Raw genomic sequence first — 243,793 nt, 5'->3', positions numbered from 1 at the left:
AAACAAAAATCAAGGAAAAGCATTATTTTTAGCTGGCCTCAAAGACAATTTGACGCCTCCAGGTCACCAGGCTAGCTCTACAGAATACAGTAGACAAAGACTCCTACTATAGCTGGGTGCCAATGGCTTATGCTTATAAATCCGTCTACTTAGGAAGCTAAGATCTGAAGATGAGAGTTCAAGGCCAGCCAGGGCAAGAAAGTCTTACCTCCAATTAACCAGAAAATCAGAAATGGAGCTGTGGCTTAAATGGTAGAACACCATCCTTGAGTGAAAAAGCTGAGGGACAGCACTCAGACCCTGAGTTCAAGCCTCGGTACTGGCACAAAAAAAAATTTTTTTTTAACTACAGTTGCCAACCACCAAGAAATTAGACCAAAATGTCCTTGAGGATAACAGCTTAAGGCACTGTACCCCACCTGTAAATGAAAGAGGTACTGAAAAATGGATTGCCCCAGATTTGAATGTTAGTATCAAGCTTGAAGGGCACTTGAAGGTCATGTTTGACTGAAGCTGCCAAAGACCCTCTGCAACCTCTTCTCCAACTATCCCCATCTCAGGATCCCTGAGTGGCTGAGGATATGTCTGATAAGCCTTTGCAGGCCCCTCGATGGAGAGTTACTAATAGGGTTACATGATTCCTGTCATCTAGAGACATTCTTTCACATGACCTAGGGATTCTCATCTGGGCACTATCAAATAAGTGACTCATGTCTGCTCTCTATGTCAAACTTACAAGCAGGGTCAATCCTGTACATTTGTATTCTCCTTTAGTATTTAGAGAAAAGGATCTTTTCCAGGAGAAAACTGATAACTATACTTATTCAGGTCCCTTCTTGTCAGGAATATAAATATCTTTGGTGTATTCTGATACCTTTGTAAGATGAGTCAACTTTCCTGACCTGTACTCAAAGGGCTACAAAGGCTAACTAGCTACTCAAAGAAACTGAGCTGGGGCCTGCACTGGTAGCTCAAGCATAATCCTAACTACCCAGGAGACTGAGATCTGACTGAGCATCTTGGTTTTAAGCCAGCACAAGTAGCAAACAAATCTGAGACTTCTGTTTTTGTTGTTGGCCATGGGGATTTAATTTGGGGCCTGAGTACTGTCTGTGAGATCTTTTACTCAAGGCTAGTGCTCTACCACATTGAGCTACAGCGCCACTTCCCATTTCCTGGCAGTTAATTGGAGATAAGAGTCTCATGGATTTTCCTGTCCTGGCTGACTTTGAACGGTGATCCTCAGATCTCAGCCTCCTGAGTAGCTAGGATTACTGGTGTGAGCCACCAGCGCCTGGTGGGAGAGGCTGCTTCTTGCTGTGTGACACAGGTGAGGAAATCACCAGCCAGCACCCAGCCACATCACAGAGGGCTGGGCAGGCAGAGTTTGAGCTTAAAGTGCTGATTTTATGCACTGGCTCCCAACTATCCAGCAAGGTCCAATGGGGTGCCCCTCACCCAGAGAGCTACCTCCCCCTGCCCCTGCCCTCTTCCCTGCCCCTGCCCTTGTACCTTCCTGCAGCAGAGCCAACTGCAGCCTGGGGCCCATAAGGACCTCCCTCTGTGGTGCCCAGACCTGTGCACAGTACTTCTGATCTCAGTGTCTGACACTTCCTGTGACTCAGCTTTGGGCAGGGGAGTAGGGGAGGCATGGCAGACACACTGCCTGGCTAAATCAAAGACTCAACCCCAACTAACCCATCAAAACTCCAGAAGTGGAGGTGTGGCTTGAATTGCAGAGTGCCAGCCTTGAGCAGAAAAATTCTGGGAGCTAAAGAGTGGGGCTCTGAGTTCAAGCCCTAGTATTGGCATTAAAAGAAAAAAAAGTATTTGCCAGTGTGGCTTCTTGGGACCCTGTGGATAGAGGTTGGGTGTGACGCTCTTTAAGGCATCTTCAGGCCGGCTCTCTATCTGATTCTGCAGGGTGATAGTTAACAGGCGCTATCACCTCTGCTTTTGCTACTTAAGGGAAATCTAGTGAGTGGTGAGGAATCATTGTTGAATACAAGGACTGGTAGCCTTTAGAAATACATACATCTGGCTGGGAATGTGGCTTAGCAGTCGAGTGCTTGCCTAGCTTACTCAGCACCACATAAACAGAAAAAGCTGCAAATGGCACTGTAGCTCAAGTGGTAGAGCACTAGACTTGAGTAAAAGAAGCTCAGGGACAGTGCCCAGGTCCTGAGTTCAAGTCCCAGGATTGGCAGAACAAAAAACAAAAACAAAAAATGCATAAATCATTCCGAAGACACTTGTTTCAAAAATGTTAACTTTCATACGTATTTTCTTTTTATCAGAAGAAGACAAACACGAACTAATCTATTTCCAAGAAGCAATACCTTTATTCATTAAGTGAATGCTAAAAAGGTTGTGTTTGGAAATAATGGACTGTTAGGGAAAGGGAAAGGAAAGTCAAGAATGCAGGTGCTAGAGAAGAGTGGAAAAGACCCTTCTCAGGAGTCTGAGTGCTGATATGGGCAGCAACTACAAAATGGTCTTCTCACCTGTCCCATGACAAATGGGAGTGCAGAGACATGGAGCCTCTGCCTCTCCAGCTATCCTGGGACTGTTAGACCAAGATTGGTATCCATTCATGGGGACACGGGGCACAGGAGAGGCAGAGCAGTGTCTGTCCAGAAACTTTCTAAGCTCTGACTGCAGCTCATGGAACCTTCTGAAGAGCGAACATCAGATACAGGAAGAGACTGAAGATTTACAGTAATTCATGGAAAATATAGAAAGAGGAGTGTGACCAGGCTTGGTGGCACACATCTAGCTACTTGGGAAGCTAAAATGGGGGAGGGTTAGAGTTTAAGGCTAGCCCAGGCAAGAGATTCCTGAGAGTCCCTCCATTTAATAGCTGGGCATGATGGCATATCCTTGTCACCCCATCTAGCAGGAAGCTGAGATCAGGATAATGGTTACAGGCTTTAACCTTTAATTTTCTGATTATTATTATAAAGGTGATCTACAGAGGGGTTATAGTTATAAAAGTCAGGTAAAGAGTACACTTCTTTTTGGACAACGTAATCCCTTCCCTCCCTCTCTCCGGTTTTCCCTCCCATCCCCACCCACAATTTGTTAGTACATTTTCAGTATAGTCTGTGAGTTCCCTTGCTGCATTTATTTACTCTTTGTCCCTCCATTTCTGTGCCTCCCCTTACACTCAAAAGGATTTGTCTTAATAAAAGAAGCTGCACAGCGGTGTGTGCCTCAGTAATAGCAGGAAGAGTAAATAAGAAGACTGAGGTCCAGGTACTGGTATGGGCAAGAACAGTGGACCCTATCTTTAAAAAAAAGAAAAAAAGAAAGCAAAGAAAAAGGGCTGGAGACAGCAGTGGATCTTTGGCTAAGTTAGCAGGAGCCCTGAGGTCAAGCTCCAACATTGTCAAGAAGTAGGAAGGAAGGAAGGAAGGGAGGAAGGAAGGAAGGAAGGAAGGGAGGGAGGGAGGGAGGGAGGGGAGAGGAGGGGAAGGGAAAGGAAGGGAAGGGAAGAAAAAGAGGTGGTTTGCCCCTCAGCTTTGGTGTTAGTGCTTCACAGCAAATCTGTCATCAACATTTTCCTATTATCCTCTTCCAGCAACACGGTGATAACTTGTTAGAGGGTGGATTGAGGAAATGCCTTATCTGGAGATCAGAGTAGGTGATCCGTTGAAAGGTGATCATTAAGCATAATAAAGGTCTACATTCAGGGGTCTTTACACAGGATTTTGCTGTGCACCAACCCTGCCTCTCATCGGGGATCTTTCCCCATGATCAGAGTTAACTTCTGGGATGCAAAAAGACTAATCTTGATCCTGAGAAGAGAGGAACAAATGAGGTTAGGGCCGTAACCAGGACAATAGGAGATTAAGATACCTTGTCAATTTTGAGGAGTTGCAGCTCAGACTGGAATGTGGGAAAACCGGACTGGATTTCTAAGCCAGAAGGCAGGGGGGTAGATCCTCACGGAGATCAGGCCCCTAAGAATGACGCTCAACTTCGGCAAAACCATGTAAAAATCACACCATTTCTTTTCCATCTGGACTAGGACTCACATGGCAACCTGTTTTTGCCCTCCTAGTACTTGCCAGTCATGGTATATGCTCAGGTTAACCTTATTTTAAATAGGTAGCTCGTATTTCAATGTTACAAAGACAGAAGTAAGGGAGGTATTAGTGGCAATATTGAGAAAACATTACCAACTCTGTCTACTTACAGGTCGGGAGTGAGACCCGGGAGAAGGGGTGGAATTTCCAGAAGCAGTGAGGATCACTTTCTATTTTACTTTTTGCAGGTCCTGGGGCTTAAACTCAGGGCCCGAGCACGGAGTTCTCTTCGTGGTCAAGACTAACATTCTACCCTTTGAGCCACAGCACCACTTCCGGCTTTTTCTGAGTAATTTTTTATTATTAGAAATAAAAGTCTCACGGACTTTCCTGCCCGGGCTGGCTTCGAACCGCGATCCTCAGGTCTCAGCCTCCTGAGTAGCTAGGATGACAGGCGTGAGCCACCGGCACCCGGCTGATCACTGTCTTTCAAAAGGATAGGGAGTGAGGGGGCTGGGAGGGTGGCTCAGTGGTAGAGCGCTTGCCTTGCATGCCTGAGGCCCTGGGTTCGATTCCTCAGCACCACATAAGCAAAAAGAAAAAAGCCGGAAGTGGCACTGTGGCTCAAGTGGTAGAGCGCTAGCCTTGAGCTGAAGAGCTGAGGGACAGCGCCCAGGCCCAGAGTTCAGGCCCTACAACCAGACCCAAAAAAACCAAAAAAAACCCAAAAGGATAGGGAGTGAAAAACCAAAGAAACCCTGAACAACCCAGGCGACCGGGGCTGTGGTTTCGGGGTGGGCCAGGTGGGGGCTTCCAATGGCCGTGTGGCCCCGAGGCTAGGGCCTTCTCCCTGCCAGGGCTCCTTTGACACTGGCCAGGTGCCGTATCTCCGAACACAGAAAGCCAACCCGCACCCTCAGGGTCCCCGGCGAAAGCTAGAGCTGAGGCCTTGGCGGGTGTGCGGGACTCCACGTGTCGCCTGGCGTCCCGCCCACCTGGCCCCGCCCCTGGGGTCACGAGTTTGGCCCTATCCTTTCCGAGCTCCAATCCTCCCTCTTGGCTCCGCCTCTGTGACGCCCCCTTACAGCTCCACCCCTCACCTTTCCTCTAGGTCCTGGTCCAGCCACTCAGCACTAGCCCTTCCCTCCAGGCCCCGCCCTTTTCTCCGGGCCACGCCCACTGCCTCCGTTCCTTCCCGCGCTTCCCCGGCTCGGCCCCGCCCCCACAGCCTGGGGCTCAGCCCTCCTAGAGGCGCGGACTGTAAACCCCGCGCCTTTTGTGTGGAACTTTCAACGCCGCCGCCGCGCGCGCTCCTTCCCCTCAGCGGCTGCGAGCGGGCGGGCGCGCGGGTGCGCGCAGCCCCTCAGCGGGCAGAGGGGCGTATAGGCGAGCGCACCCCGCCCCTCTACACACGCAGGCTCAGATCCATCAGCGCGCGCTCCTCCGGGGCCGCCGCCCGACTCGCTGGCAGGTGCGCGCGCGGGCGCGCCCCCGACGGCCGACCCCTCCAGCACGCCCCCTCCCCGGCTCCGTCAGCCGGCCGCCGGGCACGCGCACGCGCCGGCCCGGGCACGCGCGCCCGCCAAGATGGCAGGGGCCGGGGCCCAGCTGTCAGTCGCCGCCGCCGAAGCCCTTCCCCGCAGCTAGCGGCCCCGACGCCCGCCCGAGAAGATGAGCCCCCGCTGCCTCCCGCAGCCCATCCAGACGCGGAGCCGTCGCGCCCGGGGCCGGCTCCCCCGCTAGCGCCTGCGCCCCGCGCCCGCGCCGGGTCGTCCCCAGCCCCGCGCCCGCCCCGGCCGCGACAATGAGGTGAGTCGGCGTCCGCGCGCGCGGGCCCGGGAGGCAGGGCCGGGCCTGCGGGGCCGGGCGGGCGGGGTGGCGGCTCCGCGGAGCCCGGGAGGGGCCCGGAGGCCGCGGCGGCCGCTCCGGGGGGCGCTCGGGGCCGCCGGGGGTCCGGAGCCCGGGGCGGCGCCGACTCGACCCTCCCCCCCCGGGCCCCGCAAAGCCCCCGGGTGCCCGGAGCCATTGGGGTCCCTCGGCTCGGAGCTAGTCACTCCCTTTCTTCCCCTCTCGTCCCCGCTCCTTTCTTCCCGCACGCCCGACCCTCCCTCCGCACCCAGAACCGGCCCAGGTGCGGCAGTGACACCTCCCCGCGCGCGAGGCCCGGTCCCCGCGCCCCGTGGCCACATCCCTGGTCCTGACTTCTCGTGGGGGCCATCTCTTGCCCCTGCTCCGCACCTTGACCTTCTAGAGCCACTTTCCGCATAAACCGTAGTGTCTATGGGTTGATTTGGCCCGTTGGGTGAACTTTAGGTAAACGAGAATACAGCATATCCTCTCTGGCCAATGGCGTCTTTCACTTCAAGAATTCTCTATTCTGTAGTAGCCCTTGGGCGTTCGTTTGCACTGATCCACAGAATAAAGAAAACTATCCTGAGTCCATTCTACTGTTGGTGGTCATTTGAGTTTCTTCTAGCTTTTGGTATTAAAGCTGTTGTGAATGTGCTGTTTTCTAGTGCATCCATTTCTCTGGGGTATATACTTACCAGAAATTCTAGGTCAAACTATATGCATATTTTCAGCTCTAGCGGATTGAGTTTAAGTGACAGTACCTTTTTTTTTTTCTTTTTTGTCGGTAGTGGGGCTTGAACTCTGGGCCTGGGCGCTGTCCCTGCGCTCTTCAGCTCAAGGCGAGCGCTCTACCGGTTGAGCCACAGCGCCACTTCTGGTTTTCTGGTGGTTAATTGGAGATAGGAGTTTCACGGACTTTCCTGCCCGGGCTGGCTTTGAACCGTGATTCTCAGATCTCAGCCTCCTGAGTGGCTAGGATTACAGGTGTGAGCCACCAGCGCCCGGCGACAGTACCATTTTAAACACTAAATTTAGTGAGTGTAAATCCAAAGCGATTTGCACAGCTGCTAGTAAGTTATGAGCGTTCTTTACATCCTTGACAGCACTTGGGATTGTCTGCTTTACATTTTAGTCATTCTAGTGATTGTGAAGTTGTATATCACTGTGGATTTTAACTTGTAGTTTCCTGTTAGCTAACGAGGCTGATTTTTTTTTCATGCTTATTTGGCACCCTCTTTTATGAAGTACCTGTTAAATTATCCTGCCCATGTCTTTTCATGTCTTCCTAATGTGTATTTTTTTCTATTCTAAAATGAAAAGAAAATAGTTTCCTGTAATACCTTCTAGAAACCTCAGTTTTGCGTGTCTCATGAAGAGAGTCCACTTGGAATTGATTTAAGTGTAGTGTGATTAAGGTTCATTTCTACCTAACATTATTTATCCAGCACTATGTCAGATAAATCTTTCCCCCACAGTTCTCAGTACCACCTTTCATTCTTCCATTGGAGGTCATATTCTTTATGTTGGAAAAATGTCTTTTTGCATTCTTTTAGTGGAGGTTCTACTGGTGACATATTCCTAGTGATTGTTTAAAAACAGGTAGCCTTCAATTTTTTCTGTTTTGTAAACAGTCTTATTGAAATGTAATTTTCTCCATAAAATGTATCCACTTAAATATACACTTTGGGCTTCAAGCATAGCTCAAGCAGTAGAATGCTTGCCAAAAAGCCAGATTTATTATTTATTTTAGGATATTCAGGTAGTTATGCAATCATTATGACAATCTTAATTTTAGAACTTTTTTTCCATTAGTTACAGGATTTATGGTTTGCTACTGTTTTCCTTTGCTCTCTTGTGATTTATAACTTTGATCATTTCTGTTGAGAAGTCGCTTTGGGACTCTGTTGTTCCTTGGAAAATAATCTCTCTAGTCGGTTTTTAAATCTTATTCTTTTTTTTTTTTTTTTTTGGGTCCGGTCGTGGGGCCTGAACTCTGGGCCTGGGCACTGTCCCTCAGCTCTTCAGCTCAAGGCTAGCACGCTACCACTTGAGCCACAGCGCCACTTCCGGCTTTTTTTTTTATGTGGTGCTGAGGAATCGAACCCAGGGCCTCGAGCATGCAAGGCAAGTGCTCTACCACTGAGCCACCTTCCCAGCCCTAAATCTTATTCTTGATTTTCAATATTTTTCTTATGCATCTTGTATGGAGTTTCTATTTGTGATTAGAGTTCTTAGGGTTTTTTGAATCTATGGCTTCATATCTTTCATTTGTTTTAGAAGATCTTTGCTACTAGCCAATTATTGTCAATTATTGCTTTTCCATTTTTCTTTACTTTTCCTTCTGGGGACTACAATTATATGAAACATTTAGAGACAGAGCGTATGTTTCTAAAATCTTCCTCTAGTGCTAGTTGGGTTTATCTCTATCCTTCATTCTAAAGATACCATTTCTTTCTCTTCTGCAGTATATAATCTCTTATTAAAACTATCCATTGATTTTTTTTTTTTTTTTTTTGCCAGTCCTGGAGCTCAGTCAGGGCCTTAGCACTGTCCCTGAGCTTCTCTTGTTCAAGGATAGCACACTGCCACTTGAGCCACAGCACCACTTCCAGCTTTTTCTGTTTATGTGGTACTGACGAATTGCACCCAGGGTTAAAAAAATGCATGCTAGGCAAGCACTCTATCCACTAAGCTACATTCCCAGCACCCATTGAATTTTTACTTTCAGTTATTTTGCTTTTAATTTCTATTTGGCTGACTTTTATCGTTCCTAGTTATCTACCAAGATTACTGATCTTTTATCACCTTGAATACGCATAGCTATTTTAAAGTCTGCTTCTAATTTTGGCAAAATCTGAGTTGCCAAGTCATAGTGGCTCACGCCTGTAATCCTAGCAACTCAGGAGGCTGAGATCTGAGGATTGCTATTCAAAGCAGTCCAGGCAGGAAAGTCCCAGGAGACTCTTATCTCCAATAAACTAACCCCCAAAAAGCCAGAAGCAGAACTGTGGCTCAAGTGATAGAGGAATAGCCTTGAACAAAAGAAGCTCAAGGACAGCATCCGATTGAGTTCAAGTCCCAAAACTGGCACACACACATCATTCCCACACTCTGTTTCTTTGCACAGTGTCTTTTCTCTGCCCCTCCCCCCTCTTTAAAATTATGGGCTGGCTATTGTATTTGCTACAAAATTGTAGAAACAATTTGAGGCCTAAGATGCTTGTTTTGTCTCTCAGAAATCACATTTGTTTTGAAATTTCTCCATTCTGTTGTAATCCTTGTCCATTCATTTTGTGACCTACTGTACTCCATAGAATAACCAGAACATCATTAATTCATTCTATTGTTGGTAGACGTTTGAGTTGCAAATCGGGGGCGATCACTTATAGGGTCACATCAGTCCAGTTTCACAGATTGAGTTCTTTGTAATAGGAGCTTCAGTTTTTATGAGACCATGACTGTTCTTTTCATTCTTTTTCCTAGCATTAACTTGGGCACCAGTGCTGGTGGTTTAGGCCTGTAATCCTAGCTGCTCAGGAGGCTGAGATCTTAGCATCTCAGGCCCAGGCAGAAACATCTGTGAGTCTCTTGTCTTTAGTTAACTAGCAGAAGGCTGGAAATGAAAGCATGGCCCAAGTGGAAGAGCATCAGCTATAAGTGAAAACTTGAGGTCCTGAGTTCAAGCTTTAGCATATGATGATAAGTAGTAATTAGATAGGTAGGTAGGTAGGTAGGTAGATAGATAGATAGATAGATAGATAGATAGATAGATAGATAGATAGATAGATAGATAGATAGATAGATAGATATTGAGTCACTTCAGAGTTGCCAAATACTCCTAGGGAAATTACCTTTCTGGCTTCACATGCTTCCCAATACTTCCATATTCCTCCCTCTCTACTTTCTAACAGTGAACCAAAAAAAGGAGGTATTTGTTATTTTTTTTTTGTCTCCAGCTTTTCTAGTTCTCTTTAGCTAAGGGATTCTTCTGATTTACTTAGTCCATAGGTTCTGGAAAGAAAAGTCCCTGAGTTGTGCATTTTCAGGGGCAATTTGAATTCAATCTGGAGATATGTGGAGAATTGTGACATGTTTTTTGGTGTGTTGTAACTACATTAGATTGCCAGTTTATTTAAATAATTACTGTAAAGCTGAGGATTTAGTGGCCAGGTGCCCTTTATTCTCTCTCTTTCCCGTGTTCATTTATTTCTTCTGTTATGATTTCCTTAATCGTTTATTTGATTTAAAAATGATCCTTTAACCTATCCTTTTCAATAGAAATTTTAATTTTTTTTGACCATCAGAAGCATGATTATAGAAATGAAAGTTCTTAAATGATTTTTCTCAAATAAATTATTCACATATTTTTCCCTTGAGTCTTTTTTAATACAGATTTTTAAAAACACTGCTGTTTAACTTGGTTTTTTGTTGAGACTGCTCATAGTTAGACACCTATCCATGTATATTTACTTTCCATCTGAAGTGTTTGACTTTGGCAGATGGTAAATGAGTCCAGGAAATGTATTTGTTGTCTCTGTTGTCAACTACTGATTTGATTTGGTTACTTCCAAGTGTGGGAAAACAAATTTTTTTTTCTCTGTTCTTGCCACAGCAATTAACATAAAAGAACTGGCTACTGTGGTAGCCAACTATAGTCTTAGCTATTGGAAAGTCTGAGGATTGCCTGAGCCTGGATGTTTGAGTTCAGCCTGGGCAACACAGCAAGACACCATCTCAAAAACAAAACAGAATAGCACTCAAATGGTAGAGTGCCTGCATCTTAGCAAGTGCAAGGTGGAGAGTTCCATCCAGGTACTGACAAAGCAAAAGAAACAAACACAGAAGACGTCTGTGACCTCAAAAGGTATAGGAATTTCTCCCTACCAGCAAACAATCAGTTCTGCAGAAGTGTGCTCTAATCCCATAGGCTGAGGGCTCAGTTGCCAGGGTTCTTCTACCCTACTTCCCCCATACACACAGTGTCATACTTAAAAGATGTATAGAAATCTATATGGTGCCAGGCGCCAGTGGCTCATGCCTGTAATCCTAGCTACTAAGGAGGCTGAGATCTGAGGATCTCGGTTCAAAGCCAGCCCGGGCAGGAAAATCCATGAGACTCTTATCTCCAGTTAACCACCAGAAAACCAGAAGTGGTGCCATGGTTCATGTAGTAGAATGAAGAGCCGAGGGACAGCGCCCAGACCTAGAGTTCAAGCCCCATGACTACCACCACCACCAACAAAAAGCAATCTATATGGACCTTTTCTGTACCTACTTTAAAAAAAATCACCTACTCATATCCAACATGCAATATATTTCTGCTTATTTATTTTACTGATTTATCTGTTGGGAACATTTTCTTCTGGGAACAGTTTTCCAATCTGCCTTTTCTCTTTAAAAAAGTTAGCATACAGTTTACGTTTTTATGTGATTAAGTCATTTAGGATAACATTATTCTAGAAATTTGCCTATTAAATTTGTTTTTCTCCCCTGTTCTCTATATAAAAGCCTTTGAAGATTTCTTTGTCAAACTTTCTGCCCTATGAGGTAAAGAATGAAATTAAGCTTTTCCTTAGAATTAATGGTCAAATACTTGATTATGTCTGTAATTGTACATCAGAAATAACCAGCAGGGTTTCCTCAGTTGGATGGTAATACCAACATCTACCAAAATCCAGAGGTGCAACAGAAGATGTCAAGAGTTAGTGAAGATCACTTCTGATCATACAGCTGGCCTACCCCTGCCAGGGACAGCCTGTATGTACAGCCTGGCATCTAGCAGGCCTGGTTATATGCCAGGAAGCTACTTTATCTGGACCAAGGATACTTTATCAGTCTCAGAGTTATACAGAATGCAGTGTGATTATAGAGTACAATGTAAGATACATGGGCACAGTCAAACAGTCCTTGCTTATCACCCTTGTTCTCCCCTCCCTACCTCTGCCATCCTCCTCCTTACCCCCTCCCGCCACAGTTGGCTCTAAATATGTTTCTGAACCTGTTATTGTAGGTTGGGGAGTAGGGGAACATTTCTTGAGATGTCTTTGGAAGCTGTGTTAAGAAGACCAGTGTGAAAGCCCTAGGGCTTCTGGGTATGTGTGTGAATTCCTCACGGCTCTATATCTGTTTCGGGACCTGTGTTATTTATATTATCTTGTGAACAATGATTTTAATTTGTGCAACATCATTCTTTTTTAAGCTAACATCACTGTCTGCACATGTAGCCCAGTGGTATAGTACTGGCGTAGCATGTAGAAGGGCTCTGGGTTCCATCCCCAACACTGTAAAGTAAGTAAACAAAACAAGGGTTATAAGTAATCTCACTTTAAAGTTTGCTGGTTTGCTGATTTTGTTTGAATTTAATCCACAGATTTGCTTTGTTTATCTAGTTATATAACTAACAACATTTAAATTTAGTTTTAGATAATATATGTATACATATATCTGCTCATGAAATAAATTACATAATATTGTTTTGTTAAGGATTTTTTTTCCCTTTAAAGGGAATCTGTCCATCCCCCAAGTTTGAGAATCTTTGCAGTAACCCATGAGCTTAATGAAGAGATTCTTTTTTTTTTTTTTTGGAGATGTGAATTTACTTCTTCCAATCACGAATTAATGAAGAGATTCTTGAATTGTTAAATGAACATACCGTAAGTATTGTAATAAGAGCATAGGTAAATTCGAACTGAGCCCTTCTAGTTAACAACATCTGGGGTACTGAGGTGCTCCTCAAACAACTTGAAGTAGAGTTTACTCCTTCATAATATATAAGTAGAAGCTTTCCATGGAAATAATTTTCTGGTAGAAATCTTTTCCTGCCTTAAAAAATTATTTCTTGATTTAAATGTAGTATATGTTGAATATTCATAATTTGAAAACAGAAATGTATGAAAAATAATAATAAAAACCCACATCCATCCTGTTATTGGCAGATAGCCATATGAAATATGATGGAATTCCTTTATATTTTTCACCTGTAAGTATAACATTTTCACAAAATGATAAAGTACTATATGTATTTCCTCTTTGAATAATCTTTAGAAACATTTGAAATCATATGACCTGCAAAAAATATATTTATTTACCAATACCTCAATTTTTAAAAAAATTTTTTTTTTGGGTCCGGTCGTGGGGCCTGAACTCTGGGCCTGGGTACTGTCCCTCAGCTCTTCAGCTCAAGGCTAGTGCTCTACCACTTGAACCACAGCGCTACTTCCGGCTTTTTTCTTTTTGCTTATGTGGTACTGAGGAACTGAACCCAGGGCCTCATGCATGCAAGGCAAGCACTCTACCACTGAGCCACCTTCCCAGCCCCTCAATACCTCAATTTTAAGTAATCTTGTTTATTTGTGTTTTTTATTTTGAGTGGCAATGACATCTCTGTGTGACTCTGATCATTTCCTTAAGGTAAATTAGCAAATGGTTTTACTGGGACCAAAGGGTATGTATACATATTATTAGAATGTTAATTTTAAAGAAGAGAGAAAGAGATAAAACTAGTAAAAGGTAGTTAAGTCTGGAGGTTAAACTTGGAGGCTATTCCCTCAAAAGCATACGAAGAGCTAGGAAAGAAATCAGAAGTTAGAGTGAATGGAGGAGAAAGGGAAAGAAAAAAAGGGCCAGTCCTCTGCTTTGAATGGTGTAGTCGTTTCTGTTCACTGTAGGAGGAACCCAGTTCCCCATAGCTGTTGTCTATGTTGATGGACTGACTGTCTTTGTCTTTAGGACTGTGTGATAGACATCTACTCTAACTTGCCGTTCCATAGGTATGTGAGTGAACTTGTTATTTTGTTTATTTGTTTAGACTTGTAACTTTTGAGCTTTATTTACCCCCTGTAGTCTAAGTAACCTGAATTGTAAAGTCAGACAAACTCTACCTTTAAGACTATTAGCAACTAGTTCACCAATTTTGTTAGCAAAGTGTGTGTGTGTGTGTGTGTGTGTGTGTGTGTGTGTGTGTGTGTGTGTGTGTGTGTGTGTGTGTGTGTGTGTGTGTGTGTGTGTGTGTGTGTGTGTGTGTGTGTGTGTGTGTGTGTGTGTGTGTGTGTGTGTGTGTGTGTGTGTGTGCGCGCGCTAGGGTCTCTATCCTTTAGCTTGTTTATTCAAAGCTCTGCTTGAGCCACAGCTCCACTGCTGGCTTTGTGGTGGTTAATTGAAGTTAAGAATGTTTGAAGTTAAGAATCTCCCAGAAGCTGGGCACCGGTGGCTCACGCCTGTAATCCTAGCTACTCAGGAGGCTGAGATCTGAGGATCACGGTTCAAAGCCAGCCCGGGCAGAAAAATCTGTGAGACACTTATCTCCAATAAACCACTAGAACACCAGAAGTGGAGCTGTGGCTCAAGCAGTAGAGCGCTTGCCTTGAGCTGAAGAGCGCTTGCCTTGAGCTGAAGACTACAGGGACAGAGCCCAAGCCCAGAGTTCAAGCCCCACCGACCAAAAAAAAAAAAAAAAAAAAAAAGGAAAGAATCTCTCAGACTTTCCTACAATCCTCAGATGTCAGCTCGTTGAGTAACTAAGATTACAGGCATGAGCCACTGGCACCCTGACTTAAATATCAGGTTGTTTTGTTGTGTTAGTACGGGGTCTTGAACTCATAGTCTTACACTCTCACTTGGCTTTTTTTGCTCCTGACCTGGCGCACTAAAACTTGAACTATAGCTCCACTTTCAGCAAATTTATTAGTTTTGATGATTCTCTGTTTTTCTGAAATGAGGACAATCCCACTCCCTTCCCAGGGTTTTGATCAAATGAGATCAATGAGAATATGTGAAAAGTTATTAGCTTACATATGATGTTTAATAAAGGTTATTTATTTCCCCTACTTGGTCCCAACTTGTTCTATCTGTGAGGAAGATAAACCCTAGAAAATCTAGGGTAATTCTGATTTCAAATTTTCTGCCCTTTTATCAGGTCACTATATAACATTTTCATACATGACAAGTATTTTAGGTTTTGATCATAGTCGCTACTGATGCTTCAACTTCTAAAAATGATTTCAGGACATTTTCTACCAAAGTCACAAAACAAGACTATTGAAATAATGATAAAACAGGAGATGTTATTTCAGAACTGAACCAGAAGCTTAGATTGTGAAATAGTTACTGGCTAGCTGGGAGCAGTGGTTCAGACCCATAATCCTAGTTACTTGGGAGCTAGGGATTAGAAGGAGTTTGGAGTTTTTAAGGCCAGCCCAAACAAAAAAGTTTATGAGACTTTCATTTCAGCCAATAAAAAGCTGGTGTAGCGGCATGTACTTTTCATTCCAGCTATCCATGGGAAGTATAAATAGGAGGAACATGGTTTAAGAAGCAAAAGCACAGATACAAGACCCTATCTGAAAAACAAGCTGAAAAGGGCTAGGGATATGGCTCAATTAGTAGAGCACTTGTTAGGCCCCGAGTTCAACCCTACTACTGCACCCCCCCCAAAACAAAACAAAACAAAACACCAAAATAGTTACTATAATCTAACGTATTTGGCTGTGAAATTCCTAGAAGCCACAGCCAAAAGGAAGGCATGAGTCAGTTGTGTGAAAAAGAGACGTATTTTTGTGTGGCTCTAAACACATTTTCTGTGGGTCTTGAAGGACAGTGAATGCTGGCCTAGCAAGAGTTGATATGGGAGTCTCCTACACACCTTCTCCACTCCTTGTCTCATGGTGTGGTTTCCTTTGCTGGGCCTTGTCTTTAAAAGTCTAGACACTTTTAAAATTTCTAGGTCTACACACCACACTGCAGCTTCTGTGGATCTGTGTTCATTGCTTTAATCTTTTCTTCTCCCTTTTGTTCTCAGAATCTGTAAGCGAGAAAAGTTCTGATGAGCTAACTCACACAGTTGATCAACATCTCACAACTTCCTTTTCTTTCCCACTTTGCTTCTTAACCTTCAAATCTGAGATTAAACATTCTTCCTCAGGAAAGCGGTCCTTGCTCCATGGCTTAGCTAAAAGCTCAACCCTGTAAATTGCCTCTGTGCTCTCTCATTTCCTTTTCTGGAACTATTTATGACACTTAAGTATTCCCTGCCTCACTGTCAGTTCATGGAGGGAGGGATTATGCCTTTTCGATCTCTGCTGGCTAGCACTGTGCCTGGCACTTGGTAGATGCTTAATAAATATTCATGCGGACACCTATACCTGAAATGAACTTACCATGGCATTCATTCCATTGCGGCATAGCTGCTTCTAAGTTTCACATTCTGGGAAACCATCCTGAATTGGTAGAAGATGGCACCCAAGGTGAACGCTGTTTCAATGTACATAAGGGAAATAATGCATTGCTGGGGCAACAGTGCCTTAGTCTGCATTTCCATACAGCTGTTGTAAGCATGACTTACTTGATGATGCATGGGTGGAGTTTTTTTCCTGTTATTTCTTTGTTAAGGACATTGTCCTTTATAAGGACTAATAACCCTCAGTATCCCAGATGTTCCTTAAACTCTAATGTGTGTGGAAGTTGCTAGAAGCAAGACTATGTATATATGTGTCTCTCCAAAATAAAGATCCTATACCTCATCCCTCAAAAGGGAGGAATCTGTTGAGATTTTCCCCCTGCCTCTGACTCAATAAACTGTTTTAGATTTGTAGGAAATTGAGCACAGATTAGAGTGCCCTTGTACTCCCCCGTAAGCAGTTCTTTATTGCTGACATCTTATATTTATGATACATTATCATTAATTCAGGTATGTAGTTTATTCAAGTTTCCTTTGCTTTTAGTTAATATACTTTTTCTGTTCCACTATGCTCACAAATACCAAATTATTTTCATGTCATATCCCCTTGGGCTCCTCTTGACAGTGACAATTTCTCTGTGGAGGAATATAAATCAGGTATATTCCAGGACCTCCCTTTACTAGAACTTGATTTTTCTCATGATTAGACGGGGTTATAAATAGGAGGGAAGAAGATGACAGAGGTAAAGCACAGTGTTCATCCATTATATTGAGGGCACTCAATATATGTGTGACTTGTGACCTGTGATATTGACCTTGATCTCGTGGCTGAAGCAGTGCCTGTTAGGTTTCTTCACTGGTAGGTTACTCTTCTACCTCATACTGTACTCTTTTGAAACAAGTTGTGATGACGAATATTTTTAAAATGTTAGTAATTATGTATTTAATAATTTGTATTTATGTATATTAGAGAAAAACAGTTCATCAGGCCCACGGTGTTTTAGTTTTTTTTTTCTAGAAAGCTGTACCTGAGACCAGGGCTTAAGTGAAAGGATTTTGGATGGGAGGAATAGCTTGGAAAGCAGAAATGAGGGAAGAGTAGGGAATCAGAAAGAGAAGAGCTGGTCCTAGTTGGATCAGGAGGAGCCTAGAAACCAAAACTGGCCTGCAGGCACTGACATCATGAAGAAAAGAAGCAAGAATGTCTCAGCTCCTGTCTGCATTTGTCAAAGGGAGGGCATTGACCAGCTGAAGATACCAGGAGGGCAGGCTTGTCAGGGCAGGAGAACACACAGCAGGGTCTTCGAAGTAGTTGCTTATTATTGTTACTAAATAAGTAGTCGGCACCCATAGTTCACACCTGTAATCCTAGCTACTCTGGAGGCTAAGATCTGAGGATCAAGGTTTGAAGCCAGCCCAGGGAAGAAAAACCCAGAAGTAGCAATGTAGTTCAAGTGGTAGAGCACCAGCCTGAAATGAAAATGCCAAGAAAGAGCTTGAGACCCCAAGTTCAAGCCCTAGTGCCAGCACCAAAATAAATAAATAAATAAATGGAAATATATTTTCTTATGTTCAGTTCAGTCCTTTCATTTGTTGCTTTTCAATTTCCCAATGTAGCAAGGAAGCTTTTCCACTTCTGGGTTGAAGTTGGCACTTATTTGTTTGTGGTATGTTTCTTCAAGCATTTAAATTTATGGTCCATTTGGAATTTAATATATGGTTTGAGAAATGGATTCAGTTTTTCAATTTTATTCTTTCTCATGTGATTATTTCAGTCAAGGCAACCTCTACCCTACTTTGCCTATGCATGTGTACACACAAATATGAATTAAACCCCATCCCCTAAAGCCAAGGCCCTACCTCAGGTATCTTAATTATTCTTGGGTCATGTGTTAGTTTGTTTCCAGATACTTTAAGTGCACAGCCAGAGTTTATGACTACTGACCTAGATCTGAGCTTAATACCATACCCTGACTGATTAAATTACCGCTGTAGTTCCACACCTACCATTATACCTAAGATGTAGCAAGGGCTCAATAAATACTTGGTGGATGATTCATAAGACCCCTCATTTCTCAGATAGATCCCCGAGACTCCAGAGGTCACTTGCCAAGATCTCACAAGTTAACAGCGAAATGAAGCCCAGGTTTCTTGTCTCTCCATTCTGTTTTCTCCTGCTCTCCTTCACTCATATTTCTCTATTTACTTATAGGCAAAAGTAAGGAAGGACATTTACTACCTAGCCAGGCATAGTTACACACTCTTGTAATCCTAATCAGGAAGCAGAAGTGGAAGGATCCGGATCTTTGGGCCAGCCTGGGCAATATGAGTTTCAGGCCAGTGTGAGTTACATACTGATACCTTGTCTCAAAATTCTTTTTACCTTAAAAAAATAATTTTATTGTTATTATGAGGGTGTACAGAGGGGTTAACATTTCATAAGTGAGGTTATTGAAGACAGTGGTCTTCAGAAGTCTTACCTTTTCATGGGTAATGGCTTTGGTTCTTCTGGCCACTCATGACTTAACCAAAATTTTGAAGACTTTCCTTCTAGTAAGCTCAGATCTGCTGAAGTCTATTAGCAATTGAGGTTCTCACTAGGACTGGTCACTAATATTTGCTCAGACAGGAGGATTGTGAATTTGAAGCCAGGCTTGACTACATAGATTTTGAGTCTAGCTTGTGCTAAATAGTGAGACTGTTTAAAAAAAAAAAATCAGACAAGCCCCTACACACACACACACACACACACACACACACACACACACACACACCCATACACACACACACACACACACCAACTACCCTAAGACTTTGTCTTGAACACAGGAAGGTGCACACACACACACACACACACATACACACACACCAACTACCCTAAGACTTTGTCTTGAACACAGGAAGGTGCACACACACACACACACACACACCAACTACCCTAAGACTTTGTCTTGAACACAGGAAGGTGCACACACACACACACACACACACACACACACACACACACCAACTACCCTAAGACTTTGTCTTGAACACAGGAACACACACACACACACACATACACACACACACACACACCAACTACCCTAAGACTTTGTCTTGAACACACACACACACACACACACACACACACACACACACCAACTACCCTAAGACTTTGTCTTGAACACAGGAAGGTGTTGGACCTGGCAAACAAATGAAACCCTGTGTACAAAGCAGAAACATGCCATACTTTGGAGTCTTTTTGCCCATAGATCAAAACCAAATTGTCCACTGGCACTGTTTCTTGTACCAGCTGAGATGGCTAACTGAGCAGCCTCAGGGGCCTGATTATAAACATTTCCTTTCCTGGAAAGAAGGAAATTGCTTCTTAGATTTGTGTCACTAAACAAGATAGAACTGTAAGCAACAGACTGATCAGATAGAGAAACAAATAGAGGAGCAGTGCTAGAAAGAGACCAGCTGGTCCCTTCCCAAGAGCAACAGTGATGTGCCTCTGTGTGTCAAGTCTATGGGTGATGAGGCAGCATGATTTGAATCACACAGATGGGCCATGACTCACCAGTTATTTATTGACTTCACTGAGCTGGTTCCTCACCTATGCATTGATGACATGCTTCTCTTCCCATGTAGCTCAGTCCAAGGAGGTAGAGCAAAGGTACCTCAAGTTCATTGTATCTAAAACTAGGTGCATTATGCCAACATCTAGAAAGCAATTAATTTTCAGCTAGGGAGCCCAGATAATTTAGTAGGATAACAGAATATCTATATATAAAATGACGAAGATAAACTCCTTACTTCAACCATGCCTATGCAAAAGTGAATGATAAACCTAAGTACAATAGCTAAAACTTAAGTGCTCTTGTAGGAGAAAATATAAGGGTAAATTTTGTAACTTTCGGTTAGGTAGTTTATTAGTAGTTTATTAGTTAGGTGGTAGTTTATTAGAGATAGCATCAAAAGAAAAAGAAAAAAAGGAGTAGGACTAGAGGATATAGCTCAATGGTAGAGCACTTGCATAGCATGTGTGGGGCCTTGGATTTGGCCTATAGTACTGAAAGGAAAAAGATAAATTGAATTTTAGTGCTACAAAGTTTATGTTGCAAGTCAAGAAAGTGATAAGACAACCCTTTTAATAGGAATAAATATTTGCAAATTTTATTATCTAATACGGGATTTATAGCTAGAACACATAAAGAACTCACAGTATTTGCTGTGATCTGAAAGTCTGTTAGGAAACCCTAACCCCAAAGTGGTGTTATTAAGGAGTAGGGTCTTTGGGTGTGATGAGGTCATGACCTCTACAAAAAGGTCTGAGAGTATGCCCCTTCTACCTTGTGAGGCTGCAGCAAGGAGGCTCCTGCTAAGTCCTCACAAGACTTTGCATCTGCCAGTGCCTCCCAAGCTGTGAGAAATAAATGTTGTCTACCAGCCATCATTATGGTATTTTCATTATGGCAACACAAATGGACTAAGACATAGCTCAGTAATAAAAAGGCAGATAATCCACTTTGGAACTTGGCAAATAATTTGCATGGATGTAGGTATGTGCTTAGGTGGGTAAACATCATGTCGCATCACTGAAATCCCCATATGTAACTGGGATAGTATAGAGTAGCATAGGTGGCTTTGGAAAATAGTTTAGCAATTCTTCAAAATGTTAGATATAGAATTATCACATGACCTAGCAGTTCTACTCCTGGGCATTTACCCAAGACAAAGTAAAACATGTCCCCACACAACTTACACATGAATGTTCATAGCATTGTTCATAATAGTATCAACATGGAGACAACCCAAAGGTCCATAAACTGATGAATGGATGAACAAAATATGGTATACCTAGCTAGTGGGATAAAAAGGAGTGAAACATCATGCTACATGAAAATGGCCAGTCACAAAAGACCACATATTGTGTGATTCTATCTACAGAGTGGGCAGATCCCTGGGGATGGAAAGAAGATGAGTGGTTTTTCGTAGAGCTGGGAGTAAGGGTGTTGGGAGTGACTGCTAATGAGTATGGAGTTGCTCTTGAGGATAAAGTATTTTAAGATTAAGTTGTATTGATTGCGTTACTGCATATGCATACTTTAAATGGGTGAATTTTATGTGTGCTTTTGTTGCTTTGTGTTTTTTTAATGAGGTTTTGTTGTTTGTTTATTTTGAACTGTCTTTCTTCTCTAGTCTTTTCTCTTCCAGAATCCCCTTCTTGGAGAAATGCACTTTGTGATTCAAACTAGACATTATTGAGTTTCTTCTCACTATACCTGGTGGATGTATCACTCTTATTTCTTCCTCCTTAAAGACTCTAACACCTGTTTCTGTCCTTTTAGTGCCATGAAACTCACTCAAGTCAGGTCTTTATCATTATTAGTAGTCTATAAATATAACTCAGCTTTTCTTCTTAAACTGTCTCCTTTATGCATTGTTAAGTTTTTATCACTCCAATCAGTTTCCAATGTCTTCCTAAGATTTTTAGAATGTTTCTGTGTCTTTTTCTTGATGGTTGCACCTCTGTAGCATGAGATGTAAACTCTTGTCTGAACTGGAGATACTCTTTTTTTTCCCTTATAATTAGGAATTTGCTCTCATATGTTGTTTAGAACTCTTATTTTGTATATATTTTCTCCTCCTCTTAGTGCTGCATTTCAAGTGATGAACAGTCACATATGGGACGGCTTAGGTTATAGAACATTTCCATCATTGAAGTCAGTATTTTTTAGACATATTGGTCTAAGCTGATACTTGGCATAGTAAACACTCAGTAAATATTTTTTCACTGAATATAGTTGTAGCTCTTATATATGATAGGCTTCCAAGGACAAAGTGTTTTATAAGTTATGAGGAAGTTTTTGAATTACCACATCAGGCCTATATATCTTTTTCTCCCATTTCCATCACAAAAATGTTTGATCGTTTAAGAAAATTTAGTAAGAATATAGATCAGCAAGAAACAGAAGAAGTACTGATCATTTCACCATCTAGAGATAGTCTTTGTTAATTCTTTGTGGTATTTCCTTCATTTCCTGTGAATATCATGAATTTATATTGAGAGGAAGTTAATACACATTTACATTATAGCACTACAGTGTGTGTGTGTATTTTACTTTTAATCAGGAATATTGTATCTTCATATAGTTTTATGTTGCTGTTTCTTTTGTTTTAACTTGAAGGAGTTTTTGCATTTCTTATAGAGCAGGTTAAGTATCATCTTTTGTTTTAGCTGGAAAGCCTTAACATTTTAAAAGACCAGTTTCCTTGCATGTAGTATTTTTGGTTCATAGGTTTTTTTTGTTTTTTGTTTTGTTTTTGTCTGTTGGGAAATCCTTTGATATTTTTATAGAAGTTTCTTTGTATATGATGAGTCTCTTTTCTTTTCTTAAAAAATTCTTTGGGACTTTTGACAGCTTAGTTTTTTTTTTTTGTTTTTGTTTTTTTGTTGTTTTTTTTTTTTATAATATTGGCTATCTGGCTTTTATTGTTTTATTTTTTTTTACTTTTTTTTCTTTCTGCTTATGTGGTGCTGAGGAATTGAACCCAGGGCCTCAGGCATGCAAGGCAAGCGCTCTACCACTGAGCCACCTTCCCAGCCCTACAGCTTAGTTTTTATGTGTATTAATATAGCTCCATTTGGATTTATACCAGTTGAAGTGTGTTGAGCTTCTTGAATTTGTTGTTATCTCCCTTCAATTTGTCCATTTTAGCCCCTCCCCCATTTTTTCTGTTTTAGAATGCCTATAATGCATATGTTGTTCCACCTGATAGAGTCCAATAAAATTCTCTGGTCTCCATTCTTTTTTCTTTTTGCCCATCACTCACCCCACCACTTTTCCTTTGGAAACAGGGTCTCACTTCATAGCCCAGGCTGACTTGAGTCTCTTGATCCTCTTGTTAGCCTCCTGAGTATGGATACACTGCCATGCCCAGCTTCTTTTTGCCCTTCTGATTCAATAATTTTAAATATTTTGAAATCACCTTTGTGGTTCGTTCTTCTGCCTGATTGTCTGCTTTTGAATCCTCCTTGTGAGTTTTTCTCCCTTGCTCCCAGCCCTTCATGAATTTAATTAGTTCTTCATAGTTTCTCTTTGTTAATATTCTCATTCTGTTCATGCTGTTTTCCTGATTTCTTTATGTTATATATCTATGCTCTTTTCAGTTGATTGAGCAATCCCTTGGTAATTTATATATCTCTGCTTCTTTAGGCTTGATTTCTGGAAATTTAATCTATTCCTTTGACTATAGCATGTTTTCCTGTTTTTCTGTGGAGGGTTTTTTTTTTTTAATGTTTTATCATCATCAACGTTGTTTTGTGGTAGTAGGTTTGAACTCAGGGCCTTGTACTTGCTAGGCAGGCACTATACTGCTGAGGCTTACCTCCAGCCCTATTTTTGCACTGTTTTTTGTTTTGTTTTGTTTTGTTGTTGTTGTTTGTTTTAAAGATAAGTTCTTGTTTTTAGCTCCCACTTTGCATCTTCCGTTGAAAGGAAGTCTGGGAACACTGGAGCTTGCTGTGTACAGTACACTGTGCTGGTTCCTCCCTTTCCTCAGAGGCCATCAGTGTGAAATTTACACTTTCTAGGATCCACAGATGCTGTCAGGGAAAAGGAGGCTTCTGTGCGCATTTTCCTTTTTCAGTCCTTGTTTTTCTCTTTAGTTTTGGCATACTCGTTTCTCACTGTCTTGACAGCAATCTGAAGGCTTTAAAAGGGACTTTTGCTTGCTTATTTTTCACTATTTAATCTTCTTGTTTATCTTCTACTAATTTTGCTACAGGAATTTATTTAGAAAAATCTAGTCTACCATTGTTGGAAATGGGAAGTTACTATTTTTTAAGATTACTCTGTTTTTTTGTTTGTTTTGTTTTTGGTGGTACTGATATTTGAACTCAGGACTTTGGGCTTGCTCAGCTTGTTTGAAATCTTTAAGAATGAGACATTGAAAATAGTTAAGTATTCAATTTTTTTCCATATTAGTGAGAATATATCTTTTTTTTTTTTTTTTTTTTTTTTTTTTTTTTTTAAAACAAAAGCAACATAAAAATGTTTCTATTTATTGGAAATAGTTTTGATAAATAGTACTTTAGATGTTCAGAGGAGATACACATTTGAATTCTTTTTTTTTTTTTTTTTTTTTTTTTTTTTTTTTAAATTTTTTTTTATTGTAGAGATACTATACAGAGGGTTACAGTTACATGAGTGAGGTAATGAGTACACTTCCACTTCCTCTTGAACATTGTTACCCCCTCCATTGTTTTCCCCCTACCATCCCCTCCCTCCCTCCCTTCCCCAAGGTTCTTTTTTTTTTTTTTTTTTTTTGATCGTGATTAAGTGATTACTTAATTTCCAGAAATTCACAGTATTGTGGAATAATGATGCTCATTTAAAGTCACAAGTTCATTCTAACTTTCCTGGAGCAAATTGTCTATCACAGTCTGTAATATATAACGGTGCTCATATGTTATATACCATATATGTGATCAGCAGCATGGGGATATTTAGTAGTGGTTCAACCAGATGAGTGGGAGTTCTTTGTTTCTTAAGTCCTGTTAGTTTTGTCATATCACCTAACCTTTTGGATTCATCATCCACTTATCAGGGAGACCATGTACTGTTTGTCTCTTCGTTCTTGGCTTACCTCGCTCAACATGATTCCTTCTAGCTCCATCCATTTCCCTGCAAATGCCATTATTTTGTCATTTCTAATGGCTGCATAATATTCCATTGTGTATAGATACCACAATTTTTGGATCCATTCATCTGTGGTGGGGCATCTAGGTTGTTTCCATATCCTAGCTATTGCGAACAGTGCTGCAATAAACATGGAGGTGCACGTGTCCTTGTATATTGGTTCCTGTTGTTCAGGGTAGATGCCTAGAAGTGGTATGACTGGGTCGTAAGGGAGGTCAATCTTTAGCTTTCTAAGGACCCTCCAGACTGCTTTCCAAAGTGGTTGTATGAGTGTACATTCCCACCAGCAGTGTAATAGCGTTCCTCGTTCTCCACATCCCCTCCAGCATTTGTCGTTGGCTGATTTGTGGATGTGGGACATTCTGACTGGGGTAAGGTGGTATCTCAGGGTTGTCTTTATTTGCATTTCCTTCACCACCAGGGATGATGAACATTTCCTCATGTGTTTCTTTGCCATTTTTATTTCTTCATTTGAGAAGTCCCTCTTTAGTTCCCTTGCCCATTTAGTAATTGGTGTGTTGGGTTTGGGAGGGATTAGTTTCTTGAGTTCCCTGTATATACAGGATGTTAACCCCTTGTCTGATATATTGCTGGTAAATATTTTTTCCCAATTAGTTGGTTGTCTTTCTAGCTTGGTTGCGATAGCTTTATCTGTGCAGAAGCTTTTTATTTTAAGGTAGTCCCATTTGTCGAGTCTCTCTCCAATTTGTTGTGACCCTGGGACTCTGTTCAGGAAGTTCCTTCCTGTGCCTATTAGTTCAAGTGTCTCTCCTACTCTGTCCTGCAGTAGTTTCAGAGATTCAGGTTTAATGTTAAGGTCTTTAATCCATTTTGAGTTGATGTTGGTGCATGGTGATAGGCTGGGGTCCACTTTTAGTTTTCTGCATGTGGCTGCCCAGTTTTCCCAGCACCAACGGTTGAAGAGGCTGTGTTTCTTCCATTGTATGTCTTTGGCTCCTTTGTCGAATATCAGCTGGCTGTAGGCCTGTGGATTTATTTCTGGATCTTCTATTCTGTTCCATTGGTCTTCGGGTCTGTTTTTGTGCCAGTACCATGCTGTCTTTGTTATTATAGCTCTGTAGTAGAGTTTGAAGTTCGGCATGGATAGCCCTCCCATATTGTCTTTATCCCCTAGAATTGTTTTGGCTATTCTAGGTCTTTTGTTGTTCCATATGAATTTTTGGACTGTTTTCTGTATTTCAGTGATGTACGTCATTGGGATTTTAATAGGAATTGCATTGAATTTGTATATTAGTTTTGGAAGTATTACCATCTTTACTATATTAAGTCGGCCTATCCAGGAGCATGGGAGGTCTTTCCATTTCCTAGTGTCTTCTGCAATTTCTTTCTTTAACTTTTTATAGTTCTCATTAAATAGTTCTTTTACATCTTTGGTTAGGTTAATTCCTAAATATTTTATTTTTCGGGAGGTTATTGTGAATGGGGTTGCTCCCTTTATTTCCCTCTCTTCCTGTACATTATCAGTGTATAGGAAGGCAACTGATTTTTGTGGGTTTATTTTGTATCCTGCTATTTTGCCAAAGTGATTTATGATTTCTAAGAGTTTGGGGATGGAGTTTTTGGGATCGTGGAGGTATAGTATCATGTCGTCTGCAAAAAGGGATAGTTTAACTTCTTCTTTTCCTATGCGGATCCCTTTAATGTCTTTTTCTTGCCTTATTGCCCTGGCTAAGGGTTCTAGGACTATATTGAAGAGGAGTGGAGACAGTGGGCATCCTTGCCTTGTTCCTGATTTTAGGAGAATTGGTTGTAGCTTTTCCCCATTAAGTATAATATTGGCTATTGGTCTGTCATAAATGGCTTTTATTGTTTTTAGAAATGTTCCTTCTATTCCTATTTTCTCCAGAGCTTTTAGCATGAATGAATGTTGAATTTTGTCAAAGGCCTTTTCTGCATCTGTAGCGATAATCATGTGATTCTTGACCTTGGCTCTGTTGATATGTTGGATTACATTTATTGACTTACGTATGTTAAACCATCCCTGTGTCTCTGGGATGAAGCCTACCTGGTCATAGTGAATTATTTTTTTTATGTGTTTCTGGATTCTGTTAGCTAGAATCTTGTTAAGGATCTTTGCATCTGCGTTCATCAAGGAGATTGGCCTGTAATTCTCCTTTTTGGTTGGGTCTTTGCCTGGTTTGGGGATGAGTGTGATATTGGCTTCGTAGAATGAGTTTGGGATAGCTCCTTCCTTCTCTGTTTCTCTGAAGAGCTTGAGGAGTATGGGTATTAGTTCTTGTTTAAAGGTCTTATAGAATTCTGCTGTGAATCCATCTGGTCCTGGGCTTTTTTTTGTTGGAAGACTTTTGATAGCTTCCTGTATCTCATTATAGGATATTGGCTTATTTAATTGGTTAACTTCTTCTTTGCTCAGTTTGGGCAACTTGTATTTCTCTAAAAATGCATCCATTTCTGCCCGATTTTCTTCCTTTAGAGAGTATAGCTTTTGAAAGTAGTCTGTTAGAATTGTTTGGATATCTTGGGTACGTGTGGTGATGTTTCCCGTGGCATCCCTAATCCTATTAATATGGGTTTCCTCTCTTCTTTTTTTAATTAATCTAGCCAATGGGCCATCAATTTTGTTTATTTTTTCAAAGAACCAGCTTTTTGTTTGGTTTATTTTGGTTATGGTTTTCTGATTTTCTAATTGGTTAATCTCTGCTTTTAATTTGGTTATCTGGCTTCTTCTAGTAGCTTTAGGTTCCATTTTTTCCTGTTTTTCTAGCTGTTTTAATTGCAACATGAGATTATTTACTTGGTCTGTCTCCATTCTCTTGATGTGGGCACTGAGGGCAATAAATTTGCCCCTCAGGACTGCTTTTGCTGTGTCCCACAAGTTTCTTTGTGAGGTGTTTTCATTTTCATTGAGTTGTAGGAAATGCTTTATTTCTTCTCTGATCTCTTCTGTTATCCAGGCATTGTTAAGGAGTGTGCTGTTCAATTTCCATGTATTGGAGAAATTTCTGCTGTATGCTTTGTTATTGAGAGCTAGCTTGATTCCACTGTGGTCAGATAGGATACAGGGGATTATGTCGATCCCTTTGTATTTGCTTAAGTTCCTTGCATGAACTATGATATGGTCTATTTTGGAGAAAGTTCCATGAGCTGCTGAGAAGAATGTGTACTGTGTTGTTTTAGGGTGAAATACTCGGTAGATGTCAGTTAATTCCGCTTGCAGTATGGCCTCTCTTAATTCGGTAGCTTCTTTGCCAATCCTCTGGTTGGTAGACCTGTCCTTTGGTGAGAGTGGTGTGTTAAAGTCTCCTAGTATTATCGTATTGGGATCTATTTTATTCTGTAAGTTTGAGAGCATTTGTTTGACATATCTGGGTGCACCAATATTTGGGGCATATAAGTTGATGATGGTTATATCCTCCTCTTGGATTGTTCCCTTTATTAATATGTAGTGTCCGTCCTTGTCTTTCTGTACTGATTTTAATGAAAAGTTTATTTTGTCAGATATCAGGATAGCTACACCTGCTTTCTTACTGGGGGCGTTTGATTGGTAGATCCTTTTCCACCCCTTCACTCTGAGTTTGTTTGTATGTTTGGCTGAGAGGTGGGTCTCCTGAAGGCAACAGATGGATGGGTCTTGTTTTCTTATCCAGTCCTCAGTTCGTTTTCTTTTAATTGGCGAATTCAGCCCATTTATATTAAGAGAAAGTATAGAGAGATGCATTGTTGTCCCTGCCATTCCGTTTTCCTAAGTTTTTCTTTTTTCCTTTCCTCCTGTGCTTGCTCAGTTAGACTTTGAGTAATGCCTGTTTGGGGCAGGCCCCAGTTCCTGGCTGCTTTCTTCAGGTTGTGTCCCCCCTCTTAGAATTCTTTGTAATGCTGGCTTAATGTTTATGAATTCATTTAGTTTTTCTTTGCTATTAAAAGTTTTCAGTTCTCCATCAAATGTGAATGCTAGCTTTGCCGGGTAGATCAGTCTGGGTTGGCAGTTATTGGCTCTCAGGGCTCGTATGGTGCTTTCCCAGGCTTTTCTTGCATTCATTGTTTGTGTGGAGAGATCTGCAGTAATTCTTATTTTTTTCCCATTGTAGTATAGCTCCTTCTTCATTTTTGCTGCATGCAGGATTGTTTCCTTATTATTCAGATCTATCATTTTTACTATAATGTGTCTAGAAGTGTTTCTCCTGGGGTCTTGCTTGTTGGGTGTTCGATAAGCTTTTGTGATGTAGTTAAGATGGTCGTTTTTGAGGTGGGGAAAATTTTCATTGATTATCTTGTTAAATAGGTGTTGCATTCCCTTGCTCTGGAATTCCTCACCTTCGTCCACTCCAATTATGCGAAGGTTAAATTTTTTAGCATTATCTGCTTGCTCTTGAATATCCCTTTGGTTTAATTTGAGTAATTTTTCCATATCTGTCACTTTTTGGTCCAGTTGGTGTATTCTGTCTTCTGTATCTGACACTCGACCTTCCATTTCATTCACTCTGTTGACAGTGGCTTCTATTGTGGTTTGCATGGAGGAAATGGATCCCTTTATGGATTCAATGTTGGTTCTCAGAGTACTGATCTCACCTCTCAATGAGGTATGCATTACCTCTAATTTGGCGTTTATCTCACTTCTTATTGAGGTTTGTGCAGCTTCTATTTTTGCATGCATCTCTTGTTTGATACCCTGTATCTCTTTGGATAGTTCATCCTTGTGCTCTTTCAATTTCTGATAAATTTCTCGCTTTATTTCTTGAGTCATTGCCTCCAGCAACCCTTGGAAGTAGCCTTTGTCTTCCATTCCTGCTTTGCTCCCACTGGGGCTCTCCCCTGTGTGGCTGCTGGCTTTTGGGGTGAGCTTGCTGTCCTGGGTGGTAGTAAACCTTGTGATTTTTCTCTGTGATTTTCGCATGGGGGTTCAGGAGACTGCTCTTCAATTTTGTTTTGGTGTGTCTGTCTTTGCTTGGTTGCTGATTCTGTATTGGTAGAGAGAGTCTGTGCCTGATCTGGGTTCTGTTGGGAGCCTATTTCCAGCTGCTATTCTGACTTACTTAGGATTCTCAGCTCTCTGCTGTAGATTGCTGACAGTTCCCGCCTTTGGAAGGGTTGAGCAGCCTAGACTGCTTGTGTTTGCTCCTACGGGTGCTCTTGTGAAGAACAGATGCTCTGGATGCACTCTCCCAAATGCTGGAGTCTGCTATGGGCTCCTGATGTGTTTTTTTTTTTTATTTGTTTTGGGCTGGTTGTGGGCTTGAACTCTAGGTTTGGGTGCTGTCCCTCAGCTTTTTCAGCTCAAGGCTGGCACCCTACCGTTTGAGCCACAGCACCACTTCAGACCCTTTTTGCTTTTGTGATGCTGAGGAATCAGATGCAGGGCCTCATACATCCAAGACTATCACTCTATTGCTGAGCCGCCTTAACAGTCTGAGCTCCTGCTTACTATCAGGTGCTGGCAGCCTGTGTTGCCCAATTCCCAGTCTAGGGTATATGGGTGGAGTTTTGGTGGGGTTTGGGCTTCTCTTGTCCTGGGCCTCCGGGTCTTTTGTTGTCACAGGCGTGCTTCCCGGGGGAGTGTTGTTTCCTGGTTTTCTCCCCTCTGTTGAGGCGTATGCTCAGCTTTTTACTTCAATTGGGAGGAGTTGGTTGTGTTGTTCAGGCGCCGGATCCCCGGGCTTGGTTCCGGCCCCAGCCTGGAGCGCGCTTGTTAGGCCTGTGCTGATGTGTATACCCCCTAGGTTATACAGCCTGGGGGACACAGTTCAAATTTCTTCTACTGTTGGTAGTCTTGACCCAGGGGCGCTGTTCCTGGCTTGGGCATTTAAGCTCCCTTCCAGGGGTGCTCTTGCTCTAGCCTGGCCAGCTGAGTGTGCTCCACGGGCTGGTGGAGCTCTCAAACAGTTCCCAGTTTTAGTGGGTCCTGTGGTCCGGGTGCTGGGGTAGGGAGTCTAGGTCAGGGTCTGGGGATTCCCTCCAGCTCTGGTCTCCCTTGAGGGATACACTTCCCCTGTGGGGTACTCACCCTGGAGCTGGTTGTTTCTGTGTGGTGTAGGTCGTCAGTTGTTGCAATCCGGGCTGGGTTGGGCGGTGGTGGCTCTGTGTGATTCTTTTCTGTCTCTGCCTCTGTCGAAGCTGATGTTCTGAAAGTGGCCCCCTGTGTCTCTGCTGTTTCTCTGGGGCTCCCACAGCCCCCGCCGGGCCGGCTGGCCGGCGGCTTGGCGCGCTGCCGCGCGGCCAGTAAAGGTTGGGGGAGGGGTCTTCGCTTTTCTCTGTTTTGAAATTCTTTTCCTCTTTCTTTTTTGTTATTCTCCGCCTCTGGTTTTTCTCTGAGTGTTCGTCTTTTTATTGTTGTCGGTCTCTTGGGGAGATTAAGCGTTGGAACTCGAACTCTCTTTTTGGTTGGAGAGAGCTGTGGCGTTTCCCTACTGCCCCGTCGCCATCTTGGTCCCCCCTCGAGAATATATCTTTTGAAAAAGAATCACAATCCAAATAGCCAGTGACATTAGTAATCCACTAGAAGGTCTTAATCAGTTTATCCTCCTCTTTATCCTTGTTAATTTAAATATCATGGTAGCAGGTTGATTGTTGGGACTTTGGTTGGTCATGGGGCTTGAACTCTCAGCCTGGGCACTGTCCAGGCTGTCCTGGGCACTGTCAGCTCTTCAGCTCAAGGTTAGTGCTCTACCATTTGAGCGACAGCATTACTTCTGGTTTTCTGGTGGTTAATTGGAAATAGGAGTCTCATGGACTACTTTCCTGCCCCGGCTGGCATTGAACCATGATCCTCAGATATTAGCCGCCTGAGTAGCTAAGATTACAGGCTTGAACCACTGATGCCCGGCTTGTATTGGGACTTTTGTAAGAAGGAATATAAACAACACTATTAGACTGCAGGAGATGACATGCAGAAAAGCTCTTTGGGAACCAAGAAGCAGTGCTATTTTAGATGAGGAAAAATACCACCTTCTACATTTTAGTAGGAAAGCAGAAATAGAGAAGGCCTGATGATCAGAAATGGAATGTGAGAAAGAAAAACTGCATTTTGAGGGAATAAAACATTTATCTACTGTAGAACTTCTCAAATCACAACTCTCTCAAGCCTGTATTTGTGCAGGGTTTTTTTTGGCAGTTTAAAATTTTTTTATTATTGAGTAGTTGTACAAAGAGGTTACAGTTTCCATAAGTCAGGCTATAAGCACAGTGCATCTTGATCTATATCACCCCTTCCATCATTCTCCCCATTTTCTTCCTCCCATCCTTACCCTCAAGTTACGTAGTTCAGTTTTTACATAATGTACATTGAATATAATGACTGCATTTTGCTCACCCTTCCCCCATTTGTGATTTTATCATTTTTATCTGCCTTTCCACATTAAACTTATGCAGTCACAGCATGCTTTAAGTGAAAGTTGTCCTTTTAGTGTTTGTGGATACAGACAGAGTATCATTGTGTAGCCCAGGCTGGCCTAAAACTGGTGATCCTTCTGTCTCAGCCTCCTGAGTACATACCAGGAAGACCTGAGGCATTCAAATCAAGGAACTAGTACTCTCTTCAAGGGCAGTATAAATGCCTCAAAACTGTGTGGTCTGATTTCAGATGATCTTTTTTTTTTTTTTTTTTGGACTCTTTGACTTCCCTACCTTCAAAATGAAACTGTCTTTTCCAGTACAGAGGTATATGCCTAGAGAGCTATTAGAGAGTCTCAGGTGGGAGACTCCATTGAGCCTCACAAATCTGAGACCATCCTAGGCAGCATTGTTAGTGAGCCTTCCTCTCACTGCAGACAAATCAAAATACCTTCATCCTGATTGCCAATAGATACCTGAAATTCCTACCATGTTCTTTCATTTGATCTTTAATTACTTCTAAAGGCTCCCACTGGGCTAGTCCCCTGAAATTCCCTTCTCTAGTTGATTTCTTGAAAGACATTTAAAAAAGCCTTTGAAATCTACTCAGGTTTTTAACTTGTTATGTTTAATTGTTTATTAAGTTATTCCAATTCCTTGGCCTCCATGGAAAGTACAAATATACTCAAGATGTTCTCTGACTAATTTGTTGGCTTTATATTCTTCTGGTTAATGTAGTCTAGATCTATTTGTGTTTCTGAAGAGGGTTTTTGTGTGTGACTTCTAATGACCGTTATATTAGGAAGGGATGATGTTGAGTTTGTGAAGACTAGGAAATTAGAATCAGTTGTGGTAAATGGCTCAGAGTAATCAGAGCCTCAAGAAGTGTAGGAGACCTCTGTCCATATGTTGCATTGTTCATCTTTAGGGACCCAGAAGTGAGACAGAATTCAGAGAAGCACCAAGGATTGAAACTGTTGAAAGATACCATTCAATCCCAGATTTCAAGTTGATCTAAGAAGGCTAAACAGTTCTTTATAATTGACTTCAGTTATTTGAAGGATTTTCACAAATAAAGACTGCAAATAAGACAGAAGCAAAAATGAGCCAGAGAGGAAAGAACTTAGTGAGGAATTTGCTGGAATGAACAATAAACTATGGTTAGCAATTTTAAGAATATTTTAGAAAGGTTCTCTAAAAGCTGGAGAAAGGCAAAAATTTTATTTTGTGCCTTTCAAGCATTAGTTTAGCAAACCCACTGAAGAGACAGAAACATTCTTAGAAAAGTAATAAGTATTTGACTCACTTTTGGTGAGCTATCGACTCTACAAAGTTAGATGTTGGGGTGTAAAAAATGGATAAGATAGCCAGGCGCTGGTGTCTCACACTTGTAATCCTAGATACTCAGGAGGCTGAGATCTGAGGAATACAGTTCAAAGCCAGCCTGGGCAGGAAAGTTCGTGAGACTCTTATCTCCAATTAACCACCAGAAAATGGGAAGTGGCTCTGTGGCTCAAGTGGTAGAGCACGAGCCTTGGTAAGGTACAAGTGATTTTTCTGGTATTGAACTAATTAATTTTTGTTAAGTAAAAAATTAGGTGTGTGTGTGTGTGTGTGTGTGTGTGTGTGTGTGTGTGTGTGTGTGTGTGTGTGTGTTATGGTTTTATTTTTTGGTAAGATAGTAACCAGTTTTGTATTCAATTTACAAGATTATTATAGCTTTTTTTTTTTCTTGCTATTCCTGGGGTTTGAACTCAGGACCTGGGCACTGTCCCTGAACCTGTTTGTGCTCAAGGCTAGCCACATTGTTCTGCCACATTGAGCTACAGTATGACTTCTAACTTTGAGTAGTATATTGGAGGTAAGAGCCTGGGCTGTCTTTGAACCACAATCCTCAGATCTCAGCCTCCTGAGTAGCTAGGATTACAGGCATAAGCCACCAGTGCCCGCTTATTTTTTGCAGTATCTATATATATTTCTTGTATTACCCTTGAACCAGCCTTACCTTCTTGCTGGCTCCTTTGTTATTAGTTTTCAACAGTTATTCAACTGATGAAAATTTGTACATACTGAGCATATAAACATCTTATATGAAGTAGACTATTGTCAGGAGCCAGGGACAGGGACAGCTAAATTACCTTTAAGTCCCTTCAGCCTCACATTTCCTGTAGTTATGTGTGTTTATTATCAGTCTTCTGAATTCTCTTGATCACTTTGTTAGTCAGTTGCATTTGTGGATCATCTAGTTATGTGTGGCTTAGATGAAGACTTAAAATTACTGCCTCCTCAAGATGCAGAGGATGCAAAATGGAAAAGAATACATTATTTTGCTATTAGTAACAAGACTATAATTTTCTTGTACTGCACTTAAAGTTTACAGAGACTGGGATACCCATTATTGTATTCAAACTTCCTGATCTCTATGTGTAGGAGCAAGAATCCACTGAACTGGAGGGAAAAGTGGCTATCAGAAGGTATTCAGTTGGTAAAGAATGGAGCAGGAATAGAACAGCTCTTCTAACTCCAAGCTCTTCCAACAACCATATAATAGAGCCAGGAGCATAGAGATACTGAGAATTGAGGGGGTACAGCTCAGTGGTATAGTAGTCAACCAGGATACATTCCCACTGGGTTCTGTTTCTAACATGATTTAAAAAAAAAAAAAGTGGCTGGGTACTGGTGGCTCACACCTGTAATTCTAGCTACTCAGGAGGCTGAGATCTGAGGAATACAGTTCAAAGCCAGTCTGGGTAAGAAAGTCCATGAGATTCTTATCTCCAATTAACCACTAAAAGCTGGAAGTGGTAGAGCACCAGTCTTGAGCAAAAAATCTTAAGAGGCTTCTCCCAACTTCATTTTTGTTTTTGTTTTTTTTGGGGTCCTGAAGCTTGAACTCTGTGCCTGGGCACTGTCCCTGAGCTCTTCAATTCAAAGTGAGAGCTGTACCACTTGAGCCACAGTGCCACTTCTGGCTTTCTGGTGGCTCATTGGAGATAAGAGTCTCACAGACATTCCTGCCCTCCAGCCTGGGCTGGCTTTGAACCTCGATTCTCAGTTCTCAGCCTCCTGAGTAGCTAGGATGACAGGCATGAGCCATCAGTTCCCTGAGACTTTGCCCGTCTTTTTTTTTTTTTTTTTTTTTTTGGTTGGCCGTGGGGCTTGAACTCTGGGCCTGGGCGCTGTCCTTCAGCTCTTCAGCTCAAGGCAAGTGCTCTACCACTTGAGCTACAGTGCCACTTCCGGTTTTCTGGTGGTTTTTATTGGAGATAGGAGTCTCACGGTCTCTCCTGCCCGGGCTGGCTTTGAACCACGATCCTCAGATCTCAGCCTCCTGAGTAGCTAGGATTACAGGCGTGAGCCACCAGCATCTGGCGACTTCGCCCATCTTTACACATAGCCTCCCACAGAGAGTCAAGGACAAAAAGTAGACTAGCTCTTTATCGTGCTGTAACAAGAATGGCCCCTAGTCCAATTTTCTAGAGTCTTCATTTCCGTCTGAAACCTTATTTGCATACCATTTGCTTTCTGCATTCTTATCCCTGTCTTGTCTTCTGAACCCCCACCAGGATTGACAATTAAGCTCTGATTATAGCATCTTACGCTTTATCTAACCTACTTCTCCAAAAGTTTACATCCTCCTGCAAACCAATTTCAGAAGTTTCGGAACTAAAAGATCAGGTATAAGTCGCAACAAGGATTTCTCTTCTGGATCCAGTTTGCCTTGTCAGTTTTCCATTACTGTCAAAAAAATATGTGAGATAACCAAGAAGAAAGTGGGGGTTGTTTTATTGTTTTGTTGTTGTTGTTTTGTTTTGTTTTGTTTTTGGTCAGCCATGGAGCTTGAACTGTGGGCCTGGGTGCTGTCCCTAAGCTCTTCAGCTCAAGGCAAGTTCTCTACCACTTTAGCCACAGCTCCACTTCCAGTTTTCTGGTGGTTAATTGGAGATAAGAGTCTCACAGACTTTCCTGCCCGGGCTGGCTTTGAACTGCAATCCTCAGATCTCAGCCTTCTGAGTAGCTAGAGTTACAGGCATGAGCCACAGGCACTCTTCTGAAAGATTTGTTTTGACTGATGGTTTTAGAGGTTTCAGTGTAAGGTCACTTGGTTCCATTACTTTGGTCCAGAGGCAACACAGTACATCAGTAAACACATACATAGTAGAAGAGAGGAGACTAGGAACCAAAAAAGGGCCAAGTTCCCAATATCCCTTTCAATGACAAGGACAAATCCACTTAGCTCTACCTCCTAAAGGTACCACTACTTCCTAATGTCATGACAAACCTTGAGCATATGAGCCTTCAGGAGACATTTAACACCTACCACCATAGCATGGTATCTGTTGCTAACTGTTGGAAAGGAGCATGTCTCTTCCCTCCCCATTCAGGCATAGGGCACTACTAGCCTTATAGCAGTCGATGATGTTATATATGTTTTATATGCTCTCATCTTCTTGATTCCCTACTCTGTACCTGAAACCATTTTCTTGGCAGTTTTCATTGTGTCAGAGTAACAGTGGAACAGCCATACTTGTTCATTCAAAAGGAAAAGATAATCTGCCCCATTTTTTGATACTTCCACTGGAAACAGGACTGCTGACTTAATCTAATTCCTTATGAAATCTCTAAGTCCACACAACTGATTGATTAACTCACCAGATTTTTTCATCTGGTGTATGCTGGCCTTGACACACTGTGGCAAGATGAGATATTATCTTTATTATTCATGTCCCTACACTTCCTTTGGCTTCTGGTGCTAGTGCTATTCTTAGTTTTTCTAAGAATATTTAGAAATATTTCCAGTCTTGTTCTGCTCCATTAGTAAATTGAAAACCTCATGAAACCATTGAATATGGGAAAGATTCTCCCCAACACATGTCTGCAATTCAGCTATTGCCTTATCTGGGTCCTTGAGTCCAGACTGGATCATCAGTTCCCTGGATTTCTACACTAGTTTATAAACTGGTTGCTCACTTTTGTTCTCCTTTTATAAATGAAGATCAGATTACACTAGTCCCCTACCTGATATCCCCAGTGGCTTCTCTGGCTAGTAAAGCCTTACTTACTTTCTATCTTCATCTCCTCTGCTCTCTTCACCTCGTTTATTCCACCTTTTTCCTCTTGTTTGGGGCTGTGGTATTAGCTATTTCTTCTGCCTCTAGTGATATTTGTCTGATATTTGCACAACTGGTCCCTTGTCATTGAAATCTCAGCTAAAATGATACTACCTTACACAGTCCTTTTCTATCACCTATTCTAAATTTACTATCCCCCAATCACTGTTAAGTATGTAGCCTATTTTATAATCTTATTTATTTATCATCTTACTTTCTTCATTGGAATAATCATGGAAGCAGGCATGGTGGGGTTTACATATGATCCCAGAACCGGGGAGGCTGAGGCAGGAGAAGAGTGAGTTTGAGGCTAAATTAGGCCAGACAGGGAGTTTCAGGTCAGCCTGGGCTATATAGTGAATCCTTACTTCAAAAAATTAAAAGAAAGGAAAAAATGGTGACCACTGAAACTGGAGGCGTAAGCTCATTTACTGATCTCAGTAATACCTAGAATAGGTATTGTGGAATCAATTATAAGTTTCAGTAAGTCTGTAAGATGTTTATGGAGTGCTAATTTGATGGAAGAAATCATTATAGACTGAAATGTAGAAACTATTACCAATAAACTCCTTTTGAGGAATGACAGATTTAAAAATATATTCTAATTACGTTTGCTTTATAATCAAATGTTTCTTAGTAGCTTAGTTTAAATAGATCTCAAAGTAGAGGTAGGACACAGTTTTATTTTTATTTAAGGTTAAATATTGCTGTAGAAGTTGGAACTATGTAAATTGGGGAGAGAATTAGTTTGGAGTATAGAATTCACACATTTCTGATCTATTCAAGGTTTGTTTTTAAGCTTTTAGAAAGGTCCATTCAACTGGAGTTCAAGGACAGTCAATGAATTAAAAACATGTGAAGCCAGAGATCTCCCATAGAAATGTTGTGTGCCTCTGAGAGTTCAGCCAGGATTAAAAAAACAAGGGTAACTGTAACCCTCTATACATTACCTTCACAATAAAATTATAAAATTAAAAAAAAAACCAAGGGTCACAATTAGTAGCTATTTCAAAATAGAATTTGGAGATGATCCCAAATTATAATGGATTTCTCTTGAAGTTGTATTTGCACAGCAAGTTTGCTGTTTGTTTTTTGTTTTTGTTTTGTTTTGTTTTTAATTGGTCCGGTCATGGGGCCTGAACTCTGGGCCTGGGCCCTGTCCCTCAGCTCTTTTTTTTTAGGTCAAGGCTAGCGCTCTACCACTTGAGCCACAGCGCCACTTTCAGCTTTTTTCTTTTTGCTTATGTGGTACTGGGGAATCGAACCCAGGGCCTCATGCATGCAAGGCAAGCACTCTACCACTGAGCCACCTCCCCAGCCCAAGTTTGCTATTTGTATATATATATTCCTATGGATAAGGACCAATGTGATATGAGTTATACAAAGCTGAACTGTTCAGGACTCCCCATCCATCCCCTTTAGTCCCATATCCATGAATACCTTTTCAGTTTGAGGCCTGAGATCTGTACTGCACTAAGTAACTCAATACATTCAGTATGCAGGATTTTTAAAGATGGCTGTGGATTTTCCTATCAATTCTGTGGTGTTAGAAAACAATCATAGGCTGGCTTTGGTCAAGAGGAGACTTCAGTGGGGTTTTGAAGCATGTGTGGGATTAACTGCCATTAACTGTGGTTGCTGTGTGCCAGGCCTTTCACCTCTGCAGCATCCCCACAAAATGTTTAATCTCCTTCTCAGTATGAAGGAAATGTGGCTTGGCTTGGTAAGAGTTTGCCAAAACTTTTCAAGTGTGTAGATAGCAATAGACCTAGATTCAGAAGCCCTTCTCTTTATAACCTCTGTGGAAGGAAGACAGAAAGCATTGTGGACAGGACCAACCAAGTAGAGGTACATACATAAATCAGGGGCTTGCAACACTGGAGGATTCAGCTTGGCAGGTGGGACGTGGATGGACTGAAGCATAGAGCAGTAGAATTCCCAGCTGTGGAACTGAGACTTTGTTCTGCAGACGATGGAAAGGAACTGTTGAGTTTTGGAGGCATTGGGGGTTTGAACTCAGGTTCTTATACTTGCTAAGCAGGTGTTCTACTACTTGAGCCATGCCTCCAAGCTCCTCTGTACATTAAGTGTTTTCAGGTTAGGGCCTCACTTTATGCCTGAACTGGCCTGGATATTGATTCTCCTCATTGTGCTTCCCATGTTTCTGGGGATGGCAGATTCACATCATGCACCTAGCTGTTGTGCCAGGCCCAGAGTTCAAGCCCCAGGACCAGAAAAAATACATAAATACATAAACAAATACAAAATAAACACATAAATACATAAATAAAAAATAAGAGAAGATTCATGTTATACTAAGCACACTTGTCTCCTTGCGCTTTTGTAAATTGTCAGGGACATTTTCTGTGAACGTGTGTGTTTGTATTCAGCATTTTACATTTCTTCTCTGGAAAAGCCTGGGAAGCTCAGTGTCCAGTGGCTACAGAATAATCTGTTGGCAGGGGAAGGGAATTCAGATTAAACAGGGGCTAGGGAGAGGTGATGATTGTGGTATGGGGAGCCTCTCAGACATCAGCACTGACAGAAATTGCCAGAGTCATGTAGGCCAGATTTTCAAGGCTGAACCTGGTCCCTGTCCCTGGTGGAGAGAGAGAAAATTCTACAGCAGGCTCTCGAAGGGCTCCTCTACTTTTGTCAGCCAGAACCTTCCTGCTTTTATCTTTTTTTTTTTTTTTAATGTTAGCATTGTAGTATAAATGTAATTTTTTTTTTTTTTTTTTTTTTTTTTTTTTTTGTCGGTCATGAGGCTTGAACTCTGGGCTTGGGCGCTGTCCCTCAGCTCTTCAGCTCAAGGCGAGCGCTCTGCCACTTGAGCTACAGCACCACTTCCGGTTTTCTAGTGGTTTATTGGAGATAGGAGTCTCACGGTCTTTCCTGCCTGGGCTGGCTTTGAACCGCGATTCTCAGATCTCAGCCTCCTGAGTAGCTAGGATTACAGGCGTGAGCCACCGGCGCCCGGCTATAAATGTAATTTTCAAAAAATAAGCTACCAAAAAAAAAAAAACCCTTCATGGGTTTTGGGGGTTTTGGTTATTTTTGTTTTTCTAGTGATACCAGAGTTTAAAACTCTAGGCCTTGTGCTTGCGTGTCAAGTACCTTCAGCCTTGCTGATTGCTTTGTGGTACAAAGGGAAATTAAGTCTCAGAATAATTGAGCCTAAAGCCTTTGGTAGATGACCTGGTAGATGACTCTTGTTTTTGTTGTTAATATATTGTTACTGACGTGCACTTTTAGGCTTTATTATGGCAGAAGAGTGAAGCTCTTAGAAATCTTGGACATCCATTTAGGTTTCTATTCTTGACACCTTGGCGTTATCAATAACCAAAGATCTATTGGTCTTGAAGCAGACTCTTCTGACCCTGCAGGTCCCAATGCTGAATCAATTTGCATTTCCACCCCTAACTTCCAGGGCATTTGAAACCATTTTCAGCTTTTGTAGATCTCTTGCCTGACCATAAAATTTAGTAATATAACTAAACCAGCTAGATAAAATATCCCAAACAGATCATAGTTTGCCAGTCCTGTCTCAGAACCAAGAACTTCCTGAAAGTCCAGTAAATAATCCTGTACTAGAGGCAGCATGAACTTGTTGGACATTGGTGTTAAGATGTAAATACTTATAGCTGTACGATGTTGGACATGTTCCTTAAACCCATTGGCCTTATTTCCTTATTAATTAGGGAATATCTTTAAGAATGCATGCCTAGAATGTACTTGGTGTTGGGAATGATCATTTGTACCAACTCTACTTTTTACCAAGACCTTATAAATAATCCTGAAAGGATCAGGCATCCTCTTGAGAGAAGAATGGCGCATACTGGCGGAAATGCACACAGAATCCAGGCCTCTGCTGCATGTAAAAAGCTTTTTTTCTTGTCATTGTTTCCTAAAAGATATAACAACTATTTGCATAGTACTTTCATTGCTGTTGCATAGTATTAGAGGTGATAGTTATCCAGAGATTATTTAAAGTATATGGGAGGGTAGATATAGATATGTACACATATTTTGCCATTTTATATAAGTAACTTGAGCATCTGAAGATTTTGGTATTTGTGATGGAAGGATACATGCAATCTCCTCAAAATATCAAGGAACAAATGAATACATATATACATGTATACATATATGCACATATGTATATACATACATATACACACTTATACACATACATATATACCTGAAAAAAAATCATAGGACAGAAATACCTTGTCCCTTCCCCCAAGTTAAATGAGCTGCTATTGAACAGACATTTGACTTATGAGGAGACTTGGTTTCCCTAGAAGAGCCATACAGTAACCAAGTTGTCTAATGAAAGGCTGTCCTGTGAAATGATAAGGATTGGAAAGAATGTTTATTTAATTTTGCCTTGTTACCTCATTATGCCCTGAGAAGTATAGGCAGTATTCATGTTTCTCAAGTTCTACCTATGGGGCATCTAAAACTGAGTTTTAGTAGCTTGCCGGTAATCACAGTAAGCAGCAGATCTGGGATTTGAAACTAGGATCTTAAATAACTCAGAATAGTCTGGTTTTTTTTTGTGATGGCATGAGTCTACCAAGAAGCCACCATTCCCAGTGGCTTGTGTAGAATATTTGTAATGCATTCCAGATAAGCTTAGTTGATGGCTATATGTTTGAGGTACCAGAGGACACCCTACCCCCCCGCCAAGTCTTCGCTTGCTGATCTTCCCCCATTGACCTTTATCACTGCATTTGTCTTCTTTTTTTGGGGGGGTAGGGTGGGGTCCGGTCATGGGGGCCTGAACTCTGGGCCTGGGCGCTGTCCCTCAGCTCTTCAGCTCAAGGCTAGCGCTCTATCACTTGAGCCACAGCGCCACTTCCGGCTTTTATCTTATTTGGTGCTGAGGAATCGAATCTAGGGCCTCAGGCATGCAAGGCAAGCGCTCTACCACTGAGCCACCTTCCCAGCCCCTGCATTTCTCTTCTTTTTGAGAGAGATAGTCACAAGAAGAGGGGTGCTTTCATCCCAGAGGACCTTCATGAACACATGTATAAGAGGGAGATTCTTTAAGCAAACACATTTGAACAAACCCTTTTTATCAAGTACTGTTCAGGCATGGGGACTGCAGAAATACACTTCATGTGAATACCCTGCTGCCCTCAGGGAGCATCCGGATATATGGAAGAGACTTGCAGAATGCTGTAATGCCACCAAGTCCACAACCGAGGAAAGTCACTAACTGTCCTAGCATGAGTAGATCAGGCTTCTGGAGTAGCAGCGGGTCACAGGAAGCAACAACAAACAACCTGGCCTGTGTGGTCCACAGGTACAGGAAGGAGACCCTGTGATGCATGGGGAGTGATATCCAAATGTCTGGCTGAATATTGGAGTTTGTGAAGAGTTTTAATGGGGGTAGGAATTGGAGGAGTAAGACTTTGTATGCCAGTCTAAGATGTTTTTACAATCTCGTGGGCACTGAGGAACAAGTGAAGAGTTAAAAGAGGGAGACATCGAAATCAGTTTTGCAAATTTTGCTCTGGCAGATTTTTAGGGCCGAATGGAAGAAAGAAGTCCAGTTACTGGTAAAAACTGAAACAATGCTGAAGGCAGGAACTGAGGAGTAGGTGTGATTGAGGGAAGGCTGGCCTAAAGAGACATTTCTGAAGTAGATTCATAATTAATGACTGATTATAGTTGTAGGAAAAGTCGAATGACACATAATTTTATTTGAGCTCTTTCTCCCTTATTTTATAAAGTGTTGTAATCCATGTGGAAGATTTTCTTTCATGGCAAGCTGCTGTAGACAGCCTCAGTTTACTTGCCAAATCTTGCCAGCCTGGGCTTTATAAACTGGGAAACATCTCTTTTTTTGGCTGGCATCTCATTTCCTTTTTTTTTTTTTTTTTCTTTTCTGAAATGGATAGCATTTTTTTTTTGTTTGTTTTTGGTAGCTCAAAAAACTGATGAAAGCCTGGTGCATATTTTGAAGTCAGTAAATGAATAATGAAATAGTCCTTGATCACAACGGACACCTACAAGGTCATCTTAGCTATGTCAAAGTGGTGAGCATATGCTGTGACTTTTGTGATTCTGATGCAGCTTATACACAGCTGTGCTTAAATAGTGGTTGGTAGTGGATAGTAAATTATTGGATTTGGAAGAATTTTTCAGTACTCTGGATGGCTGTGAAATTAGCTGAGCTATCTCTATACACTGTGCTCATTTACAGCATGGGTCATGTTGGATTGGAATGTTGAAACAGCAAGGACTAGAGGAAGATTAGGTCATTAGTAGATCACAATAGTTCTGGTTACATTCTCATTCCTTTAAGCGTTCTCCCATTTGCTCCAACCTATGCTATTCTAGCAGAGGGTGGGATGTGTTACGTGATTTACCCAGGATTGTGGGTAGGCGTGCCCTAGGTTCGACTTATTTCTCTAGACTAATCCAGCATCCAGCCTGGAGCCTAAGCATACACTGCATTAATCAGACTTGCTGGAATGATCACATGGTTTTCTAGCTACCTCCCCTGTTAGCTGCCGCTTGTCAGCAGCTGGCGGAGCTGGAGGCTGCAGGCCCCTGTCTGCAGAAAGCCTTTTACTTCAGAATATTGGGGGGTGTGAAAACCCCGCCTCTTGTTATCTGCACTTTGCACCATCTGACTAACTAAATGATTGTCTTTCGGACCAAAAAGGCTACCATACAATCTAAGGAAATTGTCTCTGACTAGGTCATGTTTGCATTTGAAGAATTCAGGTATGTTCGGGTTTTCTGTATCAGTCTGCTGCTGGGTTTTTGTTCTCGTTAGGTTTTTGCTGTGTAATGACAGCTTAGGCTCTGGCTGTTTTTCACACACAAAAAAAATGGTTCTTTGGCTGCATTTGGTGGGGTTATCCCAATCAAGGGGGCTGTGAGTGCAGATGGGTGCGGGTCAGGGGTATTTACTGCATTTGAAAGTGCAGTGTGGATAATTGGTTTGATCATGTATGAATTTGTCGAGGACCCCACCTTGTGCCTGATTTGAGCTGCTCTTGCTGATATAGAGTTATGAATACAGAATAGCAACTGTTTTTCTAGAATGAGTCTCTTGCTATCTTTTGTGTTTTTATTCCTTTGTCAAACTCATGCAATCTACTGCTTTTTTACAAAAACCAAACAAAAATATGAATTATAGCAATGAAGTTGCAAAATTCTGCAGGTCTGTCTGCATAGTTGAGATTTGATTTGGGCTCCGATTTTTCTCATTATTGTTAATAGCAATCGGTAGCTGGGCTGCTTTCAGGGAAGTGCCTTGATAGTATTTTGTTAACATGGTCCTTCTTTGCTTTTGTAAGATTTTCAGCTGGTGTAATTAATAGTGCTCCAAATTAGGTCTTTTGTGAATCTTATTTCTTCTGCTTCCTCCATCTCTTATCCAGGAAGCTGTCTCTGAGTACCCATGTGGGAAGGGACATTCCAACAGAAGATAGTTTCTAAGAAATAAAAATAAAAGAGGTGGATTGGGAATGTAATCAGATCAATCTTTTGCCTATTTCCACTTTTTTGGAGCATATGGACAAGAAAGAGACAGAGGCAGAGAGAGAGTATTTTTGATCTCTGACAGCTTCTTGGTTTTCAGATGAAATTTCTGTGTGTTTTTAGAACTGAGCATTAGTGTTGTGTTGATGAGCAGGCAGTGATTGTGCAGGACCTCAACTCTAGCTTTACAAGCCTTTTTGTTCCCTCCAAATGTTGTTACTAAAGTAGATAGTGATAAGAGTAGTACCACCCTTCATTATTTACAAGAGATAAACTGGAAACCTTTGGACCAATCAAGAGAGTAGATGAGGAGATCATTTCCACAAAGACAAGTCAGACTAGTCCCCGCCCTTTTCTGTAAACTTGATACTTTGGATTCAGGAAGTTATCCTTTGTTTCAGAGCACATCACTGTTTCTAATGGAGTGCCCTGTGAAAAGTTCTTCCCTTGTGGCAACATTAGTAATGTGGGGCCTGTGTCTTTGCAAAGTAACCAAACTTACAGTCTTAGGATAGCTTCATTAGCTAAGGAACAGGAATTTATTTAATGCCTGGCTTGTTACAGTACATATGCCTTTAGTGAATTAATCAAGAGTCCTGGATTTTAGTCTTGGTTTCAAAAGTACCTTTTTGTATCCTGTGAGAGTATGGGCCTGTGAATTGTAGAATAGAGTACAATTTGAAGCTTGTATTTTATTGTTAGCATTTGTTCTAGATAGAGTAAAATCTTAGCTTCCCCAGTGGACAGAGCCTGGAGCCTTTTACTGTGTATCATAGTTAGGGAGGTAGGATATGCTAACAAACCTTTTTCCCTTATGGTGGGCTCCTGAGGTGGAAGTTAGAGGCCTCTACGTTGATTAACTGTGAAAATGGGGACATCATTATGGAAAAGACAAGAAGTCTGTCGTCCCCAAACTGGCCCTGAAGAACCTTTCTGCATTACATTTTTTGCTGTTGCAGGTACAAGACAAATGACTTGTTTAGTCACAGGGTTTGTGTGGGGGGGAGCTAGCTAATCATGATACAAACTAGAAGACTAGAGGAGCATTGCTTTTCAGCTTAGTTCAAGATAGTTCTGAAGTTTGAGCATTACATCAGAAACTGTGGAGTTTATTAAACTCAGATTGCTGGGCCTGACTCCCAGAATTTTTTATGTGGTAGATCTAGGATGGAGGCTGAGCATCTACATTTTTTACATGTTCCCAGGAAATTTTGATGCTGAGGTCTAGAGGCAAGGCTTTCAGAACCGTTGGATTAGGAAAAGCTGGCAAAAGGGACTATTACATGGAGAAGAATTTCAAGGCAAAAACTGGCTGGAGATACAGGTACAAAGGAAGCCCGAAGCGAAAAGTAGTTCAAGTGCAGTGTACTTCCTTACCCGCAGGTGGCTGGTGCGGGAAACATGCTGAGATACCAAAATCTACAGGTCCCCATGTGAAATTTTGTCATATTTGCAAATAACCTTGCCCACCTCCTGTATACTTTGCATGACTTATCATAACTAACACGGTATAAATGCTACACAAGTAGTTGTTGCACTGTATTTAGGAAATAATAAGAAGGGAAAAAGCATGTACATGTCCAATGCAGATGTAGTTTTTCCCCCATACCTTTCACTCTGAGATTGGTTGATCCATGGATAACCAGCTATGTAAACAATGTACTGGAGCCAAGCATGAGGAAGAGGACTTGATGAAACTGTGGCCTGTGGCCGTGTTTCAGTTAAGACACACAGGCCTCCTTCCCGAGGAGGTCGCACAGAGAAATATTGGAATGAGAACCAGAAAACCTGGTTTATAATTCTGGGACTGCCTTATATTATCTTCGTGGGTTCATCACATCTCCTGTTCTTAGTGTCAGTTTTCTCAACTGAAAACTAGGAATATTGATTGTTGCCAAGGAAATCTATAATGTTGTTAGGATTGAATGGGATAACACGTTTTACAAATTCTGGCAGTCTTTTTACAAGTATGTAAAGGGAGAAGAGGATTCTGGGGTAACATGTTCTTCAGCCTCATGTGTGGACACATTCCTTCATGCCTACCAAGAGCCACATTCATTTAAAAGGAAAGTCTGATATGGACACCCAAAGTTAACATGCTATTACTCCATTTTGGACTATTAATTCCTTGAGAACTTTCTGACTCCTGTGGGGGGGGACGGGGGGGGGGTGGAGTACTTGTGAGTGTGCGCCAGTCCAAGGGCTTGAACTTGGAGTCTGGGCACTATCCCTGAGCTTTTTTGTTCAAGGATGGTACTCTACCAGTTCAGCTACAGCTCCACGTCAGATTCTTGGTGGTTAATTGAAGATAAAAAAGTTTCACAAACTTTCCTGCCTAGGTTAGTTTTGAACCTTGATCCTCAAATCTCAGCCTCTTGAGTAGCTGGGATTACAAGTTTGAGCCACAGACACCCAGAAAATCCTGTCTATTTTTAACTTTGTTTCTGTAATGCTTAATACTGTTTGACAGGCAGTAAGGCCCTAATAAGCCATTGATGCAATTCATTTGAATCAGGATTTACAAGGAATGAACATCAAGCAAGTTACCTCTCTAGTTCAGTGCCATTCTGAAATTGATGCTTTGATATGTGGTTACAGAAGAAATTGCAGGCAAGTTAATTGCTGACCTGAGAAACATGTAAAGTGTTTCAGTACAACAATCCCGTTTCTGGAGTTAGGGTCCCATTTCATAAGAAGTCTCTGCTGATAATTTTAGAATTGTTTTTTTTTTTTTTTGGGTCCGGTTGTGGGACCTGAACTCTGGGCCTGGGCACTGTCCCTCAGCTCTTCAGCTCAAGGCTAGCACTCTACCACTTGAGCCACAGCGCCACTTCCGGCTTTTTCCTTTTTGCTTATGTGGTGCTGAGGAATCGAACCCAGGGCCTCATGCATGCAAGGCAAGCGCTCTACCACTGAGCCACCTTCCCAGCCCCGATAATTTTAGTTTAGAACCTGCTTTTGGTTATAAAACTTTGCTTCAACCTGGGGCCCAGGTCTAGAGAATTATAGGATTCTTAGCACTGGGAGGTTGGACTAGCATTTTCCAGCTGGTTAAGGAATTTTTGCCTGCTTCTGTCTATATGATTACACTGTTCAGCACCAGGCAGACTGTTTGCTCTGCCTTGCCCTTGCATTTTGGAGTTACTTGTGTTTTGGATTTATTTGTTTATTTGTTGTAGTAATGGAGTACCTTTGCCTTATTTTAATGACAAGATGTGTATTACACTAATACTTTTAAATAAACATTTACTTGTTACTGTATACCACAGTGTAGTATTTGTAAAATATTTTCCTTCTACCACTAAACTCAAACTCTGCTTTCCTTTACTGTGCTAAAACAATTTTAAATGGGACTTTTCCTTTTAATCTTTTAAGTAAGGTGGAACCCAAATTGGAGATCTCTGTTCCTCAGATATCATGTTACTTGATTTATTTCCAGAATGTAGTATACCAATTCCTGGATCTAAAATCTCCAATTGGATTACAGTCACATTAAATGGGAAGTTATCGGTTAAACAAAAATGTCGTAATAGAAGGATTGGATTCAACATTGGTTCTCTTTAGTAATTCACATTTACATCTGGTCTTGGGGAATGCTATTTATTTTTCTTTTTTAAAAGAATATTTTATTTGTTTTATAGAATTGAACCCAGGGCCTCATGCATGCTAGGCAAGCATTAAGCAACATTCCCAGCCCTGTTATTTTTCTTGTTCTTTCACTGGGTTATTGAAACAAGTTGAAATGAGCAGCATCAGAGAAGATCTAAACATTTCAAGCCTAGAGGTCTGGACTGAGCATCAAGAACACAAGTCAGCTTAGCTCCCTCATTTTCTAGAGATCCCTTTTCCTGACAGCCTTTAAATAAATGGATATTTAGGTTCATGGACTTTCACACTGTGCTGAATGAGTCAGTCTCAGATCATCTGGATTTGGTAAGGGGGTGGGCCCCCAACTGTGAGGAGCTTATTATGTTTACTCTCTTTGACCCCCTAGAACCCACTTCAGGGATCTCTAAGAGGTGACAGTAGGAACACCTGGTTGGAGGACTTAGGCAGAGTATGGGGAGATTAGACAGAAAAAACAAGGAACAGAGAAGGGTCTATGAAATCCATTGACTGGTCAGGTTTGTTCATGTCTGTCTTACTACTGATTGCCATTTTCGAAATATACAAATCAGCTGGCATGTTGGCAAAGCAGAAAATACCAATGTATCCTCCATTATTAAAACCATGTTACAGGGGCTTTGGACAGTGGTTTAGTGGTAGAGTGCATGCCTTACATGCATGAGGCCCTGGGTTCAATTCCTCAGCACCACATAAGCAGAAAAAGCCGGAAGTGGCGCTATGGCTCAAGTGGTAGGCTCAAGCACTAGCCTTGAGCTGAAGAGCTGAGGGACAGCGCCCAGGCCCAGAGTTCAGGCCCCTGGAAATGACCAAAAAACAACAACAACAACAAAAAAAAAACAACAACAAAAACGTGTTACAGTGCTTGGTGAGTTTTACTTCAAGAGGCAGTGTTGTGAATCTTATCATGTTGTGAAACTTATCCATGTTATGACCATGGATAAGTCACTTCATTTCTCTTGGTCTTGGTTACCTCTCTTATGGAAAAAAGACTGTTGTGAGGAAATATTAGGGAAGAAGTATAAGTGAAAAAATATTTCTGTGCTTGCATTTTATTTTTTTATTTTTTTTTGGTCGGTCGTGGGGCTTGAACTCTGGGCCTGGGTGCTGTCCCTTAGCTCTTCAGTTCAAGGCAAGCGCTCTACCACTTGAGCTACAGCGCCACTTCCTGTGCTTGCATTTTATAGTTAAAAGGATCAAAGCAAACTCAATCAGTGAATGTTTAGTTGAGTTCAAGTATTACTTTTTAAAATAGTCCATGGCAGGCACCATGCCCACTCTTCTTTGCTTAGTGTAATAGTAGTCTCTTACATTAAAAACAGAGTAAAACTAAGAGGAAAGAGAAAGAACATAACTGGACTCTCATTGCTTAGAGGAATGAGATGAGTCCCAGAGCATTCTAAAATATCACTTTAGGGCTGGAGGCAGGGTTTTGCTGTTGAATACCTGCTTAGACAGGTTGGGGGTGGAGGGGTCCTAAGTATAAACCCCAGTCTCTCTCTCTCTCTCTCTCTCTCTCTCTCTTTCTCTCTCTCTCTCTCTCTCTCTCTCTCTCTCTCTCTCTCTCTCTCTCTCACACACACACACACACACATGCAAAGAGAATTTCACTTTGGGTCCATATGACTCTCGCTCATGACTTAAGGGATAATTCTAGAATTATCTTCAACTGTGTGGGTTCTGAAAACTGGCTATAACTTTTGTGGTGTGTGTGTGGGGGGGGGGGGGGTTTCCTGGGGCTTGAAATCAGATTCTAGGGACTGTCCCTTAGCTTTTTTGCTCAACTACAACTCCTTTTCTGGCTTTTTGGTGGTTAATTGGAGATGAGTCTCATGGACTTTACCATCCAGGCTGGCTTTGAAACATAGTCCTCAAATCTAAGCCTCTTGAAGTAGCTAGGATTACAGGTTTGAGCCACCAGTGCCTGCCCTGGATATGAATTTTGGGAAGTGAGAAGGCCTTTTTGCTATTAAGATAGCACTCATTAAAAAATATTTTCCAAGCTACTAAAATTTTCTAAAAATCTACAATTGAAAATGCATATGCAACTCTACCTTCAGAAAATTACTGCCTTAAGAATTGCTAAATAATCTGGCCAAAAGCTAAGGTGGGAAAAAGCCAAAGGAAGGGGGCAGAATGTAAAAGTGCTGGGCTAGAGATTTACCAGGAGTGATCAAGAGGGGTGTGTCCTTATGAAATCTGAGGACAGATTTTCATATCCTTCTTTTTTGTTGTTGTTGTTGGTCATGTGGCTTGAACTCTGAGCTTGGGCACTGTCCCTGAGCTCTTCAGCTCAAGGTAAGCGCTCTACTGCTGGAGCCACAATGCCACTTCCGGTTTTCTAGTGGTTTATTGGAGATTAGAGTCTCAGGACTTTCCTGCCCAGCTGGCTTTGAACCATAATCCTCAGATCTCAGCCTCCTGAGTAGCTAGGATTACAGACGTGAGCCACCGGCACCCTGCTGACAAGTGACTTCTGTCTGTCCTGAAGTTCACTGCCTTGAAGAGGAAAATATTTTCATTTTTAGAAAGTAGTCACCAGAAACCCTGCTATATGTTTTGAAGTGCTAACAACTCTGTCTTGTTACCTTGAGTTTAGTTATTGAAATTCCTTGTGCATTAGTTTCCCTATCCATAAATGGGACTGTACCTACCTCTAGGGTGTACTTAAACAAGATTACTTATTTAAGTTACTAATAAATACCTGGAATTTAACAGATACTCAATAAATTAACACATGTAATTTACTTAAAGCAGTAGAGCATTTTCTTAGAAATATCCTGTATTAGAAATTTTAGAAGAGCTAGGAAATAGACTGACAAATTATAAGGATAGAGTACTTGTAATCTCACCCTCTTCCTGAGTGTTCAGACTCAGAATATCAGAAATGAGTTCTTAGAGATAATCCTGTTTGCTACTGAAGTGTTTATGATTCAGCAAACCAAACATAGGGAGACTAATCAGCAGAGAGCTTGGATCTTGGCTTGGTTGGCATTCATTGGTCTGAGAGATTAATTAAGTTCCTTGAAGTTAAAATAAGTGGATTATATAGCACTTTGGGCTCATAAAACATCCAGAGCCTACCACCAAGAGTTCATGTTTACTGCAGCACACCCTCAAAGGATCTGAGTCTGCATTAAGCATTGCAGACCCACCCTAGAGACCCACACTTAGTCCCTCTTTATTTCCAGAGCCTGGTGTCATGAGTAAATGTCAATTGAACCAATTTGGGCTGCACTGGACAGGTATGATGTATGAGATATTTTCTGTGTGTGAACCCTTCCAATGAGAAGGAACTATCCTATACTATATGGTGGTTTTTGCAGACAGCAGGAGGAGCTACTGAATAACTTTCCAGAGTAACCTTCTTCTTGAGGATCCTTGGTAGTTGTTCTTAACTGGTAGAGCCATGTTCATCTAAACACAGGTTCCCCACCCCATACTTTCCGAGCCTCCACTGCTTTTAATTCCCTTAGTTAAAAGTTGTGAAAAGAAGCCAGGCACTGGTGGCTTATGCCTGTGATCCTAGCTAAACAGGAGGCTGAGATTTGAGGATCGTGGTTCACAGTCAACCTGGGCAGGAAAATTCATTTTACCCCCAATTAATCACCAGAAAACTGGAAGTGGAGCTATGACTTAAAGTGGTAGAGCACTAGTCTTGAGCAAAAAAAAAAAAAACTCAGGGGAAGTGCCCAGGCCCTGAGTTCAAGCCCCATAACTACCAGCAGCAGCAGCAACAACAACAAAAAAAAAAGGGAGCAGAAACTGAATTTAGGGAACCAGAAACCCTAAATTCTCATGCTGCTGTGCATCCCTTTGCTGGAACTTTAGTTTTTTCACCTGGAAAGTTTCACTGCAGAGCTCTGGTTCCAGAGAGAATAAAGGTTGCCACGTACAAGCTTTATGTATTAGAATGGTAGAAAATGAAGCTTGCTATTACTTGGGTTTTAAATTCAGCCAGCATCTCCCAAGGCACATTGAACCCTGGTGTGTTAAATGTGTGGCCTACTATTGCATTGGTCTAAAACTCATGGCAGTCCACCCTCTTAAACTTGGCCTCTCTGTAGACTGTTATTTGGATCTCAGGAGTTTATTTGATACTTACTTACAAATAAAAGGAATAGTTTTCATTCTAATCAGCCTGTTAAGAACTTGCCAAATGCCAGGACAGATCTCTATGCTTTCTTGAAGACTAGCCTACCCTCCATCTGTATCAGTCCAAGTGTTGAAAGAGAAAAAAGAGCACTACTTTATTTGTTACTGAAGCCCTGGGGAAAAGCATGAAAACTTAAAACTCTTTCATCTTAAAGGACTCCTTGGCTATGGTGCACAGGTTTCAGACCAGGCATGCCAGAAATAGATTACCAGGAGCAGGACTAGGTAGATGTCCTTTGCAGGACTTTCTTGCCTAATTTTGTTAAAATAATTTTTTATTGAGATTAAGTGATTACATAAATTTCACAAATTTCACAGTATTGTAGGATAGGGATACTTAGTTAAAGTCACAAACACATTTTAACGTTCACAATTGTGGCTAATTTTTTAGAAGATGTGGTTCTGTATTCAGTAGATCAGACAGCTTTGTATAAAGTCTAGTCTCCTCTTAAGGGAGATGAGGAGGTAGGTAAAAGAATGTGATAAGGATGACTATTTATGAGCAGGACAAAAATCCAATGATTTAAAGAAGAATTTTCTTCAGTGATGAAATTCTTTCTCTTGGAAAGGTTCCTTGAAGCACTTTCACAGCCACAGAAAGAAGACTATATAGTTATATTCTTCAGCTTATTGGAAAGTAAAGAGAGTAGAGATTCCTACAGAAGAGGCAGACACATTTACTGCAGTTGATAGAAATTCTTATTGGTTATTCTGGGTTTGATTGAGGCATTTATGGTTATTAGATCCCTGGAAAGAGCCAAGTATGAATCAGCCCATGAATGAAATTTAAATACATCTTGCTTCATAGAAAGGTGAGAATGAGAAGAATGGATCCTGGTACTTTGGGGACTCTCCTTCGGCAAGTTCTAATATAGAACAATTCTCCTATCTCAGAAGTCTGAGGTAGAGTTCCGAACTCAAGGCCATCCTGAGCTATAGAGTTGAGACCTTGTCTCACAAACAGAAATCCTACATTAGCTATGGATCTGCTCCCTACCTCTAACCTCTTGTTTTCCTTGGTGAATTCCTCCAAACCCAGTCCTGTGCACACATGTTTTCTTAAGGAAGCCTTTTCCAGGCTCTGTAATCACATCTGTTTCTCCCTTTTCTGATTTCAACAGGAGGTATGTAACATAAAGTCTAATATTTAATTTTTCTCAGTCTTCTTAACTTATTGAGGGTTTTTGAAAGTTATAACAACATTTGATACATTTCTATTTCAAGTCATTTAAACAGAGCTGGATACATCCAACTTCACAGTGGTTTTTGTTTACTCATTTGTGTGCTTTTTTAAAACTCTCCTGCCATGTGCCAGCTATTGTAGGTCCTAGAAAGAGAAATGACAGGAAAGGAAACAGTTGTTGCCTTTTTGATGTCTGATCATTTCTACGCATGGATGTCTTTGGGGGATTTTGATTGAGATGTTGAATTTAGTGAGTAAGACCTGTTTGTGGATGGGCAGAATCTGTCCAAATTATACAGTGAGCAGAAGAGCCTACATAAACTGTATGGTAGATTTTCAACGCTATAGGAATTCACAAAAAGGTTTGAGTTGTAAAAATACACGTGACATTAAAAGTCCTTACGTGTTTAAATGTAGCCTCTGATTCTTGTGTGTAGGTGTACCCACTGTGTTCCAGACATATGTGTTATGACAGCTAATTTTTATAATCCCCAGGAGCAGCGCTTAAAGGCAGAGAGTTTACTGGTTAGATTGTTACCATTTTATCTATCAGATACCTAAAATTCAGAGAACTGGAGTCTTTTTTATCAGAGTTACACTGCTTAAATGGCAATCTGGATTTGAATCTGCCTTCTAACTTAGAAAAAAGTCAATTCTTTATCATTTCATGTCTGCCTCCCACTCTAATTTTATAAAAGGAAAATCAGGTAGGTATTTTAACTATTTTTATTTTATATAATGTCTTACTGAATAGATGAATTTCTCATCCTTGGTGACCTTTGTGTGCAGTGTAACCTACTAGGTAGGCCCTTTGTCTATATAAACACAAGTACTTTTGTCCAGATGAGAAAAATGTGCTGGTTGAATAACTTATCCAACCTCAGTCAAAGCTGGAGTTTGAACTCAAGACCATCTTGATTTGAACTTGTGCTTTTGACTGGTCTCTTAGCCTTTTCAGGAAGCTTCAGGGGGATAAAGCTAGGTGTTAGGTGGTCAGTTTGAGAAAAATTGCGAAATCCCAATCCTGTTAAAAAAAAAAAAGAACAGTGCATAAGACTAGCGTGAGGGATCTTAGAAGTCTTACAGGAGGTGGAATTTTGCTTCCTGGGTTTTTCACATATATTTCATGAATTAACCTTTTATTGCCTAACACTTTTTACATTCTGGAGAACACTAAGTGAAAGGAAGATTTGGTCCTTGAAAGGAAGATTTGGTCCTGGGAATCAGAAAAGCAAGAAAAAAATCTTTAGGTCCAAGTGTCTAAATAGAGATGATATAAGATAGAAGTCTCATTTGGATGTGAGTTCAGGCTCCTCTAATATGTTATATAATGTGGAGTGAACTCCGTATTCTTTTATTGAGGCAGTATAAATTACTTTATTCTTGCCTTATCTGTTATATATATAGGGCTATTTGAGGCAAAGTGTGTGTGTGTGTGTGTGTGTGTGTGTGTGTGTGTGTGTGTGTGTGTGTGTGTGTGTGAAGACTGCTTTGTAAACAGAAAAGCTCAATTTAAATCAGACTTTGTTGGTTAAATTTTCTTTCTAGGTTTTTGTTTTGTTGGGTTTGCAGTTTTAGAATGTAATGAAGTCACCTCAGTTAGGAAAGCATGTTTTTCTCATTCACTCCACTTTGGATGGCTTGGCTAGATTATTGTGTATTTTTTGATTGTCCTGGAAGAGAGATTTTTTTCATAGTTCCAAAATGTAAATTAATTTCAATAATGTGAGTTCTTGAATTTTTTCTTCTGTTTATTCTCGTTCCATTAGATGTGCCCCTCTGTTTTTTATTTTATTCTGTTTCCTGCTTTTTAAAAGGAATTTCTTATGTATTACCTTATTGACACAGTTACTCTAGTTGTATCCATGATAAAGACTAGCTCTTATTAAGGACTATCTGGAAGGGAAACTCACTTTTGATTTGCATACCAGGGCAATTTTTGCTGATAGAGTGGGACGATGTGCAATTGCATTATTAACTCTTGTTGATTCATTTGTTTTTTTTTTTTTAGCACATGCCAAACAGACAGTAGATAAAGTATTGCACAAAGATATTTCATAAATAGATATTCAAATCATATTTCAACATACCCATTTGTCTGCTAGAATAGCATTGTTATTTCTAGAAAGATACTGTGCTTCGCCAGTAATGCTTTAAAGAGAAGAGCTGGATAAACGGAACTGGTTTTTTCATTCCACAGTAATCTAATCTCATCCTCTTTCATGGTAATCTCATCCTACTTCGGGGTGGTACATGGCCAGGTCTGGCCAGGCCAAGATTCAGTTCCTTAACTGTGGCGGCTGGTTAAGGAGCAGCTTTATCATCTAAGAATGCCTTATGGAACTTGGACTGCAACTATTAGGAAAGATGCTGGTGTCTCAGAAGCTATCAGGCTGCAGAATTCTTGTGGAAGCTTTGACAGTGTGTACCCAGCAGTTAACCCTGTGTAAGCCAGACCTACCCATGAACTTTCTTTTTTCATTGTATCAACCACTAAACTCCATTCTTTTCCCTTTTCAGTGTCATTACATACACTGTAGAAAATCCTAAATAGTGAAAAACTGGGAAAGAAATAAAAAACAGACTAAAACTTGAATTATTTTTATCTCCAAAGGAAGTAACTATCTCACCTTTATAATCATCATTCTCTCTAGATGTTCACAAAAGACTGTGGCACTCTGGGGTACTGGAATAGACTGAATAATGCCCTCCTCCCCCTTCAGATCCCCAGGGTCTTTAAGGAAATAAATGATGTTAAGCAAGGTCTCGAGGGAAGGACCCTGCTCAACAGGACTGTGTCTACATGAGAACAGAAAAAGACCCTGGGATGCTTGTGCACAGAGAAATGGCTGTGTGAGGACATAGAAGGCAGCCATGTGCATGCCAGGAAGAAAGGCATCTGGAGAAAGTTGTCATGTTGTCATGTCATCATGCCTCCTGTCATGTCTGCAAGATGTATCGCCAATATAGAAGGAATGGAGCCAGGCTCTGGTGGCTCACAACTATAATCCTGGCTACTCAGGAAGCTAAGAACTGAGAATCACAGTTCCAAAGCCAACTGGGGCAGAGAAATCCAAGACTCTTATTGCCAATTAATCAGTGAAAAGCTGGAAGTGGAGGAATGGCTCCAGTGTAGAATGCAAGCTGTGAATAAAAAAGCTGAGTGGAAGAGTGAGGCTCTAAGTTCAAGTCCCAGCCCAAGCACAAAAGAGGAGGAGGGAGAGAGCAAGCGAGGGAAGGAATGAGGTAGGGAACAAAGGAGCGAGCAAGAGAGGGAAAAGAAAAGAAAGCTACAGGACACAGATTTCTACCTAGTTCAAGGGAAACTTTCAACAGCAGCCTGTACTCAGTGTTGAAGGCACACCTTTGTAGGGAGTCTTCCTTCTATCACACTATAGAAATACCCACATCTACCTCAACTTCTCTTCTTACCACACCCTTTGGCTACTGTCTGTCAGACCACTTCTAGATAACATGTTTCAGAAGGAGCTTGTTTTATTTATTCTTCGAGTGAGGTTTTTGAAATAAAATCACAAACAGAATATAGGACATTAGAATAATAACAGCAGCAAAACCTGCTCCTTCAGGTTTCTGTTAGCTTGGATCTCCATGAATTTTGTGGCACAGTCTTAACTTTCCACTTCCTTGAAGCAGATAGGTCAGATCCCCTACTTCCAATAAGTAGGGATAAAGAAATAAAGTTTACTGTGTCTTCGGCAAGGTATATAGCCTATGAATATATATTCCTTTATTTGGAGCTAGACATGAGAGATACAGATGGGAATCACTTCTGTTTATTTGCCAATATCTGTATTTACAGAATACTATTTAATTAGTACCATTCCCAGCAAGTTAGAAGTTAATTACAACTGAGGAAACAAACCTTGAAAGAATTAGAACCTAGTCATGGTCACCAGGCAAGCAGCAGAGCCAGGACTAGATCTCTAGTCTGCTCGTTCCCATTCTGTCTTTTCTTCCCTTGTTCTATAATGGAAGGAAAGTGTAAGCATAACTGAACGCTAATGTGTGCTGCCTTGGCTGATCATTCTCTTGGCTATAGTTCTGCAAGGGGTCCAAAGACGGCGTCACTGTCATCACTTGTGGGGAACAGTGTGGTTTCCTGTGATGGTTACTCTGGCTCTAGGGTACAGCTTCATCATTATAGGTAACAATACTGAGATGGGGTAGGGATGGGGGTGTGTCCTGTGAGGCTCTGCTGTAACTTGGGGATAGTTTAGGTTCCTTGTCATAAAAAGACGTTATAGATCAGTCCTGTCCTTTCTGGAAGCCAGGAATGACTGAGGCAGAATGCATTCAGGGATGTCAAGCTTTCCTCCTGTTAAACTTTGAACATTTGCAGGCCCAAGAGATGAGTCAGTGTTTTTTTGACAAAAGCAGTTTTCGGTACCTGTTAAGTGACTACGTTTCAACTACTCTGTGCTTACATGTGTCAGAAAGTATGGAACTGTATATCCTGAGCAGAAATATGATTGAGGACAGAATTTCTGGTAATGCACTCAAGGTTAAAAAAAGACTGAGATGAGGGGCTGGGAAGGTGGCTCAGTGGTAGAGCGCTTGCCTTGCATGCATGAGGCCCTGGGTTCGATTCCTCAGCACCACATAAGCAAAAAGAAAAAAGCCGGAAGTGGCGCTGTGGCTCAAGTGGTAGAGCGCTAGCCTTGAGCTGAAGAGCTGAGGGACAGCGCCCAGGTCCAGAGGTCAGGCCCCACGACCGGACCAAAAACACACACACACACACACACACACACACACACACACACACACACACAAAACTGAGATGAAAAGACATGAAGGAACCTCAAATGCATATTACTAAGGGAAAGAAGCCAACCTGAAAAGGCTGCAAACTGCTTAAAACTGACATTCTACAAAAGAGACCATAAAAAGTCCTTATTGCCAGGGGTTGGGGGAAGGAAAGATACATAAGGCAGAACATCCACTTTTTTTTAATAACCTCATTGTCCTTAGAACAATATGAATTTCATGACAAAATTGAGGGTTGAGGGGAAGATTTTCCACATAATCTTAGTCCACATATGTTCACATCCCCCCACCCATTTCCAAAATGTACAGTTATTGTTATAATCAGTGAACCTACATGGAAACTTCTAATAATTCACGTTCCATCACTTACTCTTGAAGTTGTATGCCTCTGTGGGTTTGGTTTGCTTCCTCATTACAGTATCAGATAATCTGTGCATGTGATAAGGGAAAGGATACATGGGAAATCTCTACCTGCCTTTCAATTTTGCTGTGAACCTAAAATTGTTCTAACAAAATCAAGTCTTTTTATAATGGAGAAAAACTAAGGTTGAGTGAGAAACTGAGGATCTAGTAAACATTTGAAGAAGCTAGATCTAGTTTTTGCCTATAAGATGACACCAGAGCCAGTGGCTTCAAGAATATATTGAAGTGCTGGATACATGGCCGTCCAGAGGAGGCAAAGCTCAGTGGACTGATAAGTTTTTTACTGTAGAAAGCTTGTGAGTGATGTGTCAAAAACAAAAGATTCATAGATTCCAAGATGAGAGTATTTTAAAACTTAAAAAAAAGTACTATATTATTAGCCAGATCCAGACTGATGAAATTGAAGTAGCAGTCACTGGAAATTGAAAGGAGTTCCCAAACGAGGAAATAACTGATAAAAACAAACAACTGGTGGTAGTTGATTTCATACACAGGCCTGTGTGGAGTAGAATTCCACCTCACCACTAAAGATAAGTGAAATTACAAGCTCTTATAAATTGTGTAGAAACTGGGAATGTGAGAGGCCACATCCCATCCCTTCTCGGATAACAGCACATTCAGAAAGGGAGAGCTGGGGTCATAGACAGATCTGTTGTAGTATACTGCCTGTAGGAGGATCTGTCAGTAAGCTGCAGTGCTTTTGTTTTTCTGATTTCTGTCCTGCCCTGGATGGGTTGGTGATATCTCCTCTAGGGGTGTCTGTGTTTGTGGTTAATAAGTGGAATGAATTATGGAATGAATCAATGAATTCTTGGAATGCTCTGAGGCTTCCATGGGCTCTGATGATCCTGAGTAGTCTTGACAACTGTTTCCTCCAGCCATATCCTAGATCTCATGAAGCCAGACATTTCCAGCATAATTAGAGTAGTAGGTCACCCCAAACATCTCCGAACAGAAACAAAACCTTCAGAAGATAACTGTTTCGTTTTATTTTATTTCCATTTTGTCTTTGGAAAAGTTTTGACACTTTCCATTATAGGATTCCTTTCTTTTTAAAGACCACTGAGATAGAGTCTGAAAGAACAAAACCCCAAAAGATAGAAAAGCCCAGAGGACTATAACTGACTGAAAGAGGGAGAGATAATGGGCTCCTCAGCTTCCTAGTTTCCACACAGTTTACAAGAATTTGAGATCCACAATGAAAAAGCATTTCAAGGGGTTAACAAGCGTTTGTAGTGTAGAATAAAGTATGGATATACCTGAACAGCCAATTGTGATGCAGCACCAACATATGTAATACATAACCATTCAATGAGTCTTGAGTCAAAAAAAAAGACTTATTTAATCCCTAATTTACTGACCAATGTGTCAAACACCTTATCAGAAAGTTTAGAGCAGCTAAACAACTTGTGTTTGGCAAGAGAAGAATTCTGGCAGGCAAGACACATAGTAAAGTTTGTGAGCAGAGAAATATGACAGAGGAAGAGAGCATATATATGCCATGGGAAGGCAGTAGTTCAACCCATATCTTACCATTCTGGCTGTCTTCTATCATCTTCCCATAAGAGCCTGGCATTAGGTTAGTATGAATTGGATATCTTTCTGATTGGTGGGCCTCCTTTCTGTTTCCTTTAAGGTTGTGATGACAAAGGTTTACTGTTCTGGTCCTTATTTCCTCATTCTTTTTTTTTTTTGGGGGGGGGGGGGGTCCGATCGTGGGGCCTGAATTCTGGGCCTGGGCGCTGCCCCTCAGCTCTTCAGCTCAAGGCTCGTGCTCTACCACTTAAGCCATAGCACCACTTCCGGCTTTTTTCTTTTTGCTTATATGGTGGTGAGGAATCGAACCCAGGGCCTCATGCATGCAAGGCAAGCGCTCTACCACCTTCCCAGCCCTATTTCCTCATTCTTTTGTAGCCCCCTGCCCTCATTTTGTTGTCAGACAGGTTTTGGTTTACCAGGAGCTTATCCTGTGATCTGCAGATCTGTAGGCCACAATTCCCTGATTGGCTGCTTTTGAGCTAATTTGTATTAAAGAAATAGAGGAAAAGGGAGGGAGAGAAAAGCTCCTCTTGAGAACTCAGGGGTGGGAACAGAAAAGCTCAAACTGCTGGTTTGCATGAGTTTTATATTTTCATAGAGTGGAGGGAATACAGTGATACTATTTCCTAGCAACCCCTGATCATTAGAAATTGTGTATTGGTTTGGATCTATCATCCAAAACATGGCCAAGATGGATCTTATTTTTATTCAAAGTATCTATTCTAGATTTATCTAAAACATAGGAACAGAGGTGTGAGTTTCACCACTCCATTTGTCTTCCAGTTTTCTGTCCCTGCCTGTTTCTAATATGCAACAGTGGTGGGAACATCTGACCCTGGGCCATATAAGCCCTAGAAATCATGTGGTATCTAGTTGACACCACATAATGCTTCTATCTGCTACCCACTACCCTTCCTGCCAGTTTTATAATTCTGTATGGCCTCAAATAATGTTATAAATGGCCCTTAGAGAAAAAAGGTTCCCTATTCTTGCCCATGGACTTGCTCTCTGCCCTGTTTCTCCCCATTTTGAACTTAAAACTCACTGACTTTGCAGTTTTTACTTCCTGGTTCTCTTTTCATTTCTGAGTCTGATCCTTTTAATATTTATTATGTTTAATTTCCTGCTGCCTCATCCATCTAAAGATGTGCTAAAACTTTTGAGTTGTAAGATTGATTCCTTTGTTCTGTAAAGGCCTCTCAGATAATGGACCTGGAAGAATAAGAAAAACTAGGAATCAGTACATCTAAGGAGGAATCACTGAGTTATTTATTCCTCAGCAAATATAGTGCTGATTAAGAATTTTGACAAACAATTGAAAGTCTTCGATTAAGTTAGCATCACAAAGCTTAGTTTCCAAATTCAGGGAATTTTGTTCTTGTTTTGTTTGCTTTTGTTTTTTTTGTGATGGTCCTGGTGCTTGAACTCAAGTCTTGGGCTCTTTTCACTTAAGATTGGTATTCTACCACTTGAGTCACAGCTCCACTTCTGGCATTTGGGGTGGTTAATTGGAGATAAGAGTCTCACAGACTTTTCTGCCCAGGCTGGTTTAGAATCACAGATCTCAGCCTCCCGGGTAGCTGGAATTACAGGCTCCAAACTCGTTTGTTTGTTTGGTGTGTGTGTATGTGTGTGTGTATGTATGTTGCAGTCCTAGGATTGAACTCAGGGCCTAGGCACTGCGTGCCTGAGCTTTTTTGTTCAAGGCTACCTCTACCACTCGAGCCACTGCTCCACTTTCAACTTATTGGGAGTTCCTTAGAGAACTCCCAGGCTGGCTTTGAACTTCAGTGCTCAAGATTTCAGCCTCCTAAGTAGCTACAGTTACAGGTATGAGCTATCAGCACCTGGCTCCAAACTCAACATTTTGAGACCTTAGACAGAACTTCTTTCATATGACTTCAGTCTTTTGAAGTCATATAAATTGTTACTCAAAATAACTGTGGCTACAACTGGCTAGGTAATCACTGTCAAACAAAGTAGTTTTCCCTGTGGATTTCTCCTCTAAAAGTAAGAAGTGTATCCTATACATCTCAGAGCTTCCAGTGTCTCGCAAAGCAACTGGCCCTAACCATTGTCCCTGTTCTCTCCCTCAGAGTCTCGAAGAAGGACTTCTTTTCCGATGAACTCTATTTGATAGGTCCAGAGCCAATTAGAATTCACATTGTTCTTCTTTCATCACTCCAGTCTGGACAGTCCTCCTTTCTCCAGCCTGTCTTCATCAGTTACCAAATCCATCTGCCTCATCATTTTAGTTACTCTCCCAAAAAAGCTTCCAGATTGCCGGTATCCTCTAAAACGATGAAAAACTGATCTCTAGGTGGGTGCTCATGGTTCACACATGGTAATCCTTAGCTGCTCAGGAGGTTTAGGGATGAGGATCACAGTTTAAAACCAGCTCAGGCAGGAAAGTCTGTGAGACTCTTATCTCCAATTAACCAGCAAAGCAAGAAGTAGAACAGTGGCTCAAGTGGTAAAGTACTAGCCTTGAGCAAAAAAGCCCAGACAGTGCTCAGGCCCTGAGTTCAGATCCCAGGACTGACTTGTACATAAGCGCGCGCGCACACATACACACACACACACACACACTGATATCTCACACACACACACACACACACACACACACACACACACACACACACACACAAACTGATATCTCTCTGGCCGTGATAATTCACACCTATCATAATCCCAAATATTCAGGAGCTGAAGATTGGGATGATTGCAGCTCGAAGCCAGTCAGAGAAAAAAATTAATGAGATAAATAAAATGGGTCCAAAAAAGAAAATGAGATAAATTGGGATTTATTAAAATAAAGCAATTTGGCTGGGAATGTGCCTTAGTGGTAGAGTGCTTGCCTAGCATATATGAAGCCCTGGTTTGATTCCTTAGTATCACATAAACAGAAAAAGTCAGGACTGGTGCTGTGGCTCAAGTGGTAGAATGCTAGTCTTGAGCAAAAGCAGCTCAGGGACAGTGCTTAGGCCCTAAGTTCAAGCCCCAGGACTGGCAAAAAATAAGTTAATTAATTAAATTAAATTAAGTTTGCTAATGCACCAGTGGCTCATGCCTGTAATTCCACTACACAGGAGGCTGAGACCTAAGTATTACAGATTGAAACCAGTCCAAGTATGAAAGTCCATGCAACTCTTATCTCTAGTTAATCACCAAAAAGTCAGAAGTAGAACTGTGACTCAAGTGGTAGAATGCTAGCCTTGATCAAAAAAGCTCAGGGACAGCTCCCAGGCCCTGAGTTCAAGCTCCAGAACCTGCACATGTGCGTATCCACATGCACTCATGAGTGTGTACGTGCACACTTACACATACACACACACACATACACAAACAAGCCAATCAAAACTAAACAAAGTTTGGAAAAACAAACAGTTCATTACATTTATTTATTTATTTATTTATTTATTTATTTAGTCACTTGTGAGACCTGAACTCTGGGCCTGGGCGCTGTCCCTCAGCTCTTCAGCTCAAGTCTAGTGCTCTACACAGCGCCACTTCCGGCCTTTTCTGCTTATGTGGTGCTGAGGAATCAAACCCAGGGCCTCATGCATGCGAGGCAAGCACTCTACCACTGAGCCACCTTCCCAGCCCCTGAGGATTGTTTCTGATATGAGCCAGAATGGTGGAATGGTAACTTCATAGACCATTTGAAAGTATTTATATTTTCAATCTGCATTTGGGACTTTTTTTAAACACTAGTTTTATTGAGATGTAATTTACATGTCATAAGCATCACCCATTGAGAGTGTACAATTCAGTAAGTTTTGCAGTCATCATCACAATCAATTTTAGAACATTTTCAACACCCTAAAAGGAAACTACTCATTAGCACTCTGTCTCACCAGCCCTAGGCAAGCACAATCTACTTTTGTTTCTCTGGATCTTCCTGTTCGGCATATGTCATATAAATAGAATCTTTATGACTGACTTCTTTCCTTTAGTCTAATGTTTTAAAATTTACTCATGTAACATTTTCCATCCTTTTTTAAGATATTATACAAAATTTTGGCCCTCTTTGTAAAGCACTTAACTTTTAGTCTGTGCCCTCTAGGAGAGACAGGAGGAACCAGAGCAATGTGATGCTAGAAGCCAACACATTGGGGTGTGCTGTAAATATTAAATCTCCTCACTCTCACGCCACAAAACATTTTGCCTAGTGTTCACAGTAGGTAGTTCGGAGCAGGGTGAAGAGGTTTTTTTATTTTTATTTTTATGCCAGTACTGGAGCTTGAACTCAGCCTAGATGTTGCCCTTAGCTTTTTTGAGGTAGAAAAGTCCCGTAAGACTCTTTATTTTCAATAAACCAGAAAAAAGTAGGAAGTGGAAGTGTGGCTCTACTGGTAGAACTGGTGGAGTGCCATCCTTGAGTGAAGAAACGAATGCAGGCCCTGAGTTCCAGCCCCAAAATTTTTGGCACAAAATAAGGCTTTTGTTTAGTTTTTCTTCCTCATTACTTATTCTCATGTAACATTTTAAGTATATTTCCTTATTTGTCCAAAGGCATTTATTTTCCGTATTAGAATTTAAAATTTTATTTCCATCATAGAGGTTATTTTTTGTCTTTTTAGTCTTTTTTGGTGCTTGTATTCCTAAGAGATGTTGGACCTTTCCCCTCATCCCTTGGACCACTCAGCTGCCTTGGCTAGTATCACTTGCTCATGCTGCAGATGGGTTTGGACAGAAGCCTGGTTAGGAGGGAGATACTGAGGCAGGCTGCCCTGGTATTTCAGGCTCAGCTTGGCTGTTCCCTTTGCACACTCTGAGGTTTGAGGGGAGAGGGGGACATGAAAGCAGAACCATATCTATACCCTTTCTGTACAGCTGGTAATTTGTGTACTGCTTGAATCGCAGTCATCTCAACAGAATAGCTTAACAAACATCCCAAACACACATTAGATATTCAGAATTATACTAGAGCAACTTCTTTTTTTTTGGGGGGTGGGGGTCCGATCATGGGGCCTGAACTCTGGGTCTGGGCACTATCCCTCAGCTCTTCAGCTCAAGGCTAGCTAGCGTTCTACCACCTGAGCCACAGCACCACTTCTGACTTTTTTTCTTTTTGCTTATGTGGTGCTGAGGAATCAAACCCAGGGCCTCAGGCATGCAAGGCAAGCGCTCTACCACTGAGCCACCTTCCCAGCCCTAGAGCAACTTCTTATAAGAGATGAATAAATGGAATTTGGGGCTGGGGCTGGAGCTCAAATAGTAGAGCACAAGGTTCCAGGTTCAAACCCCAGTACTGTCAAAAGGAAGAAAGAGGGGGGTAAGGGAAGGAAGGAAGGGGAGGGGAGAGGGAGAGGGAGAGGGAAACGGAAAGGAAAAAAACAAGCCAGGCACCACTGGCTCTCACCTGTAATCCTAGTTACTCCCAGAGGAGATCTGAGGATTGTAGCTCGAAGCTGTCATGGACAAAAAAGTCCATGAGACTCTTATCTCCAATAAACTACTCAAAAAAAGCTGGAAGTGGCCCTATAGCTCAAGTGGTAAAGCACTAGCCTTGAGCAAAAGAAGCTCAAGGACAGAGCTTAAGCCTGGCAAAAAGAAAAAAAAAAGGAAAGAAAAAGTAACTGGAGTCCAATGGCTAGATTTTTTTCCTTTCTTTTGTATTTTCCTTTATTGTCTTCTTATATGATGATGAAATGTGCATATGAAGAAAGAGTATAGCACAATATCCACATGAACCCCCAGTCAATAGAAGTCTTTGGTCACAGTTGTCAGTTAAGAGTCATATTGCATTTCCTCTAAAATATTGCTCAGGTGACACCAGGGTATCTTTACGTGGACATTTGTACTTTATTTTCAAGCTCTGCAACTGAAGGAAGAAAGCATATCGTGAGGAAAAGGCCCAGCCAACAAACAGATGTTTGAAGTTTCTATCTTTAGCTGAATTTGTTACCCCCCATGTGTTGCCTCTGGGATTAGTAATACAGTCGGATCTCACAAAGCAGGCAGAGTTAGGCAGGGCAGAGCAGCAAGTGCAGGAACTGAGCTGCGCCAGTGAGCAGAAGGGCAATGTGCTATGCTGTCTTATTATAACCCTCATACAAAATGCCTCTAAGGCAGAATTGTTGAAAATACGGGAATCTACTATAGATTCAGTTTCCCTTTTGATTTGTGAAGCTATAGTGGAGGATCCGAGACGCAACCAATGACAGCACAAATAAGATACTATAGTAAGAAAGACTAAGCCGGGTGCCGGTGGCTCACGTGCTGTGACCCTAGCTACTCAGGAGCCAGCCTGGGCAGGAAAGCCCTCAAGACTTATCTCCAATAAACCGCTCAGAAAACCAGAAATGGTGCTGTGGCTCAAGAGGTAGAGTGCTAGCCTTGAGCTGAAGAGCCCAGGGACAGTGCCCAGGCCCAGATCAAGCCCCATGACCAACAACAACAAAATATATTGTGCAATCCCAGTCTCTCTGTCTCTGCCTGTTTCTGGCAGCAGTTTGCTCTGCCATATGCTTCTGCCATACTGTGTCACCCTCACCAGAGGCCCAAAGCATGGAGCTGCCCAATCTTACACTGGAACCTCCAGAATCATGAGCTAAATCTCTTTAATAGATGTTTATAGTGACTAATAGAGTATTTAAACACCCCAATTGAAAAAGATGAAACAGGGCTGAGAAGGTGGCTCAGTGGTAGAGTGTTTGCCTTGCATGCATGAGGCCCTGGGTTCCATTCCTCAGCACCACATAAGCAGAAAAAGCCGGAATGGCGTTGTGGTTCAAGTAGTAGAGCGCTAGCCTTGAGCTGAAGAGCTGGGGACAGCGCCCAGGCCCAGAGTTCAGGCTCCACAACCAACAAAAAAAAAAGAAAAAGAAAAAAGAAAAAGGTGAAAAGAGCTAGATCTGCTTACAGAAAAAGATATGAAGATCCACAAAGTTAAGACAACTGCCCCAAGTCACAAACTGTTCTTTCAGCTAGATCTCTATTGTTTTGTTTTGTTTTGTTTTTGGTGTGGGGCTTGAACTCTGGGCTTAGGTGCTGTCCCCAGCTCAAGGCGAGTGCTCTACCACGTGAGCCACGGCGCCACTTCCTCTTCATTTGTTTTTGATGTTTTATTTATTTTTAAAATTATCTTTAAGTAGTTGTACAAAGGAGTTGCCACTTAACAAAGCAGTTTATGAATACAGTACACTTTGATCAATGTTACCTATCCCTCCTCAACCCACCCCTTCCCAGATTCTTCTTAATTTCTGAGGATTCTTGACTGAATCCTCCCTCTCTTCTCTTTGTTTACCTACCCTTTCCCCCAGATCCCACCCCTTTCAAATAACTGCTTCCAAAGGGTTCACTCTTACTACTTGTTTAATGAAACAAGAAGTAGTCTGAAAAACAGAAAAAGTGAGGGGTGAAACTGAAAGACACTCTCTAGAGTGAAGGTATTTACACTTAGGCTGACATCTTCAGGAAACGAAAAAGGGAACAAAAAACTCCTCATTTTAATAACCATAGTTGGATTGCCTTCTCACCAGGAAACATACAAGGAGCTTCACTGACCACAGAACAATTAAGTGAGAAACAAATCTCAACAGATTAGGAAAACAGCAGATATTTTGGAATCAGAATTAAATAACAGTTTCTTGATCCATTTGTCCATTGAGGGGCATCTAGCTGATTCCATTGGACCTTGGCTAGCAAATAGTGCTGCAGTAAACATGGTTGTGCTGGCGGCTTTTCTGTATCCTGGTTTGTAATCTTTTGAATAAATACCTCAGAGTAGAACTACTGGATGTTACAGTAGTTCTGTGTTTCATTTTTGGAGGAGCCTTCATACTTCTTTCCAGAGTGGTTGAACAAACTACATTCCCACCAACAATGTATTGAGTTCCTTTTTTGGCTGCATCTCTGTCAGCATCTGTTACTGTTTATTTTCTTTTTCTTTCTTTCTTTTTTTTTTGGTCAGTCGTGGGGCTTGAACTCTGGGCTTGGGCGCTGTCCCTCAGCTCTTCAGCTCAAGGCAAGCGCTCTACCGCTTGAGCCACAGCGCCACTTCTGGTTTTCTAGTGGTTTATTGGAGATAAGAGTCTCACGACTTTCCTTGCCCAGGCTGGCTTTGAACCATGATCCTCAGATCTCAGCCTCGTGAGTAGCTAGGATTACAGGCTTGAGCCACCGGTGCCTGGCTTACTGTTTATTTTCTTGATAATGGCCACTCTACTTCATGGTCAGAAATGTTGAGCATCTCTCTATGTGTCTATTGGCCATTTTTACTTCTTCTGAGAAGACTCTCTTTAGCTCAGTAACCTACATTTATTAACTGGGCTATTGGTTTTGTGAGGGTTTAATTTTTTTAATTCTCTGTATATTCTAGACATTAGGCCATTGTCTGTTGTGTAGCTGGCAAAAATCTTTTACCATTCTTTTTTCCTTTTTTTTGTCAGTCAGGGGGCTTGAACTCTGGGCCTGGGTGCTGTCCCTCAGCTCTTCAGCTCATGGCTAATGCTCTACCACTTGAGCCACAGTGCCACTTCTGGTTTTCTGGTGGTTTATTGGAGATACGAACCTCACAGACTTTACTGCCTGGGCTGGCTTTGAACCATGATCCTCAGATCTCAGCCTCCTGAGTAGCTAGTACTATAGGCATTAGCCACTGGCACCCAGCTCTTCTCTCATTCTGTAGGCTATCTTTTTAGCTTTTTGGCTATGTCCTTTGTTGTGCAGAAACTTTTTAATAGACAAAGAGGAGAAAATGTAGACAAGAATCCAATGTATTCTACAAAATTAAGAAGAGTGAAAGAAGGGGTGACTTGGGGAGGATGGATAAGAATGTTGAAAGAGGTGACATTGATCAATATATATTATATTCATAAACTTTTGTTAAATGTCAGTGCCTCTGTACAGCTACCTGAAAATAATATTTAAGAAGGAATTAAATAACAAAACACTTCTAAGTAACCAATGGATTAAAAAAATCACAAGGGAAAATAGCAAACATTTTGAGCAGCAAAAAGAAAAAAAGAAAACCACACTGTCAGAATTTATAGTTTATAACTGACACAGTGCTTAACAACAAATGTAAGCCTTAAAAACAAAAACTTTAAAAAAAAATTTTAACCATGTGCCGGTGGCCTATGTCTGTAATTCCAGGAGGCTGAGATCTGAGGTTTGCAATTTGAAGCCAGCCCAGGTAGAAAAGTCTGAGACTCTGATCTCCAGAAATAGAGCTATGGTTCAAGTGATAGAGCACTTTCCTTGAACACAAAAGCTCAGGGCCAGAACCAGCACATACAAGAAAAGAAAAGAAAGAGAGAGGGAGGAAGGGAGGGAAGGAAGGAGAAAGAAAGTCAGTACTGAGGGTTTAGACTCAGGACCTCTTACTTGTTAGCTGGCACGCTACCAATTGCACCATGCTTCTATATATGCTTTGCACCCAGATGTGTGCCTGAGCCTTAATCCACCTACTTTGGCCTTCCTGTGCTGGAATCACAGGCACATGCCACCACATCCATCTTCCCTCCATGGAGATATGAGAGTCTTGAGGGCTTTTCTGCCTAGGCCATCCTAGAACCATGAGCCTCCTAAACTCAGCCTCCACATAGCTTGAGAAGATAGACACAAATCACTGTGGGCTGAGAAGGGATCTTATGGACTTTCCTGCTCAGACTGGCCTCCAAACATGATCTTTCCTTTCTCTCGGTCTCCCAATTCACTAGGGTTACAGGTGTGAACTACCAGTGTCCAGCTCAGAGCTTGCATCCTTTTTTTTTTTTTTTTTTGGTTGGTTGGTTGTGAGGCTTGAACTCAGATCCTGGGCACTGTTGCTGAGCTTTTTCACTCAAGGCTAGCACTCTACCACTTTAGCCACAGAGTCATTTCTGATTTTCTGGTGGTTAAGTGAAGATGAGAGTCTCACAAGGATTTTTCTGCCTTGAAACTACAATTCTCAGATCTCAGCCTCCTGAGTAGCTAGGATTGCAGGCATGAGTCACTGGTGCCTGGTCCAGATCTTGCTTTTATACTGTGTTTTGCACAGCTGTTTTTCACTATTTCAACAATAACATTTTAATGTATCTGTCTACTAACCCATCTATCTCTCCCTTTTTATTTTTATTTTTATTTATTTACTTTTGGTCGGTCATGGGGCTTGAACTCTGGGCCTGGGCGCTGTCCCTCAGCTCCTCAGCTCAAGGCAAGTGCTCTACCACTTGAGCCACAGCGCCACTTCTGGTTTTCTGAGTGGTTTACTGGAGATAAGAGTCTCATGGAGTTTCCTGCCTGGGCTGGCTTTGAACCATGATCCTCAGATCTCAGGCTCCTGAGTATCTAGGATTATAGGCATGAGCCACCATGCCTAGTCCTTTTTATTTTTAAACACAGAGTCTCACGCTATAGCCCAGGCTGACCTCAGACTTGGAATCCTCCTGCTTCTGCATCCAGACTGCAGGGTTGGTGTATCACATGTCCAGGCAGTCTTCATTTCTAAACTGCGAGAGCACTGTAAGGACAATTCATGCCATTCCTTAATGTTTTGTTTCTTATTCTAACACAATATACAACTCTTGGTCAGTTTGCAGTAGATTTGAAGGGAAGATTAGGAATGATATTAATCTTTGTGAGAGTTCTGTCGAGCTGGGAAAAATAATTACCCCCAGCAACGAAGGAGAAAACAATAAAATTTTTATTCTGAGCAAAATGTAATATATACATGTCAGATATACCATGGCAAAATTCGCTTGGTGTAATTAATACATATTCAAAACAATAAAGGAAAAGAAAATGACAGTAAAGTAAAACAGGTTTGAATGGAAAGGGCAACATCAGGAAAGGAAAGAGTTAATAAAGAGGGTGAATGAAGATCAATATGGTTGAAGTAGTTTATTTGCATGTTTTAAATTAGAATGATGGAATGCGTTGAGCTTGTTTTAAGAAGCAGGGAGTGGGATAGAGAGTAATAGAGAGGTTAGTGTTAGGCTCTACCAGAAAACCATGCAGATGTCTAGGCACATGGAGCAAAGAAAGGTTTATTGCCAGCACAGGGACTGCAAGGCCCCTTCTCACAAATGAGAAGAAGCACCGGCCTTTGTCTGAGGTGACCTATAGAATTTAGGGGACTAGGAAATGGAGACATTGGTGGAGACATGTGGTCCAGGAACTACATCATGGCTGGCAGGGGGTCTGAAGCTTACTTTAAAGGGATCTTGATACCTTATATGATTGTAACTGCCCCAGTGGAGTACCATCTCAAGGTAAAGGAGGGGCGGGGAGGCTGATTATTTGCTGCCTGTACCAAATGGGCCTAGTGATGGACTCTCTGGGAAGGTGCCTGCCAGGTCCTTGAAAAGGAGCCTACTGGACTAACAGTGAGATTGATTGGGATACATTGCATACCTGTGTAGAAATGTTATAGAGAAACCTTCCGTACAATTAATGTTGGTTTAAAAAGCAGGGAAAAAAGAATTAATCACCTCATTTTATAGCTGAGAAAATTGAGGCTATATGCTCACTTAATGAATAGGGATAGAGCCAAGTTTCCTATAATCTCAGATGTTTCCTTCAGGCTCTAAATTATTGGCTAAAGTATCCATTAGAAAGAAATACCTTCTCTATAGAAACACAGATTTTACTTCAGTCAAATATACAACCTTTACCAGCAACCAGAGCACATCATGCTATGTTCTGTTCTAGGAGGATCAGCCAGTAGTAGTCTTCTTGTGTGCTTGCAGCCTTCTTGCGGCGGAGGGGGGGGGGTGCTGTTGGAAGTCATCTGTGCTGGCCCTGCACTTTCTAAAACAAATGGAAACCTTAGCTGGACAGACCCTTAGCTGGCTTTGACATAGACAAGACTAGAGCTACTAGTCTCTGGTAGAACCATCACCACAGCCTTGACCCCACCTCCAGCCCAGGCTTCATGCTTTGTTGCCCTTATAGGAAACTCTTAGAGCTTTAGGTTTTGCACTCTGGGAGTTTCAGGCCTGTGCAATGCTCTGCTCTCAACCACCCACACTGGGGCCCTGATCTGGTTAGCTTGTTTGCTTCTCTATTTTCTACCTAGGTTTCAGTTTTTAACTTGATTTTGTTTCCCCTTTGTCTCTGGTTCAGCTTCCTTTTCCTGTTTGGTTTTAAGTAGAATCTAAAATTCAAGTCACTGCCTTCAGAGAGTCTGTGGTCCTCTGATCTAGACAGCGTGTAAGTACCCAGACTCACGTTCTCAGGGTTCCTGTGCTGCAGCCTCTGTCATGGCCCCAGGGTAAGTACTGGGACCCTTAGGGGACAGAGGGATGCCAAGAGGAAACCTAAAGTCTTAATGGTAAAGGGACCATCCCAGGCTGGGAACTGGCAGTTCATGTGTAATCCTTACTACTCAGGAGGCTTAGATCTGAGGATCACAGTTCAAAGCTAGCCCAGTTGGAAAAGTCCAGGAGACTCTTATTTCTAATTAACCACCAAAAAGCCAGAAGTGGAGCTGTGGCTTAAGTGATAGAACACTAGCCTTGAGCAATAAAAAGCTCGGACAATGCCTAGTCCCTGAATTCAAGTCCCAGAACTGGCACCAAAAAAAAAAAAAAAAAAAAAAAGAAACAAACAAAAACTACCCTAGGTCCCTTTATTATACCAGGATTAGAAAATGAAGGATCAGAGGGCCAGGGACCTACACAAGGCAAGATAGTGATCTCACTCTTATCTGCTGGTCTTCCACTCCAAGGTCTCCTGGCTAGACTGGAGGGTGTTCTGTGCCTACCTTAGGACTGGGAGAGTGATTTAGGCTCTGAGAAACATGGGCTGGATCAAGGCTGTCCCTGATTGAGAAAGGACTGGAACTGGAGCCCAGAGTGCCTTGGCCGGAGATTTTTCTGGGACACCACAGGGCTCTTTAGACCCATTTTGCAATGAGTTACTGGAATCGAGATAACAGCAAGTAGAACCTGTTGGACACAGATCTCTTTTCCTAGTGAATGCAGTCTCTGCCAAGTGCTAGATTTATTGCCTCTAGACATATAGTCTAACCAGGCCAGAAAAACAATACCAATTATGTTGATTTGGTGTTTCGTGGTTTATTCCTGTCTGTAACCAGTTTTCTGCTATTTCAGTAATTTCCCTTTAGATCTAAGGGATTTGGTGGAACTGTGGAAAACAGAGTGCTGTTTCAAAGGCATGTTATTTTAGGCTGTGAATTACACTGGGAAAAGTTGGGGCTAGGGATGTAGCTCAGTGGTAGAGTACTTGCCTGTCATGCAAAGTCTCCAGTACATCCATTCATACATACGTTTAAGCAGCTACTGTCAGTTACTGGATGGAAAATAATACCAAAAGTAAACAAGGAGGAAGCAAGTATTATTTTCAAAGGCCTTAAAATGTAGACATCTGAGTAGTCCCCATCTGTAAAGAACCTCGCAGACCAGCTACATAAGTCATCTGGACTAATAGAGCTTCTTATCCACCATTTCAGCCAGAACAATTCTGCTTTCTCTCTTTATGTATTTCCCTGTATTTTTTTGGGGAAAGGACCTTTTGTATTGTTGAGGAAGACGAAGACTGAATTCTGAAGACTTGCTCCAGTGCAGCTCTGCAGGCTAAGCATTAGGGCAGAACATGTCCCTGTAGAGCGAGACAAAAGTCCTGAATTCTTGGTGTATTCCTCCTACATCAAGGCTGTTTGCACTGTCCATGACACAGGCCGGTGCGCTGATACTGTGGTGAGCATGGGGAGGAGGGGGAAGCATGTCCATGGAGCTGTGCCACAGCGGGCTCCAGGGCAGTCTGCCTTCAGCGTGGGGATGTAGTAATGCCTGCAGTCCTGAGTTACCAAAGGGCCCGTGGTAGGGCTCCTGAGGTGTCTTATCATTGAAATAACTCAGGCCACTGGCCAATCAAGAAGTCTTTTTTGCTGAGCACCAGTGGCTCATGCCTGTGATCCCAGCTACTCAGGCCAAGATCTGAGGATCGTGGTTCAAAGCCAGCCCAGACAGGGAAGTCCATGAGACTCTTATCTCCGATAAACTACTCAGAAAAAGCTGGAAGTGGTGCTGTGGCTCAAGTACTAGCATTGAGCAAAAGGAGGTAAGGACGGGGCCCAGGCTCAAAGGTTCAAGTCCCAGGACTGACAAAAAAAAAGTCTTTTCTGGGCACCCAAACAAGAACAGAGCTGGAGTTCTCTTGAGAACATGGTAGTATGCAGAACACTGTCATTGGCATTGTTTGATTTCATTTTGTTCTCACAGTAGCCCTGGAAGTGCATTCCCTTCACTCTCTACAGGTTGGGAACTGAGCCTCTGAAATAAAGGGACAGTGGGCAGATGAGCAGAAGATGATGACAGAAAGATTAGCTATCATGCCCAGGGGCATAACGTGAAGAAAAGTAAGCACCCAATACCAATGAACCCCACAGGGTTAACTATATCATCTCGAAGGAAAGAAGAAAGGGATATGTAGGCCACCTAGGGAGAATAAGTAATTCCAGAAGGAAGATGAATAAGTATCAGCCTGCTTGGGCCAGTTGTAAAACCAGCATCTTCCTCCTGAGGCATGTTGAATGTCCCTGATGGAAATCCATCAGGGTTGGTCAAGACAACTCTGGTTTTGACATGTTGGAGGAGGTTTTGACAAGTTGGAGGATGACATAGTTCTTCGTAAATACTTGTTCATAAGTATCATCCTCCAACACGCCACACTGGTTTGTGGACGACTTCTAAGTACAGGGAAGCAGATGTGCAAGAGGGAGTGCTCCCTGTCTGTCAAAACCAGAGTTGTATTGGGTGCCTACTTTTCTTCATGTTATGTCCCTTTGAGACCAATGTTGGCATGAAGTCATTGGGGGAGAAGAGAGGGACAAGTGTCCTGAGAAGAGGTCAGAGAACGAATAGGGAGGACCTGCAACCTGAATACTGGAAGAGCAGAGGGAGTGATTTACCTTATCACATAAAGTAATTGAGGTCTTACTCATAGAATTATGGGAAGCCTTGGTGGGAAAGACATTCGAGAGCAGCATGAAAAGAATCCCTGGCTGCTGGGTGGGTAAGGGTTGATAAGTGTGACAGGAAGATCTCTTGCCCGGGCCACCCAGGTCAGAGGTAGTGCTGGTTCAGATCAGACCAGCAGTGAAGCAGTGGTAAGATGGAAAGGGGCCCTAGACACAGGAAGGACTGGGGGAAGTGTCTGTGGGGCGGGGGAGTTCCTTTTGCCACAGGAACAGAACTTGATACAGGCCTGTGGGAAGCTGGCTGGAAGAAGTGGGGGAGGCAGGTTGTCCTGTGTAGAACAGCTTTCCAGTGAATGTCAGTTGACTTCAGTCTGACTTAAGTAGGACCTAGGTCATTCACAGTGCAGCCACAGAAATACAATATGGATAGATAACTCATTTTCCTACCTTAATGTGAGTCCCATCTGTAATCTCTCCCCATTGTCTTTATCATCTTTGAATTTTTTCCTAAAACACTTATTTTCTAACATGTAACTTATTTTTTTATTACATACATTTTTTTCTACCTTACTTTATGGTTTTAGAGGTGATTTACAGCAGGGTTACCTTTACATATGTCAGGTGGTAAGTGCATTTCTTTTCCCATAATGTCAGCTATTCCCTCATTCTGTCCCAAGCCTCCCTCCCATCTCCACCCACCAGTTGCATAGCTCACTTCCACCAATGTCCAGTGCAGCCAGTGCCCTCCACTGCTGCCCCTTTTCACCCTTTTTCCTCTGATTCTGGGTCCACCCTCCACCCTCCCACAGGTGTGCACATGAATATAAGGTAAAGAAGAGTCATCAGAAAAAGGAAAAAATTAGGAAAAATCCTTTGTTTTCATATCTTTGGAGTTCATTTTAGTATGTTTGTTATTTTATATACATATGAAGAGATGCCTAGATATTTCACCGCTGTAATGGCAATGTAAAATTCTATTGTATATAGGTACCATGTTTTGTTTTGTTTGGGTTTTGGACCCATTCATCTACTGTGGGGCATCTGGGCTGTTTCCATATTTTGGCTAATGTGAATAGTGCAGAAGTGAACATGGATGTGCAGGTGTCCTTACCATATCCTGGCTCATGCTGCTCAGGGTAGATGCCAAGGAGGAGTATAGCTGGGTCTGTGTTTACTTTTCTGAGGAACCTCCACACTGCTTTCCAGAGTGGTTGTATTAGTTTACATTCCCACCAGCAGTGTAGTAGGATTCCTTTTCCCCCACATCACTTGTCAGAATTCAAAATGTTGGTCAATCTAAGATGGAATCTCAGGGTTGTTTTGATTTGCATTTCCTTTATGATCAGGGATAATTAGCATTTCCTCATGTGTTTCTTTGCCATTCTTACCTCTTCTTCTGAGAAGTATCTTCTTAACTTCTTTGCCCATTTAGTAATTGGTGTATTACGTACATTTTTAGAAGTTATTTGTTGTCTGTTTCTACCTCTCTAGAAATAAGTTCCAGGAAATGAACTCTTGTCTGTTTAGTTCACTGGTGTTTCCTTAAAGTCTAAAACATTACCTGAAAATATCTAGAACTTGCTGGCTGGAATCAATTGTTAGTGGAGCTTTTGATGTTGCTCGCTCTTGGGTGGTGACAGAAGTATAGCTCCTGGGCTCAAGAACACAATGGGGGACTGGGAAGGTGGCTCAGTGGTAGAGCGCTTGCCTCGTATCCATGAGGCGCCCTGGGTTGGATCCCTCTGCACCACATAAGCAGAAAAAGCGGTAGAGCGCTAGCATTGAGCTGAAGAGCTGAGGGACAGTGCCCAGGTCCAGAGTTCAGGCCCCACAACCGACAAAAAAACAAAACAAAACTGAAAAAACCCACAGTGGTTTCCACTGCTTCTATGGGCCTACACACAGTGCAGATGTGGAGACAGAAGGAGTGTCATACAGCCTGGATGACCACTGTCTCAAAGAGCTCCTGGTGTTTCTCTTCAAGTGTTGTCTGTCCCAGAAGCTTGTGACTGAACAAACCCTGGGATACTATGTTACTCTTAGAGCACACTTCCTTAGAGGAAAATGTCAGTACCTTCTTCCTTCTCCCTTCCTCAATCCCAAATGATCCAATGGGCTTCTGGTCAAGAAACCCTGATGTAAAGATTCTGGATCACTCTCAGGAGACTCTGTTAGGATCCTCAGGAGCCAGGCACAAAACAGTTGAGAAGTGGCTAAGCCTCGTGACTCACTTTGGCAACTGGATCCACAGAGGAGATACAACAACTACCATTTTGTGTTTGGTGTCCAGCATTATGCTAGCTGCATGGTATTGATGGATGTAGTTCTCATCCTCAGAAGTACTAAGTTCTTCCTGTATTTAATCATACTTGGGGCAGTAAAGTTAAGGGGCTTGTTCTAGGTCATGCTCGTATTACTTGGTAAACCTGGGATGTGAAGCCAGGTCTCTGTCCAGAGTCTGTCCTCTTAGCTATAGCTTCTCAAATGAATTTGCCCAGAATTTCAGTCAAGAGTAGACTCATAGAGAAATGTGGCTTAGTGGTAGAGTGCTTGCCTAGCATGCATGAAGCCCTGGGTTCAGTTTCTCAGTACCACATAAACAGGAAAGGTCAGAATTAGTACTGTGGCTCAAGTGGTAGAGTGCTAGCCTTGAATAAAAGAAGCTCAAGGACAGTGCTCAGGCCTTGAGTTCAAGCCTCAGGACTGGCAGAAAAAAAGAAAAGAAGAGAATCAGGGCCTCCTAATCTCAGTTTTAACAATCTGTCATTTCACTCTGTAAATACTTTTCAGAGACAAGAGATTTCCTCTGCCCTCCTTTCACATATCTCTATCAATGGTATGTTTATTCCTGTATCAGCCTATAGAGCTTTTTGAGGGCAGGACACTTGTGTTACTTATTTCTGTCTCTGTCCTAATAAACGATATGCAATTGCTCCCATGTAATTGGAGTCATCAGTATGAGCCCAGTGACCATGCTGAGAATGAGACACTAGCAGGGCCAGGCAGGCATTCCCAGGCTATTAATTTACCTATGGAACTGAACATACTGCCTCAATCCTTGGCCCAAGCTGGCTCTCCACAGCTGTCCTAAGGATGTGCCAAGACCTGTTCCACTTCCACAAGCGATTAGTCACAGGCCTCAGTGACACAAGCACATATCAGAACTTATGAATGCTTTTATAATCACCTTGATGTCCATGTGGCCTGTCAGATGACTGTCCAAGGAAAGGGCTGTGTTGGTGGCCTTGACAGAGCATGGGAAATGGTGTGAGATTGGTTCAGTCTGTAGATATCAGATTTTCTCAACAGATGGTGGGAGTGTTTGGCCCACTTCTGCTAGACTTTATGAAGAAACGGAGCCTAGTTGTGCAGGCCTCTATGACTGTACACCTCTCGTTGATTGACTAGGGCATGGCAGTCTGGTCCTCCAACCAGTGTGGATGGAAGCAAAGATGCCTGGCCACAAACAGAATTTAGCCTTCGTTTACCTAAAGCCTGCCTTTATAGCTAACACTCACAAAAATGAAACTTAGTCAGAATTTGAGTTTCTATTCATTACTATGTATAGATCTAATTTACTGTTTTCATTGCTATAATGTGGCAGTTCTCTGAATATGGTCAGGAGATGGACCCTGTTAGGATTTGATGATACTAAGATTTTTCTGGCCCTTCAGTCTTTTCTTATAAGTACACAGTGGGGCTACATGGCATATATCAACAAATCACTGTAATAACCAATGAAATGTATACTTGTATGTTTTTATGCTTTAAAATGGCTTTTTCAAATATGGTTTACAACCAAGCTTCATATTACTGTAACAGAATATACTTACAGAAGCAGCTAACTTTACGAGAAAAAGTTTGACAGTTGTGAAGATTCTAGCCCAAGACTGGGCAGCCCCAGTCCTCTGGGTATCTGGCAAGGAAAGTACATCAGGGTGGCAGAGGAGATGGAACAAATCTTTTTCTTTTTTTTTTTTTTGTCGGTCATGGGGCCTGAAATCTGGGCCTGGGCGCTGTCCCTCAGCTCTTCAACTGTAGACTAGCACTCTACCACTTGAGCCTCAACCCCACTTCTGGCTTTTTCTTTTTGCTTATGTGGTGCTGAGGAATCGAACCGAGGGCCTCATGCATGCAAGACAAGCGCTCTACCACTGAGCCACCTTCCCAGCCCCTGGAACAAATCTTTCCTCACTACAAGCCAAGAAAAAGACAAGGAAGAGCCTGGGGTCCCACAGCTGCTTTAGAGGACATGTCCCTCTAGGTCCTGCCATCCCCCAGGAACCCAGCCTTAACACCTGCCTTTGAGGGACACTCAACCCACATAAACAGAAACTCTGGGGCATCCTCAATCATTTTTATGAGTTGCAAAGGGGCCCTGAGAACCTCATCTGAAAATAGCTCTATAGCCGTACTGTACATAGCATGCATGGAATCAATGAGTACCACATTCAGGATGGTGGTTTCCACTGGCTAGAAGAAGGGGCAGTGGGGCCTAGGAAGCGCTGTGGGGCTTTGCTTGAACTGAGCAGCCATATGATCGGACTTCACATTTCCCAGACTATCTGTCAGGATCGCAGGAACCATCTTCTCACAGGCTAAACAACCTAATGTAGAGATTCCCCACATTAAGGCCTGGAGTGGTCTACTCTCCCTGTAGTGAGTGGACCTTCATGACACACCCAGCTGAGTTCTTTTTTCTCCTTGGAGTTGAAAGAACAAGAGGTAAAGACAGCCCCACAAGTGCACCCAAAAGTCAGCCTCTCACTGACTCCACCCGGAGGCTGGCTGTGTGTAGATGTGCTGTTTATTCTCATCAGCCTTTTCCTTGTTCAAGTTGGTGCTAGTTGCATTTAGTAAACCACTGTCTTGTGTATCCAGACTGATTTGATCTTTAGTATATTTTTTATAATTTTTATTGTGATTAAGTAATTATATAAATATCACAAATTTCAGTGATGTGATATAGTGATACTTACTTAAAGTCACAAGCACATTCTAACCTTCATGAGACAAATTGTCATTATCATGGTCTATAAAGTTTGTGAATTCTATGAGCTTTGACAATACAACTATTTCTTCCATATTGGGTGATATGTACATTTCTTTCCTTTTGTTTAGTGTAAGCTGTTCCCTCTTTCCCTCTCGTTTTCTCCCTCCTATCACTGCCCTTGAGTTGCTTAGCTCGTTTTCATCAATGTCCAGTGCAGCTGATGGGCCCTCTGTTGTATGTTTTCCCCTGTTTCCCTCTGTTTCTGTGTCCTCCTCCTAGCTTCCCTCAGATGTGCACATATATATATACCATATATATGGTCAAGAACATGAGGTCATTTAGTAATGATAAGACAAGATGAGTGGAGGTCCTTCGTTTCTCTAGTCCTGTTTGCTTTGTCCTATCTCCTTGCATTCTGGATTTAACATCCACATATTAGGGAGAGCATGTGCTGTTTGTCTCTTTGCTCTTGGCTTACCTTGCTCATTTCCATTTCCCTGCGAATACCATTATTTTGTCCTTTCTAATGGCTGCATAATATTCCATTGTATATAGGAACCACAATTTTTGGATCCATTCATCAGTAGTGGGGCATCTGGGTTGTTTCCATATCTTGGCTATTGTGAACAGTTCTGCAATAAACATGGAGGTGCATGTGTCCTTGTATCCTGGTATCCTATTGCTCAGGGTAGATGCCTAGGAGTGGTATGGCTGGGTCATAGGGGAGGTCTATATTTAGCTTTCTGAGGACCCTCCAGACTGCTTTCCAAAGTGGTTGTATTAGTGTACATTCCCACCAGCAATGCAGTAGGGTTCCTGTTTCTCCGCATCCCCTCCAGCAATTGTCATTGGCTGAATTTAGGATGTGAGCCATTCTGACTGGGGTAAGGTGGTATCTCAGGGTTGTTTTTATTTGCATTTCCTTTATAGCCAGAGATGGTGAACATTTCCTCATGTGTTTCTTTGCCATTTTTATCTCTTCTTCTGAGAATTCTCTCTTTAGTTCCCTTACCCATTAATAATTGGTTTGTTAGATTTGGGAAGGATTAGTTTCTTGAGTTCCCTGTATCTAATGGATATTAGGCCCTTGTCTGATATATTGCTGATAAATATTTTTTCCCAATTATCTGGCTGTCTTTATAGTTTGGTTGCTATGGTTTCAGAGTTTCATGTTTGATGTTAAGGCCTTTAATCCATTTTGAGTTGATGTTAGTACATGGTGACAGGCTGGGGTCCACTTTGAGTTTTCTGTATGTGGCTGCCCAGTTTTCCCAGCACCAGTAGTTGAAGAGGCTATGCTTCTTCCACTGTATGTCTTTGGCTACTTTGTCAAATATTAGCTGACTGTAAGTGTGTGGTTTTATTTCTGGATCTTCTAATCTATTCCATTGGTCTTTGGGTCTGTTTTCCTACCAATACCAAGCTGTCTTTGTTATTATGGCTCTGAAGTAGAGCTTGAAATCCGGTATCTTGATGATCTCAAGTTCATTTAAAAGATAGTTTGTTTATAAAGCCTTGACTTACCTCCCAGGACCCGAGGTTATATGTTCTCTTCCCCGCCTTCCTCTGTCTACATGACAGAGTTGTAAATTACTTGTGCCTAGACCTTGCTTTCTGGTACCAGCCAGGCTTCTAATGTTTTCTCTGCCTTCTTGGGAAAGACAGTGGTCAGAAAAGATTCAGTCTAGAGAGGAGCCAGGCTAGTATGTGTTGCAGGAGCCTGTGGGAAACTTGCAAATGGTAGACCAAGAAGAAGGGAACAAGGACAAGTATGAGACCTTGAAGGAGACAGCTTGAGTGGAATGGTGGGAGTAGCAAAGGGATCATGTGAATGGGGCCTGGTAGCAGGGTTCCAAACAGTGCTTGTTTTCTCCCACAAGTCAGAATGGGAAGAAATGAAACAGCGATCTCATGGCAACTGTTGTGAACATCCATGAAATCACTCAGGCTTTGACCTTGGGTGTGTGTGTGTGTGTGTGTCTGTGTGTCTGTGTGTCTGTGTGTCTGTGTGTCTGTGTGTCTGTGTGTGTCTGTGTGTGTCTGTGTGTGTGTCTGTGTGTGTCTGTGTGTCTGTGTGTGTCTGTGTGTGTCTGTGTGTGTCTGTGTGTCTGTGTCTACTGTTTACTTTCCCAGTAGCTCCTTATCCTGGTTTATAATGTGAAACAGCCACTCCGCTCCAATCTGAAGCTGCCCAGACAGGCTCTGCCCAGACAGGCTCTGATGAACATCTGTGTTATCTGAGGCTGCCTCTTCATTGATAGTCTCAGCTATTTTCAGAGTCCACTAAAGTTGCTTATGTGTTGAAAATAAACAAGTCAGGGCCTCAGGAGTCTGGTTCTGTTTTTCTTTTCTTTTTTTTTGGGTCCAGTCGTGGGGCCTGAACTCTGGGCCTGGGCGCTGTCCCAGGGCCTCGAGCATGCAAGGCATGCTCTTTTCATTTTTTAAAACTGTTTCTTCTTGGCTTGGGAACATTTGTCTCTAAACACCTTCCCTGTTCCCCACTTGCTAATTTCTTTGTTGACCACTGTGCCTAGACTGCTGAGTCCAAGTTCTAGGCTGTATCAGGTGGATACAAAGGGTGAGGGGGATGGCTCAGGTGACGCCTGCCCTCAGGTTGCTCACAAGCTCAGGAGGTATAAACTCTAAGTAGCTTTCAGGAAAGATCCAAAGTGATCAGAAGCACTCAAGACCTTACAGGGCTGGGAGCAGAGACAAACCTACTGATCCCAGGGACTGCTCTGAATGCAGTGGTGAAGACATTCCAGGCACATATTCCTGAGTGTTAAATCACTATAGAAAATACTGATGATCTAGTTTGGGGATTTAGCTCAGTGGAAGTACACTTGCTTAGCAAGTGTAAGGCCCTGAGTTCATTCCTCAGCATCAAGGGAAAAAAATACTGTTATTCTAATTAACTGTGATCCATAGATGACAACCCCTCCCACAAAACCTTGTATCTTCTTTCCTCTAGCATGCTCTGATAACCATTTTGATATTTTTTTTTCTACTCTTTTATTACCTTTGAGGCAGATATATGCCACATTCAAAGCAGTGTGCCTAAGCAGGCACCAGTGGCTCACACCCATAATCCTACTGCTCAGGAGGCTGAGATCTGAGGATTGCTGTTCAAAGCCAGCCTGGACAGGAAAGTTTGTGAGACTCATCCAGTTAACCATAAAAAAACCAGAAGTGTAGCTGTGGCTCAAATGGTAGTGTGGTAACCTTGAGCAAAAAACACAAACTCAGAAACAGCTCCTAGGCCCCAAATTCAAGCTGCACGTGCATGCACACTCTCTCTCTCTCTCTCTCTCTCTCTCTCTCTCTCTCTCTCTCTCTCTCTCTCTCTCTCTCTCACACACACACACACACACATACACACACACACACACACAAGGCAGTATACTTCACTTTTAGTAAATGAATGAGAATTAATTGACATGTGTTTTCTGAAAACTGACCCTTCACCTGAGTCTTGAGAAAAGATAAGATTCAAACCTCTGGGTATAAGAAGGAAAAAGGAGGGGCTGGGAAGGAGGCTCAGTGGTAGAGCGCTTGCCTTGCATGCCTGAGGCCCTGGGTTCGATTCCTCAGCACCACACAAGCAAAAAGAAAAAGCCGGAAGTGGGGTTGAGCCTCAAGTGGTAGAGTGCTAGCCTTGAGCTGAATTGCTGAGGGACAGCGCCCAGGCCCAGAGTTCAGGCCCCACGACCGGACCCAAAAAACAAAGGAAAAAGGAGATGACAATATACTTTTAAATGGCTGGAGTAATATCAGCCAGTTTCTAATAATATTGGGGTTTAAACTCAGGGCCATATTTGAACTCTCTTGGCTTTTTCACTCAAGGCTGGTATTCTGCCACTTGAATTACACCCTTACCTTTTTCACTTAAGGCTGGTGTTCTGCCACTTGAGCCACACCTCCACTTCCCACTTTTTGGTGGTTAATTGGAAATGAGAGTCTTACAGACTTTCCTGCCTAGTAGGTTGGCTTCAAACCTCCCTCTAGATCTCATCCTCTTGAGTAGATAGGATTATAGCTGGAGCCACCAGTCATTTTAATTAGTCCAGATGTCAGGAGGGATGATTTTTCTATCAGACTAAGCTTTACCACTGGCTGCCTTACACTTGCTAGGCAAGTGCACTTCTATTGAGCTAAATCCCCAAACTAGATTATCAGTATTTTCTATAGCGATTTAACACTCAGGATATATGTGCCTGGACTGTCTTCACCACTGCACTCATTGAAATGTACTGGACAGGGTATAGACAGCATCAGTTCCAGAGCAGCAAAATTCTAGAACATATGTTTCCTGAGATCAGCATAGGGGTGTGTGCCCTGTTGTCTTAGACCTCCAAAGATAAACCCCATGGGAAGGAATTATAACCAGAGTTCCCTAGTTACACCTCAGGAAGCCTGTCTGGATATAATATTCATGACCTGGAAGCATTTGGCATACAACAGAGGGACAGTTTGTCATTGCCCTTCTGAAAGAGTGTCTGAGATGGCTCCTGGGACATCCATGTGGAGGTATAAGTCCCCTCTGGACCTGGCTTCAGTCCCTAATGATATGCTTAGAGGATTTACAAAGGGAAAAACAGGCCCTGCCTTTAGGTAGCTCACAGTCTGGTGGGACCAGATATACAGAAGCAGGACAAACTGAGAAGTACTGTGGTAGAGGCAGAATGAGCATGTGTGACAGAGCTAGACTGTGTAGAGGTAGGAGTGAGTGTGTATAACAGAGCTAGGCTCTTCTCTGATAGATCTAAGCTCTCCACATTTCTTCAGCTCAGCCCTGGACTCTCATTGTTCAGTGAGTCTCTGTAGTCAGCCCTCCTCTACTTTATGCAAAGTCCAGAAAAGCCTGAAAGATGTCCCTAAGTTTAAAGAGGTGCCAGATAGCTGTGCACAGGAAAGAACAGGGCCAGGATGGATCTGAAAAGCTCATTACTGGCCACACAAGAAAGAATGGTAGAACAAGCTCTGGACAGCTGTACTTTTCCAGGAAGATTAGAGATACCACAGCTGGCTATCAGCTGTCATCACCCTGGGGCATAAGCCATAGGGAGTTCTTTTCTGTCTTTTGGTTTTATCCCTAAATGCATTAGTGAATTCTTAACATTGGGAGCAGAACAAGCCATGCTCAGGTTTCAATTGTGTGCAGTATGAGGTATGTTTTGTCTTTATTCCTTCTTAGAGAACAATTTCAGTAGATAGAGTAGTATGGTCTAAAAAAGTTGACTGACCAAACAGTAATAGACAGAGACTCCCTTCTCTTCTCTCTACCATACCTTTGCCCTATCTGGGCAATGGGCAGAGCTTGGTGAATACTCACCATTTGTTTAGAAGACTTCTGAGGTCAAAGGAGGTCCCTGAAATAGAAATAATGACACCAAGGCCCAGCCACTCAGTACTTCTCCACTAAGCTGACAAATGTACAATCTAAAGACTTGTTTGGGTTTTGTGTTGCAATATCACTAAGAAGAGATTATAGGTTCTTCCCCTCCTGTCCCCCCCTTTTCCAACTAGGATTTATTTATGATAAGCTAGTCTGGGTAACATTTGAAGACCTTCAACCATAGTTACGCTCATTCCTCTTTCCCCTCCAACTGATACCCACCCAACAAAGGACAGAGTCAAAAATTTTACAGAACCACAAATACCTGTATATAAGGCCAGAATGACAAAGATGACAGTGGAATTGGGTGCTTGTTCTAAAAGATCCCTCTCCCAAGAGAGAAGCTAGAGTTGGACATATTTCTCAGATCAACCTATAAGTTCCTAGGAGAAAAAAGCTCATTGAGATGGTAGTTTAGCACTTTACAGAATAAGCTAAACTGTATATTTTGACTGAACTCCTTCCCCCAACACACACACACACACATCAAGTGATTGTTATAACCAACCTTCTTTCCTCTCCAGCTTCAAATGATTAATTTTCAGATAAAAAGTTTTGTTTTGTTGCAGTACTGGGATAGAACCTAAGGTCTTGTGCATGCTGGGCAAGTGTTCTACCACAGAGCTACATCCTCATCCTGTCTGGTTGGTTTTCATCAAAGCCACAGAGGGTGGGGAGCTCGGAGGCCATGTCCACACAGTCCTCACTTATACAAGACCTCTTAGGAAGGAAGTAGAAATCGTCGTTTTATATTTAGTAAAGACAGTTTTGTATTTATATGCTTTTAAAAATAGCCCAGGCATCCATTTATTTGGTAACAAGACTTTTTAGAAAGATTCAGCTAGAGCTCCAGCCATGAACAGAAAAGCTAAGGGACAGCACCCAGGCCCTGAGTTCAAGCCCCAGTACTGGCAAAATAAATAAATAAGAAGACATGTTCAGATTTCCTCAAAAGATAGCTGACTTGAGCACAGTGGGTTTCTGATTGTGTGTCGCACATACAGTTTGAGTGAAGATGCTGAGAAGACAGTGGAACATATCCAGCCCCGAGAGACAATGATAATTGGATAGCAATCAAGGTTTTATTAAAACAAAACAAAAACTTCCAAAGGGATAATCCTAAATTAGCAAGAGTGATCTTAAATAGAATAAATGTGTATTTTTTTACATTTGGGTTTTGTAAATGGAAATACAGTACAAAGGAACAGACAAGCACTATTCAAATGGTAGTAGTGTCAGGGTTGAGTGTGAGGATCCAGGAGTTTTGGTTAACCACAAGTTTAATTTGAATCTGAAGTGTTAAAAACAACAACAAAAAAAGGAATCTGATGGTTATAATTGCTATGCCCAAAATAGCCATTGGTGTTGAAGTGTCTAGTAGGTGGCAGCCCAGAAGGGGGTGCTCTATTTATAGCCTCTCTGTTCCTAACACCCCAGCATGGTGTGAAGTGCCCCCGGGTATCCTGCACCATCCTTAAGGGTCTGCAGCCCTCTGCTTACCATGTGGTTCTTGCCCTGCCTCTGTCTGGGCTGCTTGACTCCTCTGCTGAGAAACCCACATCCGCTTCCTGACTTGTCTAGTGGTTGAACTTCATCTTTGAGACCCAGCAGCCTTTTCTTCAGAAAGTTTCCCCTGGCTTCCCTAGCCCCTCCTAGGGAGGTAAGGTTGGTTAACTGTTTGTCTTAGCTGTGAGCTCCCTGTGCACAGGGACTGGCCGGGCTGCCTTGTCTCGGCTTCTTCCTTAGATGTTTCTTCACTTACTGGTTTCGGTGTTTGTCAGACTCAGGACAAAATATGTGCTGTTTTAGGACCCAGACGCAAGGAGAGAATGTGACAAAGGAGGGACTAGATAGAGGCATTCCTCTAAAGTCAATTGAGAGAAAGACCTGTCCAGGATATTTTTATGAGGAATGTGGTTATGTTCACTGCACAATCCACAGTACGTGAGCAGCGAGGAGGGGTGAGGAAGCTTAGCCCTCTGCAGTGTTTCAGAACTGCCTACATTGGTCACATTTAGGTCTGGGCCAAGTCACTGAGGACAAAGCTTACGAACGCCACGGGATGTGTCACCTAGGCGGAGCTGCAAAGCTGGGGAAAGGGGTCTCTCCCAAATCTTGTGGCAGCATGAGCATACTGTGACTGTCCCGCCTGCTTGGACCCATTATGACGACTGTCGATTACCATTCACATATGCCTCTTATTGATTCCCCCCAATGCCCCCAATGCTTGACCTGTGAAGTTTGTTTGCAGTTCATCATTGTCTTTATGCTGCCTTCTTTTCTGACTAATGCTGCTCTCCACTCTTGGCAGTGTGTCTGCCTTCAACAGCACTTTGTACCTTTGTAAATTCAGCAATCTTCACATACTAGAGGATGAGACTATTCAAGATTACTGGGCACCTGTGTAAAACAAAGAGCCAGCAAGCTCTGAAAGATCACCTCCAAATACAGAAGCCTTCCTTTATTATGTATTAATTTTAGTGATGGCATTTGACCTTACTGGGACTTCTGTTTGTCCCCTGGTTTTCTATCATATTCTAAGCAGAAAGAGGTTGCTTTACTATGTAAGTATCTTTAGCAAAGTGAGATGCAGCCATCTGTTTATTTTAGTGTATGCTGTTTCATTCTTAGATGGCCTAACCATTCTATGACGTAGATAGCTTATCTGATGCTACCCTATCCTGATAGCTTATATTTAGCATTTTATTGGGTACTGCAAAGAAGATTCTTCGTGTGATATGCTCTAGAGTTGGACAGAAGTGGACGGTGTGAACTTGCAACAATCTTTTCAGTCTCTTAAATTACTCTTTTCTTATCTGTAGAATGAGAGTGGTAAGTTGTGACAGATAGGTGCTATGAGCATTGGCTTTTTTAGCATAGTGCTGGCACAGTGGCTCACTTCTATAATTACAGCTATTGAGGAGGTAGAGATCAGGAGGACTATGGTTTGAGGCTAATTTGAGCAAAAAGTTAGCAAGACTCTGTTCTCAATAAACAGATGTGGTGTGGTAACACATATCTGTGACCCTAGCTATGCAGGAAGCATAAGTAAGAGGATTGCAGTCTGAGGCCAGTCTTGGGAAAAAGAGTACAAAACTCTATCTAAAAAATAACTTAAATAAAAAGGAGCTGGGGCATGGCTCAAATGGTAGAACATCTCCTAGTAGTACAAGGCTCTGAATTCACCGTACCTCCAAAAAATAAGTCAATGCCTCAAACATTGTAGCTACTTGGCAAATTGTGTAATTCCTCGCACATTCACACCCCCTTGCCAAGCAAAAATGGGAGGTTTCCAGTCTATTCACACTTTTTAACACAGAACCTCCTTTTTACCCTATCTTTTGAGAATAAAGTCATCACCTTTTAGTGCAGCCCTACTGTATACAGTTAGAAGATGTGTCAGCTAGAATTTCTTTATGTCAAGTAGACTTTGGCCTATGATTCAGAAGTGTCACGTTAGCTCTCATCTCACATGGCTGAGGCTCACACTGGTTTTTTTTTTTCTTACTCTGCAGTGAACAGAGTATCTGCCAAGCCCGGGCTTCCGTGATGGTCTATGATGACACCAGTAAGAAATGGGTACCAATAAAGCCTGGCCAACAGGGATTCAGCCGGATCAACATCTACCACAACACTGCCAGCAACACCTTCAGAGTCGTCGGAGTCAAGCTACAAGATCAGCAGGTTAGTTCTGGAGTCACAGATCACACCCTCGGGTTCTGACCCGTTCCACATGTGCATAGGGAAAAGAAGTCTGAAGAAAAGGTCAATATTTAGAACTGGAGATCTGGTTTCCAATTCTTTTTTGTAAAATTATACTTTTATTATCTTTAAGCAGTTGTACAAAGAAGTTAGCATTCAACAAATCAGTTTATAAGTGCAATGCATTTTGATCGATGTCACCCCTTTCATTATTCCCTCCATTGATTCCAATTCTGATTTTGTAGCCTTATACTCTACCATATGAGACTTCAGCCAGGTGCCAGTGCCTCACACCTATAATCCTAGCTACTCAGTAGGTTGAGATCTGAGGATTGCGGTTCAAAGCCAGCCCCGCCAGGAAAGTTCATGAGACTCTTATCTTCAATTAACCACCAGAAACCAGAAGTGGTGCTGTGTCTCAAGTGGTAGAGTGCTTGCCTTGTTGAAGAGAAGATGAACACCAATCAGGCCCAGAGTTCAAGCCCTACTACCGACAAAAAAAAAAAAAAAAAAAAAAGATACAAACTTCAGTTTTCACATCTGTCATGTGGAGATGGAAATCTAATCCTACCTAGTAAACTGTTATTGTCGGATTAAAAAAATAATAATAATAGACACAAAAAGGCTTTGAAAAAATACAATACATAAGTATTTAGTCTTAATCTGTATGTATATGTCTGTATGTAAGCTTGCTGTTAAGATTTTTGATAAGCGGGGGCTGGGAAAGGAGGCTCAGTGGTAGAGTGCTTGCCTTGCATGCCTGAGTCCCTGGGTTCGATTCCTCAGCACCACATAAGCAAAAAGAAAAAAGCCGGAAGTGGCGCTGTGGCTCAAGTGGTAGAGAGCTAGCCTTGAGCTGAAGAGCTGAGAGACAGCACTCAGACCCAGAGTTCAGGCCCCACGACCGGACCCCAAAAAAAAAAAAAGATTTTTGATAAGCTAGGTACAATGGCACAGGCCTACAATCCTAGCACTTGAGATAGTCTTGTAATAACACATCCTAGGCAGATCACATGGGGTAGATTGTGAGGGTAGCTGGTAAATACCTATCTTAGTACAAGATATTACATCACAAATGACTGACACACATAACTAAGGCACAGTGGTCTGATGTGATATAGGTTAAAATCAGTATGTAGAGAAATAGACCAGCTATCTATCTGCTTAGACAATGACCTTGGTGAGAACCTCAGTGCTCCCTCTAGCCCTCTCCGTAGAGATTGACCAGGACACTTCAAGCAGTGAACTTAACAGATCTATGGTTGACTGTTTATGAAGACTACTTATTGATCACTAGTAGCTCACACCTGCAATCCTGGCTACTCAGGAGATTTAAGATCTGAGCATCACAGTTTGAAGAACCCTCTTTATAAATTTAGCCTGTTATTGCATAACAATAACAAAAAAATGACATAATACACAAGTATACTGTTGAAAGATTTAGTATGAGCCTATAAGACTACTAGCTAATGGGAAACACATTCTATCATTAGGTATTCATTTGGATGAGATGATGCCTCAATTTATCAGTCTATAGAGTTCATGGTTTTTAGATCCAAATAAATATATAAGTGTAAAAAGGTAGTTCTCCATCGTTAAATTTTCCTGATAAAAGACTGGTAAGTATTTTTTTTTTCCTAAAGGCCTCAAAACATGTTAGATAGTATTTGGAGTTGCAAAGACTTCATTTTTGTTGTTGGTGGTGGTGGTGAGGTTTGAACTCAGGGCCTTGGTGCTGTCCCTGAGCTTTCACACTTTGAGCCACTGTACCACTTCCAGTTTTCTGGTGGTTAATTAGAGATAAGAAGCTCATGGACTCTTGCCTGAGCTGGCTTTAAACTTCAGTCCTCAGATCTTAACCTAGCTAGTAGCTTGCTAGGATTACTGGTGTGAACCATCGGCACCCAGTGGCTCAGTTTGGAAGACAGTGGCTGGAAGCTAGCTCAGGCAGAAAAGTTCATGAAACCCCTGGAAAGTTGGACTCAGTGGCCATATGCCTGTTTCCCTAGCTATGAGAGGAAGCCAAAAGGAGGTGAACTTGACCTATGTACATACCTGGGTAGGAATCAAGACCCTGTCTCATTCCGGGCACTGGTGGCTCATGCCTGTAATCTTAGCTACCCAGGAGACTGAGACCTGAGGATCGAGGTTTAAAGCCGGCCCATAGAGAACATCCACTAGATTCTTACAACCAATTAACCACCGAAAAACAGGAAGTAGAGCTGTGGCTCCCAAGTGGAAGAGCACTAGCCTTGAGAGAAAAAAAAAGAAGTACTCAAGGACAGTGCCCAGACCCTGAGTTTAATGGACGGGATGAGGGTGGAAAGGAGGACCCTGTCTCAAAAGTAACCAATGCATAAAAAGGGATGGAGACATGGCTTGGCAGTAGCTTGGCACCTGCCCAGCTTCTACAAGGCCCTGAGTTTGAACCCCCATACTGATAAAAGAAAAAGGAAAGGCATTCCCATTTACTCATACAATGTACACTCCCTAAAATAAAACATGCAAACATTGTGATTCTGAGCTCCTCTTCAGGAAGTACAGCATTTTGAAAGTTTATCCTTCCAAAGTATCCAGATTAGGACCTCATGCCCAAACCTTTGACTTCAGAAATATCCAGATCAGTCCTGCCAAATATCAGAGAACTATTTTTTTAAATAAACCCTAGTTAGAAGAGGCTAAAAGTGGAAGACTAGAAGAAAATAAATCTTATAAACACTAACTAAAAGAAGCTGTAGCCAAAAGATGCTCATATTGCTGTATTATATAATATCAGATAAAAGACCTACGGCAACAAAGATTACTAAGGAAAAGTTGACCTTTTTATTATAAAAAGGTCTATTGAACAAAAAACCAAAACAACTTAATGCATTCAATGTGTTCTAACTACATAAAGCAAAATGGACCAATCTAAAGATTCTGAGAAATAGACAAGTTCAAAGCATATTTAGAAATTCTGATCATGCCCTGTAATAGACTGAACATGTAGACAGTAATGAATAAAGACAAAAAATAGGAATAACATTATTGGCCAATTTAACTTAATTTATATTTGTAGAAATTACAACCAATAATTCTACAATACAAAGTCTTTTCAAGTGAACATACAACTTTTAGCACATAAATCATATACTAGGCCATAAAATAAGCAAGTCTCAAATTTTAAAAGATTAAAACCTTACAAAGTATGTTCTTGGACAACAGAATAATCAAACCAGAAATCAGTATCAGAAATATAACTACAAAAAGTTTCCAAATGTTTATAAATTAAGCAGTACATTATTAAGTAAGCTATGGGAAATTACAATGTAAATTAGAAAATGCTTTCTTCTAAATGATAATGAAAATATAACAACAAAATTTATGGGTTGCAGCTAAAACAGTGCCTGAATGAAATTTTATGCTCTAAATACACATGTTAAGAAAAGAACAACTGAAAATCAGTAATCTATCTATATACTTTTATCTCAGGAACTTAGAAAAATCAAAAAGTAGATTAAACCAAGCCAAAGTAGGAGGGAAGAAAAAAGAAAATCAAAAGCTAATAATAGAAAGATACAATAAAATAAAATATCTTGATTCTTTGAAGCCAAGTGTCAATTCTTTGGAAAGAGAATTAATGAGCTGGGCACTGATGGCTTAAGCCTAGAATCCTATACTTCAGGAGGGTGAGATCTGAGAATCTTGGATTAAAGCCAGTATAGGTAGAAAAGTGTGAGATTCTTATCACCAGTTAACCACTAAAAAGCCAGAGGTAGAGCTGTAGTTTAAGTGGTAGAGCACAAAAGCCCCAAGATAGCTCCCAGGCCCTGAGTATAAGTCCCAAGGCCCGTGCGTGACGCGTGCGTGTACGCGCGCGCGCGCGCGCGCGCGCACACACACACACACACGAAAGAAAAGTAAAGAAAATAGAATTATGCATCTATTGTAAGAAAAAAACATATTGCCAATACCAGGAATAAAAAGGGTGATAGCACTACTATCTTATAACAATAAAAACATAAAATAACATACCCTGAAATTGGTCAATTTAGAAGAGTTAGACATATGCATTGAAAAAGAACTTGCCAAAATACAAAAGCGAAGCACTAATGGCCCACGCCTATGATCCTAGTTACTCAGGAGGCTGGGATATGACTATCACAGTTGAAAGCCATCCTGGGCAGAAAAGCCTGAGACTCTCATCTCCAGTTAACCACCAAAAAGCAGGAATTAGTGCTGTGACTCAGTGTAAAGTGCTAGCTTTGGGCAAAAAAACTTAAGGACAACATTCAGCTCTGAGTTCAAGCCCCAAGACTGACACAAGAATAAATAGAAGCCAGGTGCTGATGGCTCATGCTTGTAATCCTAGCTACTCAGGAGGCTGAGATCTGATGATCAAGGTTCAAAGCCAGCCCAGGCAGGAAATTTTGGAGATTCTTATCTCCAATTAACCACAAGAAAACAGGAAGTGGTGCTATGGCTCAAGTGGTAGAGCACTAGCCTTGAGCTAAAGAACTGAAGGACAGGACTGGGAAGTTGGCTCAGTGGTACAGCGCTTGCCTTGCATGTATGAGGTCCTGGGTTCGATTCCTCAGCACCACATAACCAGAAAAAAAAGCCGGAAGTAGTGCTGTGGCTCAAGTGGTAGAGTGCTAGCCTTGAGCTGAAGAGCTAAGGGACAGCGCCTGGGCCCAGAGTTCAGGCCCCACGACTGGACCACCCCCCCCCCAAAAAAAAAAATAATAATTGAGGGACAGCACCCAGAACCAGGGTTCAAGCCCCACAACTGAAAAAGAAAGAAAAAATAGAAAAATTTTAATTTTCTACTAAATTTTTCTATGTCTACTAAAGAAACTTAATATGTAATTACAAATCTAACCATCCCACAAGGAAATGCCAGACCCAACGTGCTAAGTGGTAAGTTCTTATAAACATTTAAGAAAGCAACAATTCTAATTTTATACAAACTCTTTTAGAGGCTAGAAAAAGAGCTGGGAATGTGGCATAGTGGTAGCATGCTTGCCTAGCATGCATGAAGCCCTGGGTTCAATTCCTCGGTACCATGTAAACAGAAAAAGCTGGAAGTGGCTCAAGTGGTAGAGGGCTAGCCTTGAGCAAAAGAAGCTCAGGGGCAGTGCCCAAGCCCTGAGTTCAAGCCCCAGGACTGGCACCAAAAAAAAAACAACACAAGAACGTAACTGCTGAGTCCTGATATATTCATGTCGTGCATTAGCTTTTCCAAGCTCCGCTTTTAATTAATGCTTTCTAAGTATTTATATACTATGCAGAGAGAATCAGGATATCTAGATGATATAAAGTATGTCTAATATAGATATGTATCACAGCTTGATATCACAGTAACCCCATGTGGTCAGTAAAGGCAACTTTATTCTCATTTTGTCATTCAAAAGCCCCAGGAAAGCACAGTAACCACCTTGAGTGCTGAGGCTAAGAGGCAGCCCCTAAGCCAGCCCCCAGGGAGTCTGCTCCCAGCTCAGGCCTGCTCAACTGGAGATTTGTACCTACACAATATTATTAGTTAAATGAAATCATGAGTTTTTCACATTCTCACTGCTCTATAGAATATGTTGGAAAAATGTCCCTAATTGTACTTTCCTTTTCTTTGAACCCCATCCCAATGCACCATAAACCAGGGGATACAATATCCTTGCCCCATCAGGGCTCCCTCCATTTCACTTACATTTTCTTTATACTCATTTCTCGGTCTTTTCTCCTCTAGGTTGTGATCAATTATTCGATCGTGAAAGGGCTGAAGTACAATCAGGCAACACCAACCTTCCACCAGTGGCGAGATGCCCGCCAGGTATATGGCTTAAACTTTGCAAGTAAGGAAGAGGCGACCACTTTCTCCAATGCAATGCTGTTTGCCCTGAACATCATGAATTCCCAAGAAGGAGGTAAGCTGGGCTTTGTCTTGGCTTGATGCCGAGACCCTCTCCTGTTCTAACTACACAGCTCTGGTTGTCTGGCATCCTAGCACTGTCATTCCATTGAGTGACATTACACAGGTCCTCGGAACCTGCTGCCTAACTCTTAGTTTAGAAGGAGAAACAATGACTCTGTATCTTTTTGCCAGCTGTGATAGTGGTTCATACCAACATGCTGTTTTTTATTTATTTTTTGCCAGTCCTGGGACTTGAGTTCAGGGCCTGGGCACTGTTTCTGAGCTTCTTTTGCTCAAGCCTAGCACTCTGCCACTTGAGCCACAGCACCACTGCCAGCTTTTTCTGTTTATGTGGTACTGAGGAATTGAGCCCAGGGCTTCATGGATGCTAAACAAATACTCTACCACTAAGCCACATTCCCAGCCCCAATATGCTCTTACAGCCGTTATGTCCAGTTCTGTTTTATGTTGGATATCCTTCCATGTCTGAAAAATGTACTTCCTCATATGTTTAACAGATGGCAAATATCTACTGAATGTAAGGGACTAGGATAGAATAGATAAGTAGCGTCCCCCACACGTTACTAGTTTGGATTCATAAGCAACTGACTATACAGCATTGTAGTAAGTCTCTAATAAAGGAGTATGTAAGGTGCTTGGAGAACAAAGGAAGGGAAACAGGTAACTGCCTGTCAGTGGTATCACCAGTGGTAGCATTTGAGCTGGAGCTCTGAGGGGCGAGGAGTTCATAAAGCAGAGTGTGAGTAAGGGTCCCAGGTAGAAGAGCTGCATGCCGGTAAAGAGGATAACGCAGCATGTCCTGGAGAGTGCAGGTGGGAAGGAGGGCAGAAATGAAACTGGGAGGGCGGGTGGGGCTTGTCCATTGAAAGACCCCATATACCTTCAAGATGTGGGTGAATTTGACACTTGGTGTAGACAGGATGAGTAAAGGCAGCACACATTTCTGACCAGGGAAGTTAAAGAAGCAGAGCCCCCTGTGGCTCTTATTAGACCTTTACCTCAGCTATTGAGAGGACTAGGGATTTCTCCTCTGGAGTGTCCTGACCACCTCAGACATATCCTGTAGCTGTCGGTGAGGGTTTGACATTGGTGGAGCATGGTGATTAAGTACTAGGCTTGGGGTCTGACTGCTTGCTTAGTTCAAATTCTGGTCCTGTCACATTCCAGCTGAGGAACCATGGGCAACTTATTTAAGTTTTCTGTGCCTCAGTGTCTGTATCTATAAATGAGGATGTATAGGGTTGGTTTAAATGAGCTAGAAGGTGAAATGTTTAGTCTAGTACCTAATCATCACTCCAAGTTAGTTTTTGGTCATATTATTGCTGTTATTATTGTTACTGCATCTTTTAATTTTTTTAATTTTTAATTTTTGTTTGTTAGTTGGGGCTTGAACTCTGGGCTTGGGCTCTATCCCTCAGCTCTTCAGCTCAAGGTGAGCGCTCTACCGCTTGAGCCACAGCACCACTTCTGGTTTTCTGGTGGTTTATTGGAGATTCGAGTCTCACGGACTTTCGTGCCCCGGCTGGCTTTAAACCGTGCTCCTCAGATCTCAGCCGCCTGAGTAGCTAGGATTACAGGCGTGAGCCACCGGCTTCCGGCTGTATCTTTTATTATATTTATATATATACATATACATATACATATACATATATATTTTTTTTTATTGGTCAGGTGGTGGGGCCTGAACTCTGGGCCTGGGCGCTGTCCCTAAGCTCTTCAGCTCAAGGCTAGTGCTCTACCACTTGAGCCACAGCGCCACTTCCGGCTTTTTTCTTTTTGCTTATGTGGTGCTGAGGAATCGAACCCAGGGCCTCGAGCATGCAAGGCAAGCGCTCTACCACTGAACCACCTTCCCAGCCCTACTATATTTTAATACCCAGTTCCTAACACAAAAGCCTCTAAGATCCTTGGGATTGCTAGCACGATGCGTGCCTTTTGAGGCCTGGAGTTTAGCTCAGCAGTAGAGCCCCTGCCTAATAGATGTGAGCCTTCCAGAGCCCCAGCCTAGTAAGAAGAGTCAGGGAAGTCAGTCACCAAGGTCCTCTGTACGTAAATAGTTGTGCCTCTCTGATGGAACCTTCATAAAATGTAAACCAAGTGGGGGTCAGGAGCTTCTGACCATGAGCTGAGGGGGTGATGCAGCCCACACGTAAATTCCAGGGAATTTACCTTCTGGAAGGTACACCTTTTGTGTACCTTCCATCTTACTGTTCATTTGTGTCCTTTCTAATTAGCATAGTGTCTCCCTAGGTAATGTCAGTTATCATAGCAAATCATTAGGATGAAGGAGGAGACGTGGGAAGACGGTTTGTAGATGAGTCAGACAGCATGAGTAACCTGGTAGATGTCCTTAATGGCACGTTGCTTCACTTTGTCCCCAGATCCAAAATACTTCTATTATACCACTATGGGGGTTCTGTCAACTTAGCGTGGCCATTCTTCAATTATCTCCTATTCTAGGGGCGCAGGCCCCAAGGTGGTGGGACTTGGCTTCCTGGTAAAAGAGAATTGTAAAGAAACTTTCCACACTCAAAGCTTCTCCTGGCATAAAGGGAAAACTAAAACGTGGCAAGGGGAGGGACTCACAGGGCCACAAGAGTCCAGGCAGAGCTAGGTCACACCCAAGTGTTCTCCCACTCTCCCAGGCAATGTAGGTGAATTAGAAATGAGGTGAAGTGTTGGTTCTCCTGGCCTCTTAGAACACAGTGCTTATGTCTGTCTCTTACTTGTCCTGCTGGTGATAGATAATGTCATTGGAAGTTTTAAGGTGTGACTCTACTAGTTAGTGGTAGATGACAAATGTTCGCTGAATTTATCCAAACCCAGCCATGTCCTTAGTCCATGCCAGTGACCCACTGGCTACAACCTGAGAAAGAACCCAGCAAGGGACTTCTAGACAGAGATGAAGTGAAACATGGGCTCACTTCTGTTTCCTCATTGAAGAAGGTGGAAGCATTGCTAAGCCTCTGTTCCTTGGAGTTGGGCTGAATTTTACTCATAAACATCTTTTTGTGGGGAATTACCCTTTAACCTTCTGAGAAAAAAGAGATACTAAGCTGTCATCATCACCCTGGTTGTGAAGCTGCTGACACCCTGGGTGTGCCTGTGGGCTTGGAGTAGGGAAGGTCCAGGCGGCCCAGGTTTCCTTTCCTGGCCCCTGCCTCCCGCTACCCTCTGGCAGCCATCTTCTAAACTCAAGGACACATCTGTCTTCGACTAACCTCTGTTCTTGAAGGAATATGATGCGCAGACTCACAGACTGCTGATTCTAACAGGGCCTTTGGATTCCCAAGTGCCAGTAGTTACACAGGTCACCAGATTCTGTTCAGGCTGTTTGTACCTTGAATGTCCTTGGCTCTACATTTTTCCTAATGCATTCTTCCCTACCCTGTTATGTACTGGGGCTTTCTACGGAGTGCTCATGCTTGCTTAGCCTGCTGGCTTGGCTGAGGCTCTACTACTTAAGCCACACAGCCAGCCCAGATTTGTGCTGGTTAGTTTGGAGATAGAATTGCATTGCCAGGCTGGCTTCAAACCACAGTCCTCCAGATCTCAGCCTCCTGAGTAGCCAGGATTACAGGGGTGAGCCACCAATACCTGACCTCCCCCACACCTTGAAAAGTCTGGCCATCCTTTCAGCACGTCATAGTGTTTTCTTTTTGCCTGTATCTTAACAGTGTGCACCACTCGACTCATCACACTCAGTGCCTGAATTCAGTCAGTAGGTATCCTCTTTATCTCTAGAAACTTGTTATCTGGTCAGCTAGGGGAACAAACCAACACCTGAGGGCATGTGAGTCCTAGAACTTGTCTTCTGACTCTCTGCTCAGGCCCCAACTCAGTGTCAAGCATCTCTGTGTCAGGCATGTATGCTGAGTTGTCCTGGGACACCTCTGCCATGTTATTGTCTGTTACAGCCCCATCTGCTCACTGTCTCCCCTGAGGTGTCAGCACAGTCCTAACTAGCCAGCTTTCGCTCCCCTTCTGTCAGACCTCCCTGCCGGTGTTATTGAAGCAGACCGTGTACGAGCACCGAGCGCCCTCTGCCTGGATCTGCCTTCACTTAGGTTTGCTTCTTACCTTAGAGCCACTAACTAGCTCTCACCTCTCAGCCAGGCTGCCCCAGCAGTTCCTGGGCCTGTCTCCTGGGCTGTTAGTGGCTCGTCCTTTTCATGACTGTTCTATGAGATCATTGCAGGTGTACAGGCGATATTCTCTAGCCCGGACTCTTGTTTGTCTAGTCTTGAATCTGAGCTCCTCAGAGAAAGGTGTCTTTTCACATCTGTGTTTTACATCTTTAGGAGAGACTGCTGTGTAAGCATGTAGGAGCACGAATTTGCTCACTCATTCAGTCTGTGTCTCAACATACCTGGTGCCCCCTGCTCTTACACCCTCCTGAACAGAGCAAGATGGAGTTCCTGACCCAGCACCACCGCTCGCCAGCCTGCCTGTGACATTGGGCTCAAGGTGAGGGGTGCTATCTGTGATTGAGGGACATGGTTAATGGAATTGTCTCACACAGAAATCGCACCCGTCACCTTGGCCTGCTGATCGACGCCACCACAGACCAAGGATACGCCTCCGTCCCCCAACAGCCCTATTGAAGGGCCATGGCTGTTGATGTGGGTGCTGCAGAAGCAGTTTCCGATGTGGACCCAGACAGATATGGGTTTGGGCACCTGTTGTGCTAAGAGTATACCTGGAGTGGGTCACTTACCCTGTCCAAGACTGTTAAACTGAGTTTTCTAACTGTAAGCTGAGTTTTCATACCTACCTCACAGGGTATTATAAGGAGAGCCTGAAATGATGTTTGTACAACTGTCAACTGAAAATTACCTTAGCAAGTTACTCTTTAAATCCCAAAGGTAACATCAGTTCCTGCCCCAGTGGCAGTGCCCAGTGCCGCAGTGCTGGAGGAGGCAGGATGGTAGGGAGCATTCTGCGAAGGGAATCCGTGGTAAGAAGCTGATGGTAGACCAGGGTGAAACATGAGAGCTACATGGTTTGGGAGATTCTGCCTGGCCTTTAGGGTGTCCCTCTGCAGGTACTGTGTGCTGCTTGTGGGGACTCCAGTTTCTGAACATCTCACCAGTATCTTGCTGCTGTCATTGTCCTCCTTTAAAGGGCTGATGATTGGTTTATAGCTTACATCCAAAAGAAAGAAGGCCACCTCCAGCCACCAGCCCAAGGCTATCTACCTAACACTAATGGCAGCATTCTTTGGGGGCTTTGTCTTCCACAGTACAGTCTGGACCCCACCTGCCCAATTAGGCCACAAGAGAGTGAACAGACACTATAGGGCACAGTCTCTCCAGCATCTGCCTAATGCATTCCTGGTGGGGGACTGTCCTCATGTGCCTGGACAAGCAGCCAGCCCAAGTGCCACCTATATTAGCACAGGTGATGGACAAGGGCACAGACTGGAGTGGGATCAAACCTAGCTACAGGTATCTGCTCGGCACATCTGCTCTGGCATGTGTAGCAGCTGTGAGATCTGGAGCAACCCGTTTTCCCATGCTAAGCTTTAATTTCCTCATGTTGAAGATGGATATAATAGCCATCTCATGTTGTTGTGAGATTTGAAAGTACGATAGATGCGGGTGTGACTTGTAGAACTAGAGGTATGGCTCAACTCAGACTGCTTGCCTGGTAAGCGCAAGGCCCTGACAAGCCTCTGTAATAAAAAAAAGTATAAATTGTGTTGTTCCTGGAGCACCACATGCCAGTATATGCGGTGCTCAGCTCCCTGGGCCTTGACAACATGGCCCTGTCAGGAGACACTGCATATATTATATGAATTAGACTGCCTCTCAACCTGGGCACCAGTGTTCATGCCTGGAATCCTAGCTACCCTGGAAACTGAGATCTGAGGATCGCAGTTCAAGGCCATCCTGGGCAGGAAAGTTGTGAGGCTCTTATCTCCAATAAACCATGCAGAAAACTGAAAGTGGTGCCATGGCTCAAGTGGTAGAGTGCTTGACTTGAGCTGAAGAGCTGAGGGACAGTGCCCAAGCCCAGAGTTCCAGCCAGACAACCGGAAGAAAAAAAAAGACTGCCTTTCAGTCAGGCGCTAGAGGCTCACATCTTTACTGCTAGCTGCTTGGAAGACTGAGATCTGAGGGTTGCAATTTGAAACCAGCCCAGGAAGAAAAGTCCATGAGACTTTTATCTCCAATTACCAGCAAAAAGCCAGAAGTGGGGGTATGGCTCAAGTAGTAAAGCACCAGCAATGAGCAAAAATGCCAAGCTAGTGTATGAATTCTTGAGTTAAAGCCTCTCAAAAGACACCCTGTTTGACTAGTTATCTGCTGTTAACCCAACTTGATCAGAGTAAATTATGAATATAATCCCATCTTTGTAGGCAAATACCCAATGAAAGTGAATGAAGAATTCATAAATGTTCATATATTTTTTTCTCATATAACCTCTTCCCTAAAGAACAATAATTTCACTGGGCACCAGTGGCTCATGCCTGTAATCCTAGCAACTCAGGAGGCTGAGATCTGAGAATTGAAGTTCAAAGCCAGCCCTGGCAGGAAAGCCTGTGAAACTCTCATCTCCAGTTAACCACCAAAATAAAACAGAAGTGGAGCTGTGGCTCAAGTGGTAAAGCACTGGCCTTGAGCAAAAAAAGCTCAGGGACGGTGTCCAGGCTCTTGAGTTCAAGCCTCAGTCCTGATACCTTTAAAAAACTGAAAGCTGCATTTAAGATAAATGCAGTACAGTTCAGTTCATCATTTCAATAATTTCACATCTTCGGTGCATAAAGGATAAGAGCTAACACATAACCTTCCATAGCGTCTGGAGAGTGAAGGGTTGAATTAGAGATACAACTTTCAGTTTCTAATACAGACAGGGAATGAGCACCTGAGACCCTGTCCCCCACCAGCTTGTCTTCTGCCTGCATTCGTCCATCTAGCCATCCATTCAGCAAACAAGTTTTACAACAGCCACCAGCTCAATTTGCCTACTTTCACACTTCACCTTCTTGAGTCTCTTCTCTACACAGCGAGCAAATCAATTTTTCTAGGTCTACGTCAGATCAGTCCTTGTTCAGCTCTCAAGGACTTCAGCTTCCTCAGAAAGAAGTCCATGTTCTTTTCTGAAGCCGGTATGCCCCCTGTGGCTCTGGCCTGGCCACCTTGCTGCCTTTGCTTTCTCCCACTCTACCTCTCCTACTTGGTTCTAGTCATACTGGCCTCCTTACCATTCCCCAAAGAGGCCTGGCGCATCCGGCTCGGGCCTGGGTCCCTGCTGTCCCTTGTGCCCAGGGTGTCCTTGCCCTCCTTCCCTCACTTCGGTGGGCCTCTACTTAAATGTCACCTAATCAGTTGTCTGTCTTAAGTTGGACCCACACTCAGCCTACCATAATTTGCTGTTTTTGTGCTATGTCCTTACTTGTTTGTCTGTCTACCCTCTGTAGATCGCAGGTTCTAAGTAAGAAGTTTGTGTCCATGGCTGGATCCATAATGCTTATCACAATTCTGTTTGTTTGGCAAATGAATGAACAAACAGCACCTGTGAATTACTGGGCATATTTTCTGCACTTTGCACACAATTATGAGTAAGATTTGGTCTCTGAATTCATGGAACTTGCAGCTGGGTACAGAGACTTGTGGATACAGGATGATGCATACTATAGTGGAGGGAATTACGGGACCCACAGCATGCCTGAGCTGTGGTAAGGGAGCAGTCTCCTGGGAGAGCTCTGGGGATGGAGATGTGTGTTAGTTTTTCTGTCGCTGTGACAAAATACCTGATGAAAACAGCTTGGAGGAAGAAAGGTTTGTTTGGCTCACTTTGTCAGAGGTTTTGGTGCATGGTCACTTGGCTTCTGTTTCTTGGCACATGTGAGGTATCATGGTTGTAGCAGATGAAAGTCACTCACTTCAGGGCAGCTGGGATGCAGAGTGTGTGTGTGATTGTGTGCACGCATGCGCTTGCACACGTGCACGTGCATGTGTGTACAGATATACCCCTCAAAGGCATACCCCCAACAGCTGTCTCCTTCCTCTAACTAATCTCTACCTCCTAATAGCCACTGCCCTGTGAACTGGTCAGTGGGTAAATCCATTGATGAATTATCGCCTGTGATCCAGACACCTCAATAGCACCACCAAGACCAGGTTTTCAATACGTAAGCCTTTGGGGAGATACTTTATCCACACCACAGCAGCATGGCTCATTTGAATCTTCAGGATGGTTGCATGTTTGTGAAGGTTAGAGAGTAGTGCAGAAAGAAGAAGCAAATTATAAAATCGCAGTGACATGTTGGAGCTTAGTGCTTCCCACGGGAGCACTGCTGGTGCTGGCACATGTGGGAGGGGAGAGGGGAAGTGGGAGTAGACAGGGCCAGCCCTGGAAAGGCAGGCCGGTCGTTATATTCTAGAGCTCAGAACTTCTCCTGCAGCTTATGTGAAGTGGAAGAGTACTTGATGAAAGTATCCATCCCAGAAGACCACACGGCAACCATCACATACAGAAGCAAGTTTATAAGGCGGTTTATCAGAGGAGCTAACATGGCCATCTCCCCCACGGGAAGGGGGGGCATCCTTGTAACACCAGGGCTAGACGTGGGACCTCCTCTGCGTGCCCAGGAGAAACTGCTGGGAGCCCAAGGAAGAGTTCTCTTTTGTGAAGGGCAGGTTGGAGTTCAGGTCTGGGGGCTACAGATGCATGCTAACATCTGATAGATCAGGACTCAAATTCAGTTCCCAGCAGTTAGTTTCCACAGTCTTCATTTTCACAGCAATGCCTGGCAGGTAGTGAGGACATGGTGGGTGCTACACTTCATGACACAGACACACACAGACACACACACACACAGACACAGACACACACACACACACACACACACACACACACACACACCCCGAGGACATGGTGGGTGCTACACTTCATGACACAGACACACACACACACAGACACACACACACACACACACACACACACACACCCCTTAAGTCCTTGGGGAGCAAGTGAAAAGCTGTCCCAAGGGTACAAACCCAGGAGCATAGCTCTGTGGCTCCCACAGGGAGATTGCAGTGGGCCGGACAGTATGAGCTCCATGCGGGGAGGAAGGCAGCTGGCCAAGAGCTGGAGCTGGAGTTTCTGTTGAAGTCCAGATTGTAGGGGAGTTGGATTTTGGATTTTGGTTTGTTTTGTTTTTACAAATGCATGCATATTTGGGGTACTTATAGTCTATTCCAGAGAAGTGCAGAGGGACTAGTGTGTCCCTACAAGGGAAGACTGTAGGCAAGTTTGGTGTCGTTGGCTGCCTTTTCCAAGCGCAGTCACTTGGGAGAGAGAGAGAAACCAGAAGTACTGAGACTAGGTGAGGAAGTTGGCATTTAGTTCTCACATCCCAAGGTAAGGATTTCCCATGCAAGCCATGGAAACCACAGTTGATCCCTAGCCAAGGAATGGCAGGAAGAGCTATGCTTTCTGTTGTTTAACATGGAAGAGCAGGCTCAAGAGGACAAGCCTGAAGCAAAGAGGTTGGAAATCCCCTAAGTAAGAGTGTATGAGGCTCAAATCTAAACAGACCAGAGAGGTACACTGAAAGACAATCTTCAGGAGAACATTTTATAGAGACTCGTAGAGGCCAAGAACAGGAGAAACCAAACATGGCATAGGGAAATGGATTCTGCCTTTGGGAACAGGTGCTCCCATACAATTTGTGCCAGGTCCTGTGCTAAGTGCTAGTGTGCAGAGAGGGATGAGAAGTCTCCAGAAACAAGTAGGAACTTGCAGTGTTGGTTGGGAGCAGTGACTTAGGTGACGTGCAGAATCCTACGGTGATGAAGGAGAGGAGAGAGAATAATTACGATGGCTCCTTGAGGATGACAGAAGGTCAGAGAGCTATGTACCCAAGGTTTTTGGATACCACGACTTTATCCATCATTGATGCACAGACCAGCCTTGCACATAGAAGGCACGGTCACTGTACCCACAGGCATGACATTGTACCCACGGCTGCCTGGCAGTGGCAGGGGGTCCAGAGAGGAAGGCCTGCTGGTGGGGCCAGGGTTGATCTTACATAAAGCTCAGAGCTGATCTGCCTGGGGAAGAAAGTAGAAGTGGCAGAAACAGGTCAGGAGCGAGAACAGATGTGATGGTGAAGAAAAGGAGATGGAAGGCCAGGAGGCCTTTGGATACAGAGAAGAGCAGGTCACTAAGCTGCACAGTGCTCAGGAATCCATTTGCCTGGCCAACCTGCTTCCTCTGCCTACACATCTACCCTGGTTCCATCCCGTTCCCCACAAGGTAAGAGGAGAGCTGCGGTGGGAGGTCCTTCTGGCAACACCTGGTATATCCAGAGCTTGTGGGCGGGGCCCCCACAAGGGGTCTGGGTGATCCTCCAGGTCCCCCAGAGCTTGAAGGAGTCAGGTAGCTAGGAGTGTGCTGATAGGTTACCTGGGGAAGCTTCATTAAAGATTGACGGGTGGAGCCCATCTGACAGAGGGACAGCATATCCGTTACCACTGCGCCAGCCAGGCAGCTGAGGAAGAGGAGGTAAGTGGCCAGGATGTAGAGGTGCCTCAAGGAGTGTGCCGAGGAGCCCTGCCCGTCATGGTCAGCAGGGAGTGGACCTTCCACTGCTTCTGCTTCTGCCACTGTGCCTGCACCATGCTTTGCAGAGTGACCTGTAGGTGATGGAGCGCCTCCCTCTCCCTTCTGCTCCTCCTAGCTTCTCTTCTCCCTCCACCTGTTGGGGCAGGGCTGGGGTGGGAGTGCTGGATCTATTGAGAGTGTCTCACTGCTGATGGCAGGGTGTGTAGAAGTGGCGGCCTAGAAGCAGCAGTGTCAACTGGCATTGGGAGGCCTGGGCTCCAGGTACACTGCCTGCTGGATGCTCGAGCCATCTCAGGCAAGTCCCTCATCCTTTCTGAGCTGAGCCTTAGTTTCCCCATCTATAAAGTGGAGCTAATAAGCCCTACACTGAATAATTAGGCAATCTATCACCAAACGTTCTGCAGGAATGCTTTGTGAACCATAAAGATGACATTGTTTTTGAGATTTGTTCTGTTTGAGGTTCAAGTTTTATTTTGTGTTCTTAAATGAGCTCATTAGGAAGGGAAAAGGAGACCTTACTAGAGAAACAGCTTGCCTGAGGAGATGTCCCAAGCACAAACAAACCTGTGGGGTGGGGTGGGGTGAGGCAGGGTGCTTTGCTCCTGGTTGTGCTTCCATGTTGCTCCTGGTGGCTGTGATCTTGGGCAAACTTCTGCCCTGTTCCCTGGTGCTGTTCACTGGCATCCAGGGTGGCCCCAGGTTGCAAGCTGTCATGGTCAGAATGAGAAGAGGACCTCCTTGAAGAAGATTTACCTCCTTGGTGACTCATTTTGGAAGCGTAATTCGAGGGCTGATTGGGTCTTCACTCTGTGATGCCTGGGCATCGCCCCTCTCTGAAGGAGCCTTGTTGTTTACAAGAGGATTTCTTCTCCATTAGGTCCTAACTGCTTGGCCCAAGAGTAGGGCACAGGAATGGGGGTCTATTTCTGGAATTCAGGGACTGACAGGCCAGCTTGTACTGGTAATGCTAGTACAGACTATCATCCCACTGTTTGCCTAAATTCATACAATAAGGACTAGACTGAAAAGACTGGAAGATTCCCAAAACGTTTCTTTAAGCAAGCAACATTAAAATGTGGAGGGATGGCAGTCATGTATTTTGTCAACTCCTAAGCTGAGCATGGGAGAGAAAGATACTGCCTACCTTTGCTATTTGTTTAAATATGATGTTCCCACATCAGTGATCAGTCATTGATGTAGACACATTTCTCCTGGGCGCTCACCCCAACTCTGCCACCAATTCCTGTGTGGCTTTGGCCAGGTGACTCTAAGAATAGTGGCCAAACCAGCGTTTAGAACCAGGTCACAGACTCCCTTCCCATATGGACACTTGCCTGCCTGGAAATCGGAATAGTACTTAATGAGGAAGGCAAGGCCTTGACACAGAGGGGAAGGCATAATGAAGGCTATGTCCTGGAAGGAGCCATCCAGAGAGGCTGGGGGAAGGGAGAAGAAAGAGAGAGACTCGGCCATGGAGGTGGTGGAGGGGGGAAAAGAAGGGGAGGGACTCAGGAGGGCTTGGGATTCTGCCCAGTGCAAACCAGGTGGCTGCCGTTCACGGGCCAGAAATTCCATCAAGTATCACCGAGCAGCTTCTGGATCCTTTGACTCTGGCACTCCTGGGATCTCGGGTTCCATCTTTTCAGGAGGCCAAGGGATGCCTTCCCTATAGAGATAAGCTGGAAACTTAGTCCCAGTCCCCTTGTCCCAGAAGAATCTGGGGCTGGTGGCCCAGAGGCTCAATAATGTGTGGGGGTAGGCTGGCAGAAGGCCTTTCTTAGAAGCAGGTGTCAGCTTTGCCTCCTCTGCTCACTTTGGGCTGTCTAAATTACCATGCAGGTAGGATCCCCACAGCCTCACAGGGGATGGAGTCACAGAGGAATGCCCTTCATAGGAACTCGTGATCTTTATTTATTTCAAAGCTAGTTCATGACACTGGTGCATCATTTGGAAAATCCCACTGTTAACATTTTTGCATGTTTCCTTCTTTGTCCTTTGATCTAGATTGCTTGCTAAATGATCGTTGGTTCCATCCTTCTTGTTTTATAGGAAACTGGGGCCAGAGAAGGAAGGGTCTCTCCTTAGCACTTAATTACTTTTAGTGGTGAAACTCCAGCAAAGCTCACATGAAGGCCCAGATGTGGTAGTACTTGGCAGGCTAAGACTGGAGGATTGCAAGTCTGAGGACTAGGCTGTTGAGCAATACTCTACCTCAAAAAAAGAAACAAACAAAAATATCACCCTAGCTGGGCACCAGTAGCTCACGCCTATAATCCTAGCTACTCAGGAGGTTGTGATCTGAGGATTGCAGTTCAAAGCCAGCCTGGGCAGGAAGGTCTTATCTCCAATAAGCCATTCAGAAAACTGGAAGTGGTGCTATGGATCAAGTGGTAGAGTGCTGGCCTTGAGCTGAAGAGCTAAGGAACAGCGCTCAGGCCCAGAGTTCAAGCCCCACAACCAACCAAAAAAAAAAAAAAAATCACCCTGAAGGTTATTTCTATAAATGTAGTAGTCTAGAAGATCACAGCCAGGGTGGGAATGGGATGAGAGGCGGGTATGGAGTATGGAGGCTACTGGGAGGGCCGGAGAGGAGCAGAGTACGGTTCTCCATGCTCAGGACTGCCCAGCCTGTAAGACAGTCCCTCCGGTCCTCACAGATCTGTGTAGGCAACTGGCCAGACTACTTTCAGTCAGCAGGAAGAACACGTTCTGCCATCGAGAGCTGCCCACCTAATTAAGGCCCTCAAGCCTATCAGCCCAGCCCCCAAGGTCAGATTCGGTAGCACTTAAGTCTGTGTAGAGCCCTACGTGTCACCTTTCTCCAGGGTCACATCTCCTAGGTACCCTGCAGATGAGGACATGGGTAGTGAAGCCAGCAAGACCACAGCATAGGCACACATCTGTCCAAGGAAGGAGCCAGTCGGGATGCCTCCTCTGCACCCCTGTCCCCCTCCTCCTATCTGCTCTGTCCGGCTGCCATCAGGCAAATCAGTGTACATTGGCTGTATGGTCCTCCATGCTGAGGCTGGAGATCTTCAGACAGTTTTCCAGAGCCAAGTATCTTTTATGCACTAAGTAGTGCGTGTTGACTATACACCAAGAGCTGTGTAACATATTGGGAATATGAACAACTCTGTCCAGTTGTTCTGTGCCTGTGCTTCACGGGTTTGTAGACAGGCTGGGTGTTACAGAATCGTGTGGGGGTGGGGAGTGCCCTGTGCTGTGATTGTGTGTGATTGTCCATGCTGAGGCATCTCAGCCACATGGTGAGGGTGTGGGAGAGGGAAATGTGTCATCTGCCTCTGGTCTGTTCTCCCTGAAGCTGATCATGTGCATCCGGTTCTTTCCCTCTCCTTCGCTCTCCCTACTGCTTCCTGTTGCAGATAGGCAGCATGCTTGCAGTTGATGGTATCCTGCACTGGAATCCTTTGTCAGGTCCTTATGTCAAAAACTGATGTTGTAAAAGCCTGAAGAAGTGTAATACAAATACCAAGTGTGCTACTAGAGACCATTCCTCCAACCATATTGTATAATCACTGCAGTGATGAGTTTTTCACGAGAAGTTTATTCCCAGGATAGCCACATGCAGAGATGGAAGAGCAAGACTCTAATAGTTCTCTCCAAAGATAGAGCTTTAGGACATGCACGGGATGAAGAACCAGGGCAATTTAGGGCATGAGAGAAGGTGATAAGAAGTAGGATAATTGGTAATCTGCAGATGCATCATTAATCTTAATAATGTCATAGGATGTTTTCAGAAAATGGTGTCACATTGCCAGGCACTGGTGGCTCACACTATAATCCTAGCTGCTCAGAAGGCTAAGATCTGAAAGGTTGTAATTCAAAGCCAACTTGGGAAGAAAAGTCCTTGAGACTCTTTCTCCAAAATCACCAGCAAAAAGCAGGGCTAAAGGTGTGACTCAGGATATACAGTGCCAGCCAATCACACAAGCATAAAGCCCTGAGTTCAGACCCCCAGTATCACCCAAAAAAGGAAGAAAAAAGGCAGGAAAGAAAACTGTGACACAGCTGGATATTTGTAGTGTACATCTGTTTCCCCAGCAGTCAGGAGGCTGAGTCAGGAAGATTAGGAGCCAAGATCAGTCTGGACTTCGTAGCAAGAGAACATGTCTTGAAGGGAGCGGGGGAAGGAGGGACAGTGGTGGCATAACATGATCATGGGCTAGTTTTCAGCCCTCTGACATCAAAAGGTCACCAGTTGGATGCCTGCACAGGCCAGTGAAGGAGTTGGTAACGTCAACAAAAGCAGCCTTAAAATTCCTTGAAAAGCAATCTAGGCAACAATTGTCATCATGACCATCCTCAGAGGTGACCTGAAAAGGCAAAGGAAATGCCACGACACTCTAGTCAGGTTTTTCCCTTGTTTCAAGTACAAGGTCACACCATCTTGAAGTAGCCTGTGAAAGGCACATGGCAACCAGTAATGGCCCTTCTCAAGTGGTGTCACCTGCCTGACACCCTCAGTGAGTCCCAGGTGGGATACTGCCCTTCCCAGTGCCTGTCTTACATACTCTCTTAATGGGGTGCCATCTTCTGGGCTTCACTTCCTCCAGTCACACAGTCTGCCTTGGGTCCGTTACATCTACCCCTCCAGCCAACCTCCTTTCCTCTCCTTTCTCTCACTGACCTTCCAATAGGCTTAGAGCTGGAGGCTGGCCCCACTTCACCCTCTCCCCTTGTTGATTTTCCCCTATAGTCTCCCCCCAAGTTACCATGGGAGGAGTGGGTGTTTGGTGGAATTTGGACCTCAGACAGCAAGAAGTCAGCCACTTCCCCAAAACCATCTGGGTCCCATGGGACTTGGAACAGACAGACATGGATTCAGGTTTCAGCTGAGGCTCAGCCTCTGTTCTCTCCCAGCCCTTTATGTTCAGAGAGGAGGCTTGGCTTGCTGCCAACAGGTGAGCCCTGATGCCCTGGGCTAGACCAGTAACACACCTGGCTACCCTGCTTTTTCTAGTATGTGGCATTCTGGCTTATTTTCTTTTGCATTTTTCTATGTGTCCATAGTACAGATATGCTCTTCATTGACTTTAGTAAGACCTGCCAGAGGTGAAGAGTGTTATCCTAGTTGGAAACTCCCTCAGGCAAGCCAGGCCCTAGCCTCTCAGCCACCGCCCCTCCTGGGAATAGGAGTGCCTTTTGAATAGCATCTATAGACCAACCCGGACCTAGGAGCAATGCACAGGCAGGTTCATATCTGACCTCGCAGAGTTTAAGTGGCCACAACAGCTAACATTTTGCAGGTTTTACCAAGTGCTTCTTGGATCAAGCAATTCATTTTTTTCCCCACCAGCTTTGTGAGGTACCATTATTCATATTCGTGTTGGTGTTAGCATCTCACTTTATAGATGACGATGCAGGGAGATTACCCAGGGGTGCCCAGCTCACAAACGTGGGGCAGAGCCTTAGGCAGGTAATCTCACTCCTGCCACCAAGCTGCTCCTGGGAACAAGTCGGTTAAGGTATGGTCCTCAGATGAGTGCCCTCCTGTGTTTGCTGTTCAGAGAAGGATGACCACGTGACCACAGCAGATGTATCCAGACATCTCACAGCTGGTGAAGAGCTAGAGAGGCCCTTGGCAGAAAGACATGGGAAACAAAGGCTGGGTTAGCAGCCCCTTCTCTTCAGCTGGGCCCCAGGGCTTCTCATCAATCCTAGCAAGAATAGAACCCACCTCTGATTGGCCTCTTTTCTGAACAAGCATGAATGTGAAGGGTCCCTTCTTTCTTAGTCTCCTTTGTGCTGTTGTAATGGAACACTTAAGATGTATTAGTTTATCATTAGGAACTTACTGGCTTTGTTCCACAATCTAGGAATTCCCAAAGTAAAGATGTGGTATCTGGTGAGGATCTTCTTGCTGCAACAGCGAAGGCAAGAGAATTGCCAGAGGGGACTAAACTCAGCCTTTTATAATATCACCAAATTCTATATATAAGAATGGGATTGGGATGTAGCTCAGTGGCAAAACACTTTCCTAGCAAGTGCAATGTCCTGGGTTCCATCCCCAGTACCAAAAATGAAAAGACAAACGGATATATACACTTAATGAATGGAATACTCATGGCCTGGTCTTTTTTTGTCAGTCATGGGGCTTGAACTCTGGGCTTGAGCGCTGTTCCTCAGCTCTTCAGCTCAAGGCGAGTGCTCTACCGCTTGAGCCACAGCACCACCTCCGGTTTTCTAGTGGTTTTATTGGAGATAAGAGTCTCACAGAGTTTCCTGCCTGGACTGGCTTTGAACCACGATCCTCAGATCTCAGCCTCCTGAGTAGCTAGGCTTATAGGCGTGAGCCACCAGCACTGGCTGGTCTTTTTTTTTTTTTAACAGTCTCAGCCTTTAATACCATTACAATGCAGTTAAATTCTCAACAAGAGTTTTTAGTGGCAATGTTCAAACCATAGCCCCTTCTCAGCCTGTATTGCTGAGCCTCACCTATTAGATGGTCTGTACTTTCACTTAAGGCTGGTTTGGCCTGGCCTCTTCACCTGTGAAAGGATTCATCACATGCATCTCAGGGGACCACTCAGAGGCCCGCAGGCACAGGAGAAAGATTGTTACAAGGTTTATTACCTGAGCCATATTTCCTCTGGAGAGGGAGCACATGGCACCCTCCACTATATATAGGTAGCAGCAGGGTGTGGGGGTTGGAAGTGAGATAGGTGGGTGCTCAGGGGGTCTGGATGGAGAGAGGAAGGGGCCAGCTCTGTGGCGGGAACTCCAGAGCTAGGCGCTCAGGTCTGGGTGGACCTGAGGACTAAAGGTGGACATAATGCTTACAACCTGACCCCTTCCAGAGTTGCTGATGAGTGAGAGTTATACTCTGTGCCCTCAAGCTCAGGGTCTGGTGTGGAAGAGAAGTTAGCTCTCAGATCGGGGTGATGAGGGAGGCGGCTGGGAGTCTCCCCACATGAATGTGGGGAAATGGAGAGGAGAGTGGGACTTAGGCAGGCTTTGTGACAGAGGGGACTGAGAGATCGGCCTAGAAACCGTGGCAGGAAAAGAAGGCGTCCCAGGCGGATTGCTTAGTCCCCAGAACATGAGGAGGTAGGGAGCACTTTGGAGTCAGGCTTGGTGAGCGGGAACAGGAAGCAGAAGGGCTAAAGCCAAGCCCGAGGAGCCTCGACTCCTATCAGGTAACCTGCAACGGGCAGCTCTGTTTTCCAGAGGCCACATGGGCTGTAGTGTCGATGTACAGGGCAGGTATGGAGAAAGGACAGGGGTAGGGGCAAAGGGTAAACACGGACATGAGTCCACGAGAGAGATATATGGAGGCAGCCAGGAGTGGATGGAAAGACCCAGGGTTTCTGGGGGCAGCACACATAGAACCAGTAAGACTCGGTAACTGCTGAGCTATGGAAGGTGGAGTGGGAGGATCAAGTTCCCCTCCTGTCCACTGCCCGGGATTCTGCAGGATCCCATCTCAGCTCGGGGTGAGAGGTGACTTGTCCTCCACTTTGGCCTCTAATCATACTGCAGGAAAGACACCTGCGATCGTTCAGCACTGGACAGATAAGCATGTGATTACTAGTAACTGAGAGCTTTCCTGTGTGCAGCTGCTCCTGCCTGAAAAACAGGGTCTTTGATGAAGGAGCACCCACCAGTGCCCTATTGCCTGGGGTCTCCCAAGGGACCAGACTGCCAAGAAAGAATGGGCCTTCAGGCCATACAGCTGTGGCTCACGCCTGTCATCCATCCTAACTACTCAGGAGACTGAGATCTGAGGATTGAGATCCAAAGCCAGCCCAGGCAGGAAAGTCCATGAGACTCTTATCTCCAATAAACCACTCAGAAAACAGCAAGTGGTGCTATGGCTTAAGCGGTAGAGCACTCGCTTTGAGCTGAAGAGCTAAGGGACAGCGCCCAGACTCAGAGTTCAAGCCCCATGACTGAAGGGGGTAGGAGAAAGAATAGGTCTTCTCCTTGTCCCTCCTGAGATTCTGCATGGGGCAGCTTGGCCAGTTGAGAGACAGTAGGCATAGTGGAGGGCCATACACAATCAAGTGCTGTCTTTTCTGCTCTCTAGCCAACTTTGAAGTGTGTCTCAAGTGTCAGAACCAGGCCTGGGAGAAGCTGGAGCTCCTGTTGGCCTTCCCTCGCCCTTTGGAGAAGCAGGCTGGCTGAGGATGTTGGGAGCAAGTGCAGGCCAACCAGCAGAAGGCTGAATCCAAAGCAAGTCGCCCCATCAGACCACAGGGTGGGCAGCTGGCTGCTGTCTGGGGGCAGAGGCAGTCACCCTGACCATACCAGGTCAGCAGATGCAAAGGAGCTTAGAGCAGCCTGTGGAGCCCAGACACCCAAGGCCTCAGCCCTGGGACAGGACCGGCCAGAGACCAGAGGCTACTCCGTCCAAGGGACTTAGCTTCTTCCCACCCCCTCTGTCTGTTCTGGGAATTAAACTCAGGACCTTGAACACCACAATCCTCAGATCTCAGCCTCCTGAGTAGCTAGGATTACATGTATAAGGCACTGGTGACTGGCTGGTGGCATGTGAGTCACCAGCTTTATTCTTCAAGCTAATCTCAATCTGATACCACAGTGAGGCTGAATTTAAGAAAGAAAGGAATTGTTTTTGACCAAGCATGAAAGCACATTCTGGCTCATGTCTAGAGTTCCACTTAGTTAGGAAGCAGAGATCTGAAGGATCACAGTTTGAGGCCAGCCCAGGCAAAAGGTTCAAGACCCCATCTAAATCAATAGACAGATATGGTGCTTGTATTTGTCATCCCAGCTATCTGTAAAGCCATGGCAGGAAAACTTAGGTCTGAGGTCAGCCTGGGCAAAATTATTGTCTGAAAAATGAGGCTATATGCGTGTATGTGCATGTATCTATGTCTGTGTCTGTCTGTATATCTGGAAGTAAAGCACCTAACAAACCTAAGACCCTGAGTTCAAACCCTAGTCTTGCCCAAAAATGGCAGGGGGGAGGTGCCAGGCACTATGGCTTACCCCTGTAATCCTAGGTACTCAGGAGGCTGAGATATGAGGATTGCAGTTTAAAGCTAACTGGAGCAGGAAAGTCTGTGTGACTCCTGTTTCTAATTAACCACCAAAAAGCCAGAAGTAGAGCTATGGTTCATGTGGTAGAGTACTAGCCTTGAGCAAAAAGAAGTTCAGGGATAGCACCCAAACTCTGAGTTATGCCACAGAACTGGCACCAAAAATAAGGGGGAGGGGAAAAAAAGGGGGGAGGAGGGGAGAGAGGAGCCAGATGCTCCTGTTGGAGCTACTCAGGAGGTTGAGATCTGAGGATCACGATTTGAAACCAGCCTCAGAAGAAAAGATCGTAAGACTCTTATCTCCAGTTAACTAGCACAAGCATCCAGAAGTGGAGGTGTGGCTCAAAGTGGTACAGCATTAGCTTTGAGAGAAAAAGCCAAGTGAGAACATGAGGATCTGAGTTCAAATCCCAGTACTGCAAAAAAAAAGCGGGGCAGAAGCAGGTGGTATTTTGTAGCTAACTATCTTCCTCTGCCTCTTGTTATAATAAGACTTTGAACTAGTCACTTTCATTTCTGGGCTTAGTTTTCTCTACCATTCCAATTTCCCTGCACCAGTCGTGAGAACTAGAATTCAGTTGAAGGGAGGAAATGCCCAGACACTGATGTAATAGGGCTTGTATATCGATTGCTTGTTTCCTGAGAACAAGGAGGCAAGGGTCTTGAACTCTCTGAGCCTCTGAGGTGAGATTCCGCATGTCAGTATTGAAGTTGTGTACTTTGGTGTTGCTGACATCTTAGGTTTGCCTACAATCCAAGTCCCTGTGGCACTCTGTGGTTTCCACAGGACACCTGAACTGTCAGAGAGATGGAACCATCTGTTCTTTCTCAGGTTCGGGGCACAGGGAACCTTGACACAGGCTCTTAGCACCAACGCTTCTGTGAGCGCAAGGTTTGACCGAGGTCCTGTCTCTAAGGTGCTGAATGTGATCTGAGGGGCTCCCTGGCAACCCAGAGTAGAGTGATGCCAGACTTCGCTCTTCCCCACGCACAGCTGCCAAACCTAGTGCAGGCAGCAGGGCATGAGGCAAAGACGAACCCTCACCCACACATAGCCAGACCTGAATTCTCACCCACCATCGAGGTCACTTGTGTGCTCATATGCATAATAACACAGACTGGTTGGTTTGGGCCACTGTCATGGTGGTTTTAGGCCAGAGCTAGGGTTAAGGAGTTGTGGGGACAATAGAGAGTAAGGAGGCAGAAATATCAAATATCATTTGAAGGGAATGAAAGCGATGCCAACAGCTAAAAGTTTGGCTCAGCATGGAGCTACAGGAAAGGGAGAAGTGGTGATTGACTTGGGTGGGACAAGGTCACGCACAGGTGGGAGGGCCCACTGGGAAAGAGATGCCAGGAGGGACTTGAGGAAGGAGTTGTAGTCATGGTTACCTGCAGGGCTTTCCTTCCCTCTACTGACTGCTCCACTCTGCTTCTCTGCTCCGCAGGCCCCTCCACTCAGCGTCAGGTGCAGAATGGCCCCTCTCCTGAGGAGATGGACATGCAGAGAAGGTAACCCACAGCCGCCAGCCCGATACCTCCTCCATAGTGCTGGGGGGGACTCACTCAGGGCAGGGGCAACAGTTCAGACCAGAAACGAGGGAGAGCTCTACTACAGGCAGCCTTTCCTGGATATGGAGTCCCAGAGGGCCGTGGAGGTCCCGGTGTTTTATAGTGAGCACCCTGACCTCCGGAATATAGCTCTTATGCTGAGACTGACAATGTGCATGTGCTGGACAGTCACCATTTAATTTAACTTTCCCAAGTGCCAGAGGAGGTAGTTATGACCTAGAGGGCATAGCCTGCGGGAGACAGCTCCCCGGGCTGTGATCCTTCCCCTGCCTGGAAGGGAGCACTGTGCTCTGTCCAGAGATCACACCAGAGGTCTGGAGCATCCTCCCCAAGGAAATACCCCCGAACCCAGGTCTGCCATCTCTATGCCTGGTGATCTGCTTCTAACAGCCTGTGCCTCAGATCTGAGAGCGCTTGTTGAGGGAAGTGAGGCCCAGCCCAGGCTGTATACACCCTACTCCAGGTGTGTGGGCAAGTGCCATTCCAGCGCTGAACAGCAGGGAGTTGGTGCCTGCCACCCATCAACTGGTGTGAGATTTAACACATTCTCTTCCTTGGCCTCTCCCAGATGCCTTCCGGTGAAGGATCCCTAAGCCTTCTGTCTCTGACATGCTGTGTCATTATCCTGGGCAAGCCATTGCTCTTACCCTGTTACCTCCTTTGAAGATGTTGTTAACCTTGCTCTGCCTGAGGTATTAGATGAACATGTGCTTCCTAGTGTGCTTCTGGCAATTCACAGGTGTTCACTGATCTGCCCTCAGAACTATAGCACTTTGCAACTTAGGAAGATCTTTGTGTGCTTTTGTATTATTTCAATCCTCACAGTAACCATTAGTGGTTGTTATTACTGTTAGCTTTTCCCAGATAAGCTAGCTGAGGCTCAGAATGGAAATGGCTCACCTCCTGACAATAGGAGGCCGAAGCAGAATGTAGCCTGAGCACAAGAAGGCCAGCAGCTAAGTCTGACTTCAGTTTCAAGCCCCTGCCAGGTCCCAGGAAGCCTTTATCCAGAAGAAGGCAAGGAGAGGCAAAAATGTAGAGACTTACTGCTGTTATATAGGTCCTTCCATTAAACTGCCCTATTTTGAACCCAAGGTGGGCTGCAAAGGACATGCGCCAGACCAGAGCGCCCCCTGGTGGTCATACTTTGAAGTACGGAAGCCCTCAGTGCCACAGTTCGTTTTCCGGGAGAGAGGTATAGCTCATAGTGCACACAGTCATAACTTCAGAAGAGTTTTTTGGGGTTTTTTGGTTTTGTTTTTTTTTTTTTGCAGTTCTACAGATAGAACCAACACCCTATACATGCTAGACAAGCACTCTGCCACTACACTGCATCCCCAGTCTAAGACCTGATTTTTCCCAGGTCTTCATTTTACTGTGGATTCCTGAGTGATTCTGTGGAGGAAGTTGGAATTCAGGCAGTTTGGATGTAGAAACTGATGCAGATGCTGGTGGGAGCTCTTCACATACCCACATACTACTTGCAGGCCATGGTACTCATTTTATACCCAGGCCTCTGAGGCTTATAACAGGAAATGACTTGTCTCTGATCATGAAGCCATGAATCTCAGAGAAGTGACTAAAAAAGCTCCTTTCCTAGATGAGATTCATGTATTTCTACTTCAGAAAACACTGACTGAGCGCCTATTGCACACCAGAGACCCAGAACTCACTTCAGTCCAAGGCTTTAGGTCCATGGCCAACACATAGACACAGCCTGCTTTCAACAGTGCCGGCCTGAGAACATTCAACCCTGGGTTTCAGTAGCACACGGGTGGAGTTTGCAGCCCTGCTATCATTCCTAGGTGATACCAGAAGGCCTCTTCTTTCTACCATTCACCACTGCACTCAGAGGATATCCGTAGGGATCACTGTCCTTACTCATTCAGCATCTGAGAGCACCCAAGGCCATTAGAGTACTAGGATATTGGTCCCATTGAGATGCATGTGACATTGTACAGCAGAACCAAAGAGATCTGTCCTGCAGTGGGTGTGCAGTATAAATGATATGGTGTGTGGCCTTCTCCTGACAAGCAATAGTCCCTAAGAATTGTCTCACAGAGGTCAGCCAGGTACACTAAGAACAGACCTTCCTGGGGCCAGAAATGGCTAGGGATCTGTGGCCTACAGGAAAAGCCTGATCAGTCTCAGTCCAATGAATGAACTCAAGTCAGTCAGAAGTTCACCCCCGCTGGGCAGCCCTTTGCTGGTATACCAGAGCTCAGGAGACGGCTAGCCCTTCCCCATTTGGGCACTTGAGCCCAGCACGTCCCCTCTTTTACGTGGAAGCAGCCACTGCAGTGGGGAAGGACTGAGAAATCAACTCTGAAAGTTGAGTTCACTGGTCCAGATGGCCCAGAGCATGTTACACTGGACACAGACAGATTAGGCCATCCTCTGTGCTTGCTTTTCAGACAAGTGATGGAGCAGCAGCAGCACCGCCAAGAGTCTCTGGAGAGAAGAACCTCAGCCACAGGTGAGAGCGCTTCTGAGCCGCACTCCCCACCCATTTCCACGCAGCCCCTCGGTTGGGACCCAAGGCATAGTAGGCCCTCTGAGCTGATCACATCCAGTGACCATCCCTCAGGAATGGATCAGGGAGGAAGACATAGGCACAGACGGTCACTGGGCCCACTCAGCCTTGTCCGGCTTCTGCTCAGCCATCTGGGCCTCCCATCACTCCTTCCCCAAGAGGACATACCTAATCTCCTGTGTGTCAGGCACCATGCAGAGGGCTGAGACACACCAGAGAGAGGGCAGGCATGAATCCCTGCTCCCAGGGAGCCCACTATCCAGCCAAGAAAACATACATCCTAACACAAAAGGCAGGCTGTGGCCACAGTAAGTGCAGAGGGCTGGGTCAAAGACCACAGCCCAGGACAGTGGTCTCCAGGCTTCGACCTTGAATGCCTGAGGAGCTAAACACACCAGAAAATGGCATTGGCCACTTATTGATAGGCACAGAAATTGCTTATTGCCAAGTGCTTTTACATCCCTGTCTTGTTTAATTTGTTCAGATGTAGTCTCTGAAGTAAGCAGGTGAACAGTGTCTAGTTTTACTGATATGAAAACAGCCTTGCTGGTCTCTGCCGCGCACTCCTGGTGCACTTCTAGTCATGCCCCGTCCAGGCCTTTCCGTTGCTCCTCAATACTGCTCTAGTGCAGCTGCTGCCTGCCCTGGACTCCCTTCTGCTTTCGCTGTGGCAAGGGGCTTCTCTTTTCTAAGCCTGGTTGCTCGCCCTTGCTTCTCCTTCCTAGCCTGATGCCTGACTTCAAGGAGGGGAAGTTCTTTGAAGAGCTTTTAGCCAAGTGGAGCCCTGCTTCACAGGCATTGCAGCCCCTGAGCCTGCTCCTGGTGGCACTTGTCCCTTGTCAGTTTGCCACAGCCCCCATTCTGTATCAGTCCGTATGACTTGCTGACTTTCCCCGCTCATCTTTGCTCACTATGAGCACAAAGCTGTGGCTGTTCCTCCAGTGCCTAGCGCACAGGCCCGGCAACATGGAGGCTCCTGCCATGTAAGGTGGAGGGTAGATACATGGAGCATAATGGGCTCAGCACAGACCCCTGCCCCCCAGCACATCTTGGGAAGTGACTTCTGTCGACTCTAGGATAATACAGAATACTTAGAAGTAACTCTCTCTCCCACTGGAGAAGCCTTGCTGGAGCGAGAGTAAGTTCACTGAGCTCAAGGAATGTTAAGCACTTGTGTGACGCTGAGTTCTTCTGGGCCCCAGATGCTAAACAGACCAGAGCAGGGAATAATTGTATCAGCGCCAAGTTCATTCCATGGAGGCTTCCTGGAGAAAGCAGACCTTGACTGAACCTCATTGTTTGCAGTCCAGGATGCCCTCTGTCCTTGTTCCCAGGGACCGGAGGGAGACCAGCAGGCTGGGCAGCTGAAAACCCCTTCCCCAATTGTGTTTCAGGGCCCATTCTCCCACCGGGACATCCCTCATCTGCGGCCGGCGCCCCACTCTCCTGTAGTGGGCCTCCACCCCCACCCCCACCCCCAGTCCCACCTCCACCCACAGGGGCCACTCCCCCCCCACCGCCGCCCCTGCCAGCTGGAGGAGCCCAGGGGTCCAGCCACGACGAGGGTTCTGCATCAGGACTGGCTGCCGCCCTGGCCGGGGCCAAGCTGAGGAGGGTACAGCGGGTAAGAGACCGGGCTCCGTGAGCAGGCCACTCCCTGACTCACCTGCAGAACTTCTGTGCCAGGCCATCAGATGCCATCTTTGAGATGCCAGGCACCAGCCTGCCCCAGCTCTAGCTGACCTTCTACAACTTGCACTAAAAGGTCTGTGGACAGGGCTTCGTAAATGCTAAGGTGCCTTAGTTACATTAAACTGTTCCTGTCCTCGCCTTTGCCTTCAGAACTGGAGTTCACGAATCTTCCTCTGTGGGTGAGGAAACCGAGGCACAGGGAGTTTAAATGACCTGTTCCGGTGATGCAGTTTGTGAACTGCAATTTGGACTCAAGCTCCATGTCTTCCAAGTTCTTGGCTTTCCACTGCTCCTTATCACTCAGTTATCTCCTAGAAACCACCCCAGCCTCCCTCCCACCCCTCCAGGCCTTCCTTCCCCATGTGTGTGCTCTTTGCAGTGCCTCGATGTAGATCATAGGTCTAAAGTTCAGTCCCCTTCCACAGAACTGTGCCTTCCCCCTCTCCTCATGTTACAGCTGGTACTGGCAAGGGCACTGGCTCAAGCCTGTAGCCCCAGGAATGTTGCCTGTGTCCTGGGTTGGGGAAGTCGACTAGATACCTCATCCTGAGGTGGCATTATTGCTGTGAGAGCCATTGGTACACGTCTTGTTTCTCCTGGGCGAGGGGCTGCTATGTCTCCTGCCACCACACCAGCGTCTGAGACATGCTTCCTTTATCCTCAGCCAGAAGATGCATCTGGAGGCTCCAGTCCTAGCGGGACCTCAAAGTCTGATGCCAACCGGGCAAGCAGCGGGGGCGGGGGCGGAGGCCTCATGGAGGAGATGAACAAACTGCTGGCCAAGAGGTGGGTCCTGTGTCTGCAGTCTGAGGAGCGCAGGCGCCTCACCCGCCGCGGGCAGCTGCTCTCCCCCGGCGTCCCCTGCAGTGGCCCTGTGTCACCAGGTCCAGCCAAGCAAGCCAAACAGTATCTTCAGTTTTTCCCACTCAAGGAGTTCATCTGAGACCTGAAGCTAGACTTCTAAACTCTAAACTTCTCTTCCTAAGATTTCATGTAGCTTTTGCTGCATGCCAGGCCTGTCCTGAGTAGGGCTAGGTCTGGAGATCATTCCAGAGATACACTGGGGGGGTAGGTGGCAGAAGGAAAGGCCTGCATTTAGGATCCCCCGTGCAGATGTGTCACCCAGCTTTCTGCGGCTGGTGGACGAAGGTGCTCACCTCCTCCTGCTCACTGTGGAGGGTGCCGGGGAGGAGTAGTGAAGTGGCAAGAGCCCAGGCGCCGCTCTGAAGACATGGGGCATGAACACTTTGCTTTGTGTCGTGGTTGGCTCTGAGCCTGCTGGGTCATCCACTCTTCCAGCCTCCCCAGGTGTGGCTCCAGCCTGCCCATGCCCATCAGCCTGACACTATGGCGCTTTTGTTTCCATGGAGGAAACCTGAGCAGGTGGCGAGACGGTGCAGCTCTTCGAGGGGATGCAAAGCTTGGGTTATGCTCTAAGTGTGGCCCGACACCAGGAATGTGCTAACCCAGAGCGACGAAGGCTGTTGGCGAGCCAGGCACCAGAGGGACAGGAGCAGGCCTTCGGCAGATCACGCACTGTTGTTTGAATAAGCACGTGGCACGGATGCAGTGATGGAGGCCTGTGTCCTCGGCCCCTGCTGCCTTCTCAGTCCCCTGGCATTCCCGGCCACCTCCCAGGCTGGCCAGTTTGAATGACATCTCTGTGCCTTGAGTTCCATCTAGTGAAACACGGGAGGGCCTGTGGGGCTGAAGTGAGGAGACAGAGGTCTACGGGCACAGATAGCTCGGCTGGGGCTTTGTGCAGGGCAGCCTGGGCCCCTGCTGGCAGTGAGGCAATCCCCAGCACCCGCCCCTCCCAAAACCCCCCTGGGTCTGGACAGACAGAAACTGCCAAGACATCAATAACCTTCACAAGGCAGTGCGTTGAGTCCTGTGAGCGGTTACTGTGGCTGTACCCAAGTGGGGCTACTTCCGTTACTCCTGGAAGAATGCAGGCTAAGGCCGAGGGAGAGTGCTTCAGGCAGAACAGCAGAGGGGGAGAGCCGTGCTCAGGCACCTGGGAAGGCGGAGAAGCCACTGTCCTGAGGACGGTACAGGGAAGAGGCGGACCCGGGCTAAAGCTGCAAGGGCCTCATAGAAGGGTAGGAGGGTGGGGACTGTGATTCAAGTGGCACAATACCTGTCTAGTGAGTATAAGGCCTTGAGTTCCAACCCCAGAACTACCAAAACATACACACTGTGAGCACCTTCCCTGAGGGACTGGGTGGCTCCCACACACAGGCAGACAGGGGCTTATTTATGTCTTTTCCTCCCTGTGTTTAGGAGAAAAGCAGCCTCCCAGACAGATAAGCCTGCTGACCGAAAGGAAGATGAGAGCCAAACGGTAGGCACTTGCTCACTGCCCACTCCTGGGCTGCTCCCAGAGTAAGCAAAGCTGCCGGCCAGGCCTTCGGGGTACTGGCGTGTATCTTGTTTGGACACGCATGGTGGCACTTCACTGCTTTGCAGGAGGGACACACACAGGGACACACACACACACAGGGACATAGACACACACACACACACACACACACACACACACACACACACACACACACACACACACACACACACACACACACACACACACACACACACACACACACACACACACACACACACACACACACACACACACACACACACACACACACACACACACTCTGTATACCAGACCTGAGGACATGGAGGCCAGGTAGAAAGGCCAAAACCACCCACAAGTTCTGAGAGGAGCCCAAAACCCTCAGGAACAAAGGAGTCTACCTCCCCTGTGTCCCAGGGTGCTCAGACACACTGTGTCTCAGCAAGGGATTTGGGGGTCAGAGTACCTGCTATAGAGGAATTATAGTGGCAGCTGGAGTGGGTTTATTTCCCTATTATTTCTGACCCTAAAGACTCCTCGTGAGTCCACTGAACCCAACAGGAGCTGATGTGAGTTGTGGTGGAGTATTCTGGAACCCCAGGCTCTTGTCATTGGTGGGCATCTTGGAGGCTAGCATGCTAGCACAGCGCCCACATCCATTTGCATTCAGGGCAGTCAGTTTTCTTTGCTCTGGGTTAACTTTGTAGTAAGCACTAGTCTCCGCTTCAAACGCACCTCAGTGGCAGAATGAGAGAGAACACAGCGGCCAGGGACGAGTATATACTTCCTACCTCATCCTCTCCATCCAGCCACGCACTCCCCACACTGCCGCGTGCAGCTGTGCTGGGCCTGACCACTGCGCTTCCTCCTGCCTCTGCCAACCAGCTTCGCTCAGCCTGCATTTCTATATAGGAACCCTGATCCCAGACACAGCCTCCCCGATCCCAAAGCTGGGGAGAGCCCTTCATGCAGCCTGGCTCTTCTCCCAGGGTGCTTCTGAGCCCTGCACACGGGCAAGATGCCAGGCAGACTCCATCTCCTGCCAGACCACAGGCCAGGGAGCCACGTTGGACCTCCTCACTGGGCCACCATGCCTGGCACCCACTATGAAGTTTGGCCCTCTATAACTTGCCACCTGTTTATGGCAGGCCAGCATCCCCTGAGGCAGGGCTGCAGGGTAGTTACTTGCTTCGGTAGCAGACAGCCACATTCCCTCAGACATTGCCTCCCTTAGATTGGTGCTGGCTTCTCATAGGTCGCTGCTGGTGCATTGTGGCCCCAGCTTCTCAAGCCACAACCAAGGGATTCTGAAGCCTTCAACCCTAAGATGGAGCTCTTTCCCTCACATTCCATCGTTTCCTCCTCTTTTTTCTTTTGCTCACCCCCTCCCCCATCTTATTTGTTTTGTTCAGGTGTTGGTTGTTCAAGCAGAGTCTGATATGCAGCGAGGGTTGCCCTTCTCAAGACTGATCCTTATGCATCAGCCTCTCTAGTAGCTGGCATTATAGGCATACTGCCACCACAGCCAGCTGCCTGCATCCCTGTAATCCTTCTTGCCTCTAAAATGCAAGGTTTCCTGCAGAAGCTCCACGCAAGGTTAAAGTGGAAAGACACATAGGTGGCCAGCTTATTTTTTTTTTTCACTTTAAGTATTTTCCAAATTCTCTTCAGTGGATTATAGTTAATGGAGAAAAAAAGAATATTATATAAAAGAAGATAGGAGACCTGAAATTAGAGTCATGTGACAGACATGTACTCTGCCACTTGCTGCCAATTACTCCAAGGACCAATTCTACCCCAATGAAAATGCTAGCCCAGGGGGTAGGAAGGTGGCTTAGTGGTAGATTGCTTGCCTAGCACACATGAAACCGTGGGTTCGAGTCCTTAGTGAACAGAAAAAGCTGGAAGTGGTGCCATGGCTCAAGTGGTAGAGTGGTAGCCTTGAGCAAAAAAGGCTCAGGAACAGTGCCCAGGCCCTAAGTTCAAGCCCCAGGACTGGGGGGAAAAAAAAAAAGGCCAGCCCAGGGCTCCCCAGGTCCGCAGGTTGCATGCCTGATCGGAGGGTGTGCAAAGCCTCTTCCCCTGTAAGAAGTCTGGGCTTAGGGCTGGGGCTGCAAGGAAGCTCTGCTGTCCTCCGGCAGCCTCTGCCTGTGGAAGCGCTGTCCACAGCGCAGTGAACTCAGCCAGATTTGGGGGTTTTGTTCTTTGATGATGAGTATTCTCTTACTAGTTATGAAAGTGAGACATATTTGTTGAGGTTTGGGGAATAGGTTTGTAAGTGACTCTGGAACAAAGGATTCCTGCTCCAACCCCAAGCAGCCTTCCTGAGCAGACTAATACAAGAACCCTTTTTCCTGTTTTAGGAAGAGCCTAACACCTCCCCATCCCCGGGGACCCGAGCCTCCAGCCAGCCACCCAACTCCTCAGGTAAGAAGTGTGTGGCCCAGTGAGACCTGAGGTCAGAGAAGCAGGACAGAGGAACTCTTAGGGGAAGCTCATCAGATCCAAGTAGCTCACTTTACACACGTGACTAAGAGGGCCAGGCCCCAGAAGCCCAGCTCCAGAAAGTGCCTGTGCCCCTCCCAGGAGACCAAACTGCCAGCCAAGAGCTGAGCAGAAGCACAAGAAGTGCCCAAACAACTGGCTGTCAGACCAGCCCTGTCCCCAGGACCCTTAGTCTACCCAAAGGAAGCCACCTGCCCCACAGAACCCAACCATGGTGGAGGTTACTACTAAGGCTTGGGTTTGTGTGGGTCTGTTTGCTATGATGTGTCTGTTTTGTCCATTGTGGGGCTTGAACTCTGGACTTGGTTGCTGTCCCTGAGCTCTTCAGCTCAAGGCCAGCGCTCTACCACTTGAGCCACAGTGGTTTTCTGGAGTCTCATGGACTTTTCCTGACCGGGCTGGCTTTGAACCGCCTCCTGGGTAGCCAGGATCACAGACATGAGCCTCCGGCGCCCAGCTTATGATGTATTTTTTTTTCTGCAGTACTGGGGCTCAAACCCAGAGCCACATGGTAGGCAAGCACCCTCCCACTAAGCACACCCCTGTCTAATGTCAGGATTCATATCTCCAATGTAATGCCAACTTAATCAGGTATTAGTCAATCTTGCTCCAACATAAACACAGCCCCTGCCCTTGCCCTGCTCACTCCAGTTAGCTGCAGCAGAGGGAATATGGTTAGACAGTGATGAGGTTTAGTAGTGGGAGAAGACTTAGGAACTGGTTGTTGGATGAGCACATGTTCAGTGTCTGCCGTGCCAGGCCGGTGTTGGTGAGCATGGTAAGAGAGGCCAGAGGAGGGGTCAGGTTACCCCATATGGGCGGTCAGGCTCCTGCCTGCCTACCACAGGGTCATGGCACATGCCTACTCGTGTACAAATTGTCAGACAGCGTGTACAGATGTCCATGTCCTCCCCTTCGAGGATTCTGCCTGAGGTGTCGACTTATCAGTACCTGTCTATTCTTGGCTGGTGTCATTTCCCTCCCTTGCTTAGTTCTGTAGCCCAGAGTTCAAGCCTCACAACCGACCAGAAAATAAATAAATGAAAGAAAGAGAAGGAAGGAAAAAGAAAGGATCCCTGAAATCTGAACCCTTTCTAGTCCTAATCATTTCAGATCAGACACCCACCCTAAACCTCTTAACCTGTGTCCGTTGTACAATCCCAGTGGATCTGGCTACAGCAAAGCAGGTGGAATACTGACTGAGTCTTGCAAGGGTAGGGGGAAACCCACTCACCCCGAGACTGGAGTCACTGAGTCCACGGACTGTCCTCCGTGGAGAGCATAGCTAGCCATGGGTAGAGAACGTGAAACCCCATCTCAAGTCAAGGGTATTAGAACTGAAGATGGGGTCACTATGTGCCCTTGGGCCAGGGGAGCCAGATTGCAGCTCTACTCTGAGCTCATCACCCTCAAAATAGGCAGGCGCCTTCATGGGGTGGGTTTGGGATGGCCCTGCGTCCTCAGCTCTGTGGCTTTTCATGCACGAAATGAATCAACAGAGGCTGGCCGGAAACCCTGGGAGCGGAGCAGCTCGGTGGAGAAGCCTGTGTCCTCATTGCTGTCCAGGTGAGCTGCACTGCAGAGAGATGACCTGGTGGGCAGAGGCGGGCACCAGTGCACGGGTTCACATGTCTGTTTCGTTCCATTGCCCTAGAACCCCGTCAGTGGCAAAGAGCCCCGAAGCTAAGAGTCCCCTTCAGTCGCAGCCTTACTCTAGGTACCGAACAACCCTTCTGCCCACGTATCCCCAGGCTCCGGATCCTCCTCTGTTCCCCATCCTTGACTAACACCACCCCAGCCCAGTCTCACGCCCTGGCATTAACAGCTTGCTTTGGGAAGGGAGGTCTGCTCTCAAAGCAGGGATGGTACGGTGGAGCTGGAGGGACTTGGTGGTTGAGCGGGCTTCTCCTTCCTCCCTGTGAAGGGGAGGCTGAGGACTAAGAGAGAGATGGCTTCCAAGGAGGCACAGAATTGGTGTCACAAGGGAAGTGATTGAGCTGGCCGTAGACAGCTATGTGGACTGCTGGCACTGAGGGACTTCTAGCCACAGCTGCCGCCCTCGGCCCTCACCCCTGCGGCCTGGTCCTGGTCCTCTTCCTCTGCCTGCAGCATACCCAGCCGGTCTCCCCACCGGTACTTTGACCATGCTTCCCAAACCAAAAGCTTGCGGGACAGCAGGATAGAACATTTCAATAAGCTCGCCCCAAAAGTCAGAGCTGAACTGCCCCCACGGTAACCTAAGACAAGTCTGCCACAATTGAAGGGATCCAGAGCCCACCTAGGAGTGTCTCCACTTCCCACCAAAAATTTTAAAAAGTAACTAATCGGGTGCTAGCAGCTTATGCCTGTGATCATAGCTACTCAGGAGGCTGAGATCTGAGGATCATGGTTTGAAACCTGGACAGGAAAATCCGTGTTATTCTTACCTCCAGTTAACCACCTGAAAACCAGAAGTGGAGCTGTGGCTCAAAGTGGTAGAGCACTAGCCTTGAGCAAAATAGCTCAGGGACAGCGCCCAGGCCCTGAGTTCAAGTTCCATGACTGACAAAGAAAAAAACAGCTCTTGTCCCAGAGCAGGTAGTGTGGACAGTCTCGCAGAGTGAAGCAAGGTGATTAGCAGGCCTGGCTATAGTTGAAGTAGGTGGACAGGGAGCGGTGTCCATGGTCAGCCAGGGGCAGCAGGAACTCCTTGGCGGCTCTGAAGAAGGCAGAGGGCTAGATGTCGTGGCCATACATGGGGGCTTAAAGGAAGGGTCTGGATGCAGGTGGAGCTTGCTCTGTGGGAACTTGGGGGACAGCCTCCAAGCCTAAGGGATGGCAGTGATTATGCCAAGCCATAACCATCCTGGCATGCTCAGAGAGAAGCCAGTATGGCTGGAGTTTGCCCAGGAAGCTTGAGTACTTCAGAGCTCACCATGGCTCTCAGAGGGAAGTGTCAGGGTCACCTAGAGGCCAGCCCACAGTCTCCAGGACGGCTGTCCTTGCCTGCTACTACACACTACACACACGTGGTTGCTGTGCTCCAGTGCCCCTCCCTCCATGGGAACATTGTCGACTGTTCCTACTTGGAACAACATCACCAAGATCGCCAGCTCAGAGGGCCAGGCTCACAGGGGCCAGCCCCTGTGCCAGACAACGAGTGCTCATCCCGGGCGGCTCTCAGGTTCATGGGAGAGCTGGCCTGGTTTCCCTGCGGGTATGCTGACCCAGAGCCTGCAACCTGCAGAGAAGGCCTCGGCCTCACCAGATCCAGAACTGCTCAGGATGTGCCTGGCATCCTAAGTCATCGGGAGGGTCAAGGGCACTTCGTCTCTCATCCACACTCCTCAGCTACTGCTTTACCAGCCAGTCCTAATCTGGGTGTTGACCCTCAGCAGCCAGGTGGGCCCGCCCACTCCTCCTGACTCAGGCTGTACTTGTTTCCTGGCACCACGGAGTTCAGCAGCTGTTCTCTTGATGGTGTTCTGAAAGACCAAGTAGTTAGACAAGTATTGGGCTGAGATTTTCCAGGGAGGTTGAAATTCAAGTCAGTTGACCTTAGTTCCCAACCTTTTACAGAAATGGGACTGGGAGAGAGTGAGGGAACAGAAGACCCAGTACGAAAGGAAATGCGCTCATTACCTGACTCATGTAATTGTGATCCCTCTGTATATCACACCTCTATGATAACAATAAAGTAAATAATAATCACAACAATAATGAAAAAAGACAGAACTTGGCCAGGTTCCCCCATCTCTTATAGGCTCTACTTCCCCCCGCCCCCCCCCCAAAAAAAAACCTGCCTCAAATGAGCAAGCACGAGTCCCAGGACCTGTACTGGGGAGTGAGCTACAGGCCTCTGCAGCCACCCCAGCGGAGCTGCTGCAAGGCCCGCTGAGCTTCACACTGTGCATAGTGCCCCAGTTTTCAGCCAGGAACACAAACCCCATGCTGAGGAAGCTTCTGGTACAGGCTCCCTTCAGGGAGGCAGTAGGAGCTCGGGGCTGCCTTCTCTGCCCTCAAGTCCGAAGACAACACCTTGCCAGCCTCCACTTCTTGACTCTTGGGCTGGGAAATATGGTCACAGTATCCACAGAGAAGGCACCTGCATCCATCAGGCACCTTCCAGTGGCCCAGGAAGGCTCAGGGAGAGGCAGCCCGCAGCCCTGCCGCCCTCCCCACGCTGCCTTTCCTCTCCTAGGGTGAAGCCTGCTGGGAGTGTGAATGACGTGGCCCTGGATGCCTTCGACCTGGACCGGATGAAACAGGTGAGTGCCCCTCCCTTGGTCACGAGCATCTGTGGTCAGTGTACCTGGTGGGCCGAATTGGGCAGCACACGCTTGGCAGGCAGACAGTGGTGGGAAGGCTGGACACACGTCCATCGTTGCACCAGCCACTGCCATTGCCAGAACAAAGGTGATTCTGCCTTTCTGAGGTGTCCACGCTTGCCCTTGCCCCTCCCCATGGGCAGCCTTGGTCTTAGAGTGGACTTGGGTGACAGCAAAAGCAGGGTTTCCAGGGAGGTGGGGGGCTGGGTGGGAGGTTCCTCCAGACATCTCTCCTGTGGGCGCTGTCCCCCCACCCCCCACTGCCCATCTCCCGAGGCCCCTCCAGTCATCCCCCATGGTCCTCCTGCCTCATCACCAGATCCTCTGCCCCGCAGGAGATCCTGGAGGAGGTAGTTCGTGAGCTGCACAAGGTGAAGGAGGAGATCATTGATGGTGAGTGGGCCTCGCTGGCCTGGGCTGCCACCAGCGGGGCTTCAGGGCAGGGAGGCTCACCAGAGTGGCACCTGCCAGGCCACGCACAGTGTGATCCAAAGCCACACAACACCCAGAGGACTGTGTTTTCCCCACCCTCCCTAATCACTATGGAAACAGGTGCCCAAGAGCCAGATGACTTGGCTAAGAACACGTGGCTCCCTGGGGATGCGCTCTGGGCCTGAGGTTCTGCCCCCTGCATTTCCCCCAGGAGGGGAGTCAGTGGCTATCTTCTGAGTCTCTGCTCCTTTGTTGTCTGTTGGCCCCCTTGCCTTTCTCATCGGCCACACCCAGCGTGGCCTCCGAGCTCTGGCGGGACCCCCGGCTTCCCCTGAGCAGCAGGCTCACAGCCCACGTGGCCGCATTGCTTCCCCCACAAAGGAGCCCCTGGCTCCAGAGAGCAGGCTGGGCCCGCACATCCTATCAGTCCTTCCGGACCCAGCAGCCTCAGGTTGCAGCTCAGATCTGCAGCCAGAGGAAAGGGAAGGTTTGGGCTCAGCAGGCACCAGCCACGGTTGCCCCTCCCCCACAGGGGACAGGATGAAGCCTCACCCATGGCTGACTCCAGAGGGAGAGGGCCCCCGGGGGGTGGGCTGGGAGCCAGCTCCCCGGGCTCCTCCCCCCAGTTTGGCCACACCAGACAGCACCACGTCCCTGTCTATCAGTTGGGCTGCAGTCAGGGCAGGAGATGGGGCATTAATGAAGAAGGAGGGGGAGCCAGAGGGAGCCACAAGGTCAGATGCTGGGGCTTTACTTGGAGTAACCCAGCCTAGGAGTGGTTCCCTTCCAGCACTCTGGGCCGGGGCTAAGTCAGAACCCACTTCAGGCCAGAGGCAGGGCCGCCTGGCCAGATGGCTCAGCAGAAGCCAGCTAGGGAGGAAAGCGGGCAGTGGGAGCCATAGGTCCCTGGCCTGTCAGCACCTGTGGGCCCTAGGAGCCTGCCTGCCACAGCCCCGAGTGCGGGGGGAGCTGGCTGTGCCTGTGCCCAAACACCCCTCCTAATAGCGGCGACCACCACCCCCGCCTTCCTGCTGGCTCCAGCCTCTGGAGGACTGTCCTCGGGAGGCCAAGCCAACGTTGAAGGGGACAAGGGGGGGAGCCCTGGGGGCTGGGGAATATGGAGACAGGGGCAGGGGGTGATAGGGAGGATAGGGGTGGAAGTGGGCAGGAGGAGGAGTTGTTCAGGGAGAGGCTGGGAGAGAACAGGAAAGTGTTGGAGAGAAAGCCCTGCCCTTCTACAGGCTCTGTGCCACTGCACGGCAGAGCCCAGCCTCCACTGCGCTGGGAGAAGGGCTCGAGGGACTCCAGGCAGACCTAGATGCCTCCCTAACCCTGGCTAGCGCCTCCCCTGACAGGGACTCCGGCACAAACTGCCCATGTGACTCACAAGGGTATGTGCCAGGCTGCTGTTCCACTGGGCCTTGAGCCTGTGCCCTGAGTCTCACACTCACACACACACTGCAGCCTGGGTTGGGGGCTTCTGGGAGCCTAAGCTGGGGAGGACAGTCGTCAGGCAGGTTGGCAGCAGGCTCAGGATGAGGGGGGCAGGTCGCCGCTGCACATGAGTGCCCTCTCCCGTCCTGCCCACAGCCATCAGGCAGGAGCTGAGTGGGATCAGCACCACCTAAGGCGGCCACCAGCCATGGAGGACAGCGAGGCTCCCCGTGGCCACAGGCCTCCGCACACATCGGAAGCTGGCACTCAAGCTGGGATGTGCTTCGTTTAAGAATCTCAGCCTGTGATACAATAGCAAAATGAGGAACAGAGTTCAACTCCTGGATTTTTTTAGCTTCTACCTGACACAGAACACCAGGTCTATTCTTTTTTGTATTTTATATTTGCTTATTTAAGTGTACATTTTTTTCGGTTTATAGAGAGGACACCCTGTCACCTGCTTCATTAGATGGTTTCCAAGTTTTTTCCTAGGTGACACTGTTGGCCCCTTGGCTGGCAGTGAGCCGCCGGCACGGCGTGGCCTTCCCACGCAGCTCTGCCCCCGGCAGTCGTGTTCACAGTCTGTCCACACAGTGCGTGTTCTGTCCACACAGTAATAAACTGTTTACTGTCCACACGTGCGGGTCCTGCCTCTGGTTCTCTCTTTGTCTTGCTGGTTCCTAGATGCCCTGTGAGCATCCGCAGGGAATTCCCCACGGTCCCAGGTGACCTCCTGCAGTCACAGCTGAGGTCCACCCATAGTCCAGCTGCTGTAGGCCTGGTCTGGCTGACTCCTGGCATTCCCCGGCCCAGCCCCCTGTACTTCAGTCTGGCTGGGTACTCCCATCAACCTAACAGGAAGGACCAGGCTATCCGTTGAGTTGAGAAGCCGAGGCCCAGCCCTAAGCAGGCCGGCCAGGGTGCCGAGTCCACAGCCTAATAGCCTCTACTTTGCCCTCCGCCCCAGGACCCTGCCTTGGGCCTCCTGGGCACAATCCAGGGCACGCTTCAGAGCCACCCTTGAGCCCTAGGCCGGCTTGTGGTAAAGCCTGGACTTGGCCCTGTGCAGGCACCGCTGCACTCCCAGGAGCTCCCAAGGCCAGGGGCAGGCTTGGCAGGGGGTTCTGGGCTCTTCCCAGTTGCTAGGCTGGCCTGCGCTCCCAGGGCGGGGCCGCCTACCTCCGTTCAAAGTCCTGTCTCAGACCCGGCCAGGCATCTGCGCTGTCGCACTGTTCAAGGACTCTGGTGCCAGGCACCCGAGGCGCCTCCTGTGCCCAGGGCCAGGCTATTGTGCACCCTCCCCCACCTTCCCACAGCTGCCTCCACCTGTGGCGCGCACCGTTGGCCAGCTCTGCACCTCAGCCTGGCCCAGGGCTGCGATGGGCTCTGTATGGCTGCCCCACGCCTGTTCCTTTGACAAGGAGGGGATCACTCCACACCCCACTGCTGCCTGCCTGCGCTGGACACCAAAACCGACCCCAGCCTGGACCCTGAAGACCACCCTGCTAAGCAGAGGCCGCCTCCCTGTGCTGCCAGCTGTACCATCAGCTACGCTGCAGACAGGACAGAGCCTCGTGGTCCCCTCACAAATGCCAAGCCCAGTGCCCAGCCTGGCTCCCCGAGCTATGCCACCTTTGTGGCCACCTGTCTGTCTAGCCACCCATCTGGCGCACTGGCCTGTTCTGTGCGGAGCTTCTGAAGCTCCTCTGAACCTAAGCCTCAGGCGGGGGACTTCCAAAGAATGAAAGGCCCGGGGACGTGGGGGCAGGCCCAGGGAGCAGGGCTTCTGCGGAACTTGGAGTCAGGGGTTCCCAGCTGCTCCTGGAAGTCGCAGGCACAGAGGGACCTTCTACCTGTGTCCACCGGGGAAGAGCCCCCAGAAAATGCCTGTGCCACAGACTGCCCTCCAAAGGGTGAGGCGAGCATGGCAGGACTGGGGTATGGCTGGATGCCACCTCCTGGGTTCCAGACCTCACACCCTGGCAGCCCAAGCTACAGCCAAGACTATCCCTCAGAAGCACAGTGAACAGGCTGAGGACAAGTGCTGAATTTAATCTGGGGCACAAGAACACCAGAGAAGCCAGCGCCACAGACACCACGGGGACAGAGCACTGATCACAGCCGAGCAGGGCTGGCGTTGCCCAGGGAGGCCCAGAAGAGCCCGGGTGAGTCTGTGCAGATGCGCCACGCCGGGCCTGTCTGCCATTGCTGGGCAAAGCTGTGATGGCAACTCCTGGGGCTCGGCGGGACCAAAAGCAATAGCCTAGGGACGGGAACCAGCGCAGCCAAACCAGTTCTGGGCGCAGCGGGCAGGGGCCCAGCTCTGAGCTGCGGCAGAGGGGCAGCGGCTCACAGGCGGTCATCCGCCACCTTGCACACCCGCTTCACCCTGGCGTAGGGCCCCAGAGAATCCTCAAACACAAAGTCCCAGAGTACCTTCACCCACGAGTGGTGCTGCGGCAGGTGGTCGTAGTACTCGGGTGCAATCTTCCGCACCTGTGGAGAGGGGCAAGGTCAGGGCCATGCCTCAGCCAGAGTGCCCACCATGTGCCAACTGCCCCCGGGGGACTGCCACTCCCCAGGCGCCCTGAAGCTGCTGCTGGGGCCCCACCTGCCAAGTTTGGGGCCCAGTCTCGGGCCAGGGCCACCCTCTCAGAAACACAGTGCTCCAGCTGCGGAGCAAGTACTGTTCTGAGTCCGTCCCACAAGTGGAAGTGGAGTTCAAAACTCACCCCACCCCAGAACCCAGCAACCTCCTCATCCAAGGCGAAGGCGGAGCCCGTGGGGCCTCCTGCTGTCCCCTGCAGAGCTCCAACGCACAGCCTGGCCTGCACCCCCTGAGCCTCAGCTCCCATCAGTGCTTCTCAGCCAGCCCCTCACCACACGCCCTTCCTCTGCCTGCAGCCCAGGGCCCCTGGCAGAGCGCCCTCTCCGCTCCCCGGGGGCCCTGCGTCACTGGAGACGGCAGACGAGGGGCGGCACTCGGGCACCAGCAGGCAGCTCTCCCTGCACTGGCGCTCAGCAGACGCTCTCCATGGCTGCTGGGTCCAGACTCTGTCTCAACACTGCGTCCCACAAGTGCCCTCCTCCTCCCAGCCACCCCTTGTTCTCTGCCCAGGGGGGAGGTTTGCTGGGGTGGGGCCGGCACAGCGTTGGCACCATTGCTAGAGAGCGTGCGCCCCGGCATGCCCTTAGGCACCAAGGCGGGCAGCCGTGAAGCACATCCACCTGCACAGAGGGCCTACAGACCCTCCCCCAGCCTCTCCCATGGCCTCTGCCCCCTTACTGGGTCACCTCAGTTGTGCCATCAGAGTGTCAGCCCTGACCAGGTGGTGACTGAGGGGCACCCCTCTCTTCCTCCTTTCTCAGCCTCAAGTCCCCTGACTCCATCTCTCTGGGCCTCCTGAGACTCAAGTCAGGTTGCCCGAGCACAGCCAGTTCTGGGCTGAGGAGGCCCCTGCAGCGCCACAGGCTGTGACGAGAAATGCGCAGGTGTCGGGAGAGAGATGTCTTCACTGATGCAAAGCTCTCCTTGACCGAGAGGACGCTGGGGGACAGTGGGCAGCAGCCGGCCTGAGACGCACGGCCAGCCACTGTGCTGCCACAGCCCTCGTCAGCCCAGGCGCCCACAGCCGCCTCCCCGCGTCTGCCTCACCTCCAGCCAGGCCCGGGCACGGGTTCTGACAGGGAGGAGAGGGAAGGGAGGGGAGAGCCCTGGCATTGGGAATGACAATGACCATCCCCTGGCCAGTTCCAGAAGGAAGAGGCAGGCTGGGCACAACCCGGGGCCCTTCCCTGGGCTCCCACACAGCCCCGGGCCGCCTCATCCCTGCCCGGCCCCGCAGCACACGTACCAGGGGCAGGTTGCAGCCTGGGATGCTGGGGAAGTCGTGGTGCTCCATGTGATACCCCACGTTGAAGGTGATCCAGTTCAGGGGCCCGTAGTAGGAGTAGGTCTCATGGCCCTTCAGGAACATGTAATGCTCAGCCACAAAGTGGCCCGAGATGGGGTGCAGGCCCAGGCCCAGGAGGGAGCTCGCCAGGAGGTAGACCACAGGCTTGATCCCCCAGAGGGCAAAGATGGTGACATCCGCCGCCAGCTGCACCAGGGCGTTGAGGATCTCCATGCGGGTCACGGCCTTGGGGTTCACGTAGAGCGGCCGCAGTGAGTAGAAGAAGGGCTGCAGCACCAGCCAGAGCAGCTTGCGGGCCGGCGTGCAGAAGAGCCAGCCCTCCAGCCGCGTGGGCACGTCCACGTCCAGCCCGTCTCCACCCAGGTAGCGGTGGTGGTCCACGTGGTACTTCTTGAAGGAGGTGGCATAGGGCAGGCCGATGGGCAGGTTGGCAAAGATGGCAAACCAGCGGTTGTAGGCAGGGTAGCGTGTGCCGAAGGCGGTGTTGTGTGAGATGTCATGGATGGCCAGTGTCAGAGAGTGGTTCACGCAGCCACCAAACACATAAGCCCAGAACAAGAGCCAGCGCCACGCGAGGCCGCGCACCAGCCAGCAGGCCAGCAGCTGCGACAGCACCAGCACCAGCACCGTCCACTTGATCTGCGGGTCTGGCGTCATCAGAGCCTTGATGGCCGGGTACTTGGCTGCGGGAGAGACAAGGGAGCCACGCGAGGTCACACACACTGCCGGGCTCTCTTCCGCCCGTTCAGCCTTTCATCTGCCATCCTGCCGTCTCCCCTTCCCCGAGCTCAGCCCCGAGCTCAGGCAGAGGCCTGACCCAGGGCCACACCAACACCCAACCTGACGCTGATGGCTCACCCTACTGGGCGAATCAGGAGGCCTCTGAGGGTTGAGGATCAGTTCCAAGTCAGCCTCTTCTCTCTGATTAACCACCCCAAAGCCCTTAGTTAAAGTCCCTAGTACCGGCACAAGGAAATAATAAAAGGACAGACCAGGCCCACCTCCCCGCCCCCCAGGGAGACTTTCTGGGGTGCCAAGAGCCTATGTGAGCTCAGGTCCCAGCAGCCACCGCAGCGGTCCCCACACATCCCTGCGGAGCTCAGCCGGAGGCCTAGACACTACCCAAGCGGGACCCCAACTCCTCAGGCACCTGGGGGTGGCCAGGGAAGGAGGACATAGAGATCTGGCTTTACCTCAAGTGTTTGCAGCTCTTAAAAGGAGAACTGCAGGAAGTGTAGTAAGCGGTGGAGCGCCCTGCTCCTGGAGGCAGGTATTTGTTATGCTATCTTTTGTACTTTGCTGTATTTTGTTTTACAGACAATGCCAGTGGAAGGGAGCCAAGCTACGCTGGTTGGCCAGAACAGCCGCCTTGCAGGGAAGGCAGTGCTGGCACTGGGGGCTGGGCAGGGTGGGACAGCTGTGCCTTCCAGAGCCCAGGAGGAGCGGGCAGGTTGGTGAAAGGGCAGGAGCCCCTCCCGTACCCAGGGAGGCAGGCACCTGTCCCGACCCGCACAGGTGGCGCCAGCTGTCCCATGCAGATAGGTAAACCAAGACTAGCAGGGCAGGGGCTCGTGGCACAGCACCTTGGGTTAACCAGCACTGATCTTTGGGGTCCCCAGAGCTCTGGCATCTGCCCTACCTGACCCCACAAGCAGCTGGGGGTCTTAACTCACCCTCCCCAGGGCTCCTAGAGCTGCAAGCTCAGCCCCAAACCAACCAGCCAGGCTAAGGTGGACTTGCCCACCATGTGTGCATATGTGTGTGTGCATGTACGTGTGTATAGCAATTTGAACTCTTAGCCTTAAGATCTTACTGAGCACTCAAGGCTGGAGCTCTACCACTTGAGCCACACCTCTACTTCTGGTTTTTTACTGGTTAATTGGAGATAAGAGATTTGTCTGCCCAGGCTAGCTTTGAATTTGATCCTCCAATCTTAGCCTCCTGAGTAGTTAGGATTACAAGTGTGAGCCACTGGCCCCTGGTCTGGCTCTGCTTGTGTTCAGGATGACCAACGAATGGGGTCCTCCCTGCGAAGGCTCACAAGACAGGGAGGGCGTGGCTCAGTGACACAGAAACACGCTGGGGCCAGGCAACGCACCTAGGGCTTGTCCTTGGCCTCCAGGCCCCAAGAAGACAACAAGCTGCATCCTCTGGTCTCTCCAGCAACTGAAGACAAACTGTAAGTGAAACTAGGGGCTGACAGTGGGAGGTGAGGCTTGGGCCTGAAATGCTTCTACCCAAGCAGCCCCATGGAAGGACAGCCCCATCGCCTGGGAGGCGCTGGGCAGGAAGTCACTCCCTTCATCTGCAAACACAGGCCATCTGTCCAGGAAGCTGTCTCCTCGCTGGTACTCCTACCAAGCTTTTGCCGCCACCTGTATCTCTGATGAGCAGCAGCCTGAGGACACGCAGCAAGAGGCTCAATGGGCTTCATCCACCACCCAGTGTCAATGCTAGGCCCAACAGGCACCGGTGGCTCACGCCTGTAATCCTAACTAAGCAGGAGGCTGAGATCTGAGGATTGGGGTTCAAAGCCAGCCCAGGCAAGAAAATCCATGAGACTCTTATCTCCAATAAACCACTAGAAAACCAGAAGTGGAGCTGTGGCTCAAGTGGTAGAGCACTGGCCTTGAGCTGAAGAGTGCAGGGACAGCGCCCAAGCCCAGAGTTCAAGCCCCAGGACCGGAAAAAAAAAAAAAAAAAAAAGATAACCCAATCAAAAATGGCCAAAAAGTTGCTCATAACTGTAATCCCAGCTACTTGGGAGGAGATAGTAGAACTTAGGTTCAAGGCTGACCCTAGGCAGAAGCTTAAGTCCCTATTATGAGAAATATCCAAAGCGCAAAGGGCCAGGGGCATGGCTCAAGTAATAGAACACCTGCCTAGCAAATGCAAAGATCTGAATTCAAACACAAGCATCACCAAGAAAGAAAAAAAATCAACAATGTCTCCAAAGAAACAGAACTGACAGAGACAAATGGATGCTCAGTGTCTTCTCATCAACGAATCAGATCCAAGCAGCATCAAATCAAAATCACTTCTTGCCAGCTAGGATGACTAGAATTTTACTCTTTATATTTTTATATTTTTGGTTGTTCTGCGATTTGAACTCAGGATCTCGTGCTTGCTAATAAGCAGGTGCTCGGCCACTGAGCCAAACCTCTAGCCCCTTTTTGGTGATGGTTTATTTCTAAATAGGGTCTTGTACTCTGTCCAGGAATATACCTGACTGTGATCCACCTATTTCAGGCTTTTCATAATAGCTAGAGTGACAGGCATATGTATATATGTCTGCTTATGGATAATTCATGATAATCTCATGAACTTTTCCACCTGGACAGGCCTTGATCTTCCCAATCTCAGCCTTCCAAGTAGCGACGATTATAGGCATGAGCCACTGGCATCCAGCCAAGCCCAGGGCTTTAAGGGAAGCCTAGACAGAATAGAGAGAGAGAGCAGAGCATTTACACACACACACAGTGCACACGTGCATGCCCTTCCAGCTTCAGGGCATCTGATATTGACCCCAAACCCTGTGTTTGGGGTCTTCAGCACGATCCTGGAATTAAACTATTGAGACAAAGTTTAGGTCAGGCTGTCAAAGGCGCCCACAGAAGTTCCTGGCCGGTAGGTGTTTCTGGGAAAGGTGTTAGAGATAATGATGGTATCTGACCATGTAACTTGGGGCTCTGTTCACATTGCTTAACCACAGCCAGACATCTGGCGGGAGGAGACCTGGCTGGGCTCCAGACTGTCCCCCAGGCCCTAGGCATAGGGTTCCCATTGTCAAGATGGAAGAGGACACTCTGGCACCCATGGTGAGCAGAATGGCAGGAAAACACGAGGGGCAGGTGGCACAGAGCCTGCTAACGGGAGCACCTGAGTTGAACAGGTGCCAAGGCCATGGCTGGAAAAGGGGAGCTGGAAAGAAGGACCCAGGCGTGAGATAGACTGCTCCGTGGGGCCATGGGGAGGATGGGGAGGATGCGGACCCCTCCGGAACCAGGGGAGATGAGGAAGCCCTGCAGACACCCTGGATTTCAGTACGGATCTGAGCCACCTCTGTGGAACTTGGTCATGGAGAATCAGGACGCGATGCAGCCCCGAGGCCCCTCTCCGCCCATGGCCAGAGCCCCACTGCCCACCACTCCTGGTGGGAAACACAGGGTACCCCAGCATCCTCCCACCAGGCTCGGCAGGGCGTGACTGCAGGCAGGGGTGTCCAAAGGACACGGGCAGGGGGAGGCCGGGCACCAGCCCGGTTGCTGGGGAGAGGCAGCTGTTCCTGCTGCTCCCAGCACGTGGAGGGAAGGGTGAGGGTCGGGCCTCACCCCTGCTTGTTCCCGCCCCACCAGAGGCCAGAGGCCATGGGAAGACCTGAGAGCTTCCGTGTCACCTGGAAAGACTGCAGCCACTGGAGACGAGGCCCGCTACAGTGGTGAAGAAGTCACAGGCAGAGTCCCTGTACCTGTGTGTACACGGCGATCACCATCTCGGTGGACTCCCTGGGGCAATGGCCTGCTCCTCCCCTGCCCAGACCCAGGTGTGGGCCAATGGATTTTACAGATAGGCAGCCCCTATTTCTCCTTGGAAGAAGGCCAAGCCTTGGGACATGGGTGGGGCTGGCCACACCTGCATCTGCTGAGCGCAAGATCCGGCGGAAAAGCCTTGATCTTTTTTTTTTTTTTTTTTTTTTTTTGGTCATGTGGCTTGAACTCTGGGCCTGGGCGCTGTCCCTCAGCTCTTCAGCTCAAGGCTAGTGCTCTACCACTTGAGCCACAGCACCACTTCCAGCTTTTTTCTGCGTATGTGGTGCTGAGGAATTGAACCCAGGGTCTCATGCATGCAAGGCAAGCACTTTACCACTGAGTCACCTTCCCAGCCCCAAAAGCCCTGATCTTAACCCCAAGCTAGCACCTGCTCTCAGCCCAAATCCCTAGAAATAAGGATGGCTGTGACCTTGCACATGACCTGCACCATGGCTCTTGCTGTCTGTTGAACACAGATGCAATCCTACCTCTAAGGTGGGCGGTGGGGAGCGAATCAGGACACACGTGGGTGTCCCTCCCCCGCCCCGCCTCCTGCTCCCATGCCGCAGCCCCCTTTGTCCTCATCACTCCATCTCAGAGACAGACGCACTACTTGAATGACAGTGCCCCTCCTCACCCTTCCCCCAGTCTCTCCCACCACCTGGGGGGTGGGGGGCACTGAGCCCCTGGAATCTCAGAGCAGCCTCAGCGGCCTTTCATCCAGCAGCACCCTCCTTCCCCTCTCCCTCCCCTCCCTCCCCACCCCCCCCACCCCCCCCCCAGGGGCCTCCCAGCCTTTTGCCTCCTGTGGGAAAAAGGCCAAGGGCCCGAATCCCTCTAGGCTGTGGAGAGCCAGGGAAGGGTCCAAATCTCTGGAGCAGGTTCTCCATCGCATGAGGGGTCTCTGTGTGAGGGGACCATGCCTTTCTCACTGGGCCAGGCCGGACCCTGCGCCTGAGCTCACAGCCACAGGGAGACACAGACCCAGCCAGTGCACTGGCGGCAGCTGACCATCGCCAGCCGCAGAGGTGGTGTGACCCCCAAAGGACACAGAGCCCATGCCCTCTGACCTGCCTGAGTCCCGGAACCCCGTGGCATTCACAGCAGCCCTGGAGCTGAGCAGGCCGGGAGCGCCCTGCCCACAGCGCGTGCGTGCGCCAGAGGCCTTCCAGCGCTCCCAGGAAGAACCCCCCCCCCCACCGCACCACTCGCAGAGCTTTGACCCCTATGGGCGGGAGGCAGCCCGGGCAGAGACGGCACTGAGCTTCAAGGGGAGTCCCTAGAAAGGCCCTCCAGCTGCCCTGGACCATCCTGAAGTCACCCCAACAACACCTAGGAATAAGGTCAAGTTGCCTTGTCAGTCAATGGACTGTGGGCTCCCCAAACCTCGCTCATCGAACTGCAGACACCCACCACCCCCAGTTATAGGGCTGAAGGTCCCGTGGGAACAGGCAGCCTTGGGGTCTCCCTGGAGCCCAGGCTGTGCAGACCGGACCATAGCGCTCACTAGGTAAGGGACACCAACCAAAGTTCAGAAAGGGGGGGATAGCTGGGTGAGCAGGTCACAGGCCGACAAAGGGAGCCATTGAGAACAGCCTGAGGCAGGGTGGCTGGGGGGGGGGATCAGCAGATGCAGCCCGGGGACCAAGTGGGCTCGCTGCTGGGCTCTGACAGGAAAGGGGAGAGGAACCAAGCACGGACAGATGCGTGGCACTGAAACGCTGGAAACAAACTCTACCACTTGTGGTGGGACGGGAGGGAAAATGTGGGAGAGAGCGAGGGAAGGGGTGGCTGTCCACAAAGAAGTGTGCTCGTTACCTGACTTAACTGTCACCCCTGAGCATCACCTTTACAACAATTTGAAATGTTTGAAAAACGGGGAAGAATCATGGGACAGAAAAGGAAGGGCTTCAGGTCTGACGGCAGAGGCCTCTTGCAGGGCTCGAGAAAGGGGGATAGGTGGCAGGTAAAGTGAGCAAGGGAGCCGCTGGGGTCCACGGCTGGAGCTCCGTCTTCTCTAGCATAGGAGGGGTTGGGAAGTCCAAGAGGAGGAGACAAACCCCCTTATTATAGACATCAGAACCCGGGCCTGGCTGAGATCTGAGGATCACAGTTCTAAGCCAGACCCTGAGATGGGGCCCAAGCTGGTATGATTCCATTTTGAGCTTTGCCTTTGTTTTCAGGATTTTAGACTTGATGGACCTAGTTCCCAGAATGAAAAAAAATGTATCTGGTCCCCCTCCCCTGAACAACCTAACCCCCCTTTGATTGTTGAGTTAAAACAGGTCTGGCTCCAACTGGAGACACCATGAGCTTACAGTCAACCCTGCCTTTTGCACATGCTTACAGTAAACTGCCTGTTGGCCACCTGTGTGTGGTCTGGTATGACTGTACAATCCTTTGTGTGTTATGATCCCATTGGTCACCTGTGCATGACCAGGCTCAACCTCATGGATTTTTCCTTTAAAAACCAAAGAATGGGGGCTGCTCGGGGTCGCAGTATCAGCTCCCGAGCCTGTGCTGCGGCGCTGGCCGGTCAGTGTAGGAACCTTCTCAATAAAGTTGCTTGTTTGTTAACAACTTTGTTGCGGTGGGCTCTGTCACTCTGGATGACTAGGTGGGCTTGCCTGCCTGAGGAGGGGTCTACACTACACAGGCGGGAAAGTCCCTGAGGCTCTTATCTCCAATAAACTAAAAAAAGTCACAAATGGAGCTGTGGCTCAAATGGTAGAGCACCAGCCTTGAGCAAAAGGCGAATGGCACCCCGGTCCTAAGCTCAAGCCCCAAGACAGGCACAAACAAAACAGAAAACACAGGTGAAGGGGCTGGGTTCCACTGTGCACAGACCCCAGACACACCCAGCTCAGCTGCCTGTGCCCTGCGGCGGGACCTGCCCACCTCCAGCCCAGCTCACCCTGGGGAGTGGGGGGAGGGGAGCCTATGCAGCCAAGTGAAACCAAAAACCAAATATCATGCAAATAATGTCCCATGGAAATAATGTCCCAACAGAGACCCCCAGTGAGGCCCAAGGCGGCTAGGCCGCTGTCCATGGATACAGCCATACCTACAAGTCCCAGTGTCCAGAAAGACAGGATGGTTCCAAGGCCCAAGGAGGACCTGAAGACACTCGGCAAAGTCAATAGCACCAAGATTTGAACCCAGTCCCAAGTTCAGGCCTGCACAAGGCCCTTACACCTCCCAGCCCCCCCCCCCAATATCTGACACTCCTTCAGGTTTCCTCCCTGTTCAGGAAGTGATGCCAAGATGAAGAAACTGAGCCCCCCAGCAGATGGAGAAACACACGCCGATTTTCCCTGGTCCTCCAGAAAGGAAGAGAAGATGCTGCCCTGCCATTGTTGTCTTCCCCCAGAGCTAGCGCCATGACGGCTGCGTGTCCTCAGGCAAAGCCCCGCCCTCGCAGGCCTGCCTCCCCCTTTCTACCTCTAAGGCATTGGTTCTGACGGCTGAGTCTGGAGCATGTGGAGGTGGGGGGGGGGGTCTCTGCTGGGGACACCTGGCCATAGAGGTTGGCAGAGGAGGAGGCAGCTGAAGGGTGAGGCGGGCGGGGCTGCACCACCTGTCCACTGTCACACCATAGCAGACTCATCAGAGGGCCAAGCACAGGGGGCTTGGAAGGAGATCAGCTCAACCACGCTCAAGCTCTGATGGATACTTGTTTGTTTTTTGTTTTGTTTTTTTTTCTAGAATCCTCCAGAGAAGTCAGGAGAATTGTCATGGGGGGTGGGAGGAGGACAGAATCAGGTGCTGAGCATGGGGATACTGCCCTTTCCCCGCACCAGCAGCAGAGAGTGACCGAAACCCCACACCAGAACCCCAGTACCCCTAGTGACTAGTGGAGATAGGAGGTCACTCCCACCAGTGAGCCTCTGGCCTCTCCTCACTTCTCCTCTGGACTCTGCTGGGCCCTGGGCCTCGGCCCTACCGTACTTCCCAGGAGGCCAAGTGCAAGCACTGTTTGTGGACCAGGGCAGTGACCTTCTCTTTCTCCCCATGTCCGGGGCCACCTCTGCAGCGCACAGGCTTCCCAGCTCCCTCCACAAAGCTGCTGGGTGCTGGTGATGCCACCTGGTGGCCACAGCAGGAAGTGCTTAGTTGGGCACCTACCTTGGCTCTCTGCCTTTTCCCCCACCAGCTGGGTGGCTTGACCTCTCACCAGCTTACTTCACCACCGCACCCAAGGTCCTCTTTTTTTTTTTTTTTTTTTGCCACTCCTAGGGTTTGAACTCTGGGCCTGGGCTCTGTCCCTGAGCTTCTTTTGCTCAAGGCTAGCTCTCTACCACTTGAGCCACAGCACTACTTCCAGCATGTATGTGGTACTGAGGAGTCAAGCCTAGGGCTGCATGCATGCTAGGCAAGTGCTCCACCACTAAGCCACCTTCCCAGCCCCGAAGGGCCTCTTATCCCTGCCTACTCACCTGACTTCCTCAGCTCAGCTCTGTCCTACTGCTGTGGGGCTGTCTCCCAAGCTTGTTTCCCACACCCTGGTTCTGAACTGAAAAGCCATCCTAGCCCTGCCTGATGCATAAGAGAGGCACTTTGTGCACACCATGCGGCACAGGAAATGCGCACTGTGGTCCAAAGTGCCTCCAAGAACCCACACTGCCTCTGGGCCACTTGCTAAACCTGCTCCTCACCCTGGTGACAAATGTGTGCCGAAGGTCCCTGCAGATCCCTGCTGACGGCAGAGGTGGTGGGGCAGGCCAGCCCGGAGGAGCGCAGGCCTGGCCAACGGCTGCCAGGAGAGACACGGCATGCCAGACAGGCAGCTGGAGGTGGCCGGGGAAGTGGAATATAGGGATCTGGGGGAGGGAACAGCCTGAAGACATGGAAACATTCTAACACTGAGTAATGAGCCTTACTGAAAAGTACTGGACTGTGCCCCTCACCTGAGTGACTGCCTGGCACGCTAATCACTGCAATAAAGCTATTAAAAATTAAAGAAGGAACATAAAGTCAGGGTGCAGAGGCCAGGGCTCAGGAGAAAAGAGGAAGCTGTGGGGTGGGGGCCACAGATGCTGGTCCTTTTGTACCAGCACCGCCACAGCCAAGCCCCACTGCGGCTGGCTGAGAACCCTGGCCACTGCACATCGCCAGACAGCCCAGCCCATGAAATGTCTGTGAACCAAAGAAAAGAGACACAAGACAAGAAGACGACAAAGGTGAAGACAAAATAGCAGAAGCAGAAGAAGGGGGAAGCAGAGGAGGAGGAAGGAAGGAAGGAAGGAAGGAAGGAAGGAAGGAAGGAAGGAAGGAAGGAAGGAAGGAAAAGGAAAGGGAGGGAGGGAGGGAGGAAGGGAGGAAGAGGGCTCCAAGCTGACAAAGGACAAAATAGCTTGGTTCTGTCAATGTGCCTCCAAAGTTCACACAGTGCAAGCCGAATCCCTGCGTGGCACGCAGCTGCAGAGGCCTGACGAGCTCTGTGGGCTCCCTCACCCCTTCCGCCACAGGAGGACACAGCAAGAAGACAACTTCTGCAACCAAGGAGATGGCAGAGGCTTTGTGAAGGGCCTGCTGTCGCCATGCTGCTGACGCAGGAGCAGCGGAGAGTGCTCCAGCAGGAGTCAGACCCCTACCCACCACCCCACCACCCACTGCAGAATGACGCCCAGGGCTACAGGTCTCCACCCTGAGGGAAAGGCTACTTCAATGGGGATGACGGCAGCAGGCAGGACCAGCTCACGGGACGGAAGGGATGTACCGTGGCGCACCTCAGGCTGCACCACACATGGGTGACTGGGAACTGGCCTTATGGAAGTATTTACAGAGAGCCAATGATTTTACCAACATAACCTGTGTGTGTGTCTCTGTGTGTGTGTGTGTGTGTGTGTACATGCACATATGCCATGTGTTGCTGGAGAGCATGTCTTCGGAAATACTGTGTAGGCTGAGACCTAAAGAATTCACAAAAAGTAGACACAGGAGGCACAAGGAGAGAAGGATTGCAGAAGAAGAGGTGAGGGGAACGGGGCCGTTGGGCCCAGGCTTCCATCTCCAGTAGATGGGAAAAAAAAAAAAAAAGAATTCTAGCCAAGCACTAATGGTTTACACGTGTAATCCTAGCTACCCAGGAGGCTGAGATCTGAAGATCATGGTTCAAAGCCAGCCCAGCCAGGAAAGTCTGTGAAACCCTTATCTGTAATTAAGCACCAAAAAAGCCAGAGTGAAGCTGTGGCACAAGTGGTAGACTACTAGCCTTGGGCAAACAACAACCACAACAACAAAACAGGCCCTGAGTTCAAGTCCCAGAGCTCGCACACACACAAAATTCTAGCAGAGGGGTGCTTGTAGACGCCAGGGTGTGGGAAGTAGCTAGAAGACCACTGCATGGGGAAGGGTGGACAGGAAGAAGCAGGGGGCTGTGTCTTGGGATGCCCAGTGGGCCAGAGCAGAGACCAGATTTTAGCTAAGGAGTCTTCTGAGACTGAGAGCTAGGGGCTGCTAGGGGCCCTGTCTCGCCCATGTTCCCCGGCCTCCCCTCTTCTAGTCAGGGGCTTTTTTTGCCACCTCTGCTGCCCATCACAACGGCAGTCCAGGAACCACTAAATCCCTGGCCCCCTTGGGATGGGCAGGAAGCAGGCAGACTCCTCTCCGCTTTCCATGGCCCGCACACCACCCGAAGCCGGGCATCTCCATGGCGGGATGACAAATCTACATATCTCCCGTGGCTCAGGCCAGCTCTGCTCTGGAATTTTTCCGGGCCACCGAGAGAGCAGCCGCAGCCAGTACTTTCCGAGGCAAACAACCCAGCAATGCCACAGGGCTGCTTCCTGGTCTTCTTGGTTTGATTCAAATTTTCGTGAGCTGTGTTTGCCCTGCTTTCACATTTTTTTTAAAGCAAACAAAACCCACAAAGCTATTTGTTTTCAAAGAAGTGCATCATGCGCGTCCGCTCCCTGCCTGGCTCCCCAGGCCTGGCCGACTGGCGCCCCTGAGTTCCGTCCCTGCCCACCCTGACAAGGACAATCCGCCCTTGCTGGGGGACCTCACCGGGGACCATGGTTCTTGGTTGCCTTGGCATCCAGTTTTCTCAGGATGCTGTATTCTGGAGAACACCTTCCCGGCCCGCACAGGAGCTAGACGTGGACTTTGGCCCCATTCATGGAACACCTGGAAGCAGCCTTTTGTAGGGACCAGGGCACTGGACTCTGAGATTAGGATGTAAAATAAACACCTGCTAGCCCCAGGAGCCGATACGAGCTGCATCAGCTAGCTGGATGGAGCCCAAGAAGGTGGGGGTCCAATAGGCCTCCTGCGTCCTCTGTGCTGTGTGGACCCAAGCAAGTTGCTCCTCCTCTCCGATCCCCACTCTACACCTCTTCTGAAAAGACCCAGTGCCATTGAACAGAGCATTTCTTCCAGGGCTGGGAGCAGCAGAGAGGAAAGCCGGGTCGGTCTGTAAGATGTTCGTAACACCACTGCTGTATGTGTTTCTGTCACAGAATCCAGGCCAGCGCCATCGGAAGACCATTACTAACCCTTTACCTTGCCCAAACTTCCCCTTCCGTATCTGTGGACTGACTCACCCGCCGCTTGTGAATGGCTGTTGGACTCCTGGCTAGATCAGACCCACAATCTCAAGACCTCCACCCCAGGGACCAGAGCCCAGGCACTAGAGCCTGGAGTGGACACCCAGAGGTGTCCGACTAGCCAGGGGTTCCTGGAGGAGAGAGACCTGAGCCTAGCTAGGGAAGGCTGAGCCCAGAGCCCGGTGGAGTTAGCCAAGGACTGACACATTCCTAGGAAGGAGGCCTGGCACTCAAACAGGGCGCATAGGACGGTGAAGGGTGTTGTGAAGAGGGATGGGCTGACCCACGGCCCAGGGAGGATGTCTCCCTCTCCTCCAAGTCTTCCTTGATTTTCTGAAGCCTGGATGGATTCCAGACCAGTGGCTTCTCTTTTTTTTTTTTTTTTTTTTTTTTTTTTTTTTTTTAAGGTTTTTTTTTTTGTTGTTTTTTTTGGGTCCGGTCGTGGGGCCTGAACTCTGGGCCTGGGCGCTGTCCCTCAGCTCTTCAGCTCAAGGCTAGCACTCTACCACTTGAGCCACAGCGCCACTTCTGGCTTTTTTTCTTTTTGCTTATGTGGTGCTGAGGAATTGAACCCAGGGCCTCATGCTTGCAAGGCAAGTGCTTTAAAGTGGCTTCTCTTTTGAAAGAGATCTTCCTGCGTGGCCTGGGCACACACACCTAATCTCAGCACTAAGAAACAGAGTCAAGGCGAGTCAAGCCAGCCTGAGCTACCTGGAGTTCCAGGTCAGCCTCAGCTACGTAACGACTGCTGTCTCGAAAACAGAAAAGAGTCAAGCCCTGGTGGCTCACGTCTATAATAGTCAGGAGGCTGAGATCTGACGATTGTAGGTCGAAGCCAGCCTGGGAAGAAAAGTCCCCGTGAGACTCTTATCTCCAATAAACCACTGAAAAACCAGAAGTGGTGCTGTGGCTCAAGTGGTAGGAGTGCTAGCCTTGAGCACAAAGAAGGTCAGGGACAGCACCCAGGCCGTGAGTTCAAGCCCCACAACTGACGAGAAGAAAGAGAAAATGAGAAGAAGAAGAAAAAAAAGAGATCCTGAGGCTTGTTCAGGAGTCCCTCATGCCTCCCACTCATCCTCACACCCACCCTGCCCCGCGGGACTGCGCAGGCTGGGCTGGAGGTCAGTGTCTGGACGCCTCGGGCCCGACCTCCTCCTCAGCAGCATGAGCCCCAGTGGTCAGCGACAGGCAGAGGCTGCCTGGACTGCCCCAGCTTTCTCCACCGGGGCCAGGTGCCTGGTGAGGGGAGCTGGGAGGCAGCCCCTGTGCCAGCCTCAACCCCGCCAGGGTGGCGGGTGGGAGGGAGGGATGGCCCAGCCCCCTCAGAGCCCGGTGGGTGACCTTCCCCACAGGTATGATTCCTTCTCAGGGAGCGCACACACAGGGTCGCCGCCCCTGAACCCCGAACTACGGGGGGACCAGTCAGATGCCTCCTGTGTTTGAAACATTTAAAGTCCATAGATGCTTCTGCAGACCCCAGAGGGAAAGACCAACGAACGGAGTGGAATTAGAAAAGCGTAGAAAGTTCTGTAAACGCAAAAGTCAAGATGCCACAAGCAGGCAAAGCGCGACCTCTTCTTTAAAGGGTTCTGGCAACAAGAAACCCCCCGCCAACCACAATGGACAATGCCATCTGCAACCAGCCGTCCGATAAATGGAAGTAAGTCTACCAGGAAGCAGTTCGTTCCGCGAAGGTGATGGAGGACGCTCCAGGGAAGCCGGCGGCGCGGGGCACACGCAGCCCGGGTCCCCCCGCAGCCCCGGGGCCCCCCGCAGCCCCGGGGCCCCCCAGCAGCCCGGGTCCCCCCGCAGCCCCGGGGCCCCCGCAGCCCGGGTCCCCCCGCAGCCCTGGGGCCCCCGCAGCCCGGGTCCCCCGCAGCCCAGGGCCCCCGCAGCCAGGGGCCCCCCGCAGCCCGGGCCCCCCCAGCAGCCCCGGGGCCCCCCCAGCACCGGGACCCCCCGCAGCCCGGGTCCCCCCGCAACCCGGGTCCCCCCGCAACCCGGGTACCCCCGCAGCACCGGGACCCCCCGCAGCCCGGGTCTCCCCGCAGCACCGGGACCCCCCGCAGCCCGGGGCCCCGCAGGTGGCCGATGCACCGAGCGCCCGACAGGCGCTCAGCGGCACAATCTGCGATGCCGGCTCCGGACGGCTGCTCGGTCCCGGGACGGGAGACCGAAGGCCCCACCGCCGCTCGCCCCGCGCTCCGCCCGCAGCGCCCGGGGGCCCCCCGCGGGCGGGTCGGGGCGCCGCGCGGCCCCGGCGCCCGGCTGGGACTGTGCGGTGCTGCTCCGCGCGCGGGGTCGGGACTCGCAGGGGCTGGGGAGGGGAGCGCTCCAGCCGCCCCAGAGAGGACGGGCGACCCGCGGGCACCAGGCTCGGAGTGCCCGGCTCCGGACCGGTCCCGGCTGCGCGCTGCCCGACCGGAGCCCGCCCCGCTCACCGAGCATCTCCTTGCGCCGCTGCGTGTGCGGCTGGTCGGTGTAGACCCACTCGAAGTCGCTGCGCCCCGCGCTGTTCCCCATGGTGCGGATGCCGTGGTGCGGATGCCGTGGCCCGGAGCGCACCGCGCCCCAGTAGCCAGGCCGGGGTAGTTCGGGTGGTGGGGGCGTGGCGGCGCCGGGGGCGGGGCGGGGCCCGGGTCTGGGGCGGAGCCAGATCTGGGCGGGGCGGGCCCGGGGCGGGGCCCGGGGCGGGGCGGGGCCCGGGGGCGGGGCTGGGGTCTAGGGGCGGAGCCATATCTGGACGGGGCGGGGCCCCGCGCTGGGGTCTAGGGGCGGGGCCAGATCTGGGCGGGGCGGGACCCGGGGCGGGGCGGGGCCCGGGGCGGGGCTGGGGGCTGGGGACGGAGCCCGCACGGGGCGGGCTGGGGCTCGGGGGCGGGGCTGGGGTCTAGGGGCGGAGCCATATCTGGACGGGGCGGGGCCCCGCGCTGGGGTCTGGGGGCGGGGCCAGATCGGGGCGGGGCGGGGCCCGGGGCGGGGCGGGCTGGGGTCCGTGGGCCGGGCCGCCTCCTGTCCCGCTCGAGGCCGCTGCGCGCAGGGCCACCCGTCTGGATATGGGGCAGCTCACAGTAGCCCTGGGCGCCTCCGCTGCCTCGGCTGGGAAAAGGGACCCGTGCGTGATGAGTGGCAGGACGGCCCCGGGCACTAGCACCGCCCGGGCGCGCACGGCGGCGCTCCGCTCTGCCCACCCGGACCAAGGGTGCGGCCCCCTCCCGGCCTTGGGGGGACCCGTGGCGTTCGCTCCTCCGCGGCTCCGGGGCCTCCGCTCCCTCGTCCCGGCGGCGTAGCGCCCACCTGGCGGGAGAGCCGCGCCTGGAGGCGGGCGGAGGCCACGCTCCGCGCCCGGCACCGAGTCCGATCCCGCCGGGAGCCCACGTCCGGCCGGGCGAGGTGGGCGGGACTCGGGTGACCACGGACCGCACGGGACCCTGCAGCTCGAAGGAACTTTTGCATTGAGCCTTGAGGGATACCTAGGAGTTCCCAGCTAGGCAGAAAGGAGGGAGGGGCAGGGGCGTGCCTTTAACTCCTGTCTCCTCCTGACTTTGACCCTGTTTTATTAACCTGGGGCTGGGAAGGTGGCTCAGTGGGAGAGCGCTTGCCTTGCGTACATGAGGCCCTGGGTTTGATTCCGAGAAGAGCTGATGGACAGCGCCCAGGCCCAGAGTTCAGGCCCCACGACCCATAAAAAAATAAAACAAATAAAAACATATCTTGCTTAAAAAAAACAAGGAGTAGGGTAAGAGAAAACCTTGGGGGAGGGAAATAGGAAGATGGGGAAGGAATGAGAAGGCTGGAAACGAGAAGAGGAGGAAGAGGTGGAGAGCCTTGGTGGTACCGCCGTAAAGGCTAATAAACAAGAACCCAAGGCAGTTTCCACATGAAGAGCCAGGGTGGTGCTGGATTCTATGGGGAGGGGGGCGGGGTGACAGGGACTGACCTCCAGGACACAACAAGCTTGTCCTTCTACCCCAGGTCAGGGGTCCAAGAGCTACCCATCCTCTTAACCTGGATTTCATCTGTCTTGAGGAAACCAACCCAGTTCTCTGCTTTCACAGATGAGGAAACAGGCCAGACGGAGAGGCGAACTGGACTGACATTCCAGGGGACATGTTGGGAAAATGGAGGAGAACGGAAAAGGAACAGGCTGGAACAGGCCAGACTCGATCCTCAGCAGGTGAGGACTGTTTACTGAGGAACAGGGAGGGGCACAGACCCCCCCCCCCCCCCCCCCCCCGCGGGTTTGGAGGTTGTGTCAGGGAGCTGGGACAGGAGCTGGTTTTTATAGGAGGTCCGAGCAAGGAGGCAGAGGTGAGTGAAAAAGCCACCAGGTCAAGGGAGGTGGGGCTTTTCAGTTGGGCCCACCATGGGATTTGCACAGCCGGCTCAGGAGGATTGCCCTGCCTGCGCACCAGACTAGCTCACTCATACCTGGGATTTTGTGTGGCTTCTGTATGGCCTGGGACAATAGGGTGGGGTCAATCCTTCATACTCCATCTTTGGATACATGAAATGATCGGGCTGTGGGGGAAACTGGGAGAGGGGTCCACGGTTGTCCTTTTTGGCTACTTCCTGCTGAAATGGGGGCATCGAGGAGTCACTGGGGCTGGGGTCTTTGTTGCCTGCAGTCATAGGATGACCTAGACTTGTTCCCAGGTCCTGAGTGAGGGCTGTTATCCTGTTAGAGAGAAACTTGAAAACACTGAGATCAGGCAAAAGGCTGACAAGGTGGCAGGACTGGTTGATATGAATGACACAGGGAAACACACCCTGGGTAGGGGGAAAACAATGGAGGGGGTAACAATGCTCAATAGGAAGTGTACTCATTACCTTCCTCATGTAACTGTAACCCTCTGTATAGTATCTTTACAATAAAAAATTAAAAAAAACAAAAAACACCCTGGGCACAAGCCAGAAAAGTTCCATTTGGATCATGAGCCCATAACCAGTCAGAAGCTAGGGCTGGATTGGAGTGGTTTCGGGCCTGGTGAGAGACCTCGATCATTTCCTATAAATAGCAGGTAACAAAGGCAAGAATGTAAATTCCTGTCCAGTTAGAAGTTAGACAGCTATGGACAGTAGATGAGCAAGCTCTTTGACTTATTTCTATTGACCTCCCTGCTCTGGTTAATTTTGAAAGGGCAGGCACAAAGCAGCAGATGTGCCAGTCTCCTCTTACTCTTCTACACCTCATCCTGGGGGTCTAGGCACTTGGTGCTGGGATAATTTTTCCCAGTTGGCATTTATGGGCTTTGAACTCTGGGCCTGGGCGCTGTCCCTGACCTCTTCAACTTAAGACCAGTGCTCTACCACTTAAGCCATAGCGCCACTTCTGGCTTTTCCTGTTTATGTGGTGCTGAGGAATCAAACCCAGAGCCTCATGCATGCAAGGCAAGCACTCTACTACTGAGCCACCTTCCCAGCCCCTCAGCTGGTTAATTTTTGAACCATGTTTCCAGCCTGGCTCTTTGCTGGTTAGTTGAGAGATGGAGTCTCAGAGGAATTTTTCCTGCCTGGGCTGGGTTTGAACACAAAAACTCTTTATTATTTCCAACTAGAGCAAAGGAGATCAATGAGAACAAGTAGAACTTACATGCACCCTGTCAAGAATTGATCAACAAATTCTTGCCAGAACTCTGCAATGACAAAATCAAAAGATAGGATGAAAGTTTTAGCATAGATAGCTTGGCTGGCTAGAAAACCTGATAACCAATTTCACAAGAGGCTTTTTTGTCTACACTTGTTTCAATATCAACAACATAGCCAGCTGTTTCAGGTCAAGCTAGGTAAAGTGTCTCACAAGAGCCTTAGTTTTTGTAATCCTACAGCAGTCCTTAGCAAGGAATCAGCTTGGAGTAGGGCTGGAGTCCAGTCTGCTAGGCAAAATGGTTCCTGAAGGACCTGGGCTGGACCATGCCCCTCAGATGGATTGTCTCATCTCCTGCTGGGTTGCTTACAGATTTCTACACAGACTGGTTAAAGACGCTTGACTTGGTTTGTTTTTTCCCTTCCCCTCCACAAAGTATACCCACATCAAATACAGTGAAAGCAGGGTTATACCATGGGGGAGGGACATACAAAGCAACAAAGAAATCATCTTATAAATGTGTTAGAAACAATTGCATGAAAGAAAAAAACATTTGAATACATATCTTAGGCTTCATTTCCCTAACATCAACTTATCTGACCTTTTCTGCTTGACTCAGACATATACTAGTTATTGCAAATAAGGAAAACCATGGGACCTATGTTTCCTTGGGCCTAGCTTACTTCACTTAATACAATTTTTTCCAAATCTTTCCATTTCCTAACAAATGGGGCAATGCCATTCTTTCTGATGGAGGCATAGAATTCCATTGTGTGTATATACCACATTTTCTTGATCCATTCATCTACTGAGGAGCATTTGGGTTGGTTCCATATCTTAGCTATGGTAAATAATGCTGCAATAAACATAGCCGATAGGGATACAGGTGGACCCATTGCAACAATGAGATGTACAAGTCGTTAGTCATAAATGAACTTTACAACTTTGGTCGGGGGGAGGAGGATTGGGTGGGGGCGAGGGAGTAGGATGGAAAGGGATGGGAAGGGAAAACAGGAGGAAGCAACAATGCTTGATAAAATAAATGTACTCGTTATCTTGCCCATGTAATTGTAACTCCTCTGTACGGTATTCTCACAATAAAAAAAAAAATAGCAAAAAAAAAAAAGACACTTGACTTTAGATGACATAAAGAATGACATGCTGGTCAGACACCACTGGCTCTCGCCTGTAATCCTAGCTACTCAGGAGGCTGAGATCTGAGGATTGCGGTTCAAAGCCAACCCTGGCAGGAAAGTTTGTAAGATTCTTCTTTTTTTGGGGGGGTCCGGTTGTGGGGCCTGAACTCTGGGCCTGGGCGCTGTCCCTCAGCTCTTCAGCTCAAGGCTAGTGCCACAGCGTCACTTCTGGCTTTTTTCTTTTTGCTTATGTGGTTCTAAGGAATTGAACCCAGGGCCCAGGCCCAGAGTTCAAGCCCCACTACCAACAACAAAAAAGAATGACATGCTAGTTTTAATGTAAATCACAGCCAACAATTACATACCAACTTTACTCATAAGCTCTGACTTTTAAGGTATACTCATATCATCTGCTACATACTTGAACTTTCTGGAAACAGAAACAAATATTAACAAACATTTTAAGACAATTATCTCCTTTCTGGTATTTTTTTTTTTTTTTTTGGTCCGGTCGTGGGGCCTGAACTCTGGGCCTGGGTGCTGTCCCTCAGCTCTTCAGCTCAAGGCTAGCGCTCTACCACTTGAGCCACAGCACCACTTCTGGCTTTTTTCTTTTTGCTTATGTGGTGCTGAGGAATTGAACCCAGGGCCTCAGGCATGCAAGGCAAGCGCTCTACCACTGAGCCACCTTCCCAGCTCCTCCTTTCTGGTATTTTTCATTACAGCTGGCTAGGGGCTGAGATGGGTCTCATTCCTTTTACTACTACCCTTGATAAAGATGTTTCCTTTAAACAAACAGCACACTTGAGCCGGGTTGGTGGCTCATGCCTGTAATCCTAGCTGCTTAGGAGGCTGAGATCTGAGGGTCATGGTTCAAAGCTAGCCTGGGGAGAAAAGTCTGTAGAGACTCTTATCTCCAATAAACCACCAGAAAACTGGAAGTGGTGCTATGGCTCAAGTGGTAGAGCGCTCGCCTTGAGCTGAAGAGCTGTGCGCCCAGGCCCTACAACTGACATAAACAAAAACAAACATCACACTTGATAATTCACTTCTTTAACACAAAATTTACAATTGTAGTCAAGGAACATAAATTTTAGGATCCGTACAAAGAAATAGAAGATACCTTTTTACACAGTTTATATGTATTACAATGAGATTATGTTGAACACATTCACACACACATTTAAACAAAAGTTTTAAGGTGTACTTGGGTTTTTAAGAAAATGAAAATTGGAATTCTAGTGCAAAGTGATATTATTTTGCCCAATATGATAAAACCATGTGGTCAGTGTTGGAAAAGTAGGCAATTCCAAACAAAATACAAGGCAAATTTTGACAAACAATTCAACAGAATTTCCATACTTAAACAAACATTGAAAACAAGAACAGAAAACCTTTAAATCAGTTTTGGCGACGAGGCACATTAGTATATGAATTGACTATTTTAACCTCTAGAAGAGTGCAAAGGAGCAAGTTTGGTGGGAGGGTGGGGGCCCGCAGAAAGATCCATCATGTGGCCTTTGTCTCTTCCTAGATGTCAGCTTCCTGGACGTGCAGAGAGAATGGGGGAGGGAGTGGCCAAACAGATTTGTAAAGGGAAGAGGCAGCACTTTTAACCCAAAGACATATAAGGGGAGGATGTGGCATCATGAGGGTACTGAAAAGTGAGTGCTTGAGTAATTGGATAAAGAGAGTTATTGGGGGGCAGGGAAGGTGGCTCAGTGGTAGAGTGCTTGCCTTGCATGCATGAGGCCCTGGGTTCGATTCCCCAGCACCATATAAGCAAAAAGAAAAAAAGCCGGAAGTGGCGCTGTGGCTCAAGTGGTAGAGCACTAGCCTTGAGCTGAAGAGCTGAGGGACAGCGCCCAGGCCCAGAGTTCAGGCCCCATGACCGGACCCCCCCCCCAAAAAAAAGAGAGTTATTGGAAGAGGTGAGAGGGAGGGATTTCTCTTCTACAGCCTCCTAAAGGAGAAATTAAGAATAGAATCCAGATTTTGAAGTGAGTCAACTCAGGAGAGAGAAAAGGATTGGATTATTGTCTGTTCCCAAAGAGAACAAGGACTGGTTTGTTTTTATTTTGGGATTTTTGGTGGGAAAGGGAGAGAGCAGTGAGAGAGAGAGGGGCTGTCCTCAGCGTGTTTGTCAAGCACACACTGTGACAGGTTAGCGAAAGAGCCAGTGCAGAGGCATGTTTATTTAGGGTCTGGAAGGGAAGAAGGTATATTAGCCATAGAAGCCGGTTGAGAAATGTATAAGTTTGGAGGGGTTTGTTTAGAATTTAAGCAGGGTCATTAACTTGTTGTTTTACCTTTGGAAGCCTACGCCTACCCCCACCTTGTGTCAGCGACACAGGCAGACAGACAGACAGGCACTGGGACAGGGGTCAGCAGAAGGAGTTTGCTTGAAGCACCCAGTTTTAGCTTAGAGAATCTGGACCAACTGCAAACAGCAAGTGTGTAGTTAGAAGAGCAAAGCAGGAGAAAAGGATCTTTGGTGCTGGAGGTCATCAAAGAAAAGAGAGAGGAAAAAAAGGGAGGGGGAGAGAGAAAGAAGGGGGTGAGAGACAGATTGAGCTGCTACTGAGAAGGAGGTACTTTTCGAGAGGAGATGGTTGGGAGACACAGCAGAGAAGGGCTTGGTGAGCGAGGCAGGGCGGGGGGTGGGGGCCTCGGAGTGGAGGTCCAAGAAGGACTTGGTGGACAGAACTGGACAAGCAGAGAGAGGGTTTCTGGAGCCGAGGTAGAGGAGGGCTTAGGTTTAGGGGACTTCAGACTCCTGGCCGTTTTGATGGAGAATTGTTTAAATCAGTAAGAGCAAAATCCAATGATTCCGAATTCAGCTCAACAGTGGCTGTGGTTTAGTGAGGCCAGATTTCGGTAGACAAACAAGTCAGGTGTTTTGGACTGTAAATCAGTCAGCCACGAGTCTGACGCGTAGACCGCAGGCATGCCAGTGGGGTGTCTCTGGGAGACAAGTTGGAAAATTTGGTCGAGCCTGTCCTGCTGCTTCAGGCATCCCCAGTGCTTTGGGAAGGCGGATGGAGGGCGTCCCCAAAGGTCCTAATTAAAGGGTGTCAGGGCATCAGGAAGGGAGAAACTCCTGGAGTCTCTGGGGACCCCACAGACAGGAAGGAAGGGAGGGAGCCCTGGAGTCCCAGGGTCCAGGTCGGGGCGCCTCTGCCATGGACAGGGCCGGTGACCTTGTCCTGAAGGCTTTTAGATGGTGGGTAAAGTCAGTCAAATGGCGAAGAGCCTCCTGCCTGGAGATCAGAGTCCGGGGATAGGGTGACAGAGAGAATAGGGGAGAGCTAAGGCCTTTTGTGGGTTTACGCAGGGGGGCAGTAATACCTCAAGCCACACAGGGTGGCCGTCCACGAGGCACGCACCGCTTAGGTAGGCAAAGGCCACGAGGTCTTTCAGTGGCTGTTGAGCCCAAAGTAAGCTGGGCGGGCTCTGCGCTCCCGATGGAGAAAGGCCTTGGAAGGAGGAGGAAGGTCGCAGAAAGGCTCCATGAGAGGCAGCGAGGAGGTGGTGAGGAACCTAAGCAACTCCATTTCACTAAGACCCCCATCTCAGTTCTGCAGCTTAACCCTTGACCCACTTCAGCCCCAATGCCTGGAATTACGATATCTGAAATTCCAGAACTGCCCCTCCTAGGGTCTGGTGAGCATTATCTAAGCCACACACCCTGCAGTTTAGCACGTCCTCTTGAGACTCCCCTGTGGTGCAAGCCGACCAGTTCAAAGTACGTCAGCCCCCTTGATCTAACCAACAACTTGTTTCTGGTCCTTCCCGCTTTGTAGTGCGCCAATCATACTATAGAGTTGTTTTTATGATTTTCCCGTGGTTTGTAGTCATTTGTTACAAGAAGTTATGATGTATGCAAAGCCCCTGCCTTCCCTAAAAAGTGTATAAAAAGTGCTGTCACCCTGGGCTCGGGGCCTCTCAGAGTCACGGGCTGCTGCCATGTGCGCGGGGGACCAAGCTGGAGCTTGCAATAAAGACTCCTTTGCTTTTACCTTGGTGATGGTCTCTGGTGGTCTTTTGGGTAAGGATTTCCGAATTCGGCTTTACAGTGGGTGGCCCCTCAGCAGAGGGCACCCCGTTACTCCTGGCGCTTTTCCTCTCCCAGTGTCGGCACCATATGTTGGGAAAATGGAGGAGAACGGGAAAGGGAGAGGCTGGACTCGATCCTCAGCAGGTGAGGACTGTTTACTGAGGAACAGGGAGGGGCACAGCCCCCCCCCCCCCGCGGGTTTGAAGGTTGTGTCAGGGAGCTGGGACAGGAGCTGGTTTTTATAGGAGGTCCGAGCAAGGAGGCAGAGGTGAGTGAAAAAGCCACCAGGTCAAGGGAGGTGGGGCTTTTCAGTTGGGCCCACCATGGGATGTGCACAGCCGGCTCAGGTAGATTGCCCTGCCTGCGCACCAGACTAGCTCGCTCATTCCTGGGATTTTGTGTGGCTTCTGTATGGCCTGGGACAATAGGGTGGGGTCAATCCTTCATACTCCATCTTTGGATACATGAAATGATCGGGGCACAGGGGAGTGGCAGTTCCTTCAGGACGTACCAGCAATTCCAAATTCAGATGCAGAACCCCCAACCACTATCCTTGTCCCAGCCCACAAGTCCCTGAGGCCAGCTGGGACCACAGAAACTCAGTATCACCATGAGGACTTTGCCTCTCCCTAACCCAGGCCCTATGGTGAAAGAAAAGATATTCTCCTTAGTAATCTGGAACAGATAAAACACCAAACTGGTGCCCGTGGCTCGTACCTGTAACCCCAGCCACTTGTGTGGCTGAGAACTTGAGGATCACCAGCAGAAAAGCTCTCCAGACCCTTCTCTCAACCCATAGCTGGGCTCTGTGGCATACACCTGTGATCCTGGCAGCGATGAGCAGCCTAGAGCCCTTTGGGTCAAGTGGGAACTGAAAAGCAACTTCAAAAACAGCCACAGAAAAATGGAGCATAGTTCAAACATAAGTACTGCCAAAAAATAAATCAATAAAGGAAGAAAAGAAAGGAAAAGACACTGGATAAAAACAAAGGCAGGGCCGGGCGCCGGTGGCTCACGCCTGTAATCCTAGCTACTTAGGAGGCTGAGATCTGAGGATCGAGGTTCAAAGCCAGCCCAGGCAGGAAAGTCCATGAGACTCATGTCGCCAATAAACCACTAGAGAACTGGAAGTGGCGCTGTAGCTCAAGCAGTAGAGTGCTCACCTTGAGCTGAAGAGCGCAGGGATAACGCCCAGAGTTCAAGCCTCACAATAGACAAAAAAAAAACAAAGGAGGCTGGGAAGGTGGCTCGGTGGTAGAGTGCTTGCTTCGCATGCATGAGGCCCTGGGTTCAATTCCTCAGCACCACATACACAGAAAAAGCTGGAGTGGTGCTGTGGCTCAAGTGGTAGAGCACTCACCCTGAGCTGAAGAGCTGAGGGACAGCGCCCAGGCCCAGAGTTCAGGCCCCATGACCGGGAAAAACAACAACAACAACAACAACAACAACAACAACAACAACAACAACAAAGGCAGCCAGGCACTGATGGCTCACATCTGTAATCAAATAAGATACTCAGGAGGCTGAGAACTGAGGATCATGGGCAGAAAAGTGCATGAGAGTACTATTCTAACCAGCAAAACAAGCTGGACAGGAAGCATGGCTCAAAGTGGTTGAGCCAAGCCAAGAAAGAAAAAAGATGAACAGAAGCTCAAGGCTTTGAGTTAAAGCCCTAATACCAGCACAAAAAAATAAAAATGCATAAGGCAATCTGGATTTTGTTTCTTAATAATGTATCAATATTGATTCACTAAATACAACAAATACAGCCAGGTGGTAATGCACACCTGTAATCCCAGCACTCCAGAGACTGATACAAGAGGATGACAAGGGCTTTTTTGATTGGTGGTGGTGGTGGGTTTGGGTTTTTTTGTTTTGTTTTGTTTTGTCATTTGTGGGGTTTAAACTCAGGGCCTAGGCACTGTCCCTGAGCCTCTTTGTGCTCAAGATGAGTGTTCTACACTTGAGCCACAGCACCACTTCTGGTTTTTTGGTGATTAATTAGAGATAAGAGTCTCATGGGGACTTTTCTGCCCCAGCTCAGCTGGCTTCAAATTACTATCCTCAGACCTCAGCCTCCTGAGTAGCTAGGATTATAGAAGTGAGCCACTGTCAACTGGCAGGATCACAAGTTTGAGACCAGCCTGGACTAAATAGCAAGTCGCAGGCCAGTCTCAGCTACAATAGTAGGTATCCAAAGGAAAAACCAAAAAATTGTAACAAATGGGAGGGGGTAGCACTGTTTGAAATATACTCATTACCTTACTCATGAAACTGTGACCCCTCTGTACATCACCTTTGCAATACAATTTAAATTAAGTAATTGTAACAAATGCATCGTACTATTATAAGATGTGAAAATAAAGGACATTGAGTGTGGAGTGTATTCAAATGTACTATTTTCACAGTTTTTCTGTAAACCTAAAAGTATTCTTAAAAAAAAAAAAAAGCTTTAAAAAATATTCAGTTTAAAAGCTGTATGTTGAGCTAGGTCCCAGTGGCTCATTCCTAGCTACTTGAGAGTCTGAGATCTGAGGCTCACGATTCAAAGCCAGCTTGGGCAGGAAAGTCCCCAAGATTCTTGTTTCCAATTAACCACCAAAAACAGCCAGAAGTGGGGGTGTGGTTAAAATGGCAGAGTACTAGCTTTGAGCAAAAAAGCTCAGGGACAGTACCCTGGCCCTGAGTTCAAGCCCCAGGACCAGCTACCAGGCAGGCAGGTAGGTAGGCAGGTAGGCAGGCAAGAAAGGAAGGAAAGGGGGGAGGGCAGAAGAGATGGAAGGAGGGAAGAGGAAAGAAGGAAGGAAGGAAGGAAGGGTAGATAAAAGAGAGAGGGGGGTCTGGTGAGGAGGAACTCAAAGGACTACTTTAGGACCTAGTGTCATTCCCTTGCTATCTCTGGGTGAGGCCGAGAGAAGAGAGAGAACACATAACCTAGCACTGTCTCATTTCCTTTATTTTTTGGTCAGTCGTGGGGCCTGAACTCTGGGCCTGGGCGCTGTCCCTCAGCTCTTCAGCTCAAGGCTAGCGCTCTACCACTTGAGCCACAGTGTCACTTCCATTTTTTTTTTTATTGGCTTATTGGAGATAAGAGTCTCATGGACTTTCCTGCCCAGGCTGGCTTTGAACCGTGATCCTCAGATCTCAGCCTCCTGAGTAGCTAGGATGACAGGCATGAGCCACCAGCGCCCGGCTTGCCTCATTTTCTTAATGTAAGCAACATACAGTTCTAAGTGTGACCATTACATACCCCTGTCTAAAATAAACAAGCCCTGCATGTATGTGTTTATAACATGCATTGCTTAACCACAGCACAGGTTCTGAGAATGCGTGTCCTCACAGGGCCTTACACAGCGTGGACGGCAAGGACTGGCCCTGATGTGATCAAAAGCCACCTTGCCTATGTCCTACAAGGGGCTGGCCAGGGTGCAGCTGTCACTGTCCCACAGTAAACTCTACTATGAGATTTGTGATCTCGACTGGGCACTGGTGGCTCACGCCCGTCATCCTGGCTACTCAGGAGGCTGAGATCTGAGGGTTACCGTTCAAAGCCAGCCCGGGCAGGAGAAGTCTGTAAGACTCTTATCTCCATTGAACTCAGAAAATGGCTGGAAGTGGCGCTGTAGTAGAACACTAGTCTTAAGCACAGAGTGGCTCAGGGACAGAGCCAGGCCCCGAGGTCAAGCCCCAGCACCAGGAAAAAAAAAGTTCATGATCACCGAAGTTTGGCACCATGTAGGCAAGTGTATTGCACAGTTTCTACAATTGGCCACAAAGTAGGTCTGTGCAGGGCAGTACCGCCGATACTATGTTTTATTGTGACATAATGATGCTGTGTCACTTGCTGACATGAGTTCCTCTGCCTCATCTTCTCGTGGAAACTTTAGTTACAGACGTGGTCTGCCGTGGATAAAACATCCTCATGTGGCGCAAGACAGTGCCTGGGACAGGCCACCCTGCCCCCCAGACAGAACTGCATTCTCTACCAGCCAACGTCAGCCAACTGCCTGAGACAATTCTGGCAAAGGAGAGGCTCTTAAGAGTGACTCACGTTAGACCAGTAGGAAAGAAGGGATCCTCAGAAGACACACAGGTCTTCAACCAGAGGTGCTCAAGAGCTTCAAGACATTAAACCATAGCTCAATCATTCTGGCAACCTCTTCAGCAACATCTTTCTGACCAGGACTGTTACTTGGTGAGAAATGAACGAGTACTCTAAGCCCGCCTCAATTAACACACACCATAATAAAACCGAATACCAGGAAAGTAAAAAAGGCTCTGCTGGGGCAGGTACCAGCAGGAAGAAGAGGGTGAACAGATGGGAGGAGGGTGATGAATTAGGATGAAGTCGTTAATTTGCATGCATAGAAATAGAACAATGAAACCTGTTGAAAACTGGGCCGGGGAATGGAGAAAAATAAAATAGGGAATGAGTTCGAGTGGAATATATTGTATTGTGTGCATGTATGGAAATGTCACAGTGAAATCCCTCCCTATATAACTAGTGTAAGCTAATAAAAAATATTCTTTAGGGCTGGGAATGTGGCTCAGTGGTAAAGTGCTTGCCTAACATTCATAAAGCCCTGGGTTCAATTCCTCAGCACCACATACACAGAAAAAGCCAGAAGTGGCGCTGTGGCTCAAGTGGTAAAGTACTAGCCTTGAGCAAAAGAAGCTCAGGGACAGTGCTCAGACCCTGAGTTCAAGTCGTAGGGCTGGCAAATATAAATAAATAATCTCTGGGGCTAGCCAGGGCCTTTGCATATGCAAACTAAGGAATCCAGAGCCTACTCCCCCCCCCCCACTTCTCAGTGCCAATGTCTGCGAGCTCTATTCATGACATGTCCACATATTACATACCTTACCATAGCCCTTACTTACACCCCTGTCCTAGAAGCCCCAAGAAATGTTGGTGCTCAAGTTTCCCTCTGTGCCCTCTGCCTCCCATGGCCTCCTCCTCCGAGAACAGTGGACAACTACTTTGGCACCCACACTGCTCTCCCGACCACTTGGTCCAGCTGAGAGTCATGATTCTCAGAGAATGCAATCGCATGCGCACTGTCTGACAGTCCCGGCTTCTGACCGTTCCAGGAAGGGAGCCTGCGTGGAGCACTTGCTGTTCACACGCTGAGGAGCTCTTCCTCCGAGCAGGTACCGGCTGAGGCTCTGGTGTCAGTCACTAAGCTTGCAAAGACTCCTGGGAAGAAAAGGAGATCGGACCTGTGAGTAAAAGTAGTCTTTTCTGTCAAACTAACGTGTATTTGGTATCGTGTATTGATGTTTCCTGGAATTATTCGCTTTATTGATTTCAATTGTAACTATTATCTGTACTGCTTGGCGTCATGTATTGATGTTTCCTGGAATTATTCGCTTTAGTGATTTCAATTGTAACTATTATCTGTACTGCTTGCCACTAGCTAGCCACGTTAGGAAGATAAAGCTTGTGTTGAAGAAGTGAAAATAACAAACTGTTATGGCTAAGTGGGAAAAAAAAAAAGGTAAACTTTGATAGGAATTAAAGAACGGGCCCTTTCTCACCTTGGTGATCAATGTGCTTCGACTGTGAGCCCGGCTCTCCAGCAGAGGCCAGGCAACACTGCCAATGGTAGCCCAACACTCTTTCTCTGGTTTTTAGCCTTGTGCTGTTGGGGAAGAGAGCTCCTCACTCCCTAGATGTTAGGGCCAGGGCTCCTAGCCAGGGCCTGTTGCTTCCGTTGCAGTGGGGTCTGAGACATCACACCATGGGGACTAGAAGCACATTGTCCTCAGAAAGAGAAAACAGGCCTAGCTGCTTAGGAGGCTGAGAACAAGAGGATCATGGCTGAAGCAACCTAGACAGCACAGTTCACCCTAGGTCCAGTGGTGTGTGCCTGTCATCCTATGCAGTGGGGTAGGCTGAAAATAGGGGGATAGCATTCCAAGAAAGCCTGGGAAGACTATTCCAACAGAAAGATGCTGGGCATGGCTGCAGACTCCCGCAGCTAGGATGGAGGTCTAAATAGGTAGATCGCAGTCCAGCCCAGCCTGGGCATAAAATAAGATCCTGTCTCAAAAATAACCAAGGCAACAACAACAACAACAAAAATGGAAAGAAGGAAGGAATGAACAAATGAACGAATGAAGGAACGAAGGAAGGAACAAAGGAAGGAAGGAAAGAAGGGGCTGGAATGTGTTTTTTTGTTTTGTTTTGTTTTGTTTTTGCCAGTCATGGGGCCTGAGCTCTGGGCTTGGACGCTGTCCCTCAGCTCTTCAGCTCAAGGCTAGCGCTCTACCACTTGAGCCACAGCGCCACTTCTGGCTTTTTCTGCTTATGTGGTACTGAGGAATGGAACCCAGGGCCTCATGCATGCAAGGCAAGCACTCTACCACTGAGCCACCTTCCCAGCCCGGGGCTTAGGTTCCTCACTAGGACTGGAAGGAAGGAAGGAAGAAAAGAAGAAAGGAAGGGAGAGAGGGAGGGAGGGAGGGAGGGAGGGAGGAAGGAAGGAAGGAAGGAAGGAAGGAAGGAAGGAAGGAAGGAAGGAAGGAAGGAAGGAAGGAAAGAAGGAAGGAAGGAAGGAAGGTAGATAGATTGAACATAGCTGGGTGGAAATGGCTTACACCTATAATCCTAGCTACTCATGAGGCTGAGCTCTGAGGATCACAGGTTTGAAGCCAGCTGGGACAAGAAAGTCTGTGAGACTCATCTCCAATTAACCAATTATCTCCAATTAAACTGGAAGTGGCACTGTGGCTCAAAGTAGAGTAGATTGCTAGCCTTGAGTGACATCACCCAGGTCCTGAGTTCAAGCCCTAGTATCATCAGGATCATCATCATCATCATCATCATCATCATCATCATCATCATCATCATCAAAGATAAAGTAAAAATTAAAGTCTGATCTGCTCTGTTGAGGTCTCTCTCCTTTTTTTCCTTTTACCCCCTTGATTTTTCCTAACACATCCTGTCCTTAGGACTCTATCACTTTTGTTTGCTTTTGTTCTGGTGCTGTGGCTTGAAGTCAGGACCTGGACATTGTCCCTCAGCTTTTTCACTCAAGACTGACACTCTACTAGTTGAACTACAGCTTCAGTTTAGACTTTTTGATGGTTAAATGGAGATAAGCATTCAGGGCCTTTCTTGCATAGGCTGGCTTCGAACTGAGATCCTTAGATCTCAGCCTCTTGAGTTGCTAGGAAGACAAGCATGAGCCACTGGTGGCCAGCACTTCCATTGCTTTTTAATTCAAGACCCCTTTGCCAAGTCATACCTCTCAGTAATATTTTAAATCTTCCTCATTGCCCTTTCCACAGAAAGGCTCATTTACTATATGTGTTCCTAAATTCATAAATCCCATCAGGGCTGGAAGGCAGATTCTCCTCTGGGATCCCACAGTGATAGGCGGGCAGCTGCTCACCTGATAATGGAGCCTGTTTGAGCCTAACCTTGGACACACACACACACACACACACACACACACACACACACACACACACACACACACACACACACTTAGCAAAAGCTGGTTAAATACTGCACATTGTCCACACTGTTGGTCTCTTGAGTGTTTTCTTTGGCTTGAAATCCACAGGCCCAAACCTCTAAGGAAACCATTGTTTTGATCAGGCCTGACAAATACCAAGGCCTGGGGACCATGGAGACCACAGAATGGGGAAACACCCACAGGATGCAGTGGCTGCCCCTGCTAGTTCATCCATCACCTCTCAGGCAAAGGGGGCACAGCCAATTAGAGGGCAGAGCCTTAGGGTCCCACACAAGCAGACCATGACTAAGCCACAGGGAATGTTTGCTTGGGAAAGGTGCACTCCCCGGCCTGGAGCTGTGTGCTAGAAATGATATTGCCTCAGAGCATATGGCCTCAATCTAGGACCCCACCCCTGGGGAACAGGGCCCAGCCTCTCTCAGTCACAGACTAGATGCAAACAGGACTGCTTTTCTGACTTGGATGTTTGTGCTCAGCCTGCCTATGCCATGATCCCTGCTCTCTACTAAACCGTACCCTAATGGCATGCCTTCAAGTACAGTTCTGAGTCAAGAAATTCATGGAGCTCCCTGCCTTCTCCAGAACATTCTGCCTCTTCTCCATCTCCTCTTCTCCACCTCACTCCCACCCCAGGAGATTCCTGCTCACTCCCCAGCGCCTCTGGCTGCCTCCTGCTCAATTTCAGCACCACCTCGAACCCTGGGACCACTATGGTGGTCCATTTTTCTGTCTGGGATAGATGCCTGAGGGAATAATGTATGGGAGAAAGGACTTAGTCTCGTGATGGCAGAGGTTTTGGCCCCCTGCTGCACAGAGTGGTGGAGAGGACATGATGGAGTTGAGCTGTTCACCTCATGGTGGTCAGGAAGCAGACAGACCAGAGTGGTGGGGGATGAGATCAAAGGTCCTACTGTTGTAAGGTGAATTATCAGAGAAGCCACAGTTTGGAAGATGAAATCTTGGGAGTCATTATTATGCAATTAGCAGGCTGCAGGCAGCCAGCTGCCTCAAAGGCCTGCAACCCCCCAGTACTCACAGCACAGTTAGGAAACAGGCCAGAGAGGAAAGAACAAACAAAAACAACACCAGCAAACCAATTCAGCTCTGACGGAGAGCTGAACTGGAATGCCATGATGACCAGAGACGAGCCAGAAGCCAGGAGCCAGAGACAGGTGGGATGGCATCCAGTGCCCGTGCTGTTTCATGCCTAAATAGAGTCTGGGCAGGGGGAGGGTCACAGGACACTGCCAGTCCCAGGCACTAGACTGACAGGTTCAGCAATCTATCAGCCAAGTGCCCACCCCTGTCTCCAGGGATCCAGGTGTGCCCATCATCTGTGTGTGTATGTGGGGGGGGGGGTAATCACCCTCCCCAACCATGAAGACAAGATGCCAGACCTTAAATGGCACACTCAGGTACCAGCAGAATTTTCCCATCTAAGAAAGATAATCCTTAGTCTTCCATATTGGGTAGGGCATGCATAGAGGCTACTCTGAGGTTGGTGATTCAAGCCAGTTAGGGAGCTAATCAGTGCCGAATCAGAGCATTCTCTATATGCAAAGCTTTCCTAAGCTATGACATCTAAAGCAGACTCTCCTAGCTCGCCCCATTGAGCCAGGCATCTGCATTTCTCAAAGGGTATCTAGGCCTTGGAGCTGGGTGGACAGGCCAACCTCCCAACCCGCTCCACCCCCCATCTCCTGGGTAGGCACCAGGATGGCTGCAATAAATTATTTAGGCTCAGCCACCTTACTTCCCTAGGACCCACCTTCTCCAGTTAGGGCTCCACCTCACAGTCATGCCACCAAATCACACCTCTATCACACGTAATGGAATTAGCCCCGTTCTACCCATTGATGGGTTCAGAGTCCCCATGATTCAGTGACCTCCCAAAATCCCCATTGGCTGGCAGCCAGACCTTTAATGCTTAAAAGTCTTCAGGAATATTTCAGATTCAACCCGTAACAGGCCCCACTATCCTTGGTTACACATGTCACCTCTCTGGATGTTAGTTCACAGCCCCCAGTGATACAACTGAGGCACTTGCCACCTTGATACCAGCACACCAACACACCAGGGTATGCATCTGTGTGGGAGATGAACATAGCTGAGACATATACTTGTGTGTGTGTGTGTGTGTGAGAGAGAGAGAGAGAGAGAGAGAGAGAGAGAGAGAGAGAGAGAGAGAGAGAGAGAGAGAGAGCACATGTGTGCACACATGCATGTGCACGCACCAGTACTAGGTGGGACTTGAACTTGGGGTCTTAAGCTCCTGCTTAACTTCCTCACACAAGGCTGGTGCTCTACCACCTGAACCACAGCTCCACTTCTGACTTTGTTTTTGCTGATCCTGGGCTTGAAATCATGGCCTGGATGCTATCCCTGAGCTTTTCTTCTTGAGGCTAGTGCTGTACCAATTGAGTCTCAGTTCCACTTCTGGCTTTTTTGGAGGGTGATTAATTGGACATAAGAGTTTCAATTTCCTGCCCAGGCTGGCTTTGAACCATGATCCTCACAGCCTTTCCTGCCCAAGCTGGCTTTGAACCTCATTCCTTGGACCTCAGCCTCCTGAGTAGCTAGGATTATAGGCACCCAATTTTGAGCATATGCCTTTAACACACACACAACATCTCTACCAAGAAATTGTTCAATACCCTGAAAGTTCAGACCTCCTCTTTGGAGCAGTCCTATAAAGTGAGAATTTACACTTGGCCAGCCACCAAGGACTGTTTATGTTTCTACCTGCATCTCTCTAGTCTCATTATAAAGGAATGTAAGTTGTAGGGTAACTTATCCAAATCAAGGATCTGTCACGTTCTTAGGTTCTAGGGCCAGATGCCCAGGTCAAGCCCAAAGATGGCGAACTAAACGTAAGATTAGCACACCAGAGACTCGGCTCGGTGATGCGGCAGAGCCTCCTTCCACACCTGTTTCCTGTTGGTCCAGTCAGAATTCGACTTCATGAGGCAATAGCCTGGGCCCAGAGATGCATTTTGAAGCTCAGATTTCTGTGAGGCCTGACCCAGTCGAAATACCTTCCAAGCTGGAGCTGGTTCACAGACAGAGGATGCTGGGATGTGACAGGAAGATCTAACCCTGCTCACCACTGCCCCTGCCCTCCTCAACTTAGCATGTCCCAGGTGACTTCATGTTCAGAGTATGGTCAACAATCACAAGACCTGGAGGGTTCCAAAGCCTCAGACCTATGTTTGCCTTCTCCCAACTGTGCCTTTACATTTCCCTGAGGTGTGGCCACGCCCCACAGTCACAACCCCAGCACACCACACCTAACTTCACCAATAGCCTTGGCACATGCCCCTGGGCCTGGCAGCCTGAGTGGAACCACCTCCACCTGTGTGGAGGATGGCTGGAGACGCACAGCGCCCCTCAGTGGTGGCCAGAGTCAGCGTGTACAGATGCAGCTGCTTCTCATCAAACCTGTCAAAGTGTACAGAGACTCATTGCTGAAGTTTGATCTGTAAAAACACACAGCTGAGGCTGTCCTGACCAACGTCTGTCCATCATCAGGGTGTGTCCTTGGAGCTGTGTGGGTGCCCTTGTGGGTGTGAATGCAGCTGTAAATTGTATACGTGTGTGCCTGTGTCTGAACATACCTGTGTGTGAGCCATTTCACTGAAACCTGGAAAGATTGCTCTCCAGCTGGAGATAGGATTATTTGTGGTAGGGATAGCATGTGGAACAGGATTTTGACTTTAAAGCTTCTGCCCTGTTTGGGTTTTACAAGTGTGAATCCTTGGAAGTATACAAAGTATCTATTATTTAATAATTAGTGGATTTCTCTCACCCAGCTCCCTGGGACCTGCACTCTTCCACCAGTCCTGCTGCAGGCAGCCTGGGGGGGAGGGGTGTGGGGGGCGGGGGGGGGGGGAAGATCTGAGCAGGAGCAGGGAGATTTCTACCTGGGAGCTTTACAGCAAAACTCACCCTGGGAGACTAAGTCTAGGGGCATCTTCCGCTGCAAACTCACCTCAGACCTCTGGACAGGATGTGGGAAGGTTCAGGTACAGAGGCAGGCAGGTGGTCTGAGGTGATCTCGAGGTCTTGTCAGGTATTCATAAACAAGGAAGGATCAGTAGGCAAGGCCAGCATATCTACATCCTGATTTGCATCTTCCGTGTCTTTTCGTAATGGATGAGACTCAGGACTCACTGTAACATAAACACATCTGATTATTTTCTTGTCAGAAGCCAAGACAAAGAAGTAAGTATGATTAATAATGTAACACCCTATAAAAATAACAATGTTGAGTAAAAGAAATTAGGTCAGAAAGAATACCTAGTACTTGGTTCATGATTTAGATAAAGCTGGACGCTAGTGACTCATGCCTATAATCCTAGCTACTCAGGATCCTGGCTGAGATCTGAGGATTGTGGTTCAAAGCCAGCCCAGGCAGGAAAGTCCCTAAAACTATTATCTCACTAAACTACCAGAAAAGATGGAAGTGGACCTGTGGCTCAAGTGATCAAGTGTTGGCCTTGAGCAAAATTAGCTCAGGGACAGTGCCTAGGCCCTGAGTTCAAGCCTCAAGACTGGCACACATACACTCACACAAGAAAACAAAACAAACAAAAACAATGTTGAGTAAAAGAAATCATGCCTATAATCCTAGTTACTCAGGAGGCTGAGATCTGAGGATTTTGGTTTGAAACCAGCTTGGCCAGGAAAGTCCATGAGACTCTTATCTCCAATTAACTACCGAAAAGCCAGAAGTGGAGTTTAGCTCAAATGGTAGAGCTCTAGCCTTGAGTGAAAAAAAACTAAAGGACAGTATCCAGGGGTACTCACAGGCCCTGAGTTCAAGGCCCAGGACCACCACAAAATAATAATAATTTTTTTGGGGGGTCTGGTTGTGGGGCCTGAACTCTGGACCTGGGCACTGTCCCTCAGCTCTTCAGCTCAAGGCTAGGGCTCTACCACTTGAGTCACAGCGCCACTCCCGGCTTTTTTCTTATGTGGTGCTGAGGAATCAAACCCAGGGCCTCAGGCATGCAAGGCAAACACTCTACCACTGAGCCACCTTCCCAGCCCCAAAATAATAATAATTTATGTAAAGTAAAAAAAGAGAAAAACTCATCTATGGTGGAGTTGTCCTGGGGGGTATGTGTAGGGGTTGAAGATTTCTGGAACTCCTCTGGGTTAGAGATGCAGGCTAAGCACATGAAGAAATTCAACCTGGGAAGGTGGCTCAGTGGTAGAGTGCTTGCCTTGCATGCCTGGGGCCCTGAGTTCGATTCCTCAGCACCACATAAGCAAAAAGAAAAAAGCCAGAAGTGGCACTGTGGCTCAAATGGTAGAGCGCTAGCCTTGAGCTGAAGAGCTAAGGGACAGCGCCCAGGCCCAGAGTTCAGGCCCATGACTGGACCTGCCACGCCTACTCCAGTGGAGTCTGCTTAGCATGGGAAACCTGCTTTCAGACCTGAGAATGGGGCTTCAAAGAGGCCTACCTCCTGGAAAGGCTGGCAAGCCCCTGGGAAAGATGTGTTTCTGCTTTTCTTTTCTTCACTGTATAAGAGTGCCTATTAATCTTTTACTGTTTCTGCTGTTCATTGTACTTACTCATTGTCAACGTTCCCTTATTCAAAGCTCTTTCTTAAGAGTGTTGACGACTCCAATATCTGATGAGTGTCTTAAAAATATGACTAACTCACCAGAGTTAAGTGCTACCCTGAAAGCCCCACTTATGGAGGCTAGTAGACAAGTCATAAGTAAATATAAAAGTTTTGGGGGTTTCACGATGTCACTTCAGCAGAAGGAATTGTTTGTAAGAGATTTGCAAGAAGCTGTAGGCCCGGCTAGAACAGAAAGAATGTATGGCAATTGCTGAGATAAACTACTTAGGAGAAAGAACTTCCTGTTACTCTCTTTCATTTACTAAGAGACTTGCTAGATCTAGGCCTCCGTGACCTTACTATTAAAGAAGGAACAGGAAAGATCTTATGGGACAGTTAAGGCCTCTATAGAAATAAGGTAATGGTTAGTTGGTGACAAACATCGAAACCCATTATATTTCTTAGAGATAAGCCAGAAACAAGTGCCTATCAGGCGACCAGCTGGTGACCACCCAAAAATGAAGCCCTGCAGCAAGATTGTGTAACCTTTTGCCCTTTCAGGTGACCAGCTGGTGACCACCCAAGAATGAAGCCCTGCAACAAGATTGTGTAACCTTCTGCCCTTTCTTATGGAGACTTTTTGCTATAAAAGCTTGTTATCCTCTGCATTAAATCTCACACAGCATCCACTCCTCTTGTGTGTGGGTTGTGTTTGCCATCTCCCCATCCTATTCCAGGTTCCTCCCCTAGGTGTCCTCCGTTGTCCCGACAGAGCCGGTCCGTGGCATGGCCAAAAAAAAAAAAAAAAAAGAAATTCAACCTGTTGTTCACTTACAGTCTATAATTCACAGTAAATAAAATGTACCAGTCAGCTAATATGATAATGACATGAGTACTAATAATACATCCCTTTTTTTCCACACAGTTAAGCTGGACTTCTCTCCTGCTCCGTCCTGAGATCTGAGCCCAGGGCAGCCATCCACCCTGCTGGACAGCAACATCCTGCCTTCATCAATTTCCCCAGTTTACAGCTGTGAAAATGCTCAGTGGAACCCAGTTTTGTGTAAAGCTCTGAGGCTGACCTAGCTCTGACCAGCAAGCTCACATCCAGACGAGGAGGCAGGGATGAGAGAAGGCTGAGCTGCGGTGGAACCGCACCAGCTGCTTGCCCAGGCACGAGGAGCACTTGAGGAGCAGCTGAGTGCTCTGCAGGGGAATGATGTCTGGGCTGAGCTGGAGAGATTGGGTGAGGTCCAAGCCAGCCAGAACTGGAGGGTGGTGACTTCCCATCTGGAAGAAACAGCTAGAATGGCAGGAAGGAGGAATCTTTCTGGTGCTGTCCAGGTAAGGGGATCTGGTTGAAAGGAGCTCACGAGACTCAACCCAAGGGCATCACGACAACAGGCAAAGCTATGTTCCTCTGGGAACTCTGGGATTCTAGAACTAAGGGCAGGGTGTAGTGAGAAACTTCCCGACTGCATTAATAAGATAATGCCAAGTATTATTTGTTTTATGAGCTATTGTCAGGCCATGCAGATTTCACATAGATACTGAAGGGGAGGAACTGACATTACAGATCTGATGTTACAGAGCCTCCTGAATCCCATCATCCAGAATGTCAGTCACAGAAACCCAGTCCCAGGTGACCCCACCCAGATACAAGCTGCTGTGATTACTGTAGACACTTCCTTCTGAAGTAAGGGAAAGACTGGATCTAAGCAAGTCACCTTTTCACAGCCATCCTGGTGTCTAGCTATGTGATGGGAGCTGTCCACCCAGCTTCCAAGGCCTAGAGCTAAGACAAGCCATCCTTTGAATTGCAGGTAAACCATATTGTGTAGACCCAAAGAGGATATGTACATGCATCAGCTTATTTAACCCCGAGAGGCCCTGCTCCTGGTGCCTCCCTTGGTGCCTTTTATGTTGGGATTTTGTCACCACCCAAACATGTGGTCTTCATCTTTAAAAGGCGGTGTAAACTCTGTTCCTGGCTGCTGTCCACCATGCAGTCGCTGGCCTTTTAGTAAAAGACTCCCAATTTTATCTTTCAAAATGTGGCTTCTATGTTTTCTCACCATATGACATTTGGAGGCTCCTGGGTTCCTTGAAGCCACTGGTGGATGGGTTCGGCAAGCCGGCTGCCAAGGGGCAGAAAGCCCCACAGGGAAGTACCCCCTGTCCCAGGGCCCTGTGGTCTTTCTGCCACTCCAACAGCTGAATCACGGAAGCTAGACATGCCACTAAATATTTTTGGAGTCACTCAGAAGTCTTCCAGAAGTAACTCTCTGTTTCTCTTTCCTGTTTTATGTTTGTGTGTTTTTCTGAATTCTGGGTACCAATCCATCTGGGAATTGAAGAGTAAGATTCTGGTGCACTGAGTGGGAAAGGCCCACTTGGCAAATTCGGGTACTGTGGGAGGTAGTCACTGAGGTGGGAGATTTGTGGATCAAGGCCCACCCAGCTTGCTCTCATACAGCAGAGGGTTCGGGTTAGTTTTGTCCTTCTTGGGTTCATCTCCTGTTTCCTCATGTCTTTATGGGGGAAAACAGAGCCTGCCATGTCCCCTCTGTGCAGTAGCAATCTAGTGGGACCTGGGGGGCCGAGGGCCTGGTTCAAACAACCAGCTAATCTTAGCAGATTAAAATTCATAAAGTGCTCCTGCCTAAAATTGGTAAAAGACTGTCAGGCCACCAAATGGGCTAAGAAATTAACTTCAGGTAACCCCCTCAATTCCTCCAACTGAAGGTATTCAAAAGGCCAATTGGTATGCTAATCTAATGTGCCCTGCTAAACAAGCAAGCCCTGGAGAAATGGGGCTGGAGGCTACTGAGGTGGCTTATTCATCTGTCAGCAAAGTTTTGTCTTAAATCATAGTCATCTGCAAGAGTAAAATTGGCAAAAAAAGTACCTCTTGTCACTAAAACTTCCTAAAAATGAATGGCTGATATTCATTTTTAGATGCTTTACAGTCTTTGTGTATAAGTGTGTGTGTGTGAGTGTGTAAACATGTTCAAGAAAATCTGGTATTTTAATGCATGCAGCTGTTAGCACTTACCAAAAATGTAATCTCAGGGCTGGGAAGGTGGCTCAGTGGTAGAGCACTTGCCTGGCATGCATGAGGCCCTGGGTTTGATTCCTCAGCACTCCATAAGCAAAAAGAAAAAAGCCGGAAGTGGCGCTGTGGCTCAAGTGGTAGAGCGCTCGCCTGGAGCTGAAGAACTGAGCAACAGCGCCCAGGCTCAGAGTTCAGGCCCCACGACAGGACCCCCACGACAGGAACCCCCCCCCAAAAAAATGTAATCTCTTGAGGACTTAGGATTTATTTCCTCCCACTGTGAAATTTGGTCTAAGTATCAGAAATGTGAGTACAAAGGGTTGTTACCCTTATCCCCACCTCCGGTCCTCAGCTCTACCCAGAACTGAGCTCCTCCAGGCCCTAGAGTCCCTGCCATATTGCTGGCCACTCCCATTCTCCAGCCAGACCGACCCCCAGAGGTACCTACCTGAAAAGGGGCAGATGCCATATGCTCCCTCACCATGGGGAGATATGCCCCTCTAATAAACCTTTTAATAATCTTTCCCCTGTGCCTGCCTGTCTGCCTCCCTGTGGTCCCCGAGATGGTTGTGATGGACCCTAACATTTGGTGCCAAAACCTGGGACAGGTTCCCCGGTGGATTTGCACCCCCCATGCACACTTCACGGGGTGGGGGGGGGTACGGTCCGACCAGCTGCCCTGGGACCTAGTCCACTATCCTACGTTGTTGTCGCCAGAGGAACACCAAGGTAACTTTCTCCTGACCAAGCGCTCTGCTTCCTACCCATCCAATAGTGGCTGATTTGTTCTTACTCCCTGGTGAGTGACTCCGGAGGTTCCGATTTCCGATTTCCGAGTAGGCCGCAGGACAAAATCTTGGCACTAAGTTCTGAACCTCACTTCAAGGGACTCAAAGGCCCACGGACCTGGCAACTGCGGCAACTGCGGTGACGATCACATTTGCTGTTGTGTTCCCTTTGTATGAGCTGAACAGTACTACTAAGAATGCTTGGTTTTAACTCTTCAGCTCTGAAGGGATCCTTCACATCCAGCCCAGGGGACCACATGGAGGCAGGCAGGCACAGGAGAAAGATTATTACAAGCTCTATTAGAGGAGCCATATTTCCCCCAAGAGGGAGCACATGGCACCTGTCCCCAGCTAGCAGGAGGGTCTGGGGGGCGGAAGTGAGGTAGGAGGGTCTGAGCAGAGAGAAGGCGGGGCCAGCTGTATGGCAGGTCTGGGAGGAGCTGAGGACCAAAGGTGGGCATAATGCTGACATTCCCCCTGGTTGTTTAATAAAAATAGGGGTACCAGAGAGGGGGGTTAATGGGTGGAGGTCGTTCTTCTGGAGCTACTTCCTGCTGTAAAGGGGCAAAGTAGTCAGGGGTCTCTGCTTTGTTGTTTGGCCAGGTACCATCCAAGAAGCATCTGCTTGACAGTTTGGTTGGTAAAGTCCTCCTTTTTCTAAAATGCAAACACAATTAATAAAAGGCAAAAAATTGCTGTTAGTACCCCAAGAGAGGATGCCATGGAGGGATTGATTTCCAGAAGAAGCTGTCAAAGACCTGAAATTGCCTTTTCTGTCTCAGATTGGAGATGAAGAGCCAAAGTAACTCCATTATGAGATTAACCCCACCATCTTGGGCTAGGCTGCCCTCAGAGTAACCCCAAGAGAAAGCGAGAGCGAGAGCAATCTCAAGGATGGTTCGAATTGTGGTTTAACTACTCTCCATGGTTAACAACCTTAATTTCTACTCTTATTAGGTCCACTTATTGTACTTTTACTTGTGCTTACCCTAGGCCCCTGTGTGATAAATAAGACTCATAACTTTTGTAAAGGACCCGGTAAATACTGTCCAACTAATGGTACTGAGGAGTCAATATCAACCTTTACATTCTGAAGAGATGGCTGAAACCCCTCTAGGGTTGAGAGCCCAGGGACCATGATTGGCCCCTGAGTGTCTAGAAGAGGAAGGGATGAAGGACTAAGCTAACTCCATTCTAAAAGCAAGCCATCATTTCCTGTAAAACTGACCTCAGGTTAAACTTAAGGGACAAAATAGTTATTGGAAAAACCAGTTCTTGGAAGGTTCTTGGAAAGCCCACAATCGAAACTGCAATGATACCCGTTATACCCCCAGCAACCCCAGTTAGATAAGGGTTGAGAAACACAACCCCAGTTACTGGAAAATGGACGGGCTGGTCAGCTGGTAGAAACAGCTGCAGGGTCAGGGCAACCCAAAATTTATGTAGAAGCCCACGAACCTTGAACCCCCTCCTATTAGCTGGAAACCCTATAAGAACCCTGCTGAACATGTAGTCGGGGCTCACAACTGACTCGCTGCGTCGGTGACAAGTGTGATTCCAGGCTCGAGCTTGCAAATAAATGGCTCTTTTGCTGTTTGCATTGGTCGCGGTCTCTGGGGCCGCTCAGGGGGTCTGGAGATCGGGTCTAATAGAGACACAGCATGGTACCTGACTCCTGGCATCCTGGAGCAGGGAGTAAGACTTTTCTGTTTTAGGATTATAGTAACCGGAGGAGGAGGTAGCAGAGATATTAAAGGTACCAGAACCAATGAGTGTCATAGGCTCTTTTGGTAACTTCCCGCTGGCCTGGGGGCATCAAGGAATCCCTGGAACGGGGTCTTTAGGGTCCGGGTCTGCCCTGGGCAAGGCTGGGCAGTGTAAGTGATGTCTCTGGTTGCCTGTAGGAACAGGATGGCCTTGACTTGTTCCCAGGTGGTGTCCTGGGCAGGGACTTTTGGAAAGGTCAGGCAAGAAGTTGACAAGGTGACAAGGTCAGTTAACATGAATGACATTGGAGAACACACATTGGCCATGGGCCAGAAATGTTCTATTTGGAGCATAAGCCTAGTTGTGGCCCATTACAGGGGAGGAGGAATAACTGGACTCGGGGCAGAAAGGCAGAAAGGGGGTGTCTACTATGGTCTTTTGGGCAACTGGGTAGGGGAGAGCATAATGGACTGGCTGGGGGTACCAGTCAGAGGCTACGATAAATACAAATAGCAGGTAACAAAGGCAAGACTGTAACTTTCTGTCCAGTTAGAAGGTAGACAGGTATGAACATTAGTTGGGCAAGCAACTATTTCTCTTGATCTCCCAGCTCTGATTAATTTTGAAAGGGCGAGCATAAAATGACTCCACTTAAGATGTCATCTCCTCTTACTCCTCCCCATGGTTTTCCATGGTCAGGACTGACTTAGTCCTGAGGGTGTCTCAGTGTCCATTGCTGGGACAGCTTGTCCCAGTTGGCATTTACTGGGTTTGGGCTTAAGGGCTGGGCACTGTCCCTGAGCACTTGTTTTTGAGGGTAGTGCTCTACCACCTAGAATCACAATGCCACTTTCAGCCTTTGGCTGGATACTTGAGGTGAGAGTCTCCAGCCATGCCTCCAGCCAGGCTCTTTGCTGATTAGCTGTTCTCTGTCCCACTATCACAGATCTCTGGCAAGTTCCTTCCCAGTTAGAATAAGGTGGGCATTATGCGTGTTTATAAATTATCTTTAACCCTTTAAATGCTTCATTGAAACATTGGGCAACACCCTTTACCTTTTGGCTGAAGGTTTAAACTGGCCACTTTTTCCTGCAGTCTGAGTTACCTTTAGGAAATTAACAGATTTTTTTTTTAATGCACTAGCACTGGACCAAGAATCTAGACTTAGCATCTCTTTTCTTTTAGAAATACATCCAATTGGGGCTGGGAAAGTGGCTCAGTGGTAGAGCACTTGCCTTGCATACATGAGGCTCTGTGTTCAATTCCTCAGCACCACATAAGCAAAAAGAAAAAAGCCGGAAGTGGCGCTGTGGCTCAAGTGGTAGAGCGCTAGCCTTGAGCTAAAGAGCTGAGGGACAGCGCCCAGGCCCAGATTCAAGCCCCACGACCGGACCCAAAAAAAAAAACAAACCCATCCAATTGTAAAATAGCATAGAAGTCAACTTATATCCTTCGTTCACACACCCTTACGATCTAACTTGTGGGAATTAACATTACAGAAACAAATATCTGAAGTGGCTTGTGTTTTTCCTTTTTTTTTTTACCCCAAATTAGCAGGCTTTTTTGGTCATGGGTGATGGAGCAAGGCCAAAGTCTGGGCAAGGCTGTGGCATCTCCCAGCATGAATGACTATCACACCTCCTGCTGGTTACCTGCAAAACTTCTACATAGACTGGATAAAGACCTGGTTCACACTGGCTTTTGTAGGCTGGTGCCCCTGGTGTAGGCAGCTGTGACAACTTTGTTTTGTTTCCTGGGCATTTCCCATTCACAGGAGCACAGTGCATCTTGAGTCACTCTGGTCCCTTATTCTTAAAGGGAGTTGATTGGTACACTGGGGAGAAAATGGAGAATTAAACACATAGCCTTAGTTTACTAGCCATGGTCAGAGGTACCATATTTAACTCTTAGCATAGATGGACATAAGGAATGAGATAAATCACAGCCAACTTAATTACCAATTTCATTTACTTTGCAAAAGAAGCTGTCCTTTCTAACTCCTTTCCCAAGGCCTTTTAAAACTGCCTGTTGTTTCCTTTGGCTAGTTGTCAGGTCATAAAGTTTTAAAGCAATTCAGATTAAATCACAGCTTCCATTGACAAAGATTTTTAGCAAGCAGAATGCTTGGTAACTTTGTAATTATAACTGTTTATACATATTTTACACATAGACAACTTGACAGACATGTTGGTACACACATGATGGAGCACATGCTTAGATTTTTAAATCGGCCGTTTAAAGTTTTTGGAATTCTAGCAGTATTACTTTGCCTAATTATCATGGAACCACATGGTCAGTTTAAAACACAAAACTTTGCCAACAAGAAACCTTTCAGTACACAGGAGACAAGACACAGACATGTAGCATGGCATAATGGTGCCAGGGCTGATCAGGTCAGGGGGGAGGGTCACAGAATCAAGTCTAGTTGGTGCGAAATTGAGTTGGCACGAAACAGCAGCTGAGCTTCCAGGATGCCAAGATGGCGCATCTGCCACGTGGTCAATGCTGGAGAAAACAGAATTTAATCATCTCCATGCTTAATAAGAACCAAAAACCTTTTAGCTAAAGTTTTTCTTTAAAACAATGTAATAATTCTTTTACATTTTGGTAATATCCAAACTTGTTGACCTTTTTTTTTTTTTTTTTTTTTTTGGGTCCAGTCATGGAGCCTGAACTCTGGGTCTGGGCGCTGTCCCTCAGCTCTTCAGCTCAAGGCTAGCACTCTACCACTTGAGCCACAGCGCCACTTCCGGCTTTTTTCTTATGTGGTGCTGAAGAATTGAACCCAGGGCCTCGAGCATGCAAGGCAAGTGCTCTAACACTGAGCCACCTTCCCAGCCCCCATTGTTGACCTTTTTTTTATTGGGAGCTTAAACTTAAACTCATCCATTGTTTTATCTCAACAAATATAAACAAATTATTACTGGGCTACATTTTTCCAGGGCTTTTCCAAGGCATTTAGCATCCCAAATACTTGTACTGAAGACTGTTGGGTGGGGATTCCCTGGAGCCCAAATTTGATCCACCCAGAACTCAACTCTAGGTTTGTCCAAATTGTCTAGAGCATTTTACCTATCAATTGACCTTTTGAATATCTTTACTTGGGAGAAAGGAAAGGCTACCAGAAGCTAATTTTAACCCTTAACAGCAAGTGGTAGCATTTAAGGGAGCAGGGAGAGAGAGATTTTCACCTGCCCAAGCACTCACAGAAGTGGAGTTTTAAATTTGGGGCCAAATTTGACTGATGGGGGGCTCAGCAGCTCACCAAGGTCCACATGGACCTTTATGTAAAGAAATTTAGTTGTATCTTTTCCATGGTAAGCGAACTGGAACCCAAAGCTTGCTGCGGAGCGTCCTGGGCAGTGCCATTTGGCTTGGGCGGGGGGACTGCCAATGAGAAACGTCATCATGTTTTTCTCCACAGGGGCCCTTGCCTTGGCCATGGTGAGTTCCAGGCACTTGGCCAAGATTTTGGTCAGTTGAGGGGCTCGGTTAGCCCATGAAGGCTCAGGTAGCCTTACTACGGAAATACAGAAATCAAAAACAGGGAGCTCCAGTCAACTGGTCACTTACCTGGGGTGAGACTGTTGTGCCAGGCCGCAGACCCCCAAAGGCCACCAAGGAGCCGAATCCAATGCAAGCACACGAGAGCCATTTATGGCAAGCTCGAGCCTGAACTCACAATCGTCACCGACACAGAAGCAGTGGGTCAGAGTTGTGAGTCCCCGCCACGTGTTCAGCAGGGTTTTTATAGGGTTTCCGGCAAGAGGAAGGGGTTTCCATCATAGCAGTTACATGATTGGCTTAAGGTTCGAGGGCTTCTACATAATTGGTCAGCATTTTGCGGGCAAGTTTCAGGGTAGGCTCATTGGTTAGGGGCATACTCATTTCTAGTAAGGGTAGGGGCTTTCCAACTTAGTGATTACAGGATTGGTTAAATCATACATAGCAAGCAGATCATTGGTTGGGATACATAAGACTAACCACAGGAATACAGGCAACAATATATTTTTTAACTGTTTATGATCCTACAGCTGATTTTTTCAGAAACTCGATCAACCTGTTCATTTTCCAGTAACTGGGGTGGTCCCTTCCCATAAGTGGCTAACTTGTGTTTTGCCTCAACAGAACTTTATTAGCCAGTGTTGGATGGGCAGCAGGTAGAGCCCTCGGTCAGGAGAAAGTTATGTTGGTGGTCCTCTGGTGACAGGAGTATAGGACCAGAGGCTACCAGGCCAGCTGGTTGGAACCTCATCTGAAGTGTGTCACGGGGGAGCTACTTCACCAGGGAACCTATCCCCGTATGGGCCACCAATGAAGGGATACTTTACATCCATCCCAGGGGACCACGTGGACGCAGGCAGGCACAGGAGAAAGATTATTACAAGCTCTATTAGAGAAGCCGTTATTTCCCCCAAGAGGGAGCACATGACCCCTCTCCCTATCCAGGTAGCAGGAGGGTCTGGGGGCTGGAAGTAAGGTAGGTGGGAACTCAGGTTGGTCTGGGTGGAGAAAGGGAGGGGCCAGCTGTATTGCGGGAACTTCAGGGCTGGGAGGAGCTCAGGTCTGGATGGAGCTGAGGACCAAAGGTGGGCATAATGCTTACAAGCTCCAGGTCACCCTGCCATGGGAGGGACACAACTTAAATTCCTCATAAAAACCACTCAAGGGGCTGGGAAGGTGGCTCAGTGGTAGAGCGCTTGCCTTGTGCCCCGGCCCGCGGGGTCGGTCAACAAGGGCTCGAAGAGGAACTGACCTGAATGAGAGACAAACCAGTCACGAGGAAGGAGACCAAGATAGGGTTCTGATCAAGGTCTGTTTATTGAACTTACAAGCAGGCTTACATACTATAAGTGAACCAGGAAGTGGATGCAACATATTGGTAACACAGTTTTTTACAAAAAAAATGGAATGCAGCTGGGTGGGGTAAGTAAAAGATCTGTATCTATCTTTATGATAAATCTAAGCCACAGGGAGGTCTGTTACAAAATTCCTTAATCGATATGTTATGAGCTGACAATTGGCTTTGTGGGTAAGCAATAACTTTAGTAAACGATAGCTTTAGGAAAAGTTTTACAATGGTCTCCGGCAGCCTTGCATGCATGAGGTCCTGGGTTTGATTCCCCAGCACCACATAAGCAAAAAGCCGGAAGTAGCGCTGTGGCTCAAGAGGTAGAGCGCGGGGCTGGGAAGGTGGCTCAGTGGTAGAACACTTGCCTTGCATGCATGAGGCCTTGGGTTCAATTCCTCAGCTCCACATAACCAAAAAAGAAAAAAAGCTTGAAGTGGCGCTGTGGCTCAAGTGGTAGAGCGCTAGCCTTGAGCTGAAGAGCTGAGGGACAGCGCCCAGGCCCAGAGTTCGGGGCCCACAACCAGACCCTCCCCCCCCCCAAAAAAAAAAAGTTTGTGTTAACCGGACGCTGATGGCTCACGCCTGTAATCCTAGCTACTCAGGAGGCTGAGATCTGAAGATCACAGTTCAAGGCCAGCCCAGGCAGGAAAGTTCATGAAACTCTTATCTCCAATAAACCACCAGAAAACTGGAAGTGGCACTGTAGCTCAAGTGGTAGAGCGCTCGCCTTGAGCTGAAGAGCTAAGGAACAGCGACCAGGCCCAGAGTTCAAGCCCCATGACTGACCAAAAAAAAAAGGATGAGTTTAAATATATACTTCAAGGAAGATCTTGAGGTTTAAGGCTTACCAAAAGTTTCAAAGGATTGTTTTGTTTTAAAGAGGAAAAGCTAAAAGTTTTTCTGTTCTTGCTAAGCATGGAGATTCTGTTAAATCTTGAGTTCTCTCTAGCATTGACCAGTGGCGGATAATAGAGAAATTTAATAGGAGCCATCTCCAGAGACTCTTGGAGGTGGAGTCACACCCACCCCTCAGCTAAGGGGTATGCCAGAATTCCTAGAGGCAGGAGCTAGATGTGAAGCTTCCAGTAACCCTGTCCCCTGAACTGCTGCTTAGTTCAGCTGCTGTTTCTCGTGCTGGCTCAATTTCCTGCTGACCTCCCCCGCACCCCTCACCTGACTGTCTCCTCAACCAGCCCAGGAACCATTATGGCATGCCACCTGTCTCCGTGTTCATATCCTGTCTCCTGAAAAGTTTTGTTGTTGGCAATTTTTTTTTAACTGACCATGTGGTTCCAACATAATTAGGCAGAATAAGATTTTTTTTTGGGGGGGGGGGTCGGTGTGGGGCTTGAACTCTGGGCTTGGGCTCTGTCCCTGCGCTCTTCAGCTCAAGGCAAGTGCTCTACCGCTTGAGCCACAGCATCACTTCTGGTTTTCTAGTGGTTTATTGGAGATAAGAGTCTCACGGACTTTGCTGCCCAGGCTGGCTTTGAACCTCGATCCTTAGATCTCAGCCTCCTGAGTAGCTAGGATTACAGGTGTGAGCCACTGGCGCCCGGCTGGAATAAGATCATTTTGCCACTAAAATTCCAGAAAACTTAAACGGCCTATATTAAAATCTAAGTGCATCCTATGATTTGTGCACAAGCATGTCTGCTTATTCGTCTATATCATTTCCAAGTTACTTGCTTGGTCCACAACTGTAACTAATGTAAACTGTGAGACTGTCAGGTCAGCCCTGAGAAGGCGGAGCATTCTCCTCCTTCCTCTTGGCTAAGACTCCGAGCACTACCCGTCCACTTAGGTAATTGGCACACTTGGAGGTAGTCACCTTCTCCCTTACCTGAGGTCGCCTCCACACCTGGTGTGGCCATACCCATTGCCTTCATAAATCCTGGTTTGGCTGTGGTTCAATACTTTATCCCCGCAGTGTGTGTGTGCATCCAACTTGACATGAGGCAGCTTGCGGCTGGAAAATAAACCTTTCCCCTCCATGCTTTCTCTTTCCTTGGCTGCCGATTTAGTTACCTAACAGTAATTACCAAATATTCTGCTTGCTAAAAATCTCTATTAATGAAAGCTGTGGTTTAATCTAGAGTTGCCTTGAAAATTTTGAGATCACCTGACTACAAGGCAAAGGAAAAAACAAGCAGTTTTAAAAAGACCTTGGGAAAGGAGTTGAGGAAACGAAAGTGGTTTCCTTTGGAAAGTAAACTCCGAAAGGTTCAAATATGAGTGAGGTTGGTAATTTAGTTCATTGTGATTTATGTCCTTCCTTACAAGTCTGTCAGATGTTAACTTTGGCACTTAATTAAAAAAAATTGCATTGTGCTGTTGAGTGAGGGAGGTCCTGCTCCTGTTCCTCTCTTGGTGCCTTTTATGTTGGGGATTTGGCACCACCCAAACATGTGGTCCTTGTTTGGTGTAAGCTCTGTTCTGGGAGGCTGCTGGTCTTTGAGACAGGAGTCTTGGGCTGGGAAGGTGGCTCAGTGGTAGAGCACTTGCCTTGCATGCTCGAGGCCCTGGGTTCGATTCCTCAGCACCACATAAAAAAATAAAGCCGGAAGTGGCGCTGTGGCTCAAGTGGTAGAGTGCTAGCCTTGAGCTGAAGAGCTGAGGGACAGCGCCCAGGCCCAGAGTTCAGGCCCCACGACCGGACCCAAAAAAAAAAAAAAAAAAAAATGAGACAGGAGTCTTCCATGCAGTTGCCAGCCTTTTAAGAAAGACTACTGATCTTTCAACATGTAGCTTCTCTGTTTTCTTCCCAGAGAACACTTCCAGCCAGGGCAATGTGACATGGTTGGGTTGCTTGAGCAGCCCAAACAGGGATGTAGTTTTCATTAGGAAGAAAATTTTGATATCTTTGAACTCTCGAGGTGAGGAGGCATGTAAGTAACTTCTTCCAGCCATGTAGGTGCCTCTTGCTGGGTGGAGTGAGCACTCGACCCACAGGTGAGAGTGAGAGGGACGGGACTCATGGAATACAGATGCCTAGCTCAAGGTGAGCTAGGGAAACGCTTCAGAGAAATGCAGGTGAATGCAGAGAAATGCCTTAGGAAAGCTTTGCGTAGAGAATGCTCTGATTCTGCCATGATTACCTCCCTGAATGGCTTGGATCACCCGCCTCTGAGTAGCCTCTAAGATTTCCCCTGTATAGAAGAAGGCTGAAGCCTATCTTCCTTAGATGGAAAAGTTCTGCTGGTACCTGAACTTGTACTTGAGCAGGTCCATATAAGGTCTGTTTTTGTTGGACTTGAGCACCTCCACTCCAAGCATGTGGTTTTTGTCTTTAAAAGCTTTGTATAGCTGGGTACTGGTGGCTCATACCGGTAATCCTAGCTACTCAGGAGGCTGAGATCTGAGGATCACGGTTCAAAGCCAGCCCGGGCAGGGCAGGAAACTCCATGAGACCCTTACCTCCAATAAACCACCAGAAAACCGGAAGTGGCTTGTGGCTCAAGTGGTAGAGCACTCGCCTTGAGTTGAAGAGTGCAGGGACGGTGCCCAAGCCCAGAGTTCAAGCCCCATGACCAACAAAAAAACCCACATAAAACAAAAAAAGCTTTGGGTAGGCTCAGTGTTGGGGGCTGTAGCTCTTTGAGACAGGAGACCATCTGCAGACTGCCAGTGCTCCAATGAAGACTCCCAATTCAACCTCTCAAAATGTGGCCTCTCTGGAAGTGGCACTGTGGCTCAAGTGGTAGAGCACTTGCCTTGAGCTGAAGAGCTGAGGGACAGTGCCCAGGCCCAGAGTTCAAGCCCTATTACTGACAAAAACAACAATTACAAAAAATGTGGCTTCTGGGGCTGGGAAGGTGGCTCAGTGGTAGAGCACTTGCCTTGCATGCCAGAGGCCCTGGGTTCGATTCCTCAGCACCACATAAGAAAAAAGCCGGAAGTGGTGCTGTGGCTCAAGTGGTAGAGTGCTAGCCTTGAGCTGAAGAGCTGAGGGACAGCGCCCAGGCCCAGAGTTTAGGCCCCACGACAGGACCCCCCCCCAAAAAAAAAAATGTGGCTTCTCTGTTTTCTTACCTCCGGTCTCAAGTGTGACCAAGCTAGAGCTCAGTAGGGCCTGGGGAACAGGATGGAGTTCCATTTGCATTCGAACATTCTGTCATTAGTGGGAGCCCTCCAGTGAGGCACCCCCTCCATGCATGCCCCTCCTCCTAAGTTCCACTACCACCCAGTCATTGTATCTGTAAGAAATGAGAAGCAAGCAAGAGCCATCAATATGAGCTCAAGGCTTTACTGGGGGGCAGACCTGCTGGGCTGCTCGGGGCTAGTCACATGAGTCATGTTGCGTGGACTATGGGAATTTGGGGATAGGGTCAGTTCCGAGACGTGTTACGGAGGTGTTACATGGACTATAGGAATTGGGGGAGAGTCACATTATGAGGAGTATAATGAGACTGTTGCAACTGGGGCCGGAATTTGCATGTCACACAGAGAAGGCACAATTTGAGAGTTCAAATTGGGAATCTTTATTAGAAAGTTAGTGTCTGCAAACACAGTAATGTCCCAAAGAACCTGTAGTCCCAAATGCAGTTATTACAAAGCTTAAAAAAAAACCCACACCAGGGTAGATGGCACATGGTATGGGGGCTGGCAAAGAATTCAAATAAGGATACTGGGTCTAACTAATGCCAAGTTGGTCACATGGTAGATAGGGAATTGGGTTCAACTGGCACCATCTTCATGGTGGAAGAAGGGGAAGCTCACCTCCCACCCCCTCTAGGTAATGGGTGTACCTGAATTCCTAGAGGCAGGGGCAGGAACTTGGACAATAGGTTACTGGACCTGCCAGTCTTGGGTCATGAACTCTTTTGTTTTGTTTTGTTTTTGGTCTAGTCGTGGGGCCTGAACTCTGGGCCTACGTTCTGTCCCTCAGCTCTTCAGCTCAAGGCTAGCGCTCTACCACTTGAGCCACAGCGCCACTTCTGTCTTTTTTTCTTTTTGCTTATGTGGTGCTGGGGAATCGAACCCAGGGCCTCAGGAATGCAAGGCAAGCGCTCTACCACTGAGTCAACTTCCCAGCCCCGGGTCATGAACTCTTAAACTCCCTGTGACTCTGCCCCCTGACCAGGACTCTATTTTAGGCCCAGACCAGTTTAGGTGCCATTACACCATGCTCATGTCCCCTGGCTCTCCCCGGTCACCATAACATTCCACTTCAGCTCTCCATTGGAGGTGATCTGATTTGTTGGTATTGTTTTTCTGATCTTTCTTTCCTCTTCTCCTCTCATGGCTCAGTGTCCTAACAATATTTGTTATGCCAAGGTCGCAAGACCCCCACCAAGAAGACCACCGAGAGAGTCAGACTCTACAGCTGTTTTATTTAAATGGGCTGCAGCTCAGGCCTCTTCCTACACTTTGACACAGCGGAGCCCAGGAGGAGAGCCCTGAGCTAAGGATTTGCAGGTCTTATAAGGGCACACAACCAGGTAGTTTAGCACCACGTGTTGCTCTGCTCTGAAACAAGCAACAAATGGTCACTGCCTCCTCAAATACTCTAACCTTTCATATTAAATATATTCAAGGTAGCTGCAGGTCTTGTAACAGGAGTCCATGTGCAGATACCAGCTCTTCTCCAATAAAGACTTCCAATTTGACCTCTCAAAATATGGCTTCTCTGTTTCTGGCAACTTAATTCCTGTACAACAGCATGTTTTACTGAAGCTAACTATCTAGGGGGAACAATCAAAGACAACTAAGGGCAAGTATTGTCTGGAGCTAAACAACTCATGACACACCTGCAATTCAAAGACTATCACCTCTATATAACTTAACAACCCATAACACAGCTGCAGATCAAAGAAAGTCCTATATCCCTTTAGAGTTCTTGGCATTGGGTGAAAATTTCGTCTATTCAGATGCGAAGATGATGATGAAAACAAAATGGTGTTACTTAGATCTAGTATCATATTTCATTGAAAAAAAAAAATAAAGGGGCCCAAGTGGACTTAGGAAGCATCTTAAAGCTTCCGTTTTAGAAGGGGAAAAGCATCTGAACTGGGTCTAACTGGCACCATCTTGGTATATTGGTGGACGATGAGGATTTTCCAAAGACTCCTAGAGGTGATATTCTACATCCTCACCCCTAGCCTAAAGGTGATAGGTGCCTGAACTAGATGCAAATGGGCTGGGACTTGGACCATAAGTTACCGGACCTGCCAGGCTTGTGCCATGAACTCAAGTCTCTCTGAGCTCCCTAGGACCCTGCCCCTTGACTATGACCCTATTTAGGCCCCACCACCTCAGCTGGCATTGTGCCATGCCTGTTGTCTGCCAACTCTCCTCAGGTCACCATGGTGTCCCTCTTCAAGTCTCCATTAAAATTGATCTGGTTTGTTGGGATTGTTTTGCTGCTCTTTCTTTACTACTCGTGGCTCAGTTTCCTAACAGTATTATGTGCATTGAGGGTGCACGTTTTTTTGGAGGGGGACCATACCTCTGTTCCCAGTAATAAAGACTCCCCATTAAACCTCTCAAATTGTGGCCTCTCTGCACCTGGGCATCAAATTCCCATAAAACAAAACCACGTGAAGATAAATTAGGAAGGGTCAATTTATTTCTCTCACCTTTGATGCTAAGCTGCACACAAGGGTAGGGACTGAGTCTTGGATGCAAAAGCTTGCTTCCTCCTGCCCTGGCTTTCTGGGGCGCATCTTCTGCCCAGGGCACTAGCCGGGGCAGGACTTCCCAGTTCCCGGCTTCTGGCAGCCAGCAGAGCAGGGGAGGCGAGGGTGCAACACCACCAAGGCCTTGCTCGGGACCTAGGTAGCTTCCCCTGACTTCAGCTGGGGCTCTGATTGGGGACTGGGCCCAGGGCGACCCCGCGGGACCCCAGGCCTCGGAGAAGAGCATCCGGTACCGAAGCTGGGCGCCGCGCACTGGACCAGAGCGGACACGCAGGCATCCAGGTCAGGCTCCGGCCGCCGAGCCTGGGCGAGCGCGTGCCGCAGGCTGCTCCCGGCCGCCCCCTGCCGGCCGTTCTTTCCGCGGCGGGAAGACCGGGAGGGAGGAGCTCCGGAACCTGCGGGCCCACCATGCGCACGGGGATTGGTCGTCGTCGGTCAAGTGTCACACTCGGACCAACCAGAGGGAGAGGCGGGACCTTACGCTAGCCATGGGCGGGGCCCGAAGACTGACACCTCACGCGTCCAGCTGGCGGAGACCCAGGCCCCTTCCCTTGGACCTCGGATCCGGCGCCCACCACCGCGGGTGCTCTCGCCCCCTTTCCCATTCGGCGGCCCTGCTGCCCCCCGCCCTGCCGCCCTCCTCTTGGCTACAACCACACGGCTCTGCCCCGTGCCCCTCACGTCTGACACCGGCGGGGCTGAGACGCCCATCCGAGGATACCCTGCCCGGAAGACCCGTCCTTCCCGGAAGACCCGCCCCACCTCACGTCCGTGACCCCACGACGCTTCCGGACGCGGTGGGACTGAGCGGCGGGTCCCCAGCCACCCGTCCCTTCCTGCCCCGGGGTGTCCGCGTACAACGAAGAAGGACGGTGGTCTGGGAACTGACGTCACGGGCTGCAGCCTGGCGCGTGCGCGGATAGGGCTTGAACTCGGAGCCCGGGGGCTCGAGGCGGCTCGCGGCGCGCTGCGGCTGCACCCCCAGCGCCGCTTCCGGCCTCCGGTGGCTAACCGGAGGCGAGTCTCAGGTTTTCCTGCCCGCGCTGACCTCTCACCGCAGTGCTCAGAGCTCAGCCTCCCGAGGAGCCAGGATTGCAGACCTTCATTTTCTGTGGTTCTGAGGTGTAAACTTAACCCAGAGCCCGGCACTTGCTAGGTAGGTGCTGTCCCGTTGGAGCCACATCCTCCAACGTTACCAGTTATTCGCGGTGAGATTGTTACCCACGAATTGCCCAATGCTGAAAGAGGAGTCTTTTTCTGCCTTGAAACCCGTGCTCTACTCTCCCCAGGTAATCAAACCCCATTAGGTTTTTCTTGTCTGTAACTCATGATCTTCTCAGGCCTCCTGAAGGGGGATCTTCTGCGTAGTAGGTGTACTTCCTCCTCTAAGTCTCAGCCTCCCAAGTAGCTAGAATCCAAAGCGTGAGTCGCCTATGCCCAGCAGCAAACTTATTTTTACATTTGCTGGAAATAACTCTTAAAAATGCAGTAAAGACAGGCGCTGGTGGCTCACTCCTGTAATCCTAGCTACTCAGAAGGCTGAGATCTGAGGATTTGCAGTTTGAAGCCATCCTAGGCAGGAAAGGCCATAAGACTCCTATCACCTATTATCTACCTAAAAACACAAGTGGACCTGTGACTCACAGTGGGAGAGCGCTAGCCATAAACATAAAAAAGCTCAGGGACCACACCCAGGCCCCCTGACAAAAAAGAAAAAGTAGATCACTGCAGTGAAACAATCCCCAAACCACTATCTTATGGGTAACCACTGAATTTGTAACTGCCTTTATTTTTCTTCCACTGTGTGTGTGTGGGGGGGGGGCACTCAGGGTGTTATCTCTGAGCTCTTTTGCACAAAGCTAGCACTGTACCACTGGAACCATAGCTCCTTTTTTTTTTGGTGCTTAATTGGAGTTAAGAGTCACTTAGAAGCTGAGCAGGGGTGGCTCATGCTTGTAATCCTAGCTACTCTGGAGGCTTAGATCTAAAGTTTGTGGTTCAAAGCCAACCCAGGCAGAAAGGTTCATGGGACTCTTATCTCCAGTAAAATACCAGAAAACTGGAAGTGGAGCTGTGGCTCAAAGTGATAGAGCTCTAGCCTTGAGTGGAAGAAAGGAAAAAAAAAAAAAAGCTCAGGGACAACACTCAGGACCTGAGTTCAAGTTCCATGACCAACAAAAAAAAAAAAAAAAAAGATTTTATTTTTTAGAATTTCCTGCCTGGACTGGCTTCTTACACCATCCTCACATCTCAACCTCTTGAGTAGCTAGGATTGCAGAATGAGCCACTAGCATCTGAGACTACTATACCTTTTTAATATGAGTGAGAATGTTTGTATTCTTCAACTCTTTTTTCATAAACAATGGAATAAAATACACAAACATCTGGTGTTTCTGAAGAAAGCCCTGGAAGTCCAGATTATGGATGCAACCCTGTTGACAGCAGAAACCTAGGATCTGCATAACCTCTCCTCCAACTGTGCAGGGCCACACTGCAGGAATGAACTTGGGGACAACAAGAGAGACACATCTTTTCATACTTTTTTTTTTTTTTTAACTAACCCAGGGTCTGGGCACTGCCCTTTAGCTTTATTGTACTCAGGGTTGGCGCTCTATCACTTGAACCACAGCTCCACTTCGCCTTTGGTGTAATTTAATTAAAGAGTCTCAGGACTTTCCTGCCTGGGTTGGCTTCCAACCTGGGTCTCAGACTCCAGAATAGGATTACAGGCATAAGCCACTGATGTCCAGCACTGGTGGCTCAGCCTGTAATCCTAGCTACCCAGAAGTCTGAGATCAAAGCCAGCCTGGGCAGGAAAGTTATAAGACTCTGATCTCCAATAAACCACCAGAAAACCAGAAGTGATGCTGTGGCTCAAGTGGTAGAGCGCTATCCTTGAGCTGAGGAGCTGAGGGACAGCACCCAGGCCTGGAGTTCAAGCCCCACAACCAGCCCCAACAACAACAAAAAAAGGCCAGTTGCTTGATGGAACCCAGTTCATGTCAAATCCCAGAAGACATCAAGAGAGGTGAAGCTGTTTGCAGAGCCTGAGGGAAAGGGACCTTCTTGTCCAAGCCGTAGAAAAGGCCCATTCCCGGGCTGGTACTGCAGGGAGTGAAGACGGCTAAGAGGTCTGATCTGGAGGAAGAGAGGCAGAACTCCCTGCAGGCCAGGGAGTTCCACCTTGTGCAGAGAAATGAATTAAAGCCCATAAACAACCAAACCCCAAATTAAAAAATACTGAAAAAATGTTAAGAGGAAAATAAAAGCTCCGACAGCTACTGGCTCTATTAATACCACACAAAGCCGAGGCCAAAAAATAGAACATGCGTGAAAATTAATGCTGTGCTAGGAGAAAGGAGGGGGTGAAGCAGGGCAGAGAAGGATGAAAGACATCAGGAAGAAGACAAGAAAAGATGGTAAACTTGGGGCTGGGAATGTGGCTTAGTTGTAGAGTGCTTGCCTAGCAGGCATGAAGCTCTGGGTTCAATTCCTCAGTACCATATAAACAGAAAAAGCCGAAAATGGTGCTGTGGCTCAAGTGGTAGCGAACTAGCCTTGAGCTAAAAGCAGATCAGGGACAAGTGCCCAGGCCCTGAGTTTAAGCTCCAGGACTGGCAAAAAAAAAAAAAAAAGATGGTAAGCTTGGAGAGGAAAGCCCAGAAATTGGAAGAAAGCTATAAAAGAAAGAGGAAAAAAGAAAGAATTGGAAAGGGAGGGAGGGCAAAGGGGAAGAAAGCACTCCTGGACATGGCTGTACTCAAAGCCAGTGGATGTAGGGAGATCTAGTCTTTCTCCTTTCAAGTAACTATTAAGGTCACCGTAAAGATATACTATGCTAGCCTGTAATCCTAATTACTTAGGAGTCAGATCTGAGGATCTCAGTTCAAAGCTGGCAGGGGCAGGAAAGTCCATGAGCGTCTTCTCTCCACTTATTCATAGAAAAAGCTGGAACTGAATCGGTGGCTCAAGTGGTAGAGTGCTAGCCTTGAGTGGAAAACAAGGACCTCAGACACAGCACCCAAACCCAGAGTTCAAGCTCCAGGACAGGCAAAAAAAAAAAAAAAAAAAAAAGCTATACCACTTCATTGGATGTGGTCTCTAGTTTACCTGCTCTGGGTCCCTGACATCAGAACAGCTAGAAGGAGCTGGATGCATCTTCTCACTCCCTTCTCTGGTGAACCAGATGTATGTAGTCCGGCCAAGCCAGGCTTCTCTGGTTTCAAATGAAACACACACACACACACACACACACACACACACACACACACACACACACACACACACACACACACACACACACACACACACACACACACACACACACACACACACACACACACACACACACACACACACCAGGCTTCTCTGGTTTCAAATGAAACACACACACACACACACACACACACACACGGAGTTCCAAAGTCAAGTTCTTCTCATCATTCCTCCATGAGCTGGAGAATATAGGCTCAGAGAGCAGGTGGTACTGGGAGGCTGAGGAAGTGGCATCTGATGTGGAGGCTGAAGGGCACACGTATGCAGAGCAAGAGATGAGGAAGAGACTTCCCAGAGAGCAGGCTGGTACCAGGCAGGCATCTTGGATAACTTGGAGTGTCTGCAAGATGCACATGTGGCAGAGAAATCCTAGCTGACAGAAGCTCAGGAGTAGAGGAAAGTGGAGGCTATAGAGCTCACTCGAGATGACCAGATCGTCTCAGCAGAGGGAGGGACCCAGCACTTTGAGACCTCCTAGGCCTCCAGTTACCACCGAGGCCTAGGAAGGGAGCTGGCTCCCCTTCACCCAGCCCTGGGCATCGGCAGGAGGCTGCTGGCTTTTCAGGGAAGAACTTCAGAGTTGGAAAAGCCAAGGTTTTAGATGAGAAGACATGGGTCGTAAGAAATTCCAGAATTTACTTCTGCTAGGAGGGAAGCAAGGAAATAATAAGAGTACTTGAACTCAGTTAAGCACAAAGTAGTTAACACTTCATGGTGTTATTAAAAAGGGAGCCAGCATCCACGTTCAGTTTACCTTCTCATGTGAAATACTTAGAGTTGGCTAAAGTGGCCTAAAGACTGGAGACAAAACGAGAAGTGATAGAAAAGAACCCACAAATTCAAAATTGACAACTTGGCTTCCATAGTTCTCATTTAGTATTTTTTCTTATTATAAATAAAGCTCATGTGTATTATCTGCCCATCCATGTCCACACAGCATTGCTCATAATGTCCAAAACATCCAGGTAGCCAGAGGGCACTGGTAGATGAGTGAATAAGCGAAATGTGATAGAGACATAAACAGAACGTGACCCAGCTTTTTTCTGACATGCTGCCACACAGATGAAGCTTGGGGACATGAAGCTAGGTGAAATAGTCACAAAGAGCCAGAACTGTCTCTTCTTCCTCCTCCTCCTTTTTTGCCAGTCCTGGGGCTTGAACTCAGGGCCTAAGCACTATTCCTGAGCTGCTGCTGCTGCTTCTCCTCCTCCTCCTCTTCTTTTTTTCCTCTTCCTACTCCTCTTCCTCCTCCTCCTTTTTCCTCTTCTTTCTCCTGTTCCTCCTCCTCTTCTTCCTTCTTCTTTTGGTCTGTCTTGGGGCTTGAACTGTGGGCTTCGGCACTGTCCCTGCGCTCTTCAGCTCAAGGCAAGCACTCTACCACTTGAGCCACAGCACCACTTCCAGTTTTCTGGTGGTTAATTGGAGATAAGAGTCTCACAAGTTTCCTGCCCAGGCTGGCTTTGAACTCTGATCCTCAGATCTCAGCTTCCTGAGTAGCTAGGATTATAGGCATGAGCCACTGGCACCCGGCCCTGACTTCTTTTTGCTCAAGGCTAGCACTCTATTGAGCCATGGCCTTTTCTGTTTATGTGGTGCTAAGGAATTGAACCCAGGGCTTTGTGCATGCTAGGCAAGCACTCTACCGCTAAGCTACATTCTCAGCCTCTTTGGTTCTACTTCTCTGAATGAGGTCTGTCCTTCATAGTCAAAATCAGACAGAGTAGAATGAATGCTGATTGCCAGGGACCAGGGGAAAGAAAAGGGGAGATGTCGGATTAACACCAATAGTTTCAGGGTTTTATTTGGTTTTTGAAACAGGGTCTCACGTAGCCAAGGCTGGCCTCAAATTCAGTCCTCCTGTCTGAGCCTCCTGAGTGCTGGGATTAAACCCTGTTACCACCTTCCCTACCTTTCTAGTCCACTTTACAAGAGTACTATAGATGAACAGCCATTATGGCTGCATGATTTGAATGTACAGAATGTCAAAATGGTTAATATGGTAACTTATTAGGTATATTTCACCACAATACCACAATATTTTTAAAGGCATGCTTGAAATATTACCTATAGAATATACAGTAAAAACAATTTATACCCCAATTTTTCCTATACCTTTTCAAAAACAAGTTGAGATTATAATACATACAACAGGTGTACAATTTTGCTTAGTTCTAATACTTTTCTTGTCACAGTGTCACAGGATGTGAAGTTCCCCTCTAAAGGTAGGGACTCTTAGAGTCCTTGACTTCGCCTGCAGAATAAGAATTTCTGGAGAAGTCATATGATAAGAAAACTTGAAACCCGGCACCAGTGGCTCAGGCCTGTAATCCTACTCAGGAGGCTGAGATATGAGGATCATGGTTCAAAGCCAGCCTGGGCAGGAAAGTCTGTGAGACTTTGATCTCCAATAAGCCACCAGAAACCTAGAAGTGTCGCTGTAGCTCAAGTGGTAGAGTGCTTGCCTTGAGCTGAAGAGCTTAAAGACAGCGCCCAGGCCCATTGTTCAAGCCCCAGGACCGACCAAAAAAAAAAAAAAAAGAAAGAAAGAAAGAAAGAAAGAAAAAGAAAGAAAGAAAACTCAGTAAAGCTAAGTAAGCAAGCTGGTAAGCAGAGACACTTTCTAACAGAGTGTGGGTACCCTCAAAGGGGAAGAGATACACTGGGCTCTTTGACATCAGGGGTATTTATAGGATAAAGGCAGGGTCTAGTTTAACTCATGCAGACAGGTGCTTATCTGTGCTCTTAATCATTCTTGGTGTTACACTATTACCACTAGGGTTCAGGGTCACTGAGACTGACCTGTACTTTATTTATTTGTTTATTTTTGGTCCGGTTGTGGGGCCTGAATTCCGGGCCTGGGCGCTGTTCCTCAGCTCTTCAGCTCAAGGCTAGCGCTCTACCACTTGAGCCACAGCGCTACTTCCGGCTTTTTTCTTTTTGCTTATGTGGTGCTGAGGAATCGAACCCAGGGCCTCATGCATGTAAGACAAGCGCTCTACCACTGAGCCACCTTCCCAGCCCCTGACCTGTACTTTAAATATATGACCATTATGTTTAGGCATCTCTGTTAGGAAAGAATCCATTTCTGCCATATATTTGAAAACTGGTGTTTATCTTTGAGATAGAATGCGCCCTACCACAGATGTTTACCTTTGAGATGAGCACTGTGGGCCAGGAGGAGCTATTCTCCCAAGTGTTTGCTTCTCCAGGGTTTTTTTTTTTTTTTGGTCGGTCCTGGGACTTGAACTCTGGGCCTGGGCACTGTCCCTTAGCTCTTCAGCCGAAGGCTAGTGCTCTACCACTTTAAGCCACAGTGCCACTTCCGGTTTTCTGGTGGTTCACTGGAGATAAGAGTCTCCGGATTTTCCTTCCCCGGGCTGCCTTTGAACTGCGATCCTCAGATCTCATCCTCCTGAGTAGGTAGGATGACAGGCATGAGGCACTGGCGCTCAGCCTGGTACGTGTCTTTTTAATGATGTCCTTTCTCAGATTGAGAGCACACTAATTATTTGGGGCCAGGAGGCAAGATCTGATGGAGAAAGCTGCTCTTGCTTCTTTTCTTTGTGTTAATACTGCAGCTTATGAAGGAGCACAAAGGGTGACAACAAGTAAAATAGTGCAATGTTTCTTTCTTTGTGTGTGTGTGTGATGTTTCTAAATACACTGTTTCTAAATTCCTGGCTGTCATTTGCCTTATCTTCCCTAGTCTATCCTACCTCTATGGCTATAAAAATTTATGGTTTCGTATTAAATCCATGATTGCTTATGGCCTGACCATAAAACTCCCAAGAATAAATACTTCAGGCAGACAAAAGAGTAACTCCCTAGTTCCACGAAGGAACTTTTTCCAGGTGGCTATGTCAGTGTGTGTTGGGATAGGTTAAGGCAGGCTGCTGCCACCCCCACTACCACAGCTTACCCAGGAAGGAAGCGGAGATAGAAGAGAATCTAGGTCCCACAGCCCCTGACCATGACTTACAGGGCACTTAGCCTGTCCATTGCCATTCCTGTGTGGCTGCAGCAGCTCTGGGCATCACACCAGTTTCCCGGCAGGAGGGAAGAGGGGCTGGCTTCTACTGAGGTTGGCTTTCTTTGGCCAACCCGAGCTGTTCCTCCAGGCTGGTTCTGTCTTTTCAGTAAGGAAGGGGAGCCTCTAATAACACGCCACCTCCTCACCTTCTGCATTTCACTAGTCAGAGTGGGCCACATCCTCCCTTCCTCCTCAGACCCACCACTACCAAAGAGAGTCGGATCACCTGTGTGGCTAGACAGTCATAAGTTACACTACTAGATTAAGTAGACTCACCCCCGCCCCCGCCCTGCCATGGGTCGGGAGAATGTTTACACTGTGGGTAGGGATGCAGCTCTTTGTAGAGTGCTTGCCTGGGCCTGGGAATGACTTGGTAGTAGAGCACTTGCCTAGCATATATGATGCCCTGGGGTCAATTCCTCAGTACCACATAAACAGAAAAGTGCTTGCCTAGCACTGGGATGCCCTGGGTTCCATCCCTAGCATTAAAAAAAAAAAAATTTGGGTGCGTGCGTGCGTGCGTGCGTGTGTGTGTGTGTGTGTGTGTGTGTGTGTGTGTTAGCTGTTGGGTAACAAAGAGTTTGCTGTAGGGACCTCATGTTTTTCTTTTTTTTGGTGCGTATGCGTGCGTGCGTGCGTGCGTGCGTGCGTGCGTGCGTGTGTGTGTGTGTGTGTGTGTGTGTGTGTGTGTGTGTGTGTGTGTTGGCTGTTGGGTAACAAAGAGTTTGCTGTAGGGACCTCATATGTTTTTCTTTTCTTTTTTTTGGCCAGTCATAGGGCCTGAACTCGGCCTGAGAGCTGTCCCCCAGCTTTTCAGCTCAAGGCAAGTGCGCTACCACTTGAGCCACAGCGCCACTTCCATTTTTCTGGTGGTTTATTGGAGATAAAGAGTTTCACAGCCTTTCCTGCCAAGGCTGGCTTTGAACCGGGATCCTCATATCTCAGCCTCCTGAGTAGCTAGCATTACAGGAGTGAGCCGCTGCTGCCTGGCTCCTCATATCTTTTTCTAAGCAAGTGCTTAGACTGTACTAGTCACATGGTGTCATTGTGATAAAATACCTGAATGGAAGAGTATTTTAGGCTAAATGTTATCGGTTGTAGTCCATGGTCACTTGGCTCTGATGCTTGTGGGCTCCTAGTGAGGCAGAGCATCATGGCAGACAGTAATGGCAGAGCAAAGCAGCTCACCTCACTGGAAGACAGGAAGCGGAGAGGACAGGGACAAGACATTTAAGACTTCCCCGGTGACCCACTTCCTCCAACCAGAACCCACCTTCTGACAGCCCATCCCGTAGGAATTCATCAATGGCCTGGCTCATTGACAAGGTCCCTATCTTCAAGCCTTCAACAGGAGTCTTTTTTGGGAGAAGTTTATATTTAAATTGTTCCCCTTATATACAGTTTGGACTATGGTATTCAACCATGTCTCATACATTGTTTCTACCAATTGTTTTTTTCTCTGCTGGTACTGGACTTTGTTCTCATGGCAGGGATCTCCTTGCTAGGCAGGTGCTCTACCATTTGACCCAGGTACCCCAGCCCTTTTTACTTTTATTTTCTGAATAGGGATTTGCTTTTTACCCAGGCTACCTGGTCTACAGTCCTCTTATTTAGGCTTTCCATGTAGTTAGGATGACTGACAGATGCCACTATACTCAGCTTGTATTGGTTGAGATGGGGAAAGCCTGTTTCACAAACTGTTTGTCCTGGCTAGGTTTGAACTGCAATGATCCTGATGTTCACCTCCCTAGAAGCTAAGATTACAGGTATGAATGATTGCACCTGGTTCAGGAAGGTATTTATGATGTATGACTGCTATAATTTGGGTCTAAAATACGCCCCCTCCCAAGACCCATGAATTAAACAGTAGTCCCTAGCTTGGTGGAAAATTTTAAGAGGTGAGCCCTAGTGACTGGTCTTCTAGGGTTTTCTGTGTCAATCACAGAGCACTATGAAAAACATCCAAGGAAAGCTCCATGGAGATGTCCTCTGACCTATCTTGACAGGGGAGAATGGAGATGAGAAAGGATATTTTTTTTTGACAGTGGTGGGGCTTGAACTCAGGGCCTGGGTGCTGTGCCTGAGCTCTATTTGCTCAAGGCTAGTACTCTACCTCTGGCTTGGAGAGGTTAATTGGAAACAGGAGTCTCCTATCCCTTGCTGGCTTTGAGCTGTGATCCTCAGATTTCAGCCTCCCGAGTAGCTAGGATCACAGCTGTGAACCACCAGCACCTGGCTGAGAAAGGATATTTAGATCTAAACAGTGAACACTATCTGAGATATAGGACATCAGATAGATCTACAGATATCAATCAGGAAGGATGGGCAAGGAGGCCAGATGCCTCAGTCATGGGTTGGTTTGTTTTTGCTTACACTCAGGGCCTTATGCTCTTGCTCAGCTCACTGGCTCATGGGCTGGCATTCTACTAGTCAAGATATGCCTGCAGCCTGGCATTTTGATAGTTAATTGGAGATGGAATCTTACCCAGTTTTTCTGCCCATGCTGGCTTTTTGAACCAGGATACTCAAGGTCTCAGCCTTCAATCTGAGTATTTAGGATTATAGGCATGCATCAACCAAGTTCTTAGTCATGTTTTACTGAGGAGCTGGTATGGCTCTAGGGTCCTTGGAAGCCCAGGAGTTTGAGGAGAATGGGATCACATGTTAATGCTAGAAAAATATAAGTCTGTTGGGGAAGGAGGATTGGAGGCAGGGAGGGCAGCAGGGTTGGGTGGGAGCCAGTGCTGCCTGAGGACAGAAGAAGGAATGGGTAAGAGGGAGGTTTGAGAAATATTTAGGAGGCAAATGTACTAGAATTTGGTGGCTGCTCAACAGAAATTAGGGAAAGAAAGGAATCAATGACTACTTTCACAGCATAAGGAATCTCAGTGAAAGCTACTGATCAATGGGTGACAAGGAACGAGAAAGCAATAGAGAGGATTATTCTAATTAAAACACACTTCTGAAATACTATGGTGCAATCCTTTGGTACAATTAATACACACTAAAAAAATTCTATGGCAGGAAAGTAAAGCAGGTTCTGTTGGAAGTGGAGTGCAGTTGGGGAAGTACAAATGAGGATATGGCTAAGTTTATCTGCACATATGAGAATAGAAACTTACTTGAAATTGTTTTTGAAGTGGGGGGGGGCAAGAAAGAGCAAGGGAGGGGTGGGTTTGATTGGATTACAATATATGTACCTGCATGGAAATGTCACAATGAAATCATCCCTTGTACAATTAATTATGCTCATGATTTTTTCTTTTTCTTTTTGCCAATCCTGGGGCTTAAACTCAGGGCCTGGGCCCTGTCTCTTTTTGCTCAAGGCTACCACTCTACCACTTGAACCACACACACACACACACACACACACACAAATCAGAAGTGGTTCTGTGATTCAAAGTGGTAGAGAGCTAACATTGAACTAAAAGAGCTCAGTGACGGCGCCCGTGCCCTGAGTTCAAGCCCCAGGACTGGAGGAAAAAAAAACCAAAACACCTTAAAATTAAAAATAAAAGACAGCTTCCAAATTTTGGTAATGGCAGCTGACATGAAGAGTGAGAGGAGCATGAAGTGTAAAGAGGCAAAGGGTAGAGGGGAAGGAAAGGGAAGCTAAGGTGAGGTTGGTCCAGTGTGGTGCCTGTGGACCGTGGGGAGGGGATACGAAGAGCGAGCCCTGGGAAGAGTTCAGATAGACAGATGGTTTGAGAATGGTCAGCACACAGGTGGCCTGCTGATCCAGGATGGGTCAGATGACCCAGAGGAGTACACTGAGCAAGAAATGAAAGTGACCGTGAGAATGGAGACGGTGGAGGACAGGCTCTCAGGGCTGGGCAGCACCCGGGGTGACACGAGGGAGCACTGATGAGGTTTTAAGTCTGAGGTTTTAAGACAGAGGGTCTGGTAGACTTGCGGGGACCACAGGGATCTCAGGAAGCTTACCTGGGAAGGAAATAGGGTACTGGCCACGAGGAAACACAGGTCAAGGGTCGTTTTTCAAAGGCTAGGAGAGATGTAATCTGGAGGAAAACCAACACTAACAAGGGAAAATAGGGGGGTTCCAAAAAAAGGAGGCAGTGTGTGGTGGGGGCTCAGAGGAATGAGGTGGAATACATGAACACAAGTAGAACTTGGGCTTGGCTGGAACAGCAGCCTGGCCTGAAATGGTTAATTTTTCAGGTTAATATTTCTGGGCGGGAGCTATTGGTACAACTGGCATTTTTTTTAAAAATGTATTCTGGGATAGGAATGTGGCTTAGTGGTAGAGTGCTTGCCTAGCATGCATGAAGCCCTGGGTTCGATTCCTTAGTACCATATACACAGAAAAAGCCAGAAGTGGGACTGTGGCTCAAGTGGTAGAGCGCTAGCCTTGAGCACAAAGAGGCTCAGGAACAGAGTCCAGTCCCTGAGTTCAAGCCCTAGGACCGGCAAAAAGAAAAAAAAATGTATTCTGATCCCTCAAAGTTTAAAAAAAAAAAAAAAAAAGAGCAAAAAACTGAAGACGTGGTCTCCTTGTAATCTTCCTGCCTTAGCCTCTGAAAGCCAGGATTACAGGTGTGCTCTACCACACCAGGCCTCCTCAATTCCACCAGGCCATTAAACTGGGCCACTAGAGAGGATGGGGAGATAGGCATGGGAGATTTGTTAAAAGCTGCATCTGCTGAGTAAAATGATGGAGTTGGATGAGCAAAAACTAATTTCCTTTTCCTTTCTTTCTTGAAAATGCTAGAGATGGAACTCAGGATCTTGTTCATACTATGCAGGTACTCTGCCACTTTGCCACACACAGCATCTGTGGCCTCCCAAAAATATTTTCAAGTGACAGCAAACACTGAGCTAGAGCTGGAGCCATGAATAAAGTGGAGGGGGGAGGGGTGGTGGTGGAAATCTACATCGAGGAGTGTGTTGCCTCAGGTAGATCCCAGGATTTCAAAGCAGTGGGACAGAGGTCATTGATCCAAGGGTGAGGTTTACCAGATGCATGCAGGATGAGAAGCTAAGGATGCTGGTGATCACCAGGGGTTTGTGGTCTAGGAAAGAAAGAGAGATTACAACACTAAAGGTCTTGGGCCAAAATAAAGGGAGGCTATTAGGAGTTTAGGATTTTGGATTTGGTGTTTTTCTTAGGCATGAAGACCAGACAGGGCAAGACTATAGCTAGAGCCCTGGATCTGATGTCACAGAAGGCTACCTCCTTCCTTTGACTGGTTCAGAAAAGTCACTAGGAAAAGTCAGGCACAACCTTCCTACTTCGGATCACCACCGCAGTGTAATTAAGCAGAATAGCCCAAGGGCACTTCTGATTCATTCTATAGGTGAAAATCAGATGTCAGGATCTTGGTTTTTGGTTTTTTTTGGGTCCCGTAGTGGGGCCTGAACTCTGGGCCTGGGGGCTGTCCCTTAGCTCTTCAGCTCAAGGCTAGTGCTCTATCACTTGAGCCACAGCGCCACTTCCGGCTTTTTTCTTTTTGTTTAGGTGGTGCTGAGGAATGGAACCAAGGGCCTCATGCATACAAGGCAAGCACTCTACCACTGAGTCACCTTCCCAGCCCCAGGATGTTTTTGAAATGTGATTTCACTATGTTGCTGGCCCCAAATTTCTAGATTGGAGCAAACTATCTGCTTTAGATTCTTAAAGAGCTGTGACCAAGAGCAGGCCACCATGCCTGGCTAGTTTAGAACATAATTAAGTCCTTCCTCTTCACCCCATTCAATTCCAACTTAAAGTGGTGCATGACATAGGAAAAAGCTGTAGCTGTAACTGGCAACTCCATCCAAAACACTCGAGACTGTCCCACAAGACCGTCTCCTTCTTTCCTTGTCTTGCCATTCTGGGCTTCTGTTTCTGTGTTGGCTGTGGAGTTCCAACATGACAATAACCTTGTAAGATCTTTTTGCATTTACCCTGTCCTGCCAAAGCATGTTTGTAACACAAGGGAAAAAAGGCAGTAAGACACTTGTCACTGGATCATAGTTACAGAAACTTTTCCTAAAGGGATCCAGTGCTGATAAGTTGACACAAAGAATCCTGATTCAGGTCTTTAATTCTTTCATCTTAATAAGCGGTAATCCTCCTAGCTCAGCGACATCATTCCCTGACATAGCAAATCTTTTTTTAAAAAGAATTTTTTATTGAAATTTTTTTTACCTTTATGGTAAAGGGGATGTACAGAGGGGTTACAGTTACATAAATCAGGTAGAGTACATTTATTTTGGACAATGTCACCCCTTCCCGGCTTTTCCCTCCGATCTGCACACCAAGTTGCATAGTTCATTTTCAACAGTGTCTAGTGAGTACCACTGCTGCATTTGTTCAGCTTTTGTCCCTCCATTTCTGTGCTTCCCCCGACACTCTCAAAGTCATATATATCAACAGAACAGAAAGAAAACAAAAACAGGGCTGGGAAGGTGGCTTAGTGGTAGAGTGCTTGCCTTGCATGCATGAGGCCCTGGGTTTGATTCCTCAGCACCACATAAACAGAAAAAGCCAGAAGTGGCACTGTGGCTCAAATGGTAGAGCACTAGCCTTGAGTCGAAGAGCTGAGGAACAGCACCCAGGCCCAGAGTTCAATCCCCATGACGGACAAAAAAAAAAAAGAAAAAAGAAAAAAACATGTATGATCAGATGCACATAGGCATTGTGTATTTTTGTTCCTCTCCTCAGTATCCTCCTTTAGTCTCTGTGAATGCCTAGAGACCTGTGTAATTTATTGTCTTGGTGTATTTTAGGTCTAGCTTCTGCATATAAAACATATGTTGTCTCTGAGCTTGGCTTACCTCACTTAACATGATTTGTTCTAGGTCCATCCCTTCACTTCCCTTCAAATGACATCACTTCCCTTCCTAATGGCTGTGTAAAGTTCCATTGTGTATAGGTACTATGTTTTTTGGATCCACTCATCTATTGTAGGGCATCTGGCCTGTTTCCCTAACTTGACTATTGTGAATAGTGCAGCAATTAATATAGATGTACAAGTGTCCTGACTTGTGATAGTATGGCTGGGTCATAGGGAAGATCTGTTTAATTTTTTGAGGAATCTACAGACTGCAGAGGAAGAGTGGTTGTACTAATTTACATTCCCATCAAGGCAGCAATAGGGTTTTTTTTTTTCTCCACATTCCGGTCAACATTTGTTGTTTGAATTCACATTGGTCAATCTAACTTGGGTGAGATAGAATCTCAGAGTTGTTTGGATTTGCAGTTCCTTTATGCCAAGGATAATGAGCATTTCCTCCTGTGTTTCTTTGCCATTCTTACCTTTTCTTCTGAGAATTCTCTCCATAGCTCCCTTGCCCATTTAGTAATTGGTGTACTAGCTTTGAGAGTAGTTTCTTGAGCTCCTTGTATATTTTGGATATTAGGCCTTTGTCTAATGTATTTTTAGTAAATACAGTCTTTTGGCTATATTTCTAGTTTAGTAACTGTGTCCTTTGCTGTGCAGAAACCTTTTAGTCTGATGTAATCCCATTTGTCAAGTTTCTCTCCTACCTGCTTTGTCCCTGGGACTCTTCAAAAACTTTCTGCCTATGCCTGTAAGTTCTAGTTTTTCTCCTATTGCCTCTTGCAGTAATTTCAAAGTTTCAGGTCTGATCCACTTTAAGTTGATATTAGTATTAGTGCATGGTGACAAACAGGAGTCCACTTTTAGTATTCTGCATATGGATGCCAGTTTTTCCAACACCAGTTATTGAAGAGGCCTTCTTTTTGTCAGTCATGGGGCTGGAACTCTGGGCCTGTGCACTGTCCCCCTCAGCTCTTCAGTTCAAGGTGAGCACTCTACCACTTGAGCCACAGCACCACTTCTGGTTTTCTGGTGGTTTATAGGAGATAAGAGTCTCATGGGCCGGGCGCTGGTGGCTCACACCTGTAATCCTAGCTACTCAGGAGGCTGAGATATGAGGATCGCGGTTCAAAGCCAGCTTGGGCAGGAGAGACCGTGAGACTCCTATCTCCAATAAACCACCAGAAAACCGGAAGTGGCGCTGTAGCTCAAGTGGTAGAGCGCTCGCCTTGAGCTGAAGAGCTGAGGGACAGCGCCCAGGCCCAGAGTTCGAGCCCCACGGCCGACCAAAAAAAAAAAAAAAGAGTCTCATGGACTTTCCTGCCCTGGCTGGCTTTGAACTGTGATTCTCAGATCTCAGCCTCCTGAGTAGCTAGGACAGGCATGAGCCACCGGTGCCCAGCACAGGCTATCTTTTTTTCACAGTGAATCTCTTAAAAGAAAGCCTATCTACTGGAGAGGGAAGAGATAGTAGGGGAAAAACAAAGGAGGGGGTAGCAATGCTTGATAGAAAATGTACTCATTACCTTACTCATGTAACTGTAACCCCTCTGTACAGTACCTTTACAATAAAAAAAATAAAGAAAGCCTAACAGGAATTCTCATCCACCTTAAGAAACTAAATAAGCAGGGACCACAGGAGGTCCAAGTTGGCAGTGCCAGAAGGCAAAATGCAGATGCAAAGCTGACACAAGTGGACAGCAGCCAGCTCAGTCAGAAGGAGAAAGTTTGAAAGAAAGTAGAACTAGTTCTGGACCAGACAAATACCTAGCCTCTTTCTTAATAACTCAGTGCATATCCAACAGCCTTTTTGCTTACTATAACTGCTTTCTTTTTTTTTGGGGGGGGGGGGTCTGGTCGTGGGGCCTGAACTCTGGGCCTGGGCGCTGTCCCTCAGCTCTTCAGCTCAAGGCTAGCACTCTACCACTTGAGCCACAGCGCCACTTCCGGCTTTTTTCTTATGTGGTGCTGAGGAATCGAACCCAGGGCCTTGAGCATGCAAGGCAAGTGCTCTACCACTGAGCCATCTTCCCAGCCCCACTATAACTGCTTTCTGTAACTCCCATCCACCTGAAGGGCTGGCATTATTCGTTTTATAGCTGAGAATGTGAAGAGCTAAGAGATTATAAACTTTCCCTGATGGCCACACAGATGATAAAAGGAAGAACCAAGGTTTGGGCCAGAAGTTTTTTTGTTGTTATTGTTCGTGGGGCTTGACCTCAGGGCCTGGGCAATATCCCTGAGCTCTTTTTGCTTAATGCTAGTGCTCTACCACTTTGAGATACAGAGCTATTCCCAGTTTTCTGGTGGTTAATTGGTGATGAGTCTCAAGGACTTTCCTGCTCTGGCTGGCTTTGAACCTTGATCCTCAGATCTCAGCCTCCTGATATAGGCCCAATTCTCTGGGCCAGATTTGTTTTTTTTTGGATTGGTTGTGGGGCCTGTAATCTGGGCCTGGGCACTGTCCTTCAGTTTTTCAGCTTAAGACTAGCACTCTACCACTTGAGCCACAGAACCACTTCCGGCTTTTTCTGCTCATGTGGTGCTGAGGAATTGAACCCAGCGCCTCATGAATGCAAGGTAAGCACTCTACCATTGACCCACCTTCCCAGCCCCATCTTGGCGAGAATTTTTATGATTGTTCCTCCACTTACCAGTTTTGCAGCTAAGTACCTTCGCAGCTGGTCTCCTTTCTAATGCACACTGTTGTGGTAGTAGTAGCCCTAGGCTTGCCTAGCCCATGCTCCACTCACAAGACTTTGTGAACTCTAAGCCCATGTTCTACCCACAGGGCCTAGGGCTTGCTAAGCTCAAGCTCCACTATTGAGCTGCACTCCCAGCCTGATTTCCACTATTAATCTCCATGTTTAAGTGGGAACTTTGAACAAAGAATAGCTCATAAAAATTTTAAAATGGGATTTGACACTAGTAATTGCGGCGAACGCCTTCTCGGCCAGCGAGGAAGAACGACCACCACACCAGGAGTCTTCTCAGATCACGCTTTATTGGAGAGCCTTCTTGTTTGTAGGAGAGCTTGAGCGCAAGAGAGCGTGCACACAAACATGGCCGCTTATATAGGGAACAGGGACACGTGTCGTTGTGTCGTTCTATCATTGGTCGTCTGCCTTTCACCGTCACCAAGTGCCACGGGATTGGCTGGGGACTTTACATGGCTCGCGCATGCGCAAAGCCCAGGACCCACCATCCCGCCAAGCACTGCCTAATATGGAGTTGTTTACCTCAAAACTGCAAGGAAGTGGGCGACGCCTTGTAATGGCGTTCGCCCCGGCTCCCCGCAGTTCCCCCTTTTTGTTTTTGGCAACAGGTAAGAGTAGAGGTTGGGCCTCTGTCTAAAACATTAATGAGAGGACCTTGTACTGGCCTTCGCCTGAGGGGCGCCTTCCCCAGTGATGACCAGGCCCGTCCGATGCCTTTTTTGCAGAGGTGGGATCTTGGGCATCAACCCACTTGCAACCCAGCATGCTCTTCTTGAGGAGATGGTCCTCCTCAAGTGCAGTGCACTTGCCTCGCACCCTGTCCCAAATTGCAAGTTGCATACCTGTCCCGGTGCAATGGGATCCCCTGATCCCTCGGGGTGCTAAGGCTATGCAGAATGGTAAGGCTTAACTGCCTCTCAGGGCCAACAGCCAGATCTGGGGTGAGGATCCACTCTCCAAGGCGGCTAATGCTTGCGAGATAACAACCTTGTCCCTTCTGGTTTGGGCTCGAAGGCGACAGACCAACCATAGGCAGACCACGCATCCTCCCAGGCAGCAGGCTAAAAACATTCCGACTCCCACCTGCTCTTTGAAAAAGGACACCGCAGAGGCAATCCAGTCAGTAAATTGTCATTGGTTTAGCTATCACAGGGATTGCTATTAGCACTGTTGCTAACAGCAGGAAGATCAGCTGCATCAGGAGACGAGTGGATGGCATCTTCATTTTGCGGGTCTTCTTTTTCAAGAGGGGGTTCTTCGCCGGGCGCTGGTGGCTCATGCCTGTAATCCTAGCTACTCAGGAGGCTGAGATCTGAGGATCGTGGTTCAAAGCCAGCCCGGGCAGGAGAAACCGTGAGACTCCTATCTCCAATAAACCACCAGAAAACCGGAAGTGGCGCTGTAGCTCAAGTGGTAGAACACTCGCCTTGAGCTGAAGAGCTGAGGGACAGCGCCCAGGCCCAGAGTTCAAGCCCTGCGACCGACAAAAAAAAAAAAAAAAAAAGAGGGGGTTCTTCTGCAGTCTCCACCGGCCTGGTCAGTCTTGTTGGCACCCAGTGAGGTACTTCTTGACTCTGTGGAAAAACACAAACAGCTCCCCTGGATCTCGTTATTACCGGATCCGGTCCATACCATTTATTATTAATAACATCCTTCCACATAACCATGTCTTTAGTATCCATGGGGTCTCTTGTCATATGCCGATCTGCGGCAGACTGATCGTTGTCATTTAGAATTAAAAAATTAAGGGTAAAGAGCGCAAGAGAAAGTCTTTCCCTGGGGGACGCTGACTCAGCAATTCCCCCTTTTTGTTTTTGAAGCATTTCTTTTATGCTTCTATTAGCTCTTTCCACTATACCTTGTCCTTGAGGATTGTAGGGCAATCCGGTGGTGTGGGCAACCTGCATTTGTGCGCAAAAGGCGCGAAAACCATGGGAAGTATAAGCAGGGCCATTATCCGTCTTAAGTCTAAGGGGCTTTCCCCAAGCTGCCCAAGCTTTTAAGCAGTGTATTTTGACGTGAGACACCTTTTCTCCTGCCAGAGGTGTGGCATGAATGACACCGGAAAAGGTATCGACAGACACATGTAAATATTTCAACTTACCAAATTCTGTCAGATGAGTAACATCCATTTGCCATAGGGCGTTTGGTCTCAACCCCCTGGGGTTTACCCCCACATGGGGAGGATGAAGAAAGGTAACACAAAATTTACAGGCTTTAACAATATCTCTTGCCACATGCCTGGGCAAATTATATCTTTTCCTAAGGGTATTTGCGGGTACATGATACAATCTATGAAAGTCTTTTGCCAATTCTACAGGATCAGCAGCAACCAGAGCCATAGCCCGAGTTGCCTGGTCCACCAAATCATTACACTTTGCCATCGGGCCCGGCAACATAGAGTGGGCACGAATATGTCCAATATAAAAAGGGTGTTTTCTGTTTAAGATAAGGGATTGAATCTGTAGCAAAACATTAGAAATTGTACTGGCCTGCTTAACTGAAGCAGCAACTTCAAGGGAAGCAACGGCATTTACAACATATAATGAATCAGAAAATAAATTAAAAGGTTGATCAAATCTTTTAAAAACTTCAAGCACAATTAAACATTCAACAGCCGGCTGTGTCCTTGAACAAAAAAGGCACCTTGTCCAGATTTTGATCCATCCGTAAAGATGGTCAGGGCACTAACTAGGGGCTCCTTTGAAGTAACGACAGGAAAATACACTAAGTTTTTATTAACAATGGCAAGCAGGGGATGCTTAGGATAATGATTATCAATTACATTGGGAAACGAGCAAACAAGAATTGCCCACATATCCACTGTAGCGGCCAAAATCTCAACTTGTTCACGGGCATATGGAATGATTAATTTACTTTATGCCCAAAAGTGCTTGCTTAGCCACTAATTCAGGAAAATATTGAACTGTTCTTGCTCCCACAGAATTGCCATGAAGCCACCACAAGGGGCCACTTTGCCAAAGAACCCCTGTGGGATAATTTTTTGTTTTTAATATACAGAAATCGATAGGTAATTTTAAATCAACCCGTGAAAGTTGAGCCCTAGACAAAGCTGCCTCAACCTTTCGTAGGAATTTAGTGCTAAAGGTGTCAGGGATCTAGAGGAGGTGACTTCAGGGTCGCCCTCCAAAATGGCAAATAAAGGTAACAACTCTGACCGAGGGAGATTAAGAAATCCCCTTATCCAATTAATATCTCCTGCCAATTGCTGAAAATCATTAAGTGTTCTAAGGTGACCAGTTTGAATGGAAAGTTTTTGTGGTTTAATCTCAGTAGGACAAACAATGGTTCCCAGAAATTGAACAACACTAGTCTGTTGCACCTTCTCAGGGGCAATAATCAGTCCTTTATCAGCTAAGGTCTCCGTTATCCGCCCAAACACTTTATGAAGAGTCTCTACCGAGGGAGCAGCCAACAAGATATCATCCATATAATGGACAATCCGTACTTTTGGAAATCTTTCCCTAACAGGGGTCAATGCAGCCCCTACGAACAATTGACAAATTGTTGGGCTATTAGCCATCCCTTGGGGGAGAACTTTCCACTGATAGCGAGCATCCGGGGTTTCATGATTAACAGAGGGCAAAGTAAAGGCAAAGCGCTCCCTATCCTTCCCACAAAGAGGTATGGAAAAAAAGCAATCCTTAATATCTAAAGCTAAAATAGGCCACTCTCGAGGTAACGCAGAGAGCAATGGAAGTCCCCTTTGGATGGGTCCCATAATTTGCATCTGGGCATTTACTGCTCTAAGGTCATGTAATAATCTCCATTTTCCGGAGGCCTTTTTGATCACAAAAATTGGGGTATTCCAAGATGACACTGAAGGTTCAACATGCCCCAGCTGCAGCTGTTCCTGGACAAGAGTTTGAACCGCTTCCAATTTTTCTCGAGAGAGGGGCCACTGAGGAACCCACACCGCCTTTTGCGTTAACCAAGGTATGGGTACCGCACCTTCAGTGGAAGCTTTGTTTTCAGAGGCCCCTAAGAAAAACCCAAACCCTTTCTGTCCTGCTTAGGAAGTGGCTCTATCGGCTCCTTGCGTCCTTGGAGACACCGACCAAGCCCCAAAGCCGGAACAAATCCTTGCTGTTTCATCATATTCTGACTGGCCTCAGGGTAATCATTAGTTAAAGTTAACTTCAGCTGTTGCTGCACATCTCTTCCCCAAAGATTGACAGGGACGTCTACCACAAATGGCTGCATTTTTCCAACCTGGCCTTTGTCTGTTCTTCAAGTCAATTTTTTTGCACTTAACTGTGGGGCATCAGCATAGCCCAGCCCTTGTAAGGTCTGGGAGGATTTTTGAGTTGGCCATTGCTTTGGCCACTCCCCTCTTTGGATGATGCTTCTATCTGCCCCTGTATCCACCAGTCCCTCAAATCTTCTCCCTTCCACTTGGAGTTAGCATGGGTCTTTGGTCTAAAGTTATGGACAGGCATGTAAGGTCGACTCCAGTGGAGCCTAGCCCTTTATCTCCTCTCTCTATCTCCTTAGCAGGGAAGTTGCCATGAAGAGAAGGCAAAAGCAGGAGCTGTGCGATTCTATCCCCGGGAGAAATGGACACCACTCCATGGGGGACATGGCAGAGGACCTTGATAGTCCCTGTATAGTCAGGGTCAATCACTCCCGGGAAAATTATTAATCCTCTCATTGTGGAGGAGGAGCGTCCTAAAACTATTCCTACAGTGCCTTCATCTAAGGGTCCTGTCATGTCCGTCTCCACAACCTGGACTCCCATCTGCTGTGTTAATACCCGTCTGGAGGTGGCACAGAGGTCCAACCCTGCGGAACCTAAGGTTGCTCTTTTTGGCTGGGGGGTTGTTGCGGGTGCTGTCCGGGAGCCGGAGTCTGAAATGCCCCGTAAATTTTCGGGCCCTGGGGACGAGGGCCCTTTTCCCCGTTTTTTGGCTCCTGTTCCGAATTAGTGTTTATGATAGTTTGGGGGATAGGATGTCCATTGATGTCTCTAACTGACCTGCATTCGTTGACCCAATGCTTTCCCTTTTTACAACGAGGACACACTCCTGGAGTCCTTGGCGGCCTGGGTATGTTTTGTGCAGGACCACCATTTTGTGGGCACTGTCGTTTAAAATGTCCCAACTGACCACACCGGAAACACCCTTTTCCTTTACTATCTTTTGCGGCCCCGGAAGCCGACAAGACAGCAGCCGCCAGCCCCGCATTGGTCAGGGGGCCACCTACTTCTCTGCAGGCTTTTAGCCACGTGTCCAGGCTTTGGGTCCTTACTGGAGTAATTGCCCTTTGACACTCTTTTGTGCTTTGTTTAAAGATGAACTGTTGTATAAAAGGCATGGCAGTCTCCAGGCTCCCCAATACTCGCTCTGCAGTCTCTATCATGCGAGCAACCAAGTCAGAAAATGGCTCGTTGGGCGCCTGAATGATCTTTGTCAAGTTGCCAGTCGTCTCTCCCTTATTTGGGAGGGCCCGCCAAGACTGGTAAAAGATCTCGTTTACCTGGCGGTATACTTCAAAGGGATATCCTGTCTGGTCTACCGTGTAGGGTCCCTGCCCGAGAAGCATGTCCACCGTCCACTCCGGGTACCCATCATGGACATTTTGTCTATATTGGATTTGAGCTTTATCTTGTACAATTGACCGAAAATCAAGGAACTGCCCGTGATTAAGGCAAGTACGGGCCACTTCAAACCAATCCATAGGTGTCATAGCATTAATAGTTAGCCTTTGAAGCAAGGCAGTGGTATAATTGGCCGTCACCCCATAAGTCCTGACTGCCTCAACTAAATCTTTTAACTGGGAGTAGGAAACCGGCTCAAGAATTCTCTCATTGGTAATGGGATTCTCAAAGACTGGGAAAGCAGCTGCTAACCGAGACCAGGTGCTCCCTTTTATAAAGTGACTCCGCCCCGCCTCCGGGCACGGAGGGCCAGCTCCTTTCCTCCTTTCTGGCTGCTGCGGTACTCTTATTGTTTGGGGATGCCACCCCCCATATCTGTCTGCCTCATACTCAGCAGCAGCCTCTTCTAAGTCTTCATTATCAGCTGGATCGAGCTGCTCTCCCTCCTCCTCTAACATTTCTTCCTCTTGTGAGGGCTGCAGTCCCTCCTGTTTTAACTCTTTAGGATCCTTTTGTCTTTTTTCCCTTTTTCTTTTAGGCCTATTTTCCTCCCCTTTACTGGATGCTGACTCTGATAGACTATCCTGATGCTGCGTTAGTACTTTGCGTCCTTCCTGGATTAAATGAAACCCTCCCTCCTCGAGGCAAGTGCGCACCATCAAAAAGACAAACCACAAGGGAAGAAGCAATGCAAGCAACCAATAATCTACAGTAAACAGCATACCGGGGGATACTTACCGACGTCTCCTCTCCGCGTGTTGAGTTCTGGCTCCTGTTCGGCCTCTCGCGTGGGTCCCGGTTTCGGCACCACTTGCGGCGAACGCCTTCTCGGCCAGCGAGGAAGAACGACCACCACACCAGGAGTCTTCTCAGATCACGCTTTATCGGAGAGCCTTCTTGTTTGTAGGAGAGCCTGAGCGCGAGAGAGCGTGCACACAAACATGGCCGCTTATATAGGGAACAGGGACACGTGTCGTTCTATCATTGGTCGTCTGCCTTTCACCGTCACCAAGTGCCACGGGATTGGCTGGGGACTTTACATGGCTCGCGCATGCGCAAAGCCCAGGACCCACCGTCCCGCCAAGCACTGACTAATATGGAGTTGTTTACGTCAAAACTGCAAGGGAGTGGGCGGCGCCTTGTAATGGCGTTCGCCCCGGCTCCCCGCAAGTAATCAGCTACTGAGAGAAACTCAGCTGTCTTTAAAGACAGGCACTTTCAGTGGATTAATAGTGTGTGTGTGTATGTGTGTGTGCATGCGCACACGCAAGCATGCACAGGCGCACACACACACACACGCGCACACACGCATGCACACACACACGCACACACACACACACACACACACAGGATCATGAAAGCAACCGCGCTTGTCCCAAGACAAGGCCAGGGCTCTACCACTGAGCCACACAGCTCCATTCCAGCTTTTTTTGGTAGTTAATTGGAGATAAGTCTTATGGAATTTCCTGCCTGGGCTGGCTTTGAACCTTCATCCTCAGATATCATCAGTCTGATTAGCTAAGATTATATTCATGAGCCACTATATTCAGCTATGTGATTTTTTCTTGGTTGGTCATAGAGCTTGGACTGAGGGTCTGGGCACTGTCCCTGAGCTTCTTTTGGTCAAGGTTAAGACTCTACCACTTGAGCCACAGTGCCACCTCTGCTTATGTGGTTCTGAGGAATCGAATGCAGGGTTTCATGCATAATAGGCAAGCGCTCTACCACTATGCCACATTCCCAGCCCATTCAGGTTTTAAAATCGAAAGAAACAAAATTCTCACTCGCTATACTCAAAAACTAAGTCCATGAATTCAACCTTCAGTATTGCCAAGTAAACACAAAAACAAAAAACAAAGTCCAATGCCACTTAGGAATAAATCACATTTACACAATCAGTATAAAGACGCTCAAACCTGGCTCATGCCTGTAATGCTAGCTACTCAGGAGGCTAAATTGTGAAGACTGAAGTTCGAAGCCAGCCTTGGGAAGGAAAGTCCTTGAGATTCTTATCTCCAATAAATCATTCAGAAAAAGTCGGAATTTGGTGACTCAAGAGGTAGAGCTCTAGCCTTGAGAAAAAGTATCTCAAGGACAGCACCCAGGACCTGAGTTCAGGCTAGCAACACACACACACACACACACACACACACACACACACACACACTTTCCCCTCAATACATTTCCTATATAAAAACTGACAGCCAACACACACACACACACACACACACACACACACACACACACACACACACACACACACACACACACACACACACACACACACACACACACACACACTTTCCCCTCAATACATTTCCTATATAAAAACTGACAGCCAGGTGCAGGTAGTTCAAACCTGTAATCCCAGCTTACTTAGAAGGCTAAGATCTGAGGATCACAGTTCGAAGCCTTCTAGGGGAGAAAAATCTGAGACGCTGTATTTAACCGGCAAAAGGCCGGAAGGGAGATGTAACTCAAGTGGCAGAGCACCAGCTAGTCTTGAGGATAAAAGCTCACGGACAGAACGTAGGCCCCGAGTTCCAAGCCCAGTCCTGGTACCTTGAGGGAAAAAAAAGTTGCATCTAAAACTAACGTTCAGATCATGGTCTCAACTGAGTGAACATTCGACAAAAATTCTAGCTCGACAAACGCAAAAGGGCGTTCAATCTGTACAGCGAGTACACCGACACAACCTCTCAAGCTACTCTGAAAGAAAAGTCGGGAAGTCTTTTTGAATTGCTTTAAACCAACTGTCACGTCGATGAAGACAGATGAGAAGAGAAACACTCTGGAGTAATACGCCTTATTCGAGAAGGTTTAATTTGCGACTCTGAATCCGTGCCTCCCCGAGGCAGCAATACAGAACAACAGAGGAACACAACCCAGCGGTGGGCGAGGGGCGCTCCGGTGGGCGAAAGGCAGCGGTGCGCCCAGCGAGGCCCCGAAGGGAGTCTCACACTCCCGCGGCCGGGCCGCCCAGCCGCGGCGGCTCCGAGACCCGCGGGCAAACAGGCACCAACGGTTCCGTCTCCGGTTTCCGCGGGTCCCAAAAGAATAACGGACCCGCTCCCAACGGTGGGCCGAGCCCCGCGCGCCGCTTCCGCCGCCGCCCCGCCCGCGCGCCGCCGGCCCGCCCGCCCGCAGACCCGCGCCGCGCGGGGACCGGGCACCGCGGCGGGCACCGCCCACCCCGCCGCCACCGCTCGCCCAAGGCCCGGCGCCAACAGCACACGCCGCCCGACGCAAAGCCAAACAAAATCCAAGCACAGCGTTTCTCGTCAGAACAGACTTTATTGGGCGACGCAGCCGCCACACGAGCCGGCCGCACCCGGCGCGGTCCCCGGGCAACCTACCGACCGGACCGGCCCGCCCGCCCGCCCGCCCGCTCCCTGTCCATCCTCCGGCCCCTACACGTCGGGGCCGCGCAGACCGCTCACCGGCTTCCGAGGCGTAGGCTGCGCCGGAGACACCCAGCTCTCGAAAGCGGCCCGAGTCTGGGTCTCCTCTCGGTCGCACGTAGCGTGGCTGGTGCCGCGCGACACGAAGCGCCGGGAGGCGGCGGCGGCGGCGCCGTACTGACGTCACGCGCCGCCGAGGCCCAGCCAGTGCGCGTGGGGGCCGCCCCGACCCCTGTCCCAGCGGCCCCAATCCGGGAGGAGCCCGGGAGAGTGGGCGGGGCCTCTGCGGCGAGTGCGGCAGTCCTATTGGCGGAGGGCGAGAAGCAAGGGCGCGGGAGAGCAAGTGAAAGCGAGGTGGGGGCGGGCCGAGGCCAGCGCGGAAGTCTCGCGAGGCCGAGCCCGAGCGGAGTGTGGCGGCGGCGGCGGCGGCGGCGAGATCTGGGCTTGGGTTGAGGAGTTGGTATTTGTGTGGAAGGAGGCGGAGGCAAGAGGAAGAGGGAAGCGGAGAGCCGGCCCGGAGGGCGGGAGGAGGCGCGGCCAGGGCGGGCGGCCGCGGCGAGGCCGGGCGAGGCCAGCGAGCGAGGCGGGCAGCGGGACGAGCAGCGGCCGAGCGAGCGCGGGGCGCACGGAGCGAGGGAGGCGGGGAGGCCCGCCGCCGCCGCCGCCGCGCCCGCCCCTTCCCCCGCCGCCCGCCCCCTCTCCCCCCCGCCCGCTCGCCGCCTTCCTCCCTCTGCCTGCCTTCCCCACGGCCGGCCGCCTCCTCGCCCGCCCGCCCGCAGCCCCGGAGCCCAGGCCGCCGCGGCCGTGGCGGCGGAGCTCTCAGCCATGGCCTCGGGCGACACCCTCTACATCGCCACGGACGGCTCGGAGATGCCGGCCGAGATCGTGGAGCTGCACGAGATCGAGGTGGAGACCATCCCGGTGGAGACGATTGAGACCACGGTGGTGGGCGAGGAGGAGGAGGACGACGACGACGACGAGGACGGTGGCGGCGGGGACCACGGCGGCGGGGGCGGCCACGGGCACGCCGGCCACCACCACCACCATCACCACCACCACCACCACCCGCCCATGATCGCGCTGCAGCCGCTGGTCACCGACGACCCGACCCAGGTGCACCACCACCAGGAGGTGATCCTGGTGCAGACGCGCGAGGAGGTGGTGGGCGGCGACGACTCGGACGGGCTGCGCGCCGAGGACGGCTTCGAGGACCAGATCCTCATCCCGGTGCCCGCGCCGGCCGGCGGCGACGACGACTACATCGAGCAGACCCTGGTCACCGTGGCGGCGGCCGGCAAGAGCGGCGGCGGCGGCGGCTCCTCGTCGGGCGGCGGCCGCGTCAAGAAGGGCGGCGGCAAGAAGAGCGGCAAGAAGAGTTACCTGGGCGGCGGGGCCGGCGCGGCGGGCGGCGGCGGCGGCGCCGACCCGGGCAACAAGAAGTGGGAGCAGAAGCAGGTGCAGATCAAGACCCTGGAGGGCGAGTTCTCGGTCACTATGTGGTCCTCAGGTGAGTGCCGGCCCCGCGCCGCGGCCGGGGATGTTTTTGTTTTGAAGGGAAGCCATGTTTTATGTGTGTGATGGGCGCCGCCATCTTCTCCGCCCGGGCAAGTATGGCGGCCCCAAAAGATGGCGGCGGCGGGGGCGGCGGGCCGCGAAGATGGCGGCGGCGGGGGAGGGGCGGCGCCGCCCGGCTAGGCCGCAATGGCGTAGTTTGTGCGCGGAGCGGCGGCGGGCCGGCGGGGGAGGGGCCGGCGGGCCGCTCCGCCCGCCCCAACGGACGAGCCGCCTGCCCGTTGTGGGCGCCGCCCCGCGCCGGGCCCCGGGCGGCCGCGGCGGGCGTTGGCGGGGGCCGCGGCGGCGCGGGCCCGGCGGGCCGGGACTCGGGGCCGGGACGCGCGCCGTTCTCCCGCCGTCCTCTGGGGGGCGTCGCGGCCCGCCCCGCCCGGCCGCCTCCGAGCCCCTTCCAGGAGGGGGCGGCGCCGCCGGACCCTGCCCCGCCGCGCGGGGTCACGCTGCCCCCGGGCCGGCGCCGCTGCGGGGCGGGACTTGGTGCCGCACGTCGGGCTCGCGTGTAGCGGGCCCCGCGGCGGTTGGAGCCTGCGCCCGCACGGCGGGCGCCGCGCGCTCCCCTCCGCCGCGGGCGGAAGCCGGCGGACGGGAGCAAGGCCGGAGCCTCGGGCCGCGGCCCGGGGGCCCCCGCGTCCGGGGCCGCTGGGGTGCGCTTTGTCCTTAATTGTTTGGCCCCCTGCAAAGTGGTTGATCTGGTTTGCAAAGCTGTGGACGTTTGCCACCGGAGTAATAAAAGCTGGGTGGTTGGAGCCTCTCCGTGCTTTTTATTTTGTGGAAATCCTCACTTTCCACCGTGGAAACGAGTATTCTGTGCGCTTGCGTTACTGTGCCAAGAGCTTTTGATGGAGGTCAGGAAAAGTAGAACTAGAGCCTGAATCTGCGTAATCTGTTGCGAGTTTATTTTCACTTAGATCGGAAGGCTGGTCTTGACTGCTCACCTGGAGTTTAGCTGCGTTGCTGGGATACTAAAGAATTCTACCTTTGCTAGCCAGAGTAGCGCCTGTGATGATTAAAATTGTGAGTTTGAGGTAGACTCCCTTGCCCATAATTTAGCACTGTTTCATCAGTTCTCAGGAGCGGGCTTCAAAATCTGATTGTGCTCTTGGAGGACGAAAGTTTTGTCAAGATTCAGAAGGATGAATGGAATAGAAGATGACGCTGGACTGCGAAGCTGGTCTGGTTAAACCAGTGTGAGCTAACTACTGAGAACTGAGCAAAGCGGAAGTCTAGTAGGAAGTGCCCGTTAGTTCCTGGTTAGGCCGCCTGGCAGTTTGAGGTTAGCGGGAACTTTTGTGTTTACATGAAACAGGAGTAGCCAGTGCTCAACAGTTACCAGCCAATACCTGTTGTGTATGTATTTTTGTAGTTCGCAGAGGCTGCACACTGTTGGAATTAAAGGTGGTGGTTTCCTACAACAAGGATTGGATTAAGAGAGGAAAGAGGGTTATTGATGACGGCCAAATTAAGGCTCCGTTTCAGTGCAGGTTCTTACATAAAGATACATTGACTATGTAAAACTAAGTTTAACTCATACATGACCATATCATGCTGGTTTTATAGTAATTTAGAAAACCAGCATATTTGAAAGTTCTCCATTTGATCGTCCTAAATTGTTAACCTGCTTTTGCAAGCCTGGAACATTTAACAGATTAAGTAGTGTACTGGAGTCACTGGTTAGAGGAGAAAGGGAGGGGCTGATTAACTGAGTTAATCTACAGTTATATCAGTATTTAAAGTCATTATTTCCTCTGTGCAAATCTATTTTAGTCTTAACAGCCTTTGTTGTGTAGTGTAGTGTACACGAAGGGGGGTTGGGTAGGGTTTGATGGCAATTACTTGGGTGGCCTGTTTGCTCAGTGATGTTGGTGAAGTCTTTCTTGGCCCGTGGTTTGCAATTATTACCAAGGAGAGAAGCTAAGTAGTTTGTAGTTAACTATGCATATTCTAAGTTCAAATCCTGAAATTTTAATCTTCAAAACTGAAATAGGATGAGAAGTGAAGAAGTCAAAAACAGGTTAGTTATTTTGCTACACTGTGTGGTGGTGTTGATAGGCAATGGGTTAACTGCTTTCGTATGGTGGATCTAACTTAATCATAGGTATGAGAGTTTTGGCTACAGGGGCCAAGAGCAGTCTAGAGTAGGAGTATGTCCTACATGATTTCAAGGGCCAGAAGTTCCCCACTCCTAATCACTGAATTAATCCCTTAGATTGGAATGAATTATGAAGAAACAGCAGGTTAGTGGGAGTCAGTATGTTCCCTGGAACAAGATTGGTGTTTTTGTGGATCTCTGCTTGTGTGACACCTTCCTGAACTTGGACAGTATTTTGTGCAGCTAGAAACTTGATGCCCCTTAGCTGTCACTCTCCATCTGATTCCCCCCTCCTCCTCTGTTTGTGGTCACGGGGTTTGAACCCAGGGTCTGGGGCTTGCTAGGTAACTGTGCTACCCGGTACTTTCTAGACATTTGATGCAAGTATGTGGCCTTTTATGTCTGAGAATGTTTTCAGGTGATCCTAGGGCTGGAACTCAGGCCCTACATGCTGTTGCTGAGCTTTTTTTTTTTTTCCTTCTCTCCTCAAGGCTAGCATTCTACCACTTAAGTCACAGCTTCACTTATGGTTTTTTTGGTAACTAATTGGAGATGAGTCTCAAACCAAGATCCTCAGATCTCAGACTCCTAAGTAGCTAAGATTACTGGCATGAGTCACCTGTTTTTTATTACTTTTAATCAACTACATGGGCAGATGTTTACTTTGGGATGTATAATTGATGATGATTTCAATGTTGGCAGATTTAGGACACAGCATTAATATAGTTTTGCTTCGATATTCACCACTATTACAGAGGAATGAGTTTGCTTTAGTTTATAAGTAGCACTAGAAAACATACTTAACTGGGACTGGAAATGTGGCTTAGTGGAACAGTGCTTGGCCTGGCATGCATGAAGATGCCCTGGGCTCGATTCCTCAGTACCACATACACAGAAAAAGCCAGACATGGAGCTGTGGCTCAAATGGTAGAGTGCTAGCCTTGAGCAAAAGAAGCTCAGGAACAGTACCCAGGCCCTGAGTTCAAGCCCCAGGACTGGCAAAAACAAAAGGAAAAAAAGAAAAGAAGGGGGCTGGGAAGGTGGCTCAGTGGTAGAGCGCTTGCCTTGCAAGCCTGAGGCCCTGGGTTCGATTCCTCAGCACCATATAAGCAAAAAGAAAAAAGCCGGAAGTGGCGCTGTGGCTCAAGTGGTAGAGCGCTAGCCTTGAGCTGAAGAGCTGAGGGACAGCGCCCAGGCCCAGAGTTCAGGCCCCACAACCGGACCCAAAAAAAAAAAAGAAAAGAAAATACACTTAACTAACGCAGTGGGTTAAGTAGGAAAGCAAATGGTATCAAAGCTGAATATTTAAAACATTTCGTTTTGAGAGAAACTTAGGTGGCTTGAACTTTTTGAGGTTTTGTGTGCTCAGATGTTGTGGCCTTCTTTAACACCATTGTGGTGCTTGGTTGTATAAAGCATTTTAAGACTTGAAATCCACTGATGATAAGATCAATAAATTGGAAGAAAATCAAAATGCATTCTTTTTTTCTCAGTTCTGTATATCCAGTAAACTAAGGTTTACTGGTCATTATTGTTTACAATTCCTCTGTGGGATTTTTTCCTTCTCATTTATGGTGTGATAAATATATCACTAAGTAGAAATGCAAGATGGGTCTGGTGGCTCACACATGTAATCCTAGCTACTCAGGAGGCTGAGATCTGAGGATCACAGTTCAAAGCCAGCCCTGGCAGGAAAAGCTGTGAGACTCCTATCTCCAATAAACCACTCAGAAAACCAGAAGTGTCATTGTGGCTCAAGTAGTAGAGCGTTGGTAGTAGAGCGTTAGCCTTGAGCTGAAGAGCTGAGGGATAGTGCCCAGGCCCAGAGTTCAAGCCCCATGACTGACCCTCCCCCCCCCCCAAAAAAAAGTAGATGCCATACTCATAAATAAATTTCCATGAAACCAAGCCAGAAAAGCTCTCCAAAGTAAATGCCTCAACCACATGACCTGCATACACAGGGCAGCCTCAGTCTTAGATCTTGTGTCCTAATCTGGGAGCCTCAGTTTACTGGGAAACCTCTTTCAGTGTTAGACTTGTCTATCAGCCTTTTTGTTTTGTTTTGTTTTGTTTTTTGGGGGGGGTCCAGTCGTGGGGCCTGAACTCTGGGCCTGGGCACTGTCCCTCAGCTCTTGAGCTCAAGGCTAGCGCTCCACCACCTGAGCCACAGCGCCACTTCCGGCTTTTTTCTTTTTGCTTATGTGGTGCTGAGGAATCGAACCCAGGGCCTCAGGCATGCAAGGCAAGCACTCTACCACTGAGCCACCTTCCCAGCCCCAGCCTTTCGTTTTTTTTGTTCCCTCCCCCGGCAGGAAAATCTTATAAGAAAAGGTCAGGCTCCTATCCTACAAGTAGCATTTCATGCCTTTGGAAAGAGAGTAACTTTAAAACAAAAAGCCATGCCTACCCCTACCTTCATGGTTACTCACAGAAGGCACTTCTGTGTATTTTCTATTTGTTTTAGAAGTCTGTTTAGCAAGTTAGTTATTTGAAGCTAGGAAACTTAGGGCCTATAGCAATTTTAGCAACAACAGTTGTTACACTGAGTGCTTGCCTTTTTTTTTTTTTCTTGGTGCTGGAACTAGGGCTTGAACAACACTTGGGGTCTGGGTGCTGCTCCTCGGCTTTTTTGCTCAAGGCTAGTGCTATACCATCTGAATCGCGTCCAGCTTTTTGGTCAGTTAATTGGAGATAAGAGTCTCATAGACTTGCCTGCCTTGCCTTGCCTTGCCTTGCCTTGCCTTGGTTTCAAACCGTGATCTTAGAGGTCAGACTCCTGGGTAGCTAGGATTAGAGGTGTGAGACACCTAGCACCTGGCTGCACTGAGCATGTTAAGAGCTTCATCCTTTTGTACAATTCCTGATTGTTTCTGTGTTCCTATTACATAAACAGAAAGAGTAAATTGAACATTGGTAATAGAATACTGGTAAATCGAGTATTTACTGGTAGGTTGTATTCTATAGTTTTATCAGGAAAATATTCAGGCCTTATTTTTAAAATTTGGCACCAGAAACGTGACTTAGATGTTGAAAATAAAATTATTTCTCATTTCTGTTAGTTTAGAATATTAGGAAATGGCAGAGAAATCTTGGACATCAGTTTTCCAAGATCTTGCACAGTAACTACTGTATAGGCTTACACCATTGTTTGCATGGTAAAATTACAGTACACAAGGTGGGCCACTTCCTGTAAATGCCATTCTGGTTTCTTTGTACATAGATGGAAGAGAGGTGGTACAGATGGTGGCAAAAGGTGCAGGATTCAGTCTGAGAATAGCCCGGCCTTTAGAAGCACTTGTAGATTCGAATCCCAGATCTACCTCTTTACTGTGTTTGGCACTTCTAATCCTTCAGTCAAAACCGTAGAGTTTGATAGGTTAAGGATTTTGTTTGGATTGAGAATTGTGGCAGTTGCTAGCAACTGAAAAGATAATACACACACACTTCTCTTTTTTTGTGTGTGCCAGTTTGAGGGCTTGAACTATGGGCCTGGGAACTGAGCTTTTTTGTTCAAAGCTAGCACTCTACCACACCTACTTCTGGCTTATTGGTGGTTAATTGGAGATCAGAGTCTTAGCAACTTTCCTGCCTGGCTGGATTAGAACCAGGATCCTTAGACCTCAGCCTCCTGAGTAGATAGGATTACAGGTGTGAGCCACTGATGCCTGCCTGGATAGTTCCTTTTTTAAGCTCTCCATTTCATATAAAATATCCTTGATCAGACTTTTGCTTGTTGTGCACTAGTAATTCCCAGATCTTGAGCACTCCCCCCATTTTGAAGGTTCAGGTGATGGTAGTGGAGAGTAGATAGATGATGTTTCTTATTGAAAGTGAACCAGGCTGGGTGCTAGTGGCTCATTCCTGTAATTGTAGATACTCAGGAGGCTGAGGTCTGAGTATCCTGCAGTTTGAAGCCAGTCAGGGCAGGAAAGTCCCCAGGAGAGTTAACTGCAATTAATGACTAGAAAACCCAAAGTGGAGCTGTGGCTCCAAGTGGTATAGTGCTAGCCTTAAGCGAAAGAACTCTAGTACAGTGCCCAGGCCCTGAGTTCAAGCCCCCATGGCTGGGGTGGGGGGGGGCACCTCCCCTCCAAAAAAAAAAAAAAAAGGCGGAGAAGTTGGCTCAGTGGTAGAATGCTTGCCTTATATGCATGAGGCCCTGGGTTCCTCACCACATAAGCAGAAAAAAGCCAGAAGTGGTGCTGTGGCTCAAGTGGTAGGGTGCTAGCCTTGAGCTGAAGAGCTGAGGGACAGCGCCCAGGCCCAGAGTTCAGCCCCCACAACCGAAAAAAAATTAAATAAAAAAAATGGCTTAAGAGCCGGGCGCTGGTGGCTCACGCCTGTAATCCTAGCTACTCAGGAGGCTGAGATCTGAGGATCGCGGTTCAAAGCCAGCCCGGGCAGGAGAGACCGTGAGACTCCTATCTCCAATAAACCACCAGAAAACCGGAAGTGGCGCTGTAGCTCAAGTGGTAGAGTGCTCGCCTTGAGCTGAAGAGCTGAGGGACAGTGCCCAGGCCCAGAGTTCAAGCCCCACGACCGACAAAAAAAAAAAAAAAATGGCTTAAGATTCAAGATGTTGGGAAACAAAATTAAGCCCACAACGTATACCTATGTTTGTACAAGTGTGTATAATATTGGTCGATAAAAATGAAGGAGATTAAGATTACAGGAAACAAGCATTATAAGGTAACACAATGAGCTTCCTGGCAATCGATTAAAAAAGGAAATAAGGGACTAGGGGCCTGGCTTCAGCGGTTGGGCACCTGGCAGACATGAAGCTCTGAGTTAAAACTCCTGTACCCTCAAACTAGAGAAAATTATACCAAGATGTAAAAATCTTCTAAGAAAGGCAAGGTATACTGTCACACATCTTGGAAGATTGTGTTCTGAAGCTGTCTTCACCAAGAAGAAAGATACCTCATACCTGGAGGCATGATTCAACTGGTAAAGCACCAGCTGTGGGGGAAAGGGCCAAGTGGTGGGAGTGTGAGGCCCTGAGTTCCAACAAACATACATACACACACACCCCATGGAGCTTTGCTCTATCTTGATAGGCTGTGGTAAGAGGATTTTGAAGCCAACTAGAGCACATGGCAAGACCTTGCCTTAAAAGAAAAATGAATGGCTTTCGTTAGTACTGAATAAAAAATGAACTCCTTTGAGTCTGGGTGCAGGTGTAGCTTAGCAATAGATTACTTACCTGGCCAGGCCCCAGGTTCTCTAGAGCAGTGGGAAGGGGAAAAAAGGTCAAGTTACTTCATACAGGAAAAGGGACCCTGATTGGCAGTAGTGGATAGCACTAGTGTGTTTCCTAGTGCTGTCTAAAAGCTGCCAAAGATGTCTAAAAATATAAATACACTGATTGAAAACTCACAATTTTCCTTGTTTGTTTGTTTGTTTTAACACTATTGTTTTGTTTTTGTTTTTGTTTTTTTGGCCAGTAGTGGGGGCCTGAACTCGGCCTGAGCACTGTCCCTCAGCTTTTCAGCTCAAGGCGAGCACTCTACCACTTGAGGCACAGTGCCACTTCTGGCTTTTTCTGCTTATGTGGTGCTGAGGAATTGAACCGAGGGCTTCATGCATGCAAGGCAAGCACTCTACCACTGAGCCACCCTCCCAGCCAACACTATTGGGTTTTATTTTCATTCTTTTTGTTGTTTTGGTCGCGGGGCTTGAACTCAGCCTTGGCGCTGTACCTCAGCTCAAAGCTAACGCTCTACCACTTGAGCCACAGCACCACTTCTAGTTTTCTGAGTAGTTTATTGGAGATAAGAGTCTCACAGCCTTTCCTGCCCGGGCTGGCTTTGAACTGCGATCCTCAGATCTCAGCCTCCTGAGTAGCTAGGATTACAAACATGAGCCACGGGTGCCCAGCTTTTATTTGCATTCTTTAGGACCATAAAGCCTGATCAAGAATTGAGTGCTTTGTTAGATTGCTCTAATCCCAAGGTTGAAGGTTTAAAATGTAGGAAAACAATTTTAAAAAACCCTGGATTCAATGAAATGCAGTAATTTTCTTTTTCCTCCTGGGCTAGAGCTTAACTCAGGGTTTGGGCGTTATTGCTGAGTTTTTGCCCAAGGCTGGCACTCTACCTTGGAACTATAGCTCTTCTTCCGGCTTCTTTGGTGGTTAGTTGGAGCTAAGGGTCCTTAAACTTGGCTTTGAAGCAGGAGCTTCAAATCTCTGCCTCCTGAGTAGGATTACTGGTAGGAGCCACTAGCACCTGGCCTCAGGGGTTTAAAAAAGTTTTGTTTTTATAATAGCTCCAAGATGCCCAGATCCTAATTCCTGTAACCTTTGCATGTAACCTGTGTACAGGTGTGACAAAACTAAGGCTCTTCAATGGGGGGAATGGGTCCTGGAGTATCCAGGTGGGCCCTAAATGTGATCACACAGGTGTTCTTGACTACACAAGAGGAAGTAGTAGGTGGAGTGAAGAGGATTGGAGGTGTTAGAAGCTAAGGAGCCTTCAGCAGCTAAGAAAGGCACGGGGCCAGGTTCTCCCTTAGATGGCCCCGCATGACTTTAGCTTATGCAGATTCTCATGATAGTGAGAACTGTAAAATAATAAATTCGAGTTGTTTTATGCCATCAACTTGGGTGGTGATTTGTTACATATTGGAACAAGAAACTAAGGTATACTAGCATCCTCTGTGTACTTTTGCCTGCAGGTAGCTGGCAGATCTCTCTCTACATTCCAGGCCTGTGGACATTGCCAAACAATCTAAGACTTATTGTTCTTTCCCCTTAACCCTAGGAGGAAATGGAGGTAGAATAAAGATTTGTTTGCATACCCTGCTGAATTTCCCAGCCATAATGGTTGGCATTTAACATGCTGCCAAGGTTATAAACTAGATGGTATTCTTATTGTTCAATATAGGAAAGAACAGCTGAGGGACTGGAATGAGGGACAGGCCTGTGGAGGAAGTCTTGGTCTGGGCGTTGGAAAATGGGTTGAAGAAGCAAAAGGAATGTCATGTCTGTTAAGTACCTGTTAACCTGGCTGTCAGAGAACCTATTTAATCTCCTGCAAAGACAGGAGACTCCAGCGTTGTGTTGGTTGATTGGTTGGTTGGTTTTTAGTGACTTCTGGATCTGTAGAAGACTCCCAGCCTTTCCCTAATTGTGGAAATAAAGTTCTTTTGAGCATGCTTTACCTCTCAAATTAGACTGGGAGTGATTAGTGCTTTGGTAGTGACACAGGAGCAGAATAGCTTGTAGGCAGGCATGGGCCAAGGACTTATCTATATACTTTTTCGACCTTTTGGGTTGTACCATATACGTAAAAGAAGTTTTATATAAGAGTGGTAGTAACAGTGATTGCAGTGAATGATTATCCTGCCTTGTTTGTAGAGGGTGTTTAGATTTTGTTTCTCTACATCCTCTTTCTATCTAAGGCTTTTTAGCTTTATTCTGGCTTAAGGTCATTTACTGTTTCACTGAAATAATCTAAACCACAGGGTTTTTGGGGGATTTTTGTTGTTGTTGTTGCTGTTTTTGTTTTGTTGGTCATGGGGCTTGAACTCTGGGTCTGGGCACTGTCCTTCAGCTCTTCAGCTCAAGGCAAGCACTCTATAACTTGAGCCACAGTGCAACTTCGTGTTTATTGGAGATAGGAGTCTCACAGACTTTTCTGCCCAGGCTGGCTTTGAATCATGATCCTCAAATCTCAGCCTCCTGAGTAGCTAGGATTATAGCCACCGGCTAATCCACAGTTTTGCTTTTGAAGTCCCCAACAGGATGTGCCCCATCTCCTCTCAATCCTGGAAATCCCCTTCCCCCGCCTTGAACCAGTGACTTGCATTCTCTCAGCTTTTTCTAAGGGTCTTAGTTTGTCTTGGCCAGTTGTGTTCTGGTAAGTTTATACATACTAAGTTGCACTGGTTATAGAAACTCATTGCAGTGAAACTGCAAATAAGAGTCTGCCCTCAGAAGTAACTCCAGTATGAAACTCTGAGTAAATTTTAAATAAGTTTAGATCTTACTGCTTCCTTGATGTGTTTCCCATTGTAGTGGATAGAAATAAAGAACATTCAAAGTGGACCAGCTATGACAATAAAAGGAATGTAATAAGCCAGTACAGAAAGACCAAATCCTAGCTCTGAGGAGGAGGCAATATGATCATGAGTTTGGAGGTCAGCCTTGTGCTACATAGTGTGAGACTGTCTCAAAAACAATCTTTTGGGCTTTTTGAGACAAAAATCTTCCTGACTCCACCTCCTGAATGCTGGGATGGTGGACACAACTGCACCTTACTAAGCGTGGAAAACTCCATTGAAGTTTGTGTACAAGATTGGGGAGGGCTGTGTGAGAACACCCCTTGCCTTTCATGCATGCTGTGCGCATGTGCGTACATGGCACAGCTGTACTTGACTATAACTAAATACCTGGGTATTGTCCCTTGTCTTTGTCACTCAAGACTCATGCTCTACCACTTGAACCACAGGTCCACTTACGGCTTTTTGGTAGTTTATCATAGGTAAGAGTCTCAGACTTTCCTGCCCGGGCTAGCTTCGAGTCAGATCTCAGCCTTCTGAGGATTGCAGGCATGAGCCACATACACTCAACCACTTTTGTTGGCATTTTGGTTTTTGGAGAAAACTGTCTCAGACTTGCCTGCCCGGCCTGTCTTCAAACTCCGATCCTTAGATCTTAGCCTTCTGAATAGCAAGATTAAGACACTGGTGCCAGGCTTAAGCTCTTTTGGGGGTGGGGTGGGAAGGGAGTGTTGTTTGGGGGATTAAACTCATTGCTGTGCATGCTTGCTAAGCAGAGTGCTATACTTACTTACGCCTGGGCTGGCCTCAGACCACAGTCCTTCCTCTGTCTGCTGAGTAGCTAGGATAGCAGATAGGAGAGCTACCACACCTGTATCAGAAGCTCTATCTTTTGTCATTTCTCTATTGGTCTTCACAATTCTGTTATTTTTATCTCATCTGGAATTGAGTTTTGCAAATTAACTGTGTATATTATGAGAACATATAGTCACAGCAATTATTTCAAACTTAGATCAAGTCACTGGCATTATTTACAAATATATGATGATAAAAGCAAACCCTACATTCCTTGTCTTTCCTTGGGACCTGCTGTGGTTACTGTGTACCACTTTGACTCGGAGTATCACTGACTAAAATTTTGTTCCGAGGAGCAGTTGTCTCTTTCTGTGGATATACCTCTTCGGTGTCATTTGCAGCTACCTTCATTCTTTCAGCATTCAAATTGCTTTTGGTTAGATGCTCCATCGTGTCTCTCTGATTATAAGTGAAGTCTATGTGCCATTGTTGTCTGTGTTCTCTCCAACAACCTAGGTTTCTTTCTACATTCCTAACTCTAGGTAGGTCTTCTGCTTGTTATTTCTTTAGCACATGACTACTATTCACCAAGAAATAGGGACAAGAAGTATTCCCCCAGCCTGGTATTTCTTTCTGCCATGAGTCTGAGCCCTGAGTGTCTTTCTCTTCCTCTCCCTGTCACTCTTTCTCCTCTCCCCCTTTTCCTCTTCCTCTTTTCTTCCTCCCCCTTTCTCTTTCCCTGACAGTACTGGGGTTGAATTCAGGGCTTCACACTTGCTGGCTCTGCTGGCAGAGCCACGCCTCCAAGCCCAAATCTTTGATGAGTAATTGGGGATGGAGTTTTTTGCTGTCCTGGGCTTGAACTTAGGGCCTGAGCACTTTCCTTGAGCTCTTTTACTCAAGGCTAGTACTCGACCAATTTGAGCCACAGCTTTACTTCTGATTTTCTGGTAGTTAATTGGAGATAAGAGTCACAACTTGGGCTAGGAAGTTGGCTTAGTGGTAGAGCGCTTGCCTTGCATGCCTGAGGCCCTGGGTTCCGATTCCTCAGCACCACATAAGCAAAAAGAAAAAAGCCGGAAGTGGTGCTGTGGCTCAAGTGGTAGAGAGCTAGCCTTGAGCTGAAGAGCTGAGGGACAGCGCCCAGGCCCAGAGTTCAGGCCCCACGACCGGATTCCCCGCCCGCCCCCCCCCAAAAAAAAAAAAAGTCACAACTTTTGGAGCTAGGAAGGTGGCTCAGTGGTAGAGCGCTTGCCTTGCATGCCTGAGGCCCTGGGTTTGATTCCTCAGCACCACATAAGCAAAAAGGGTTAAGATGCAAGGTTTTTAGAAGGTGTTTTAGGTCTTGAGGCCTTTATAAGAAGACTCCAGTGCTAAGGAGGAGGCTCATGTAGTGGTAGAATGCCTGCCTAGCAAGCAAAGTAAAATTTGTAGTAAATATCCTAGGCATAATGGTCTATTCCTATCATCCACATAGTCAGGAGATGTATTAAGGTTTAAGGACAGCTCATCTCAGTCAGCCAGCTAGGTGAAGTGGTAGACAGCTGTGGTCCTAGCTACTCAGAAACTATAGAGAGGAGAATCACTGTCTAATAAGCCTGTCCTTGGACAGAGTAATCTTAGGCACCCAGATTGTGGATTTGGCGGCCTCTGAACTGTGAGAAGGAATTGTTGTTGGAGCCACCAGTCTGTGGTACTTTATTTAGTCTATGACAGCTAGAGTGGAGTAAGACAAGTTTGCTAGGAAGTTATTTAGATAGCCATGCTTCCCCACCCCTCCCCATGCGATTCTGTGCCAGTTGGAGGATCTGCTATGGTAGCAGTTGTGTGTAGGTTACAGAAATGGTAGGACAAAAGGGTTTTCAGGGGAATGGCAGGCCGGCTAAGGGGAGTGATGTGAAAGTCTAATGATGGTGTGGAGTCCCAGCCTTGGACTGACGATCAGTAACCCCAGTTGTTTTCATTAATACATCCCCTTCATCTAGTTCATTAGTACATCTTCATCTGTGTGTGCGTGATAACCTGGAGTGCATCATCCTTCATGTTCTTCCTTGTTCCTAAGGAGGAGTCAGTCATGCTCAACAGATAGCTAGGTGTCACGTCACTGGGTTAGAGAGTTCATTAATTACTGTCACTTACTGGGTAACTTTTTTTTTTTAATTTAATTTAATTTTTTTTTTGCCAGTCATGGGGCCTGAACTCTGGGTCTGGACGCTGTCCCTCAGCTCTTCAGCTTTTCCGGCTTTTTCTGTTTATGTGGTGCTGAGGAATCGAACCCAGGGCCTCATGCTTGCAAGGCATGCACTCTACCACTGAGCTACCATCCCAGCCCAATTACTGGGTAACTTCTGTGCTTAACTTTTTTTTTTTTTGACATATATAGTGTTTATAGGCTTCAGTGAAATGAAATTCAAGCAAATTTAATACCCATATATGAGTAATCTGGCAAATACAGGTATCAAACACATTTTTAATTGAGTTTTATAAAACTATACAAATCTTCAGGTGACCATAAATCAGTTCTCATTACAGAGTTTAATGTTTATCGGGTTAAATTCCTAAAACTAGCAAGGTAACAAATGGGTTACTGGGACTCAGCCACATGGTAGAGCATGTTTACTGGGTGATCCCAATTACACCACAAGCTAGATGACTTCCAGTATTTCCTGTCTTTTTACTCTCCTCATTTCCATCTCTGCCTCTAAGTCATCTGCTTTTTCATGGACCCACCATAGTGCGGCCAGTGATGGAGTACTCTCCTGAGAGTGAGATCAGGGAGTCTTGGGTAGATACTTTGGCTGTACCACCTTTGTCAGCGGTCACATTGCCCAGATCTCCAACATGTCTTTCTTGATCTGCTGGCCCACCGTGGTTTTTGGATAGAGGAATAAAGTGAGGACCTGCACTGGTATAACCTTGTGTATTATCTCCAACTGATGGACATGGAATCCATGCTGGCCTTCAGTCAGTCCTGTAAGGGTCCCCTGTACCACACCTGGCCCATTTGCCTGCTGCTCGAAGTGAATGATGCCCTGCATGCACACGGCCTTCATTGCCATGATTTGCCCACAACAAGCCTGAACCTGAGTTTGGAAGATGGCGGGAGGATGCCATTACACAACACAACAGGACACGCCGGCACCAACCCTAACTTTCTCTCTCTCTCTTTGTCAGTCATGGGGCTTGAACTCTGGGCTTGAGCAGTATCCTGTGCTCTTCAGCTCAAGGCGAGCGCTCTACCGCTTGAACCACAGTGCCACTTCCGGTTTTCTAGTGGTTTATTGGAGATAAGAGTCTCATGGACTTTCCTGCGCTGCCCGGGCTGGCTTTGAACCGCGATCCTCAGATCCAGCCTCCTGGGTAGCTAGGATTACAGGCGTGAGCTACCAGCGCCCGGTTAACTTTCTCTTCTGTAAAGTTACATTGCTAGTTTCATAGGGCGGTTTGTACATTAATTAAAGTGTTGCCTGCAAACAAACATCCAGCCATTGCTGGGCAGAGGTGTCTTACACCTGTAATCCTAGCTATTCAGAAGGCTGAGATCTGATGTTGGAAGTTTGAAGCCAGCTCAAACAGGAAAAACTGAGCCACTCATCTCCAGTTAACCAGCTTAAAATGTGGAGGTGTTGCTTAAGAGGAAAATCTAGTCCCCTGAGCCCAAGCTTCAGCTTTTGCACATGCCCATGTGTGTGCACACACAAATGTAACCTACTCTGTACTCTGGATATTGTGTGTGTATGTGATGCGTGCCTGTGTGCACTCCCAAGTGCACACATACTACTGATGGAGCTGGCTTCAAACTGTGATCCTCATATCCCAGCCTTGTGAGTAGAATAATAGATGCCAGCCACATTGCCAGGCTAGTCAATATTCTTTATTTTATTTTTTTTGGGTCAGTCGTGGGGCCTGAACTCTGGGCCTGGGCACCTGTCCCTGTGCTCTTCAGCTCAAGGCTAGCACTCTACTACTTGATCCATAGTATCACTTCCTGCTTTTTCTGCTTATGCATGTGAGACAAACACTCTACCACTGAGCCACCTTCCCAGCCCATCTATAGTCTTTATAATGAGTAGGAAGACGAATAATAGGAGGAGTCATTTCAGGGTTAAAAATTGTATCCTGTGGGCTTTTGCTTTTCTTTTTCTTTTTTTTTTTGGCTGAGAGGTGAATTTAATAATGGTTGCTTGAGTCAAGTGAGCATCATTCCACCTTTGTATCTTCTTTTATTTACGTAGTTTTTGGTGCTGTCCTTAATTGTAGGTTTTATTTTGTTTTGGGGTTAAATTTGTGTTTTGTCTTTTTTTTTTTTTTTGGGGGGGGGGGTCCGGTCGTGGGGCCTGAACTCTGGGCCTGGGCACTGTCCCTCAGCTCTTCAGCTCAAGGCTAGCACTCTACCACTTGAGCCACAGCGCCACTTCCGGCTTTTTTTTTCTTTTTGCATATGTGGTGCTGGGGAATCGAACCCAGGGCCTTATGCATGCAAGGCAAGCACTCTACCACTGAGCCACCTTCCCAGCCCTGTGTTTTGTCTTTTAAATACTTGGTAGAAAGATAATAGGGAGTAAGAGTTGGACAAGCCCATTTATACTTTTGGAAGATGTTGTAATTCATGAAATGAAATTTATGGAGAAGCTGAAATTTTGGTATTTAAGATTATGAGGCATTCATTTTCTACTTTAAGCATCAAAGTGGTAGAAGACAGTATTTGACCTGGACACTTGCCCTCTAGCTTGATGCAAGACTTAACAAAAAGTTCAGAGAGTGACTTAGAATCTCTTAGTCTTGTTATCAGTAAGTAATCTAGGGATTCACAATAGAGCTAAGAATGTGGGGCAGGGGTAGCTCTGAAGGCCTACATTAGGGAGAAGAGAGAAGAGATGGGGCAGGAATTTGGGCTTATAGAGTGCCTCCTAGCAGGCAGGCACCAGCGGATTAACTGGGAGAATAGAAAGCAAGACTGAATGTTAAAGTAGAACTGGGCAGCACATAGATGCTGGACAGGATCCTGTGTGTAGGACATAGCACATTGCTTTTAAACCAGTTGGGTTGAGACATACACTTGGACATGTCTGTCATAAGCTTTTTGACAGTGTATTTACTAAAGGGTAATTATCTGTAAATTTTGAGAAAGGCTATGCTTGTGAATACATAGGATCAAAACTGACCAACTGTTTTCTTGGAGCCTGCAATCTAGTGGGAGAGGACAAAGCCAGCCTTACAGCCATAGTTTCCCTTACCCTTGAAGGCTGTCAGGTTGCTGAGTGGGCCACAGTGCATTGGAGGAAGGAGCAAAGAAGGCTGAAGGACTAGGAGCTTGGAGACCCACTACTAGTTACAAGCCGGTAGGCCACAGCTCATCCAGTGGTATCCAGTTGATAGTTAGGCAGGAATGTATGTGACAAGTAAAAGGCAGAACTGTGAGAAGTAAAGCCAGTTAAGAGTGGGCTGAGGCTGAAAAGTACTACTCAGAGGAGGCTGAGATCCGAGGATCATTTCCAAACCAGCCCAGGGAGAGGAAAGTCCATGAAATTTATCTCCAATAAACTACCAAAATAGTTGGAGATGTAGCTGTGTCTCAAGTGGTAGGGTGCTAGCCTTGAGCACAAAAGCTCAGGGATAGTGCCTAGGCCCACAGTTTAAGCCCCAGGACTGGCACCAAAAGAAAAGAAAAAGAAACTAAGCTGATAACGAACTATAAATGCCTTTTGGAGAACATACATAGTGAAAGCATTTTTTATACTTCAAAAATTTTCTCATGTGTTTCAGATGAAAAAAAAGATATTGACCATGAGACGGTGGTTGAAGAACAGATCATTGGAGAGAACTCGCCTCCTGATTATTCAGAATATATGACAGGCAAGAAACTCCCTCCTGGAGGGATACCTGGCATTGACCTCTCAGATCCTAAGCAACTAGCAGAATTTGCTAGGTAAGTTAACAGAACTTCCCTTTCTTACCATATAATAAGTGCTTGAATCGTGCTAGCTGTCACAATGGTGAGTTGTATTCTTTTTTCTAGGGACACCTAGAAAAAGCAGCCAGTTTTACTGATAATTATGTCACTAATGGGAGTGGCAGCATTTAAAATCCTTACAGACAGCAGTAAGATTAGGCAAATACTCTGAAATCACATCACTGACATTGTCCCTTGGACACAATTTGTTTTGCAGGCAGTGTCCTTACACTCCCTCCTGGACGCTGCCTACTTTTTAACATGGGTATGCTGCGCTCATCAGTGCCGGAGCCAGGGTGCACCCTCAATTCAATCCTAGCTGACTGCACGACAGAAAGGACTGCACGAGTTTGTGTTTTGGTGTATCATCAGCTAAACTTTCCATGTTTTATTAAGTTGGCATGACAGGAAGTGACCAGATATTCTTGGCCAGGACTCCTGGAATTGTCCTGTGAGGGAAAAGCCAAAGTCTGAACCCACTGGATGTATGTTTGTTTTGTTTGTTCATTTTGCTAAAGCAGACTGAATTCCTCTGTAGAAGCCTTTTTAGGCTCCCCCAGGCCTTGGGCCTTGAGCCTTGAACTTGGGAGCCTAGGTGCTGTCCTTGAGCTCTTCAGCTCAAGGCTAGCACTCTACCACAGCACCACTTCCAGTTTTCTGGTAGTTAATTGGAGATAAGAGTCACATGGTCTTTACTGCCTGGGTAGGCTTTGAACCACAATTCTCAGATCTCAGCCTCCTGGGTAACTAGGGTTACAGGTGTGAGCCACCAGCACCTGGCTTTTTTATGTTATTTTACTTTTCAGTACTGTTTGGCAATTTTCACAAGGGTACAGGAAAACACAAAAATGTAAATGTTTAAGATGGAAGGCCTAATTCTTCCCTTACTTGAGCTGAATAGAAATGTAGGCAAGAATGCTGTATAGTTCCTCAGGGAGGACTCATCCTATATGGTCCTACACCTGCTGAGGAGAGAGGGAAGTTCCTTTCTTCTCTTGAGAGCAGAGTGGTAGAGGGAAGAACTGGAATGTAAAATATTCTCAAGTATTCCTAAAGCCACCTTCCTTGTGGACTCATTATAAAGGGACTGGCATTTGGTCTGAGTATTGATCTGTAGAGATGGACTTTTCTTGTGGGCCAAGCAGTAGAACCATAAAAAGCATGGACTCCATGTGCACCTGCCTCTTGGAGTTTTGAGGCATGCTGGAATCGTGCTAAGTGGGCTACAACTTTTTTTTGTTTTTTGTTTTTTTTTGTTAGTTATGGGGCCTGAACTCTGGGCCTGGGCGCTGTCCCTCAGCTCTTCAGCTTAAGGCTAGTGCTCTACTACTTGAGCCACAGTGCCACTTCTGGCTTTTTCTGTTTATGTGTTGCTGAGGAATTGAACCCAGGGCCTAATGCATGCAAAACAAGCACCTTACCACTGAGCCACCTTCCTAGTTAGCCCTTGCTACAGCTTTTTGAGCTCTGTGGAGGGAGAGGGCTGGGTGGTGAGAGCTTTTAGTTTGAGAGGATTACTACACAGCTGGATTCAGGCTGGACTGATGTAGTCTGTCTGGGACCTGGGGGAAGGCAGTGAATAAGAGCAAATGGAAGCCTGAGCCCGAATGATGGCAATCTCATAGAAAAGAAATAAGTGTAGAAATTACAGGCGTCAACCTAAGTTTTAGATTCAGATTGATTGTGTGTTTAGTGAGGTGGGAATAGGGCAGGTAAGGGAAAACCGAAACTGATGTGGAATCTGCCCTCACTGAGAGAAAACAGTTGTGGGGTTCAGGGTGGGCAGTGTGAGTTGGAGATGTTGAGAAAGCATCATGTTGGACTGGAGGTGACAGTTATTTTACAGGGATAGGCTAAGAGCCATGAAGATGATGAGTTAGCTTTGACGAGAGATAAGCGTCTAACCTCAGGATATTTATTAACCATTGGCTTTTGGGTGAGAGAGAAGGCTCTTCAGGTGGACGAGTGGGAGACCTGAGAAGGTGCAGTGTGCTGCTGTAAAGGAGTTGCCAGTGGTCCAGGAGAGGGAGGCCGAGACTAGATATTGAAGTCTTTTCAGTGGCAGGGTGGATGACTGAAGGAGGACTTTGAAATGAGAGGGGCCTGGTGGGTAGTGAGCAGTACAAGTACTTAGATGTATATAGGTGACCTTTGGTCTTGTTCACCCTTCCTGGAGAATGGGAGAATAGGATAGCTTCCTGTCCCTACCCCAAGTCTTCTGAAAATAAAAGGCAGGATGTGTGGCTGCTGAAGAAACCTGACCTCTCTGGGTCAGGGCCTTAGAACATTCTTTGTAGGAAAGGGGTTCCTCTTGGAGACTGGGACCCTAGAAGTATTCTTTTGTGACATTTCAGAAAGCTTGCTGGGAGAAAGGCTATCTACAGAAGAATGGTATACCAGAATGACGTCATTCCATCAGAGGACTAGAAGATGATATATACGTTTTTCAAGTTCTTGCTGGGAATGGAACCCAAGGCCTTGGGCATGCTAGGCAATCGATTTACCACTGACCTCTAGGCCCAACCCATAAACATAGGATTCTTTTTGGGGGGGGATGGGGGCAGTCCTGGGGCTTGAACTCAGGGCCTAGGCTCTGTCCCTGAGCTTTTTGCTCAAGGCTAGCACTCTACCGTTCAAGCCATAGTACCACTTCTGGCCTTTTCTGTTTATATGGAACTAAGGATCAAACCCAGGGCTTCACACATGCTAAGTAGGTAAACACTCTACCACTAAGCCATATTCCCATCCCACACATAGGGTTCTTGATCTAGCAAAGCTGTCAGTCAAATATAAGTATAAGACAACAATTGCAGAGAACTAGTGAAGATAGTCCTTGTGTCTGTCCACTTTCTGAGTTGGTTACTTAAGGGTACAGCAGAGTAGGCTTTGGATGGATAGCAGGAAGAAGACTTTGTAGGCAGAAACCATATAAACATCTTTTTAAAAACTCAATTGGCAGGCACTGGTGGCTCATGCCTGTAATCCTATCTACACAGGAGGCTAAGATCTGAGGATAATGGTTCAAAGCCAGCTGGGGCTTTGAGACTCTTATCTCCAATTAACCACCAGAAAACCGGAAGTGGTACTGTGGCTCGAGAGGTAGAGCACTCACCTTGAGCTGAAGAGCTGAGGGACAGTGCACAGGCCCAGAGTTCAAGCCCTACAACTGACCCAAAAAAAAGCCACCCATTCTAAATGGGTTTGATCTTGAAGTGTAATTGGATGAGACTGAAAACCAAGCATTTCAGGTAATTCTGCCAGCGGTAATTCTCTTCATTTCCATCACACTCTTATGGACATATGCCTGAAAATTAATTGGAACAGTCTCCTTTCCGATCATGGTGTCATTTTTGTAATTGCTGCTGTTGGCATAGTTAAGCTTTCTGTCCGGCCAGAACTGGAACTTCAGAAACTCATGTCCAAACTTGCCTTTGTGCCTCACTCACGTAGTACCGTAGGTAGAAGTCACTGGCCAGTGCTATCTTGGGTCCCGGGCAACACTGTCTTTAGAAGAAGAAGTTGCCAGGCACAAATTCCTCAGGCAAAGTCACTTTCTCTCAGTTTGGACAGAATGAGCAGTAAAGTGTTTTAGTAGGTATAGTAAATGGCTCATGCCTGTAATCCCAGCTACTCAGGAGGTGGAGATTGGGAGGACAGCTATTTAGCCCTCCAGACAAAAAAAGCTAGTAAAGTCCCTATCTCAACAACAAGAAACCCCTCGGTCTTTCCAGCTACAAGGAGAAGCAAAATAGGAGGACTGGGGTTCAGAGGGCCACTTTTTCGTGTTACCTCTTAGGCAAGTAGCTATATGAAGACAAGCTGAGGCAGACAGCTGCCAGGGTCTCACACCTGTAATCCTACCTCTAGTACAAGACTGAAATCTAGAGATCTCTGTTGGAAGTCAGCCTGAGCAGAAAAGTTTGAGATTCCATTTCCAAAAATAATCAGCACAAAACTGGGCTCTGGGGGTATGGCTCAAAATGGTAGAAGCCGGGCGCTGGTAGCTCACACCTGTGATCCTAGCTACTCAGGAGGCTGAGATCTGAGGATCACTGTTCAAAGCCAGCCTGTGCAGGAAAGTCTTTGAGACTCTTATCTCCAATAAACCACTCGAAAACTGGAAGTGGCGCTGTGGCTCAGGTAGAGCGCTTGCCTTGAGCTGAAAGAGCGCAGGGACAGAGCCCAAGCCCAGAGTTCAAGCTCCACAACTGACCAAAAAAAAGAGTTCAAGCTCCACAACTGACCAAAAAAAAAAAAAGTAGAGGTGTGGGCACCAAGGTGAATGGAGGGCTGAAGAGGATGTTAACCTAGACACACTTCTAATTGGATAATGGTGGTGGAGGGAAGTACTTGAGCCCGGGTGCCTACTTTTTAAAAATGTGAAAACATAAATGTGTATAACAGTTGAACAGGATTTCCCTGGGGTCCCAGAATTGGTGGTTGGAGCCCCAGAGTTGAAGGAGACATCAAGTTTCAGTCTGATGGGCACCAAACCACATCTTCACTGAACTTGTTTTTCTGGTCTCCCATTCTCATCCCCCTCTGCTCTTACTCCTGGAGTCACATCATTCTCGTCCTGACCTCTTAGTCGATGACAGAATTTGGTTGGCATTCCAGTGAAGCTGATCAGAGACAGCTCAGGTTCCTGCCACAGTTCACCCAGTTTGGTTAGTGTATTGAGTCACTCCCATGAACAGATACAAGCTGTGATGACTTGCATCTGAAAGTACTATGTTTGCCAAGCTGGGACCATAGGGCACTTCATTCTTTCTTGAAATGTGCATGTTTGAAAAGCAGTTGGTGGGTAGAACCTGGCAAGCAAGCTTCTGCTGTTTGATTAAATGATAGTCTTTATGTGTATTTCATTAACTAATTAGGCTTTTAAAAATTAGACCTTTGAAAACACTTTCTAAGCCAGGCTTGGTGGTCCTGCCTGTAATCCTAGCTCTCCGGAGGGTGAGGCACAGGTGGTTTGCAAGTTCAAGGCCGGCCTGGGCTACATGGTGAGATCATGTCTCAAAAACACAAAGAATGGATTCATTTTAAACTTAGGCCCTTGTAACCACTAACCAATTGTGTAATGTTAACCATATTTGAATCCTTGTAGCTTTAAAATAGGATCCAAATACCTGTTTACAGAATAAGAAACCAGAGGCCGAGAAGTTGAGTGGTCTGCTCAAGGTCATGCATCTAGTAGGCGTCAGCTCCAAGACATGTCCATCCTGTCTTGTTCATAGTGCCTATGCCGTTGTCCTCAGTGTTTCTGGGTCCACAAAGAATTGCAGCCAGTGACTGAGTAGTGGTACTTAAAAGCAGCGTGTATGATTTTAGTCCTACCAAACTTCCAACTTAAGTGCTGTTTTGGGGAAAATAACCACTTAGTAGTGAAGAGTAGTGCACAAGTCCTCTGTTCAAGTCTCATTGATTCCTGGAGTCCCAATGCATTAAAGTTTTTATTCTATAATTAGTTAGACTGAAATATCAGTGTATATATGGGGCTTGAATTCAGGGCCTCATACTCTCACTTGGCTTTTTTGCTTAGCGCTAGTAATAGCTCTACCACTTGAGCCACACCTCCACTTCTAGCTTTTTGCTAGTTAATTGGAAATAAAAGTCTCAGAGACTTTTCTGCCCCAAATGGCTCCAAACCTTGATCCTTAGCTCTTGATCCTGAGAAGCTAGTTACAGATGTGAATCACCAGCACCCAGTTTGTACACATTTTTGAAGATGGCAAATTTTTATAACATTAGCATTCTGAAGACTAATAAACTAGAGTTAGAAATCATGGTCAGATTGAGGCCAGCCTGAGATGTAGAGTCAGATAATAATGTGTGTGTGTGTGTGTGTGTGTGTGTGTGTGTGTGTGTGTGTGTGTGTGTGTGTGTGTGTGTGTGTGTGTGTGTGTGTGTGTGTCTGTCTGTGTGTGTGTCTGTCTGTCTGTCTGTCTGTCTGTCTGTCTGTCTGTCTGTCTGTCTGTGTGTCTGTCTGTCTGTCTGTCTGTCTAAAAGAATGCCAGGCTCGGGCCTGTAATCTTAGCTGCTCGGGATGCTGAGATCTGAAGATCTAGGTTCAAAACCAGTTCAGCCAGGAAAGTTTGAGATTTCCATCTCCAATTATCCCCAGTTAACTACCAAAAAAGCCAAAAGTGGAGTTGTGGCCCAATTGATAGAGTGTGCTATCCTTGAGCAAAAAAACAAAAGTGTTCAAACTGTGCTCAGGCCCTGAGTTCATTCAAGTCCCGGGATCAGCACACACACACACACACACACACACACACACACTTTTTTTTTTTTTTCTGAAAATCTACCCTCTTTTAAATGTTTGCTCCTTAAAAACGTAGACAAACACAATGGTACAGTTCTGTCACAACTAATTTGATAGCCGGGTGCCAATGACTCATGTCTGTGATCCTAGCTGCTCAGGAGGCTAAGATCTGAGGATCCAGGTTCCAAGCCAGCTCAAGCAGGGAAGTCCGTAAGACGTTTAATTTCAGTTAATCAGGCAAAAAAAAAAGGAAGTGGAGCTATGTGGCTCAAGAGCTCCAGCCTTGAATAGAAAAAGCTAAGAGACAGTGGTCTAGGCCCTGAGTTCAAACTCCAATACATCTCTCGCACACACAAAAACCACCTTGCTAGCTGTAGGGTGGGGGTGGGGATGCCACACGGAGAATGCTCTGAGAAATTAAAGTAGAAGTACGTGCACTCAGTAACTCCATGAAATAAAAGGGTGGTGGTGGCCAGGTGGGGGTGTTGATGGTACTGATGCCTCACACCTGTAATCCTCGCTACTCAGGAAAGCAAAGCCAACCCAGGCAGGAAAGTCCTTCCTCTTGAGACTCTTAAATCCAATTAACTACTTAAAAAACCCGGAAGTATAGCTGTGGCTCAAAATGTTAGAGCACTAACCAGTGAGCATCCAGGCCCTGAGTTCAAGCCCCACGACCACCAACAACAAAAAAAGGTCATGGTAAATACTAAATACTTAGGCCATTTAAGAAGCATCAGTTAATTATGAGCCTCTTGGGAGGGATGTGAGATGGCAGATCTAGGGACAAAAGAAAATGTTTTTCGAGGTTTGAGCTTTTGTTCTTTGGTTTTCCTAGAAATTTCTTGCCCTTGTAGAATCTCTGACCCCTCTGCCATATATGGTTTTAAGGATAATATTTGGAGAAAAAGTTCTAATAGAAAAGCCAAAGATTAGTTCGGTAGAAGTTAGCAAGTGGATAAGTTAACAAATCAGTCACTTCTACAGGACTTCCCAGGCTGCCTACCCGAATTACCAAGGAGAGGGCCTTGAGTGCTCTGAAGCCCCCAGCCAGATGGCAGAGCAAGAAGTCACTGTTAAAGTAAGCCTTGCCAGGCCACACTTGTCATCCTAGCCATTCAGGAGGCTGAGATCTGAGGATTGAGGTTCAAAACAGGCCAGGCAGGAAAGTCTGTGACTTTTTTTGCAGGGGGGGGGGGGAGGCCAGTCGTGGGGTTTGAACTCTGGGCCTGGGTGCTGTCCCTCAGCTCTTCAGCTCAAGGCTAGTGCTCTATCACTTGAGCCACAGCACCACTTCAGATTTTTTTCTTTTTGCTTCTGTGGTGCTGAGGAATCGAACCCAGGTCCTCATGCATGCAGTGCAAGCGCTCTGCCACTGAGCCACCTTCCCAGCCCTGTGGCTTTTTTTTTCTCTAATAAACTACCTCCCCAAAAAGCCAGAAGCAGAACTGTGACTCAAGTGGTAGAGTGCTAGCCTTAAGTAAGAAAGAAGGTAAGGGACAGTGAGTCCTAAAAAAGTTCCCTTCAAAACTGACTGACCTCTGCCACTCAGACTACCACAAGCAATCTGGTAAAAACCAGTCTTGGAGTATGTGCATTCCATTCCCACATATCCACTAGTTTCTCAGAAGTAGCATTTGATGGTTTCTGTGTTTCCTTTGAGAGAGATTTTTTTTTCTGTACATCGATGTAAATACTGTTTACAGACTATTGTATATACATTTTTATAATGCCATTAAAAGTCATTTAATATGAAGCATTGTGTGTTAAGCAGTTGTGTAGAGTTTTATTTTTGTTTATCTTTTTATTTTGGTGGTACTAGGGTTTGAATTTTGGGCCTTATAAGGCTGGCTTTCCACCATTTGAGCCATGCCTCCAGCCCTTCATTTTGCTGGAGATAGGATCTAGTGAACTTTTCTGCCTCGTTTGCTTCAAGCCATGGTCTTGTAAGTCTTAGCCATCTGAGTAGCCACAGTTCCACCAGCGCCTGGCTCCATTTGTCTTCTTCCCTTCTCACAAAGTACCTTTGCTGTCTCACAGCTGCTTTTGATGGGTACTTTGCCCCCTGCTAGGGGACGCCTGCTCTGTGGCTCTCAGAGCTATTGATCTTTGTACTTTTTTTTGTTTTTTGTTTTTGTTTTTAAAGGTTTAGAAGTAAAAGCAAGTTATGGGGCCTTTTTTGGCTGGTCATGGGGGTTTGAACTTTGGGCCTGGGCACTTGTCCTGGAGCTCTTCTACTCAAGGCTAGCATTCTACCACTTGAACCATAGCTCCACTTCAGGCTTTTTTTGCTTGTTTGGTCGTTTATTTTTAATTGGAGATGAGAATCTCACAGACTTTCCTTCCTGGGCTGGTTTTTTGGTTTTTGTTGTTGTTGTTGTCGTCGTGGGGCTTAAATGCTGGGCCTGGGCACTGTCCCTCAGCTCAAGGCTGTCCCTCAGCTCTTCAGCTCAAGGCTAGCGCTCTACTACTTGAACCACAGCGCCACTTCTGGCTTTTTCTGCTTATGTGGTGCTGAGGAATCGAACCCAGGGCCTCATGCATGCAAGGCAAACACTCTACCACTGAGCCACCTTCCCCACCACTCCTGGGCTGGTTTTGAACCATGATTCTCAGATCTTAGCCTCCTGAGTAGCTAGGATTGCAGACATGAGCCACCCACCGGCAAAAAGCGAGTATTTGAACCGCATGGCTCTGAGCGCCATTCTGAGCTGCAGCTCATTGCCTGTGACCTGCAGAAGTAGCATGGCCTTTTAGAGCAGCAGCCCCCTTATGGGAAAGGAAGAGCGCACCTGGTGTCCATCAGTGCTGGGCCGCCTGGCCCTGGCTCCTCGTGGGAGCATACTGTGAGCCTAGTGTTGTTTACACCTATAAGGAGATATTTCAGGGACTATTGATTTATGCCAGTTGAGTGTACCCACTCCTACAAATCTGTCTGTCTGTCTTTCTCTCTCTCTCTCTTTTTTTTTTGATAAGAATGAAGCCAAGAAAAATTAAAGAAGATGATGCTCCAAGAACAATAGCTTGCCCTCATAAAGTAAGTAATGCTAGGGGGAAAGTGTTGATTACATTGTTAATGGAGTTTTAGAGAGTTTATAAGAGATTTGCACTTCCAGTTCCAACTTTTAAATCTCAATACAGTGAGGAATTTTATCACCTTGGGTTTGTTGCTCAGTACAGGACACTTAGTGGGTCTACTGTAAGGAGCCCATATTTTTAGTCCATATCTTGACTCTGCTATGTTAGGACTTTAGTTCTTTTTTGGACACAGACCTCAATAAGAACATAGGTTCGTGATTGAAGTTTGGAAATTATTTTGGATATTGATAAGATGAGGCAAATAGTTTCTAATTTCCTTTACAATTTCTTATTTGCCCTGTAAATTGTGTTACTAGAATGGTGCTTAATTGTTTTCAAATGTAACTTGTCTTTCAAATGAAAGTACGTGGGAAGTGTTCCTTGGGGTCTGTTCCTGAGCTTGAATTGACTAGTAAACCAGAAGAAAAAGTGAGCTATCAAATAGATGAGAGAGACAAAAGAGGATGAACTTATGAATGGAATAAGAGTCTCTAAAAAGTCAACAATTGGAGGATAAATTTGGAGCTGCCTCTCTTAACGACTGAGCGCTCCTGCTTTTTCAGAAATTCCTTTGTAATGCTCTTAATGCTGGGGGGGGAGGGGTAACAAGCCTGTTTCTCTTGGGACCAAAAATGGCATTTGAAAACAGTTAAGCTCGGGGCCCGTTACTCTTTAGCTTCTCTG

The 243,793-nt window shown here is 46.9% G+C and overlaps 4 protein-coding genes and 1 pseudogene across 10 annotated transcripts in view; 2 read left to right on the top strand and 3 right to left on the bottom strand.

Moving 5' to 3' along the window:
- Positions 1–5,472: 5,472 nt before the first annotated feature.
- On the top strand, positions 5,473–132,307 carry Evl (Enah/Vasp-like). 6 transcript variants are annotated; one of them, XM_069997592.1, is made up of 14 exons: positions 5,473–5,837; positions 89,144–89,312; positions 95,053–95,230; positions 116,282–116,345; positions 118,820–118,881; positions 120,333–120,562; positions 121,295–121,416; positions 122,914–122,974; positions 125,356–125,419; positions 126,997–127,063; positions 127,152–127,214; positions 129,678–129,744; positions 130,140–130,197; positions 131,827–132,307. In XM_069997592.1, exons 1-14 carry the CDS (start codon positions 5,833–5,835, stop codon positions 131,862–131,864), a joined length of 1,248 nt encoding a protein of 415 aa, XP_069853693.1. In that variant the 5' UTR covers positions 5,473–5,832; the 3' UTR covers positions 131,865–132,307. The 6 variants fall into 6 exon arrangements, with proteins under 6 accessions (XP_069853693.1, XP_069853695.1, XP_069853694.1 ...); XM_069997590.1 differs by lacking the exon at positions 5,473–5,837 and adding an exon at positions 43,732–43,897; XM_069997591.1 differs by lacking the exon at positions 5,473–5,837 and adding an exon at positions 72,462–72,570.
- Positions 132,308–133,702: 1,395 nt separating this feature from the next.
- Positions 133,703–150,243, bottom strand: Degs2 (delta 4-desaturase, sphingolipid 2). Of its 2 annotated transcripts, none has more exons than XM_069997588.1 (3): positions 150,102–150,243; positions 135,525–136,267; positions 133,703–134,166 (listed from the first exon to the last, which is right to left on the bottom strand). In XM_069997588.1, the coding sequence occupies exons 1-3, from the start codon at positions 150,181–150,183 to the stop codon at positions 134,020–134,022; spliced, it is 972 nt and encodes a 323-aa protein (XP_069853689.1). In that variant the 5' UTR covers positions 150,184–150,243; the 3' UTR covers positions 133,703–134,019. The 2 variants fall into 2 exon arrangements, with proteins under 2 accessions (XP_069853689.1, XP_069853690.1); XM_069997589.1 differs by lacking the exon at positions 150,102–150,243 and adding an exon at positions 137,683–137,746.
- A 55,380-nt stretch (positions 150,244–205,623) lies between these two features.
- Positions 205,624–216,183, bottom strand: LOC138810445 (laforin-like). The gene is made up of 3 exons (XM_069997587.1): positions 215,396–216,183; positions 212,694–212,868; positions 205,624–207,912 (listed from the first exon to the last, which is right to left on the bottom strand). The coding sequence occupies exons 1-3, from the start codon at positions 216,181–216,183 to the stop codon at positions 207,745–207,747; spliced, it is 1,131 nt and encodes a 376-aa protein (XP_069853688.1). The 3' UTR covers positions 205,624–207,744.
- Yy1 (YY1 transcription factor) overlaps positions 216,182–243,793 on the top strand; it is a 30,441-nt gene continuing 2,829 nt past the window's right edge. Inside the window, exons 1-3 of the mRNA XM_069997586.1 lie at positions 216,182–216,863; positions 233,580–233,742; positions 243,008–243,068. Of these exons, the coding sequence (XP_069853687.1) occupies positions 216,182–216,863; positions 233,580–233,742; positions 243,008–243,068 (906 nt within the window). The remainder of the gene's footprint in view (positions 216,864–233,579; positions 233,743–243,007; positions 243,069–243,793) is intronic.
- LOC138810446 (superoxide dismutase [Cu-Zn] pseudogene) lies at positions 230,407–230,872 on the bottom strand (annotated as a pseudogene).

This window comes from Dipodomys merriami, unplaced genomic scaffold (genome assembly GCF_024711535.1).
Source record: "Dipodomys merriami isolate MVZ:Mamm:240054 unplaced genomic scaffold, mDipMer1.0.p SCAF_50, whole genome shotgun sequence".
Taxonomy (NCBI): domain Eukaryota; kingdom Metazoa; phylum Chordata; class Mammalia; order Rodentia; family Heteromyidae; genus Dipodomys; species Dipodomys merriami.
The sequence above is the reverse complement of the archived record's forward strand: the minus strand, read 5'-3'. Positions and strand labels throughout refer to the sequence as shown.

Bases quoted from the DNA above. Each gene is read 5' to 3' on its own strand.
- Evl (XM_069997590.1), top strand. From the start codon at position 43,875: ATGTTTGCATTTGAAGAATTCAG. The intron at 118,882-120,332 runs GTGAGAGCGCTT...ATTGTGTTTCAG, and splicing joins GAGAAGAACCTCAGCCACAG to GGCCCATTCTCCCACCGGGA. The intron at 127,215-129,677 runs GTACCGAACAAC...TTCCTCTCCTAG, and splicing joins CAGTCGCAGCCTTACTCTAG to GGTGAAGCCTGCTGGGAGTG.
- Degs2 (XM_069997588.1), bottom strand. From the start codon at position 150,183: ATGGGGAACAGCGCGGGGCGCAGCGACTTCGAGTGGGTCTACACCGAC. The intron at 136,268-150,101 runs GTGAGCGGGGCG...TCTCTCCCGCAG, and splicing joins GCGGCGCAAGGAGATGCTCG to CCAAGTACCCGGCCATCAAG. The intron at 134,167-135,524 runs GTACGTGTGCTG...CCCTCTCCACAG, and splicing joins CAGGCTGCAACCTGCCCCTG to GTGCGGAAGATTGCACCCGA.
- LOC138810445 (XM_069997587.1), bottom strand. From the start codon at position 216,183: ATGGCTGAGAGCTCCGCCGCCACGGCCGCGGCGGCCTGGGCTCCGGGG. The intron at 212,869-215,395 runs GTGAGCGGTCTG...TCTCGCGCTCAG, and splicing joins AGCCTACGCCTCGGAAGCCG to GCTCTCCTACAAACAAGAAG. The intron at 207,913-212,693 runs GTAAGTATCCCC...GTTTTTCCACAG, and splicing joins CACGCGGAGAGGAGACGTCG to AGTCAAGAAGTACCTCACTG.